This window comes from Onychostoma macrolepis, chromosome 09 (genome assembly GCF_012432095.1).
Source record: "Onychostoma macrolepis isolate SWU-2019 chromosome 09, ASM1243209v1, whole genome shotgun sequence".
Taxonomy (NCBI): domain Eukaryota; kingdom Metazoa; phylum Chordata; class Actinopteri; order Cypriniformes; family Cyprinidae; genus Onychostoma; species Onychostoma macrolepis.
In genome coordinates, this window is record NC_081163.1 from 32,006,868 (window position 1) to 32,209,202 (window position 202,335).

Consider the following 202,335-nt stretch of genomic DNA (forward strand, 5'->3'; position numbering starts at 1 on the left):
GCATTTGCACTTATCAGTAGAGAGCAAAAGTGAAGCCGGACACAGATTGCATGTTTAAGAGGCTGAATCATTACCTCCTCATAGGAAAAGATTAAACCGTCATTTAACAAGCTGGGGAACAATTAACTGCCACCCAAAGCAGTAAATGTCAGCTGACACAGTACACGTAATCACAGCATGTATATACAACCGGAGTCCGGAGTATAAAGTCTATTAGAGTGGATGCACAACAATTATGTATATGAGTGTGGACTAACAAATGCAATCATTTAAAAATAATGTAAAAATAAAAAAAAAACACTATCATTAAATACGTGAGCAAACAACTGGTATGATAATTTGTCCTGCTGTGACAAAGCAGTGCTAACATCTGATTTGTCTACAGTTTTATATATTGGCCAATAGGGGGCATAGAAACACAAGAAGGAAGACTTACCCATGAGACAAAGAGACATTAAAAATGTAAAGGGGGTTTTATCAGCAAAAAAAAACACATAACATGCACTATTGTTCGAAGGTTTGGGGTAAGTTTTTTTAAATCAGCAAGGATGCATTAAATTGATCAAAAGTAAAATGTATGCGTCTTTACAGTTTTTCTCATTCGAGTTGACATTTCTCCAAACTCAGGTACCTGTTCTCAAAACAGTGATCTGCACACTTTGTAATTGTCCTAAACACATGTAGAAAGAGATGAGCAGAGAGGAAGATGTGAGAAAAAAGGAGAGGAGAAGGAAAGGGAGAAGAGTAAGAGATGAATAGAGAGGCGGGCATTGGTGTAGTGGAAAGAGCATGAGGAGAAACTGTAAGAAGACATGGACAAGGAGGAAGTGGACAACAGGGTGAAAGGAGAGGTAGAAGGTGCAGATGAATTTCAAATGAAGTCAGAATTACCCTAATTGACCATGTAAAAAATCATGGCCTCTCCTTTAGAGAAGCTGGGAGGGGTGTAGACTTATGGTTGTACTATGATTGTTGATAGTACAGATTTTTAGTCTTCTTGGGACAGCTTCTGTTATTTACTGTAAATGTCCAAACATTTTTCAGAATTTAAGTTTGAGATCATTCAGGTGGACAATCAAGATTATTTTGAATGAAACAGGAGCATTGTTGACATGGTGGTCACAAACCATAACATCACCAGTCACAAAGGAAGAGGCCCGTGGAGATGTTGAGACAGGAGCTTGTGAAGCATGGATTCAACCTTCTTACACTTTTTCTCCTATGATGCAAGTGCAGCAAATATGAAAATGCAATGAAATTCTCTTCCAGATGTAAATGAAAGGCCAGATCAATAATTCAGGATAATTGATGTATACAGCAGTGTGTGCTGTAAAAGACTGAGATCTAGTTATCAGAAAAGTTTGCTTGCAGTTCTTGCTGCTAAAGTTGGCACAAACAGATTTGAAGTTTAAAGGGGCAATTAGTTTTTCAGATGGGTGATAGGAGTTGGAGAACTATTTTTTACATTTTTACAACTTTTTTTGTTTGTTTAGATATATATATAACTCCCTGTTGAAAATTGCAATAAACATGTATTTTCCTTAGTGTATTTATGCATCTTTAGCTGAATGTGTTTTATAATCATTAGAGAACGAACCTATAGATTTGATGTTAATGTTTACTTTTAATAAATGCATTACTAGAAAAAATTGCAGTGCTTCATTTTGCAGTAAAGTTGAACTGTTCGGTTAAGATTATTTTGTGTTTGGGTGGCTGTGCTAATTGTTTTGAGAACAAGTACATTGCATTGGAGAAAAGTGTCAAATCGATTGAGAAAAACTGTAAAACATTTCTATTTCTAATAATTGCTGTTTGAACTTTCTGTTCATTAAGAAAACTGATATAATGCTGATATGAATAAAAAAACTATCATTGATTATAACAAGAAATATGTATATTTAAAGAGAAATGTGTTCTTTTTTTGAATTGTTAAAATATTTCACAATATTACTGTTTTTACTATATTTTTGTAAATTAAGACTGGGTGAATAAAAATAAAAACTTACTGACCCCAAATGTTTTGATTTGAACAATAGTAGTGAATTACACCATTAATACTCACTAATGAATAACAAAAGTTGAGTAAAAGAAGAGAAAGAATAAATAAAAAAAAAAGTCTTCAAAAAGTCTAACAAGGAAGCTTAAAAGATTTAGCTAGCCAAAATATATAAAGCAGTGTAAGATGATGATGACAACATACATCAAACTGAATGCCGAGATAGTTGACTGTGATCTCGATTCCTCTCGTCACTGGGTCAGTCTTCCCCACACGGTCAAACACTATGTTTATCGTGGCCTAAGAAGAATACATTACATTATGTCACTGATTAAAACACCATCTTACAATGGTCTAGAATACATGCCAAACAAAATTATCAAATACAGTTCTTACCATGAATATTTTCCACACACAGTAGATGGAGAAGAAATACCCTAAGAAGTTGAAGTATTTCCCCTGAAATGTTTTTGAGTATTCTATCCGTTCCTTGGGATACAGAAACATAAAATCATAATACAGTTTTAAAATGTACTCATTTAAAGGATTTCAACACATTTTGACCAGAGAATTTCCATTTCCAAAAAAATGATTTGATCCCCTGCTGATTTTGTACGTTTTCCCACTGACAAAGAAATGATCAGTCTATAATTTTAATGTTAGGTTTATTTCAACAGTGAGAGACAGAATAACAACAAAAAAAATCCAGAAAAACGCATTTCAAAAAAGTTATAAAATGGTTTGCATTTTAATGAGTCAAATAAGTATTTGACCCCTTTGCAAAACATGACTTAGTACTTGGTGGCAAAACCTTTGTTGGCAATCACAGAGGTCAGACGTTTCTTGTAGTTGGCCACCAGGTTTGCACACATCTCAGGAGGGATTTTGTCCCATTCCTCTTTGCAGATCCTCTCCAAATCATTAAGTACAGTTCCTGTCCTGTCCCCTTAGCAGAAAAACACCCCCAAAGCATAATGTTTCCACCTCCATGTTTGACGGTGGGGATGGTGTTCTTGGGGTCATAGGCAGCATTCCTCCTCCTCCAAACACGGCGAGTTGAGCTGATTCCAAAGAGCTCGATTTTTATCTCATCTGAACACAACACTTTCACCCAGTTCTCCTCTGAATCATGCAGATGGCCTGTACATGTGCTTTCTTGAGCAGGGGGACCTTGTGGGCGCTGCAGGATTTCAGTCCTTCACGGCGTAGTGTGTTACCAATTGTTTTCTTGGTGGCTATGGTCCCAGCTGCCTTGAGATCATGGACAAGATCCTCCCGTGTAGTTCTGGGCTGATTCCTCACCGTTCTCATGATCATTGAGACTCCACGAGGTGAGATCTTGCATGGAGCCCCAGACCGAGAGAGACTGACAGTTATTTTGTGTTTCTTCCATTTGCGAATAATCGCACCAACTGTTGTCACCTTCTCACCAAGCTGCTTGGCGATGGTCTTGTAGCCCATTCCAGCCTTGTGTAGGTCTACAATCTTGTCCCTGACATCCTTGGACAGCTCTTTGGTCTTGGCCATGGTGGAGAGTTTGGAATCTGATTGATTGATAGCTTCTGTGGACAGGTTGTCTTTTATACAGGCAACACAGTGTTTCCCCTAGGATTAGAGCTTTTAATTTCATTATTCAAAAAGCATGTCTAATTAATTAAAATCATGAAACTTAAACAACTTAAAATAAATTTATTTAAAGTTTTACAAAAATTACGTTAAGGGCCCTATGAAATGTTTTATTTTTTCCAACCTTGTTTTATTGTTACCAAATGCTGTTTTATCATGTCTAATTATTTGAAAGCATAAAACAAGTTTCATTTATTCTTTAATTTATTGTACAATAGCCTTATGATTTTTTTCTCTCAGAAATTATGTTGTGTATTTACATTTCTTAAGGCATAAAATGTTAATTGAATTTATCTTTATATTTTATTTTTTTGAAAATAAATGGGAATTTAATATTACAATTAAAATATTGAAGAAATATTGTGTGATTATTCCTTAAAAATAAGGTTTTAATAATTTTAGTAGTAGTAGCCGCCTATCGCGTACATACTACTGAACAACAGTAATATATTTTGGCCGCAATGTCTTTAAGTTAAACCAAACTTTTATTTTGACGGGTTGCCGTGAATACCTTTACATTCCTTTGTGTATATGATATAAGGATAGTTTTACTCAAATGAAACGGTCAAATGCTCATGAAGTGACTCTCAGAGCAATTCTGGATGTGTTATTCAAGTATTTAATGTCCTCATTTAGTGATACGGCAGACATTAATATCACCAGAAGCGTCACGCACGCTTCAGTACAAGTAGTAAACAAAACCGTGCGTCTGCACCACTCATTAACACAGAGACACGCAGAATTCATATTTAAATAGTCGTTTTGCGGCTTAATATTTACAAATACTAGTGGGAGTGTGTGTGTGTGTGTGTGCACGCATCGGGGCGGAACTCCATGTGCGACCATGTAACGTAGTAATGACATGTTGTCGTGTAAATAAGATAAGACCTGTTCTATAGGAAAGGTAACTTTAAATGACTTCTGTTTTGATCTGGCGCTATAGAGAATATAAAATTAAATAAAATCAACTTGACCTGTTAAAGGGCTGCCCCCCTAATATAATGGCAGGGAAAACACTGTAACAAACTGAGATTAGGAGCACCCCCTTTAAGAGTGTGCTCCTAATCTCAGCTCCTTACCTGTATAAGAGACACCTGGCAGCCAGAAATCTTGCTGATTGATAGGGGATCAAATACTTATTTGACTCATTAAATGGCAAATCAATTTATAACTTTTTTAAAATGTGTTTTTCTGGATTTTTTTGTTGTTATTCTGTCTCTCACTGTTCAAATTAACCTACCATTAAAATTATAGACTGATAATTTCTTTGTCAGTGGGCAAACGTACAAAATCAGCAGGGGATCAAATATTTTTTTTCCTCCACTGTATATATTTGTTTTACATGAGAATGGGATGCCGGTGTATAAAAATAAAACTATTTTTCATTTTGTTAAATACCTTGGTGGCTTGCAGGTCCACGGTCTCCAGGAAAAGCTGTCTACTGAGCTCCTCCAGAGCATCCACTTCCTGCTGGATCAGAGAAAGATCTGCAGTGCCAAGGTTAAGAAACAAACATCGCAGAGAGGAGGCTGTGGTCCTAAACTAGTGCATCACAACCCCCTCAAAAATAGTGCTCTTAGCCTTGAAAACAATGAGCGATATCACTAAAAGAAAATATAATACAGACTGCTTATGCATATGGATTTATAGCCAAAATTAACACATTTCAATGTCTGACTTTATGTAGCGTTGTTTTTAGCCAGCAGATTAACCAATCTACTTAACATGCACATCCTCACACATACACACATTATTTACTCCCCATTAACTACTGCTTTAAATTAAATTGCTGTGGCAGTCATCCAGGAGAGAACAGCAGTTAAGTGCTTTGTTCACACACTTAGGGCACAATGGTGATGAAATTTGATCTCAGTAACTCTCCAGTCACTGTGTCTCTTCTAAATGAGACTGAATTACTAACTCAGGACCTGTACTATCATCCTGCTGCCTCAGATGAACTGGCTCATTAAGGATACTCTCACTGCCTGATGGTGAGGAGGTCACACTCTTGATCATCCCCCAGAATCCCGTCTGTTTATTCTGCTCCTCTCCACGCTGGTACATCTGCCTTCTTGTCATGGCAATCCTACAAAGAGACACTAAAAATTTCTTAAAAAGAAAAATCTTGTTTTGTTTTGACAAAATTGAAGAATACACTACTTTAGATTCATATAACATGCATAAATGTAGCGTTAGAAAGATTTTTTTTTTTTTTTTTTCAACATAACGTTTTAACAAGCTTTTCAATTAAGACTACAGTAATGGCTGCTGAAAATTCAGCTTTACCATCACAGAAATAAACTGCATTTTTGAAATGTGTTAATAGAGAAAACAGTTATTTGAAATTGTAATAATATTTCACAGTATTACTGTTTTTATAATCAAATAAATGCAGCCTTGCCTTGTTGAAAAATAGAAACATTTGAACAGTAATGTGTGTATATATAGAGCAATTTATTTCTGTAAATCTTTTATTTTATTCTTGAAATGTATATTTCTTTAAGAACAAAATAATGTTTATGCTAATTACTAGTGCATTATTTAAAAATTCAATAAGCATTTTGAGTCTCTGTGTCAAACAAACAAACAAGCAAGCAAGCAAACAAACAAATATTCTTGTGATATTGTGAATATGTTTCCCCGTCTGATTGGATTCCTCTCTTTACAGTATACTGCTTTTACCTTTTCTTTTTACTGACAATCATGTCCATAGTCTGAAGAAGCCTTCTTTCCAGGGCCAGGATATCACTGTCTGTCACATTTCTGAGCAAACAAACCAAACAAACATCTTACACATAAAATATAAACACAATATGACAGGCTATTCTCTGTTATTTTATGTGTCTAAGAGCACAGATACCTCAGGAAATATGACATGTATGTATAAGGGCAGTTCACAGCACCAAAGCCAGACAGAAGAGCCATCAGTGTGACCCCAATGACCCCCACACGACTGATCAGCTGCTCTATGGACAGAATGCCTGAGAATACAAGAAAAGGATACATTATTATGTTTAATATATTTACTTTCTTAATGCACAATTCTTGTCTTAATGTGCTTGAATCATTGGTGTGAATTATTCCAAATATAACAAATGATTGTTCTCAAAATCTACTAATTTTTCATATACCAGTCAAATATTTGTTTTTGTTTTTTCTTGTTAAATGTGACCCTGGACCACAAAAACAGTCTTAAGTCGCTGGGGTATATTTTTAGCAATAGCCAAAAATACACTGTATGGGTCAGAATTATCCATTTTTATTTTATGCCAAAAATCATTAGGATATTAAATAAAGATCATGTTCAATGAAGATATTTAGTGAATTTCCTACCGTAAATATATCACAACTTAATTTTTGATTAGTAATATGCATTGCTAATAACTTCATTTGGACAACTTTAAAGGTGATTTCAGTATTTAGATTTTTTTGCACCCTCAGATTCCAGTTTTTCAAATAGTTGTATCTCAGACAAATATTGTCCAATCCTAACAAACCATACATCAATGGAAAGCTTATTTATTCAGCATGTAGAAATCTCAAATTGACACTTATGACTGGTTTTGTGGTCCAGGGTCACAAATATTATGTTACATTCATAAATACATATATAGAAAAGTTTCATGTTGACAGTGCCTACCATGTTTTGGACTAAGTATAGGGAAAGGATCGCCTAGTTTCCAGAAGAAATACATGAATGTGAACCAGACCACACATGAAAAAAGCAACCTTTGTTTCTGCACTGTAAAAGAGCAAAAAAGGGTATGGTGCATAAGCAAAGTTTGACAAATTTAAAGGAATAATTCACCAAAAAAAATTGCTGAAAATGCACTAATTCTGACGGCACCCATTCACTGCAGAGGATTGACTGCTGAGCAAGTGATGTAATGCTAAATTTCTTCAAATCTGTTCAAATGAAAAACTCTCTCATCTACATCTTGGTTGCCCTGAGGGTGAGAACATTTTTAGCAAATGTCTATTTTTGGGTGAACTATTCCTTCAAACAAACAAATGGAAAAGCTACAGAATACAAAGAGAGAACAAATTCTACTTACATAATCGTATATTACTGACCACAAAGTAGCCAATGTAGAAAGGCACCACAAATATTAGAACCAGTAATATTACATACAAATTCAACTTCCAGTGGAAATATCTGGACCTGTTTAGAAAACAAACAGCATGTGAGCATCTGATGTACAGTTCTCATCACTGATTTTATCAATGTAATTCATGAATACTTACGTGCTGCTTAACACACCGAGGATCTCAAAGATAATGAGCTCAAACATAGTGCAAGAAAAGGCAAACGTGATGGAAAAAACCACCTGCACAACATACTGTCGAACCTGAGGAGGAATCGAGACAGACCTGTATTATAAATACTGAAAGCCTAGAGTCAACACTACTGGTCTAAATCTACACTCTTTATTATGCACAATACCTCATAATCTTTAAACAACTGCCTCATGAAAAACAGCCACCCAAACCCAAAAAACAGCACCTGTGGACACAAAATCATGTTAGTTGGAGTGTTTAACACATCCTACAAGCATGTGAAACACATAAACATGTTGCAATATACTCATCCAAAACATAAACCAAATACCTTCAAAACTACTGAAACAACTAACTTATATTAACTATTAACATTTTTTGTCGAAAGTAAAAAGGCTTTAAGGGGATTATTTTATTATTATTATTATTAGGCATCTGTTATAGACAAAGACACAGTCAGACAGACACCTTATAAGTTACTTATTATTATTATTATCCAAAGCATTTAACCTTGGCAACATGTTGTTCATTGTACAATGAATGAAGTATTTGTGTTCACGTTGCTGATGCTAATATGCATTTATTAAAGAAAGAGAGATAAGACTTACCTGAGAAGTGAACATAATCACTGAATCTACGAAGAACGACATGCTGTAACATGTAGTATGGAGTTTACAGAAAATGACAAACGCACCCTCAGCTCATTATGTTAAAAATGCTCTGTTAATCCAGAAGAAACAAATATTGAACAGAACAACTGTCCGAGTCCGACTGAGCTGTCAAGCTGCTGACGTCATGAGACAAAAAGGTTTTCCGGCGCACAGTAATGTCATCATCAGCTGGTTCATAATTCAACCGCTAGAGGGCGTCACTAGCTCAAAAATTATTAAAGAACCACAGACAACAGTTTTCTTTTTCTTTTTTTTTCTTTTTTTTTTTAATCCGAGATGTTTATTAGTAGTAGTAGTAGGAGGAGGAGTAGGAGTAGCATCATTAATAATAATAATAATAATAATAATAATAATAATAATAATAATACATTTGAAACTATTTATTTATTTACTAATGCTTTGCCCATGCAAAGTTGCTATTTTACTAAAAGAGAGAGAGAGAGCCAGAGAGAGCGCGCTATGGTGTGTGACTGAGGCCAGGGGCTGGGTGTTTCATTATTAAGATGGAAAGTCTCATCAGACTGAAGCGACATATGGAACAGAGAACATGGGAGTCTTGGCTAAATCACATCCTGTGAAAGCTGTCACCACACAGCAGTCCCAATGGCTTAGTCCCCAACAGATTACACTTCCATTCCGCCTGTGGTGTTATTTTCATATCATGTAAATATATAAAAACCTTACTTACATCATTTTCAGTTCCTTTTCTTTGTGTCAGTATGTTTAGTTACTAGTAAAAATTATATTTAAAAAAAAAAAATATGGTGTATTTTGCATATTGATAGATCTTTTTGATAACTATTACAGGAATTGTTTGTTATGAGCAACAATATTAAACTGTGATCAAATAGAGACTTTATTGGATTTAGATTATTTGGATTTTCAGAGGAGATCTAAACACAAAGTCTGCAATGAAAAATCTGAGATTTCAATATGAGCTTCTTTTTTCATCAAATTTGTCATATGCTATCCACATTAAGGTTTTTTTTTTGTAATTTTTTTTTTTTTGTAATTTTTTTACAATTGCTATAAAACTTATTTCTCAATAGTTATGTCAGTTTTTTTGTTTTTGTTTTTTTTTTCAAAACCCTTCATGCAGTGCTCTTCACTAACCTTCAGCTTGGCACAGGTGTAAAGTTCACATCCAGAATGCAATAACACTATCAAAACACTTCATTCATGTCTCAAATTAAGTCATTTTTCCATAACTCTTTCAAAGGTTGTCGCTGTCACTCGTAATACAGTGATGTAAAAAAAAACAAAAAAAACACTAACAACAAAATATATGTTTTCTTTTATAAAATGTCTTTACAAAACAAGAATGACAGCTCTCTACTGTTAGAATTAATTTATAGTACAACCATTACAGTACAAGTTGTCCCCTTTTGTATAGAACATAATGAAATTGAAAGGCTAACACGCTATCTAATTGTTTTTATAGCATTTCATTTTTTAGATTTGGAATATATTGTAATATTGCAGAAAGGTAGCAGATTCCTGTCTTATTCAGTTTTGTATTATTGAACATAAGCAGTTGCTGGTCCCCACTGAATTCCATAGTATAGAGAAAAAAACACTATGGAAGTCAATGGGGACCACTGTTTGTTTACCAACATTCTTCAAAATATATTATTTTATGTTCATCACAGGTTTGAAACAACTTACAGGTAAGTAAATGATGACAGAATTTACATTTTTAGGTGAATTAAACTATCCCTTTAATTTTAACATTTATTTTCTTTATACATATAATTGTGTTTAAGTGAAAAGGGAATAATGCAATTTTAAAGATGTAGTCACTGAATGCATTTTGTGCCAAAGCAATGTTGAATGATCCACAGTTTAGCCCATATAGTCTGTTGTTGTGCTCACTGTGTAAACAGTTTTGAAAAAGCTACCTAAAATGGGTCCTGGCGATAAAAAAAAAAAATCCTTTTTGTGAGATCCTTTGAGGTTCAAAAAGCAACTTCTGAGCAATAAAAACCAGTTTCCTGAAGTAAAACCCATTGTGAACAGCTGTTTTAGCCAGTCATCACTCTCCCTTTGCTACAACTCGCCCAAAGAAAATAAGCATTAAGTCAAGACCTCCCACAACACCACAAAAGGCTCGACTTCCTCACGGCCCCTGAAGAGCTTCTTGACAGTGCTGAGGTGTGAATTGAAACAGATGCTCAGGTGTCCCACAGCACTGTCAGCACACAATTGGAGTTGTCATAGAGTTTTCTAATTCATTGGCTGATTTATTTATATACTGCAGGAGTCTAGGACTGGTGTGTTGGGAAGCATCCGCTTTGGAGACTATGAAGCGATGAAAGCGATAAAGTGTTTCTGATGAGCTTTTGGGACTCTTGGGAAGGCACTATTGTTTGAATGTGAGAGGGCTAAAGAAAGATACAGTCTCTCAGGCCCCTTTCAGTTTAATTTTCATATTTACAAATTTATACAGCAACACATTGATTGTCTGGTGGTATTTTTTTAATGTGAATCTGCTTTGTATCTGCTATTTGCGAAACGATAAACACAATACTGCACAACAAGCATAGAGAAGTGTTAAACTATGCAAACAGTTTTAACATAATCCATCTTTTAGGGAGTGAATGAGTTTAATTGGCTTTAATGTCAGATACTAATTATCAGCATCTGGGTTTCTCATCCGTGTCTCAGCAATGCTTCACCTTTAACCTTTCGCCCATTTTACACATTCTACATTTATTTATTTATTTAATTTTTTTTTTTTTTTTAAAGGAAATTTTATTTTCCAGAGGAAGGTTTTTATCTCTGAAGAGGGTTGTGTGTCTGTGTGCATATGAGCGGGAGGAAAATAGAAAGTCTGAAAGCATGTTTGTGTATGTGTGGGAGGAAACAGCTGTCACACACAATCTGTGTCAGAATCCTCTTCTGTGAGAGCTAAATTAAGCCTGCCCCACATGGACGCTCCTTAAAGACACCTCCATAGCGGTGTACACACGACTCAAATGTACATTTTATGGTTCAGGGCATCAGTGTCAGCTTTAACCTTCAGCTCGGGTGATTAATGTTATAATTCTACACAAATCTGCTTATTTCACATTCTAAATCTGTGCAAATACAACTTATACATTGGCAAAAAATTGAATATGTGCCATTGGTTGAGCCTATATTCCTATGCCTGGCTCTTAAGGATGTTTAACAGATTTCAACAAATTTAATGTTAGTATAAAATTTCTCTACAAATTATGCTACAATAGCAGAAAGTATTTTAACATCAAAATGTTCTATTCTATTCTATTCTATTCTGTCCTGTCCTGTCCTGTCCTGTCCTATTCTATTCTATTCTATTCTATTCTATTCTATTCTATTCTATTCTATTCTATTCATGGAATAGCATAGATTCTATTCATGGAATAGAACAGAACAATTCTATTCATGTTCTGTTCTATTCTGTTCTGTTCTAAGGAAGAGTTTATGTTCTGTTCTATTTGTGGAAGAAAATCTTTTGAAAACAGAAGGACCTACTTTATTATTTTTATTCTATTCTGTTCTACTCTATTCAAAGAACAGTATCTGGTGAAAACAGAAATATTCTATTCTACTCTATTCTATTCTACTCTGTCCTGTCCTGTTCTGTTCTGTTCTGTTCTATTCTATTCTATTGAGTATGTTCTGTTCTATTCAAAGGAAGAGTTGATGTTCTGTTCTATTCGTGGAAGAAAATCCATTGAAAACAGAAATACCTACTTTATTATTTTCTATTCTATTAACATGGGGTTCTCGGTTATATTCTGTTCAGTTCATTGAACAACATCTGATGAATTGAGAAGGATCTATTCTATTCTATTCTATTCTATTCTACTGAAGGAATAGTATCTGATAATGAACAGATGGATTAATTCCATACTATTCTATTATTATAACAATGCCATCTGATGAACTGAGAGGGATCCATTCTATTCTATTCTATTCTATTCTGTTCTGTTCTGTTCTGTTCGCTAGCCCGACGTCCCGGGGCTATTGTGTTTTCCAGTCGGGCTACCAAAATGTATCACTGCCTGCCCGACGGGCTCCTTAAATACAGATCTCCTTAATACAGGTCCTTAAAAAACTCTGAAAGTGAGTTGTATCAAACTTAAGACCATAAAACGTTTTAAATACGTTAAATGGTATACGAAATGTCTTAATTATAATTCCAAGAGGTCTTACAGTTGGGGACGGAAAGACAAGAGTCGCGCGATACGGCAGGATTAAACTTCAAAAGGCAATGGTATCATTGAATAAATAATGAGCGCTGCACGTTTCAAGTCAAAACGCGGCGTGGATGTCTTTATGTGAATGTCTCTGAAGGCTGTAACCGACTGTCCTCAGAAACGTGTGGTTGGCATTTTAATTTCACCTATAATTCCTGATAAAGCAGCGTTTATGAACGCAAAGCTGCTTGCGTTTCCGGGGAAACCGCAATATTTCAGCGCTCCTAAAGCGCCACCTCGTGGCAGAGAATGAATTTGCATTTCCAAATAGCCTTTCTTGCTGTTTATGGTCAGATCAATGCAAATATTAACTCGTGTTTTTACGCAGCAAACACATGGTTGTAAATGAGAAAGAAGTTAATGTGCCTTCTAAAAATCTAAACAATTAAGACAGTAATATTTATACGTTTTAAATTAACAATTTATATGCTTGATTTATCCCTTTTCATAAAAATGGTCTATAGCCTGAAACACTGTTGTATAAGATTTTTGTTTTTGTGAAAACCTGTATCTGAACAGTAAATCATGTAATTTTATGGCTCAATACTGTATGTTACCATAGACATTGCCCAACCCCGCTCATACTGTGTTCGTTTTACTTGTGCAGCTCTTAAAAAGGGTCATAAATTTCCTTAAATTTATTTTTAAAAATTCTGTGGATACCCTGTAAATAGTGAAATAAAATTCCTTCCTTCATATTTGTTGATATTTGTGTATTGAAAATATTTTTGATTGACATTTAAACTCCTATCTGATTTTCAATATTTAAAAAAAAAAAAGGTAATTTTTTAATTTGGGCTAGTTAAATTAATTTTCAGGCTACCAAAATCTGAAGAGTACCTGCCCGAAGGGCTACCAGGGATTTTTAAAATTTGCGAGCCCTGAACAGTATCTGTAATGAACAGATGGATTCTATTCTATTCACATATTACATATATCAACAACACTGAAGTACTACTTAGTGAAAGAACAGTTTATTCTAATTATTATCTTACCGTCTACTGTTTATTTGTACTGTTTATTCATTTATCATATTACTTTTTTATTAAAGCAATAAGCCATGCAAAGTTGTGTTTACAGTGACTGTAAGGGCAGAACACCTTGCTTTATTCTAGGCAGGCCTTCACATTTTATCAGCTCTTGAAAACAGGTTAACAAAGAGGAAGAAAATATAATGCGTATATAACATCAAGATTGAGGACATACATACTCTGTATATACAGTACATACTCTCCATAGTAACATTAATGTGTATGTATGTGTTTTCATTTTTTTTTTTCTTTCTTTCTGAGAAACTATGTATGTCCTGATCTCTGTACGTATTTTCCCTCTGAAAAGGAAAAAAAGAGAAGAAAACAAATATGTGATCATGATCTGTTTTTTTGTTTTGTTTTTTTATGGTCTAAATAAGCGACTGGTATGCCCATATGATTTGCAGCCTCTTTGTGACAGGAGACATGTTGAGGCAAAGATACTATCACACCACTGACAAATGGCTTCACCACACACAGAGTGAAATAAGGAGAGAGAGAGAGGGTCTACTATTGCTTTACACATCACAAAAATAAAGCATTCTCCCGGTCTGTCATTTCAGAGCTTCATCAATGCAGGGTGAAAGAACTCTCTTCCCCACTACAGAGAGGGCAATATATTTTGATCTGCTTGTTTGTGGTAATTAGAAGCCAAATGGTCTTGTAAATGTTTTAAGATGCTACAAGGGGTTTAAGAGGTCAGGGGAGGATTTGGGCAGTCCGGGGAAAGACTGTGCATATAGACTGGGTAGAACACTGCACTACAACAGTTAATTTTCCTTCTTTGTTTGCCAGTTCATCTGGAGTTCATCTGGAATTTGCATTTTACAAACTTTCATTTGTGATGTTTGACATATTTCCATTTGTTTTGGCTATATACATGCATTAGATATCATAAACAGCAATAAACAAATAAAAAAAATGTATGGCATTTAAATTACTATTGTTAAATTACTAAATCAGTTCATAATTCAGTGGGGCAAAATATTAGTATAACATTTCTATTGTGATTGTCAGTTCATTAACTAATGTTATTTTGACAAGCCAAAAATGACTTAACACACAGTAATTAACATTAACCTAGATTTACACGTCCTGTAAAAGTATTGTATATTGTTATTTTATAATACCTAATACATTAACGAATTAAACCTTGTTATAAAGTGTTACCCTCAAAAATAATCACTAAATGAAGTAAACACCTGAAACTATAGGCTGTTCCTCTATTATCTGAGTGCTCCTTTGTATATCGTTTTCTGCTGTAAAGAGAAATGGCCTGAATGTGCACCGGATCATTGCCTACCATGGGATGGGACTAATCTTACAAGGCTAATGTCCTCTCTGTGTTGGGATTAAAACCATTTCTCATCTTACTTAAGGGATTAGTGCACCAAAAAATTCAATTCTATCATGATTTACGCACCCTCATGTCATTCAAAACCTGTATGACTTTCTCTCATTTGTGGAATCAATCTTGAGTTGTTTTGTTTGTTTGTTTGTTTGTTATTTTGTTTGTTTGCTCTTTTAATGCAATTACAGTGAATGGAGAATCTTTATCATTAACCATGGAAAATGATCCAAAAATATTTTTTAAACGTTTTTCATAAAAGTCTCTCAGGACAGAATTCATTTGTTCACTGTGATGCAAAGCTAAATTTTCAGCATCATTACTCCAGTCGTCAGTGTCACAAAAATCCTTCAAAAATCATTCTAATGTGCTGATTTGCTCTCAAGAAACATTTCATATTATTGTCAATGTTGAAACAGTTGACCTGCTCAATGTTTTTGTGGTGATACTTTTTTTCAGAATTCTTTGGTGAGTAGAAAATTCAAAAGAACAGTATTTATTTATAAAATATAAATATCTTTTAACAAAACTCTCTTTTAACCAATTCAATTCATTCGCTGAATAAAATTATATAACTCTTACTGACCCAAAACGTTTAAATGGAAGTGAACATATTTTACATGTTTTTTTTTTTTTCTGCTTACACACATTTTCAAAATTTTGCCTCTTTTTTTCCAAAACTTTACACACAAATCCAAGAATTGCACACACAAAATGCAAAATGCCTCACATCTCTCGCAAAATGAAGCACTGCATTCAAAATATCACAAACACATCTCAAAAGCAAACATTTGCAAACACCTTTGCCATAATATTAATTCCTGTTAGATTTTTGCGTGTTACATGTGTCGTGTTTTTGAAATTTGAGTCAAAGGCTGAGAATTAGTGTATGGTTTTGCAGATTTGGTGTGTGGTTCTGCTGTTTCAGAAATTGTGTGACAAGTTTTTGTGTAAGCAGTTGAAAAAAACTGTAAAGGTAGGGTAGGGTAGGGTTAGGTGTAGGGTTGGTGTAGGGCAATAGCACATACAGTTTGTGTGTGTGTGTGTGTGTGTGTGCGTGTGTGTGTGTGTGCACTGACTGTTTGTACAAAGACCTTGTGAATAAAGTCTTAGAGAAGCATCACAGGTGAGAGTCTTTCAGAACACTCTCACGTTATTACCTTTAAATCAGCAGATTCAGAGCACAGGATGTCTTTATAATGAAGAACTGGTAGATCACGCTTTTCAAACAACACATCCCTAGTGAAAAAAAAGTATACTTTATTGTATTTGTAATATATTCCCTGTTTTAATAGTACATTGCAAATATACTAACAAAAAATGTACTATCTTTAAATATATAAAAAGTGTATTAGCATCATGCTTTTGCCTATTTTCACAATACAACGTTTAACACACTTTAATTGTAATTTAGCATATTTTCTAAAAATATATATTTTACAAAAATATACTTGAATTGAAAGTTCGGTTTATTTTTTATAAGTATATTTATTTGAACTTTACTTAAGTATATTTGATGAATATTTTTTAACTGTGTGCTGAAAATGATCATTGCACTATAAAGTGTACAGTCAAGTAAACACTGTCTATATTGCAAGGCCAAAAACTGCAGTTCACTCACTCTGCATTAATATTATATCACTGCATTATTATAATATATCATTATAAATTTTATGGCGAAATAAAGCTGAAAAATACTGGTGGTGGTTGAGGAGAGACCCCCCACATGATTGTAAAGCGCTTTGGGTGTACAGCAATACACAATAAAGCGCTATATAAATGCTTAATTCATTCATTCAAAAAACAATTGGCATTGATATCTGTATAAAGCTGCAGAAGTAGTTCCCCAGGAATTAGTTTTTAGTCTCTTTATTGTTTGGAAGTGGAATGACATACAGTTTGTCCTTGGACCTAATAATTACACCTTTACATTTGAGTAATTGTGGATGGACAGCAAATTATGAGACAATATATAAATGTTGAGGATATATTTAGCATCTCTAAAAAAAAAAAAAAATTTAAAATCCTACACTTTAGCTAAAACACAAAATCTGTTTGTGGTGGATGCAAAAGATGCCCCATCCGCACACTTGTGATGTTCCATCACTTAACTGTACAACAACAAAGAGTCACAAAAAGAAAAAGGTAAGCATTTCAAGTTTTTTTATTCCTATTTAAAGCACTTTTGAACATTTATGATTTGTTTTCGTATCTTATTATTTTAATCAGCTCATCAACGCTAATGCAAAGAGGAACTAACATGCCATTATATCAAAGTTATCAACGGCAAGTGTTACATATGCAGTGTTTTACACCACAGTTTGTCAGTGGGCAAAAAAAAAAAAAAATTGTTTTGGTATTTTTCTTTCTCAGTCGGACACAGACAAACAAGTCCGGTGATTTTTGTCTTTTAAATCAGAAAGACAGCTGACAGATCTAACCGGCACTCGCGCCACAGAAACCAAAGCAACAGGTAAGACAAACAGTTGTAAACTTTGTGTTAATCGTTATTTATGATCCGCTTCGTCAGTTTCATCTAGCATGTCCATGTTATGCTAATTAAGTTTACTAATGCAGCCGAAGCCCCTGCTTGAGGAGCATTTATGATGGCTGGTTTGCTAGCGTAATTTACCATTCCAGACTGATATTGTAACGAAGCCAACGAGACGAGAAACATGCGGATCCATGTGCGAGCTTTATTACAAAGGCATGGTCAGAAAACAAGCAAGGGTCAAGCAGTGGCAAACGGGTATATCACAGACAAGGCAATAGAGTCATCCAAAACGGGCCTGGGTCAGTCGACAGCGAACAATATCCAAAGGGGCAAGACAAGAGAGGTAATCCAAAACGTAAGCAATAGTCCAGGCAGGGGAAAACACAATCCGAAACAGGCAAGGCAAGGCAAGGCAAGGCAAGGCAAACTATCAGGGGCTCTGTAGAGTAGCTAAAGCTAGGGGAGCGATAAGCGCATACAATACTTGGCAGTGAGGGAGAGAAAGTCCATGGCTTAAGTAAGGTGTGCAAATGGGAATCAGCTGTGTGTGATTAGTGCAATGAGCTCTGTGCCTGTTGTCAGTGCAATGGATGATGGGAACTGTAGTCCGGAGGTGACGTGCAACAGTTAGTGTAGTGCAAAAGTAACTGTGGTGAGTGAGTGTCCTCTAGTGGTGAGTGAATGGAAGTTCACAGACCGGATTCATGACAGATATTTGCTCCTCACGTTTTTTAATTTAAAACTCATACTTGCATGTTTTTTTAAATCAATCTTTTCAGAGCAAAGGCAGCGTGGAGTGCTGGGATGTCAAAGTCAACGAGATGGCTGCAATACTACGGGCCTAAAGTGAAGTAAGTAGAATTCACATTGATTTAATTGATGGGTTTTAGTGTTATGCGAGATGTAAACCATCACTTTATTTTTGGTTATCAACTGTTTATTTATTTTTTTCACACACAACCTCACAACATCTAAACCATCACTTTATGAAAGTTTTTTTTAAGTATATCTCTTCACTTTTGGATGAATTGCTATTTTTTGCAAATGTAGCAGCACAAATGGGTCTTCTGAAGCAGGACAATGTTTTAGACTGAAATTTTAATCCAAACATTTATCATTGATCAACAATGCATACACAGCCCAGACAAATACTGGTTCTTTCACACCACATGAAGGACATCATGATATCCAAGGATGTTAGATGTAATGTGTGCCACCATTTTTGATTCAGACTGTGAATGAATAATGTATTCAATTTCAGTTTCAGAGTCATTATGCTTCAGAAGAATACAAGTTTGGTCTTGAAAGTTCTAGTTCTAGTAGGCTTTCTTAAAACGGATTGCAAAAAAGGTCGTTTGTGTTATATTTTCACTTGCACTTATCTTAAAGTTGCTTTGGGTTTGTATAAAGGCGTGTCGATTTATTATTTATATTTATTTGGATGTTTTATTAATGAAAAACCCAATTCAATTCAAGCTCAAGGACATTCAGCTGATATACACCTGGAAGACATGTTGTGAAAATTACTACAAGTTTTTGAAAAGTACAACAGGGTTTTAAATGGCCACATGCCCTATACTGAATAAACACTACTCTGATCCTTCACACCTTTATTTTCAATTATGAAAATTTAAATGTGTCTTTCCACACAAGGGTTAATTTTATGATTTGTGACATATAATAACACTTAGAAAAAGGAGCCTGGCCAGGTGCAGAAGGCAGCAGTCCCCATCATTGCTGTTGAGGAGGAAGAGAATGTCACGAGGGAACCCACTGAATGTTTTGATTGTCTTTGAAGACAAAGTGGTGATGTCAACCAAGTCTAGGGTCAGTGCGCCGCAGCTGTTTTTGCACTTTATGCCCTTATTTAGAGTACACTAACTTCTTGAAGTAGCTTTACAGAAAATGCATGTGTCTACATTACAATTTAGCCTGATCTGTACTATAAATACTATACTTTTCAACTTGAATAGTGTTGTATCATGTGATTTACAGTGATGCTACATGGGTGTACTCACTTCTGTTGTATAATGTATGATTGACTAATAAACTGGAAGCAATATTACACAAAATACACTTAAAGTTATACTTTACTATAACTTAATTACAACTAAAATACACTAAGTACAAAAGTAGTAGTTCCAAAATAGCACACTTCAAGTTAACTAATTATTAGCACACTTGAAGTATACTGACAATTAGTCTGGCTGCAAGTATACTTAGTATACTTCTTTTTCACTAGGGATTACAAAAAAATAGATTTATTAAACTTTAAATAAAATAATAGAGCATTGTAATATGATGTACCAATCCAATCTCATGAGAAAACTTAATTTTTATGAAATGGCAATTTTGTTTGAATTCGTACCATGTGAATCATATGAAAATGTGTGATTTTTTTTTAAGAGACAAAAAAAGTCATTTCCTATACTTTAACCATCTGGGGTGTAAACAGATTGAATACAAATTTATAAATGAGATTACACAGATTAAAATGGATTAGCCACCAATTTGACAAAACATAGTAAATTGCCATAAGACTGTGTTGGATATAGTAACAATTCATGTGCATACTCTGCAAGGAACTTGTGGAAATCTGTCTTCATCCATAAAATACACATTGTACAGACATGTAATAACATTAAACCAGATGGGTTAAGTGACTTTTCAATGTAAGTATGTATTGTAATTTCTTACTTATCTCTACATCTATTTAAATGAAAGAAGAGGTCAATTTATGAGGATTATCACACCTAATTTAAAATCTGTGTAGCGAGACTTTTAGTGGGCAAATGATCCAAGGTCCTCTGGACTTCAAAGTCAGAGTGAATGAAAAGAACAGAGATGAGGAAGTGTTCTGAGTTCAAATAAAGTTCATTGAGTTTGAATTAACTGCAGATATGATTCTTGTGAAGCATGCTACACTGAATGATTACACAGATGGATATTTGCTAGGAAGTCATTTGCTGACGTATAGGCCTATGTGAGAGATTACAGGGTCAAAATCTGCCTGCTGAAAATGGTTAATCTCTTAGTGGTGAGTTACGTCAAGCACTCATCTCACTTTCAGCTTTATGCCCTGACCTTTGGCCATCCCTCGGTCTCTCTCTCTCTCTCTCTCTCTCCTCCAGATGTTGAGTGATTTCTCTAATACTCCCTCTGAGTCAGACTCATAGCACAACACAACGCAAATTTGCTCAGAATAGTGGTTAGTTCTGTAAAAAGGTCTAGATGTTTGAGTCAAGTATCCGAATAATTTTTGGCTCACTTATCTAAGTCGCACTATTAATCTGTTCTCTCTTTCTCTCTCATTTTGTGTATCTCTCTTGGCTGTAACCAAGGTCTGTTAGTCTGGGCTTTTTCAGGTACTAATGAGAGTAATGAGATGGGGGGGGGGGAGGAAGGAGGAGTAGGGCTCCGGTCCGAGAGGCCGAGGCGAAGGCTGAGGTCTCGGAGAAAGACTCGCCATGGCGGCCTCCAGAGTCTTCATATTATATTTATATGATTTATTTTATTTAAAAAAAACATGAAAATCATTTCATGGGGCACCGACACCACAATAGAGTACAATACAATTCGACTTTATTAACCCACAATAGGCCATTTAGTAGTGTTACAGTATATGTTAGTGTAAGGTTACAAAAGCTTGAGAGGATTGTAAACTCCTCAGGGAGTGCACAGAATATCCTACGATCCCGCCCTTATTCATATACAACATCTACACATACACATGCACATTCTGATATTCTGTATCCTGTTAGACAACAGAATCAGGGCATCAGATAAACCCTCCCTGGAGAAAGAGAGAAATATAGAATAATCCTCCTGCAGTCTCCATTATAAATACCTATAAATCAGTGTGAGCCATTCAAAGGCCGAATGGTGGCCCAATTTATGGCTTTCATTTTGGATTGACAGACTTTATCAGTCTTCCTATCAGTTGCAATATTTCTCTCCTTCCCTGTTTTCCTTCGTCTTTTGTTTAGGTCTATATATTTCTTTCAGTCTCTCTCAAATACAACTCTCAGCATATTTTAGACAGCACAATATCGTGAAGACTTGAAAGCATGTTAGAATTACTCTCTCCCTGGATGACCAAGAGATTTTCATCAGCAGTAACCATTTACTGATTATTTTAGTAATTTTATAAGACATACAAATTTGGAATTAAATGAGAGTGTAAATGGAGAGTAGAATAATCACTGAATTTTCATATTTGGGAGAACTAACTGGGGGTAGTCGAGACCAACTTAAAAATAATAAATAAATAAATAAATAAATAAAGACTCTAATTTGTTACAACTAAAATTTTCTAACATTACATTTATGGTTTGGTTCAAACATTATAATTTGATTTAAAAGTAATCTAAAATATTCCCTTTATCAAAATTAAATAAAGTAATAAAAATAAAATAATAAATATATTATATATAAAACTAAATATTATTTTTAGACAGAGGCTAAAAAAATACTTATGTCAATATTTGTATTGTATTTATTTATTTATTTATTTTTTGCTTTTTAGATTTTAATTTAATTTTATGAAGATAAGAAACATTAGCTATAATATAAAGGTAGAATTTTAAGATAAAAACAAAACTAAAAACATTTTGTTAGTTAATGTTAAATTTAGTTTACATATATAAATAAACACAAAGATAAATAAAGACTTTGAAAGATGTTAATGTTTATTCTGAGGTATTTTTTTTTAAATACACATCCTACACATGTTGGATACCAAGAAAAGGCAAGAAAATACAAATAATAATAAAAAATGAATAATTCCTGCAGGCAGTAATCTCGCATTTGTTTTTGCACACATCTCACTTCTGTTGTTTGACAGTCACCACTCCATAAAACTCCTTTTTTTATCTTAGATTCTTTCAGCATTATTTTTCCCATTTATGATACTTTAATTGTTTTGTCTGCTTGCCTGTCTATTTCTCTGTCTTCCTGTCCCTCATTCTCTGGTTCAGTGTGTCATGCCCTGCTGTCTCCGGCTCTCAGGAAGGGAAAAACAGACAGTGCAGCTGCAGCACTTTTTCTGCTGCATCAGGGAATATCTCAAAGAAATCACCCCAGTATACACACACACACACACACACAACATCCTCATTTGTTCTATTGATATTATTTATTTATATTATTTTTTATTTTATTTTTTATTTATATTATTCATTTATCATTGATGACATTTCAATGTATCAGTTGATATAGCTCACAGAACCTGAAAAAATCTGAATGATTCTTTTATTGATTTTCAAGTTCATTTCACTGATTCAGTGATCTGGTCACAGCCATTAAAGAGATAGTTCAACCAAAAATGAATATTTTGTTATCAGTGACTCACCCTCAGATATATATATATATATATATATGTGTGTGTGTGTGGGTGTGTGTGTGTGTGTGACCCTGGACCACAAAACTAGTCTTAAGTCGCTGGGGTATATTTGTAGCAATAGCCAAAAATACATTGTATGGGTCAAAATGATAAATGTTTCTATAGCACATTTTTCTTTTATGCCAAAAATCATTAGGATATTAAGTAAAGATCATGTTCCATGAAGATATTTAGTGAATTTCCTACCGTAAATATATCAAAACTTAATTTTTGATCAGTAATATGCATATCTAAGAACTTAATTTAGACTACTTTAAAAGCAATTTTCTCAGTATTTAGATTTTGCACCCTCAGATTCCAGATTTTCTTTTTGCCAAATATTGTCCTATCATAACAAACCATACATCAATAGAAAGCTTATTTTTTCAGCTTTCAAATGATTTTCGAGAAATTTACACTTATGACTGGTTTTGTGATCCAGGGTCATATATATATATATATATATATATATATATATATATATATATATATATATATATATATAAGAAATCCATATGACTTACGGTTTAATTCAAGTCTTGAACAAATTTTACTGTTGCTTTAATTCGCACTTACATAAAGCACATAAAATAAAATGAAAGCTGATTTAGGCCATTGAGTCTTGTTCATGCATGTCAAGCCCTTATGTTTGAATGTTTGCGCTTCTGTTTACCATGTTTGATGTGCTCTATAGTGTATGTGAGGTGATTAATGTCAATGAGTATCTTATGACAGAATTTTAACAGCTTACAATAGGGAACAATTCACAAAGCTATTGTATAACTTAAAATAAGTTATAATATAGTTCACAAGTAGTATGGACCTTTAATGATACTGTAACCATAAATTGCATTATACATTTCTTAGACTGTCTCCTATTAGAACGCCAGGAAGTAGCAGCTGAAGTCGCGAACGCGCAATATGACATTGGAATGCCGTTGCCGTTCCAGTAGTGGAGGCTGCTTAAAGTCCCTAATATAAACCCTAATATAAGTCCTGCATGTGGGCTCACCCTCATCCTCTGTGCCTCTGTATATCATAACACTGGAACAACATGAAGTAATATGACTGTACATGAGTACTGTATATGAGTAACTAGGTAGCACTTTATGTATTAATGTATTGGTTAATGTATTAACTAACATCCCTTACGAAGCAATATATGGGGTTATACTGGAAATATAACGTTTCCATATATAGGAAACTAGTGCTTATATTTTTTCAGTATGTGCATATAAGAAATATTAGTGGAAAATGAGATTTGACATATGTCTTAATAGATTTAGTTTACATACATAACAAAAATGATCAGGGGTGTGTGTGTGTGTGTATGTGTGTATTTGTTTATGCTACATTGTGGGGACCAAAGGACAAGGGGACAAGGATAGTAAAACCTGAAATTTTTAACCTTGTGGGGAAAGGCCTGTGGTCCCCACGAGGGGAAAAAAATTATTAAAAATAGTAAATGATGTTTATCTGAAAGTGTAATAATGCAAACAGGTTTTCTGTAAGGGGTAGGGGTAGGGGATATAAAATATTGTTTGGTAAGTATAAAAGTAATAGAAGTCTATGGAAAGTAAAGGGATCACGTGACCCTTCGACGGCGATGCAGGCTTAGTCTTTCGCTCTGCTCACTTTGCCACATATTGTAAGATCCTGTCAGTAAAATTTGAACCACTCTGTATTGGACCCATCATGAGTGCTAAGGCAGACAAAGGGGATCGGAAAAGAGAGATTGAGCAATCGCCAATGAAGAAAAAATTCAGAGATTCCGCCATCTCCAGAGAAGACCTCGACGATGCTATCGCTAGCCGTATTGAACTAGCATTTAAACAACAGCAAAACACTTTGAATTCGGTTGTGAATTCGGCAGTAAGAGATGCGATGGACTCTGTACTGATTCCAGCATTGCGCGAACTGCGTGAGGACATACAAGCGACCAACAAGTCTGTTAAAAAGCTAAGAGAGGAGTTTGAGGCCATAACTACCGCGGCAAAGCAGACACGTGACCGCGTTGACTCTGTGCAAGCAGATGCACGTGAGGATAGGAGGGCAGTCATGGACGTAAGAAATCAGCTGGAGCGACTCACCGAGAAGATGACGGATATGGAGGACAGGTGCAGGAGGAACAACGTACGACTGGTGGGGCTGCCAGAGGGGGCTGAGGGATCCGACGCGGCTGGTTTCCTCAGAGTTCATCTTCCCAAGTGGATTCCTTCCTTGAGGGGCCGTGACATTGAGATTGACCGGGCGCACCCGTATGACGGAGGGAGAGGCTCCGATCGGCCGCGCACTCTTATCTTCCGTGTACTGAGATGGCATGACAGATCAGATATCCTGAAGGGTGCTCGGCAGGCCTATCCGGTGAAATGCGCACAGAACAATGTTACACTACTATTTTTTCCCGACTTTAGTCCAGCTACAGCGATCAGGAGAAAGGCATTTGGTCCGGTTTTGAAGAAGATGACAGCGCTTGGCCTCCAGCCCTTCCTCATCTATCCGGCGGTGGTTAAACTACGGCACAAAGGGGAACAGAAAAGCTTCGATTCCCCTCAGAAAGCGGAGGATTTTATCAGCTCCCTGTCTCAGCAGAAGACATATGCCGCGGCTCTGCGGGGCGGCGACGGGGGAACAGCGGCCGCTGTCTCTCCGGTCCAGCGGGAGGAACTTGATGGCCGGGATGGACATGGTTCTAGCTGCCCAGTAGGGGATGATGGTAGGATGGACATGGACGCTTGTTAAGTCTATTTTTGCTTTTCTTCTCTCCTCTCTACTACCGAGATATTGTCCCTATATATCCGGTACAACGATCTCGTTGCTGGTAAGACTGACACTCCCTTTTTTTTTCTCTCTCTCTTTTTGGAGGGATTAATTGAGAGTAGGTTTAATTAAAAATATTTTTTGGCTGTGTGGGCCTTTCGGGAGACATGTCTTGCGTTGGAGTGGATCGGTCACGAACCATCACTATTTTTGTTGCTCAGTCAGACCTATGTTCTCGGTAATGTGCGGTCTGAGTTGTTCCTCGTTTATAGTTGTTGGTTGTTCAGGTTTTTATGTTGTTTTTACTTTTTACAACAGACATTTATACTGTTATTTATTTTACCTTATTTCTAAAGGGATTTTTCTTCTAGGAGGTTTGGTATCTAAAATGCACGTCAGCGTTTACATGCTATTTACAGAATGGAAGTGCTTTTGTTTTTTTTCATTTATTGAATACAATTTAGGGATTGTGAATATTCAATGCATACTCTAAATATTTTATCACTGAATGTGAATGGTTTAAATTCCGCTGTTAAACGAACCCGTGTGTTAGAATATTTACACCGTAAGTCTATTTCCTGTGCCCTAATTCAAGAGACGCATTTAAAACAAGCTGATGTGGCACGTTTTCAGAATAAATATTATAAATTAGTGGCTTTTTCCTGCGCTCAAAATAAAACTAAGGGGGTGCTTATCCTTGTTAATCGAAAGTTAAATTTAACAATTGAACACCTTGGTAGTGATGAGAAGGGTAGATTTGTGTTTATCCGATGCAAAATATATAATAATAGGTTAGCATTGGTCTCTATTTACGGTCCGAATGAGACAGACAGTGCGTTCCTTACACAGATTTCCAAAACATTACTTGAGCAGACTGACTGCCCATTAGTTGTGGGTGGGGATTTTAATGCTGTCATAAATCCTGCTTTAGATAAATCTCAATCTGATACAACAGCCAATCCATCTTCTAAATTACTGAATAAATTTATCACGGAGCTCAACTTAATCGATCTTTGGAGAATTCAGAATACTAAAGCTAAGGACTTCACTTTTTTTTCTAATAGACATAAGACTTTCTCTAGGATAGACTACATATTTCTCAGCCCATCTTTAATTTCGTTGAATTCGTCCATCTCTATATTACCAATTTTATTATCTGATCATTCTGCTGTGTTGTGCAGTGTTCCTCTCTCCGATGTTAAAGCCAAAGCCCTAGATGGCGCTTTAACATATCATTATTAAGTAATCAGACTTTCATTACTTCATTAAAAGAATATATTAAGGAATTTCTTGAAATCAATATGCCCTCTGATGTGGATCCTCAAATAATGTGGGAATCGACTAAATGCACTGGACTTTGCAGACTCCCACCCAACCCCTTGTGCGGTCTTTTCACTTGATGCAGAAAAAGCCTTTGACAGGCTAGAGTGGAATTATATGTGGGCAGTTCTGCAATGTTTCGCTTCGCGAACACTTCATTTCTATGATTAAGACATTATACCACTTACCTGCAGCATCAGTCATAACTGGTAATATTATTTCCCCCCCCGTTCCCTTTGCAGCGGGGAACAAGGCAGGGATGTCCGCTTTCACCCTTATTGTTTTGTCTATCTCTTGAACCCTTAGCACAAGCCATCAGGAAATCTGAAGTATCGATTAAGATTCATGATCATAATCATAGTATTTCGTTATACGCTGATGATATTATTCTATATTTAGACCACTTTGATGTTTCAGTCTCTAGTGTAATTAAGGAATTTGATAATTTTAGTAGCTTATCAGGATATAAAATAAATTGGAGCAAATCTGCTTTAATGCCAATTAACAATGTTAAAGTCAATTCTTCTATTCCTCATTTATCCCTATTAAGGAATCTTTCATCTATTTGGGCATTACCATATATAAAAACATTCATAAGATTGCCAGAGACAATTTTAATAATATCTTAGTTAAAGTCAAAAATGACATTCAAAGATGGAAGAATCTTAAAGTCTCTCTTCAAGGAAGAATTTCCACTGTTAAGATGAATTTGTTACCTCGATTTAATTTTTTTCTCTATGCTACCACTTTCTCCCCTCCAGGTTATTTTAAGGAGATTAACTCCATAATTTCTAAATTTATCTGGAATGATAAATGCCCCAGAATTAAACTTACCACATTACAACATCCTAATAGCGCAGGAGGACTGGCTGTACCAAATTTTGAACTGTATTATTGGTCGCTCCAGCTTAAGGCTCTTCATAATTGGGTTGATCCTCAATCTACAGTTTCTTGAGAGTGATTGAAGCTGACAAGGTTAAACCAAATAGACTCCAAGATATGTTATTTACTGGCACAGGAAAAAAAGGATAAGTATAAATTTGGTCCGGTTGTGGCCAACTCTATTAAAATCTGGAAAACGGTGGAACGTCGGATAGGAGGAACCTTCAAATTTTGTAATAGTACACCTTTATGGCACAATTTTAATTTTGTATGCGGAAATCGTCCATTTGTCCAACCCTCTTGGTCCTCTTTGGGTGTAAACACATGCGGTGATATATATGATAACCAGGGCCTATGTTCATTTCAGACATTAAGAACCAAATTTTGTCTACCAGCATCCGCATATTTTGTCTTTCTTCAGTTACGTTCTGCTCTCAAAGCGTATGGAGTTCCTTGGGCATCTCCCATCTCCTCTCATCCTATGCAAGATTGGATTGCACCATCTGTTGGTCGGCCGTCTGTTTCTTTAATATATAATAAGATTATTGATTGCGTTACAAAACCTCTTTCTATTCAAACTATTTGGAATAGGGAGTTATCTGACCTTAATTTATCTGTCGACTGGGAGAGAGTGTGGTCTAATCTCAGTTTAACATCTAAAAATCTGGCTCATCGTCTTATTCACTTCAAAGTCATTCATAGAGCATACATAACTCCTTACAAAAGATTTAAAATGAAACTACAACCAAATCTCAACTGTCATATATGTAATACTACATCATCAGGTACTTTTCTGCATATGTTTTGGGAATGTCCTGTCGTCATCAGTCTATGGACACATGTAAACCTGGTTTTATCATCCTTATTGCAAATGGATTGGTCTGTTAATCCAAGTTTGTGTCTTCTTAATGATGATTCTGATCTCTGTATAACCTCAATGCAAAAGAGAATGATGTTTGCTGGTTTTACAGCTGCGAAGAAGACAATAATACAAAACTGGTTTACACCGCACATGTGTGGAAAAACATATTGGATCCGTAGTCTCCTGCACATAGTGGCTTGTGAATGTACAACAGCACGAATCAATGGGGCCAAGCCTTCTACCATCGATGCTTGGCAGTGCTTTCTTTTTGATATACGTGACTGTATAAAGGAGTGACTTTTGTGTTTTTCTTGCCTTTCCCTCTTTCCCTCCCTTTGATTGGACTTTGAGATATTGAGTATGTGTCTGTTGTTGTTTTTTATTTTTATTTTTATTTATTTAATTTTTTTTTGGATGTTGTGTATAAAAAATAAATAAAAATGTTGATAACAAAAAAAAAAAAGAAGTCTATGGAAAGTCCCCACAATTCACAGAAACAAAAGTGTGTTTGCGCGTGCGCGTGTTTTTGTGACAAATGAGGACATACATTTGTATAATGACAAGGGTATGACATAGCATCCCCTTGGAATTAAGGTTCTATCTGACATTTTTGTCAAAATTGAATTATTCAATTTTGTGACAGAATAAGGTTTATTGGGGGGGTTGTACATTTTTGTACATTTCAGGACTTTTTATTTAGAAAACAAAAAGGTTCTATCTACAAAATCCAACTCTAACTTGGTTCTATAAGGTTCTATCTGTGAATCAGCCAATCAGCACCTCGAATGCACGCAAGAGGACCAATCAGGATCAACGTTCTTTGTCATGTCGCGGGACTGCTCCATAACAGCCGGAAAGATTAAACAACAATAATTACGTGTCTGCATAATCGATAAGTGCAATTCACCTTTATTCCACAAAGTGGCACTTTTTAAAACATAATGATGACGTGATTTTTCACTCATAATTAGTGCATGCATAAAACAAATAATCATCTGCAAAAATTTAACTGGCTTGAATGGCTTTACTGCAGAGAAATTACTGTACATAATGAAATATAAGTGTCACTGTCGTTTGATGGTGGATGTGGTGAATACAGTGATCAGAATGTTGTTTTTGAAGATGCTGAAAACGATAGTTTTGAGAATATATTGAGATCGTGAATATGAGCCAGATGCTGAATGTATACTGGGGAAATGAGCCCTGACGATGGCAGTGATGGTAAAATCACCTGCTCAAGTCGAACCCTTCTAAGTTTCAAAAGGTAAGAAAGTATGCTTATTTTATTATTTTTTTAAATTATTATTTTATGTTCTTGAAATATCAGGAGTTTGCTACTGCAGCAATTAGAGATCCATCCGTGCTGGATATAAGTCTAGGTCGCTAAGACCCAAATATGTAATTATTGGCGAAATATTCATGCAGTTTAAAGTCTTAAAATGTCTTAAATTTTACAACATTAAGCCTTAAATATCAAATAGTCAACAATTTAAATGACGAATTCTTAATTACAACAATAAACCTCAGCATGTTATCTTGGCCATACTGATCTAAAGAGAATGTCATTTTCCCGCTTTTTGTGGAATACAGTCCTGGTCAGATAGATTAGAGTAACGTTAGCTGCCTTAACTGTTCCCTCAATAATGTGTTTAATTAACCACTATAATCCTAGCTAAAATTAACATTAGCACTGAACAAAATATTTAGTATTGCCCTTTGTGCCTAACTTAACCATGAAAAAAATATGTGTCCTAACATATGGAATATATGTGATGAAGAAAGCATTAAAATAACTTTTCTGATACATGTCGACACATTGTTACAACACTAATTTTTATGTTTTTAGGACAAATTCTAAAAAAAAAAACTATTTGTATTTCTTGAAAATTGTTGCTTCAATTAATGTTTTGCAAGATAGAACCTTATAATTCCAAGCGGAAAATTACTTTTTTAGAATTAGAAAGTTCTATCTGCATTTGACCTGTTCCAAAAATCCCCATTTAAAAGTTTGAGAGGATTTTGATATTGTACATTTAGAATACATTTAGGGTCTCTGTCATTTTCATGTAGGAAAGAGACTTGTTCCCCATATTATTTTTGCTATATGGAATGCAAAACCTTTGAAGCTCAATATCTCAAACCACTCAGAATTCAGATAGAACCTTATAATTCCAAGGCGACGATAGGTATTACAATGAGAAGGGTGACTTCTCAGGACATTACCCCATGTCTCCACTTTTCAAAATGCTTATAAATCACACAGAATGGAGTGTATTGAAAATCTGAAATAGCACAAAGTTTCCTGTAAGGGGTAGGTTTAGGTGTAGGGTTGGTGTAGGGCAATAGCACATACAGTTTGTACAGTATAAAAACCATTACACCTATGGAATGTCCCCACTTTTCACAAAAACAAACATGTATGTGTATGTATGTGTGTGTGTGTGTGTGTGTGTTTGTGTATGATTATGTGCCAAGAGGCCAGATGATTTCGAGTCCCAGTGAAACTCCCAACAGGAAGCCTGGGGTGAACCATCTCCATGGAGACATTACACTTGTTTGAATAGTCACTTCAGATGAAGTGATCACTGTCGCATATTGTTCATCCATTGAGGTTCATTACATTTGACTTTTCATGATTAGATACACTTGCTGGTCCAGATGAGGTAACATATGGTTGTGTAATTTGCTCATAGATGGAATGACCCTCAGGGGTCAGGGGTCATGTGTCATTCTTTTAGCTCAGTGCTTCAAGATGGCTTAACTCATTTCCGTTCTAGAATATCTGATTCTGATTGGTAAGCTATGGCATTCTTTGGTCAAATTTGCTTGTATAACTACTAGGGCTGCGAAACAATTAATCGTGATTAATTGCACTCAAAATGTTTATGAACTTTAGTATATATATATATATATATATATATATATATATATATATATATATATAAAGTTTATATGTACATACTATATGTGTCACGAATCTGGTCTGCACTCCCGGTCACTCACCACTAGAGGTCACCCGCTCACCACATGGACTTTCACACCACACATCACATGGACTCCAATTCCCATCATCCCACTCTGATCACAGCTGTCACCAATATCTCATTGCACCAATCACATGCACACCTGATCACACAGCATCACCAATCACACACACTATTTCAACCCTGGACATTCTCTCCCCTGTTGCAGAGTATTGTATGCATTATCGCTGCCCTACAGAGCCCGTTAGTTTTCCTAGCCTTGCCTTGCCCTTGTCGGATTGTGTTTTCCCCTGCCTGGACTATAGGTAACGTTTTGGATTACCTCTCCTGTCTTGCCCCTTTGGATTCTGTACGCCAATCGTCGACCCACGCTTGTCTCTGTTTACTCTTTGTCTTGCCCATATTATACCTGTTTGCCATTGTTTTGACCCTGCCTGTTATGACCACGTCTCTTGCAAATAAAAGTCTGCACATGGATCCGCAAGCTTCTCGTCTCATCAGCCCCGTAACAGAATACTCGGCCACACGAGGATCCAGCAGCTTTTCCAGCAATGGACCCTGGTCAGGTATGGACACAATTAGTCTATTGTTTGCCCTTAAACAAGGCCAGCGGTCATTGGAGAACCATGTTAGAGAGTTTTTAGCTTTCTCTCATTATTCAGATTTACCGGACATAATCCTGATTGAGATTTTTTGTGATGGCATTAATCAGCCTCTGCAATCTCAGCTCAGACGCGAGGGTCCGCGTTCATCACTGAGTTGTTTTTTGGACTATGCGTTATTGACTGTTGGTTCAGTGTTCACTGTGGGTATCGCAGAGGAATGCGACACCGCACGCCCTCATGTAATGGCAGCTACACTAGAACTCGAGCACAAAATGGCGGCCACAACAACACCCCGTCATATCATTGCTGCCATTCATGAGCCAAGTCAAGTCATAGTCAATCTACAGGAGTCAGGACAAATCACAGCTGATCTTCACGAGTCAAGCCAAGTCAAAGCTAATCTTCACAAGTCGAGACAAGTCACAGCTGATCTTCACAAGCTAAGTCAAGTCACTGTTGATGTTCACAAATCAAGCCAAGTCAAAGCTAATCTTCACAAGTCGAGACAAGTCACAGCTGATCTTCACAAGATAAGTCAAGTCACTGTTGATCTTCACGAATCAAGCCAAGTCAAAGCTGATCTTCACGAGTCAAACCAAGTCAAAGCTGATCTTCACAAGCTAAGTCAAGTCACAGTGGATTTTAAAGAACTAAGCCAAGTCACAGCTGATCTTTACGAGTCAGGCCAAATCTCAGCTAATCATCCAGAGTCACTTCACGTCTCAGCCGATCTCCTAAAGTCAAGTCACGTCACAGCTGCTCGTCCAGAGTCACAGCAGCACGTCACATCTGCTCGTCCAGAGTCACAGCAGCACATCACATCTGCTCGTCCAGAGTCACAGCAGCACGTCACAGCTGTCCGTCCAGAGTCACAGCAGCACGTCACAGCTGTCCGTCCAGAGTCACAGCAGCACGTCACAGCTGTCCGTCCAGAGTCACAGCAACAGCAGCACGTCACAGCTGTCCGTCCAGAGTCACAGCAGCACGTCACAGCTGTCCGTCCAGAGTCACAGCAGCACGTCACAGCTGTCCGTCCAGAGTCACAGCGTCACGTCTCCGCTGACCTTCCAGAGTCGGGTCACGTCCGGGTTGACACACCCAGATCATCAAGGTCAGTCTTTCATTATCCCAGTCTGATATCCAGTGTGAGGGATTCACCGCTGGTGTCTGCACGCACAGCTGGTATCCCCAAACCCACTCACTCTAGCCCTCCTGTTCCTGAACTGATTCCCCTGTCTGAAACGCTTCCCCTGATGGGGATCGCATTTTGGTGTGTTTGGGCTGCATACACCACCACAGAACTCCCAGAGGTGGTGGCGTCCACTATGATTTCTCTAGAGGTGGCGGCTGACGCTGCAGAACCTCCTGAGGTAGTGGCGTTCACTGCCGTGTTCCCTGAAGTGATGGTGCCCGCTGCAGTTTCTCCAGAGGTGTCAGTGGTATCTGTCAATGAACTCCCATTCTGTTGTGTTGCAGTCGAAGAGACCATTATTGAACTCTCCCTGTGTCTTGTGATTACCACTGTAGAACCTCCAGAGGTGGCGGCAACCGCCGCAGAACCTCCAGAGGTGCCAGCGGTATCTGTCAAAGAACTCTCGTTCTGTCCTGTCACGGCTATGGAGGCCATCAAAGAAGTCTCGTTCTGTCCTGTCACGGCTATGGAGGCCGTCAAAGAACTCTCGTTCTGTCCTGTCACGGCCATGGAGGCCGTCAAAGAACTCTCGTTCTGTCCTGTCACGGCTATGGAGGCCGTCAAAGAACTCTCGTTCTGTCCTGTCACGGCTATGGAGTCCATCAAAGAACTCTCGTTCTGTCCTGTCACGGCTATGGAGGCTGTCAATGAAGTCTCGTTCTGTTCTGTCAATGCTATTGGAAAATACTATGAACTTCCTGTGTTCCCTACCCCAGTCCTTGTGTCTGTGCATGTTCTGTCTTCTCCCTGTGTCTCCGTCCTCCCTAGGTCCCAGGCTCTGCTGTGGGTTCCTGATTCGTCGTGGTGGGCTCCTGCTCTATCTGCGCCACCGTGGTGGTCTTCGGGTCCGTCTGCTCCGCTCTGGTGGTCTTCTGCTCCACCTGTTCCACCCGCTCCGCTGTGGTGGTCCACTATCTGGCTCTGGTGGTCTTCTGCGCTACCCTGGTGGGCTCCTGCTCTATCTGCGCCGCCGTGGTGGTCTGCTGTCTGGCTCTGGTGGTCTTCTGCACCGCCATGGAGACCTTCTGGTCCGCCCTGGTGCGCTCAAGTCCCGTCTGCTCCGCCCTGGTGGGCTCAAGCTCCGTCTGCTCCGCCCTGGTGGGCTCGTGCTCTGCCGGCTCTACCTCGGTCCCAGATCACTCCGCTGCCACAACGACCTGGCCCTCCATCCCTCCCCCTGTTCCGCCTCCGCTCCACCTCCCTCCTGATTATAGACACTGTGGAGCGTCTGGAAGCCGCTCTTTGGGGGGGGGCTCTGTCACGAATCTGGTCTGCACTCCCGGTCACTCACCACTAGAGGTCCCCCGCTCACCACATGGACTTTCACACCACACATCACATGGACTCCAATTCCCATCATCCCACTCTGATCACAGCTGTCACCAATATTTCATTGCACCAATCACATGCACACCTGATCACACAGCATCACCAATCACACACACTATTTCAACCCTGGACATTCTCTCCCCCGTTGCCGAGTATTGTATGCATTATCGCTGCCCTACAGAGCCCGTTAGTTTTCCTAGCCTTGCCTTGCCCTTGTCGGATTGTGTTTTCCCCTGCCTGGACTATAGCTAACGTTTTGGATTACCTCTCCTGTCTTGCCCCTTTGGATTCTGTACGCCGATCGTCGACCCACGCTTGTCTCTGTTTACTCTTTGTCTCGCCCATATTATACCTGTTTGCCATTGTTTTGACCCTGCCTGTTATGACCACGTCTCTTGCAAATAAAAGTCTGCACATGGATCCGCACGCCTCTCGTCTCGTCAGCCCCGTAACAATATGTGTGTGTACTGTGTATATTTATTATGTATATATAAATATGCACACATATTGTATATATTTTTAAAAAAAAAATCACTTTTGTCACTGGCAGCTTATTTTTTATAGCTGCATATAATATATATATATATAGCTGTTCACAATTTCATGTCTCATGTGTCTATAGTTTTATTTTAGTCGCTCCTTCTTATTAAATAATTTAAACTTAAATCAATATTTAATGTCCTTTTGTTTGTTTATTAAGCAGCTGTGTAATAAGAGGGCAGTCAATAGCATAAAGTAAAGCACTTCAGGGTGATAGAAAACTGGATCACCCTGTCTGTGTTTATTTAGCTATAACCAAACATGATCCTTTACTTATTCCAGAACTCAATACATAATTCCATACATTACATTCCAAAAATTAGGCTATGTTTGGAGCAAAAGCAGGTTTTGTACAACATATCTATGGGCTAATTTTTTCCAGTTCTTGTCCGATTTGCCTATCTGTGTCAACGTATTTTAATAATGACATTTTATTTGCAAATTGCTCAAATGTTTTCAGTATTTCATCATAGACACTACTTATATTTAGAATGCGCACAAAAATAAAGTATTTCTTAAAGCTGCAGTCTGTAATTTTTTTAGGGAAAATAATTATCCAAAATAATTTTTTGGACAAGTACATAACCAGCCAGTGTTCAAAACTGTTCAAAAAGTGTCCTTACCTTAGCCCAATTCACAACAGTAAGCTTGAAAAAATGTTTTCTAATTTTTGCGGGAAATACAAGCATGTCAGTATTTGCCATTGCGTCATTATGTCATGTCTGTAAACATAAAGAAAGAGTCCCGGCTAGTAGGCTTTATCGCACATGAGGATGCTGCAGGTGGCAGATCATTAATAGCTTTCTCTCACAGCAGCTGGAATAATTAAACGTTTCATTTTGATAGCGGATTCAAATCCAGAAAGGTCCATACAAAAATCATCAGTGACAACTGGATATTCACCCTTAGTCACCAGTAGATACAGGTAATGCTAATACACACTAAATACACATAGTTACGCAAAGTATAGCAATAATAATTTGCATGGTTTGATGTGATTTCACTCTGATTAGTTTTAAATCACTGATTAGTTTTAAATCACAAGTGACTTTATGAGTGTCACATGTCTGTGTGTTTAGTTTCTGTTCTGACCTAGTTTTTGCCTGTCTTGTTAAGTTCATCGTTATCACCTGTTGTTTCATTAATTATCCAATTAGTTCCAGTGTTCTTAAATCCTGAGTTCTCCCCAGTTAATTTGCCAGTTCTCGTTTGTACTATGTTATGCTCCTGTAATTCTTCTGTTTCTGCTGTGCATTATTATTAAAGGGATTATTATTTGGAATGCTCCTTCGTCGTGCGCTTTATTGGCATAGCACCCGTAACAATGAGTGAGTCACTGAATTATTCACTTAAGCTTTTTACTGGAAAACACTTGCTGATAAATTCACATTTCACTCTTGCCATTTATGCCATTTAACGAACAATGCAGTATGCTGTTCTAAATTCAGCCACTTATTCATTCAACAACAAAACAGCACTACTGTGTGTTGCTTTTAGACACATACTGGGTAATTATGCTATGGCTTTGTTTGGAACTATTTTCATTGCCAGAGGATAAATAGACTTTTGCCTAATTTGCCATTTTTAAGTGCTTTCATCACTGGGCCAAACATCTGTAGTGGCATGAGGTTTGGTTTTCCTCTATAATACAGTATTTTTCTTTTGTCATTAAGGAACATTAAACAAGCTCACTCATTCATGGCACTATAAATCATGGCACAATCTATAAATATAAAAAAAACGCTAGTTATGTATGTAACATTCTGAATGATAAATAACTCTGACGGTCATCTGGAATTCACAGAACCACAGTAACATACGTAACTAGCATTCTGTTTCATTCCTCCTGACCGCCAGAGGCAGTGCTTAAGCACTAGTGGATGACTCCTACCAACATAGTCATGAGAAATGCCACTCACCTGACAAAAGGTCATTACAGGTTGCTGCTGAAGAACTGCTGAACTGACCGCATAAGGGGCAGCAACGTTGAGCTTGTAGAAGCAGGCAAAAGTACACGGGGAAGCCCAAGTAGCAGCAGCACAGATATCTGCCATAGAGACTCCTCTGAAAGCAGCCCAAGATGTAGACACAGCCCTTGTAGAATGACAAGAGATACCCTCTGGCAAAGGTTTTTGGGCCTGCTTGTATGCCAAAGAGATAACCTCAACAATCCAATTTGACAATCTCTGCTTTGAAACAGCGGTCCTTTCCTTGCACCACCATAACAAACAAAAAGCTGATCTGTGCTCCTAAAATGAACGGTAGCATTCACATATCCCTTCGAGGCTCGCACAGGACACAGAGGGTGATCACCTAAATGGTCTGACTGTGGTGCTGACTGAAAAGTTGCTAAACTGATTGACTGATTTATAAACTGCAGAAGCAGAACTTTAGGTAGAAAAGAAGGATTTGGTCTGAGCACAACACCAGAATCATCCAGTAACCAACACATACATAACTCACTGACGGACAATGCATGTAACTCACTTACACGCTTAGCAGATGCAATTGCCAACAAAAAAGTCTTTAAAGATATCCATTTTAGGTCAGCTGTCTGCAAAGGCTCAAATGGTGACAGACACACAAAATCAAGAACAAGTTGCAAATCCCATCCAGGAAAATGGGTGTTACGAACTGGTCTCAGCCGTCTTGCACCCTTCAAAAAACTGCACACGAGATTATGAGAACCTAGAGAAGAACCCTTAACCTGAACATGATGCACAGAAATGGCCGCAACATATACTTTCAGTGTGGAGGCTGCTTTGCCTGAATCCAAAAGATGCTGTAAAAAACTAAGAACTCCAGGAACTTCACAGCGTACAGGATCTAACCCACACTCCTCGCACCACGACAAGAAAATCCTCCAACGAGCTGCACAGAGCTGACGTGTGGACGCAGCTCTAGCACTAATTATGGTATGAACAACAGCGGGCTCACAAACTGTTAAGAGACAGTCGGCCCCAGAGGCCAAACCCAAAGCTGCAGACGGGCCGGATCCGGATGCCATACCGCGCCGTTCAGCTGTGACAACAGATCCTTCTGAAATGGAAGCTGCCATGGCCAGCCCACCAACAGAGACAGAAGCATGGGGAACCAAGGCCTGGCTGGCCATCGAGGTGCTACCAGCAACACTCTGTGGTTGCACAGAGATATCCTGTGTAATGTGTCTCACAGAAGAGGAAGAGGAAAAAAGGCATAAAGTAGACAGTTTCGCCACTTGTGAGACAGAGCATCCTGCCCCAACGGGCTTGATTTCTCTGTTCTTGCAAACCACAAGCGACAGTGAGTGCTCTCAATGATGCTAGTCGAGGAAGAGACCATGTGAGTATCTTGTGGGTAAGATGCAGAGACTTGAGGGACTTTGTTCCACCTTGATGGTTCAGGTGAAAAACTGTTGAGGTGTTGTCGGACCGAATGAGGACATGACTGCCTGACAAAACTGGCAAGAAATGCTGCAGGGCTAGGAACACTGCACGCAATTCCAGTAGATTGATGTGGTCCCTGGACCGAGCTGGAGACCACCGGCCACAAATTCCCCTGTGATTCCATGATGCCCCCCACCCGAAGGGGGAAGCATCGGTCGTGACGAATGACCCCTAGAGGAACACCTGACATCAGAAAATCCCAGTGATTCCACGGTATCAATGCCTGGATACAACTGTGCAAGACAACGATCAGCCGTTGAAAATGTCTTACAGGGCTCAACCGCAAATTGTTGTTCCACCGCTGCAGAGGCCTGAGGTGAAGTAAGATGCTTACTTTCATGTTCCGATTGCTCCTCACCACAGAACATTTCTTCGATTCAGCTTCAAGAACCAGACCTACGAGTGGAATCACCGAAGTGGCGGCGGTCAGCATCCCCAAGAGTTGTAACAACAACTTGTACGGCAAGCTTGCACCCAGGTGGAAACGGGCAAGGAGCTGCAGAATACTGCCCACTCACAGAATACTTCTATAAAGTGATAATAATGGGGGACCGTCACAGTACCAACACGGGAAAAACACTAGCCACCAGATAGAACCGAGAAGCACCAAGTGTTATCGATATATCAACAATATATCCAATAAAGTAAAAAAAAACTCACCATTCAGTCGACAATCCGATCCAAAAAATCAGATTTCTCTTTCCGAAATCTCTTTTAAGCTGCACTTGACTTGATTGATTGAAGAACGACCTATCACAGACAAGTGAGAAAGCAAAAGAGACCGATGGCTGAGTTAATGTGTCTATTATACTCGAGGCTCAGCCTACGTCACCACGTGACCTTTTTGATATATTATCTCGACCTATCGAGCTGGCGCTGCGATAATCCACTAGTGCTTAAGCACCGCCTCTGGCAGTCAGGAGGAATGAAACAGAACTCCTGATTTTGAAGTGTCACAGTGGAAAAATAATCCATAAAGGTCCACTCACACAGAAAGTGTATTTGCATTCCACCGTGCTGCTTTTCCATTGTTTTTCTATACCAATGTACACTAGACAAATGCATTTGATCGTTGTGCTCAGGTCTTGCACATGACATGGTGTTCTTCAAGTTTTGGTGCTCAAATTAAAAGAAGTTTGGGTTTTATAAAAACCATGCTTCTAGATCTTGCATGTTTTTTTTTCCACTCATTTAGTGTCATCTCTTTTAATTGATCTTCCTATCCTGAACTGAATAAACATTTATCTAATATAGTGTATCATGTGTCAAGGTTCTGTGAATACAGATATAACAGTGGATAACATGCTAACATTAATTTCCCACCAACTCCACCCACCTCAGCCTCACTAGAGGTCTGGAGTGGGTGATGTTGAGCTCTGAGGCTTGATGGGACCAGCTGCCACTGGATCAGTCTGAACATGGGTGAAGAAATGAGCTCACAGGCCCTGAGGCAATAAGCACTGAGAAACAAGAGTTTTGACAGCAGCTCTTCACAGAAGCATTTGTACAGCAGTACAGGTTTTGAGCACCTACACTTATGAAGCCTACAGCAATAGGAAAACTGCACTAATGTTAAGACGTTAGGGCTTCAAGCTAGATTTTTGCCCCTCCAGGTTGTTGTCTTGTTTGTTTATGAACATGGCAACTAACAGAGTATGACCTTGTAACAACTTTGGCTTAAATTAACTAAATAAACCCATTTGTTTAACCCTTTAACACGTACGATCACACCGGTGTGATTAGAACGTTCAGTGAGTCACGTCATCAACTGCTGAATTCAAATCTGCTTTCTGGTGCGGAGCCAGATCAGACGCGCGAGTGCTTGTCATATTATCACAAATATTCAGTGTTTTCAACCATATAATGCTTATTTTAGGTTTCAGACATTTAAATACACATACTAGCAAAACCATACATTTATAGTTTGTAAAATACACGCTGATGTCTATGGAAGCAGCAATAATGATCCTTACAAATATAATGTGACGACATGTTTTATTGATATCATATACAGATTGTGTAGATAACTTTAAAGTTTACTCTGCTCCACTCCCAGTTTAACCGGAGACTTACTTTAACGTGTTTCGGGAGGCGAGGATGAATTTACATGTTGTAGGGTTTGATACAATCAAATAATTTAATTTAGCTCAAAGGGAATCATCTATGATTTTATAGGGAATTTGAACAGAATCACTGTTTCGCGGCTGATCACTGAGTCGGCAGGGATTCACTGAACGAGCCGTATAACATCAACTCTGCACTGGATATTAAAATCCTAAATATAGTGAAAACACTATTAATAAGCACAGTAACAAGATCAGCAGATTAAGACATCTGTTTGTAAGCACAAAACACAAGATCCTTCTCTTTTCAATATAAATAAGACTTTATTTATATAAACCTAAGACATAAACTAATCTAACACATGAACACACGCATTCACACATTCACACGTTGCAGAAAGAGAGAAAGGATGAGTTTATAGAATGAGAATGTGAAATCCCAAGATTATAGCAATATGGGCTATTGCACAGACCTGAACAACCATCAATCACTTAATTAACCCTCGCATTGAGTTTCTCAATGAGGCTAAAATTTATATTAAATGCACCAGCTCAGTTAGACCTGAAGGTTACTTGCTTGCGTTGCCTTTGTGTTACAGGGATTCCCTTTTGTCGTCGTCGTCCTTGCAGGAAAAGGGGTTTCCCAAGTGCTGATTGCCTGGAAGTTCAGTAGTCGTTGAAGTGATGTCTTGGGCATTGGCTGAGGATGCGGAGTTGGTCTGGTTGAAGTTTTGAGGTGGTCACAGGCTCGAGTTGAACTCAGAGACAAGGTGTGGCGGCAAAACTTAAACTGAGAACACGAAACTCGCAACGGAAAATAAACTAAAAGAAAAGAAAGAAAAGGTGTAACGAGGCTAGGTGGTTTTTCTTCTCATCGTGGTTTTAAGTAGCAACTGGCCTGTAGGCCAGAGCACGCTCAAAGAGCACTAAAAAGCAGCGTCAAAACGCGACGAGAGACGAGAGAAGGGGAGATTTGATGGTGTCCTGAGTTTTTAAACTTGGCTTCTGGACACATCCCATTTGGTGTCTTGACCAATTAGCTAGGCTATTTTCTTAGCTAGGGTTGTTCCTTCCATCATAAATCATCACATGGTCCGAATTTTACACACTCTTGCAAAGTATAGTTTTGGATGTGATTTCTATAACCAGAATATGATACATTTGACAAAGAATCAGTTGGAAGAAACGTTTCAAGCTAGAATTGTCAAACTCATACATACCAAACACGAATAAACGTGTAAAGTCATTCAATAGTTATTAAAAAGACATACATAATATGTGCTTAAAACAAGATAGTCTAATGTGTGGTTGCATACATAATATAGTGTTATGCCTAGCAATGTCCTTTTAGGATGATTTTATGTGCATATGAAAAAGAAAGTCTCTGTGTAGTTCTATGTAGGACATAGGGACATGTTCGGTGAAGACCAGAGAGAGGTTAAAAGGTCTCCTAAAGAATTTCAGTCTCAGTCTTTGTCTTGTGGGGAAAAAGTCAATCTAAGGAAGCTTGTGATTTCCAGCGTGGAACGCATGTGATGGCCATCTCTTTGACCATCAGTCTTGATTACTTGTCCCAACTTTGACAATCTCCTTCCAGCATTGTACTTATCAATAAGTATTCTTTTGTCTTAATGTTGCGAGCTGTTCTGTGAAAGAGGCTTGTTGGTAAGGCTTGCTCCAGACTCCAGACTTGCTCCAGGTCGGCTCATGTTTCGATGTTCTGATCGAATCTTAGTTTTGTCTGACTCGTTCTGATCCTACAGTGTTGTAAATCCCTCAGCTCGGATTCAGCGCGAACAAACATTGTTCAAAAATGAAAATTCTGTCATTAATTGCTCACTTTCATGTCGTTCCAAACCCATAAGACCTTTGTTCATATCTGGAACCCAAATTAAGATATTTATGATGAAATCCGAGAGCTTTCTGGCCCTGCATAGACAGCAACGCAACTACTACGTTCAAGGCCCAGGAAGGTAGTAAGGCCAACATGAAATTAGTCCATGTGATATCAGTGGTTCAACCGAAGATCCGACAATACTTTTTGTGCGCAAAGAAAACAAAAAAAATGATGGCTGACACTGCCCTTGCCAGCCATCAGAGGGCAATCTTCTGGACTATTGTTTATGTAATTCCAGACTTCAGTTCCCATCACCCCTTGCACTTATTATTGTTCCATTACCTTCAGTTGTGTGTAATTTAGGTTCATTGCCACCTGTCTATATGTTGTGTGGTTTGTGTCTTTGGTGGCTGAAGTCTTGTTTTCTGTTACGTGTTCCTGTGCACTTGATTACCTTGTGTTTTTGCCTTGTTTTTTCCCTGTTTTTGGATCATTGTTTGGGACTCAATAAACTGCACTTGGATCTTCATTGTTTTCCCGAGTATTCCGTGACAGACACAGAAGTGAAGAAATTGTTTAATGAAGTCATTAATTTTTGATTAATTAATTTTTCTTTGCACACAAAAAGTATTCTCGTAGCTTTATAAAATTATGGTTTAACCATTGATGTCACATGGACTATTTTAACGATGTCCTTATTACCTTTCTTGGCATTGAATGTGGTGGTATGTAGTACCACATACTTCCACAGGGTTGTCAGCTAGTCTCAGATAAATGATTTTGTGGACAGCAGATAAAACAGTGATAAATGGAAATACAATTCCCATAGATATGTGTAGATGTGTGTAGATATAATGGCAGCGGGCTTGCGTCAGCGGCGGCTGACAGGCTTTACAGGGGAATGACTGACGGACTGGATGGCGGGCTGGTTCTGGATCGGGGATGGAGAAAACACTCTCCAGACACCGGAGGATCCCTTCCCTCCAGCTCAGTCCAGTGGTGTCTGGGAGGTCCACGGGGCGATGATAATTTGCCCCGATCCAGAACAGGGAGTTGAGGGTGGCGTTGTCCAGAGCTGTAACCACTGCGAGCCAGGGCAGAGAACATTTTGGCGATATCCATGCCGTGGAGGGAAAAAGACAAACAAAAAACTTGCAAAAGACGGAAAACAAACACGGAGGAAAAGAACAAACAGGGATCTTTAATAAACATCAACTCACGTAGACCATTGAGGAGAACATTAAATACGAGACAAAGACTAGACAGAAACTGAAGGCTTATAAAGACATGGAACAAAGGAGCAAACAAGACGATAACTAACTGATGATGAGAACACAGGAAACTGACCAAATAAGGGCAAAACAGAACAGACATGTGACAACAGGCTAGTCAAATTAGGGGGAAGAAAATCACAAACAAATCTATGCAAAGTATAAAAATATGACCCACACTATATTATCAACATTCTTTTGTGCAGTGGTTTTGGTATTACCATACAGCTTATGTAATGTTAATTATTATTTGAATAGTGTTTGGCCTTAATCTAATTGCAGTGTTTTAATTGAAGGACTTTTTTTTTTTTTACTGTTGTATGATTTTTGGTACTGTATTCCCAGCTAACAGGGAACATTCTCAGAACATTCTGGCAAGAAAACATATTTTTGTGTTGTTCGCCTGAAAAAAAAAAACAGATGAGAACCGAAGCTCAGGGCTTCAGATTTTTGGGTACTTTGATCAATGTTATCAGTGATATAATCAACTAAAACTCGTTTCTGTATCTCACATTTGATCCATTTGATCTGAAAAGAGTAAGAGCTGTATTTTCACATTAGATGACACTTATGCATAAAGAACATGCAGCATAGACTCAAATGACTTATCAAATGATAATGTTTTATAATGACCTGGAAGAAACAGGTTTGAGCTCTATTGGTTTGTGATGTGTTCATAATGTTTGAAATATTTTTGTTTGAAATGTTTGAAAAACCCAGAAATATTTGTTGCAAGAATTTGATGAAAACATGTTTATACACATACAGTGTGTTTCTGGCATTCGTTCCACATTTTCCACTTTCAGTTATGAGGTTCCACTTTTCAGGTTTAAGAACGTGTCAGCCATCCTATCCAAGATCCACCGTGACCTAATTATAGACTGTTTACTGTATGCAGCTTTTGCTTACAGTAGATGTTTATGTGTTTGTTCATACCTGCAAAGAAGTCAATCTCTAATGTTTGCCTCCTGGAGCAAGCATCAGAGTGCAGTGTCAGTAAGTGATAGTGGAGCTGAGCTGCAGTTTTTATTTTTTGCACCTCAGGTATTGGACACATGAGACAAGAATGAGATGTGTAAGAAGTACCAATACTGTAGTGAAAGCTGCTTAAAGTATTATACTTTGATACTATTTCTGTCAGACATTGCCAAGTAAGTAGTAAATAAGTCATCATTTAACTGATGCTTTTTTAAATCCAGAGTACACCTAATATAGGGCGTGTCCCATTGGAGAAAGCTGGAGTTAAATATCTTGCTCAAGAGAATAATCCTGATATCACATACATCTGTTACGTGTGGTGGTGTCCAAGGAGTGTGAGGAGGCGACGGGATACAAAATACGCTTTTTAATAAAGATAAGTAGATACAGGAACGTTTAACAGACACATCAATACACTTCGTAACATTCTTATTCACGGACCAAAAACCAAGGCAGAACTGAAGGCTTTTAAAGGAACAGGAACAAAAGAGCAAACAACATAATCAAACACAGGTGGAGACAAATCAAACGATAATTAACTAATGAGGGCAGGAACTAAACCAAATAAGGAAAGTGAGGACTAGGACAGACAGACATGTGACAACAACAGAGTCGGGATTTGAAAGGAAAGCTTAAATATTACACAACTCATTTCACCCTCATGTAAATTCATAACTATTTTACATTTTGGTGAATTAGTTGTGAATTTGTATAAATTTGTATAATCAAGTCCCACTGAGGGTTAGGTACATGGATTGACCTTCATTGGACATTCTCTTTTTTTCTTTCTTTCTTTTTTGGTACTCATTAAATTGTACAAATTCATACAAAACTCCAACCCATAAAATAGGTTTATGTTTACTCGTGACATAGGGTTAAATTTCTTAAAATCCAAAGCATGTACAGTAAATAAATCAATAAATATTTCAGATTCAGCACTATTTCTAGGTCATTAATGTGACTCAGGCGTTCTGAAATAAATTTACAGTTCATATTTTCATCCAAACTGTTTTGCTGATTAAATAGTTTGCAGTTAAAAATTGTATAAAATTAGAAGAGAAAAAAATTTAATCCAAAAATCAACAATAGAATGTTCACTTTTTGGACCCTACTATAAAGAATATCACCAATCCTAGATGAAAGGAAGCATAAAGGAAATGAAAATCATGTAACGTTAATTATGATATGTTTAAAAATTTCCAGTAATGTTAATAGAATGTTTGTTCAAAGTTATCTGGTCTTTAATAATGTTCTTAAAACATAAGCACAAAACATTATTTATTTAAAATTTTTGTATTTAACTTTTTTTCCAAAACGTTTTAATTGGACGTTTGTCTTATGGTTTGTAAATGTTGCTAGTTGTTTCAGAAAGTTCAGAGACCACAAAATGATAAAAATGGAATGAAATGTTTTGAATGTTTTAGAGACAAATGAGGTACAAATATGTCCTTTTAACGGTATTGCCCCAGTAACAAGCTAATAAAGGTTTTTTGTTTGTTTGTTTGTTTGTTTGTTTTTTGCTGTGTCTATCTCATTCTGATCATTTCCCCCAAAATCATTTCCCCTCCTGAAACGGCCCTTTGGCCAGCAGGATCTCTGTCCGCGGCTGTTTAAATAGGACATTAAAGTTGGGAAAATGTTATCTCAAGGACTTCCAGTCTTTTGAACGTCCTGTGCCAGCCTGGCACCTTTCCTATGAGCAGTCAATGAAGCAGGGGGCGAGCTCCATTCTCTGGCCCCTCACACACGGATGAGCAAACACAGAACCTCTTATCCCACTGCTGTTTCACTCTCTGTAATGGAGCCTAAAGGGGAAAATCTTTTACTGGAAGGCAGTCAGGTGGATGACAGATAAGAAACATCCGCTCTGTCTGGGGATCTGTGCTAAACACATTACCCCTATTACATCCATAGCACTATAGGTCATATGGGTCATATATTCATTCAGCCACTCCGTCCTGCCAGTATTTTTCAAGAATAAGTGCAGTGTGCAGTGTTGGGTGTTGTTGTCATTTTTGCATTGCTGCATGCAGTGTTTATTGCACATAAGGACTTTGACAGACACACTAAAAATGAATTGCACATGCTGACACTGCCATTTGTTTTCAGGGCTTCCTGCATTTTAAAGAGCAGATTTAGGTGTCTGGATTAGAGTCCCAGTCAGATTTTTGTGCTATGCTGCATCCTCCACAACCAAACCTGGGTGTGCTTCCCAAAAGCATGATTAGCCAACTATGGGTGCAACTTCCATTATTACCGTCACAGTTCAAGGATATGGTGTTTCCTGAATCCAGAGTTTTCTGCAGTGAATGGGTCCCATCAGAATAAGAGTTCAAATAGCTAGTGATAAAAACATCATAATCTGCAAATATTCCATACAACTTCAGTCCATCAGTTAGCCTAACTTCTTGTGAAGCAAAAGCTGCATGTTTGTAATCAACAAATTTATCATTAACACGTTTTTAACTTCAAACTGTTAAAATATGAGTCCTCTATCCATAATACCAATTTCTCTGGTGAAAACGTTGTCTCGTCTGAATTAGGAGAGAAATATGCACATACAGTATCAAGCACTATTTATAAGCAAAAGAACAGCCTAAAAATTTTCTATAAATATATATATATATATATATATATATATATATATATATGTATACTGGAGTAGAGTTGTGTGGAATTTTTGTTGATTATTGTGATGTTTTTATTAGTTGTTTGGACTCTCAAAGTTCCAACATATTTGGGAAATAGTTGTAGTTAGTTTCTCGATCAATTCATTATACTGTGGTAGTTAAGCAGTGAGTTACATCGTTGTTCGGGAAATGCACCACATGACCAGAACCACAATGCAAGATGGGATATGTACCGTGGAATTTTTGTTCAGCACTAATTGTTGGATGTGTTCATGCTATTACGTGATTTACATAATTCCTTTAGTGAATTGAGGATAAAACAACACAGACAACCTTATCAGTGTACACAATTGATTCTTAGTGAATTCCCCTCTGAGTGTTTATGTATTCTCAAGGTACCTTCTCTCTATATCTCTGTTTCCCGTCCTTCCTCTCATGCATACACGCAGCATTGCTTACAGTAAACGTGTTTACATTCACGATGAGGATGTTAGGCTTTGGCTTTGTAGATTTAATTGGATTGCTTGGCCTTACATTACTCAGATCAGCGAGAGTCATTTCAGGTAGTGGTAAGGAGGTGCTTGTTTAATCTAACAAACAGAAAGAGAGAAAAGAATGAGGAAGAGAAACATTCTACCACCATGGTACCGCCATAGTACTTTTTTTTACAAAAAAGGACAAATAAAGATACTTGTAGGTAATATATCTAGCTATTTTACTGTGCTCTCAAATAAATAAATAAATAAAAAACTGTAAAATAAAATAAAAATGTCATAGTCTATAGTTTTCTTTTGATCCTGAAAAAGGGAGGATAAAACATTTATTTATTTATTTACTGAATGACAGAAGAGCAAGGGTTTCTTAAAACTGACCCCTTTATAACCCTTTTAAGTTAAACCAGAGACCACATTTCAGGTGCATATTTTTCTATAGGTACGTTGTAAATGTGTTGTAAAAGCCACCGTGTCAAATTTAATTTTAAGAAATTAATACTTTTATTCAGCAAGTATGCATTAATTTAATCAAAAGTGTCAGTAAAGACTATTTCAAATACATTTTTTAAAGGGGTCACGAACTAAGAAACCAAAATTTCCTTGATCTTTTGACATATAAGAGGTCATTGTACTATAAAAACATCCTGTAAGTTTAGAACTCAAAACTTTGTCATTAGTCTAAAAACAGCTTATACTGAAGGCAGTCTGTGAAAACAACAGCTTGTGGATTGTTCTAATCTATGATGTAATAGTGTGGATAAGCACCGCCTCCACAGAAGATCAACGCCTGCTTATACAGCACTGCCTGTTTAGCCCTGCCCACTGATTCTACAGCGCTGCCTGTTTAGCCCTGCCCACCGATTTTCCACGCATTTAGTGTAAATAACAAGAAGGGCTAATGCTGGTCTAAGCAGAAATCAAATGATAAAGCTGGCTACAAAGACAACAAGGGTGAATCCCATTTCTCTGTCTTACCCCTTCCCCTTACCCCTTCCCCTTAGTTTTGCGCGTTCACGTGAGAGTAAGAGCTATCCCAATTCTCGTTTTGATCGAGGGGTAGGGCTAAGGGGAAGGGGTAGATACCCCTTAAAACCAAGCATTTTCACGAGCTTACTTGAAACCGAGGGGTACCCAGAACACACTGCGCAACCGGCAACAATCAAGTATTTTCGGCTTAAATAATTTATTTAAAAATTACGACAGTCTTGTTTTGTGCTCTAGACAGTCCTGTACATATATATTTGCAACCATGTTCTTAATTGAAACGTTTTTAAAAAATCGCTAGTTTGCGACGCTAACGTTACATTGCTGATTTGCACAACAGTCCCGCAGACTAGCCTTGAATGGACTTCATGCATGTCTACAGTTTTAACAAGTTTGTAAAACGATCCAAAGTTCGTGATCGACAGTTGTCGGCTCTGGTGACGTAGCAGCCAGCTAGCGACGGTGTATGATGACGTAACCGTAACCAAGTGGTGTCTCATTTCATAGGGGTATGTTTTCACCCCTAGCGCTTACCACTCGGTTTCGAGGGACAAGGGCTAGGGGTAAGACGTAGGGGAAGGGGTAAGACAGAGAAATGGGATTCACCCCAAGACACTGTGAAGTCTTTGCATTGCCATCCTTCAGATCCCAACCTTAGAAAGAGTGAATGAACTTTATTTTTTATGAAGTTCCAGACTGTATCAGTAAGAACTCTGTCCTTTGTTCATTTAATTTTACCATGAATTTGTTTACAAACAACAAACAATTCGACGTGGGATTTCCAGAAAGATTGAAACTAAAAGACAATGTTTTTCCAACTATAACTGTTTTTATTACGTGGTCACTATTGCTTTGTCTGTTATTACAGATCATTTGATATGAGTATTTTTGACCTAAAACTGTCAGCATCTTACCTCCTGTAGTTTATCTCCGTGCCTCTAGAGGTCCCCTGTGTTCTCCCCTGCCTTAGTTCTTCCTCGTGTGGCCTTGTTAGTGTTATCAGCTCACCTGTGCCTTGTTTCTCCCAGTGTATTTAAGTTGTGTATTTTTCCATTGGTTCCTCACTCGGTTTTTGAGTCTTTGCCCTGTGTCTCCTGCCTGGTCTCACTAAAGCCTCTTTAGCTACCTATCCTAGTTCATGCCAGGGTTTTCTCACACAATGCTCCCTGACCTTCGAGCTCCGGCCCTCAAGTTTTCCTACAGACCGCTCCAAGATTGCTTACATAATTACCCTTCTCTCAGACGAGGCGCTCTCCTGGGCCTCCGCGGTGTGGCAATCCCAGGATGCCTGTTGTGAGTCCTACGCGGCCTTTGAAGAAGAGTTCAAGCGAGTGTTTGATGATCCAGTCAGTGGCCAGGAAGCTTCCAAGCACCTGCTTACTCTCAATCAAGGCTCCCGCAGCACCGCAGATTTTGCCATCGAGTTTCGGACCATCACAGGAACAATGAGGCGTTGAGGGAACGACGTTGCCTCTACTGCGGTGCTTCCGGCCACTTTCGCTCCACTTGTTCCGAGCTCTCGGGAAACGGTTATCCCCGCCCAGCTACAGAAGGGCTGTGATGGGGAAAATTAGAGCTCCTCCTACTAAAGCCGTCCTAGCTATTCCAGCCACTCTGTCCTGGGAGGGCCACCAGCATCGGGTCCAGGCCATGATCGATTCTGGCGTCGCAGGCGACTTCCTTGATCTATCCTTGGCTAAGGAACTTGGGATCCCTACCCAACTTCTTCCTCATCCCCAGGCAGTTACGGCATTGGATGGCAGACCTCTGGAACTGGGCAGAGTAACAGAAGCCACTCAGTCTCTGCGACTCACCATCCATCAACACCAGCAGGAGGAGACCTTCTATCTTATTGACTCTCCCGAGTATCCTGTTATCCTGGGCCACCCCTGGCTGTGCAGACATAATCCCTGGATCGACTGGTCTGCTGGCACCATTCTGAGCTGGGGTTCCACTTACCATCTCACCTGCCTGAGTCCCTCAGCCCCTAGTTCCGAGTTTCAAGACTCTGTCGACCTGTCTTGAGTCCCCAGTTCCTATCATCAGTTCAAGGCAGTATTCAGCAAGTCCCGGGCCACCTCCTAACCACCTCACCGCCCCTACGACTGTGCCATTGAGCTACTCCCTGGCTCCTGCCCTCCCAGGGGTCGGATCTTCTCCTTGTCTTCCCCCGAGCGCACAGCAATGGATACCTACATTAAGGAGTCCTTGGCAGCCGACTTCATCCATACCTCTACTTCCCCGGCTGGGGCTGGCTTCTTCTTTGTGGGGAAGAAAGACAGGGGTCTTAGGCCATGTATCGATTACCGGGGCCTCAACAAAATCACGGTTCGGAATCGATACCCCCTTCGTCATGGCCACTGCTTTTGAACTACTACAAGGGGCTTCCATTTTTACTAAGCTGGATCTACGCAATGCTTACCATCTTCAACACCCCCACGGGCCACTATGAGTATCTGGCGATGCCATTCGGGATGATCATCTCACTGTATTCCAAGCACTGATAAATGACGTTCTCTGGGACATGCTTAATCAATTCGTCTTTGTATATCTTGACGATATCCTCATTTTCTCGAGGTCATTGGAGGAGCACGAGGGGCACGTCAGGAGGGTCCTCCAGAGACTTCTTGACAATCATCTCTACGTGAAGCCCGAGAAATATGAGTTTCATGTTACCCAGGCTCAGTTTCTTGGGTTCATCATCACTCCTGGCCACGTGGAAGTGGACCCCAATAAGGTTGAAGCTGTCCTCAACTGACCTATTCCCGCCACAATTAAGGAGGTTCAACGTTTCATCGGCTTCGCAAACTTCTATAGGAGGTTCATTACAAACTTCAGCTCTGTGGTGGCCCCCTTGACTGCACTGACCAAGGGAAGAGGAATCAAGATTCACTGGGGTCCGGAGGCAGCGAGGGCCTTCGAGGAGCTCAAGCGCCGCTTCACTTCCGCTCCCATTCTCTCGATCCCCGCCCCGAGAAAAACCTTTTGTGGTGGAGGTGGACGCCTCGGAGGTGGGTGTAGGGGCCATCCTGTCACAAAGGGGTGAGGATGTAAAATTACACCCTTGCGCCTTCATGTCTTGTCGCCTGTCAGATGCCGAGCGCAACTACCACCTAGGGGATCGAGAGCTGCTCGCAGTTAAACTTGCCTTGGAGGAGTGGCGCCATTGGCTTGAGGGGGCTCAGCACCCTTTCCAGGTTCTCACGGACCACAAGAACCTGGAATATCTCCAGCAGGCTAAGCGGCTGAACCCTCGGCAGGCTCGATGGTCCTTGTTTTTAATCGATTCCAGTTTCTTCTATCTTATAGACCCGGCAGCAAGAATTTCAAGCTGGATGCCCTATCCCGAGCCTGCTCTCCCGAGACACAGGAGAAGCCTTTGGCAACGATTATTCCGAGGTCTAGGATTGTCGCGCCCCTTCAGTGGGAACTGGAAAGGGTGGTGCGAGAGGCTCAAGCCCAAGAGCCAGACCCAGGAGGTGGTCCCACGGGACGCCTGTACGTCCCTCAATCTGCCTGGGCCTTGCAGTGGGGTCATGAGTAAGGCTGTGCGATTAATCGAAATAGAACCGCAATCGCGATTTGAGATGTTGCGCAAAGCCTGCGATGTGGACGCGATATTCTCTGCTCCAGATCAAATGCAAATGCATGACTGCCAGCCTTGAGTGACAAAAAAAAATAGAAAGCGCGCGAGTGGGATTATGGCATCTACAAGGTCAGATCAATAGTCAGGCAAAGTAATACTAAAGAAAATTTTATGTAATATGAGATTACTTCGGCTTCGAACAACAGACACCGAACAAAAATGGTTAATTTGCAAGAGCTGTGCCACAACGCAAAAGAGCTCCCTTATCGGTTCTGCTTTTAGTACTGGAGAATAAAATATACATTTTCTTATTTGTTTTTATTAGTACATGAAACATTATCTCACACATTTTATCTCCCCAACAGATTCTAATTTGAAATAAGTTTATAATGCATGTTCGCTATTCCCAATTCAAAAGACCGCACACACAGCCTGCGTCTCTGAATGCTTCTCATACTTGCTCCTCTCTCCCTCACGCAGCACGTATCCCATGTCTCACAGACAAGCCGTTTACACTTGCCGCACACACGCAGCCTGTTTCGTAATGCTCGTTTATACTCGTGGTCTCGCGCCCGGCTCCGCACGAGCGCATCTGGCAGTATGGACAAGACTTGACGCACGAGCGCAACCTGTGTCAACTCGCGCCTGGCTCTGTGTTTGAAACAAATGTAAATTCAGTCTTAACTGCTGTCCATCTATGTTGCTGTCAAACATACACAACTGTTAGCCAATCATAGCAGTGGGCGTTTACTTCTGAGTCTACAAACCACCATGGCTATTCAAACAGAGTGCTCTGATGAGGGGGGTTAAAAACAGGACACAAATTACTTCAAAATTTTTTTTTATTTAAAAATCTTGATAAGATTATAAGTGGACCTCAGAACAGTACAAAATAAACAACAAAGGCAGTTCATGACCTCTTTAAAACTTGGGCTATTATTCATCAAAGAATCCTGAGAAAAAAGAAAAAAAAGGATGTCTACTGTGTAGGAGCGAAGGAGCACAGAGTTGTAGGAAAATTCATCTTTCATCAGTCTTTGTTAATCCAAACCAATGGGAACACAGGGCATGCCGGGACACACACGTAGCACATTGTATAGACGACACTTAAAGGTCCCATGACATGCTGCTTTTTGGATGCTTTTATATAGGCCTAAGTGGTCCCTAATACTGTATCTGAAGTCTGTTTCCTGAAATTCAGCCTTGGTGCAGAATTTCAGCCACTATGAGCCAGTCCCACAATGAGCTTTCCTTAGGACGTGTCATTTCTGTGTCTGTAGCTTTAAATGCTAATGAGGAGGAGAGAGGCTTGGCAAGGTGGAGGGTGGGTGTGTGGCCCTAACCAGCTTTCGCTAGCATGCGCTAATGTTGACAGTGGATGTATCGCAATGGCTCGTAGATACGCAGTCATTCAAGCTTTTCAGTTTGACCCAGAATCTGATCTGGATGGAGAAGCACCGGATGAAGAAGTTGCAACTCAGCGGCTACAGCAGGACGTCTCCGAATGGTTAGTTTAAAATATTGTGTCTGGATACGGTACTTTAGTTGGTTTGTTTATGTATGCTGTTACAGTTATTATCATGTAGCTAATGCTAACCATAGGCTCAGATGAAGGAACAAAAAAAATACTTCGGTGTTCATTTGTACATCCAAACACTGAGCAACTGTCATGCTTCGCTCGTTTGCAAGCCATGATGTCTCTCGAGGAAAAAAAAATATTGCGCTCGCGTCGCACGGTAGTAGCTCATTTTCTCATGGGCGGGCAAAACAGAGAAAGGGGAGGTAACCTTTCCTCATATGACGACATAAAGGGAAGATTCCAGATTGGGCCATCTGAGCTTTCATTTTCTGAAAGGCGAAGCAGGATACCCAGGGCTCTGTTTACACCTATCGCCATTTCTAGCCACTGGGGGACCATAGGCAGGCTAAGGGAACTCATATTAATGTTAAAAAACCTCATAAAGTGAAATTATCATGCCATGGGACCTTTAATTTCTAGCGATTATCATTGATTTGATTGCACAGATACTATTTAAACTAAACTGAGCTAGACAATGACATCCCTGAATTCAATAATGAAATGCCTTTAACTGAAAATTGAGTGTTTAATCTTGTACATTACTGACACTCTGTCCTCCAATTTGATACTGTTATGTGCTTTGACACAATCTGTATTGTTAAAAGCACTATATAAATAAAGGTGACTTGACTTGACGACACTGGACAAAGGAATCAGGGAATAGATAACACTTTAAATACAGAACTAAACGAGGGTAATGAACGGGACACACTTGAACCAAATGACCATTCAAAACAAGAGGGAGAAACTGGGTCATGGGGAGCACATGGGGAGAAAAACGGATGGTACCGGTTCCAGGACCCATGGCAGAGCAGGCAGTTCATGGTGACATGGCGGAGCAGGCAGTTCAAGGGGTCATGGCGGAGCAGGTAGTTCAAGGTGCCATGACGGAGCAGGCAGTTCAAGGGTCCATGGCGAAACGGCCTCCGTGGCCTTGGCCTTGGCCTCGGCACTCGGTCCGGCCACTACAGCCGAAGACATATAGCCAGCCCCCCCAACAACAACAAAAATTTCTTAGGGGGGACTCCGGGTCCTCTGGCTGGCACAGGCACTGGGCTGGGCTCAGAAGTCCACTCCGGGCTGCACTCAGGAATATAAGCCTTCCCTGGGCTGCATTTGGGAACCAAAGCCCTCCTTGGGCTGGACTCGGGAACCAAAGCCCACTCTGGGCTATACTCAGGAACGGGAGCCCTCGCTGGGCCAAACTCGGGAACAGAAGCCCTCTTTGGGCCAGATTCGTGATCTGAGGCTCTCCCTGGGCCAGGTGGGGGAACAACAGCCCTCTCTGGGCTTGACGTGGGAACAGGAGCCCTCTCTGGGCTAGATTCGGGATCTAAGTCCCTCCCTGGGCCGGACGCGGGAATCGCAGCCCTCTCTGGGCTGGACGTGGGGACAGGAGCCCTCTCTGGGCTAGACATGGGAACAGGAGCCCTCTCTGGGCTAGATTCGGGATCTAAGTCCCTCCCTGGGCCGGACGCGGGAACCGCAGCCCTCTCTGTGCCTGACGTGGGGACAGGAGCCTCTCTGGGCTTGATGTGGAAACTGGAGTCCTCTCTGGGCTTGACGTGGGGACAAGAGCCCTCTCTGGGCTTGACTTGGAAACAGGATCCCCCACTGGGCCGAATGTGGGAACAACAGCCCACTCTGGACTTAACTTGAAAACAGGAGCACTCTAGACCAGTGGTTTTCAATCCTGTTCCTCGGGACCCACTGCTCTGCACATTTTGCATGTATCCCTTATTTGACACACTCATTTGAGTTCATGGAGCTCTTTCCTAATGAGCTGATGATCTGAATCAGGTGTGTAAATTAGGGAGACATGCAAAATGTGCAGAGCTGTGGGTCCCCAGGAACAAGTTTGAAAACCACTGCTCTAGACGACACCGGACAAAGGAATCAGGGAACAGACAACACTTTAAATACTGGACTAAACGAAGGTAATGAACGGGACACACCTGAACCAAATGACTCATCAAAACGAGAGGGAGAAACTGAGTCACGGGGAGCACATGGGGAGAAAACACAACAAAACAGGAACACCAGTCTGACAGTTTACAATAATACAAAATATTTCTTGAGCAGCAAATCAGCATTAGAATGATTTCGGTAACACTTTATTTTAGGGTCTCTTAACTAGTGGCTTATTAGCATGCATATTACGAGAATATTAGCCATTTATTAGTAGTAATTAAGTGCATGTTAATGCCTCATTCTACATGGCCTTATTCTACATCCCTAATCCTACCCAATACATAAACTTAACAACTACCTTACTAACTTTTAATAAGCAGCAAATTAGGAATTTATTGAGGGAAAAGTCGTAGTTAATAGTGAATAAGTGTTCCCTATTCTAAAGTGTTACCATGATTTCTTATCACGTGGCACTGAAGATTGGAGTAAAATTCAGCCTTACCATCACAGATCTTTTTTTTTTTTTTTAGTTAATGTAAATAGAAAACAGTTATTTTAAATTGTAATAATATTTCACAACATTACTGTATTTTTTATTAAATAAATGGAGGTTTTGAGAGGATATTTGCAAAACAACCCCAACAGATGCATATAGCTTGCACAATAAATAGTTATTTAAAACTATTTCCCAGTCAAATTTGTCTAAATTCCAATTTTAAGATTATACGGTATGTGATGTAATGTGAGAAACCTATTTGAAAACAGTAATTGTTTTACCAGTTTTGTCTGGTAACACTAGATGGCATAATTATGCAGAAATGGCATTTCATTGATAATAATGCATCTATTACAATTTAATTATACTATTAAATTATAACTATAAAACTGTAATTATTATGGACGTCTGTAGATGTGTAGTTAACATGTTTATTATAGCCACATGCATGTGACTGATGCTGCTCCTTGCGTATGTTTTGATTTTCTTCCCATATTTGACAGCAAAATTTTTGTTTTTGCAGCTGCAGATGTTGTAAAGTGATCTGCCAGGTTGAAGACGCTCGGTTTGAGCAGCGCGTGTGTTATTAGTGAACGGAGCCCTGAGAGAACATCTCCACCGAGCTCTGGTGAGTGCAGCAGACTAGAGGACAGTGGGGTTAATGGTTAGCGCATGCATATTTCATGCCCGTATGAACTCCAGCTCAGAGGATGTGCAGTGCTGTTCTCTCTTACTCACTCTTTCTTTGTGCTTAGCATTCATTATCATGTTTGATGTATTCACTCTTGGCAGAGTAATGTAAAGTAATGAGAGATTGGGTTTGGGCTCTGTTCTAAAAAGATAGTTCACACCAGTGATGATAACAGTAAAGATATAGTTTTAAAAATTGTTCTAAATTTAAAAGAATAGCAGAGTCCACACCAAATCTATCATAATAACACAGAGAAATGATATCGCGGGAATCACTTTCAGAATTTTTATCCCGCTGTTGAAAGATAAAAACATTGACAGCCCATCAGAATCAACCTGGATTTAAAAAGCTTGAGCATTTAAAGTGGCAGATGATGAAACTGCAGTGCACTTATAATAAACAGAATGTTACGGTGTGTTGGTGTGGACGCTAACAGGGAACGTTCTTACAACTTTTTTTTAAACGTTTTTTTTTACTAACGGACAAAACATTCTTATATGTGATGGAACGTTCTTATAACGCTGATATACAGTGAGAGAAAACATTTATCACAGGTAGGTTAGGATGAAGCATACAGCGAAGGGGTAATCCAAAATAGAGTCTTTAATTATAAATCCAAGAGCAAAACACTGGAGAACACAGGAGACAACTACCACAATACAACTTCAGCGCAAGACAAGGGAACAGAGGAAAACACAGGGCTTATAAATACAGGGAATGTAATCAGTGAGAACAGAAACTGGTGTGGAGCAATTGGTAACTAAGGGAACAGATTAACAGGGGAACACAGGTGAACAGTAACACAGAAACTGAACCAAAACAGAACAGAAACAGAACTAAACGTGACATTTCGCCACATCTGCCAATTATATCAATCCACATTGTCGCTGAAAGCTTTAGGATACAACCTGTCTGAGCATTGCTGTCATGGCGAGTGATAAAAATGCGCTCCAGTGCTTTAAAAGTGTGTTTCAGTGCTGTGCTTTAAAATAAAATGATTAGAATCTTAATTCAAGTGATGAAAGAATTTGAAAGTAAGGTTAACCCTGCCTGCTTTAAATGTTTGAAAATGATTAACATTTAAAAACATTTGTTTAAAAATGTAGAAAAGTAGGCCTTACCATAAAGTAATCAAATGTAATCAGTTATATTACTTTGATAAAGTAATTGAAATAGTTGTACTACTTATTGCATTTTAAATAGGGTAACTTGTAATCTGTAACCCATTATTACATTTCCAAAGTAACCTTCCCAACACTGGTTCTTGGTGTGACTGGGCCTTTAGGCATACAAATGTAAAGTGAGACCAGAAAATTAGAGATTTTGAGCTCATACATGCACAGGGCCTCCTGCACCGAGCTTTGTAATTGTTCCTGGCCCTGCTAAATATATTATGCCAGTTATAAATTACTGACTACCTCAGTCTCCCAAATTGTGCTTTGCTATTTTTATTTTTTCCTGTCTGGCTGCAATTTAAGTCTCCCTATAGCACCGTTCGTCAGTCATTTGGAGGCTGTTAAAGGAGAAAGCACTGCAGTACTTTAACTGACCCAGGCAAAATGAGAAATTACATGTGCTCATTTAAAACATGCTCTGCCTGCAACCACTGGTTGTTGTAGTTAGGAAAGGACTTCACAGAGTGATGTGCACTCTTGGGTGTTTCATCATTTTCTGTTTTTAGCTTTTAGTTCTACAAGGTTTGTAAGGCAACACTGCATTGATATTCCTCACACATTCTGCTCAGAGTTTGTACTAAACCTCTGACAAGCATGAAACCTTTGCAATTTTGCCATCCTTTTTTACATTATTCTTTATGACCCATACATTCTTCATCTTTTGACATACTACTACATCGGTGATCGTGACAGTAAAAGTACCTGTCTTGTTAAAGTGGTAGACTATATGCTAAACTTGAACAACAATCTTGGTACCTATTGCATTTGAAAAGAGCTATCTGGCTCACAGTTTTCTGCCTTTTTTCAGCTTTCCGAAATCTGACAGTAAAGTGTCCATTGGCTGTGCATTTGAGAATCACTGCAGGTACATAGGTCATCCAGGGATTGTACACTTAATTGTTTTATTAATATACTGTAGCTTTTAAACCGGTCTTGTTATCATTAACTAAAACTAAAATTAAAAATATTTTTAATTAAGACAACGATGAAATACAATAAACTATAAAAACTTACTTGCCAATTTAAATAAGTTACAATTACTAACTGAAATAAGATTTAAACCGAAATAAATATAAATTAAAACTATTTAGATATATAAAAAAAACAAATAAACATGACAAAAATAACACTACAAAAAAAAACCTAATAAAAAGACAAAAATAACAATACAAATATTAAAAAGAAAACTGAAATATAAATAAAAAGCTAATTCAAAATACTGTATGAATAAAACTATAATAGTATTTTAAACTAGTGCGTTCAAACGATTAATCGCGATTAATTGCATCCAAAATAAAGTTGTTGGTTTTTTTACATAATATATGTGTATACTGTGTATATTTATTATTTATACATAAATACACACACATACAGTATGTATTTTGAAAATATTTCCATGTATATATTTATATTCATATATGTCGCATGTATGTTCCCGTTTGTTTCCTGGTTCTCCTTATTTGGTCCTTCCTGTTCCTGTCTTCATTATTATCTCCGTCTGTGTTTTATTACTCCTCACCTGTTTCTGTTCTTCCTCGTTTGATTTCCCAGTGTTTCCCAGTCTCCGATGTCCGGTATTGTTTGTCTTACCCCGTGCTCCATGTTTCCTGGCAAAACTTCATTAAAAGGATATTGATTGTTCTCCTCGTCTCCTGCGTTCTCCTTGCTCCGTGCAAACCGTGACAATATAATCGATATTACATATAAATATTTTTAAATGAATACAAATTATATCATATTTTTTTCTTAAATATATACATGCATGTGTGTTTGTTTATATATGCATAATAAATATACACAGCACACACACACATATATTATGTAAACAAAAACTTTTATTTTGGATGCGATTAATCGTTTGACAGCACTATTTTAAATAATATTAAAATAATACTGATGTGGACAAATTTGATGTACTGCTTTTTGCATGCTAAACTGTAACATGCATAGTCAGACATATTCAGGCTATGTGTTGATTGTTGTTTCCTTGTAATTGATTATGACATTTCTGAGTGAAAATTGTTTCCACACTAATTTCTTTTTTTTCAGTCTACATTCTGAGAAAAGTCCTAATGTATTGTGTAGTATCAAGGAACTTTCCATATCAATTTTTCACAGGTGTTGTAATCGTATTTTAAATTACATATATTGTTGTGTTTTAGGGTTGAAGGAAATGTCCGTAAAATTAATGGAAACTGTACTGGTAATTTTCTGCCAGAAAAATATCTGTTTTTCTACTGATTGTTTTCTTCCTAGTTGCAGTAGTTGATTTCTCCAGAGCAAAAGCCTAAAACCCACACTTATGTAAAACCATAACATTATTGTTGCCTTGCAAGCGCTAGTATTTTGTTTAAGAAATATAGATCTAGTTCAAAATGTAGTTCAGTGTTCTTATAAAATCTACGACTCATTTTACCAAAAAAAAAAAAAAAACCCTTCATTTATCATACGTTGAATTCAACACTACATGTTCAAATTTGATGGCTACTGAAATTACATCTACTGCATATGACCTCTTTAGAGAATAAATACTGGTAATAATATTTGGTTTAAGGTATGCGATTGTATTGTATTGTATAAAAGCACAGGCTGTGGGAAACCAACACTGATGAAGACTAGCTGTATTTCTGTGTGCACGGCCTGTTGTAGATAATTACCACATAAATGCTTACCAGCCACTCAAAACAGATGTGTGCAGCTCTTCGACACTGGGGGAGGGGTGGGAGAAACAAGAGTAAAAGGAAGAAACAAAAACACTGAGGTTATCTTGGGCCAGTTTCAGTGGACGAGTTGTGTAACAGATGAGGAAAATATGCAGAAAATACCTGCACGCTTCCCTGCTTGCATGCACAAAATAAGCATAAACAAAGCAGGCTAGAAGTCAGAGGATGTCCAGATTGCCATTTTGTGCACTGGATGAATTGATATGCCAAGATGAGTGTGTTGTGACCGTGCGGCACGATTTTTAGATTGCAGGATTATTCACTTCCCCTTCCTCATTGGGATTCCACTCAAGGCCACTTTCATGTTGGACCAGCACACATAACGCACGCAGTCGTGTCCGTCACTGCCTTTGTCGCCATGGTAACAACCTAGTTCCCGCCGGTTAAGGGGAAAGAGCGAGCTTGGCTCGTCTAATCACTGAGAACTTAACAGACAGTCAGAAGGCTCTAGAGATGGGAGGCGTTACACTAGAACATTTCCCACCTCCTCTAAGTACTTACCTATGGATAAGCTAATCAGGACTTCTGGAGCTAAAGCAGCTAATCTATGAAGGGCAATTCATCCCCATCAGTTTTTTTTTTCTGCTTTCACATAGAAGCTGAGATGCTTTGTGTACCGTATATAGAAATGATGCAATAGACATATGACCAAACATGGTTGGAAATACTGTAAACAATTATGGATAGGGTAAAAATACCAGAAGGCATTAGCGTAATGTTAAACATTGAAGATAACGCTTTCTTTCAAAGCCCATTAGTTAGGAGTAGTTAATCTGGCAGTGCTGATTTGATAATGAACACATTATCATAGACCAAGCTGATAAGTAAATGAGCCGGATCTGACACACTGGGCATTCAGAGAGAGAGAGAGATGCTGAGACAAGAGGATCATGATGGAGCTGTGTATCAACACAATTATGATGATCTAATAAGATAAGACATTATCTCCCAGACATTAGGATCAAAATGCATTATGTCTCTCCACTAAATATCTTGGAATTTTGGCAGGGATTCCTTCAGATAGATGGGGATTTTAATTTCATCTTTACATGATGAAATGTACAGTGATGAGAAAATTCAGTGATGTGTAAGTGAGGGAACATTTAAGGAGAGTTCTCAGTTGCTTTGTTATTAGGGATGCATGCAAATCGGTATAATCTCGCTTTTGGATACTGATGATACAGAGAATTACCCTTTGAATATGCTGATGCATTTGGTTACATAATGGCTTTTTGGATGTTACAAAGTACCTGAGTCATAAGAATACATTTAAATTATTTTAACAGAATGTAATACAATTTAAATTAAGCTACGTATCAGTTATAGTCATGACGGTTGACTTATATGTATCGACCAGAATTTGTTTATTGTTGCATCCCTATTTATTGTTATTATGCCCCACATTTTAGAATAATAAGTCATCAAAGCTATGACATGGAAGTATGAAAACTGAACAAATTAACAAATATTATGAACTCATATTTTGGCCAGAAGCAATGGTTTGAAGTTAAAACATCTTAATGATAAATTAGTTTTCTCAAATATTGAAAAGGATTTCTTTAGACAGACAAGGATTTTAATTTTATCTTTACATGATGACAGATTAAATGTGCTGTGATGTGTAAGTGAGGGAACATTTAAGGACAGTTCACAGTTGCTTTAGGGATGTATGACATTATCATATCAGTATTGGTAACTGATGATACAGAGGATTTGTCAGTTTCAGTTGATATTGAGTATTTAACTGTGCAAGCTCATTCATGCTATTATTACATTTAGATTACTGTTGACATCATTTAACATTTAAAAACGCTAATATTTAATAAATTAAAAAGATGATTCATATTTTCAGGTTTAGTTTTTTAGTTTTAGTTTCATTCCTTGGATGTTTAGTTTGTTTTTCCTATGGTTACTCTTGTTTGATTACTGTCTGTTGTTTAGTTCCTTGTTTCCTAGTGTATTTATAGGGGCTTTCGCACTGGAGGAATGTTTTCATAGTTCCTATATCTATATCTATCTTATGTCACTTCAGAGTTTTTACTGGTGTTGCGAGTGCAATCAGGAAAATGGCCCTATAGGATAAAATGTAATTCTTGGTGGACCGCCCTGCTGGCTAGTATTGACTTTACTTTGCTTTGTAGCTGTTAAGTGTATCTTTGTTTTCATTGTTGGAGAAATAGTGTTTGCTGCATATAGATCCTCATGTCTTCGCCTTTCTTTATCTTGTCTGACCCGCATAACACATACTGTACCCGAGTCATTTGAGAAGGGATTCACAACAGCTTTGGGGACTATAAGATCTCCTGCCATAAATCAGCACTGTTCTGCATTCTCATTGGTTGGTTGGCGTATTGGAACAATACAAAAAAGATCTGCACACTGTTATTCTCCCTTTATCTAGAAAACGTTAAAACCTAACTTTTTACAAACAATTATAACACTTTTTAGAATAATCGTAAGCCATCAAAACTGTGAAACAGAAGTATGAAAATTCAGTACTGACAAATACTACGGATTAGAGACTTATATTTTGGCCAGAAGCAACGATTTTAAGTTGCTTAATGATGCCTAAATGATGATCCACAAAACGTTAATTGATGGTCTGGAGTTGTGGATTATTGTGATGTTTTTATCAGCTGTTTGGACTCTCATTCTGATGAAAAAGTGATGTAATGCAAAATTTCTCCAAATCTGATGATGAAACAAACTCATGTACATTTTAGATGGCCTAAGGGTGAATAAATCTTCAGCAATTTTTCATTTTTGGGTGAACTATTACTTTAAACAAATAAAAACTCAACCAACTTCATGAGGTGTATTTATTTAGGCAGTAAAAATTCACACTGCTTAAAAAAATAATCATAATCTTAACCGTAAAAGACTGTAAAAAAAAAAAAAAAACTTTACTGTAAATTAACAATCTGTAAACCTTAAAATGTTGACACCATATTTACAGTAAAGTTTTGGCAACCACAGCTGCTGTTATTTTACCATAAATTTCCATTTAGTTTTTTTAACTGGACACTTGGTTGTTTAAAAAAAAGAATAAATATAATGTTTAGTAAAGAAATTCCTTTACAGGCACAATTTGTAGACTAAATAGTACAAATAAATGTCAAGCTCTGAAGCATGAGTCTTTTGATTAAATATATTGTGTCATGATTATGAGAAATTCAGTCAGTTGTGTCCAAATCTATGAGAGCGCAAGGGGGTTCCGTTTAAGTTATCATTTTTCCAAGTTATTCTCGTCCAATCCCTAGACACCCCCTCTGACCATGTGTTGGATCCAAAAAAAAAAAAAAAGAAATGATTGTGTAAGCACTTTGTAGGCAGGCAAAGCAACACCACATAAAAAGCATTTATTCAGAACTGAGTGCTCATGTCAGTGGCATGAGCAACACTTCCTGTTCCCGGCATTGCATGTTTACGTTAGGAGAGCTGTCTGCACCAGTTTACGCTGGTTCTGCCAAATAGCTCCATCTCAGGACAGCAGGAAGAGGCTGTTGGGGCCCAGTAGGAGGCTGTAAGGGATGGCTGAGCTCAGCTGGTGATCTGCTAACTGTAGGAGAGCTTTCTACAGGCGATACACAACACCATTTGGCTCAGTCTGAACCACTTTTATAGCCGCCAGCAATAAAGGGACAAAAAATGGACTGAAAGCGAGAGGTTTCTAGCAGTGCTGACATTTTCACTTCTTGGACGCTACAATAACCTTTGGAGGTTGCCTTTAGAAATCACATATGCTTCGGTGCCTGGAACACAATTTGAGAAATAAACCATTTCATTCTGCTTTTCAGATTCCACACAAGTGAATGTTTGAATGTGCATGTTAAGATAAGTAAAGGCTGACTCTGAGGGGTTAAAATGGGCCTCTTTGAAATGAACTGACCCACATTACATTCAATCAGAGGACACTGATCAGAGCAGATGGGTCTCAATGGCTAAAATGTCTTTTTTGTGTCTCGCCAAAAAAGCCTGAGTGACACAATCTCTCTGTCCCTATGGTTACAGTTCCTCATTCGGCTCTCTAACTGCCCTAATTATCATCCTTAAACACAACAAACAGAAGTAAATCAGGGCACTGGGCAGATGTTAGGCTAACATTAGCAGCGAATTTCCTATCTTTTCGCCCTGTGAGTCACTGGAATGAATGGAAATATTAAACAGATGCAGAATATACTGTTCTGCAGATGATTATAAGGATGATGATGATAATAAAGCTGATTGGAGAGTTACTGGTGGCTGTGATGATAATGAAGACGCTAAGCGATTCTGATCACAATAATGCTGGTATTCAATAGAAGGAATATGAGAGAGTACCGCTGCTTGATGTTTATTCCTTGATCCAAGTTCAGAGTCTATGCTAATGCGGATATGAGAGCATATGGGAACAGAGAATAAACCATACAGTAAGCCATTAGACTGCAGGATCATTTACCACAGCGGTGAACAAATGGCTTGTGTTGATAAATAACAGTTGGTCATCCAGTGGAAAAGTCTCATTACTGCAGGCCCTCACTACATAATGTGCTGTCTCCAAAAGTGCTGAGACTTTAAAGCGCCTCATCTTTGATGTGAGCACAGAGTAAGAAAATAGCTAGAGCCGTAACATTTCAAAGGTACAGGATGCAGGAGCTCAATAGATTTGAAAGGTAATGAGGTGGAAAATACAGAAGTAGCAGCTATAACTATGTTCTGCTACCAACAAGTTGGCCCAGAGAGAGGCGAGGAAAGTGGGAGGAAAGGAGAGGAGGCTTTGACTAATGAGGGATTACCGGGTAGGAAGGGATAAAAGGTGGAGCGATGCCTTTAAATGGGGCTGAATCTTCAGCCTGAGAGTCTAGACCTGGTTTTAACCCAAAAAATTCAAACTTGGCTATTTTGAAAACAAGGGCTTGATGAGTAAACAAGGTTTAAAGGGGCAGATCAGTCAAACAATGAAAATTCTGTTATTATTTACTGATTCACATGTCGTCCCAAACTTGAATGACTTGAAGGAACACAAATAAAAAAAATAAAATAAATAAAGCTCCAACAGGAGCAACTAATGCAACAGCTTTGCAGCTAACACAAAGACAATACTGGACGATAAACAGAACCAAACTAGTGGCTTAAATACAGAGTAGATAATGAGGAACTAAACACAAGAAAAATAGACAACAAGCTAGCAACTAGGGCACAGTAAACAAGGAAATACCAACTAAAGGTCCACGAACCAGAGAGTAAAAACCATCATCAAACAAATGTAAAGTATGTTAACACCCAGGTCTATATAAGGCGCATTTAGCAGATCACCAGGATTAGCTTTCGGTCAGTAGAGTGTTTAAGTGTCAGAATGGGAAAAGCTACCAATTTATCAGAGAGAGAGAGTCTGATAAAGACTACATTGTGAAGGCACAGCACGGCCTTGTGGGTTGTTCACATGCCGTTGTAGTGAGTGTATCAAAAGTGGTGCACGGATGAACAAACGACAACCCAATGGCATCATTTCTGACAGTTGTCAGGTATCTAAACATCATTTTGGGCCAAGAGTCATTACCAACAGGATAATGCGCCATGTCACACCGCCAGAATTGTCAAGGAGTGGTTCGAGGAACATGTGAATTTTTGTTAATTCCTTGGCCTCCAAATTCACCTGACATGAACCCAGTCGAAAAGCAGGTTTGTGCTACATCACCACCACCCCGCAATGTACGGGAACTGGAGGACCTGCTGCTGATATTATGGTACCCCAGGAGATCAATCACCACCTTGTCGAATCAATGCCTCGACACATGGACGCTGTTTTGTGGGCTAAAGGAGTTCCTTAGATTGGTGGTCATAATGTAATGGCTCATTGGTGTATTTATACAGGGGCACCTTGACGGGGGACAATTCCAGGGGCCTGATGAGGAAGTTTATATATATATATATATATATATATATATATATATAAACGTTATCAACATCATGACAGTGTTGTTTTAGTATCATTGGGATTATATTACAGTTTTTTTTTTTTAGTTAGTTTTTATATCAGTTATAGTTTTGATTATTGAATTATATAAAGTTAAACTAAGCGAAAATGAGAAGTCCTGCTTTGCAAACTAGCTAAGAAAAGTTTATTTTACTCTAAGTAATGATGGTTTCAGTTAATTATAACAACCATGCATCATGATATTCTCTAAATCTAAATCCCTAAATCTCTAAATCAACTTGGATTAAACCACTGAATTTGAATGGATTACCTTGATGATGATGAACAGACCAAAATTTCAGTGTTTATTTATTCTGTGACAAATGAATTTTTGCGAATGAATCATTGACTCATGTCTTTTGGATAGACTTATCCAAAAGGGACTAACATTGCATTCAAAGAATACATTTTATGTTCTTTTATGTATTTTTAGGTTTGTGCATTTCATGGGAAAAGAAACCCAAGATCGCAGCATGCTAACGCTGTGTTGTTTAAGTACCTGATGCATTGTACATATATGTATTGTAAATAAATTTTTGGCCTGAGTTATAAATATGAAATAAAAGAACTGGATTAACATGTAGTAATACAGCTGTGTAAACTCAAATGCACCTGGTTACACAGCCTTTGTTCTTTTTTCCATGCAGGTGTTCAATGCCAAAGAAATGGTTCAATTTTCTCATCACCCTGGAGGAGCAATTGCACACTCTCTCTCCCCCCATCATCAACACTACCAGCATGGCAAGCATTGTCATTTAGGTCTCTCTTTGCCGATGACCTTTCCAATCAAATAACACATGCAGTCATAGCTGGAATTTCACTGCATCAATGTAATTGTGCTGCCAATGAAGCAATAACCTGTAATGGCACACAAATGAATGAATAACCGCAGACTGGCAAGACATTTACTTATTGACATTTAGTAATGAAACAATTAAGAGGCAGACTGTTTTCACTATAGGGGAGGTTAGCTTGAGCTGCACCACAGCATATCATGTAGCAGAAGCTTCCTGACATATCATACCCAGTATTTTTTTTTCATGAAAAATGTTAGTTCAGATGACACAGCAGTTTTTGAACACATGCATGTGATTAAAGCATCTTGTAAATGTCAAAGGCTCTGTAAATGGGTATGTCCTAATAAAATAACTCTTATGGACTATTATGAAATATAATTTGCTGTAATAAAGTCATGCATTAAATGTCTATAATTGTATGGAGTGAAAAAAGTCTGAAAATCAGATAAGTCCTACATGGAACAGTAATCAGCATAAAGACTATTTGTTGTTGCAAGGGAAGTGGGTGTATTTGAAAAATTGCTGCTTTTACATTAATATGGAAATGACAAACAAGTAATCTAACATATAGCTATCTATGACTAAATTTCACCAAATACACAAGAGTACTTTAGCACACATCTTCATGATGTTGTTTCAGGTTGTCAGCTTTTCTACCCAGCAATGATCACCACTCACATTACTTGGATTGTATTACTAAGATGCTGGTATAGAGCCGCAGTGCCATGAGGTAAGTTTGTAGGCTAACCCAGAAGGCTGAAACAGTGAGTTCCCTCAAAAATGCATTTTTTTTTATTTATTTTTAAATATGATATGTGGTTAGCATTACTTGAAGAGACTCTACTACACTCAAGAACTACTTTAAAAATGTATTGCAGATACTTAGTTCTCAACTCTGATCCTCGAGGTCCACTTTCCTGCAGAGTTTACCTCCAGAATCACTTTTATTGTGTTTCAGATATGGTTAAAGTGCACTGTCGAACATACTGACAAGCATTTTATGGTCAACTAAAATATTCTTAATTGTCATTCTTTTGGAACGTGTATGTCAAGTATTTGAATATATTTGTAATTGCGTATTTGTAATGAAGGAGTTGCAGTTTAGTAGGGAGGCCTACATTGCCTATAATATGAACTTTAAATTTTGCATCAAAATTATATAAAATTATAAATAGAAGTAGGCTCTACATGTGCTTAGTAGGTTAGTCAAAACATCAGTGCAAGTCCTTACTTACAGCATGACAAAATACTATTAAAACATAATGTTTTTGAAATGTAGGATAATATGGTGAAGTGAAGTGACAGTGACATGTGGCCAAGTACCCATACTCGGAATTTGTGTTCTGCATTTAACCCATCCTAAGTGCACACACACAGCAGTGAACACACACCCGGAGCAGTGGGCAGCCAATGCTGCGGCACCCGGGGAGCAGTTGGGGGTTCGGTGCCTTGCTCAAGGGCACCTCAGTCGTGGTATTGAGGGTGGAGAGAGCACTGTACATTCACTCCCCCCACCAGTCCGACTCTCTAACCATTAGGCCATGACTGCCCTATAAAGCAAAACTCATTTTATTTCATTAATATTTTTGCAAGTTCTATTTTTAAATACTTTTATTATACTTAAATACAAGGGACCTCAAACGTGATTTCTGAAGCTGCTCTGTATTTTAACCCATAAAAACCCAGACCAATTTCTCCTTATAGGAAAATTATGGGGCATATAAAACAGACCAAATGGACCACTTATAACATGTTTCTGCAGTTGTTTTTGAAATACAACCCCTCCTTGTGAAAGATCTGTAATGTTACATATATATGACGTTGGCCGTTTATAATACATTTTTCATGTTACATATATGTTACATTGGGCGTTTATTTCTCAATTGAAAAAAATACATTTTATATATACAGTGCCCTCCATAAGTATTGGAACAGTGAAGACAAAATTGTTCTTTTGGCTGTGGAGTCAAGACATTTGCAAATATGATGAAAAGATGAATATGAGACAAAACTACAGAATGCCACATTTTATTATTAGCCGTTTCAACACATACATGTTTTACCAAATAAAAAGAACAGCACTTTTAGAGTTCATCCCACTCATTGATGTGAGCATAAGTATTGGGACAGTTGAACATAAGAGAGATATAAAAGATTAAAAGCTATTATTTAGTTGCAGATCCCTTGCGCACTATCACAGCAGTGAGTCTGTGACCCATAGACATCACCAGACTCTTGGTCTCATCCTTTGAAATGCTTTTCCAAGCCTTTAATGCAGCCAATTCCAATTGTTGCTTGCTTTGGGGAGTTTCTGCCTTTACTCTCCTCTTCAGCTGCTGAAATTCATGTTCAATCGGATGTAAATCTGGAGATTGACTTGGGCAAACTAAGACTTTCCATTTCTTCGCCCTTATAAACTCCTTGACTGAACTGGCAGGGTGTTTTGGGTCATTGTCCTGATGCAATATGAAGCACTTCCCAATGAATCTGGTGGCATTTTCTTGAATATTGGTAGGCAAGATGGTTTTGTACCCTTCCAAATTCATTCTGCTACTGTCATCATACATTAAGTCATCAGTAAAGTTGAGAGGGCCTGTTCCAGAAGCAGCCATGAATGTCCATGCTTGGGATCATTGCAGTTCCCTTTTTTTCTCCACATTTTGGCTTTCCCATCACTTCGATAAAGCTTCATCTTTGTCTCATCGGTCCATAAACACAGTTCCAAAACTCTTCTGGCTCACCTTGTGCTTTTTTGCAAACTCTAATCTTGCCTTTCTATTTTTGGAGCTGGTCAGAGGTTTTTATCTTGCTGTGTAGCATCTGTAATTCTGTGTCAAAGTCTCCTGAGGACAGTAAATTGTCAGAGCATCACCCCATCTTTCTGGAAGTTGTTGGTGATTTTACAGACACGTCTTTTAGGGTTCATTTTCACAGCTTTTATGATTTGTCTGTCATCAACTACTGTTGTTTTCTTAGCCGATCAGGTGGTTTCCAAACTCTTGATTTCTCCATGCCCTTTGTTTTTGCTAGAGCTCTAATTGATTTCCTCCCTTTTCTTTTAGCATCCAAATTGCTTGCTTTTCTCTCAAAGTCAGCTCCCTCATCTTCATCCTGGTTTGTGTGTGTCATCATCGAATGCAAGATTCAGAATGCAGAAGTAATGGATATAACTGATACGACATATTCCCTGCTTTTAATATCTGAAGAATTAATGCAACAGGACACAGCTGATCACTTAGAAAGACCTGTGAGACAACTGTCCCAATACTTATGCACACATCAGATAGAGGGATGAAACTCTAAAAGTGCTGATCTTCTTAGCTGGTAAAACATCTGTGTTGAATCACCCAATAATAAAATGTGGCATTCTGTAGTTTTGTCCCATATTCATCTTTTAATCATATTTGTAAATGTCTTGACTCCACAGCCAACAGAACAATTTTGTCTTTACTGTTCCAATAATTTGGAGGGCACTGTATGTATGTATATATATATATATATATATATATATATATATATATATATATTATTATTATTATATTTATTTTATTTTATTTTTTGCTAAATAACAGTTTTTTCTGTTTATTTGCTTTTCCACAACATATATCAAAGTGATCACTTTTCTGGGAAGATAAAACAAAAAACTTTTTCAGAAGTAATATAGTTTTTGCATTTTATTTGCTTTGCCACAACATATTTCAAAATCACATAACTGTGACCATTAAATTTTACAACGACTCTTTTGTAACATATCAAAATTCTACCTTTTCAGGTATATGGTTTAACCAGAAATTAATTTTTAGATTTTTTTTTTTCACAACTTGAAAATGTGCAAACTGAATAAAAATAAATAACTACCTCACACTGGAGGTCAACATGTTAAAAACACACATAGATTCGTTAAAATATGCTTTGAAATGAGCAGCAGAAAATACATAACACTAAAATAATTGAATCAGCTAAATTAATTGAGCAGCTCATTACCATTTTTACCATTTTTCTTAATGTGACAAATACATCACATCAAAATTCCACCTACTTTTATAAGGTTAATAGCCCGATAATAGCCCAATATCTTTGTAACTTGTTTTATATCATTTTTTTCAAGAAATGTATTAAAATCAGGTTAAGAGTAATCTAGGATATGTTATTAAAACATTAGAATTGTTGCATGGGTTGAAACATACCTTTTGTAACAAAAACAAGCGTTTTTTTAAAATTGCTGACACTAACATGTGCTAACCTGACCAGACATCATTTTGGAAATGATGCCATGGCAACAAAAAATGCACACATTGTCACATGACTGAACCTGGGTGTTCATTACATGTCACTTAAGGACTTCCTCAGTTGAAAGTGAGGGATAATGCTTTAAAAAGACCTTTCCAGATAATCACAGTGGGTTCTTATGGGTTGTTTACACCCCTGAGCAAGACGAGTTATCAATTATTATCCGATAAAAGACTGTTGTTGATCAGTAAGAAAGCGTGTATCTGCTAAATTTAAGCTTTCTAACTGCATAGCCTATAAATGGCAAAAAACTAACAGCCACGTGGTCTTAAAAATCGCTCGGCGCTAGCGTGATATGAACGGTGCATTTGAAAATAGTCAAAGACCAGTTTTTACTGATCAAAACAAAACATGCTACTAGTCATGCCAGCTCTAGACTAACCTTAAAGCTCTTCTAAACGTAAATTGTACGATATTCGCTATATCACCTTGAAACCTAGCTAATCAGAGCGGCTGAGATGGTTAGAGCGCCGCTAACTGTCAATCAAGCGCTCTGTTTAAAGAAGCAGCTCAGAGGCTCCGCCCCCTCCGCAAAACTCATCTGATAAAACGCAACCGAGAGCTGGAGGAATCAAAGACACCGACTGCACGGTCCTCCGTTACCGCTGGAGCAGCACCACCAATCCCGCAGCACGCCTCCAGCGCTGTTTTTTTTATCAGAGCACGCAAACAATAGCGGCTGGAAAGGATCGAGAGGAATATATTGCCCTCTTAACAGAACAATGAACGCGGGCTGATTTCTCAGGTAAGCCGCGCGCCCCGCTCCCTGCTCCGTTGTATTAGCAGCGATTTGTGAACGCAAGATATAATAACCCTTAAATCACGGCGATTAGTATATGATGGGCATGTTATTAGGATATGTTTATTTATTTTTGTTTGCATGATTGTTTTTATTGCGCTACATCCACGCTCGCCGTCATTTACTCCACGTTGTTCTGTCGCCTCTGTGGACGCAATGTAAGAAAGAAACGCGATATGAGATTATTTGAGCCAGCGGTGCAGTTCTGCAGTGATGGCTGCACAACATCAAAGTGCTTTTGCTTTTAAACCCCTCTGTTCGCGTTCAAAACGCACGCAGTGTTGAGTTCAGTGTGCTTCATTTATCCCTTCCCCTCTGTGTTCGCTGGCGCTTCGTTTGCTATGCATGCCGAAGTTCAATTAAATAACTCACGGCAGCCCTCAAGTGCAGTCGGATGGTATCTATGCAAAACCCCTTTATCTGCCAGCCAGGTGAGCAGACTGGGGAGAACATGTGCTGTTAGGGTGGTAGGGGTGGAAGTTTTAAATGGATAGGCTCACTTCCAGATTTCAGTGTTGTTAGATGCTACATAATTATATGCATGCATGATAGATACATGCTGAAAATGTCCTTTGTTAGGATGGCCATAAATGGAGACCTAATTGAAAGAGTGTGTTGCTTTCTTGGTTCTAAAATAAAAATGTATGTAGCATGTATTTTTGTAGTAGTGTATATGATCTGAATTAGTTTTATTTTCTGTTGTCATTATAATTAATTTAATTTTAGGTTTCCTTTATATATATATGTATGTATATGTGTGTGTATTTGTTTTTTAACATTTACAAGTTTTGGTTACTTTTAAATATTAATATTTAATTCTGGCTGTATTTCAATAAATGAAAACAAGTTTTTAATAGTTAACAATGATACTGGTCTATTTGCATCCTTTTGCTGAATTCTGTATGATTTTTGCAGCGGTTGACACATAGATTGGTGATGTGCTTCTCCTCTGGTGGTGATAAAATGTGTTGTTGTTAATGAATTATTTTGTATAGTTACATCAGGAACTGTAGAAGACTATGAAAGGTTTATGCAAGTATACTGTAGGTGTCTATGTTTGTGTGTGCATCTGGCTGAATCTAGGCGATTTTCCAGCATGACAAGAACAACAAGCAGTGTGACAGACTCGATCCAGATGAAGTCACAAGAACAATGGGACATTTTCTGGAGTAGGAAAAAAATGCCTATAATGGATGCAGATTTAAACTAGCTATAGCAGAACAAGACTAGATACAAAGCCTACATTGTGCTAAAAGCACATCCATGTATACACAATGCAGACCTATAAGAGACTAAATAAGGTAATGCATTTAAAATCAAATTAACCTATTAAGTATCGATGTATACAGCTGTTTATTTCCAGGCGTTCATACTGGATGCAGTGTTTGTTAGTGCTTTGTGTGCAAGGTGATGTCTGTGTCCTCTGTCAGATGGAAAATCTGGTTAATCAGTAAAATCTTGATGACTTCTAGTTATGTCATGCATAATATTGAGTTTAGAGTGCAGTAGCCAAAAAATCTAAAAAGAGGCTTTGTTTTTACAGTATTAATACTGTTAAAATCACCAGTGCTCCGTTATAACTAGTCATCTGCGATCAGTGTAGTTGATGCCAGTTTTAAAACTACAGAAACACTCTTGCACTAGCATAGCTCATGGGTCTTGAGATATCCTGATTCCAGGCCAGCTCTCAGAGGAGTGACTGTATGATCTGCATATGAAAACACTGGCTGTAGGATTGCTGTTGGAGTTCATTTTTTCAAATGAAACATGACACGGATGGGCTTTATTGTCCACTAGGTCAGATAAAAGTTTCAGACATGTGGCTTATTGACCGTCACTGTATCTTGCAGTTCCTGATCAATGATCATGCGGGTTTTATGTTGTATAGATTATAAGTGGGGTCAATAGAACATTTGTTGTCTTTTAATAGTTTTCAGGTCAGAGTTCTTTGCTTCTCTATATGTTCGATATGCATTTGCTCCCATCATGTAACCTGTTATAGCTGTTTGTTGTAGGACTCTACAAAAAGGGTTTTTCCTGCTGGTCATCTAATAAATGTAAATTTCCCATTTTAACTGATACTTCCAAGATTATCCAGATTTTCTTCCAAATATTGCAGTTCCAACAAAAACCTATGATAGCTAGCTATAGTTATTGGTAACACGTATGTGGTGACGGTTTCGTCAACCTGACTGATATGGCTATAATGTTATGTATTAATGTGGTAAATGAAAATTAAGCATTTTCAATCCTAAACACTTCTTACTCATCCTTTTTTCTTCCTCTTTAATCTTTCTTGCCTTGAAATGACCATAAGGGTTTTGTTTTGCATGTTGAATGTAACATTGTCACATGGAAGACTTTCATTTTTCTTTTCTTATTTGAAGCAATGGAGCAGTCTTTGTTGTGTGGGTGTTTTTCACAGTTGAAAAAAAGAGAACAGCGGAGCTGCAATCAGGTTGAGGTAATTAGAAAAGGCAGCAGGGTGAAGAACGTCAGCACAGCTGATTTGCAGATTTAATCAGTCATAAGTCATTACATCCCAATGTACACAAAGAATATCAGGCAAATGTAATTACCACACAACAACCACTGTAACCTTAACCTGCCAAACAATAAAATCACTTAACTAGTACAAGGTCATTTCAGACGGACAGCACAAACGTCAGAGCTGGAACAGACAGCTTAATGGATGTTATTACACGCTAGCCAAAATTACACTCAGTTCTTCAGTGTTAAGGACCAAAGGTTTTGTTGGCTATCTGAGCACAATTTGTCCTGCCGTTTAGTGGTGCATGTTCCCATTTGTTGAGGCGTAGTAGTTTCATAGTCTGATATCTACTGAGGACAGTTTTACGTTGCCGACTAACTCTGTGTTTTAAGGGGATCATGGTTCACTCAAAAATGAAAATTTCATTGTGTCATTTGCTCACCTTTGTGTCTTTCCAAACTCATGAGACGTCTGTTCGTCTTGGAACACAAATGAAGATATTTTTGTTCATTCATTGAAGTTCCACACAACTAAAACTTTAATGCATCAAAAAGCGCAAAAAGACATTGTGAAAGTAATCCATATGAATGGAGTGATTTATTGGTTGCATGGAATTATAAAAAAACAAAAGACAGAAATAAAATATAAAAAATATCTAAATTTTTTGTTTCAAAGAGGAATGAAAATCATATAGCTTTGGAACGACATGATCGTAAGTAACTGATGTTGTTTGGAAGATGGCAGGCTGTTCAATTGAGAATCTGAGACTTCATGCCATTTTGTCTTGATAAAATAACACTTAAAGTGCCACAAATGGTCATGCTGGTGTCTTATATTTTGCCAACAAATTCCTCAAACACAACCATATTCTGCTTTGTTTTTGTGTCTGAAATATTCAGTGCTTATTAATTCTGCATGAAGAATCCAAAGTCAAAACACTATTTTCCCTAGTTTCTTCAGTGTTTTGTGCAGAAGAGAACGCTGCGATAATTACAAAAGCTACAGGCATCTAGCCGGGGTAAAAAGATGCACATGAACCAATTGAAATGATAATGCATATTTAAATATTAATATATGAATATTGTTTTGTGGTGTTTTTTTATGGTTGGAATTGTGCCTTTTGGTTATTTGTTGGCTTTGTAGGACATGCCTTTTAAAAAGATTCTGATACCTCTTTGTTCTGCATATTCCTCTTGGTGTCCCCGCTTCAGCTCTCTCATATGGTACTGTACTGATTTCACTGCCTGTTTTATGTAATGTGGCAGCCACAGTTGTCAACATGCTCTTATGTTTTCTGATAAATGGAGTGTCAGTGTTTATCTATTGAGTTTGAGTCTGGCTGCTCAGTTGATGAAAATTGAGTTTTATGCTCAACAGTGCCCGGATTCACACGATGGTGCGGTCGCTGTAGTTTTTGGGTTTATTTACACTGTTTCAGTTCTTTTGGTCTGGTTTAGCATTCACACTGTCATTTTGTTTAGCACCAAACCTAAAGATACAAAACAAAAGGCATAGGGCTGGGTAAAAAAATATGAAAGTCTTGATTTTAATTGATTGTCATTTTTATGAAAATATATTGATTCTTAAATCCCAAGAACTGATTAGTCTAGCCTGTTTTCAGTTAACGAATGGAGCATCCAATAAATCACTAAGCTTTGTGCTATTGTTAATTTGAAATGAGATTTTGTTTTATATTAAAAGTATGTTTATTTTAATACAGTAAATAAATAGCGCTTTGGTGCGGTGTCATGTGGAGTGACAGATCGCTGTAGCACTTCAAAGAGAAGCGAGAACTGATCATCTCCACTTTTTAATAACCGTTTCAGCTCGAAATAACATGAATGAACATCCAAAGTTATTCTAAAAGAAAGAATACAGTTTACTGAAATCCATATCTGGTATCATGTAATCGCTTAATCAGTGTTTCAACCACACAAACACGTCAGTATAACAGCTTGTAAACCATGCCACATTTACGTCAGCTAAAAAAAAAAATTATAGAAAACTGCCGAGATGAGCATTTTGCTAAATCTAAGCACCGTGTAGCGTTTTCATTATAATTTTTACTGTTCTTCAGTGTTTAATTTGTTTGAATAAGTCTGGCCACCATTTAAATGTTTATATTTCAAAAAATGAATTGATTGTTTCTACTAAGTAATTGTAACTTTATTATAAAAACTGTCATTTAAGCGTTTGTATACAAATCAGTTAGCCTAATTGAGTCATATAGTACCAACTGACTTTTTTTTTTTTTTTTTCTTTGAGAAAATGTGGCATACTGAACCTGATCTATCCAAAATAATCAATATCGACTCAAATTGTGTTGCAAGCTTGTGATTCGAATCACATCATGAAATTTGTCAAAACCCAGCCCTAAAAAGGTATAAGAATCCGGTCAAAACCTGATTTGAAAAGTTGACACTTGCCAAACATCCAAAACAATGCTGTGTTTTAGGCTAAATGCACTTATGTATACATATCGTGTGTTTTTTTTTTTTATTTTATTTATTTTTTTAGCCAGCTGATAACTCACAAAGAGCTTATAAAATGTTATTTAAAAAAGGGATCAAAACATTGCCAGGAATTTGTTTCACACACAGATCTGCTACATGGAGATGGCAGTTCTGATGCCTCTTCTCCTTTTCCTGTTTATTGCATAAATTGTTTGACTTATGTTTCCAAAACCATTGCTATTTGCAGTTACCTTTGTGTTACTAATGGTGCATAAATTACATGCTCACCCCTTAATGTAACAAGATGGCACAAATGTGTAATATTGGTCTTCATATCTTATTGCATTAGCCATCCTGATTACTTTGGCTAGCATTTCTATATACAGTCCTGCTAACAGATATGTGGTAGAGATGGTTGAATTGGTCACTCTCTATCTCATAAAATGCCAGTGCTCGTTTAGTTTTAGGGCATTTCATACAGTCTGACTTACATTATGCTAATTATAGAGCTGAGTCCCATGGGGCACCCTAAGGTTAAATGTACTGCACAGTGGCACAATAGGAGCAGGCTAGATCTTGATCACCGTAAGTCTTGAGTTCCTGGGTCACCGTTGCTTAGGATTAGTTTTGTGCTTCTGCTTTAACCTTCAAGCTACGGCCCAAAGTCCATTTTATGACACACCAAGAACAATGAGCTGTAAGTACATGAATCTGAACTTTCCTTTGCAGTTTGCTTGCGGCTGGTAAAGTATTACGTTCATATGAACATGTCCCGACAATTTCAGGAGCGGAGCACATCTAAAAGCCCAGAACTGAAATGAAAAGCTCCTGCTGTTGTACACACTGGAAAGAAACTTCTAAAGACTCAAACAGAAACAAATCATTGCATGTTAACAATGTTTTCTTTCCCTTCTCTGAGGTTATGCGCTATAGTTTTATTAGCGTGTGATTGGACTGTTGACAGTCTCATTCAAGTCCCACACTTTGAGGAATTATGATAAAGGAGTCTCTGTTTGAACTCAACGCTGTGCTGTTTTGTGGCAGTGAGTCATATTCTCTCTGGTCTTAATGCAAGAAGTGTGATTGTCAATCATTTCCGAGCTTTATGACATCTCCATCTGTTCTTTGAGAATATCTGTACTCTACGCCTGTATTAATTCCTAATACTAGTGAAATTTCTTGATTCTTTAAAGTCAAGCATATTACTCTTGGCATGAGTCCAAAAATTTCAATCGTCAGAGTGTCCTCTTCTGTTGAGTCAATTATTATTTTTTTTCACAAATGTCGTTTCAGTTTAGTCGATTTTGTCATATTTGTAAATTTAACTGAATTGACTATTTTTAGTGTATAAAAAGTCAAATGTGTGGTAGTCTAAAACATGTCAAATGTCAGCGCCGCACTGAAAACTTTTAGTGAAAAATGTATAAACCTTTATTAAATTAAACATGCACCAAACAAATGAAACCTTAATCTAAATAAAATACAGCATCTTTAACAACCTGAGCTCCTGCTAGCGTTTGAATGAGTATACTGAAGTGCTGTTTATAAATTAAATTATACAGACAAAACACATCTTTAATTGCATTGTGTTTAGTCATTTGCAGACTGGAAGTGAAATTTCACCATTCCTGATACTTGTTGTGATGTATCACCTTTAATGTAATTATTTGAATTGATCCGAAACATGTGAAATGCTTATTGAGCATCCTTATTTGCTCATACCGTGTCTTCATGCAGCTCTCCTGAAATATTATAACCCATGATTAAAACGCATAAAGTTCCTTTTAGGATTCGTATATTGAGAGAGGGAGTGAAAGGCCTGATTATATTAGTATAATATTCACAGTGAGAGTGGAAAGTGGGTCAAAAAGAGCCATTTATTTTAAACCCATTTAAATGTTTTACTTAACACTATACTCGTGTGCAATACTTGTTTCTAAAGCTTCAAAGAAGTACGGTCAAAATATTGGATTCATATTTTTCTTTCTTTATTTTATTCTAATTTTGTCTTACCAAAGTACTGGTACTTTTGGCATCCCTACAACTTTGACTTGGGTTGGTTCTGTGCATATTTCTTTGTTTTGGTGGCTGGTGGAGCAGGAAGCTGCCGAGCCGCCCATTACGGTGACTGAGGGATTGATGGCTTTCGCACAGGTCTGCATGTCGCTGCTTTACACTGCTCTCTGTGGTGCTGTCTAATGGGCTGTCAGGTGTCAGGGCCAGCCGCTGCATAACACCAGCCAGACTCTGGCCCAGGGGAGACAGGAGTGTAATTTCAGATGACAGGCAAATGCTGAGGTTCTGGGCCAGACCTCCGAGCGCCAAGAGGTAAATTTATCTGGGGTGGGCTTTGGACCTCAATGAAATTGAATGAACTTCAATTAGAAGTACACAAAGCGAGTGTAATTGAGTCTAAGGGAAAGCTTGTAAACCCCTGAACTGGGTGTGAGCAGGTCACCGTGGTGGTATGTTCAGGTAATTGCTAATTCTGCAGTGTCAAATACTATGAGCAGATGACTTGCCTTGCAGACATGGCAAGTTTGTGATCAAAGACACAACGCCTACACTGCTTGTAGACTGTAGTGGGTGTGAGGCGTGTGTTTATGACTCTACATCTGGGCCAAAAGACCAAAATATCATTTCAGCATAGCAATTTTAGGACTGACCTTTTTTTTTTTTTTTTTTTTGAATAGTGCTTTATTTGATAATTTTATAAATGCATACATAAATAGATCAAAGACAAGATGTCCCTTTTTTTTTTTTTTTTTTGTGGTGTCCGCAGCAACTTAAATTTACAGAAATTATATTTTATATGCATTGAAAGCATATTAAATGCAAGTTAAGTGTCTCATGTCTTTATCTCGGTAAACTCCTAATTTGCTGCTAATTAATAGTAAGGCAGCTGCTATAGTAGTTAGATTTATGAATGGAGTTAAGGGATCCAGAATGTGGTCATGTACTGTAGAATAAGGCATTTAATATGTGCTAAAGAAGTACTAATAAACAGCCAATATGCTAGTAATATGCACACTAATAAACGCAACTAGTTAATGGTGAATAGTGTTCCCTAATTTTTTTATTTTTTTTTCCTCTGTCTTTAGTCCCTGTTTCTGTTTCTAAACTTAATTTCTGTCAGGAGCACTATCGTCAAAATGATTGGCACTTAGCATACAGTTTGGTTTGGCGGTATGGTTCTATTCTGGGCAAATATTCGCTGCCCATCCATGCAGCCTGTCATGAATGAGCAGCAATAAGAACCCCAGGGTGAACGGAACAGAACAAAGCAGATATCATTAAGGTACTTAATGATATTTAAGCGTAACTACATTATTCCAGAGAAAAGGTGTCCGACTCAACGAGGAATATCAGAACGCCAAGTCCTGACTGTGGCGAAAGGAGGAGTTGGGGATGGAGGAGGGTAATTTACTCCTGAGCAAGCGAAAAAGCTGCTTTTTAATTTTTCGGAATAATACTGAATAGAGCTTATACAGGAGTGCTGTGATAGGTGTCGTATTCCTAGGTATGTGATCAGCCGAGAGTCAGCCGACGCAAGCTTGACTCACGTGACCTGCCAGAACTAACACTATACGCTTGATATTTGCAATTCACTGTAATAATCACATGCTTTTTTTTTTTTTTTTTTTCTCTGTCTTGGTGGTGAGATCAGATCTTCAAGTGGACCCCTTATCACACTGGATTATTAAAATTAATAGCAAAAGGAGTGTTTGGAAAGTAGGGCTGTCATACCGGTTTTTGCATTTGGAATGAGTCTCCTTGGTACTTTATCAAAAGCTGTTGAAGAGCCAAAATACACACACTTCTGACCACATGTTTGTATAATTGTTAATGCAGCATTTTTAACTCTGTTTTTCTTCATGTTTCATTAGGTAAGTTTACATGCACTAATTTTCATCAGCCGGAATGAATCTGTTTAGAAATGAAGACCACAGCAGAATTGTCATTGGAACTACTGCAGACACAATTGCCATTTTTGCCTTGATAAGATATCTCAAAACAAAGCTGACATGAGTCAAAAGTTCAGCAAATATTTGTGAACCTGGACAAGTATAACCCTGGATAAGTAGCACGGGTATATTTGTAGCAAAAGCCAAAAATACATTTTATGGGTGATTATGTATTGATTTTTCTTTTATGCCAAAAATCAGGATATTATGTAAAGATCATTTTGTAAATTTTCTACCATAAATATCAGAACTTAATTTTTGATTAGTAATATGCATTGCCAATAACTTCATTTGGACAACTTTAAAGGCAATTTTCTCAACATTTTGAGAGGGAGGATTTTTTATTTTTTTTGCCTCAGATTCCAAATATTTAAATTGCCCTATCCTAACAAATCATACATCAATGGTAAGCTTATTTATTATGTATAAATTTCAATTTCCAAATAAGGGTCAATTTGACTGGTTTTGTGGTCCAGGGTCACATTTAGTAATTATTCAGTCTGCTCCACTAACCAGTTCATAACACATGAGGTTCATGCACATCACGACACAAAGTATTTTTCCTTTAAGAAAAGTGTGTGTGCGCCTTGTTGATCAAATTATTTCAGGTCTACACCATCCCTTCCTATCTGATCAAAATTCCAATTTCATTCAGATTGAGCTCAGTTGAATGGAGAGGTGTTTACATGAAGGCTTTTCAGTCCGATTGAGCCATCAATCCGATTATAAACAATTATTTGGGTGCGTGTAAACGCATTGTTATTCAAATGTACAGCAGTTGTCGCATAACCAAAAAACCTCAATACAGCACAGAATAATCTATTGCAAAATTGCTTGAGACATCTTTACATTTGCGCACAACCACTGCATGTCATGCAGCCCAGGAGCTATCGGATTGGTCGGTTAGCAGCTTGCTCCAAAGATTTGGTTAATGGGGTCAGACATTTCTGTTTGTCAATGCATGCACAAACTCATATCACTGCCTGTTCGCACATATGCGCTTGCAGAGATGATGTTTTGTTAAAGCATGGTTCAAGTATCTTTTGTGACAGAGTCTGATGTAATTTTTCTTGCATATTAGTCACTTTCATGGTGCATTGTTTGCTATGGCAACACAGTTTGATTGAAGTTGATATTTGTAATCATGTAGGCTTTATTTATTGTGCCTATGCCAACCAAGCAGATATTGTTGATATGGGAATGCTGATGGATTTTTCCAGGTATTACAGACCTCCCTGATTACAATAGGCAGGAGTGTTCTATTTCACCTAGACGCATCTTGGGGAACTTGTCATATGTCGGCTGGATGACAGTCTGTGCTGTGTGAAGACCTTTGTTGCTCCCAGGAATCTATTGAGAAGCGATCATCCTGCTGTTAGCAGAGGTAGAACGCTGTCTAAGAGATGCAGAGCTTTCAGTAATTTGTCAGAGACTACTACTGCGAAGTTCAGTTTGTACTTCCTGGAAACTTTTTATTCCGCTCTGTTTTTGACACTCCTTTCATTTAGCTTTTGCCAGTTCCCTGTGTGTCACGGTTAAATATCGTAACTGAGATGGTATCACTAACCACTGAGTTAAGGTTTTCTGTTTAAAAGCATTTAGTTAGAATTATGATCTGGTGTAAATGCTCCTTTTAAGGAATTATTCATATATTTAATTTAATTGTGTGTGTGTGTGTGTTTTTTTTTTTTTTTTTTTAAATATAATATAATTAATCTAGGGCTTTTTAATAATAAGAGGGCTTTTGCCAAAACAATGTTGAAAGGAATTCAAATGCCACAAAAATATAATTGAATTGATCAATACTTGTTTTCTATTTAGTTGCACTAAATGCCCTTAAAGATATTCACCATGGCAACCATAGTTAATTCCAAAATACCATAATTACTTCATTATTCATGCTGCCACTTCATACAACATTTATTGTTATTGCTGTAAAGCCATAATTAATTATTAAAATGTCTTAACACTGCAGTCTATAACCGTTTTCAACATTGATAACAGGAAATGTTTCTGGAGCAGCACATCAGCATATTAGAATGATTTATGAAGGATCATGTGATACTAAAGACATGAGTAATGCAGCCTTAGTGATTTTTCAAATACGTAAAAGTTTTCTGACCTCAAACTCGTTTGACTAGTCTGTGGCCTTAGTCGGTGTTGTGTCATAGCTGTGTGGGCGGAGTCAGCGTGGGGGGAAAACGAACCTTTCCCCCTCATTGGAAAAGCATGGTGTTGACCCAGAATGGTGTACATTAAAATCATTTCTGCTGCTCGACAGAGCACGATACATCGAAAAACTGAGCCGTATTGTGTCGGACTGTCCGTACGGTATCTGTGACTGGACAAACGACCCAACGAAATGGCCAGAGGTGTCGTTTCCTGATTCTTTTTGTTACCTGATTGAGTCTCCAGGCAAGAGACTGCTTGTGAAAGTAAACATTTGTCGTTTTGTTTTGCTTAATCTTAATAAAGTGATAAAGACTAGAGTAAAAGCCTGTCATACTTTTTTTATTTATATATTAAAAATTATTTTAACATTGAGAAGACATGGGTAACATTTAAAGGTCTACTGAAGTGCCTTAAAATGCACAGCATTATGTGGTGTGTGTGCTAAACGTATAGCCTAATCATTTTCACAAATACACGCCGTAAAATAAAAAGATTAAAATAACATGAAAATATCCCTTACGAAAATTTAACCGTGGTTACAACCAAAAAAACATGGTTATCATTGGTAAACCATGGTAAAAACAAATTAAACATGTTTTGACACTAACCATAGTTTAACCATGGTATTTGTAGTAAAACTGTGGTTATAAGCTACAACTGTTATAAAAACGCCCAAAAAACACTGTTAGCCTAGCCTACATTTACTATAGTAATACCATTGTTAATTTTCGTAAGGGATTGTATATAATATATGAAATGAATGTAAATGTCATATTAAAACATCACATGACTAATGACAGGTCATTGAAGGGTAAGTAGTCTAGTCTATCTGGAGTGCATATACATATGAATATAAAGTTTGATATGTTTCATACGTTGTATATCCATAATAACTGCTGTCGGAGTTCTGATGTTGTGTGCTACCTCCGTCAGTTTATTCGGCAGTATATAAATCATCAGATCGGATTTTTATTTTTTACTTATTAGAGGTACAGAACGCCACGTCTGAACAGAACGTCAGCATTGCACCAAGCAAAAAATCAATCGAAATCATAACAAAAAGTGAAGCTCAAGCGTCTAACAAGGTCTCCGTACATTAATTAGTACGGTTTGTTTTCCCCCACAGCCTGAACGGATATGACGTTTTTGTGGCCGTTCCCAGTAGGGATGTTCATTTCGGTTATTTTTCCTAACCGACAACCGACGCTCGTTAACCGATTATTAACCGTTAACCGACAAGATTATTTTAAATTAGAACTAAAATTAAATTAGTATAAGTGTCTGTGACCCGTTAAAAATACTAACATTTGTTTTCCGGGGATTAATTTTACATGCGCAAAAAGCAGCAAGCAACCCTAACCTTTTACATTTCCGATTATCTTCATGACTAAAAGGAGTAGTTGCTTCCACTGTTAGAAAAAAACTAAATCAAGTGATATCTCCAGCGCCGCACACAGTTTAGCATTCTACCTTGACAATGCAGCCTGTTCATTATCATTTAAAAAAAACAATCAGTCAAACATATGGGAAAAGGAAAAAAAAAACACTGCTCAGTTTAAATATGTAGTAAAATCTGTGCCGTTAAGCGTTATCATCGTACCGCCGTGAAGTTATGCAAAACATTTTGTTTTCCGTGGATATTGGAAAGCGAGTGAAGTAGGCCTAGGCTACATAAGGTAAATAATCTTTTGGCATTCAAATACATCGCGAATACGGAAACATTTGATTTTGTGTAGAACGAGAGACCCAACACATTGGTTTCAGTTTCGTTTTAGCCTTAATTGTTTTTGGTTCGTCGCTATAGCTTCTTACATTTTTAATTCTTGTTCTTTTATAGGCAACTTTTAATTGAAAGGATTTGTTGTGGAGTGAGGGGAACTAAAATAGCATAGCTATGTTTACAGTGTTTTATAATATTTGTAATTCGCGTCAGCCTATTTCTGAATGAAATGATAAAATGCACTTATAGGCGACTTTTTTTTTTTCTCTCTCTAAAAAACGTGTTTTTTTTTTTTTTTTGTTTTTTATACGCGTAGCTTATTTTAACCATGCATTAAACCTGTTAAAATATCTTGATAAATTACAGAAATAAATAAGTGACTTTAAACCGTTTAACTGATTGTATTAATCGGTCAAAATTCTTATCGGTCGGTTAACGGTTAAACGGTTAAAATGAACATCCCTAGTTCCCAGCAATGCCGACCAAGTCAATGCCATCTTTACCACTGTGTGTTTGGTCAGCAGCATGAAAGAGACCTAAATAAAGTTTAACAGAGTCATCAGGAAGTCTGGCTCCGTTATCAGACACTGCCTTGGCACGCTGAAGGAGATCTCTCTCTGTACTCCATCGTTTAGCATGAATGCCACCCTTTACTTGGCACACAGCTCAGACAAAAGAGCACATTCAGCAACAAACTGATTGCACCATCATGCATGAAAAGAGACAGGAAATACTTTGTTCCATCAGCCGTCAGTTGTACAATACATTGTTTGCCTCAATATGTGAACAATCTGTCTGATTTGCACATTTTTATCCTTGCATATAATTTGCACTGTTTTCACTTGTAAAGTGTTCCTCTGATATCCCTGCTGCTTTTCTGCTTGCATTATCTAGAAAATCCCTTATTGCTTGTCATTTTGCTCCTGCTGTTTCCACTCTATGAAGCGAGTGTGTTGTGGTCACGATTCAACCTTATCTTGAATGTGAAGAAATCAATGATGCACAATGGAGATGGAAAATTGTGAAATATGCTACCTACTCATTTGTTGCAAATGGCTGTCGTTGTGGTTGCATCACACGCTGTTCATGTGCAGCGGTGAGTCTCGTGTGTGTGTGTGTGCACTGCACACTAATGCACAGTGGTGTTCAAAATTTTAGGGTCAGTGAAATCTAGTTTGTAGTACTTTATTTCCTTCTCTATACATTTTGTTCCATTGACTTCCATTCATATGCATGTGAATGAGGGACACAGGAACACAGGATTGTGTTCCAATGTTCACGTTTGGTCATCTCTGCCCTGCGAATTTATGTATCACATAACATTGTATCAAGATTCTTAGCTGAATTACAAAACATGCCAACTTTAAATATGCAAGATTGCAGCATTGCAGGTTCTATATTTTTACATTTTGCATATTTATATCTAGAATAGTTTTTTGCTGTATAGTGTGATTATCTATGGAAGCCCGTTTCTGCCACCGAATAAAGGTTATTGCGACTTTCTCACAATCCTGACATTGCGTATAGAAACTCGCAATTGCGAGTTAAAGTCATAATTCTGAGTTGTTTGTTTTTTTTTTTCTTCTCAAAACTGGACTTACTCATATCACACAATTGTGAGTTTATATCTCGCAATTATGTGAAAAAAAAAAAAAAAAAGTCAGAATCGTCAGATGAAAAAGTCGCAATAACCTTTCTTTTTTTTTATTCAGTGGCAGAAAAGGGCTTCCATAGATTTCACATTAGGCCCATTGAAGTTTCTCTCTAATTTTTGCATGCTCAAATACAGTTAAACAGTAATATTGAGTATTACAATTTAAAATAACTTTTCTATTTTCATATATTAAAGATATTTAAAAAGGGGTCAGATTGTTTTTCTTGTTTCTTATATAAAGTTCAAAAGAACAGCTATTATATAATATCTTTTGTAAATACCTAAAGTGAATAATTGATGAATAAGTGTTTATTTCTTTCGAAAACTGAAACTTTTGAACTAGTTTGAAATCAACAACCACAAATTAATTTACTCTCACCCTCATGTTGCTAGACTGAGTTTCTTTTGTGGGACACAAAAGAACACATTTTGAAGAACGTTGGGGTCTAAATGACATTGATTTTCATTGGCTTGCATTGTCTGAAGAAGAGGAAAAAAAAAAAAAAGATGAAATATCATCTTTTGTGACCTGCAGGAGTCAGTCAGTCAGACAGGTTTGGAACGACATGAGGGTAAGTAAATTATTATTTTTGGGTAAACTATCCCTTTAGGAATACCAGGTGGCGGCTATAAGCCCTCAATCTGCCCTGCATGTGTATTCATATATTCTTCCTGGTAGTGGACTGTGGTGTATTTGTGGGTGGCAATTTGGGTGTGATTGCCAATAGTCATGTATGTGAGAATTGGCTTCTGTTCATCAGAACAGTTGGGAGACTGTCTGTCTCCTCCCGTTTGAATACCAGACGTCATCCTGTGCCCAGGTACACAGCGGCTTTCTAAACCGCCACTCCTCAGGGTCAGAGTTCATCCACGTTTCCTGTGGAACAGATGGAGCTCGGTATGAGTACAGGTGTGTATGCAGACCCTGTGATTCTTCCATCTTCACCTGAACAAGCTTTGCTCTCTGTTTGTTTGGTGTGCGTTTCTCTTATTTCTACTATACAGATTGTATTGTTATACAATTTATAATTTTATAACACTCTGTAGGTCCGTATTTGTTGTCAATTGGTTATTAACTGATTTAAAAAAAATTGGCTTTCTATTGTCCAGAATTTTTATGGCCGATAACCATTTAAAAAAACAAAACAAAACACAAATTAGTGCCTTTTTTTTTCTTTTTTTTTTTTGTCCAAATAATTAAAAACTTAGACTAAAAATTAAAATCAGTCTTTTTAAACACAAAAAATTACTTTAGGTACTACGACATTGTACATTACAGTGTGAAAAATTGATTAATTTTGGGTTTTGCCAAAGAATACATTCAACACTGCTATTAAATTAGTGTATAGATATATAGAGAGAGAGTGAGTATTAGATGAAAAGTGAAAGTTAGCCGAAATGAAAAGCACAGAACAAAGTCCAGTAGAGTTATTAACTAAAATTGCTACAAAAATTAAGACCATTATAAATTACTTGATTAAATAAATGTTAACCTATTTAATATATTTTTTTAAATACTTTATTACAGCTAGTTGGCAAGGCAATGTAGGTAATTTTTCAATTTAATTTTGTTAAACTTTGTCATACAATAGCTAAAACTGAAAAAAACTACGTAGACACTTAAAAAAAACAAACGTTAAAATATCAGCTAAATACTAAATTGAAAAGAGAAAATATAACCCCCTCCATATATTAAATGAATGAAATTAATAGTATCTCAGTGATACTAAAATTATCGCTGATCCAATACCAGCTGTTTTAATCTCTAATATTGGTCAAAAAACAAGTTGTACATAAAAGGATCGGAGCACGCACATCCAAAAGTGTCTTTGCCAGGTGCAAGATCAAAAGGTACATCAAATAATAGAAAAAAGATCTGCACAGTTATTCTCTCCTAAAAGTGGCAACGTTTCGGTCAAAGACCACACAACACAAACACGTGTGTTTGCCTGACGAAGGTCTTTGGCTTAGTTCACACTGCAGGTTTTAATGGTCCGATCGGATTTTTTGCTGAAATCCTGTTGTTCACATTGTCATTTAAATACGACTGCCATCAGTCTCAAGTGTGAACCGTATACGGCCCTGAAGTGACCCGCATGCGCAGAAGAAGACGTGACTTCAGACGCGGCGCACTGTGTTAGCTTCCCTGTAGCTCAAATAGTAGAGCATGGCGCTAGCAACGCCAAGATCATGGGTTCGATTCCCAGGGAAAGCAAGAGCTGGTAAAATGTAAAAACTGTAACTTGAATGCAATGTAAGTCGCTTTGGATAAAAGCGTCTGCCAAATGCATAAATGTAAATGTGTTTGCGGAAGTAAAAATGGATGCTGTGAGTGTTTAGCAATTTTTAAGTTAATGTGCAATCGGAGCCTAAATAATGAAGTGATGAGAAGAATATTAAGAAGGAGAGCACGATTTCCTCCAGCGCAGAATTGTGACGTCGGTCACATTTCAATCACGTAAAAATCGCATGAAATGCGACATGGCCGTTCAGACAGAAGTCGCATTGCAAAATATCGGATATGTATCCGATTTAGGACCACATATGAAAGTGGCCTGGGCCTGATTTGAAAAAATCAGATTTGTGCTGTTCAGACTGTCATAAGAATATCAGATATGGGTCACATTTGGGCAAAAAGTCGGATTTGGGCCACTTTAGCTTGGAGTGTGAACCTAGTCTTTGACCGAAACGTCGCCACTTTTAACCGTGTCTTTTTTTTTTTTTTAAATAAAGGGAGAATAGAGAATGTGAAGCTGACGCCACGTTGAGTTCTGGGAAACTGCTTTGTTTATCCGCCATACTGAGAGGCTCGCGCTGCCTTTCCGCTATTGAGTTCAGGGCAGGATTTTGATTTTTCTATCGTGATTGTGGAAAATGTCACCATTGTTTGTCATTCATACTGCATATAGAATTGCAAAAGTAACTTCGATACTCGTTCTGAGAGAAAACTGGGCAATGAAGTGTTTTTTTTTTTTTTTTTTTTTTTTGCCTTCTCTCTATGTAAAAATACCAAGGGAAGCATGTCGCGAGAAGAGGCCGGATAGTAAATCTATTAATAATGCCACTGGTTAAACCCACTACCTGTCACTCAATAAAATAATCTTATTGCTGTGTGTTTTTGAAAGTTTTGATTTTGTTTGGTTTAATAATTAACATCACCTTCTCGAGTAGGCCGACTCACTTGATTTGTTAATTAGCTAACTTGAACAGGGATATTAAATCGCTTGACACAAATAATGCTTTGTGTGGCTTAATGTACCCAGACAGTGAAAGACAAAATTGTAAAGCATATACAACGTGCACATAAGCCCAAAATGTGAACGCGTTTATTTGGCGTTTTCCTTTCATAAGAGAGGAATGCTTAATGTACCGCGACAGTAGGTGCGTTTACATGGAGCATTGTAATCGGTTTAAAAGTCCAATCCGAATGAAAATGCTCCATATAAACACCTCAATCGGAATAAAAATGCCCAAACCGAATGAAATTGTAATCGGTTTGAGAGGGGTGGGATAAACCTTTCTATAAACCGAACAAAATTAAAATCCTGCCATGTAAACACTTTAAACCGATTACTTTGCGTCTCGTCATCACGTCCAGAGGTCGGGTCGTCAGAGCGTGAGCGTGATGATGTCGGCAACGGTACATTCTGTGATTTGGGGACACCGACACTACAGTAGAGACTGGGTAATAGTGGAGGTATAAAGTTAAAATTTCCATTATACAGTTAAAACACATTAGAAAGGAGAACGCTTGCTGTGTGACAGACTATCTGCTCTCATGTCCGGAGTGGAAAACAGATCTGAAATGAAGCGCAATTTTCTGCTTTTCAGCTTAGAAACAACACAGTGATGATAGTGAAAGTAGCTCAATGAAAATAAACAACTTGACCAAAAGTTGCCTTTGTCATTGTATTTGTATAGATGACAGATTCATAATTTCGATCTGCTTGAATTTATACGTGCTCACGCCATGAATGTTGTCTGAAACACGATTGTGATAAAGCAATGCTTCTTTGATTCATTGTTCAGCAACTCTTGTAAGAAATCGTGTATTTGTTCCATTTAAGTACAGTACAACTTTGTAGTATCAGAGTACAATTAATCTCAGCTGCATTACAGAGGGGCATATGATTTCTATGATCGCGTTCTGGCCATATGACTGAGCGCTCGAATGAACTCAAGGATTCAAATATTAACCGTTTATTCTAAGCAAGTGCAAACAGATATTAAAAATATTAACGTAAATATGGGCGTTTTTTCCTCTGGTGACTTGTTTTTGTTGTCACTGTAGGCTATTAGCATATCCTAAAATCGAAAGCACAGGCACATGTAAACACCATATTGGATTAGATAACGTCTCATGTAAACAGTTCATCGAATCTTTCAATCGGAATGATTTTAATCGGAATGACAAAAAAGTGTACATGTAAACGCACCTACTGATGATAAGACCAAATTCGGTACGCACCTTAATAATAAAGTGTAATATCTGCAGAAAAACTGATGAACCCAAAATATGAACTTTAAATACTGTCTTAATGCATAAGCGTTGTCTTCATTACGATTTTCTAAAGGGAGGAAAATGCTTAATGTGTTAAAGTTGCGTAATATTCTGGCCTCATCTGCATGTCTTTTTAGCATCACTGTCTTACTACATTAAACCAGCATTTCAAAATGCTACAAAACTGTTCAAGCTTCCAGTGATTTAATTCTAGTTGTCATTTGTTGAAATAAATATAAACATAGTATGCTTGTGTCTGTCTGATAAATGTGACCCACAATCTATGATTCTCCTCCATGGCCATGGAAAAAAATATATTTACAATGATACAAATTATACTTCGTCATTAAAACGCTTCCAACAAAGAAATGTATCGACTGTCAAGTTTGTTGAACAAACACTTTATTTGGATAATCTACCATATGACGGCTGCAGCAGCACGCGTCCAGTGGGCAACACTAGGCGCGTTTACATGTACACTTTTTTGTCATTCCGATTGAAAGATTCGATGAACTGTTTACATGAGACGTTATCTAATCCGATATGGTGTTTACATGTGCCTGTGCTTTCGATTTTAGGATATGCTAATAGCCTACAGTGACAACAAAAACAAGTCACCAGAGGAAAAAACGCCCATATTTACGTTAATATTTTTAATATCTGTTTGCACTTGCTTAGAATAAACGGTTAATATTTGAATCCCTTGCGTTCATTCGAGCGCTCAGTCATATGGCCAGAACGCGATCATAGAAATCATATGTCCCTCTGTAATGCAGCTGAGATTAATTGTACTCTGATACTACAAAGTTGTACTGTACTTAAATGGAACAAATACACGATTTCTTACGAAGAGTTGCTGAACAATGAATCAAAGGAGCATTGCTTTATCACAATCGTGTTTCGTACAACATTCATGGCGTGAGCACGTATAAATTCAAGCAGATTGGAAATTATGAATCTGTCATCTATACAAATACAAATGACAAAGGCAACTTTTGGTCAAGTTGTTTATTTTCATTGAGCTACTTTCACTATCATCACTGTGTTGTTTCTAAGCTGAAAAGCAGAAAATTGCGCTTCATTTCAGATCCGTTTTCACTCGGACATGAGAGCAGTCCGTCACACAGCAAGCGTTCTCCTTTCTAATGTGTTTTTAACTGTATAATGGAAATTTTAACTTTATACCTCCACTATTACCCAGTCTCTACTGTAGTGTCGGTGTCCCCAAATCACAGAAAGTACCGTTGCCGACATCACGTTCACGTTCTGACGACCCGACCTCTGGACGTGATGACGTAGACGCAAAGTAATCGGTTTAAAGTGTTTACATGGCAGGATTTTAATTTTGTTCGGTTTATAGAAAGGTTTATCCCACCCCTCTCAAACCGATTACAATTTCATTCGGTTTGGGCATTTTTATTCCGATTGAGGTGTTTATATGGAGCATTTTCATTCGGATTGGACTTTTAAACCGATTACAATGCTCCATGTAAACGCACCTACTGTTTTCAAGCTAATCAGATCAAAATAAACGAAATTCTACAAAAATCGATAAAATGGTTTCTCTTCTCTGCAAACGATCCAAAGAAGAATGTGAATATTTAACTTGAAGGTAAAAACAAAACAATAGATAAGCAGGTGTCTGTATTAATTTCAGCATTTGCAGCAGAGGGTGATCCTCTCAAAATGGTGGCGGCGCCCCAGCTTGCAACACTGCGTGACGTAGATGCACATTCTCTATAACGGTACAGATCTTTTTTTCGATTATTTCAAAAAACAAGTTGTAACGATATGTTGTTCATCTCTAAAATCAACCAAGTACTAAATGAGAAAGGGTTCGTTTGCATTTGTGCCCTGTCCACACGGTGACACGATTAGCTGTATACTCATACATTTTGTATTGTATAAGCGTTTCGTCCAGACGGATCTGGCTTTTGGGAGAGTGAAACTGCTATTTTTATTTTTTATTTTTAGACCGGGTCCCAGAGAGGATAAATCTGAAAATGACACCCTTGCTTTTTCATGTGTGCAGCCAATCCGTTTATTTTCTGAAACGATGTCATTCGGGGTGGTATACCGGTTCATACCGAATACCGGTGTTTATTTTTCTTATGATATTAATTTTTTAAATACCGCAATACCGGTATTATTTAAATAACGTTCAGAACGCGACACTGTTTGAGAGGGGTCTCTTTTCACTATTGTATTGTGGCGAGGACACAGCTGTATGTGTTACCTATAGTCTTTGGTGTTTCTAAGCGTGAAAGTTCTGAAGCTGTAGAACGTGATGACACAGAAGAACTCATCCACAATATGCACCGCCGGCTGCCATCAGCTCCCGCGTCTCACACACACGAGCGCGACTTTAGCACTATATTTAGCAATTTTTAGACCCTTTTAGCGGCTTTTTTTCCATAGAATATACAAACTGACAAACCTAGCAACATTTTTGGATAAACCTAAAAGAGATACCGCCAGTGCTGCCCTGCGAGCGCGAGGTCTGACTCTCCCGGTGCAGTGTCGTGTCTCTCTGCGTCTGTTCTGTGCAGCGAGCGGCAGAGAAGCACCGCATTCAGCTGGCCGTACTGCCGCAGACTCGTCAGTAAATGAATACAAAACAGCGTTTCCAAGCACTTGCCGCTAACTGACTGTTTGGAATTATAAATATGAGCATAGTTTGTCTGTTAATATTATGCACTTTTTTATTTTTATTTTTTAATTTTATTCAGAAGCAGGCAGTGCGATGCATAGCCGCTCTTTAGTGTAACGTTAGATGCATGTTGATTTTATCAGACGATGTCGCAATTATAAATGAGTGACTCCTGGTTAACATGTAGGCTATTAATGGGTCGTGTTTAGTCACTATTTAGTGTGGAATTTTTCTACAATATTCGCTCATCATGACAGTAAAATAGGGCATTCTGAGTCAATCTACTGCAGTTTTTCCTCCCTCAATCAGTAGAAAATGTGGTTAACACCCGGTCATGCATGGAAAAAAAAAAAATACCGCAATATACCGTGAAACCGGTATAATTTTGAAAAATACCGTGATATCAATTTTTGGTCATACCGCCCAGCACTAGAAGTCATCAGCCCACGTCTCGACCTAGTCCGACACGCTACGTCATGTACCCGCAACAAGAACATGAACAAACACTGAATGATTGACTTTTTATTAACTAACATTAACACAGATTAATAAATGTAGTTTTTATTGTAGATCTGTGGCAGAATTACAGCGCCACATGCTGGTCTGGCATGTACACTACATCGTTTTGTGTGTACGCAGATATTTCTTAAGATTGGGTGGGGAAAGCTCTGGCTTCGTGTGGATGTAGCCTTACAACATGCGCTACATATTAAGACAGTGTGTCAAGTTAAAATGATTTGAAATATTAAATACCCAGAGATCCCATGCGTTCTGTTTCATTCAGTTGGGGAAATGATGCATTTGCAGCTATATCAAAACGAGCCTATACATGAGACGCTGTAGCTTTTTTTTTTTTTTTTTTTTTTTTGAGATCCCAGAGAGTCCCAAGAGGGAAACATTTTTCTTTTTCTCTGCTCTGACATGATCCAAAGCTGTTTGCTTTCTTTCCTCTGAGGTAGTTGCTGTGCTTGTGCGTCACTCTGAGGAGAGCCCTTATGGAGGACTTGGTTTAAAACCAGGCAGGGAGCTTGCCATTTGTGTGTGTGTATGACTGACAGCCTGCGAAATGGCTGGAATGAGGGCCGAAACGGTCGCCTGCAGAGTGAGTGCAATACCTCGTGTTGAGCGCCAACTTGGCACACACACAGATACTAGCTCTGTTCCAAAACCTAGTGTACTGCCTACTGCCTAGATGGGTAGCTGCCTTCAAAGGTACCGCCCAACTAAAGGAAAACCGCATAAGTGTTTGATCTGGAGCACTGTGTCAGGGCTCTTCAACTCCGGTCCTGGGGGGGCCGGTGTCCTGTAGACTCTCACTCTAACTTTAATTAAACACACCTGTCTGTAATGTCAAAGTAATTCTGAACACCATGATTAGCTTGTTCAGGAGTGTGTCATTAAGATTCATGCTAGACTCAGCAGGAGACTGGAGTTACAGAGCCCTGCTCTACATGGACAACAACTACATGTTTACATTATAGTGTTCAGTTCTTCTCAGAACGGAGTGAAATTAACAAACTCTCTACCATCTTGGATTTTTATTTATTTTATTTTGGGTGCGCACATTTAGATTCTAGCAAAGACCTCTAATATTTATTTTTTCCATATAAATAACTGGTATTAAAAATCTATGCTGTTTTGCTAAATGCATTTAATTCATTAAATTTAAAATCCGTGTCTTTTAGATGTGAAAAACATTAATTTGGATTATGTTTTATTATATATATATATATATATATATATATATATATATATATATATATTATTATTCAATATTTACCTAAGTTTATAAAAAAAACTTGAATATCAGCCAATTAGTAATATAATACCTGCATATTGTGCATCCCTGTATTGTTTTGTGATTTAGACACTCTTTGCACATTAGATATAGTAAACGGAAGCAGAACCATACTACTGTTATGCGAAAATCAATGAAGTTAGTTTTTTGTGAAAGCTCAAATGTGGTTTTGTGCCACGAGAGAACAAATCTCATTGTGGTGTAATGAACGAAATGCTTATTGTTTGAAATGACGTGATTAAATGATTACATTTTTAGGTGAAGTATCCCTTTAAGGTGTGTGTGTTTTTTTTTTTTTTTTTTTTTATTTTTTTTTTTTCCCAGTCTTTACCTCATGATCATGCCTAGCATGCCTTTAATGTTGCCTACATAGGCTCACTGGGTTTTGGAAGAGATCAGTATGTTCAGATGTCAGGGTTCTAGTTTTACTGCCAATCTTTAGGTCACACTGCTGTTTATGGGGATTATGGCAGCCCTTCATGTTCAGGCTTCTGTTCAAGTTCAATATGAGGATCAGAAGCAGAGAGCCCAGCCAGACTTATTTAAACGTGATTATTTAGTCCTGATCAAAAATAGTGCTGAAACCAGATATCCCTCATTCTCAGACAGATAGAGGAGAAACGAGAGGGAGGAATAGGAGTGGAACGCGTCACAGCTGTCCATGTTCAGTGTTTAAAGCCCCTTTGACTCGACTTCATAGGGGTCCTGTCCTGCCCTCTTTTTCCAGGGCCTGTGAGGCTCTCTGGATCAGCTGCAGCAGAGGTTAGGAGCAGTGTGTGTGTATATAAGCGAATTTGTTGGGAGGCATTAGAGGCACCGCAACTTAAACGTTTCACTCCACGGCACTAACACACCTGCAAGACGCACATCAAAAAGCATTACCAGTGGTGAGTGGTGCTTTTTGTTATCAAGTTGGTTTTTTTTCCTTCTCTTTTTATGGTGTTAAATTTACGCATGAACATGAACCATTTCTCATTTGAGGGTTCTTGAGTGACACTATGTGCAATTATGAGTCGGCTCTCATGTTCCACAGGGCCTCGGGAAAGATTGTGCATGTGGTGGAGATTCAATGGCAGTGTGATTGTGCTCCTCCTTGTCCTTTTTATATGTAGGTGATTACTCAAACAAAAGAAAAGATGAACTCTCATCTTGGCTCAAAGGAGGTATTTGACCTAAATATCTAATGTCATTTTACTCGTCTGCGAGACTTTCAACCCATGTTTTCTTCTGTGGAACACAAAAGGAGATGTTTTGAAGAATGTTCATGCTGCTTAAAGTGAATGGTGACCTGAATGTCTTGCTTGAGAGCTCCGGTCCTCATTCACTTTCATTGTATGGAAAAGCAAACAAAATTTTACAGGTTTTGAAAAACACATGGGAGTAAATTATGACAATTTTCGTTTGTGGCTGAACTATTTCTTTAATTAGGCATTCGTTTCTGGATCGATTTTTCTTTTCACTCAGGTTCTCTTCAGCATAACATTTTTCTCCCTCTGTTCCCTTTTTCCGCTGAGGTATTGAATCGCTCATTTGTGTTTGGCTCATTTTGACTCTGATTTGAAGGTGCTCATGTTTCCGTCATCATAAACTGCAGACGGATCAATACGGTGTATAAATTACAGCTCTCTAATGAAAGTGTTGCTCCTTTGGTGCTGCAACATGTCAAGCAAAGACCTCTGCATTGATGTCCTGCTCATTTCATTGTTTCACTCATAACAGTGACTTGGGATGTAATTATTTTGATGATTATGGCCCTGTCCACACGGAGACACGGTTGGCTGTATACGCAAAAAAATTTGTATCGTATAGGTGTTTTGTCCAGACAGATGTGGCGTTTTGGGAGAGTGAAACCGATACTTTTTTTTTTTTTTGAAACCAGGTCCCAGAGTGGATAAATCTGAAAATGACACCCTTGCTTTTTTGTGTGTGTACAGCCAATCCGTGTATTTTCTGAAACGATGATGTCATCTAAATGTTGTTGTTGTTGTTATTATTATTATTATTATTACTATTACATCTCGCCCCTAGACACCTTTACGTCACGTAACGGCACCATCAACATGAACACATTAACACAGATTAATAAATGTAGTGTTCCATGTTCGTTTTTATACAGCGCGCAAGGTTGACGCGCATAGTCCAAGTCTTCTCTGTTTTTAGTGCATCTCTTTGGCAGAATTACAGCGCCACATACTGGTCTGGCATGTATACTACATCATTTTGTGTACACGCAGACATTTCTTGAGACGAGGGGAAAAAACAAAAAACAATGATTGGATAGGGAAAGATCTGGCTTCGTGTGGATGTGGCCTAAATGTCTATATTTTTTATTTATTATTATTGTTGTTATTATTTTATTTTTATTTTTTTCTCTATGAAAGCAAATATTTGTAAACATTACAAAGGGTCAAATGACAAGTAATTATTTTAAATATTAAAAGATATGCAGATATTATTTGTTTACTTTCTGGTCACAGCTTAACTGAAAATAATAATTTGGCATAATACATGGCATTTCAAGGTGGTTATTTAATGTGTAGATATGTATTTAAAGGCTCATTTTACCTTATTTAAAACAACCAACAAAAGCTTAATTTAAACTGTAGCCTAATTGGCCACAACTAGGATCAGTCACAACAAAGCAGTTGCACTGATTAAAGTGTTTGTTTTATTTTTAATTGTATGTAATGCTTTTTCTTTTTTTTTTTTTTTTGTAGACAAGTACTGTATAGCCTATATGGAAACACTTTTTAATCTTACTTTCTCACTGGGTGCCTTTTGTAGTTAATTTATGTATATAAATAATTCATTTTTGTATGTGCCAAATCACATCCTATGCACCTGGCATCTGTGCACATCAGATGTGATTGCTACTGTAGGTTGTATGATGCAGGGTTTTTTGTTTTTCTGCACTTAAGTGATCTGCTGTTAAGTGCTGTTAATGTGACTGTGAAATGTCCACACAAAGCTGGATTTCCGCGGACCCCTTTTGATCCAAGGTTTATGAGAGCGTTATCATGTAAAATTATGAATATTTGAAACTCATACTAAAAAAAGAAAACGCTGTACAATTCTCTTCTGGATTCTCAGTGGTTTAGATGCACGGCTTGATGCTTGCTTTTCCAAAGGAGCACACATAGTCCTACATTGAAAATTTAGAAGCACATATACAATTTGACACGTTTTCATTGCTCCCCTAAAGTTTTTTTTTTTTCTATGTACTAAAAAATTTATATGTCTTGATGGCTGCTCTTTTAAACAGATAAGGGATAGAAAATGAAATATGCACTCTAACAACATTGCAATAAAACACCATAAACACTCACTCATAATTCATAGCATCAGAGCACAGTAACAACATGAAGCATTACTTGTCATAAATGCATGTTATTCATTGATTGCTCTGAACCATGAGTCTGTAGAACAGAACGGTTTTACTTTGAAATGCAACACTCATATTTAATGAAACCATTGCTTTTGAAGTTTAATAACACCACCAGACTGTTGCACACTTCCTATTTTTCCATCCCCAAAATTAAGACATTTTAATGCAAGATGTTTATTATACAATAAGATGCCTTAAATGTCATTTAAAATGAGTTATTTGCACCCTTGCTCCTGTATGCATTTTACAGTTTTCTCACACACCTATTTGATTTTTAAAGTTGCAAATGCAAGAGAAATGCTCACACTGTCGAGCCCCAAGATGGTACAAACAGATTAGAGAAAAGAAACGAGAAATAGATCTATTACTATGACAACTTTGCTTAAAAGTTTCAAAAGTAGCAAATGTTGCTTTTGTGGTTTCACAATATGGCAATCAGCTGTATTTTCAGACATCTGCACATCCATCCACCCACCCACACACCCACCCACTCGTTTTCGTTAGTGTTGGCTACACGCAGTTGGTGAAATTGTGCGTCACGTTTAGAAACATCAGATTTGACTTTCTCTGGTTTTCTGAAATAAATCTTCCATGGTTTTCATAAAGCCATCTGCAAAAATAAATGTCAGTCATCATGTTCTAAACACTTGCTGCTTTTGAAACCCTTTTCACAAAGTCTAGACTGATCAGACGCACGAGTGTGTGTTCTAAAGCATTTTCTTTCTGTCGTAGAACCCAATTATTTCCCTATTATGCGTTTTGTTCTTGTGCAGGTTGCCTGCCTGTAAATAATTATGCCATCTCGTAAAGTGGTGCCGTCCAAATGAGATCCATTACATAGTAAATACACAAGGCATCTCGTAAAAAAGCATGGTCCAAATGAGATCCGTTACATTTCATCTGGATGCTCATTTCTCAAGGTCGAAATCCTTTTAAAACAATGCATCCAGGTATTGTTATATAATCTGATTGCTCGCGTCTCATACCTTCAGAGAGTGCTTTCTAATTACCTTATAAAAGCAAATATGATGTTTACGCCCCTGGCAGCCTGTATCCTCCGTCTCTGAAGCGTCCTGTGATGCTTGCCGGCTAGGCTCGCACATTAGCTATTTAAATGGATGCTTCACAATCCTGTGACAAAATGGATGAAGAGCAATATTCTCCTGAACGTCCTTCAGCACGCAGCCTTTAAGCATACGTGTGAAGAAATGATTCTTTATCTTACTTTAAAGTGCATGACAGGGTCTAAATTAAAGGTGCTTAGCATTTACGAAAGCCTGCCAACAGCCCAGAAATGTATCTCCCCGTCAGAGTTTATATTATTCTGTTAGATTACGTAGATTATTCCGTTAAACGTTTGGAGAGGCATCAGACCAAAATCTATGAATAATGGATGTGTGGGAACAGGGCTTGTTGCTAAGGGAGGTGTGAATTCAACCAGAACTTTTACAAGCTGGCCTTTCCCATTTCAAATGAGTGCTTTCACGCCTTGCATTCGTGTCTACCGTTCCCATTTTCCTCTTCCATTAATGGTTTCAGTTTTGAGCCACTAGTGACTGTTTATGTGTGCCCACAATCTGAGCTCCAACAAACAACTCTTAACAATCCATTAATGGGTCTAATTAACGCATCTAAATAAAGTCACTATTTTGGATAATTCGATTTTCTTATATGTGTGTGTGTGTGTGTGTGTGTGTGTGTGTGTGTGTGTGTATCAGGATTATTATAGTTTCCTAAAAGTAAAACCATAAATTGTTACTTGGAATAAAATGTGTTAACTAAAATAAAACTAATAATAATTTTTTGTTGTGCATTTTGGTCATTTTTAATTATATATTTGCTATATTGTAAAGCAAATATAATCAAATATAAAAAAAAAAATGTGAAAACTATAATAGTATCTCAAATAACACTGGGGTGTTAATACTTTTTAGCAAGGAAGCAGTAAATAAAATGTAATGAAGACATTTGTAATGTTGCAAAAGATTTCTATATAACTTATGCTTTTTCTAAATGTATGGAAATGTAATGTAAAAATTCTATTCATCAATGAATCTTGAAATAAAATGTATCTCGTTTCCAAATATACATTTTCAATACTGATCATAAGAAATATTTCTTGAGCAGCAAATCAACCTATATGGTATGGTATAGCTTTACCATCAAAAATGCATTTCATTTTTACATTTATTAAAATTAAAGTTATTTTGAATTTCAGAATATACAGAATACTGTTGTTTTTGTATTTGTTTTTTTATTTAATTTTTTGTAGGTTCACACCCTCAAAACATTCCCTCCTTTAAACATGTTACTGTCATTTTGTTTTTCTCATTACTCTCATCCAATGTAGCATCCAACAACAAATATTTGATTGTAACGAATATTTTGTTAAATCGTTGTCCTGCTGCACTGTTAGTGTTGAACATTTGTCTGTTGCGCTCCGTCTGCTTGATGTGCATGAGCGCTTGCTCACTCTGTCAAGACATTTTTCTGCGACTTACTGTTTTGTGAAATGAGCTACAGTTATGCGCTAGGAAAAAAAAACATCTCTCACTCCATTAAACAGCAAAAACAATCTGTCAAAGCACCTGACACGGCAACCCACATGGAACTCCATGCTTATGAGGGTCTTTGAAGCGTTTGATGCAAAATGCTTTAATTTAAACAGCAGCTTGCTCTGTGAACACTGTGCCTTTTTTTTTTTTTTTTTTCCCAGTTTATTCAGCACTGTAAAATAGTTAGTTGGTTGGTTGGTTGCCCACACGCCAGTGATTCAGAGGAACCTCTCTTCAACACCTTCCTCCTTTGCTGTCGTCTTTGTCCTTTCCTCTGCCTGTCTCTGTTCTTTCTCAGGGACATGGTCCAGATGGTGGCTTTATTTCTGGTTGCTGGTGAAATCTGTGTTGGTTTATTTAAGACATTTTTCCAGCTGGGTGAAGGCAGCACATTTGTACAGCTCATGTGCATTTGTGCAGTGCTAAATGGGCGCCAGATCAGAGGCGCAGGTGAGATTTCTTTCTTCACTGGTGTTGGAGAGGATGTAGCCGGAGCACATGGTTCGGATTAATGCCATGGCTGCGCTTTTGAAGAAGACTATGGATTTGGTGATGTCAAGAATCCTGCGCGACTGTAGAAATGCCTGGCGGTGGATTGGGTTACCGGAGTGCATTAGCAATGTAGATGAAGGGTTCAGGTTAATGGGTTCAGTGTGTAGCAGTGAGCATGTGTTTGCTCATCAATCCGCTCTCCATGTACATGCAGTCAAATGACCTTTGTGTTGATTTCCCCTCATTGCTGCACTGCGGCGGGGAGGCTTTCAGAGGGCACTTGCCTGGTCGTTCATAATGGAGAGCACTGTAAACGCAAAACAGGGTCACCCAGAGACACACTGAATTGAGACCGGCAGTCTCAAGGTTGTCTTCTCAGAAACCCCTTTCTTATCTCTTCTCTTCTCACTTTTGCTTCTCGTCTTGTATATTGATTGCTCTCCACAAGGACAGAACAAGCCTCGAGTGCAAATGTTGTCTTTGGTGAAATTGATGAAACGCTTGTGGGTTTGTCAGCGTGGGAGAATAAAATGGTCTAACAGATTTTTGTGGGACCGCCAGAAGTGCGATTTGCTCTCGCTCTCTGACCCCTCAGAATGAAACGGACTGTTTTTGCTACTGTAGCTTTAATGCCCTGCCGACACATTCACTGGGCCAGTCAAGTGAAATGAAATGTATTAATATTAGCATGGGATTTTTAGCACAGTAACAATACTGTGTATATATACAATATATAGGGTGATATGGCCATATGTATATATTTGCATTTGAATTTAGTCATTTGGCAGAAGCTTTTATCCAAAGCGACTTACAAATGAGGACAATGGAAGCAATCAAAATCAACAAAAGAGCAATATGCAAGTGCTATAACAAGTTTCAGTTAGCTTAACAGTGCACGTAGCTTCTTTTTTTTTTTTTTTTTTTTTTTAATTATATAATCAAAAAAGAAAATGGACAGAATAGAAAAAGAATGGCGCAAGCTAGTTAGAGGCCTTTTATGCTTTTGTTAATTGTGTAATAAAAAGGAAACAAATAGAATTCAAAAATATTAGAAGCTAGTGTTAGTATTTTTAAGAATAGATAGTGCTAGAGTTAGTGTGTGTGTGTGTGTGTGTGTGTGTGTGTATGAGATTTCTGAAATAATTTCTTAGTTAAACCAAACTTTTATTTTGGCGGGGGTTTTTTTATGAAGGTCGTTGAGTTTCAGCGTTTATTTGATTTGTAGTTTTTCTCAAATGAAACTTGAATGTTTTACTGTTGTCTCGTGTTTTTTTTTTTTTTTTTTTTTAAACATTCAACAACCGCAGAGAAATCTCAAACTAACCAAATTAAAGTCAGATGCTTGACGACTCCAGACCTGGACAATCTCATAAAGGTGATTCGCAGGACGCTCGTTGTAGCGGCTCAGTGCTTTACATTTATGTCAGGAAAAGGACTATTTGTATCTAAATGTAACTTAATGCACACAGAACAAAACAGAAGTAGATTTCAGAAAATAAACTGCTTAATCGGCCATGTTTTAGTAAGATTTAACGTTACAAAATGTTTGTGTGCCTGCTTTTGTGTGTTTAACTGGAATCGTGTCCAATAGATATGTTTTAAAACAGTGGGTAATTCGTTCATTGATTTGCTTAGTCTACTTTGTGATTCTGTTGACAAACATGTTTATAGTGCGTTCTATTCAATGTGGTCAAGCTATGCTGGTTTAGATCAGTCATACTTCTGTAATATCAAATTTTATTGTGTTTATAAAAAAAATGGAGAAAAAAACTTGCTTCCTGAAATAATGCGAACAGTCACTGTTTGTCTTGGTGAATGCATAGTAAACAGGCAGGACAACAAAATAATGCATCTTTGAGCTATTTGTGCTTTAGGCCTAATTGGCCTCCGCTGTCTATTATGCCGTTTAATGCTAAAGAAACAACAATATTGTCCACAGCTCTGAATTTGTTTTTTTCACTTGTATATTTGAATATTTCTGTGGCATTGGCATTTCTGTAGTATAGAGCTTTGCAAAATGAAATGTTTGCTTTGTTCAAATATCCACTGAAATGCTCTTCTTGAAATTTGTATTTATTTCCTTTAAAGAGAAAGTAAAGGTATTCCAGTGATTGTCGTGTTTAGTCCGACACCTGTTTAAAGCTGTGAAATGAAACCGGTCCAGCTAATGAAGCCTTGCAGTGAAGGGGTTTTCATGCTAAACTGCTGTGCAGGTCCAGAATGGGTGCTGTACTACTTCTACACATGATATTAATTTGTCTGAAGCCACTGCAGATGTTTCTAGGGAATAAGTGTGTGTGTGTGTGTGTGTGTGTGTGTATGTATGAGATTTCTGAAATAATTTCTTAGTTAAACCAAACTTTTATTTTGGCGGGGTTTTTATGAAGGTCGTTGAGTTTCAGCGTTTATTTGATTTGTAGTTTTTCTCAAATGAAACTTGAATGTTTTACTGTTGTCTCGTGTTTTTTTTTTTTTTTTTAAACATTCAACAACCGCAGAGAAATCTCAAACTAACCAAATTAAAGTCAGATGCTTGACGACTCCAGACCTGGACAATCTCATAAAGGTGATTCGCAGGACGCTCGTTGTAGCGGCTCAGTGCTTTACATTTATGTCAGGAAAAGGACTATTTGTATCTAAATGTAACTTAATGCACACAGAACAAAACAGAAGTAGATTTCAGAAAATAAACTGCTTAATCGGCCATGTTTTAGTAAGATTTAACGTTACAAAATGTTTGTGTGCCTGCTTTTGTGTGTTTAACTGGAATCGTGTCCAATAGATATGTTTTAAAACAGTGGGTAATTCGTTCATTGATTTGCTTAGTCTACTTTGTGATTCTGTTGACAAACATGTTTATAGTGCGTTCTATTCAATGTGGTCAAGCTATGCTGGTTTAGATCAGTCATACTTCTGTAATATCAAATTTTATTGTGTTTATAAAAAAAATGGAGAAAAAAAAACTTGCTTCCTGAAATAATGCGAACAGTCACTGTTTGTCTTGGTGAATGCATAGTAAACAGGCAGGACAACAAAATAATGCATCTTTGAGCTATTTGTGCTTTAGGCCTAATTGGCCTCCCGCTGTCTATTATGCCGTTTAATGCTAAAGAAACAACAATATTGTCCACAGCTCTGAATTTGTTTTTTTTTTCACTTGTATATTTGAATATTTCTGTGGCATTGGCATTTCTGTAGTATAGAGCTTTGCAAAATGAAATGTTTGCTTTGTTCAAATATCCACTGAAATGCTCTTCTTGGAAATTTGTATTTATTTCCTTTAAAGAGAACGTAAAGGCCGGTATTCCAGTGATTGTCGTGTTTAGTCCGACACCTGTTTAAAGCTGTGAAATGAAACCGGTCCAGCTAATGAAGCCTTGCAGTGAAGGGGTTTTTCATGCTAAACTGCTGTGCAGGTCCAGAATGGGTGCTGTACTACTTCTACACATGATATTAATTTGTCTGAAGCCACTGCAGATGTTTCTGGGGAATAAGGTGTGTGTGTGTTTATGCTTGTGCGTTTTAGTGTGTGAGCGAGTGGCTTGCATAATGACCTGAAAGAGCTCTGGGAAGTCACCCGGTTTGATGGGTCTTGCGAGTCTAATGAATAATGTAACGGATGTGCTGTGTAACTCCCACTCTTCTCTCTGCTTTTTCACTGCCGTCGCCCCTTGTTATGTCCTCCTTCCCTCTATTTGTAAGGTTTCTGTCTATTCGCTTCTTTTACCATGTTTTGGTCTATAGTCGTATCGACTTGCACTTGGGGTTTTATGTAGATTTCTGCTGTTACAGTGTGTTTGTCTGTTAGTTTCAATCCGGAGAAAGGAAATGTGGTAAGCAGACCACGTCTGTTGCACCTTTCTTATTTTGGTTTACTTTTTCATTGGGGGATATGGATATATATATATATATATATATATATAATATTATATATATTTTATTTTTTCTCCTTATATCAACCCAAACCATATCCTATGTGTTATGACTTGTGTATAACTTCTAATAAGGAAATGATCATGTAGTTAACTTGAAACTCTTTTCTCAATACCTCAGCATCTCTCATTCAGATAGGAGTCTGAACCCCCCCTGAACCTTGAAAGCCTAGAATTGCAAATTTGCATATTATTTTGGACTCTAACCATTTTTATTGTCGTGTCAGTCCCTTTGTCATTAATTTTGCCCTGCACTTCAGCATTGAACTGTTAATGTCTTTCCGCCTTTGCTTTTAATGTCACACTTTCACTGTTCACTGATCTGAAAATCCTGAAAGTCTTTCCTTTTGTGGTGCTCTCTGCAGAAACATGTGCGGACACATACACTGATCATCATCAGACATAGATTTATCAGTAATATTTTTCGCTGCCACAGCAGTATTTCACTGGGTAAAAAGGGTCTAAAAACACATGGCCTAACTTTAAATTATACCTGTACCTTTTGTAGTAGTATTTGTGGATTACATTAAAATGTTAATTGAAAACCGTGCTTCATGTTGGTCTATTTCTTTCATTCCTGGTGTTCTTCCACTGCTATGACTTGGTTATGCCATGAACACTTTCTCTTCCGTCTGTGTCTGAATGAGTAAAAGAGAGAAGTCTAAAGCACAGGAAGTGTATTGTCATGTGTTTCTACCATGTCATACCGGTTGGTTGGTCGGTCGGTTAGTTAGTCAGTCTCCACTATTCTGAGAAATACACAACACACTGTCCTTTAATCTCAACACTACACCTCCACAAATAATCCTGTGAATCCTGCATAATAGAAACTTTGCTCAGCGCAGACCATTTGAAGTCCCACAGCGGAATGTTTTGTTGAAGATGACTAAATTGTTCACAAGCACACTGTTCTGACTTCATTACTTCATTACTGTTAGTCTATCAGTTATTGGACAAATGTAAATCCCTTTTTAGCAAGGGTTTTAGATTCACTAATCTACTGTTCTGTTGTTGGACGAAGAGTCCAGATGTTCCACTGAGATGGCCACTGAGGATTTATTTTGTCCCGCCACACCAGCAGTGTGTTATTGTCACAGACAGCACTGAAGCTGGGGAATCCACTTCACTTCCTCTTTCAAACTAGGCCTTTCTGGCAAAAGTGCACATAATAACAAAACCACATGTCCAGACTGTGAGTGTTTGTTCTATGGAAGAAACTCATGAAGTCCAGAAGCATCTTTGGTTAGCTGATTGAGTGACATCACATTTATTGGGGGAAAAAAAAATAAAAATTCAGCTAGTCTTTGTGATGACCAGCTGAATGAGGCCGTGTGACCAGCCGAGACCAGTTAACCAGCTTATGCTGGGATGATTCAAGTTTCCCCTCAAAAGACTGTTATTGTCTCTAATTGCTGTCTTCTTTTGTCTTGCAGGGACAGACGAACTGTTTGAGGATAAATGGGTTTAAGGAACTACAGCGAGGTGTGTGAATTTTGTAATTTATTTTTTATTTTTTTATTTCTGTGAGGGTTATATTTAGGGGTTGGTTTAAGGGATAGAAAATATGATCAGCTTTATATCAAAACCGGTCTAAAGTTATGTATTTGAACTGAATGTAAAATTTCCATCTATTTTGATTGCACAGTTTTAACATTAACAAGCCAATAAACTTAATGTGATGTCTATGTATTTGTCAGTCATGCATAAATGAAATGGGTAAGAAACGGGTAAGACGTCTGCACTACAATCATGACAGTTTTATTACCTATTTACTTATCTTTGATTTTAAGTGCATTTATTTAAATTGCTTAGAATCCGCATAAATGTTCACTGTGAGAATTACATTTATTCAATTTAAATAGTAATAACATGGTTAAAATATGGCTAGATGTGTAAAAAGCAGTTGTTTAAAATGTTTCTTATTATATAAACCAGGTTATTGTGTAGTCAAATTCAGTTTATTAATTTGATTACAGAAATCTTACCTGTGTTTCTGACTGACAAATATGCATGAGAGTGGTTTCTGCTCCAGTTCCAGGTGTGGTTTCTTTTTTTTTTTTTTAGACTATGGAAAGTGTGTTATGCCAGCAGGTGTTCTCAGATCTAAATTGAGATCTGCAGATAGAGAATAGTGAAATGATACAGATAACTAACGGTGTATCATGAGTGGTCTCAGAGGGACGTTTTCTCAAAGGAAAGAGAAAGCTGTCATGAGAGAATGCCTTTCCTGTTTTTGACAGAAATGATTACTGTCTAGGTTACATACTTTAAACCAAACTGTGATTTTATTAGATATTTGAAATCATGTGAAAGTACTCTCCCAATAACAGTCATTGTTGTACAATAGTTAGCAACTATAACTTTATAACTGTATTAAATCGAGCCATTTTTTCGCTTAATGCATGGGACTAAACTGGCTCTAAAGTGATAAAATAAGTTTATGTACCAGGTGTAATTTATTTTTTTCCCTCACAATTTTTTTTTTCTCACCTGTCACTCTGTATGGCTTTGCTCCATCAGATACAAAACAATGTATCTGTATCAAAAATCAATGAATCAAAAAATATATTTATAAATATAACAACATTTGTGTGTGTGTTTATTTATTTATTTAATAGAGGTAGCGCCTCTTGGAATTTTAATTCCCTGACTTATGTCATAAAGAAATACTTTATTTGTATGGTTTTGTAATATCTGTGTCAAATATTTCCTTATGTGTCATGGTAGATGGGATTCTTATTATAATATTTGATTACAGAAAAACGGTTTTTAACATGTTAATGGATTAAAACATAAGTAACAGGCTGGATGTACAGTAACTTTACATCTTAACACATCCCCTTTTTTACAAAGCAGATCATATATTTTGTTTGTAGCCTATAAAACAGCTTTGTAAATAGGAAGACTTAATTACATGAGGATTCTGAGTGGGATTTTTTTTTTTTCAGCGAGCCAAGTGACTTAAGACTCGACTCAGACTCCAAGTTAAAGACTTCTGAACACATGTTATAATATCTCATACATCATACTCGTCCTGCGGCCTTGTACCTACAGCCAAATCACAGCCGTGCTGATATACAGCCATATCTCACGTCTACTTGTGTGATATTGCATTTATACAACAGTTCGACAGCACCAGTGTATAAATACATAAAATAACACCGCCGTGTTTTTAAAAACCCTCTTTTGTGCGAACTACTTCCTTCCGCCATGGATTCATATCAAAGTTTGACAGTTAAACAGCTGAACCCAAGCCTCGGTTACTAATTCCAAAACTTCACTTTAGAACTACTAACGAAGGAACGTAGAGTTGCTTCGTTGAAAGCTTACTGTATTAAAAGCAGTGTATTATGTATTGTAGATATTGAGAGGGAGATGGACTGAGCGAGTGTGATTACCTGCATCTGATACAGCATTCATTCTTCAATCTCATATCACAATAAACAGTTTGAATATCTGCTGAGGAAAGCGTTATCTTTAGTTGTAATGTTAATATTCTTTCATCTGTTAAGGGTGATTTTTGCTGCTCGGTGCGTTTGTTTGTTACATCAAGCTGTTGAAACTAAAAATAACTTGTTTATTTTTCAAAGTAAAAGTCTTTACTGCTGACTCGCTCATAAAAACAGTCTCTTGTTGCCATCTAATGGCAGAATAATGTAACTAAAATCACCATCACAAACACTGTTTCGCAATGCATAAATACTATTTATATTAGGGCTGCACGATTATGACAAAAATCATAATTGCCGATTAGTCCCTTGATTGTAATTGCGATTATTAATAACGATTATTTTGAACAGATTTATGCCATTTGTTTGAAGCTGGATCCCTTTTTTTTTTTTTTACATAAAATATATAATTTTAAAAAAAGGCTGAAAACACTCTTCCTGAACTTTCAAATTACAGTAACATTTTACAGTACAATTTATATTATAAGGGCTCCAGACTAATATTCCAAAGCAGTGGCACCAGCACCTGATTTGGTGGCACTGAACATGTAATATTACAAGTTTTGTCTCTTAGAAATGCACATTAGAGGTGCACATTTTATACATAACCAAAAGTACAGCAACTCATTACCATGGTAAGAAAGTAGCCTAACTATATGGTTTCTATGGTGTTTGCATTTGAAAAACAGTAATTATATTCCATTACTCCTTTAACATATTTAGTATATTAATAATACTCAATATGAATATCCTAGTTTTCTGCCACCGTACCATTGTTACCGTTTGTGTTACTACAGTAAGACTATGGTAAATGTGGGTGATTTGTGGACTGAAACGTCTTCTAACTGGATCGTTGTTGCAGTGTTGATGAGAAGAACAGCTCCGATTTATTTGGCTTTAAATTAAAGAGACGTGATTTGTACTGGAGAACTCTGCGCTGAACTCGACTGCTTCTTACTTGATTTCACAGCATTGTTTAGTGCGTGATCGCTACTGGTCACTGTAATAAAGGCATGCGCTCTAAGCTCACGCTGCGCTGTTTTCTTTTGAGGCGAGCGGATAAAAACGCGCAGTTCAAACGAGTACCGCTATTTTTGATCAGCTTTTGACATGTTTGGCGTTTAACACATATATCATGCACAACAGAGTGACAATGACTATCAGTTAAACACACTGGATAAAATACATTGTCTGAGTTTGTTAAACCCCGCGCTGCAAACACCTCTTAAATGGGCGTTTTTAATTATTTATTTTTGTAATTGTGGCTTTGAACGATTATGTAATTGTGGCGTCTATAATGTAATCGCGATTTAGACATTTTATTAATTGTGCAGCCCTAATTTATATAAAAAATTATTTATTGACGAATAATGTTTAATAAACTACAACAACAGCTGAACAAAAGTTGCTAGGCAATTCAGTCAAAAGTACAAAGGGTGAGGTGCTCTCGGGCGGCTTCATGAGTGCAGAACGTCTGCTGACCATCTAGAGCTCACAGATCTGAAACGTCAAAGCAAATTTTCAAATAGATGTTATCTTTATTAACAAACTGCATATTTGAACTATAAGTACATTCTCGCCTAAAAACCTCTTAAAACCACATTCTGTGACACACAAACAGTAATATTTATAAAATGATACTGGATTTGGGTGTCCGTCATGATACTCGCTGTAAGAAGTACCGCAAACTGAGTGATGCGATTACAGACTGTGAAACAGCTTTTGGAGTTCTGATATCACTCTAATATTGCACTCATATCAGCCAATCAGATTCGGTGACCAGAAAGATCTGTTGTATGTGTGTTTGTATGATACAGGTGCATCTCCAAAAATTTGAATATCGTGTGAGGTTTATTTATTTATTTTTTGTAACTTTCAAAAAGTGAAACTTTCATATATTCTAGATTCATTACATGTAAAGTAAAACATTTCAAAAGTGTTTTTTTTTTTTAAATTGATTAGAGCTTACAGCTCATGAAAGTCAAAAATCCAGTATCTCAAAATATTAGAATATTTAAGTTTGTTTCATTAAATGAGTATCCCAACAGTATAAATTCCGGGTATCTCTTGTTCTTTGAAACCACAATAATGGGGAAGACTGCTGACTTGGCAATGGTCCAGAAGACAATCACTGACACCCTCCACAAAGAGGGTAAGTCACAAAGTCATTACTGAAAGGTGTGGCTGTTCACAGAGTGCTGTATCAAAGCATATTAAATGCAAACTTGACTGGAAGGAAGAAATTGGGTAGGAAAAGGTGCACAAGCAACAGGGAGTCAGTGAATGAAGAGTCACCACGCTCAGACGTCTTCAGGAAAAGGGCTACCAAGCCACTTCTGAAATGGAAACAACATCAGAAGCATCTTACCTGGGCTAAGGAGAAAAAGAACTGGACTGTTGCTCAGTGGTCCAAAGTCCTCTTTTCAGATAAAAGTAATGGCTCGTTTCCTCCGAGCAGTACGGGTCAGTACAGTACAGTATGGTACGATTCGGGAGCGAACACCCTGATCCAGCTTGCGTTTCCACTGCCAACAGTTTCCAGGCCTTTACTTGATAGGTGTGGTGTATAACGGAAAGTAACGATCGATGATAAAGCACGACAATAAGCACAACTCTGCCTCTTTTTGTTAAATGTCAGTTTTAATGAACGGTATCAGCCATTGTATAAGTACAAAGTATAAGAGGCTTATATAAGAGCAAATAAAGACAAAAGCAAACAATTCAGTCAAACGTATGCTCCAAAGTCAGTGCTGTACTACAGTAAAGTTCAAAATAAATATATAAAGTTAAACATAACTTCATGGTCAGCCAAAACGATATGACCAGGAACAAATAATAGATTCATGAGACCACAATTATATATATATATATATATATATATATATATAATTAATTAGTGCTGTCAATAGATTTAAAAAATTTAATCTCGTTAATCAGTCACGGGCTGTGATTAATCATGATTAATCACAAATTTAAAATACTAGGATTTACCTGTAAATGTGTTGAAAAAGAAATGCATGAAACTAGTTTAAGGAAACAGAACCTTTCACACTTCTGCCAGGTATGAGACATAATCCTTATTTTATCATTATTATTCTTTTGTTATTATTCAGCCTTTATACTGGCAATAAAATGTATACTGGGATTGAAGCGATTTTGGCTTGGTAAACATTTACCCAACTATTATCAAAAGTATTTCTAAATAAATACAAAAAAACATTTTCTTGTGACCTTGCATGAAGTATTATGACAAAATGTATTATGAAGAAAATTGGATCTGTTCTGCAGCTGCATTAGAGCTAACATTAGCATCATGCTTCATAAGACAATTTATGAGATTAATAGTACACTTTTACTCAGAACTCACTTCAAACCACCATCGAGTGTTTGTAATAACTTCCTTTTACGATCACATGTGGAATTTGGTCATTTACGGTTGTTAAAATATGCTATTTATAGCCTTTTATATCGCTGCACAAATTAGCTTTTCAGATGTACATATTCAATCTCAAGAAAATCATATACAGACCATATCTATCGTAATCGTGTGTTTATTATCTTATATAATCTAGTGGCTGTTGTCATGTTTATTTCTGCTGCTCTGGCTGAAACTCACGTTGTTTGTGACGTTACAACCGCCTCTCTGTTCTTAAGTTGCCAGGTATACATTTCAAGTATAATACACATTAGTAAAATGATCTATTTTAATTTTTATTTGTCTATATACACTTTGAGCGGCCGCGGTACATTAAAAAAGTAGCTCAAACCGCAACCCACGGCTCTGTAATTTTTTCCCACGACTGTATTTTCAAAATAGCCCACTTGTGCCGCTATCGTTACCCTGGCAACACTGCCCTCATCACACAATGATAGATAACCTTCCGCGCTGCGATGACTGCAAGAAGTTAGGGTCAAACCTTATCAAACGATTAATCTGCATTAAAAAAATATTAACGCGTTCAATTTTTTTGATTAATCGCATGCGTTAACGTTGACACCCCTAATATTATATATAACATAATATAATATAATTTTTTCTTCTTTTTTTCTTTTTTTTTGTCTGTGCACTGATGTAAATAAGCCCAACACTCATGGACAGCAGAGCGGAACAAGTGAAGGAGAAGCTTTATCCCCTTGTGATGATTCTAGTCAACCAATCAAATTCACCCTTTTTGGTACCCTTCGCTGTGCTAGGTACCCCAATGGAAGGGTACCAAAGGTACAGTATGGTTCGCTAATTTGGTACCATTCACAACATCTGACAGTGGAAACGGACATAATTGCTTACCGTACTGTACTGAACCGTACCGCTCGGTGGAAACGAGCCGTAAATTTTGCTTTTTATTTGGAAATCAAGGTCTGGAGTCTGGAGGAAGACTGGAGAGGCACAGAATCCAAGCTGCTTTAAGTCCTGTGTGAATTTTCCGAAGTCAGTGATGATTTGGGGTGCCGTGCGTCTGCTGGTGTTCGTCCATTGTGTCTTATCAAGTTCAAAGTCAATGCGGCCGTCTACCAGGAGATTTGAGCACTTTATGCTTCCATCTGCTGACAAGCTTTATGGAGGTGCTGGTTTCCTTTTCCAGCAGGACTTTAGCACCTGCCCACAGTGACAAAACCATTTCCAAGTGCTTTGCTGACCATGATATGACCTGAACCCCATATGGAATCTATGGGATATTTTCAAGAGAAAGATGAGAAACAGTCGATCCAACAATACAGACGAGCTGAAGGCTCAATAGTGCCTCAGCAGTGCCACAGGCTGATCGCTTCCATGCCACAACTCACTGATGCTGGAGTTTGTGCTAAAGGAGCCCCGACCAAGTATTGAGTGCATAAATCAACATACTTTAAAGAACTTGAACTTTTTCTGTTTTCAAATCCTTGTTTTTGACTTTCATGAGCTGTAAGCTCTAATCATCATTTAAAACAAAAAAACTTTCGAAATGTAAAGTAAAACATGTAATGAATCTAGAATATATGAAAGTTTAACTTTTTGAAATAAGTAACCAAAAAAAGAGCTTTTTCACAATAGTGAAAGTAGTTTCTGTTTTTCTTGAAATTTAATATAGTTTAATGAAATTGTGGAAACTCAACTCTAATTAATTTAAGACTTCATTTTAAGGTTAATGAGTGGTGATGTCTTAATTTTGATGTAGGGAATCAAATTAAAATGTGAATTTGTGTTTATAATATTAGGTCAACATGATTCATTTCTTTTCGAAGCTAGTGATCTGTAGCTGAAATTGTGGAAGGAGGATATGAGGTTAACCATTCCTGTCCTGTTGTAGACCTCCTGCTGACCCCTCTCCAGTTGGGTCTGGAGTGCAGCGGCGTGTGGCCGAGAGGACTTCTGAAAGATGAAGTCCAGTCTGAAACAATGGCGGCGGCTCACCCTCGGCCTCATGCTAGTCTGGGTGCTGCTGTTCCTGGCGCTCCTCTCCTACTTCATGGAGTCCCGAGTGGACGACCCGCACTCAGCGGCTGCTCTCTCCTACACGGACACGCGCCGCTTGACCTCGCTGCAGGGCAACCCCCGCACCATTATGGCCACTCATTTGGGGCTTGCCACCTCCTCAACACCCCCTGCCTCCAGCAACACCCAACAGGAACAAAGCCAGGAGGAAAACCCCAGTGCTGACCCCCAGCCCAGTCCGCTCAGCCAGGAGGCCTACCCCTATCCCGACCTTCAGAGCCTGGCGGCATGGTCTGCATTCGGCACCCAAGATGTGGGCTCCCGATCAGCCCCTGTGAGTCGCAACCGTGAGAGACCGGAGTATAATCAGGATTCACCTCAACAGGATGAAGAAGAGGATGAGGATGAGGTGGTGGGAGGGGAAGAGGAAGATGAGGAGGAGGAGGAGGGAGATGAGGGCAGGAGGAGGAAGACTAAACAGGTGGCTGTGCGTGAAGACTCAGATGAGTACTACGTTCCCAGGTCAAAATCCGTAGTGCGCAGCCTGTGGAAAGGGAGTTTGTCCGTGGGCATGCTCAGTCCTCGCCTGCAGAGAGCTATGAAAGACTATCTGAATAATAATAAACACGGCGTGGCCTACAGGGGGCACCGGAAGGCGCAACAGAGCGGCCATCAGGTGTTGTGTGAGCTGAAGAAGGGCGAAAAGGTTCGGACTTTGGATGGGGCCGAGATGCCTTTCTCCCATTTAGGCTGGCAGAAGATTGTACCTACCTTACCTTTAAGCCAGCTCTACGGGCCAGGCTTCCAGACCTGCGCTGTGGTCACCTCTGCCGGAGCCATGCTTCACTCGGGACTTGGCAAGGAGATTGGTGAGTTAAAGTTGAAAAATGAAAGATTTCAATTTGGGAAACCCATCTACAATACCCTTAATAGTTTTATTGCTGTAGGAATAACCTGAAAATAACTATCAGAAAATTTGAGTGGCTTTTTGTTATGCATGCACAATATAATTCATACATTTTTAGGGTAGTTTTTACTTTATTTTATGATGCATGTTTTTGTTTGTTTTGTGTAAAGCACATTTGACAGCTTGCTAAATATTATCTTTGCCTAATTTAATAATAATAATAATAATAATAATAATAATAATAATAATAATAATAATAATAATAATAAATAACTGTTGTTGTTGTTGTTGTTTTTACTACATTAGGCAAAAGGCCAAGTAATAATTTTGAATAATATAAAAAATGTAAATGTAACGAGCACATTATCCAATCATATTTTTATTTATAATAATAATAATTTATATAATTTTTTTTTCTTTTACGTTTAAGCTTCTTTTGCCATCAATCCTTTAAATACAAATTTATTACATCTCAATATTAACATGCATTTAAAAATATTTTGCTTATTTTAATGCATATACTGTACTTTATGATGTTGTGATTCCTAAATTCACTAGAAGCATTAAAATGGTTTATTTTTATTTTATTTATTTTTTTTAATACAGAATACTTTTAAAATCTGATGTCTGCCTTTTTATTTCTTCCATAAAATAATAAATGAAATGCTTATCACTGATACAGCTTATCAGTATCGTTCAGATTTTTTATAGTTTTATAGATTTTTTTTCTCTGCTTATTGGTTTTATAAAATGGTGCACCAGAATGATCAAATTTTCTCTCTAATATAGTTCATTAGCCTGACTGTAGGCTGTTTATGTTTGCCAGGTGTCAGACTGTTTTGGTCGTGACTCATCCAGTCAGATTTCAGAGTCATAACTATTTTAGACTCCTTTTAAAAATGAGAAATTGACAATGGCTTAATATTTCCTTATGCGTTTTCTTTCTCTTTGTTTTTATTGATGCTTGGGATTCCTAGTTATCTTTTCCATATAGTCGCTTCAAAACCAGAAGATACGCCTAAAAGATGTGAAACTGGCCTGTGAAGAGAGGCCTTGTTTTTGGTTGAGTTTAGGAACCGTTCTATCGCTCCTTCTCTTCACTTGTGGGTTTTTTTTGTTTCCGTGGTGATGCCAGTTTCTCTGAAAGGGTCAGTGGGATACCGATGCCCTTTACGGTTACATAACCACAAGTATCACAGAGCACACAAAGAGCCCAGATTCTTCCAGCTTTGGCATCTATGGTGGCAGAGCGGTAGTGGGCACCGAGGACGGGTTTCCATGGTGATGGCACAGCTTTTGTTGTTTCTCAGGATAATGGTGACTGTGCTGTCTCATGAAAGCATTTGGTGGTGATGAGACAAATGGATTCAGTCATTTGCAGAGTAGATGATTTCGAACCATCTTTTCGATCACGATTCTAATTACATTTGTACTTGTACTCAAGGGCTTCCTCTCTCTCTCTCTCGCTCTGTCTCTCTTCATAATTGCACTAAATATCACTAAATTTCCCTGTGGAGCAATTTACTTTCCTCCAATATTTATATTTTACTGCCATTGTTATGACAGAGCTATCAGCATTTGTGTATATTATTAACTTTTTGCTGTTATTGAGGTGAGTCATAACTGTAGCTCTTATTGTTTTTATTCTGCCAGATTTTTCTTAGTCCATTGAACTGTATTTCAACTTATGTTGAGTGGAGACTTTTTTTTTTTTGCTGTATTGACAAATTTGAGTCTAACGGATTATCGGAAAAGTAGAAAAAATATACGATGTGGACTTAATATAAGCTGACTAATTTATTGGACAAGTCTGGTATTCATCACCAGAGAGAAGTCTGTCATTTCACTGAAGGATCGAATATGACTTTTTGATTTATGAATTTAAACGTTGTGGAATTTGGGGTACTAATTGACCCTTTGCAAAGACCCGCCCCCCTTAGTTACTGTTGCTATGTCCGACAAGCCATGCTGCTCATAGACCACATATGTTCTCATGCAATGAAAAATACATTGCGGAGCAGAGAGGAAACTGACAACACGCTGACAGACATGACAGAGCAGGTTACTTCTGGTATGAAACAAGGTCTCAGCTTTCAAATTTTCTCATTTAAAAAAATTCCAACAATAAATACTGTTTTGTGGCTGTTTAATGTGTCGTGACAGATCACTGTAGCTGCACACATGAACCGATCGTCTTTTCATATTTACTTAAAGCACGAAATAAACATAAATGAACATCAGAACGTATTTTATTTAAACTGCGGAAAGACGTTAAATGTAGTCGATCTGACTAATCATAATGCAGAATTTGCCATCAATCAAGCTATTTGCAAATGGTCAATTGGGGTGAATTTAATTTAGCAAAATTAGATGCCATTTTACTAAAATGGACAACAATTAAAGCGATAGTTCAACCAAAAAGGAAAATTTGCTGAAAATGTACTTGCCCTCACTGGCTTTCCAAGATTAAATGAGTTTTTCTTCTTAGAAAACAGATTTGGAGAAATGTAGCATTACATTACTTGCTCAGCAATGGATCCTCTACAGTGAATGGGTGCCGTCAGAATGAGAGTCCAAACAGCTGATAAAAATATAATCCACACAACTCCAGTCCATCAACTAACATCTAGTGAAGTGAAAAGCTTTGTGCTTATAAGAAATGGTCTTCAAGATTGCAGGTTTGAAACTTCGTTGAGGGAATCCAGAAGTTGCACCTTTTGTTGTTCATGAGTTTACATTATATTGGCTGTTTAGTTGCTGGAACAAGGTGTACCAAGACCAAACAAATCATTATAGTGTTCATGCCACTGATGTACTGCACTCTGTAATAGCTGCATGCAGCTGTATTGATTGAACTGCCTGCTTGTTACAGTTGTTGTAGAGTAGCAGTATTACTTCACTCACAATATATAAGTCTTGAATTGATTTTCCTTAAGTTTTAATTTTAGACTGAGGCCAGTTTTGATCAGGTTCTATTCCTCCACAGCCCCTTTAGCCTGTCTATTAAATTCAGCTTGTCTTGTCTAAACATTTCCCATCAGCCATGCCAACCTAGTGTGCCCTCCAAATATACTCAAGGACGAGCCAGAGAGCCAGCAAATCCACAGCACAGCCAAGAGCAGATCTGCCAGAGCTCTCCATGAGAAGCCTATCTCCGGCTCAGCTCATCTAAACCATATTATTTCTCTGAACATTCATCTATGCATTAAATAAAAAGAAAGGGAGAAAATAAAAAAAGGAAATTGTTGTTTTTGTTTTTGTTTTTTCAGTTCACTCAATGTTTTGTTTGGGGAAATGCCACTGTTATTAACACTGTAGTTTGTAGTTTCTAGCGTTAGTTTTTTCCATAGAGATTTCAGCTTTGATTCACATTACCGCTGCTATCATATGCAATGCTGTGCAATCTCTCTGTGGTTTCTTTTTTTTGGGCTCTAAATATGTCTACCATGCTAGTCTCAGACAAAACGCCTACAGACACCCACAGTCCGTTTTCTGAATGTCTGATGCATATTGCTCACCAAAGTGGGAAAGTATTTTCTCTTTCCTGCGAGCTCTGTGGTTGACTTTCTTTTAATCAACTTGTGGAAGTAAGAGCACACGTTGTTTAGCAGTCAGCATGCAGCGTAAGGTTTGTGGGTTAATTCACCAAGCACTCCTGAGAAAAAAACACGTCACTGGGTTTGCCAAAGCTTGTCAGGGTGGTGGCATTAAAACTTGAGATATATGGCTTAGTTCACTTATCTAATCGCAAGGGTTGCGATTTAATTAAATATAAGCATAGCATGTATTAGAGTCAAACTCGACACTGCATTTTACACGTGAGCAGCTCATGAATCCAGTGTTTTCAGTGTATCACAGCGATTTGGTCCACAGTAAAAGCTTCTCCACACAAAATTTATCTTTGCATGGGCTCTGATTTTGGTCCACTTATAGAGCTCATTAAAAAAAGTGTCATGTGCCAACCATCTTCCAGCTTATAAAACAACTGTTGTCAAGAAAGGATTTAAAGGGTCCTTGCGGTTTTCCAGCAAAATAAAAGCTTGATGGTTTAACATTTGAAAGTGAAGACAGCCATAAAATACAGTATTAGTATTGTCTCTTACAGTTGCTGTATAAAATGTTAAAAGAAAATGGAATACATTTTAAATTGCTTTTTTTTTTTTTTTTTTTTTTTAAACTGTTTGAAATATTTAGAAATTTCAGTTGTTTTTTTGTATTTTTCCCCACAGTGCTTTGGCTTTTTCCTGCTATATGGTATTTCTTATTGTCAGTATGGATTTTGAAACTGATATTTTATTCAAAACAATGTTCGTGTAAAGCAATAGCAGTACCTCAGCAATGCTTTGTGGGCCGTCTCTTGATATCTTTTGTTTGTGGTTTCATCTAGTTCCAATACATCCGCCTCCAAGAGGTGCATAAAAAGTCCTTGTGGTTGTCTATCAGATAGTGTAAGTATCTCTGGTGACTTCCCTGAGACCTGGTCTGAAGGACTGATCACTCCTATATATATAAAAAGGATATAAATTCAATCCCAGTAATTACCGTGGTATTTTTGTGGGTAGTAACCTAGCAAAGCTTTTCTGCAATATAATGAACAACCGCATAGTGACATTCCTTACAAGACGCAACATCCTAAATAAATCACAAATTGGCTTTTTACCAAAATAACGTACATCCGACCACATCTACTCTCTCCACACTCTAATTAACAAAAATCTAAAGGGCAAACAAAGAAAAATATTTACATGTTTTGTTGATTTTAAAAAAGCTTTCGACTCTATTTGGCATGATGGTTTACTGTACAAATTATTGCAAATTGGCATTGGTGGAAAACATTTGATGTTATACAATGCATGTATAAAAACAGTAAATGTGCGGTCAAAATTGGGAATCTCAGAAGTGCGTTCTTCCAGCAGGGTCGTGGAGTGAGGCAGGGACGCAGTCTGAGCCCAACCCTGTTTAACATCTATATCAACGAGCTGGCAAAAGCTCTGGACCGCTCCGGCAGCATCCCGGCCTCGCTCTGCATGACTCTGAAGTCAAATGCCTGCTGTATGCGGACGACCTGGTGCTGCTGTCCCCCACAGCCGAGGGTCTCCAGCACAGCCTGGCCCTGCTGGAACAGTACTGTGAGGAATAGGCTCTGACGGTCAACCTGGACAAAACCAGAGTCATGGTGTTCCAGAAGAAGGCCAGGTCTCAGGGAAGCAGATACCAGTTCAGTTACGGAGGAGAAGTCCTCGAGCACAGCACCAGCTACACTTACCTGGGCATCGAGATCTCTGCATCAGGGGCTTCAGTCTGGCTGTGAAGGCCTTGAATGAGAGGCCCGGAGGGCATTTTATGCCATCAAATCACGGTTTGGCCAATTAAAATACCAATTAAAACATGGATTAAATTACATCACGCAATAATTAAACAAATTCTACTGTACGGGAGTGAAATTTGGGGACCAAGAATACATTTTAAAAATTGGGATAAAACTTCAATGGAAAAACTACAACTAGAAATTATCAAAAACATTTTAGGTGTCCATAGAGGTACGTCCAATGATGCCTGCAGAGCTGAATTAGGCTTATACCCACTGAACATTGAGATCCAGAAGAGATGTGTTCAGTTCTGGCATCACCTCCATCGATCTGATCCTGATTCAGTCCGATATAAAGCCCTCCTCGCCAATGAAACCTCAGCAGAACCTCATCCTCTAAACACGCTCGCTCTTCAGCTAGTCCATAAAACCCATCTCCTGACTAACTACAGCTACAACCCCAAAGCCATTATTAAAGAAATTGGCAAAAATCTGAAAGACACTCATGATGAATCTCTAAAAATACACTTTGACCTTCATAATAAACTCCAATGCTACTCGACCCTAAACAGAACCACTAAATTTGCCAATTATTTATTGATTAGACCATTTAAAAAAAGACAAATCCTCTCCAAATACAGATTAAGTAACCATGATTTAGAAATAGAGAGAGGAAGACATAGACAAACATGGACAGAGCGAGAGCAGAGGATCTGTAGACACTGTGATCTACAGCAAATAGAGAACGAGAAACACTTTCTGCTGATTTGTCCTAAATATCACAATGTGAGGGAAACATTTCTCCCCAGATTTGAAGCCCTGATCCCATCATTTACTGAACTTACTGAGAAAATGCCCTTCTTACTTGGAGAAGATAACACAGCTGCACTCGCTGCTAAATATGTACCATTCACAATGTTAGATGTTAAACATGATTAACTCTAAACTGACTTACTTTATCTTTTCACTTATTTAGATGGATTTTATTTATTATTAATGTTGTTGTTGTTACATACATATATATGTTAATGCTTTGGCAACATTGTGTTACACAGTCATGCTAATAAAGCTGAATTGAATTGAATTGCAAGTAGGTGGTACTAGAATAAGCTGCAATGTGGACTAAACCTTGAGCTGTCAAAGGTCTGGTTCAATGAGACTGTTAGTACCTTGGTTGTTGGTCTTCATCTGCCACCTAGTGGTATTGCAATGTCTCTCCACAAAGCACAAATGTATAAAACATAATATAATTGTTCATCATTTTCAGAGGGTTTTCTGTGCTTTTAACATTTGGATCTTCTTTTCACATCCTTTTGTCTATATAATTTCTCACTATTTCTCTCATTCACACACGTGTGGGCTCTCTTCCTCTTCTGATGTGAATTATATTCTCTCAGGAGATTGATGTCCCTGTCAAAATAGTGGGGACATGCTCAATGTCAAGCTCAAATATACTGCTTTGAAAATATTGCTGGTTGATGTAGGCCATTAAACGGCATGCCAGCTGAACGGAGAGATGGATGAGGAGGTGAGGGGCTTCCTTCATAAGATCTGTCATTGTCACGTCACATCCAGGGGAAAAAGGCTATTCATCACGAACTTCTCTTTCTCTCTCTCTCTCTCTCAATTCAATTCAATTCAATTCAATTCAAGGGGTGCTTTATTGGCATGACAAAAACTATACATTTGTATTGCCAAAGCAATTGCAGCTGGGCTGCTTACAAATAGTGCATATGTATTAAAGAAAGAAAAATAATAATAGTAATAATAATAATAATATATAAAAAGTATTAGGCATGTAATGCAAAATGAATTTCTAATGTATGCAAGTATATAAACTAGAAAAAATAAATAAGATCAGGGATTAGACCGATTTACAGAAGCAAAATGTACATCTAAGTAATATAGCAGAGTAATATGGTTTAATATAATCTAGATGTGCCGGATACATCAGATCAGGGCAGATTGAGTGTTTTCTCTTCTATGGTGACAGGCAGACACATATTGAGCAGCAAACACACAGCAGTTCTTGTGTTCTCCTCACAGATACGGCAGTTTCTCCTGGTCTGAAAGAGTTTCATATGTCGGATGGACACTGTCCGTATGTCCGTGTATTTGGAGCATTCTTTTAGGAAATGTAGTTCTGTTTCCATCCGATTCAGATAACAGTGTAAACATAATCTCTGCTCCGGTGGCAGCCATGTTTTTCTGTGTCTGCCCGTCTCTATCATCAGCTTGTGTCCGCTGAGTCTGTATCTGGTCAACGTGCTTCTGAGTTTCTTATCTGACACTGTGTACAGATACTCTGCCATACTGTACTCTCTCTTTAGGGCCGAATAGCATTGCATCTTACTCTGTTGTTGTGTTTGCCAGTGAGTGATGTAACTCTGTTTGATTTGTGCAGTAATCTGATTGATTTTGATGATGTGATTCAGAGCATCAGTAGATGTTAGTGAAGCATCAGGACTGAAGCTCTGGATCAGCTGAGGGAAGGGGTTGCTTTCTTTGCTCGTGTCTTGGTATTGTAGGGCTTTATAATGATATGATTGGGGGTCACTGAGTTTCAGATGTTTCCAGAATTTAATTGCCCTTTTTTGTGTCTTTATGATTAGAGGATATTTGCCTAATTCTGCCCTGCATGCGTTATTTGTTGTGTGCCGGTGCACGTGTAATATAGTTTTACAGAGTTCTGCATGCAGGGTCTCAATTAGATGTTTTTCCCATTTGGTGAGATCTTGATTTGGATTGGTCAGTGGACCCCACACCTCACTGCCATAGAGGGCAATGGGCTCAATTACTGATTCTAATATTTTCAGCCAAATTCTAATAGGGATTTCTATAGGACATTGCCGTTTTATGGCGTAGAAGGCCTTGCGTGCTTTATCTCTCAGTTCTGTCACAGCATGGTTAAAGTTTCCAGTGGATGTGATTTTCAAACCCAGGTAGTTGTAGTGTGATGTGTGTTATCTGGTTAGTGCCTAATGTAAATGTGTGTTGTGTTCCCTGGGATCTGGATCTTTTTTGAAATATCATAATTTTGGTTTTATTCAGGTTGACTGTCATGGCCCAGGTCTGGCAGTATTGCTGCAGCAGGTCCAGGTTCTGCTGTAAACCGTGTTGAGTGGGAGACAGAAGAACCAGATCATCCGCATACAGCAGGCATCTGATCTGTGAGTCGTGTAGAGCGAGGCCAGGGGCTGCAGATCGCTCCAGACGGAGCGCCAGGTCATTGACGTAAATAATGTTGGGCTTAAGCAGCAGCCCTGTCTCACTCCACGCTCCTAGGAAAGATACCCCGTACGTTTGGTGCTGATTTTTACGCCGCATTTACTTTCACTGTACATTGATTTAATAAGGTCATAGGTTTTACCTCCTATGCCACTTTCAATAGTTTTGTAAAATAGTCCTTGGTGCCAAATTGAGTCAAAAGCTTTTTTGAAGTCGATAAAGCATGCATATATTTTACCTTTTATCTTGGTTAACATGTTTTTCAATTAGAGTATGTAATGTATAGATGTGATCAGATGTACGGTAATTTGGTAAAAATCCGATTTGACTTCTGCTCAGTACATTGTGTGTGATGATGAAGTCTAATAGTCGAGCGTTTATTATGCTACAGAATAACTTTCCCAGGTTGCTGCTCACACAGATGCCTCTGTAGTTGTTAGGATCAAATTTATCTCCGTTTTTAAAGATTGGTGTTATCAAGCCTTGACTCCAGACATCAGGGAAGTAACCTACACTCAGAACCACATTGAATAGTTTTAGAATGGCCAATTGGAATTTACTGCTTGTGTTTTATCATTTCATTTAATATCCCATCAGGTCCAGATGCTTTTTTGTGTTGGAAGTTTTTAATTTTTTTCTTTAAGTTCTTTATCGGTTATTGGGAAATCTAATGGGTTTTGGTTATCTTTGATTGTTAATTCTAGTGTTTCCAATTGGTTGATTGTTTGAATTTGCTTACAGTTTGTGTCTGTTTGTACTTTATTAAACAATGTTTGGAAATGACTTTCCCATATTTCTCCATTTTGGATTGCCAATTCTTCATGATCAGTTTTTTTTTTTTTTAGATTGTTCCAATTTTCCCAAAATGGATTTGTGTTCACTGACTTCTCGATTATTGTCAGTTGTTTTGGGTGTATTGTGCTTTTTTGGTTCTGAGTGTATGTTTGTATTGTTTTAGTGTTTCACTGTAGAGAAGGCGGATTTCTACATCATTTGGATCTTTGTTTCTGATTTGACAATGTTCTCAGTTTTTTGCGAATAGTTTGGCAGTCCTGATCAAACCAATTTTTGTCATTTTTTTTGGGTGTTTTTATTTTATTTTTTTTCAATTTGGATTGTTTTGCTGATTTTTCAAATATGTAATTTATATCTCTGACAGCAAGATATAACCTCTCTCTCCATAGCCGCGGGAACATATTTTATCTGGGGGGTACTGGGGGGCGGGGCTTGATGAGGCAGGGCGGGGCCTTTGACAAAATCCTATAAACAGCCCAAACTCTTATAGATTAACATACAAATTAAGATGTAGCCTATGCAAATCAATGTATTTGTGCTTTTGTGATTTTATTTCAAGAATTTTTCTTTATTTCTATTATTTAAGGGGATTTTATTAAATATTAACATCGCTGATAAGCAAAAGTTTTGGTCAATGCACTTTATCGAATTCTCTCATGAGAAACGCAGATGTAGCCTACCTACGTGCGATGTAAGAGATTAACTCATCATACACTGCAGACAACATCACTGATTATAGCTTAGTTTTTTTTTTTTTTTTTTTTTACGAGTGCTTACACTCACGCTTCAGTATTCTTTGACAATGTAAATGTTCTTTGTTCGCTGTATCTGTTCGTTGTTTGAATAATAGTGGACATGCGCATTATAATTAAACTTAAAATGTATTTTTATTAAACGTGATCAGGTTAAATTCAAATTCAGTCAGAAAGCTTCGGAAAACAGCTCATAAAAAGGACAAGGACTTGATTGGTTTTTACAAGTCGGAATGTAAAATTACGGTAATATCACGTGAACATTCACATGAAATTCTGTCAGTGTGAGGGGGAGATGCAGGGACGCGCGCAAGAAAAATACAGACGCTCTAGGCTATATATTTCTGGTCAGTTTAATAAATAATCACAAAAATTAAGTATCTTGGGGATGATCGAGGGGCAAAAGGAAAATCTCAGACCCGGCCCTGCAGCACCCTCAGCACCCCTAGTTCCCGCGGCCATGTCTCTCTCTCTCTCTCATTCAAATTAGCTTTATTGGCATGACTTGCACAGTATTGCCAAAACATTGTCCATTATATAAATAAGGAACAAACAATTATATAATACATGGAACAAGAATAGATCTGTAAAATAATTAAGTAAATATGTACATGTATACTTTTTTTTTTTTTTTTTTTTTTTTGTCCACTAGAGTGCACTGTTGTTTTAAACCTCAGCATGATTCTCTGAATCAGTTTTTTAGGTTGTAATGTTGAATATTTTAAAATTACTTAATTTGACTAAAATAACACCTGTGTATAAAATTAATTTGAATAAACATAATACTATAAATTTAAATAAATTGAAATGTATTTTTGTTGTTTTTCAAATAAATTCAATTGTATGATAATTTCTATTTAATTTATTTCTTTAAATTAGGTTGTCATTTAAGCTTATATTTTTATTTTTGTTAAGTAACATTTATTTTACAGTATATTTATGTCACATGTATTAACTATAGTAATAACCATAAATTATGCCTAATTACAAGCAACTAACCCTAAATGAAATCATAATCTTAACCCTATAATGAGTAAATGTTGATATTACCCAATAGTTAACTACACATTAAAACAATTTTTTTATTTTTTTCCTCCCATAAAATGTAATTTTCTCTTGGCATTTATATCACGGTCACATGCCTGATTCACAAACTGAGGGTTTTGCATCTGAGAAATCCTGCCTAATCACTTTCGAATCATTTGACCCGCTCTAATGCACTGATAGGGAGTGAAAAATGATTTAGAGGACATCATACAGGCATCATTAACCCCCCCAAAAATAATTGTCATTTCATTCCAAACACTATTGATTTTCACCCGTGTCATACCTGAGTGACGCACCAATTTTGAATAGGTGGAAATGTGAATGACATTTGAGAGCCACAGTGGAGGGCAGTTCTCATTTTTGAGTGAACTCTGCATGACCTTTAAAGTCACTCAATCTCATGGCAGATTAAATGGGAGATATCCAATCAATAAAAAGCCCCCAGAGGCGAACCCAGTAATAAATGTCGTCTAACTTTGTTAAACAAGCTGCTTGCACAGTTCCTAACAACAGATTACAGGGTTGAGCGCTGCGAGGAACGTTTACTAATGCTGTTCACTCTTATTGATCAGTGACCACTGCGCCCTCACATTTCCTCAAATACACTGCAATGTACATGTGTTTTCGATTTTGTGTTCTTGCTCTGTGTTAAAAGCCATTAATGATAGAGAAAGTAACTTCCTTTTTTTTTTCATTGTATATGTCGGTGTTAATGGGTTGGGGCCTGTTTTCTCTTTCTCTTAGTTCATGTGGTTTTGTCTTGCTATCTGAAGATGTGCAGGAGTGAAATGCTTTTGTTGTTCACTCATTTTTTTTTTTTTTTTTTAAATCATGACTAAGTCCAAGGCACAATGTGATTAAAGCTCCAATTTTTGTAATTCCAGACTCCCATGATGCAGTGCTGCGTTTTAATACAGCTCCTACCGAGAGTTATGAAAGAGACGTTGGGAATAAAACCACAATACGCATCATCAACTCTCAGGTGAGCGGTGTTTGATGTTTTCATTTCTTACTGCTAGTACTGAGGAGAAAAAATCTCTTTATTTATTCCTTCCCTTGCTAACTTGTGCTTATTTGAACAATGCTTGAGACTTGGTGTTGCAAGCACTTCCTCTGGCTGATTGCCTCTTCAAGATAAATCGCTTTATGTATTCCGCAATTGTAAGTCGTTTTGGATAAAAGCTTCTGAAAAATGACTAAATGTAAATGTACTGTGACTTTCTGTGAATCAGCAGGTTTATTGCAAAGTTGTGTCTGAGAAAACGCACTCTGAAAAGAACATTTTGTCATTTACTCACCTGCATTGACATTTCAAACCCATGTGACTCTCTTCTGTGGAACACAAAAAGAGGTGGTGACCGTGAACTATTAGGCTCTGAAATTAACACACAAGCTCTATAAAGGTACAGTGAAAGTGGTCCAAATGATTCATCCCAGATCCAAGTCTTTTGAAGTGGTACAGCAGCTGTTGTGTGGAACTGACTGAATTTAGGGCATTCGTTTTTGACAATCTTGCCTCCACCACATACTCGGGTAAGATTTAAAAAAATGGCTTTGAAGTAGGTCTGTCATCAGGGTTGCATTTATTTGATGGGAAAAATACAGTAAAATCAGCTATTCTTCTTTTTCTTTTTAAATCTGTTGCGCGGATTAGTATTTTTGTGGAAACTATGATGCATACATAGGTTCTTGATGAATATTACGTTCAAAAGAACTTTATTTGTAAGAAAAATCTAAAGAAATTATTTTTAACATTATAAATGTCTTTACTGTCATGTGCAGGATTGTGAACATGGGAAGTGGCACAGATCATCCTTAGTGTAATTGTGTCGTCTGTCTGTCAGAGAACTTCTCAGTTAGCGTGCCACATTCTTAAAGGGGTCCTATCACAATGCTAAAAATAATGTCGTTTGGTGTAATGCAATGTTTACACGGTTTTAGGTTCATAAAACACATTATTTTCCACGTACTGTACATTTATTGTTGCTCCACTCTGCCCTGCCTTTCTGAAACGCTTCAGTTTTTACAAAGCTCATCGTTCTGAAAAGCACTGTGTGCTCTGATTGGCCAGCTGTCCAGTGTGTTGTGATTGGCCGAATACCTCAAGCATGTGACGGAAATATTACGCACCTTGCCATATTTGGAGAAACCGAGCGTCTCGGCGGCAGCAGCGGCAACAATACTACAGCAAGAATAAAAGTTACGGCTTCTTTCTGTGTGTAAACATTTGGGCGGTGTTATGCAAATCTTCCAGCAGAGTGACGTAGATTTGTGGGGGCATGTTTGAATGAGGCGTTTTAGGAAGGCGTGGGCAAGTCTTAACTTTTTATAAAGAATGTCTCTGAGTTTGACACGTTAGTCTTTGCAACTTTATGGATCTTATATGCATGAATAGCTTCTAACCCTCCGAAGACGACGGGAAACTTGATCACACCATATGACCCCTTTAAATCACAACAAATTGGTAAAAGTATAAATCCTTTTTTACAGGCTATTCACAAGTGCGTGTTTAAACTAAAGAGGAATATGCAAGATATCTACATGCCTATGATTTAATTCGTTCCCTTATTTTAGTTAAATCATGGGTTTTCTAAGGAACTAATTAATGAAACCTAGACAGTGCCCACAAATTAAGTCAAAAGTAGAAACGAATTAAATTACGAATTATATATATATATATATAATATGAGTAATTTTGTTATTTTCACCAAAGATCCAGCCCTGTCACCATCACTCACAGCCATTTGCACGTGTTTTGCGCATGAGCCGCACATACCCCAAAATTAAACTGCTTAATCAACCATCGATAGCTTTAATCGATTGGATCTCTTATCGACAATTAATAGATCATCGATTAATCGTTGACATCCCTAGTCTGAATTAGTGATGGGAAGTTCGGATCATTTTACTGACTCGGACCTTTGAGTCTCGTTCAGCAAAATGAACGAATCTTTTTTTCGAGTCATTTCGTTCATTTTAGCAAAATATAATTAAAATGTTACGTGCTACTTCCCTAACACATCTACTACTTATGCAAACGTTGATCACACTACAAACAATACAAACTATAATGCTATAAGAAACAGAAAAGATTAATTCATTGTTTACCTGGGTCTTGATTAGCTCACCTCACCTCTTATCTGACAAGCCTTCGGGTTTGAGTCGTTCGTTCATCACGTGACAGCCTCATACACTAACCTATGCAGTCAGAGCCGGAAAAAGAATTGATTAGTTCACCTGTTTCGAGTCTTCGGGTTTGAGTCGTTCGTTCTTTTGTCACGTGACCACTTGCCGGATCAGTAAAATACTATAAAGTAAAACTGTATTTTTTTGTATGTTGGATCATATTTAAGCATTATCATAAAATTATCAAAATATGTGTAATAAGCATTTTCCTAGAAATAAAAATGGTCTGTTCATTTCTGTCACTGTTTTTGTTACTGTTTCTTGAGGATCTGTGTTATTTTATAAATAAATAAAACCCTGTTATAAATAAAATATTGATTGATTTGTCCTTTCACTGTCTTTGTCTATCAATAAACATATAATATAACTATATAATAAAAAAATCCAAGCCTAAAATTACAAAGCACTTATAGTTTGTTCATTTTTACTCCAATTTTGACTTTGCTGGTATAACTGTTTTTCCTAGGCAGACTTGACATATTGGTCTAATGTTTGTATAAGAAGATTGGTCAAAAAAGACACAATGACATCAAGTGAAAGCAAATAAAATTTTGAATATGAATGATTAATGTTAGTTTAAAATATTAAGGTTATGATCTGGCTCTGTGGCTTTAGTATATTTTAATTTTCTTGTATTTTTTATTTAAATTGTTTTAATTCATTTTGGAATAGTTATCCTCTTTGCTAAAGCTTTTTCTGGCACAAAAATAAACAATAAAAAAACAATTCAAGAGTGTGTACACAGTGTTAATGTCTAAAGTGTCATATGTTACAAAAGTATAGTCAGTAACACTATAGTCTAATCTAAAGGGTTAACTCAAAAGACATAAATACAACAAGGTATTGTATTTTATGAAGATTAGACTCCAAAAAAAAATAATAATAATAAATTTAAATTAAAACATAATCAACTCTTTATTATCTTTATTACTACATTCAGTATTATGGAAAAGAACCATCGTGACAGAAATTAAAAGCAATAATTTGAGACCAGAAATGCATCACATAACTGTACGAGTAAATAATAATAATAATAATAATAATGACTATGCACCCTTTTGTAAGGAAGGTTGTAAATTAACTAATTTCTCTGCCCAAAGCTGTCACGTCACGTGACAAAAGAACGAACGACTCAAACCCGAAGACTCGGGAGGTGAACTAATCAATTCTCTTTCCGGCTCTGACTGCATTGGTTAGTGTATGAGGCTGTCACGTGATGAACGAACGACTCAAACCCGAAGACTCGAAACAGGTGAACTAATTCCAGTACAGAACCTATAGGATATTGCGCGTGCGCGACTGAACGAATCACTCCCTGAGACGACTCGTTCTTCCCGAGTCACATTAAAGATTCGTTCAAAATGAACGAATCGTTCAAGAACGACCTATCACTAGTCTGAATACTCAATTCTGATTGGCTGGCAGGTATGCATTAAAACGGTTTTAAGTCAGTTTAATCACCGTTCTATATTAATTCACTACTTTCATGGATGCACACAAACACAGAGAGAGAGAAAGAGAATTGCCCTGTGCACGCACAGAAACGTTCAGGAGTACACAAAATTGTCAACGCTGCCCCGTGACTTTTTTTTTATTAATAAAATAGCTTAGATATTGGATCGTTACATTATGTTCCTCTGCACAGGGGCGGACTTAACCAATAAGCGAAGTAAGCGGCCGCTTAGGGCCCCGGGGAATCAAGGGGCCCCATCTGATATTGGCGAAACATATTTGCAGCGTTGAACACTGTAGCCGTTCACAGACATGTGCGCTGATTTCTTGAACGCAGTGACCAGAAGTGTTTAAGTTAGAATCCACTTACCGATCAAAATGCCGAGTTTTTGTCAAGTGCTGAGTTCTGCAAGTTCGGGGATCATCTCATTATAACAAAGTGTAGATACGATGTAAATAAGAGATTCATTGTGCAGTGTAGAGCTTATTAACGGAACGTCGTGAGATCGCAATGAACTGAAATGAGAGACAGCTATAGTGATTATGAGGGAGCGCTCTTTGCGCGCATTCTAGGCTGTCTGACTGTCTCAGAACAGAGATATTCACCTCAGTAAAGAAAGTATTGTGTTTCAAGTCACAATTTTATTTATCTTGATGTTTCAAAATGACTCTCTTGTGTGCTTCTCCTAGGCGCACCGGCGCGAACTGCCGCGTACTCGTATAAATGCACGAATGCAATGACTGGAGATTTTCCCTTAATAATAGGTTTCATTTTCGATTGGTTTCTCGGCAAAGCCTACAGTATGCCTTCAGAACACTTGGAATATATAATTAATTGCCTGGGATAATTTTATGTTTGTAAAAAGATTGGAAAGGTTTACAATTTATTAAATGGACAAGTGCAAGTTTTTTTTTTGTTGTTGTTGTTTTTTTTTTAATAATGTCTTCATTTGTAATCTCAAAAAATAAGGTAGCCAAATTTGGCTTTAGAACAGCATCAGGTTGACAAATTACTGGTTGTGACGGTACAAATAAACTATAAACTAGAGCGAGCAAGCAAAATAAGGGTTATAAACACTTGGAATATGGAATGAGTTGCATGGGATAGTTTTATGTTTGTAAAAAGATTGAACATTTTTGCAATTTATTAAATGGACAAGTGCACGCATTTTTTTTTTTTTTTTCATTTATTTATTTATTTATTGATAATGTCTTCCTTTTGTGATCCGGAAAAAAAAAAAGGTAGCCTAATTTGGCTTTAGAACAGCAGCAAGTTGACTAATAACTGGTTGTGAAGGGATAAATAAACTAAAAACTTGAGCGAGTGAGCAAAATAGGGGTTAAGCATAAAAGGACACATAGTTATTGTATGGGGGCCCCATACCTGGAATTTGCTTAGGGCCCCCAAATTGCTAAGTCCGCCCCTGCCTCTGCATCAAGGGTTTTTGAATTAACTAAACTCACGGATTCAATGTTTGTAGAGAGAGAGACACAGACACTGATTATTCACACACCCATTAATTAAAATAAATGTTATAATTCATCCATTCAGATAAATGTGATCTTACCACACTACTACAACTCTGTGTCTGATTTGAAGCAGGCATAATGCTAGAGCTAATGAGCCGCAACAGTCATTTTTACCCTTCCAGTCAAATGTTGCGCTGCAAACATCGCTAAAAGCTTTAACTTGTCAATGATGGCAAATGACCATGGTATAAGCGGGATAATGCACGATTAGTTGTGCATTATATGATTTTAATGAACGACTTGGAACCAATGAACCACCAAACCGGTCCTTGGCTGAATTATGCAAGGATACTAGACTTCTGCCAAAAGGTTTTGCAAAATCGCCAAACAAATGCCCCAAATTGGTGGCAAATCTGTGCTCATTCACGCGAGTGACAATCAGGCAGTGTGAATTATCAAAGATGTGATCTGAGAGAATCGTCGAAATATTTGCCATGCTAAATACCTGGACCTGTCAGCGATTCAAAATCCTGCTGTGTGAAATGAGTTCTGTCAGAAAAATACATCGTTGATGACCTACAGCCAATGACAGAGCAAGATACAAAGCAGCGGGAAGTTCAGGGAGGAGTTATATGAAACGTAGTTTGTGGACCAGACAGAGTTGTTGGCGATTCTTTCTATTATTTACAAAGTCATGCAGTGTATAACCTTCCAGTCGTGCAATGTGAACACTGCAGCAACTGAATGCTACCCCAGATAGTCGTGCAGAGTGAAAACGATGATGATCCGACAACTTTGAAAACCACGCAGTGTGAACTCTGCATTAGTCATATAGCCTATAATACTAACCCCAATCTGCCCTAAATTTCTGGTTATGCAGCATGTTCAGTGTGAACTGATTCTCTTGATGGAAAGCGTATCAGATTGTGCCTGGTTAAATTAGTCAATGATGCTATTACGTTTTCTGCTTAACCAAGAAGTTGCTTGCACTCAACTAGTTTTGTTTGTATTCTCAGTGTAACACATTGTCTGTTTTGTGTGCAGATCATGGCGAATCCCAAGCATCAGTTCAACACAAGCTCATTGTATAAGAATGTAACGCTGGTGGCATGGGATCCAGCTCCATACACCCTCAACCTGCACAAAGTGAGTACTAACTACCCAAAAACACATTAAACACACACAGAACAATGGTTTCACCTATGAAACTGTTCTCAACAAAAATTTAACATTGAAGGTGTGCTTTGACGCCTTCAAACCTTCTGTGCAATCACAACTCTAGAAATTATACATATGTTTTTTCCTTGCACATGTACAGAGAGCGGTGACGTGTTGCTTTTGCAATTCAGATAAGCGCAGTGCTGTGAGTGTGTGCGGGCGCCGTGCGGGAAGGTTACTCTGATTTGTCTGGTCTGAGCGCTTCTGCTCGCACACCGCTGTGAATCATAAATCACTATAGCAGGGAAAAAAAAGATCAGAACGGATTACTATAAATGCTTTAAATCTGTCCTTTGTGCCCTTACCTCATTGAAACTGCCTTACAACACCATTTCTGATGTTCCCAATCCCATCCTCCCCCATTAATGTAGACATGAAATAGGGTATTCACGAGATGCGCACAGAGTAGATGGTCATCTCTATGCTGCTTTGCCTTGACTGACAACTCCCACAGAGTAATAACATGTTCCTTCATGATGTGTGCCATCTATGACCCCGTTATTATGTGAAGGAAACATGACAATTGCACCATTTCCATAGCAGGTCTTTAGAAAAGGAAGAAAGAATGTGTGTCTGCAGTTTAATTGGCTCTCAGGTGATTCCCATGGTCAGAGTTTTCACTTTCAATAAAGAGATGTTTTTCTTGACAGGAAGTTCAATACGTTGGCAGGAGGGTCTATAAGTACGGTGCAAGGCCAGTGGTTATTTCTGTAGTCAATTTTGTCTGTTTTCATAGTTATGCTCCTTTTTATTTTTTATTCCTCGTCAGTTCAAGAATACAATAGTGCGTCTCATAAAGCATATGAACAATGCTGTGGAGCATTTTGAGAACAATATGCAATTAACATACAATTAACATACAGTTAACACAACGAACCTGCTTTTTTGTGTACAGAGAACAGAAGTACAAAATGTTACATTTTGTCCTTCAGAATTTAATTAATTTTAGGTTTAGTTTAATACAAGCTAGGAATTATATTTCTTCAAACCAGTGTTTTTTTTAATTATTATTTTATTTTATGCATAGAGTCTGTGTTGATCAGTTTAATGCTGACAGTTTTACTTTTGATTTTCATTTATATATAAAACAGTAAGCAGTCTACAGGATATAGTATACAGTAATCAGTCATTTGAGGCTAGTTTTCAGTTTCACAACTTGCCCTCTTTCCTCGAAGATTACTTGAGTAATTTAAGTATTTCAATAGTTTAACATGTTTGCATGATAATGGCTCTTTGACATTTGTTAATGGTCATATGGCATGCAGGTAAAAAACTAAATATTATACTGTATATAAATGATTGGCTTTTCATCAGCCCCGTTCAGTACCTTTTATGAACTCCATTTTGCAAAACCTTGGAGTAGAAGAATGATTCTTGACTACAGTGTCAGAGGTCACAGATTGACGGTCTTCTGTTGTATCTACTAAGTAACATTGAGGTTACTGCAGGAACATGTGCAATAAATGATTCTAGTGGACTGTAAAGCATTTTTTTCTGAGTAATTCTTTCTCAATGAACCAGGACTAACAGTTTGAAGGACAGCCTTTCACTTTCAACCTTACTGGTTGAAATGAATCCAAATTTAGTTCCTTGAGAGCCATTTTGCTCATGTAGTTGTTGTTGTGTGTTTGTTTTTTGTAGTGGTACTCAAATCCAGACTACAACCTGTTCACTCCATATATGGAGCACAGGATGCACTTCCCTGCACAGCCTTTCTACATCCTGCACCCGAGATACATCTGGCAGTTATGGGATGTGATTCAGGCTAACAATCTGGAGAACATCCAGCCCAACCCACCCTCCTCAGGGTTCATAGGTAAGACACACACACATTCTGTGCTACTGGTACAAAACTCAAAGGTGCAATTTCAGTGGCACAAACAATAACAAGTAAAATTGCAACAATAATGACTGTTTTCAAACCTCTTTCACAGTCCCAACCCAAACTTTTGCCAGTATTTGAGGTGAAATTGTCAGTTGTTCAATCTCAGTCAGACAGTTCCAACAAACTTGTTTGCAATTCTTTTGTTTCTTTGGTGATACAGAAATTGCACACTTGTTACGGTCTCTAAAGAAAATGGTTGTACTTTTAGGTATCTGTGCTTGAAGGCAACACAAGTGTATTATTTGCCTTTCAATTGTCATTTTTGTCATCAAGTGAGTACTACAATTAATAACACAGCTAGTTGACAACTCAAGACACTGCAAGTGGAATGGTTTGTCCACTTAACATTTCTACTCATGTTTTTGTCCTTTTGGTTTTGTAACTAAACTATACAGCTCACAAAATGGCACTTGTGGCTGTCAGGCATGTGACAAAAAGAATTGGTTTGTACATGGCTAATTCAGTATAGCTGTCAGTGAAAAAAGCCAAACTTTAACAAACTGACCTTTTGATGTCAAATTAACTTGATTTTACGCCATACTCTGGTGTGAAAACACCTTGATGATGGAAAGTGACCTTTAGCAGATTTTTTTTTTTGTGATCAACTTATTTATTTTTTTTAAATAAACAAAACATCCACACAAACAAACAACAGGGAGGGAGGAACCAACAGACACACCATAATTTCAATTTCAATTTGCAGCAAAAAGGACAAAACAGAATCCACATGAGTCCACAGACCGACAACAATTGAACATTACCAGAACATGTGGAGAAAAGTACCTGCTGATACAGTGTTACAGATATGACCGTTATAGGTCGATTGCGGTTTCATTTTAAACCTCTTGTAAGGAGTTATGTATGCTGTGTGGATGACTTTGAAATGGATAAGATGATGAGTCAAGTTTTTAGAAGTTAAGATTAGATTAGACCACACCCTCTCCCAGTCGACTGATAAATCAAAATCTGTTAATTTGCGATTCCAGATAGATTTAATAGAGACGTTGCAGTGTGATCATTAATTATATATATTAAAGAAACAGATGGCTGACCAGAGGGTGGTGTGATCCAATCCCATATAGGATGAGAGGAAATGGGGGATGCCCAGGGAAGCAGAACATAACTGAAAAAAAGACAAAATATGATGATGCTGCTAAACAAAACTTAGTTCTTCTTTCTTGAAGTGAGCAGAGTCCCTGCTTATCATGTAAGTCACCGCATGTGTTTCTGCCCAATGTAGACCAAGAGGGCTGGACAAATGGCCAAATTCAACATAAATTAAAGTTGTGCCATAAGGGTGTTTTTACAGAATTTGAAAAGTCCTCCCATCAGACATTCCACCCTTTTAGAAAAAAAAAAAAGTCCTTAGATGTAGTATTCTGGACTCTCCAACGATCGATTACATTAAGTTAAGTGATAAATTTATTCAATAACTTAGAGGATGGGTTAGCTGTAGTATCAGGGTGAGATTTATACAGTGCAGGATTTAAAACGGCATTAAAATCACCACCCATCACTAAAGGACAATCCATCTGCTCAAGTAATTTATTGGAAATATTTGTGAAAAATGCACTGTCTGCCTCATTCGGGCAGTAAATGGAGACCAGTGCTAACCTGTCATTTATGTATTTTACAGCGTATAAAAACAAATCTACCTTCATCATCATTCCCGGTATGTTCAGTAGTTAAATGTAACTTCCTATGGACTAAGATAAGCACCCCCTTAGTTTTATTACGAGCACAAGAGAAGGCTGCCAGTTTGTAAAACGTGCCACATTGCATTGTTTTAAATGAGACTTTTGTATCAGGGCACAGGAAATCGATTTACGGTGCAAATATTCTAATATCCGGGTACATTTAATAGGAGAATTTAGGCCACTCACATTCAATGATAAGATATTCAGAACATGCATTGTGTGCTGACAATGTCAAGATTCTAAGTGAAGAGAAACACAAGCAATGCCATACTGCCAGTGACATGTAAACATTAGTATGTATCCTAGATATCAAGATTTAAAAGAAAAGCAGAATAAATTAAAAGTATTGATGTCTGTTGAAGGGCATAGAAAAAAGCAAAAACAAGGAACGACAAGCAAATGTGTATAAAAACCAAAGCAGACCACACATTACCGAGAGTGTAGGACTGCATAAACAACAGAAACAAATGTTGACGCGTGACCAGTCCACTTCAATGCAAGACATGTCCCCGACCTTTAGCAGATTGACTTGTCATGATGGGTTTGTAGGAATGTCTTCTGCTCTGTCAGGAGGTTGTGGGGTGTCTGCTCAGTCGGTGTTGGCGGAAACCACAGGGAGAGAGAGGAGCAGATGGACGCACCATGTTTTCATCCAGCAATGGCGCTTGTGTTGAACTAGAGCCAAGGAGAATCTGACCCACATTTCGCCACTGACAAAATCACTCTTGACCACATGTACGATCTCACTGACTTTTATGATGTATTACAGTTGAGATAAAGTCGAGACAAATCTTTTCTTACACTTGGATGTACATCACAATGTGCAACAGATCATCGAAAAAGAATGTAGAGTGGATCAGATGTTGATAGGATGGAAATAAATCCGAATGCAGGCTTGCAAATTAAAATGATTGGAGAAGTTTTGCACGTCACCAGAGAAGTCTGTCATTTTTACCAGAAGGTCCAGTTATGATATTTTGATTCAACCTAATGAGTTGATTTATTTAAAAAGGAAGCAACACACAGATTAATTGTTCACTGTAAGATCTATAGAAATTATTGATACTGCTTCGGGCTCAGAAAGTAATTGCCTGCAGCTACAGATCTTGTTGAACAGGTTCTAGATATGCGGCCCTATTGCAGACACATCCAGACTTTACTTGCATATGTAGAGCCACAGGGAAGTGTGGTGTGGCATTTAAATGAATCGTTTTATTCATTGGAGGAAAAGAGGAGGCAGTGCCTCCATTGAACTATGATTGGCTTATTATAGTTGTCACATGTTAAATCTGCCTGTAGTTTTCATACACTTTATACATTCGCAAATCAGTCCGAATGAAGAAATAATGGAGTTAATGAGAACCTGAAGTAAACAACTCACCCACTTAGAAATCACTGCTTTGTTACATCACATTCAAACTTGAAATGAATTGAAAACATGATCCAACCAGCACTAATACTGGTATAATCGGTTTAAATTTGAATATCATAACAGTGCGAAAAATTATAATGTGGCAAGTCTATTATGTAATGCTGCTTAGATGTTTTGTACACTGTGGAAACCAGCTATAATTACTTGTTTTAAAAGGTTTAGTATTCAAAATGTGACACTGATCTTGTGTTATGAAAAGACCATTCACAGTCATGTAAGGCTGTTTATGCCTCCCCCATTTATAAAAATCACAGACAACTTTACGCACATGGTTCTCATAACTCATTGACTTCTGAGATCAATCTGTGGTGCTCCATTCATAGATTGATCTGCATTTACAGGTGCTGGTCAAATAATTAGAATATCATCAAAAAGTTGATTTATTTCACTAATTCCATTCAAAAAGTGAAACTTGTATTTTATATTCATTCATTACACACAGACTGATATATTTCAAATGTTTATTTCTTTTAATTTTTATGATTATAACTGACAACTAAGGAAAATCCCAAATTCACCAATACAAAGAAAGGATTTTTAGAAATCTTGGCCAACTGAAAAGTATGAACATGAAAAGTATGAGCATGTACAGCACTCAGTACTTAGTTGGGGCTCCTTTTGCCTGAATTACTGCAGCAAAGCGGCGTGGCATGGAGTCGATCAGTCTATGGCACTGTTCAGGTGTTATGAGAGCCCAGGATGCTCTGATAGTGGCCTTCAGCTCTTCTGCATTGTTGGGTCTGGCATATCGCATCTTCCTCTTCACAATATAGAAAGTTTGCTGGCCAATTAAGAACAGGGATACCATGGTCCTTAAACCAGATACTGGTTGCTTTGGCAGTGTGTGCAGGTGCCAAGTCCTGCTGGAAAATTAAATCTGCATCTCCATAAAGTTGGTCAGCAGCAGGAAGCATGAAGTGCTCTAAAATTTCCTGGTAGATGGCTGTGTTGACTGTGGACTTCAGAAAACACAGTGGACCAACACCAGCAGATGACATGGCAGCCCAAATCATCACTGACTGTGGAAACTTCACACTAGACTTCAAGCAACATGGATTCTGTGCCTCTCCACTCTTCCTCCAGACTCTGGGACCTTGATTTCCAAATGAAATGCAAAATTTACTTTCATCTGAAAAGAGGACTTTGGACCACTAAGCAACAGTCCAGTTCTTTTTCTCCACAGCCCAGGTAAGACGCTTCTGATGTTGTCTCTGGTTCAGAAGTGGTTTGGTAGCCCTTTTCCTGAAGACGTCTGAGCGTGGTGACTCTTGATGCACTGACTCCAGCTTCAGTCCACTCCTTGTGAAGCTCTCACAAGTGTTTGAATCAGCTTTGCTTGACTGTATTCTCAAGCTTGCGGTCATCCCTGTTGCTTGTGCACCTTTTCCTACCCAAATTCTTCCTTCCAGTCAACTTTGCATTTAATATGCTTTGATACAGCACTCTGTAAACAGCCACACCTTTCAGTAATGACCCTCTGTGACTTACCCTCTTTGTGGAGGGCGTCAATGTTTGTCTTCTGGATCATTGCCAAGTCAGCAGTCTTCTCCATTATTGTGGTTTCAAAGAACAAGAGATACCCGGAATTTATACAGTAGGGATGGTCATTAATTGAAACTCAAATGTAAATATTCTAATTTTCTGAGATACTGAGTTTGGGATTTTCCTTAGTTGTCAGTTATAATCATCAAAATTAAAAGAAATAAACATTTGAAATATATCAGTCTGTGTGTAATGAATGAATATAATATACAAGTTTCACTTTTTGAATGGAATTAGTGAAATAAATCAACTTTTTGATGATATTATAATTATATGACCAGCACCTGTATACTTGAACAACAAATGGCACAACAGATCGACAGACAAACATCCAGTTTATAATGTCATGACAATTACGGACCATTTCCGGGTCATTTCTTTTTAACCTTTACAAAGAAACAGATAATTAAATGCAGAAGTGCTCACATTGGTCCCCTTGGTGTGTTTGGCACTTTATACATGGTCCTTTCAGTAATATGGCAACGAGCGCGATATTGATGAGTTTGAGCAGTGTCATTGAGTCCTTAGAGACACTATTCAACCCCAGGCATACATTCAGCACATTTCAAAAGCACACTTTTGGAAATCCCTCTGAGAATTCCTTGTTCTGGATCCCAAGTGAAATGTTCATCTCTGTTTATACATAAGGTGTTTAGTCTTTTGGGATGAAGGTTCCCCCTTTGGAAAATCAGTTCCTTACTTATTGCGTAGTTCCTGAAGCTCTGTCGTTGTCACAGATGTGAAGTGATGTGGATCAGTGTGCCTCTACTTTATGGTAAAATAATTGTGGTATACATACATCAGTGGTATAGGCTCAGATAGCAATGTAACTCACCATATGAAACATAACTGGGAGGAATGGGACAATCTGAGGCAAGATGGAACAGATAAAGAGTGCTCTTTCTTTGGTATTGGTAACAAATAATGGTTAAATTTTGTTCTAGCTGAGAACAAATCCTCTTAAGCGCAAGTTTTATATATATATATATATATATATATATATATATATATATATATATGCAACAACACATTTTCCAACCACATTTTTCTTAGGAGTTTTTGACACATTTAACACAAAGGAAATATTGCTTTCCTTTTTCTGCAATATCAGTGTTCTTCACCAAAGGGACAATGACAATTTTGACATTCAACAAACCCTTCAAATAATATCATATACAATACTCTTAACTAAGCCAAATGAAACATGAACAATAAGAGAATTATCATTTTAAACCGTTTAAGACGGCAAAAGATAAGTATATGTATATAAAAGAAATTAAAGTAGGGCTTCAAATACTTGACAAATTGATTTCAATTTCTTACTCCAATATTTAACATCTTGCCCAATGTGCAAATTGTTTAAAAAAAAAAAAAAGTAATGCATGCTTCATATTTTGTGCAAAAATTTTCAAATACTATACAAAGGTTACAATATAATGTGCAGATCACATTTGAAAAGCAGCAGAACAGTGTTTTTTGTTTTTTTTTGTTTTTGTTTTTTATGGTAATTTATTCCTATGATGGCAAAACTGAATGTTTAGCAGCCAGAAAAAGATATCAGCATTTCTTTGAGAGAGAAATATTTAAAATGACTTCGATGTCAATTTGTTCGCAAAAAGTCCTTACAGAAAAGTTATTTTTTTTTTTTTTCTCTTCCCAAATCCCAAACCTTTTAACTATAGCGTGTGTATACTTGTGTGCATCTTAAAGGTAACAAAATATAGATATACACATTAATTATACAGTCTTTCTCAACATCTATCTCATCCAACGCTTTGTCGGGACAGTTTTATAAATGTTGGGACAATTTTATCAATGTTTCTAATAAAAGAACAGTTTATATTTTATTAATTTTATTTGGTGAAAAACTGAATTGAACTCTGTTTGAGGCAGCCTGGCCACATGGAACCATATGCTTAGCCTCATATGAAGCATATAATATATTGTGTTCTTGTGCTTCAGACTACTTGCTGTGTACCTTGTTCTGTAGCCTCTGGTATTTTTCAAGTGTGTGTGTGACTGTTTCGTTGTTTTATTACTGCAAAGTGTGATCACTCAAGGTTCTTCATGCACAGCGAAAAGATTGCACTAATCAGCAATGAAATGCATTGTTGACGATCCACTTTTTTTCTAATTAATTAACAAATCATTGTTGCAACTGCAGAAGAAGCAAGCACGGGAAACAAGGCAGGGTTGACCATCACCCACATGGTCTGTTATGTTCGATGTCATGATTGCTGGGCCGGGCTGGGCCGGGCCGGCTCAGCTTAGGTGGTGACCTCTGGAGGGTTGGTCCTCTCTGTGGCCGGAGTGCTGCAGTCGTGGTTGTGGATGCCGGTGGAGATGTGAGCAGTGCAGGCAACAGTGTTACTGTGGACTCTACGGTTGAGCTGGATGACTGTGGTCTTAGAGGGCATGGAGGAATGACCGTTCTGCAGCAAACTCCTCTGACAGCAGAACAAGATGCAGAAACACCTGTAGAACTTTGGACAAAAAACAAGAGAAGAGACACTTTAGACCTAAGAAACACTTTCTCAAAAATGTAAAAGCTTTTAAAACAGCAAATTTTCAGCACAACAAAAAAAAAAAGAAAGTTAAATCAAGGTACGGTCACATTAGCAAAATTTCACAGGCGAAAAAGGTCTGTTGTCAATAGTGTGGCAATGCATTTGGCACAGCTTACATAGATGTCACTTTCAAGCCATGCATTTTTATGTTGGTCAACGTGGTGAATTTGTGAAACCAACTTTTCTCGTCCTTGTGTGGATTCTTATTTCCTTACGCAGATCAACAGCAAATGCCATCGCACCTTAACGAAGCAAATTTCAAAACAGAATGCATATTGCTTTTGTATGCTGAAATTTCTTAGAGATTGGTGAAAAGTTCTTGTTCTTGATGTTGGTGTGAATAGGCATAAAAGTCAACCTGAAATTAAAATTTACCAATTTGATTTCTTAATATACATTATTACAGTGAACAATTCATCAGTACATTTATTATAAAAGGTGAAAAATCTTTCATCACAATATAATGACTCTAAAAATGACAGACTGACATCCATAGATTGCTTAACTGACAGCATAAAGGTTATTCAGTTAAATCTGAATGTTCTTGAAGCGAAATTAATTAAATGGAAATTGCACTTTACAAGCCTAATTTTCTCATCTTTTTAATCATGTCACAGATTCTGCTTCCTGAATGGTCCTTTTGTCTGCTTGTTCTCTTATTTTCTCATTCACTGACTGTCAGTTAGCGACTGACCAGTGCATCACTGTTGAATTGAACCACACTGCTCTCTCTGTTATTGCATGCAGCCCACATAGGCCATGGCATAGAATTTTTTTATTTATATTTTTATGGGCATCCAGTCGATCTCATCACACACAATTCAGACTGCAACTCTGTTAAAACAATTTCTGTGCTGTGGTAACCATTAACAGAACTTCACATCATATACTATATATATAATTTATTTTAATTTTTAATTTTTTTTTTTTGGTATGTATTATATATTTTCATTTAACAAGTTCCAAAAGTTGCATCGGGCTATGTCCAATTTATCTTATTATAATACCCTGAAATAATGTAAAATGCTAATAAATAAAATGAAATCCTTGACTTTATAAACGTTATGTTTAGATATCTTTCTATTTAAATTGTATAATTTTCATATTTTATTTAATCATTTATTAAAATAAAATTATAGCAACCTCTTAACCCTAATCTGATGTACCCTTCTGTCACTGTGTGGGCTGCTTTGTTAATGTCTAGTTTTGTGCGTCTTTCAGGCATCCTGCTGATGATGTCCTTATGTGAAGAGGTTCACGTGTACGAGTACATTCCTTCACTACGACAGACGGACCTGTGCCACTACCACGAGCGTTACTACGACGCCGCCTGCACTCTGGGTGCGTATCACCCCCTGCTCTACGAGAAGATGCTCATCCAGCGCATGAACGTTGGCTCCGAGGACGACCTCAAACGGAAAGGCAAGGTCACGCTCCCCGGATTCAAGAATGTCCACTGTGAGCCCTGAACAGAAAGATGCAATAACGGCCTTTGTAAAGCAGAAGAGATCTGCAGACTGACGCAAGACTGCACAGAGACTGCTGAGAACAGACCTTGTTAGATATGGGACGAAACCTTCTGCTGTAGTTCACTCAAAAATGCATTTCCTGAGCCTAAACTTAAATAAAGATGGTCAGAACAGCAATAGATATGTCCTGAGAAAAGCTTTTTGGATTTGTGGATGTTCGTGGTTTTAAAAGCCATCAAAAAAACAGTGTTTGTTTTTTTTTATTTTATTATATCATTTTTAATGGAACTCTGTTTTTCACAGGGTTGAAAGTATTAGCAGTCATAAACACTGAAAGCTACACTGGGGGAAATAAAAGCATTCACACAAATACGTTTTAGCACAAAGGCTAGATTTATTCTCTGATTAAAGATGAGCTTTACTAATCTGTCCATAGATTTGTTTTTCACATACTGACAGATTTTAAAGCTTCTTGCCATAATGCTATGATTGTTTAGTTTTTTTTGTAAATTAGGTACAGTTAATTTTCTGCTGTAATATACTTTGTGCCACATTCACAAGCCTCTTTGGGAATATTTTGCTCTTCCAGTACGTCTCGCAGAACTGTGGCAAATGAATCAATAGTTGTGGGGGTTTTTTTTTCCTTACTCCGTGTAAATGTTTCTTTGAAAGCAGAGTACTTTCATGTATCTTGTAGCTTTTGAATGTGACCACGGTTCGTTTAATTCTCTAGTCATTTTATACTTTCAAAAACCTGTCTAGACGGGTGGTTTACAAAAAATAGTTATTATTGCTTGTACTATGGACTCATTGCAGCACTGTAGATCTTATTTGGGGCTTTAAGGCTGCTGGCAATATAACAAGTACAGTGGTGATATTATTTGTTAAATATAAACTGAGGTTTTTAATATCTTGTAGCCCCTAAAATCAAGAGGTTTTCTTGACTCCAGCTGGAGCCGTCTTTAAAAGCGAATGAATTATGTTGTCTTCTCTTAAATGTACAGTTGTTCATTTAATGCAATTCACTTTGTGTTTTGACTTTTCTACAGGAGGGAAAACTTGAAGGTTTGTTATTTACTCGTGCATTGTTTCAATGTGTGCCATTTTAATTAAGACAGAACACTTTCACAAGCTGATTTTTCTGGAGATCTGGTGAGGGGAGCTAACGTCTGTTTTAATCACTGTTGTATATTGTAGAAGTAAAACTAGTAATTGATGATTTCACTCAGGAGCTCACGATACTCTCTCACCAGGGTGAAATGTTTCATTTTCCTTCTAGTCCTATGGTAGGCTGAGGTGTGTAAAGCTAATATTTGACCTTTACTCTGTCCTGTTTCCCCATGTTGGGGGATTGTAGATGTAACTGAAGAGTAACTTTTTTTTTTTTATTTTTTTTTTTACGTGGAATACGAAATTAGGTTTGGACGTAAAAATGTTATTCCCGGTTTAGTGCATCTGAACCTGCAGTGTGTCGTCTTCTCAGTATGACTCAATGTTGGGCTGGCCGTGGTTGTCAGGCATGTGTGACCAGTCGTGGTCCATCGCACTTGCCTCCAGTCTGTGACAGTCGGATAATTAAATAGGGTTTTTTGGGGGGATTTTCGACACTTTTTATTGACTGGTAATGGAAAGGATATGACTGGGGGGAGAGCATAAAAACTAGCTACTGTTCAAACATTTGGGGTCGTTACATTTGCTATTATTTGTTCAAAAATGCAGTAAAAACATTAATATGGTAAGATATTATTACAATTTAAATGACCTGTTTTCTATTGTTATATATTTTAAAATGTAATTTATTCCTGTGGTGCAGAGCTGGTTTTCAGCATCATTACTCCAGTCTTCAGTGTCACATGATCCTACAGCAATCATTTGATACACTGATTTGGTGCTCAAACAAACATTTATCAATATTGATAACATTTATGTGAAATGGAAATCTTTTGACATTCTTGTTTTTACTGTCATTTTTGATCAATTTAATGTCGTTGCTGATTAAAATGTTATGTATTTAAAAAAAAAAAAAAAAACGACCCCAGAATTTTGAACAGCAATGTACATTAACCATCAGGCCACGGCTCTGCCTGACAATTATTTATCAATGTGGCCAATCGGTCATGTGACCTAATGGAAGAACTAAAACTATGCCTTCTACTTTCTCTTTAGGCTTTTTGATGCTCTACGATCAGAGGCAGAGTCGTGTGTCCTTCCTCTGTGAATGTCTTTTCTTAAGCCTTGAACAAGAGGTGTTTCAGTGGCGTAAACCCCATCCCTGTTTCTCACTGAGAAGAGACAAGGTGACTGGAGATACAGCCGATTTAAGAGTATTATTTGAAGTGTTTACTGTAAATAGGTTTGGATTTTTAATGTCATGGGGTGATACGACTACTTTGGGGGGTGGGTAGGGGATGTACATTACGGCGCACAGAGCATGTGACAGAAAGCAGGGCTTATTAGTGTTCATGGTAAATACCTTTGCAGTTCTAGAAACATTAGGATTTAGTCTGTAATGGGAAATGTGAGCTGGGTCTCTAGGTTTAGGTCTGTTTTGAGTATACAGTCTTTTTTTAAAGAAAAGAGGAAATGCAGGTGATTTCACTGGTGAACTTCAGTGCGGTGTCGTGATTTGCACAGTACATTTCAGAGGTCTGTGCCAAATGTGCTGTTTTCCTGTGTGTGTGTGAGAGGAAATAAAATGTTTGAATGACACTACATTTGTGATGCTGTGTATCTGTGCCAACTTTGATTTCTGCATCTAAAATACTTTCCCTTCTATACTTTTCCTTTCCATAAATTTCCTTTTTTTTTTTTTTTTTTTTTTGGTCCGTTAATGTCATCTGTGAGAGAGTCTTGATCTTTAGACTGTAAATATCTCTATTACAGGCTAGTTCACTTTCAAAAGCCATGGGATGTTTTATAATGTTTATTTCTCCAAATGTTAATACACATTTGAATTTTTAAAACCACTAAATATTTGTGTATTCTTTTGACCATTGTTTCGATAATAAAACCTTGACCTTTACTTGACCCAGTAACATTGTGTGTGCTACCTGTCAATTTCTTGTCTCCTTTGGTTGTTTTGTAAAAATATCAATATTTGACAAAAAAAAATAATTCATAAAGTATAAGAAATACAAAATACATTATATATATATATATATATATATATATATATATACACACACACACATACAGTGGGGAAAAGATTATTTGATCCCCTGCTAATTTTGTATGTTTGCCCACTGACAAAGAAATGATCAGTCTATAATTTTAATGGTAGGTTTATTTGGAAGATTCAAAGCGTTTATTGTCATGTGCACAGTGAGGAAAAGCAAGTTTCCCTGTACAATGAATTTCTTTCTTTGCTGTCCACACTGAATGCCAAGACAAGTGCAAATTATGTAAAAAAAAAATGAAATAAAACAGACATACACATAAATAAGAATAATAAAGTACAGGTATGTTGCAGGAGTAGAAATAGACTATGGATATAGAATATAGACTACGTACATCTGTATTTGCGAGTGGCAATACTGACTTGTGCAAAACAATATAGTGACGTGCAATATTAACATCAACATGTCAACATGTAGCAGTAATATGTAGTATATTTCTGTGTGCGAGTGTGCAATATTGACATACAGTGGGGCAAAAAAGTATTTAGTCAGCCACCAATTGTGCAAGTTCTCCCACTTAAAAAGATGAGAGAGGCCTGTAATTTTCATCATAGGTATACCTCAACTATGAGAGACAAAATGAGAAAAGAAAATCCAGAAAATCACATTGTAGGATTTTTAAAGAATTAATTGGTAAATTCCTCGGTAAAATAAGTATTTGGTCACCTACAAACAAGCAAGATTTCTGGCTCTCACAGACCTGTAACTTCTTCTTTAAGAGGCTCCTCTGTCCTCCACTCGTTACCTGTATTAATGACATCTGTTTGAACTTGTTATCAGTATAAAAGTCACCTGTCCACAACCTCAAACAGTCCAACTCCAAACTCCACCATGGCCAAGACCAAAGAGCTGTCAAAGGACACCAGAAACAAAATTGTAGACCTGCACCAGGCTGGGAAGACTGAATCTGCAATAGGTAAGCAGCTTGGTGTGAAGAAATCAACTGTGGGAGCAATTATTAGAAAATGGAAGACATACAAGACCACTGATAATCTCCCTCGATCTGGGGCTCCACGCAAGATCTCACCCCGTGGGGTCAAAATGATCACAAGAACTGTGAGCAAAAATCCCAGAACCACACGGGGGACCTAGTGAATGACCTGCAGAGAGCTGGGACCAAAGTAACAAAGGCCTCAAATCCTGCAGTGCCAGACGTGTCCCCCTGCTTAAGCCAGTACATGTCCGGGCCCATTTGAAGTTTGCTAGAGAGCATTTGGATGATCCAGAAGAGGATTGGGAGAATGTCATATGGTCAGATGAAATCAAAATAGAACTTCTTGGTAAAAACTCAACTTGTTGTATTTGGAGGAGAAAGAATGCTGAGTTGCATCCAAAGAACACCATACCTACTGTGAAGCATGGGGGTGGAAACATCATGCTTTGGGGCTGTTTTTCTGCAAAGGGACCAGGACGACTGATCTGTGTAAATGAAAGAATGAATGGGGCCATGTATCGTGAGATTTTGAGTGAAAACCTCCTTCCATCAGCAAGGGCATTGAAGATGAAACGTGGCTGAGTCTTTCAGCATGACAATGATCCCAAACACACCGCCCGGGCAACGAAGGAGTGGCTTCGTTAGAAGCATTTCAAGGTCCTGGAGTGGCCTAGCCAGTCTCCAGATCTCAACCCCATCGAAAATCTTTGGAGTCCGTGTTGCCCAGCGACAGCCCCAAAACATTACTGCTTTAGAGGAGTTCTGCATGGAGGAATGGGCCAAAATACCAGCAACAGTGTGTGAAAACCTTGTGAAGACTTACAGAAAACGTTTGACCTCTGTCATTGCCAACAAAGGGTATATAACAAAGTATTGAAATTAAATTTTGTTATTGACCAAATACTTATTTTCCACCATAATTTGCAAATAAATTATTTAAAAATCCTACAATGTGATTTTCTGGATTTTTTTTTTCTCATTTTGTCTCTCATAGTTGAGGTATACCTATGATGAAAATTACAGGCCTCTCTCATCTTTTTAAGTGGGAGAACTTGCACAATTGGTGGCTGACTAAATACTTTTTTGCCCCACTGTATGTACAAAAACAGTGGCCTGTAACAAATTGAGTGCAACTACATAACAATAACAGCTTTAACATTAATAATGTGCAAATCAAGATGAAGATACTTGATATGAAATAGCAGCAGTAACATTAACAAATGTGCAAAATTGAGCTGTAGCAGTTCAGTCCACATATTCTATGAGATATGTGAGACTAGTCTGTGTCCACTGGCTACCCGTTTAACAGTCTAATGGCTGAGGGGAAGGAGTTCCTTAATCTGGAAGTCCTGCATTTCACACTCCTTTACCTCCGTCCTGATGGTAGGAGTGTGAACAGTCCATGTTGTGGGTGGGTGGGGTCCTTAAGGATGGAGGCAGCTCTCTTGTGAACTCTGTGATGGTAAATGGTCTGCAGGGAGGGCAGTGGAGTCCTGATGATCTTCCCAGCAGTCTTCACCACTCTCTGCAGACATTTGCAGTCCCTCACTGTAATGCTGGTCAAAACGCTCTCAACAACGTAGCTGTAGAAGTTGCTGAGGATCTTAGGTGACATGCCAAACTTCCTCAGCCTCCCTAGGAAGTACAGTTGCTGTTGTGCTTTCTTAACCAGCTGGGTGGTGTTGAGTGTCCAGGTGAGGTCTTCGCTGATGTGGACCCCCAAGTATTTAAAGCTGCTCGCCCTCTCCACTTCAAGATCTCGGATAAACAGTGGCTGGTGAGTTCTCCTCTCCTTCCTCATGTCCACTATCATCTCCTTTGTCTTGTCCGTGTTGAAGGTGAGGTTGTTGTCCTCACCATGTCATAAGACTGGCCACCTCCCTCCTGTAGGCTGCTTCATCTCCACCAGTGATCCGTCCTATCACTGCGGTGTCGTCAGCGAACTTCACAATGATGTTGTCCTTGTGGGAGGCGACACAGTCATGTGTGAACAGTGTGTAGAGGATGGGACTGAGAACACACCCCTGTGGGGTGCCAATGTTTGTTATGATGGTGTCTGAGGTCCTATTTCCAATCCTGACAGACTGCGGTCTACCAGTCAGGAAGTCTAGGAGCCAGTCACAGAGTGTGGGGTGTAGTCCAAGTGCAAACAGTTTGTGGGTAAGTTTATGGGGGATGACCGTGTTGAAGGCGGAACTGTAGTCAATAAAGAGCATCCTGATGTAGGTGTCCTTATCTTCCAGGTGAGAGAGGGAAATATGGAGAGCAGCAATACCCATCCACGACTCATTTTCAGTGCCCTGGCTGGCTTCAATGCCCTGGCCCTGATGGTACATGGCCCCGTCCATCCCTTTAATGTGGTGCAGTTGTCCTGTCCCCTTAGCAGAAAAACACCCCAAAAAGCATAATGTTTCCACCTCCATGTTTGACGGTGGGGATGGTGTTCTTGGGGTCATAGGCAGCATTACTCCTCCTCCAAACACGGCAAGTTGAGCTGATTCCAAAGAGCTCGATTTTTGTCTCATCTGACTACAACACTTTCACCCAGTTCTCCTCTGAATCATGCAGATGGCCTGTGCATGTGCTTTCTTGAGCAGGGGGACCTTGTGGGCGCTGCAGGATTTCAGTCCTTCACGCCGTAGTGTGTTACCAATTGTTTTCTTGGTGACTATGGTCCCAGCTGCCTTGAGATCATTGACAAGATCCTCCCGTGTAGTTCTGGGCTGATTCCTCACCGTTCTCATGATCATTGAGACTCCACGAGGTGAGATCTTGCATGGAGCCCCAGACCGAGAGAGACTGACAGTTATTTTGTGTTTCTTCCATTTGCGAATAATCGCACCCACTGTTGTCACCTTCTCACCAAGCTGCTTGGCGATGGTCTTGTAGCCCATTCCAGCCTTGTGTAGGTCTACAATCTTGTCCCTGACATCCTTGGACAGCTCTTTGGTCTTGGCCATGGTGGAGAGTTTGAAATCTGATTGATTGATTGCTTCTGTGGACAGGTGTCTTATACACAGGTAACAAACTGAGATTAGAAGCACTCCCTTTTACTTATTTGACTCATTAACATGTAAATCAATTTATAACTTTTTTGAAATTAGTTTTTCTGTATTTTTTTGTTGTTATTCTGTCTCTCACTGTTAAAATAAACCTAACATTAAAATTATAGACTGATCATTTCCTTGTCAGTGGGCAAACGTACAAAATCAGCAGGGGATCAAATATATATTTTTTTTTCCCACAAATGTATACATATACACATACATACATATATATATATACATATACACACACACACATGTATACATATACACATACATACATATGAAGAGTTCATTTGCAAAAACAGATAACTCTGTTTTTAACAATTCTCAAAAATAATGTTTTTCATCGTGCATTCCAATAAATCTCAATGAAACTGCAGTTGGTTTTTATTTTTATTTTTTTGGACTAGGTTAAAAAATGACTAAAAAAACAACAGCTAACTAACACAATAAAAACACGATAATAAAAAAACATGATTTTTGAAAATGAAGTTATCTGTTTTTGCAAATAAACTCTTCATATACACACACACACACATACATATACATACATATATATATATATATATATATATATATATATATATATATATATAATACAAAAAGCTCTTGATTTATGAATACTTTTTATATAAAGGTAAACACTTTATTTTAATGTGATGTTACAGTGTAATTACACAAATACTGAGTAATCTAAATTAACTACATATACTTAATATAGGGGTCAGGGTTAGGATTTGGTTTAGGGTTAGTTGCTTGTATTTATGCATATTTTACTGTTATTTTTATAGTGAATACACATAACTATGTATACGTAACTTTAAAATTAATTCAAATTATAATGCTAAAAAAATACATCAAAATGCAAACTGAAATTATATTTATTTTTCCCCCATCCATAACTTGAACTTGAAACTTACGGAAGTGTATCATGGTCATTTAATTTAATTTATCAATGCTCACAGCTTCTGTTAATAAAAAAGAAGTTTGAAGTTTGATTTAGTTATTGCTGTTACCTGTTTGTTCATCAGGATGTATATGAGCGGGTTGATGACCGTGCTGCTCTTGGCGAGGAGAGAGGGAACCACGCTGGCCACGGGTGAGATGATTCCTGGCCGGCCAAATGTAGCCATCATGGCCACGACACCGTACGGCATCCAGCACAGAAGGTAACACACCACCGTGGTGATAACCATGAACAAAACATGGTATTCCCGTTTTCGCGCTGCTGTCTTCCGTATCTTCCCTACCTGAGAAAGAGAGACAGACGCAGAAACACTTATGCGTTGTGTCTAGAGAAATGTCTATTGTAAAAATGGTGTTTTGCTATGTTAACATTGACTTATTGTTGTCTTGGTAACACTTTAGAATAGGGAACACTTATTCACTATTAACTACGACTTTTTCCTCAATAAATTCCTAATTCACTGCTTATTAATAGTTAGTAAGGTAGTTGTTAAGTTTAGGTATTGGGTAGGATTAGAGATGTAGAATAAGGCATTAATATGTGCTTAGTTATTACTAATAAATGGCTAATATTCTAGTAATATGCATGCTAATAAGCAACTAGTTAAGAGACCCTAAAATAAAGTGTTGTCTTTGTCAATTCATCTGTGAACATTATTCCACAGGGCTGTAGAATTCTAGATTTTGATTGGTTGACGAACATTCTAAAGAAATGGAGTGTTGCAGGGATGACATATTTTTGTAGGCCAAAACCAGTAGCGTGACAAAGTCAGCCCCGGGCCCACATGCAAAAAAATTTGTACAGGCCCTCCCAAATGTTATTGGCTCCAACTTGGTTAATTATTGTAGATTTATCTGAAGTAATTAACGTTACGTGACTATTCACAAGCTGTTTTATTTACGGAATAAATGTTTGGATATAATATTTAATGTTTTCAAGTCCATTTATCATTGTAGCATGTAAGCCACCCAATAATCACAATAAGCTTTGTTACTTATATTAAAACACAAAGTCTCAGCCTTCTGTCAACTTTATAATTAAATACTACAAACAATAAATGTGTTTTTATGCTCTTAAATTTATAGTGAGATAACTATATTCGCCTCAGTTCAAGCGGCATGTGAATCAATGATATTTTCCTCTTGCAGCACGAAATAAATATGAATCAATATTTGAATGCATGTTGAAAAATCAGAACAATTTAATACAAATGAATGTTTCATGAAATCGATCAGTTAGAGTTTCAAAAATAAGCCTAATTCAATAAGTCTATGTTTTATTGCTGTTTTTCATGTTAAATGTGAAGAATGACAGGTTGGATGCCACAGACTTTTTTTTTTTTTTTTGCTGGAGTATAGGTGGAATTTTCATATTAACTTCACACAATATAACATGATTTTATTATCATAATTTTTATTGTATTCTTAAAATATTTTGATGTTAATCTTTAGTTAGAATTTTTTATTTATTTTTTATTTTTTACGTGGCACTAAAATGCTGACGTAAGCTATTTGTACTGCATGCAAACACAATCTTGGCACAGAAGCGCAACAAACAAACAAACAAACAAAAAATTAAAAATACTAAGGAGATATTTGAATTATTTATTAATGAACTAGCATTTTCTGAGTCAGTGTCGCAAAGATGAAATTGAAGATCCTGACTCGCCATCTCCTCAGGAATAAGGAGAACATAATGAAAGAGTTTTTGTTTTCGATCTGAATTATTTTGTTTTAAATTATTTAAAGCATTCCAGTAGATATATTTATCATGTCTGTGAGGAGGCAAGTATTCGCTGAGTTTCGGTTCAGTTTTTGTGAAGCATTCCTGCTCAAGACCAAGACGACTCGGGCTCGGGTCAGACTCGGGCCGAGAATTCTTATAAGCTGTCGGACGAGGGCTGGGCCCGTGCAGGGCTCTATTCGTTCCCTCATTTCAATCAAAGGTTCCCCCTTGCCTCGGCAGGCCCCCAATACGCCCGGGCCCATATGCACCTGCACACCCTTCATACCCAGACGCTATATGCCCCTGGCCAAAACCTTGAAACAAGACAGCATTGTAGTGCTTCTGATTCCAACGTTCTGAAGTCAATGGGTTTTTGCATAAATGTCTAAAATAAGGTCTGCGGGTAATACAAACTCTAGATATTTTCATGTTTTATTCTATGACATCAAATATATATGTAATATTGATGTATGAAGCATAGTTCCTTCCAGGTCTGTAGACCACATTACAGTTCCAGGTCACTTCATTCAAATATTTCACCTATTTCAAATGTCCTTACAATGAACCAAATACACTCTCCAAGCAAACAAATATGACAATAGGATAAAAATTATACACAATTTCCATGTTTTCCCACTACCTTTTATTTTCTATGAAAAGCACCCTTTTGTTCTTCCACACTCTCTCTCTCTCTCTCTCTCTCTCTCTCTCTGTGCATGCACAACCATACAGACATACACCCTCGTATACAGACGGAAACATACACACCCAGAGAAACTTGTTTAGAAACTCTGAAATTACATTTTGGAATTAGCAACAAAAGCTTGGGATGAGACTGTGATAAATTAGTCCTACACACTTGTTGAATTGTTCTGATTCATCCAGAAATGTTACTGAATGGTTTGTGAATGTCATTTCATGGTGAAATTAAAGAGAGATTCGTGTGTTTTTATTTAAAAACACATGCTTTACCATTGAATCATAAATTGTGAATATTTACTTGTTTTTGTGGCTGCATAGCATGGGAAAGAGGTAAATACATTGATATTTCATTTGCTTGGCCAGTAGCATAATTGTATTTTCATCCATTCCTTTTATGAAGGAGTACTGATTGTCCTTTTTAAACTGTAGGTGGAGGTGGAAGTAAGTGTATATTTGTATTTTATTTGTCCCTTCATGAGGACCCTTCATGAAATTAGGTCTGGTTCTTTCGTATTAATGCTCATAGAGCACTCTGAAATCTGAAAAAAATAAAATAAAATAAATAAAAAGTGTTGTATAAGCCACAACCTTCAATATTTTTAAATTACATTTTATAATAAGCAGTTGATTAATGCCTTTCAGAAAGGACAAATGACAGTCTGTAAACATATGATTACCAAAGACAGACATTATGCAACTACAGTTGAATAATTATTTAAATGTTGCTACTTCCACCTCTGTTTTTTTGTTTGTTTTATTCAGTTCATGCAATGACCTTACATTCAAACACTCCACACAGCATTCAAACACAAGAACAAAAAACTTTTGTTAAAGGTTTTCATTTTTGTTGGCTGTAAATTACAGCATTATAAAAGAATGAAATTACTTAACAATTAATGATTTACAATACACTGCGACCTTTAAATAGCCATCAATGCACTAGAATGGGCTAAGTATTTGAGCTTTATACACTACTGGTCAAAAGTTTGAGGTCAGTAAGAATTTTTCTTTTTAAAGAAATTGAATGGGTTTATTGGGTTTACGACAGTAAAGGCATTTATGAGGGAGACCGGGTATGGTTGTAACACTTTTTGCTTCAACATCTGTAACTCGCTGAATTTTTGAGCTAGAGTGCTCAAACTTTTATACAAAGTACCCACATTTGTTCACTATAAATTCACCAATTCAAACCTCTGCAAGAATATCACAGCCCTTATAAGTTGATGTCAAATACATTGGAGTTGCATTGTTACAATCTACAAACTTTTTAATTGTATTATATATAGTGCTTAACAAATTTATTAGACCACCATCTAATGTAAGGTTTCTGCCACAGCTGCCCTAAACTAACAGTATTGAGTACTGAAATCTTTTTTCTTTCTGTTTCTGTAATGGCTAATCAACACCAGTATGTGTAAGCTGTTTATTCACAGTAGTGATTCTAATGCTGCTAAAATATAATTATTGTTGGGATTTTATGGATTTAAAGATAGATTGCACAAAAGTTTAATCAAAAGCAAGTCTTTGGGAACAGCTAGAAACTATTTGGAAAACAATAACAACAGAGACTATGGAAAATACATAAAAACAATGGCAGCAAGAATGCAAGCTATCAAGGCCAAAGGAGACTATACAAAATAAAATATATAAGATTTTTTTGGTTGTTTCAGTTTATTTGCCTAATAAATGACAATACAATTTTTAGTTTTAGACAAGATTTTGACAAATTACTAAATTATTTGTTTTCTCTATTTATTATGACAGGTGGCCTAATAAATTTAAGCATTGTATTATAATTTATTTATACTTTAAAAAAAAAAGTATGACAATGTATTTTAAAGGGGTCATGACATGAGAAATCAAAGTTGCCTTGATCTTTTGGCATATAAGAGGTCTTTGTACCATTAAAACATTTTGCAATCTGCATCGCTTAAAACATCCTCCTCATTATAAACAAAGCATTTATTTAATCAAGCTCCAAAAACAGCTCGTTTTGGATCCGAGGTGCAAGGTTATGTCACCTGGGGCCATTCTTCGTACCTCGTTTAATACATCTGAGTTGATTTGAAAGATGCCAGATCTTCTAATCGTGATAACTGATCTCTGGCTAATTTGGTTCTTCAAACGAATTTGCGGATTTGATTAAAATATCTGGATTAAGTTGTCTAAGATTACTGCGCGTTCTCGTGTTCCCTGAAAAGGGCAGATGTATCGATACTCGAAACCACGATCAGCAATGCAGCGACTGGCTGGCGGCAAGACAGCAACGTAATGAATAAGAAGACACCTCATAAAAAAGACACCTGACGAAAAACTTGACAAATTTCTGACCTTTATAAGAAAACAGCCAAGCGAACAAAACTACATAAATGTTATGACCGATAAATGAAATGTGCAGTTTATATTTAATTGTTTTTTTTTTTTTTTTGTATGATTTCCAATTATTTATATTCACGATTTCTACTATTTGTACAGGCTTTACATTTTATTTCAATGTTGTAATTAGCAATTCATTTAATTTTATCTGTCAAGCAGATTTGTTGCGTGACAGCATTAAATCTAGCGTCAGTGTCAGTTCTGGCAGGTCACATTAGTCAAACTTGCATCAGCTGACTCTCAGCTGATCCACATCTACCTATAGGGATGCAACACCTATCACAGAACTCATATATAAGGTCCATCAGTATTATCACCAGCTTTGCGTTGCTCAATAGCTAATTACCCTCCTCCTTCCCCAACTCCTCCTCTGTCAGTCAGGATTCAGCTTTCTAATTTCTAAAATGTTACATTAAATAATTGAACTAATGATATCTGCAATACATTTATGTTGGTTCTGTTCTGTTTACCCTGGGGGGTTATTGCTGCTCTCCCTGCTCTTATCTATGCTAGGTTGCATGGATGCGCAGGGAGTTCTTGCCCAGAACAGAACCATACCGCCAATTCAAACTGTATGCTAATTGTCAAGTCATCTTTGACTGTCACTGACGCTATCTTGTCTACACTGGATACAGTACACAGATGAGCGTTCGCTTTCTGACACAGTCCACGCGCTTGAGTCTGTCGTCGGGACAAATGGAGTGAAAGAACATTCGCTTTGAATAGCTCGTTCACATCTTTGTACAGATAATGGAAGGATCCAAGCGTAAGGAACAAGAAAATAGTTCGTTTTTAATGGCATCCCGGATCGTCTCAGGAGATTGATCGGAGTATTTTGTTTTGTTTTGTAAACGAGGCACAGTGTAATGGAGAGTTCACAAAGAAACATTTGTTGAAAGATGAAGCTGTACTAGGTCTGACTGCAGCTGCATCACAAACCGTGAGTAATTGATTTAATAATGCTTTGGCTGGAAATGACCGTTTTATTTTTTTTATCATGTTTTCAAAACACTCACATGCGAGGGGACGTTGATACTGTTTCCTATGCAACAACAACGTTAGCCGATCATAACAGTGGCCGATTACTAATAAGCCTTAAAGGGTCATGAAACCCCAGACTACTTTTTCTGAGATTTTAGCAGAGGTGTTTGTGTTGCACATCATAGAAGACAATGTTAGCATCCGATCATTTTAACTGTTGGAGAAAACTGGTTAATTTTAAGCTTTTTTGCACGATTTTCATCTTCCGGGTTTAAAATCTACATCGTGTTGACGTCACAATTTGTTAAAGACGAGTCGGTGTCTATTTAATTATTCATGAGACTGGTGTTCTCATCCTATGAGAAGACACTTCGCTTAATTATTCATAACAGCATGTGTTGATTTGCTATGACAGACGCTTCAGACTGTGGCTGCATTCGAAAACTGAAAAATGCTGCCTTCGGAGGCAGCACTGAGAGAAACGTTCATGGATCGAAGGAGAATGTTTGTTTTTACTTTGTAATAAGAGTTCGGTACAAATGCGATTCATTCACTTAATGAGTGTAACCGTTTTTTTTTGGGGGGGGGGGGCTTGTCTGAAGTTTAAAATCATTGGTGTACCCGTAAGCCAATCAAATAACGTTTGGTTATGACATATGTTATGTGCCGGCTCAGCCGCCTCGAACTTCCGCTGTAAACACAGGTATGCGAAAAAAACAAAACCATCGAGCGAAATACCGGAGTGAAGATGGCTGTGAACGACTTTTGCAGATTATGTGAAGTAAATCTACGCATCCACAATTATCGCCTTGCCGAACTTTGGCCTCCCCAGTTTCTCGCTGACGATCGGTAACAGTTGATAAATTAAACTTTTCCCAAAACCTGTCAGGAGTAGGGCCACAACATCACCTCCATTGAAAATGTGAACCAAACACTCTTCTTGTTCAGGCTTCAGTTGGCAAACAGAGCAAATAGCATCCCATGTCTCCATGTCCGCTGTCGTTTTAGATTTCCCTCACCTAAACCTAAACTACAATCTTAAATTCAGTGCTTAGCATCTACGTCACGGCTCTCAGCCCGCCCTCTGTTCGTTGGTTGGTTGGCTTCTGCGGAGCCGGAGATAATCCGGGAGCTGGTTTGCTATATCAGACTGAGTACAGAAGCGAACTGAAATTGAGTGGAAGTACGAAGTCTGACGTAGTCAGGCTAGGTTTCATGACCCTTTAAAGGCCGATTCTTGATAAGCCTCTTAAAACAGGTCATTTTAGAGAGAGGGTCAGAATGAGGGTTAAAAATAATAATTTTTCCAGTTTTTTGTGCAAAAACTTTATTAACATTATAAGTAAATCTCAAGGAACATATTAAAATAATAAAATAAATCCATGTCATGACCCCAAGAAAACGTCCTTGTCATGGTGCTAGCTTAACACATAAGAATTCATAAATAAGAATGCATTCAATTTCATTTGGATCAAGCTTAAAATTTGTTAACATTTTATATTGCAGCTGAGCTATGAGTTGAATTCTTAATGAATTATTAGGCTCTATGTAAACGTAACTAATGAAATTGGCAAGGCTCTATAATTACAGTCACTATAACTGTCATTTACAGAAAGTCATCTTCCTCCCTGATCTTCTAGGCCCTTTTATCTATTACAAGCACTCTGTGGAAATCAAATTTCTCTGCATGTGACTGATGCTGAATAGATGGGATCATGAATGTCTGAATTTCTTATAGTACCCAATTTATTACATGCACCCTTCACATTATACATGAAGCATCATATATAAGCTTCATATTTTCACCCAGCGAGTCACAGATGTGAGAAAATGTCTTGATTTAATATTATATCAGAAATTCAACATGATAAACTGCATACATGGGGATCTGTCACATTGGCTTGGACAGATAAAATTGTCAAGCTAGAGTGCAAATTTGTATGTCATCCTCCACAGTCCACACAGCAGCCAACTGGACTAAATTACACTCCAGTGACTGGGACAAGCAAATAATACAGCATCCAAATCCAATCACACTGCGATCCTGATGAACTCTTTAACAGGTTGCTCAATGAACAGCCAATTGTACAGAACATTCTGTAAATGGATAAGGATATTTTTCTATGTTTAAAATAAAGAAAACTATCTTGAGGACATGCTGTCTTGTCCAGTTGGCTGTTTTTGGCCAGAATATTAGAATATACTGCAAACGGGATCAAATAAGTGACTATTCAGCTACTACGTTTGCTAAAAATGCATCTGTAAATTACCTCAGTGTTAGAGATTATATAACATGCAGTCACATTTCTGGCAAGTTGTATGCAAGGCATTGGAAAGAAAGTTCTGCAAGTTTCTTCTCCTGCTCATGACTCCACAAAAATGTGTTTAAATGAAGTTAACAACATTCGATAACCAAGTTTCTGTTCCAGCAACCAATTAAAAAGTCTAGTTCCTCTGAATTAGCACTTCAGTTTCTCTGCGTTTAGATGAATCAGTGTGCATTCACAGAATTGGCAGAATCTTCAAAACATCTCGAGATCCTGTCAGAGCTTTTACATATTCAGTAAAAGACATGAAGGGAGCTTTTAATCCCAAGCCGTTTTGACGCACAACACAGAACCGCAATTTACCTGTTTAACGGCATACAGCAGTCTCCCATAGCAGTAGACCATGATGAGCACTGGTAGGCCCAAGCAGAATATAAACAGGCAGATGATGTAGGCATGAGACTGGGCTGTACGCTCGGTCCATGATACAGAGCAACTGGTTCCCGCACCCTCCAACCCATAACTACTCCAGCCCAGAAGAGGGGGCACTGTCCAGATCAAAGAATAGAGCCACGAACCCCCTACTGCCAGAAGGGGTTTGCGATAGTCTGGGCCGCGGTTATGGTACACCGTCAATGTGCTGTAGCGGTCGTATGAAAGAACCACCAAGGATATCAGAGACACAATGCCTGAGAGAGAAGAGAGAGAGAACATAGGGTAAGTGTGGCACTTAGCTGAAACTGAGGGCCATTTGTGAAGAGCAGCTGTAGACTCCAAAAGGACCCAAAAGCACTTTAGTCAAACTTAGAAATGTGACCCTGGACAACAAAACCAGTCTTAAGTCGCTGGGGTATATTTGTAGCAATAGCCAAAAATACATTGCATGGGTCAAAATTATTGATTTTTCTTTTATGCCGAAAATCATTAGGACATTAAGCAAAGATCATGTTCCATGACGATATTTAGTAAATTTGCTACTGTAGATTTATCAAAACGTAATTTTTGATTAGTAATACGCATTGCTAAGAACTTCATTTGACAACTTTAAAGTCGATTTTCTCAATATTTTGATTTTTTTGCAACCTCAGATTCCAGATTTTCAAATAGTTGTATCTCGGCTAAATATTGTCCTATCATAACAAACCATACCACAATGGAAAGCCTTATGACCCTTATGACTGATTTTGATCCAGGGTCATATATGTCATATATGAAATAACCCCCATATAGCATACATGAATCAGCCCGTAGCTGATCTATACAGGTGGAGCTGGGGAAGGTGGAGGGTTTCTTAAGCACACGGCAACTACTACAGCAAGCACTAGCCAAGAATGTTGAGCAGCAATCTCATTGGCTGCTGGTACAAAAAGAACCAATCAGCTGCTCCATGTTATGATGTCATTATATCAGCTAGAGTTTGACCAATTGGACTGTGCTTCTGTGTTTCATGCCAGAACTTTGGATTTGCACTAGATATTCAAACAAAACACATTTCAATTAAACTATTACGCATTTCAAGTAGTTTGTGGTTGTCAAATGTTAGTTGATCATGTTAATTTTTAATGTGATGAAACACACTTGTGATAGGAACACACACTCTGAAAGGAAACCTGTGAGTGCTTGAGGAGAACTGACTTCATACATGTACATCCATGAAAAAAATCAGCATTCAAGCTTAGATTTGATGTAAAGGGGCCCTAACTTACACATTGCTAAAAATGTTTGCATTGCATCATTAAACTTTTTTTGAAATATAATTATAACGATTGAATCGGTCGATGTTGTGTATGTCAAATAAAATCAATCATAATAAATTCATGTCCTTTTTTTTTTTTTTTTTTGAAGCAGTATTTACTATTTATTGATCTTTACTCATTTTAAATACAGTTTCTGAATGTTATTTATATGTAAAAAAATAAAAAATAAAAAATCTAATATGATATTTATGATTAAGTAGTGTCATATTTCAATGAAAACATTTTTACTGTTAATTACATGAGTCAAAATAAAATCAAGCATAAACTCAGATTCATAGCTTTTCAACACAACTTCTGCTCATGTATTTGAAAGCTGCTATTAGATCACTGGGGGTAAATGCCATATTATGTGACTATACATAACTTTACAGAGAGCTTATGTGACCTACTAGCTGCCTTAAGAACAAAAAGTGAAGTTAGTTAGAAAAAACATAGCCACATTTGTTTGTTGATTCCATGTGGTTTGATATTTTGCTATGACATTCAGACTTTAGTGTGACTCTGGTGTCCAGTGACTTTTTGTGGCCGCTGTAGATTCTTGTCACTGTAGATATTGTCTCCAGAGCACCAATGAAGGCCAAGTCCAGAAGGTTGTATAAGTGAATGTGTATCTCTGAAAAATAAGCTTTGTTAGAGGTCTTCAATGAAAAAGGCACATAGGGACATGAACTGCCATTTCATATTTGTCACTTCAAGGCTTTTGCCACCACAAAAATCCCTTTCAGCAGTTTCAACTTCAGACCTTTTCAGTACACACACACAGACACACAAATCTTCTTTGGCATCTTCTTTATTGTTTCGCTGTTTAGTCACAAAGTTTGTGTCTTGTATCTCCGTTCCAAATTTCCTGTCCTTCAGGACTCATCAACCATAAAGAGCTCAAAAAGCTATAGCAGTATGTTATCAATGCAAGGTTGCAGTCAAAATTGATCAAAAAAATCTCTAAAAATGGAGCATTTGTTCATTGTTATGCCCTTTTACTCCCTGTTACAGCAGAAATATTGGTCATATCTCTCCTTAACAACAGAATCAATTTAATCGTATCTGTAATGAAAAACTAATTAGCAAAACAGCACAGTACAACGCTCTTCAGTCCACATTACAGACCTCTCGATAAACACTGATGCACTTAAGGATAATTCCTCCAGAAAATGAAAAATTGTATGCACAGATTTGTACAAATGCCCTCTTATCATCATAATGATGTAATATAAGCTTGAAATGTTAGAGAAGCAGGGTTAATGAGCTCAGGTCCCTCATAATCAGTAGAACGGGACGTTAATGTGTTGTTCTGCAATTTGTACTAAGCAACAAATTGTGTCATTTCTTTCTTCTGTGGAGCACAGCAGAAGATATTTACTAACTAAACTAAACACTTTCGGTTCCCATTGACTTCCATTTCCCATGGGAACCAAAACATTCTTCAAAATATCTTCTATTGCATTCCACTGAAGAAAGAAAGCCATACAGATTTGTAACAACATACGGGTGAGTAAATGACAACACAATTTAAATTTTGGGGTGAACTATCCTTTTAAGTTCACAATAGCATTATTGTATTTGAGGAATTTCCATTTATCAGCAAGAAATTTTTATCAGACAAGCTGGGCGATCTGTTCAATTTATAGAAGAATGAGTGGGAGAAAGAAGACTGAGGCAAGAACGGTAAAAGGATACCTGACATGAGGTAGAAATCAATAAGGAGAGAGAAACAGAGGAGAATAAAACACGTGAAAGACAGAAAACAGAACCGGGGAAGAAAAAACAGAGTGGTAGGAACACAATGAGGCTAGTTTTTCACAGTCTTGTATAGCTCCTGCTCTAGTATGATTTGAATGGATTGTACATCCTGAAATATTCCACAAAAGTGGATCATGAAACATGTGCACTATATTCCAAGTCTTGAATATCTTGCCCTTGGGCTTGACAAAGCATTTTTGAATCTAGACACGAATGCAAGCTAGATGTGATTTACGGTTAAGTGTTAAGATTAAACTTAAACAGGGTGATATAGAAAGTATACATTATGATGTATACAGTGATTATTGTGGTCACCCCATAATCTTCAATTTTAAGAGTCTTTCTCTGATGTCTTTCTTTTGATGTTTTTACACTTTGAGAGATGAATTAAAGTGAGTCTCTGTTGAAATAAAGATACATTTAAGCTGATTCCTTTAACAATTAAAGTATGTCCTCTGTGGTAGAAGTTTGTTTTTCTCCTTTCGTTTACTCTATTTAAATTGTTCTACACATCATTCACTAGCTGTGACAAGAGTTACTGACAGAGGCAGACAGAGGCACTATCAACCAAACAACAAATGAATAGACCCTGGCTGTGTGTAATAATACAATAAAACACTAACCTTGAAATCTATAAGAATGGGTTGATCTGTGTAATTTGTAATAGTTAAAAAGTACTTAAAAATACTTAAATATTTAAGCAGAGGCATTTATGTAGGAACATAACATAATCCGGTTCCCGGATGTGCAACGCTGAATTTTCTGCCGAATTTTAACCACTAAATTTGTGGCAGCGAATTTGGAAAGTGAAATAAAATGACTGAAATTTGCCTGTCGAATATTATACATCGTATTTTTAAACAGATTGAATATTTTGGAAGTGATTTCTGGAAGGTGAATATGAATTATTGAATTTTTAATTATGAAAATGTGTGTGAAATATTTTGGATTGAAATATTCACAGCTTAAATAAACAACTATGTTAAATTTCAGGACCTAAAAATGCAAGCCCTGGAAATACAAGGCATTAAAATGCAAGCACTGTTAATTGCAATGCATCTTTTTTTTTTTCGATTTGTGGAATTCAGCATGCTTTATGTTTCAAAAACTATTGTCATTATTCTGCTTCCATAAATATTTGTCCAGTTTGTAATGTTGTGAATTACTAAAAAGAAAATGTATCAGGTGTACTCGTAAGAGAGACACTGGAGACATTATTTCAATCTGGCACTGCAATACCAGGTCAACTTCAGGTTAGAGCAGACAGATGGTGAACAGAGAGGATGAGTTTACATCATAGCCTAACCAGACGTAGCGTGATAAATCAACAAGCAACACAGTCTCATGTAGCCAGACCTTTGCCTGACAACATAAGGTCTGGGCTCTATAGTGGAATGAGTGGTTAGCATCTTTGAACTTCTGTACTTTCGTGTTTCCCTGCATATGCCACAGAAATTCTCTTCTCAGTGAGTTACTTCACCTGATATGCCATTATAGATGTGAAAGGACACGACATAGGTCTAGTTCTTTCATGAAACTCTAGATGGTGCAGGCTGATGGGTCTTAACGTATCTGATGATATTCACAGCGTAAAATGACTTGGCACAAGCTGATTGGTTCATGCTGCATAAGCAGCCAATGTGCTTGTTGCTTTACATTTAAATAGATGGTTTGCATCCACTTGAGTATTTAGCAGCGTGCTTTCAGAGCTCCTCTGAAACCCTCCACCTTCCCCAGCTCCACCTGTAGAGATCCCCTACGGGTTATTTTATATGCTATTTGTGCAGCAGCAGTATGTCTTAAATACTCACAGCACTGTATCGTTGTATGCATTGGCCTGTACTTGCTTGCAGAAGCAGCAATAATCTACAATTACAGCAATAACCAACAGCAGCAACAATTCAGCAACAGCAGCAATGCAGATCTATTCCGCCAAGACCAAATACATTAAACATTGCCATATCCATTACCATGCTAAAATCTTTAGAGTTGTCATGATAACTAACCAAATTAAATCACGTGAACTCATCTCTGTGCCTCAAACAAATAAACTGTTTAAATGTGCCATGAACTTCACAAACATTTTAAAATCCAGTATTTAGTCCTCTTAAGTGCTCATTGCCGCATACCCAGAACGTGTAAACACTGCTTTTGTTTCCCGCCGGAGTGTTAAAGATTGCTGCACACTACACTCCCCTGAAAACCTGTAGAAGTCAGCCAATCAGATTTGGACTTTTGCCTTCACAAATGTAGGCTATTTCTACTTTAGAGTGCCAAAAGCATCAAGCATTCAGCAAGGCATTCAGCTGAGATAACGAGCAACTCTGCTTGTCTCAAACAGGGAAGCACGATACTAGTATGGGGTGGGCAATATACAGTATCAGTAAAACAAAATCTCTATATAAAAGAAAAGTATAAAGCTGTGGCATAAATTTTCAAATGTCAGTTTTATTGCAGTTATGCCAGGGTTTCCACTGAGCTTAATCTCCAATAATATTTACCTGAGTTGTGAATGTGAGTTATGCTGTCTTTGCGAGCTGCACACAAAAACAAACACACAGCACAAACAGTGAGGTTCATGAACAACTGACTTATTTGAGCAGGTTCTTTTAATACACCACTACTGGTGTAAATTAGCTAGTCAGTCAGAGAATTTACTGAATTAACATCAATAACTTAAATATCATGATCTCAACATCAGTATCAGTAGCTTATGTTAATATGATTACTGAGTGACAGGACTGCTGCTGTCAAATACACAGCAAGAAGTGATCACACTGAGAATTAACTGCCTCAGGAGTATGTGGACTACATACTGTATGCTTTATATTGAGTTATATCAGCCATGAAAGCCTATCCAAACATAAAACTGAAAGAAAAAGAAAAAAAGTGTGGTGGAGAGGCTTCAGAACCAAAGAAAGTAATTACACTCAGCTAAAAATCTGTAAAACCTTTTCTCTGAAGTGTTCACAGTGGGGAGCACAGCATAAAATAAAATCTCACTAGCGAAGTACCGCTCCTCGTGTATATTAAACATCAAACATGGATGAGCAGAGGCAAGGAAGTTCAGAATCAGATTTTACATGCCAAGTTCCTGAAGAATCATTACACAAAACTTCAGTAGGTTAGGACACTGATTCTGCAGGCTATAGTAAACCATAGCTGTGAGTTATCTTAATAGGACTAATTACTTAAGAAGACCTATCCCACAATTCCATGCTGTCTGGGGCTGGATGTTATTAGTCATCACCACCACCAGGGTGATGAGGATTTACTTTAAACCAGAGCCATTAAATTTCATTCCTGGAGGGAGAATTCCGTTTTAGCTTCAGTTAAGCACATCATAATCACCTAATAAAGGTCTTTGGGATTACTTGATTATTGCAGGCAGATGTGTTTGATTTGGGTTCAAACTAAACTCTGTGGATCGTGGAGCTGAATAGCTCAGCTTTAAACAAAACTATAAAGCATAGTACTAAGGTGTCTAAACCTGCTCCTGGAAAGTCAGCGTACTGCAGAGTTTAACGTAAGCCTGTATCAACACCTTTGTTGGAAGTTTCTAGTGATCCTGAAGACTTTAATTAACTGGTTCAGGTGGGTTTAATTAGGATTGGAGCTAAACTCTGCAGGATAGTGAGCCTCCAGGAGACAGATTGTAGACCGCTGTCATACTAGGACTTTTCCTTAAGAACACAAACCTGGCCAGCTAACGCACAAATGGGGGAAATCACCTAAAACCAGGTTATTTGTCTGCTTTTTACCTTTCTCAATGATTCTGAATAAAAAGGGTCATACTTTTAGAGAGGATCAATGTTACTGTAGCTCAGTCTGTTCACTTGTGATGAAACTGTAAGCATTTGACACAATAACAATTAAACTGTAATGGACTCAATAAACACAGAGCTCCAGGTGCCTGACTAATAATTCATGCCAATAACTTTGTCTTCCTCTCCTCTATACCCAACAGAAGACATAAATTCCATTACATGTAACATGGATTTCATCGATTGTAACTCAAAGCTTCTTCAAATTTCAATCTTGGGCCAAATTTCATTATGTTGCAAATTTTCTTTATAAATCATGAACTGATTGTGTATTGATTCAGATGCTGAAGTTAGTAAATTAGAAATGAAGAATAGAAGAGTAAACTAATAAAAAAAATAAGACTTCAATTTTGGAAGCAATGAAGCTGCACGTAATCTCAGAATGTTCACAAGTACCATTGAGCTGTGAGAGTGATGATCAATAGATCATAGAGCAGAAATATCACAGGCTGACTTTGAAGTACAGTAAATACATAATAAATAAAACCGATAACAAAAGGCATGGTACTTGTAAGAAGAACAATCTTATTTCCAACAGACAGGGATAATAAAATTTGCTGTAGTAGCATGTTAAGAATAAAAACAGGGCAAACTGAATTGGGACTAAGCCACTAAATTAAACCGCCCCATCGCTTCAGTCACGCTACCTTCTCTCCAAACCCAACCCTCCAAAGACATGTAAGCAAACAGCGAGTGCTGTGACAGAATCGGATGTGATTTCTCTGAACACTTATTTCAGTGATATATGCCACTTCATGCATATATCTGAAAATACTTACAGCTGATTTCACTGGTATACTTGCTACAAGCAAATTTAGTTGACTAGGCCTGAGCGAAAACAAATGCCTCATGGGAGCAAAATTTTTCATTATCTGTATCTTTCTCTGCATTGTGGTGCTAACAAGCAGCTAAAATGGTCTGTTATGAATTTTTGCTAATTAAAAACTGAAAACTGGAACTACAAAAAAAAACGTAAAAATGTGGTTATTTCTGAAAGCGGTGGTTTTTCTCTTCACTGTCACGGTGAAAATTATTGTTAAGGGACAAATAAGCGAATTAATGTGTTACGACGAATTCTCTTGTCTGTCTTCTCTAAGCGACACGTTGTGGTGATCTTAGCGGCTTGATGGTGAATGTTAGTTCTGCAAGCGAGAGCGCGAAGGGGAAAGATGCCCCGTGCCCTTGTGCTTGTGGAGCTATGATATCAGGCAAGGATAACAAAATTAACAAAATTAATTTTGCATTGTACAAAATTAACAAAATTAATAAGATGGATATAGCCTTGTATTGCAACCCAAATTTTAAATAAGGGTCTTTTCCCTTATTTAAAACGTTTGTGGTTCATTGTTATTTTTTTCACTCGTCACATGTAACCTAAAGTTTCTTGCCTGCTGTGAGAAATTTCTTGCTGCTCTTCTCATCGATTTGTATTCGCTGTTTTTCTCTCTTTTTTTGTAAATGTTATCAAAACCCATTAGCTTTCAGTCCAGCCTTAGTCGCAATTAATCACCAGGGGAGAACAGCAGTGTGTGTCAGATAATGTCAGGAGCACATAATGAAGTCTGTGACATGGGGACCATTCAATACACAATTCCTGATCTTTCTTATCTTTTTTTTTTCTGTAATCCCAGTGTGTTTTAGTCAATGATACAAGAGACACACACAAAAGAAACTCCTCTCTGAAAGGTGTGTTTTCAGACATACACTTTCCAGCAGATCGGAAATTAATGCTGCATGGTCTGATAAAATTAATATATAACTGAAATAACAGAATGATCTTAATGCATTATTCTGCAAAGCTGATGAAAATGCAGAGAATAGCCATGATGCATGAATGTTCCCTGCTATGGGGAGCAGCTGTGAAGCCAGTGCTTGTCAATTAAGAATGAATAAATGAATGATTGAATGCCTTTTGTATTTTATTTATTTATTGTCAAGACAAGCTTCTGCAGCTGCAGGAAAGTGGAAATAGTTTGGTGAAGACCAAACTGAAGGTTTTTTTTTTTGCCCTTTTGAAAAGTGTCGTGTACAGATGACAATGTTGTCAAAACGATCCCTGTTCACATGGATCCACGAAAACCACTAAAACACAGTTATGCATGCCAGGTGAGTAGTTGGTGATGTCACTTTGTAAAGAAACATACGTGCCTGTGCATTTACCTACAGATTGAACATGTTTTTGTAGTTTATTGCTGAGATGATAGCGGTATTGATTCCAAAACTTGCACTTTGAAACCCTTTTTCAAAATGCATTTTCAGGCCCCAAAATGCTGATGGCTATTGACTTCCACTGTTTTGGTGTTGAGACATTTCTCAAAATATAAAATATCATCTTTTATGTTTCACAGAAGAAATTACATTAATTAGACTAATCAATTGACACATCATGAAACATATTCAATTAAAACATCTAACCGATTGCCAATCCAAGGTTAGAACTGACAGAAGTCAGAATGAGAGGACAGAGCTGCCAATAAGTTTGATTGAAATTTTGTAAACTCTGTTGTCAATGTTTTTCACTCTTTATCTTGATGACCTTAAGGTTGTTTATAGATGTGTCATTCAGCCTGCCAGATGTCAATTTTAATTGTTCAGATGTTTTTCAGATTGATAGGTTATTGTATATTAGAAATGTGAGGAAAGATAATATGTGCGAGTGAAGGGAGTGTAAAAAAATCGAAAGTGGAGCTGCATTCTCTTCATAATTTGCTTTGATGTCATTTTAAACATGCAAATTGTTCATTTAGCCATTAAATGCCGGAAAAACGAAGACAGAATGTCACATCAATGCAAGATCTGCTGTTCACTTTGAGTAGTTGAGCGATTTTATATATTTTTTTTAATCCAGGAGAATTGCATAGCTGTCATTATTTTATGGCTTTACGTCAACTGAAAAATTATTGAAATGTATTTGCCACATTATTATTTTTATCCCACTGCATTTATTGTAAAGCATTTATCTACACTTTTTGTAAGACTGATGCTAACTGATTAGAAATTATTACTTTTTGATTTCAGTACATTTTGCAAATTAATTTTCAATTTGAAGATTACTTTTGAAACGATTAAATCATTTTCATCAATAATTTGCAGAAATTCCACCGTCCAAAAACTCATTTTAGGTAAGTAACCCTGAATACATGACTATAAAGCAAGTCTAAGAATTCGGCCTCATCACATCAATAGAGAAGTTAGCACTAAAAATTGCAGAAAAAAAAAACAATTAAAAATACAACATCAAGAATGATAGAAGTCCATCATCTAATACAGTTAAACACAAAACATCACATAGCAATCCCTCTCTATTTCTCAACCATGTTTTGGAAGCTACCCTTCTTATCCTTTCACTCGTAAGCCGACTAAAATGGGTTTGTACACTCTGATGTAGAGTGTGACAAAATAAGAGGGGAGTCTTGATGACATCCAAACAGCTAAAACGCTCTGTCAATTTCTGAGAAGCTGAAAATTGTTGCCTCTGTAGACTAGCATAAGGAGGCAGGAAGGCAGCTAGACATGTCTGAATCCCTTGATCATGTCACATCCTGTCTACTGAGATGCCCTTATCTGATCCTTTTCTTGAAGGCAACACAGATGTATCCTTCACTGCCTATGATATCCCACAATTTTGAGCATTTGTTTCCATGACAGTACAGCTGAAAATAAAATAGCATCTGATAGTTGCGGTTGATGGTCAGTCTGTGTGTAAATGTATGTTTTTGACTTCTAGCTTAGTCTTCACCAAAGCTCTCTGTATTTAGCTGTACGTAGATCATTAAAACTTTATGCTGCTTCAGAAGCCCATCCGAAATCAGCTTCGTCAGGGACCTTTGGGAGCAAACACAACCTGCAACATATTTGCCTGAAAACTTTTGGATGCTGCCACACTGTTATTCATTATCCTTTTAGCCTCTCAAGGTGTGGGTATAGTCAGTTTTGTACTTTATAACGCATAGTAGTAATCACATTGTAAAATAAGTGAGGGAACTTAATGGGGACACAGCCAATTCCTTTTCCCTGATTTTTGTTTCTAAGTGAAAATTTCTTGGTAACATCATGTTTGCTCTGATGGATCTAAAGCAATCTGGCAGTGACTGATTTGATTTGAGGGATTTTAGCTTTCTGTTTTCATCTGACACTTACAGATCAGCGTAAACAAAGCTTCCAATCAAATGATGATGACGATGGTGGAGTTGCAGCTGTTCTTTTGTTTCATTACCAGTAGGAGGGCAAACGGACTGTGTGGAAGTATTGTACATTGTCATTGGTGCTGGGTCTGAATTTGATTAATTTCTAACATTATTACATACAAATGCACCAAATTTTTGGCCCACCATACTTTTGGAAATAGAAGCAGGGAGTCATTACGGTGGCACCCAGTGGATAAAATGCATCTCAAAAGGAGAAGAATGCATTTTCTGCTTTTGTTGTGTATTATTAATGTACAGATTCATTTTTTTATAGTTACTGTAGTAATACCAAATGATAAAGAAAAGGCCTATAATATCTGGAAGAAGAAAATAGTCAATTCAAATGCACAGAACACTTAGCAACAAGACACACACTGCATAAATATTATTAATATTAATGCTTAGTCCTCCAAGTTCAAAGAAAGTCCAAGAAAATAGAACTGGTTTCAGTTACCCAGATGAGCTGTCTGGATGTTAATAAAAACACAAAACATGTGCAAACTAATAACTACTTCTGCTTTAACTATTCATCCATCTTTATTCACCCTAGAGCTCATGTATTTTGAATGTTTGAATGTATTCAGTTTAAATCATGTATATTTCCATTACAAATCCACATGGAGAAGAATAGTCCCCAAATACACATAAATATCAGACCATCACCAACCCTGTTACCACATCACCAATAAATAAATCATACACCAAATGTACCGGAGGAACATTAAATAAACATGAAATGATCTTATATCTCCGCCAGCACACAAATACACTAATAAGACATTAATCTCCCTGTGACCAGTGAGTTTGGGGACCACAGACAGAGCTGGTCCTCTTGATTAGATTTGGATCTGGATGAAAGATACAACATTTCAAACAATCTGAGCTGATGTTGCTTCCCCAGCAGACAACAGTATAAAGGCAATATTGGCCACTACAGACATCAAACATCTTTATGGTATGGATCTCCATCAATTTTATACCATGTATTAAATGTATACTAATGTGTGTATTTGTATTGCATTAATTTTCAAATGATTTTAAATTAAAAAAAGTATTGTAACATAATTGCACACCTGTAATGCATCAAGGCTTTGTAGACCAACATTAAGCATTCATGGTTTCAAGGTTTGTCACATAGACTGCAAAATGGTACTACAATTCCCCCCGTCAATGATCTATTCTAGAGACTTCGCTCACTGCTGATTGATCCTGTGTATCTTTTTGGGATCTGTTGCCCAGTACCTTTCAAATGTTTGGGGTCAGTAAAATTGTCTCACTGAGATTCTTATAATGTATAATGTTGTAAAATGTATGTACAATATGTTTCCACAAAAAAAAAAAAAATCAATAAAATAAGCATCACAACTGCTTGCACAACTGCAACACTGATAATATATTAAATACTGCATACAAAAAAAAAAAAAAAGTTATATGTTTTAAAGTATTTTGATCAAATAAATGCAGCCTTAATAAGTATAAGAGACATTCAAAAGTCTTACTGACCCCAAACATTTGAATGGTATAAACTCTTCCCCAGAGCAGGTTTGCAGTGTAGCATTAGTTAAGTTGTTGAACCTTAAAAACCATTTTCCAGTTTTGCACAAACTCAACTCAAACTCTGTGAGATCTTTTTAGTCTTGTAAGGCTTAACTTTGTTGTCTTTCAGTCCAGTCTGCAGTTTAGGTGGAGTTTAAGGTATAAGTCAGGCAGGGAGGGATTGATCGGGAAGATGACAAAAAAGCACAGAAAGAAATGGTTTTGATATGAACTGACACGAGACAGGAAAGTGAATCTAGCAAGCAGTGACCCATAGAATAACAGAAGCATTGGGATGAAGCAGAATATTTGATGCCTGTCACAATTCTCAAGGAACACAGGCAATAAAAAATGCACAGCTTATACACACATGGATAGCAGGACAAAAAAACAAAATACAAACAAACAAACAAAAAAACACTAGCTTATTCTCTTTCTGGTACTTGAACACTGAAGTACTGTACCAATTGTAAGAACATACCCCTGCACTCTTAAAATGGATAGTTCACTCTTTCTTTCTTCTGTGGAACATGACAGAAGACTTTCTTTTTTTTTCATACAATGGAATTCAATGGTAACTAAAATGGTTTGGTTCTTTAAAATATCCTTTTTTATATTCTACAAAAGAATGGAAGTCAAAATACAGGTTTGGAACAATATGTGTAAATAATGACAATTTTCATTTCTGGGTCAGCTATCCCTTTAAATCAGTGGTCGCCAACCAACGACCAGTCGCGATCGACTGGTAGATCTTTATCACTGTCCCAGTAGATCCCGAAAATAACAGTAAAATAAGTACAGAAATGCATTACATTTATCCATTCTTTGTACCTACTGTATTTTTCTGTTATATTCAGTAGCTACTGGGACAGTGATAAAGAAAAACACATCACGCCTGAGTCTGTAAACAGGATGTTAACAGAGGCCAGAGATGCTGAAGACGAGCACAAAGAGGAGAAGGAGAAAATGCTGTAACAGAAAGAGAACAATAGCTCACTGTGCACGAGGGTCGTAATATGTGACCCTGGACCATAAAACCAGTCTTAAGTTGCTGGGTATATTAGTAGCAATAGCCAAAAATACATTGTATGGGTCAAAATTATCCATTTTTCTTTTATGCCAAAAATCATTAGGATATTAAGTAAAGATCATGTTCCATGAAGATATTTTGTGACTTTCCTACTGTAAATATATAAAAACTTCATTTTTGATTAGTAATACGCATTGCTAAGAACTTCATTTGCACAACTTTAAAGGCGATTTTCTCCATATTTAGATTTTTTTGCACCCTCAGATTTCAGATTTTCAAATAGTTGTATCTCGGCCAAATATTGTCCGATCCTAACAAACCATACATCAATGGAAAGCTTATTTATTCAGGTTGAATTTTTAATTCAGAAAAATTGACACTTAAGGCCGTGTTCATACTTGCCGTCTTTTTTGAAGCTGCCGGCGTCTGTTTTACATTATAATCCTATGGAGTAAACCATGTTTTCAAAAAAGTCCTGAGCGCTTTTTAAAACGCCACCGCCGGCGTCTTTTTCTGCAGCTCAGAGCGTCTTTTCAAGTTGAAAAAAGTTTCTTTTCTGGAAAAAACGCCCTATGTCAAGCGCCTTTTTGACAGCTGACCAATGACAAGCGAGTGGCGAATCGTTTCCATAACAAAAACAACAAGAAAAAAGGAGAAGATAGCCGGTAGACAGGTTGTACTGGTTTCTGAGCACAAGGAGTTAACCTGGACTAAATTGGTGGAAGCACCATACAGTTTCCTTCCCCGTATGTCGCGCTCCCACAAACGTCGTTGTGAACCGACACCCTCCCCGTTAACTTCAAAAGCCGACATTTCTGCAGGACACAGCGCTATAGCTACCGTTGCAGCTGTTGTTATAGCAACAAAAGACGCCCTCGGCTGCTATTTGTAACCAAAACGCTGCCAGCTTTTTATTTTACAAAAAAAGCGCTCTTGTCAACTTTTTCTAGTCAAAAAAGACGCCAAGTGTGAACACGCCCTAAGACTGGTTTTGTGGTCCAGAGTCACACATAGGAAGAAAACATAAACACTGAATTGGAGGTATGGGGTTATATTAATGCATCACTGAAGGGAACTGTCTTGAGAAAAGTTTCAATGGAAATGGCATTTTCTTCTCCTCTTACCTCCTTATAAAGAGCAGCTCTGCTTTGTTTACAGCAGTAACCAAGGAAACGCTATATTGTGGCTGGTTCATAAGCGCCACCTGCTGTTAGAGAGTGATCAAATGTATGTATCATTCAAATGTATGTATCATTGGTCATATCATTCAGACCATTCTGTTCTTGTTTCATATCCTGAAATTATACAATCTTATTCCAATCAAAAACAACTGCTCGTGCAACATGTGTGTTGCATCTTTGTTTGTATTGTGATTAAAATGCACCGTTTGCCACTAATTTCAAATGGCTACAAATATTTTTTGTTTAATGCCAGTTTTTTTTTTTTTTTTTGTAAAGCAAATAGCCAATAAATAAATTTTCTTGAAAAAAAAAAAAACAGTATCAGAATCAGCCAATTTTACATTTACATTTACATTTATGCATTTAGCAGACGCTTTTATCCAAAGCGACTTACATTGCATTCAAGTTACAGTTTTTACATTTTATCAGCTCTTGCTTTCCCTGGGAATCGAACCCATGATCTTAGCGTTGCTAGCGCCATGCTCTACTATTTGAGCTACAGGAAAGCAGCTTTAACTTTTTTTTCTAGTTAAAAAAAAAAAGAAAAAGAAAATCTGACTCTGAATCAGCTATGATCGGTGCATTACTAATTAAAATACTAAATAAAAGGCCTCAAATTGGAAATACAATCTGGAATGCCTTTTTCTATCAATTCTTCAATGGTAGATAGGTCAGGGATCTTGGGCTTAAAAAAATTGGTGACCACTGCTTTAAATGATGTGTTCTCTTAGTGGTTCCTTGGTACATGAAACATGGAAGAAATGTACATGGTCTTCCAGCACTACAAGAAAAAGTCCTCTGGCATTGTTAATGGAGGACAACTGGGAGAAATTCTGCAGGCAGCATGGGCTTCAAAAAGTGCATATGTCATTTCTCATGCACACTCAAGTAGTCAAGACTAATAACTCATTCAAAACTCATTCAGTAAAATGCCACCCTTGAGTATTAAGTTCTCACATGAGAAGTAAGTCATTCAGGCTTTTTTATCTTTATATTTTAGGAAAGTAATTGAAATAGCATTAAATTGTAATATTGGTAAGAATACAAGATGAATAATGGATGTGCTGCTTTTGGAAGATTTTTTCCACAACATTCTATGAAGGAAGCATATTCACTTACAACGAGAATGTCTTGTGATTGTTATTTTCACGGGCCATTCACTGAAAACCCTTTTAAAATAAAATATAATAGCAGTTTAGCCGAGTTAGTTGTGCTAACAAATTAGATTTCAATCAAATTAGATGGAAGATTTTTATATTAAGAATAGCTTTTCATATTATTTTTCAGCTGAATATCAGATAATAATTTTGTTTCAGTTTTTTCTTGTAATACCAAAAAAAAAAAAAAAAAAAATTTAATTAAAAATCCAGAAATTATCGTACTAGTAGAATCTAATCAGATTCTGAGAAATTAAGCATTACATCACTTGCTCACCAGTGGATCATCTGCAGTGAATGGGTGCCGTCAGAATGAGAGCCCAAACAGCTGATAAAAACATCACAACAATCCACAAGAAAGTGTCACCACTCCAGTCCATCATTTACTGTCTTGTGAAGTGAAAAGCTGTGTTTATATGAAACAAATCTGTCATTAAACCATTTATACTTTAAACTGTAGTTAGTGGAAGTAGTGAGTTGTGCTTGATCTGTGCAGGTATTTCAAATAAAATTTCATTAAGTGATGTTTTATTACCAAATTTCGGTAGGAGCATGCACAGATAATTAACACAGCCAATTCATCATCAGTAAATTACACCATCTATCCAACCAGCACAAGAGAAAACCCATATAAATAATCAAAGCAGTCTTACCTTCATCATCTCTAGCCTTTCATCATCCCTCCACCACCCCAACTCCTCACCTTCAGCCCGTTCCTACCCCAGCACGGGGAGGAACACTCAGAGGGAGCGCTCTGGGTCCGGGCTAAATGCCGAGCTCGGACCCCTCTCCCCGGACAGGGGGATTACCCCAGGCTCGGGAGTAATTACAGAGCTTGAAGCCCTCTCCCCGGACAGCACGCCAAATACACATAAACTTTACTCAGTTTATTATATGTAAGTGTGAACTCGTGAAAATTTGTATTGTGAAATCGTGAAAGAATCGTGAAATATTGCTTGTATTCATATATCCCCATAAAAAACATTACAGGGATTCATTATTTTGTCTCAGTCAGGTGCATAATGATGACGGTTTCTTGTGAGGATCAACCTTTTCATATCATATGCCACAAAAAAGCTACACTGATGGTAAAGGCTATGAAGAGGTGATGTACAGAGTATTTTGAGTCCTTTTTCAGATTTGTCTCCATGGCTGATCGTATGCGAGTGGTATTAGAGACATTAATGAGTCTGATGACTCTTCTGGCATTCGGGGCTCATTCTCTAGCACCTCTCATCGACTCGGTTCACACTGCAGGCTAAAGTGGCCCAAATCCGACTTTTTGCCCAAATGTGACCCATATCTGATATTCTTATGACAGTCTGAACAGCACAAATCCGATTTTTTCAAATCAGGCCCAGGCCACTTTCATATGTGGTCCTAAATCGGATACATATCCGATATTTTGCAATGCGACTTCTGTCTGAACGGCCATGTCGCATTTCATGCGATTTTTACATCATTGAAATGCGACAGACGTCACAATTCTGCGCTGGAGGAAATCGTGCTCTCCTTCTTCTTAATATTCTTCTTTTTATCACTTTGTTATTTAGGCTCCGATTGCACATTAACTTAAAAATTGCTAAACACGAGCAGCATCCATTTTTATTTCCGCAAACACAGTGCGCTGCGTCTGACGTCACGTCTTCTTCTGCGCATGCGGGTCACTTCAGGGCCGTATACGGTTCACACTTGAGACTGATGGCAGTCGCATTTAAATGACAATGTGAACAACAGCGCAAAAAAATCGGATTTCAGCAAAAAATCCGATCTGAGCATTAAGACCTGCAGTGTGAACTAAGCCATCATCTCTCATAGCAGACTCCTGGTTATGAATGACTGAAGACCTGCTCAAGCGTATGGTTTCAGACATTAAAACACAGACAGAGACTGGTTAGAAATCAAATAAAAGAAAAATCCATCTCCAGAGAGGATCTCGACGCTGCTATAGCTAACGGTATCAAGCTAGCGCTTAAAGAGCAACAAAGTACTCTCGATTCAGTAGTGGCTTCAACTGTAAGAGAAGCGATAGACTCTGTACTGACCCCAGCACTCCGTGATCTAAATTTGGATATACAAACAACCAACGATTCTGTAAAAGAGCTAAAAGCAGAAGTTGAAAAGCTAGCCATCGCGGCGAAACAGACACGTGACCGGGTCGATTCTGTTCAAGCAGCTGCATGAGAGGATAGGTGGACCGTCACAAAGTTAAGAAATCAGCTGGAGCAACTCACCGAAAAAATTAGGCTCCGATGCAGCTGGTTTCCTCAAAGCTGTTCTTTCCAAGTGGATCCCTTCCCTGAATGGATCCAAGTGGATCCCTTCCCTTCCCTCTCATCTTCCGTGTAATAAGATGGCATGACAGATCAGCGATCCTGAAAGTCCAGCCACAACTACCAAGAGAAAGTCTTGAAGAAGATGACAGCACTTGGTCTCCAGCCCTTCCTCACCTATCTGGCAGTAATTAAACAACGGCACAAAGGTTTCCCGTCTCCATCCTCTTCATCTATCCCGAGCCCGCCAAGCCCAGGATCTCCGAGTCGAGACCATACAAGGGAAACCGCTGGGGCGTGGGCGGGTGCGATATCGTGCACCTCCCGTCAAACTCTAGATTGGCACCTTAAATGAGGAGGAAATCACCTTCCTGGTACTGGAGGGACCCACGGTGGATGTCATCTTGGGACGCCCCTGGCTCGTTCTCCACTCTCCAGATATCAGGTTGGATTCGTGTGAGGTTACTCGCTGGAGCGAGTACTGCCATCAGCACTGCCTCTCGGTTCTGCCTCGACCACTCAGTCGAACCTTCACCGCCCAGTTAGCCTCCACCAGCATCGGAAGTCCCGTGTCGCAGGACTCTTCCTCGATCCCACCTGATTATGTGGTGTTCCAGGATGTTTTTAGTAAGCAAGCGGCCACCCGTTTACCACCTCACCGGCCATGGGACTGTGCCATCGACTTGCTGCCTGGTGTGAAACTCCCTAAGGGTCAAGTGTATCCCCTGTCCATCCCGGAGCGCAAGGCTATGGAGGAGTACATCCAGGAGGCTCTAGATCAAGGCTTCATCCGCCCTTCTACATCACCCGTGGCATCCAGCTTCTTCTTCGTGGGCAAGAAGGACGGGGGCTTGCGGCCCTACTGGCCACTATGAGTATCTCGTTATGCCGTTCGGCCTTTCCAACGCCCCATCCGTCTTCCAGGGATTCATGAACGAGGTGTTCCGGGAGTTCCTCCACCAGTTTGTGATCGTTTACATCAACGATATCCTCATTAACTCCCGGAACCTGGCCGACCATCGCCACCACGTTATGCAGGTCCTCCAGAAGTTCCGTCAGCATCATCTGTTCCTCAAACTGGAGAAATGCGAATTCCATCGCCTCACTGTGCATTTCCTCGGATACATCATCAGTCAGCATGGAATCTTAATGGACCAGGGGAAGATAACAGTCATTAAGGAGTGGCCTCGGCCCCAGACGGTGAAGGAGTTACAGAGGTTTCTCGGCTTCGCAAACTTCTATCTTCGCTTCATCAATGATTTCAGCCAACATACTGCCCCTTTGACGCCTTTGCTCCGCAGAAATCCCAAGTCCCTGTCCTGGAACACCAACGCCCACGAAGCATTCGGAGATCTGAAGTCTGCATTCATCATGGCCCCCATCCTTCGCCATCCAGATCCCCATATACCGTTCGTGGTGGAAGTTGATGCCTCTACCACCAGAGTGGGGGCCGTGCTCTCTCAACACTTTGATGAGCCTCCTCGCCTCCAGCCTTGTGCATACGTCTCCAAAAAGCTGTCCCCAGGGGAGCAGAACTATGACATCAGGAATCAGGAGCTACTTGCCATCAAGCTTGCCTTACAGTAGTGGCGGCATTGGCTGGAGGGAGCCAACCATCCATTTGTGGTAATTACCGACCACAAGAATCTCCAATATCTCCGTGATGCCAAACGGCTCAATTGGGTGTTTTTCTTCACGAGATTCCAATTCACCATCACTTACCGTCCTGGAAATCGAAACTGCAAGGCGGATGCCCTTTCCCGCCTGCACTCCCCCGATGCCCCATTCGAGCCTGAGCCAATCCTCCCTCCAGCCCTTATTGTGAGTCCGATTCAATGGAACATCGACAAGGAAATCCAAGCCGCAACTCTGACCGAACCTGCTCCACTGGGAGGCCCAGAAAGGAAAATCTATGTTCCCACCTCACAACGGCAGTCCCTTCTGGGCTCGGTTCACCAAGTACCAGGCTCTGGACATCCAGGCAGCCAACGGACCCTCTCGCTCCTCCAATCCCGTTACTGGTGGCCCAGTATGTCCCGAGATGTTATCAGGTACGTCCAAGGTTGCTCAGTCTGTGCCCAGTCCAAAACTCCTCGTCGCCTCCCCGTAGGCAAGCTTGTGCCCCTACCCATTCCACAACGTCCGTGGTCGCACATTGGGATCGACTTTGTAACTGACTTACCTAACTCAGAGGGAAACACATGTGTATTCGTGACTGTGGATCGCTTTTCTAAAGCCTGTAAACTTGTTCCCCTCTCAGGTTTACCCACAGCCTTAGAAGCAGCTGAAATCCTGTTCACCCACGTCTTTAGGAACTACAGAATCCCCAAAGACATAGTCTCGGATCGAGGCCCACAATTCATCTCCCGAGTTTGGAAAGCCTTCTTCAGATTGCTAGGGGTTACTGTAAGCTTGTCCTCTGGCTACCATCCCCAGACGAATGGCCAGACTGAGCGCAAGATCCAGGAGCTCAGGCGTTACCTCCGGGCATCCTGCCACAGGGACCAACACAGCTGGAGCCGCTTCCTCCCTTGGGCCGAGTATGCACAAAACTCCCTCCGGCATAACACCACTGGCCTCACGCCCTTTCAGTGCATGCTTGGCTACCAGCCCCCGCTCTTCCCCTGGTTGGGGGAGAGCTGTCCGGGGTGCCAGCTGTGTATTATTGGCTCCGGGAGAGCGAGAGAGTATGGGACTCAGCTCACATCCAACTCCAGCGGGCAGTGCGGAGGCAAAAACGGTTTGCAGATGCTCGATGCTCCGCCGTTTCTACCTACCATTCAGGACAACGGGTCTGGTTGTCCACCCGAGTTCTGCGCCTCCGCCTACCCTGCAAGAAGCTGAGTCCCCGCTACATCAGTCTGTTCCGGATACAGAGGCAGATCAATGAAGTCACGTACCAGCTTCACCTACCACCCAGGTACAGAATTCATCCCACCTTTCACATGTCACTCCTTAACCCCTTCTCTCCTTCCTCATCAAAACCCAGGGAACCCGACGAGCCAGAAATCCTAGACCAACCATCGGTCTACCAGGTCGGGAACATCTTGGACTTGCGGCGGCGGGGTGGCCGGCTCGAGTACTTGGTCGACTGGGAGGGTTACGGGCCAGAGGAGCATTCCTGGGTGATATTCTGGATCCAATGTTGCTCGAGGACTTCCACCGCACTCATCCGAATCGTCCCGCACCCAGAGGCCGTGGACGCCCCCGCCGCCGCTTGAGGGCGTCAGGAGCCGCCCCTGGGGGAGGGGGTAATGTCAGAGATGTCACATTGTCACAGCCTCCTCCGTCACCTCAGTCATCAACCACCACTTACACCAGATCTCACTCAGCTGTGTTCTGATCAACTGCACCTGGGTTCTAATCTCCTGCACCTGCCGATCTCCAATCAAGACACACTCAAAAGCACGCTGCACTCAGTCATTCACTGTCCGGTCTACCGTTCACTACCCCAAACAGTACCTGACTCCCCTAAACCACTAACCTGTGTTATTTACCTTCCAGTTTCCTGTTGCCTCTCCAGCGATCCTCCCACATTGTTTACCCTCGACCTCTGACTCCTCCGCTCCCGCTATCTTGCAAGGTTTAAGACAGTCAAGCTACTACAAGACATTCTCAGGACTGATATCAGTATCTTTCACTCACCTGCCATTACTCTCCATGAACTCCCTTCAGCTATTTCCTCAATAAACCTACCTGTGTTGCACTTACCTGTCTGTGTTTGCCCCGTTTGTGACAACAACCTGATTTTGATGGTTATCAGTGTAGGTACAAAACAGATTTCAGAACTTCAATAGGCTGGTATTTTAACATTACATCAGTTAAAGAAATATGTTTTTTAATTGTGAATTTTTAAATTAAATCTAAAACGTTGCTACCGTATTTTTTATGGTAAAATTCTGGCAATCACAGCTGCCGGGTTTTATTACCGTAAATTTTACAGGATTTTTTCACAGTGCACTTTGCAAACAATAGAAAGTATGTTCTATATAGTATGAATGTGAGTAATATGAATGAAATCCGAATGCACTGCATTCATCATGTCAAGTGACTACAACATTAGTGCATTATCGCTTCACTGCCGTTTATAAATCCTCTCCTGTGGCTTCATGGGAACACAGTGAATTTACATATACTACTCTTTTCACTCTTTTCATCTACTATATATAGTGAAGTAGGCATACTTGGATGCAGGAACTGTCTTCATGAATGAGTCATTGAATCATGTATTCAGCTCATTTGTTCTGAGTCATTCAGGAACAAGAAAAAAAATCTGCTACAAAAATAAATAAATAAAAATTAGGCTTCAGTGGAGGCATTAAAGCAGGAGCTGAAACCCATGTCCAAAACAGAGGTCAGCGATTCTGTCTATTAAAATTGGCCTTGGTGTTTTCTCTTCCATTGAATTAATGGTTGAGCCAGCTCAGCACACCTAAAGACCACCAGCTGTAAAATAGCTAAATTACACAGCAAGGTAGCTCTGCATTTCAGCTTGAGAAGTGGAAAATTCAGGCTGACAAAAAGGTTTTAGAAGCTCAGAAAATAACAACAAAGATAGAGGATGACTGAATGTAAAATATTTGCTGTCGAATTTATATATTCCACCTGCTTCTATACAGCTCCAGAGAGATAACAAGGACATTTACAGCAGACCATTCATGTTACAATCCCATAAGTGACTGTATATATGCATCCAAGTCATAAACTGAAACTTCGAGCATGGCTTTTATATTCTTATCATAAACTTTGCAATAGAAAACATTCCTATTTTTGTTACATTAATATTTATGCAACATGTTGCTAATGTAGCCTACATTTAAGATGGGAATGTATTTCTCAAAATGCAATCTTTGACATAGCCAAAGCTGCAGAATACAGACTGAATCTACTGATAAGGCATTATGACAAAGCACAGCATCTTTCCATTTTAACTTTGCCATATAGTCTCTGTGCATCACAGCTTGAAAAAATAAGCCCCTAGAGCAAGAAAAAGCAAAAGCACAACATAATATATAATAAATATTAATGCCTGTCTACACAGGGGTGGATTTAGTGAATTGGGGGCCCCAGGCAAATATAGGAATGGGGCCCTATACATTTCCACACATTTACCTAGATCAACCTTGAGGTTCCTTTTTTGTCATGATGCTTGCTGCTGCACAATAGTGCCCCATAGTTGTGTCCAATGTTTCTACATTTTTCATGTTATAATGGGATTCTTTCATTTACATTTACATTTACCAGTAGCCGGTGCCACTAACCAGACTGATAAACAAACACAGACCGGAAGTTAACTTCGGGTCAGGCGCGTGCGCCCGATGAAACCATCTATAGTGGTTTCCCCGGTAACAGCTGTAAACAAAGCAGCATTCAACTCATAAATGATACTTTATCAGGTAAAATGAAAATGTCATCGAAACTTTTCAGAAGACATTCGGTTCCCTTCAGAGGTTCATTCATATAAAAATGAATTAGTGAGAATGAGAAAAGTGTGAAAGAATATAGCCTATATTGACAAGGAAAGTCCACTGATGAGTTACCAGCGTAAGCCTACATTTAATTTTAGTCATTTTAACTTAGGGTTGTCACACGATTAAAATATTTAATCACGATTAACTTAATCGCACATTTTATCTGTTCTAAATGTACCTTAAATGAATACTTTTCAAGTTTTTAATACTCAATACAATATCAACATGGGCATGGACAAATATGGATGCTTTATGCAATATATGTTTATTATTAGTGAAACCATAGTCAACATAGAACATGAAGAGTAGGCCTAGACATGTTTCATAGGTCATAGATGTTTTTCAAAGAACTTGTTCATGTCTATTAGACACATGAAAAAGAAAGAACATAGAAATACCAGGTTATTACTTCTCTTTTTTTGCACTGAGCAATTTACTGACACAAACCTGTTTACATTTTCGCACGACAGGGCAACTCACTTCTTCTGAACATGCAAAATGTACATTTATTATTTATTATTACATTTGTTTGACTCTCTGTGCCACATACTGTATTTTGATGCAACTAAATTCTCAATCAGTTTTCATTGATATATTTTACTGTTTCTGTTGTCAGACAACGGGATGAATATGAAACAGTGACTGAAACGTGACCCATTAAAAGACTACATAACCAGCTCTCCCTTCCAATATTTGGGTTTTAACTGAAAGCGCAGCTCCTTTTAGCCGCTCGCTGAACAGAGCAGACGCAGAGATAGGTGTGTGTGCAGGGAAAGAGAGACCTCACGCTCGTGTGGCAGTCAGCTTCAGATGCATAATATTTTCATTTGCTACAAGCAGGATACAAGCACATTCAACTCGGACACGCAGATGGTTGTCGTGGTAATAAACACCGGAAACAGCAACCGTTCACATGTCCACGCTTGATGCGCATCTCATATATGAAAAATATTTTTGGGGGCCCTTGGCTTTTGGGGGCCCAAGGCAGTCGCCTACCTTTGCCTAATGGGTAAGTCCGCCGCTGTGTCTACATTGAATACTGGTAAAGTGTTTTCCTCATAAACACAATTAAATCCTTGGGGAAACTACTTGTTGTGGTAAATGTGTAGAATATATTTTCTCTCCCACTATAGAGCAAACATCATTATACAGTGAGTTGCAAGAGTTCTCCTCTTCGTGTTACAAACCCACATACATGCTGTGCAGTAAAGGATGCACCAGTTTCCTGTCTTGGGGTTATTAGGTCTGTAAAGCCCTAAACACAGTGCACGATTTTACCAATCCTATGAGATCATTGCATGTCACACTGTGCAACATGGATCTAACAAACTTGGCTATGACGTGTGTGTAGACTGTACGATGATGACATCTATTGACTCATAGGCTACGATGCACGTTTCTATAGAAGAATCAAACGTCATCAGCATGCGCTAATAGTAAACATAAAGCATGATAAATCACACTTTAGCAGATATATTTTTTTATGTGTGCTGAAAAATAAGTGCTTGAGGTAAGCAGTTTTATGTTTTAGCGCCATGTCGCGTTGATTTCATGGCTCATTTTTATTGGTTGGTCAGTAAACGTGGATCGTACCAGCAAACACACTGTGCAATGATCATGCTGTATCACAGGTTATCTTTGGTCGCAAGATTGTGACAACTGCTGTCTTTGAATCTCTCTCACTGTACGACACAGGACCACCGATTAGGAGCCACAATCACAGAAATTGCCACGATTGTTTCACGATGCCAATCTTTTGTCTGGGACACCCGAAAATCATGCAGTGTGTTTAGGGCTTAAAACAGATCATGCACAGAAGTATTTAGATGCAGTAGGTCCTTCTTTTTTCACCTTTACCTAGAATGTCAACAGCATCCAGACCAAATAACCCAATTTAAGGTGTATTCAAACTTGGCAGGTTTGGTTCATTTAAAAAAAAAAAAAAAAAAAACTTGATTGCTCTTTTAGTGCAGTTCATTCCAAAAAGTGATCAAATTAAACATCTTCTAGCTGAGTCTAATTTAGATTTTCTGTGTTTGTCAGAGACATGGCTTCATAAAAACTCCCCATTTTCTGCTTTACATATTCCTGGGTATAATGTCTTCAGGAAAGATAGAGTTGAGGGTAGAGGTGGGGGGTTGTTGTTTTATATTAAGGATTCTATATCCTGAAGAGATTCAATGCCATGCTGAGATGGATTTAGAATGTATTTGTCAAGACATCATGCTGTCACCACAAATGTCTTTCATTCTTATTGGAGTATATAGACCACCCTCTGCAAAATCTGTATTTCATGAGCAACGATGTACTGTACTTAGAGAATGCACTTCGGGGAAGGAAGTCATTTTGATGGGTGATTTCAATATTAATTGGGAAGACAAATCAAGTAAAAAAGCACTGAAACAAATCACAGATAGGTTTGATCTGACACAGCTAGTGAAGGGGCCTACTAGGATAACCTCCACATCCAGTAATCAGATAGATCTGGTATTCAGTAATAAACCTGAGAGAGTAATTAAATCTTTTAACATGGTTACAAGCTTGTCTGATCATAATTTAATCATTATAGCCAGAAAGCTTAATAAAAATCGGTCTTATTTGATTTCTAATACAAAGCCTTGCCAATTTAGAATACCTAAGAATGATGTATGTGAATTTGAAAAGGCAATTAAGAACATTAATTGGAATGAATTAATATCTGGTGCAAATGTAGATGTTGACACACATGTGTTTTTATCTACAATTCAAAACACTTCTTTAAGAAACAGGGTAATAAAGAACATCCGAGTCGCTAAAGCAAACTTCTTAATTAGTTTGATAGGTGAAGCTAAGGAAAATCACAAACAAATTTGGAATAAATTGAAAAAACTAATTGGGAAATGGCATAATGATACACCAAAGCAATTAGAGATTAGAGATAATGGTTCCCTGATTAATGGGGCAATAGAAACTGCAACCCTTCTCAATTCTTATTTTGTGAGTTCTGTAAAGATGACAGTGCCCATTAATCACACTGGAACTTTGGTTGCACCACAGATAGATATCTCTCAATCTGCCCTGTCTCTAATGGAGGTTTCTGAATCTAAAGTTAATATATTTCCGAACTCTCTTAAAACCTCCAAATCTAAAGATATATTTGGATTAGATTCTATATTTCTTAAAAGGCATGCATATTTATTTACTGGACCAATAACAAAGTTAGTTAATGCCTCTATTAAAGAAGGGGAAGTTTCCAAAGCACTGGTAGTCAGCCATTGTTATTCCGGTTTATAAATCAGGGGACCCGACTGTGGCGAGTAACTATAGGCCTATTAGCGTTTTACCCGTTATTTCCAAAATTGTAGAGAAATTGTAGTGTTGCTGAACAGTTGTTAATTCATCTTAATAGTAGCCCTTACACACTGCACCCAATGCAATTTGGATTTCGAGCCAACCATTCTACTGAGACAGCAAATCGCTTCCTTCTAGAAAATATTAAGTTGAAAATGGACAAAGGAGGTGTTGTTGGAGCCATATTTTTGGATTTAAAGAAGGCATTCGATACTGTCGATCATCAAATACTCATTTGTAAATTAGACAATTTAAATTTTCTCCTACACTGTAAAAAGTGATAAGTTGACTTAACTTAAAAAAATCGAGGAAACCCGTTGCCTTAAAATTATTATGTAAATAAGATATATTTTTTAAAAGTTAAGCGAACTTGACAATTCACTTAACTTATTTTTTTAATTATCATTTACTTAAAAATTTTAAGGCAACGGGTTTCCTCAATTTTTTTAAGTTAAGTCAACTTATCACTTTTTACAGTGTAATGTGCTTAATTGGATACAGTCTTATCTCACAGGTAGAGTTCAGTGTGTTATCATTCAGGTAGTTTCTTGTGTTAAATATCTTGGTATTATCCTTGATTCCACTTTATCTTTCAAAAAACAAGTGAAGAAAGTATTGCAAATAACTAAATAATATCTTGTTATTAGTATATAAGAAATTGTTTAATAACAACAACAGCAAAATTATATATCAATTCAATGATTATTCCTCACTTAACATACTGTATGACAACTTGGTCTCAAGCTAAAGGAACAACACTAAAGCCTGTTCTCTCTCTGTACAAGCAGGCATATAAAGTATTAGATAGAAAACCCAATACTTACCACCACTGCAATATTTTGGGCAAATATGATATTCTTAGTTGGGATAATTTAATAAAATACAATGATGCCTGTCTGATGTTCAAGATTTTAAATGGAAAAGCTCCTCCACCACTTAGTATTTTTATTAAGCAGAAAAATGTAAACAACAGATCTACAATATCTACTCAAAGAGGAGACTGTGAAATTCATTTCAGGTCTACCTCCTTTAGTCAATCATGCTTTTCTGTAAGAGCTTCTCTTACAAGATCATTTTTAATTCATAAAATCTTACTGCTCATTTTACTATTAATGTTGGTATTATTTAATCCGCTGTTAACTTGTTCCATGACCTTTGCTCGCTGTCAGGTGGCTAAATGTATGTTTTGGGTATGTTTTGGATTATTTTATTAATAATTTACTAATTGTCTGGTATTTTGGAGTCTTTTATGCTTCATGTATGATTGATGTTTTTCAGCATGCTTACATATACCTATTGAAGGTGTGTGTTTCGCTTTATGTTCTTGTATGGTTGATTGTGTGAAAACGTTGATTGTTGTCTTAGTGTTAGTACTGTTGTCATGATGTTTTGTTTAGTGTTCTTGATATTTTTAAAGGGTTTTGAAACATCTTGCCAAAGGACTGCTGTTGAAAATTAGCCGACTGGCTAAACATTGGTACATTTACAGAAATGTTGATTAATGTGTGTTGTCCTTATAATTAAATAAATAAATAAATAAATTTGAATAGGTGTGAATGCCTCCATCTGAACCTTGTTGCGCACCAAAAAAACGGACATTTTCAGGGGGCCTCGGTCCACTTCTAAACGAACTCTGGTGTGGTTTGACTTATACACATGAACACAACGCGGACCAAAGACTGACCAAAAACAGGACTTGACGTCAAAGATTGCAAAGATTTGCAAAAAGTAAGCTACATCATAAAAGCTGTCCAATCAGGTTGGGACTACATCCTTATGCCTTCTGTTTTATATCTTTTTCAGTATTAAAATTTGGTTTGGTGTTAAAATTGAGAGTGTGAATGCTAAGCAAACTAACTTTTTTGTTTTTTTTGGTCCAGCACAAAAGAACCAAGAGAACCGAACTCCAAATGTAAACACACCCTGAAATTACAGCACATGTAAACAGCTGAATAAAGAGTAGTTTGAGGCATTTAGAGCAGTGCAGAGTATATTACCCAACATACTTGATAGACTTTCTTTCTCACCCCTTACCTAAGACCCTGATCAAAAAGAGCAATAGGGCTGTAATCATCTCTTTACTTTGTGGTCTAATTTATGAAACATGATTTCAAACTGCCTGTCTAAACTGCAGCTTTAGACTATTTTGTTTATAGATATTGTAGACATTATCCTTAGTTTGTGACAGAAGCCTCACGCAGCTTGTATTTTGCTCTAACAGCATTATAAACCTTGCTACTATAAATAGCATGTAATAATGCAAGTTGAAATGTTACTGGGAGATTAAATTTTACATATTTATGCTTTAAAAAAATGTTTTAGCTGCCAGTCCAGATTTCCCCTTGAGGCTTCCATTACATGATTTAGCTAACATCCTTCCTGACTGATAATCCCCTGTACATGTCCAATAAAGGCTGTGATGAAAATGCAATTAGATGCATTTACATTTGGGAGACTTTTATGTTGCATTCAAACTACAGATTTTATCAGTTCATGCATTCCATTATAATTAGACTCATGACCATGACAGATCGGCTGAAAAAAAGCTGATACCTTCATTGTTACTTCATTTTTTAAACAAAGTAAGCTCAACATATTTTATGAGTAAACCAAAACTCTAATGGTGCATCCCAGTTTCTAGATATGTTAGAGATGATGTGATGTTTGGAGGTTTTAGATTCTTTCATATCCATCCAAGCAGGTTTACCCAACATCTTGAGGTGTAAGACCTGCAGTTGCCAACACTGGATAGATAATACAGATATTACGGGTTTTGTGTCAGTTTGCATATGTATGTTTATTTAGACTTGACAAAGGTGATTTTTTTTTTAAATGTACACACTTAAAAATAAAGGTTCTTTATTGGCGTCTATGGTGCCATGAACATTTAACATTCATAGAAACTTTTCATTGCACTAAAGGTTCTTTATAGGTAAAAAGGTAATTTGGATTATAAAAGGTTCTTTACACTAACGGGTTCTTTTAAGATATGTTCACTAAAGGTTCTTTGGGAAACCAAAAAATGGTACTTCACGAGTTTGTGTGCCCATATAATCTTAGCTTTAGTGGTAAACGGATTTTACTTTACACTCTTAAAAATAAAGGTGCTTAAAAGGTTCTTCACAGTGATGCCATAGAAGAACCATTTTTGGTTCCACAAAGAACAATTCAGTCAAAGGTTCTTTAAAGAACCATCTCTTTCTTACCTTATTATAATCCGAAGAACCTTCTTTCGCCACAAAGAACCTTTTGTGAAACAGAAAGGTTCTTCAGATGTTAAAGGTTCTTTATGGAACCATTTAGACAAAAAGGTTCTTCTAATGGCATCGTGAAGCACCTTTATTTTTAAGAGTGTATGTCTGCAATGGAGGGCTAAGAGATACTATTCTACTCGAGCCCTGATAGCCCCCCTATAGACAGAAGGATAAATGAAATAAATTTGCATAAAGGAGGAGATGGGGAGGTGGAGGGATGCCGAAAGAACTAACAGCGGAAATGGTAAGAGGATGTTTTTATACTCGGATATAAATTGGAAGATTATGGGCGTACTCCTCACGAAATTACGTTAATAACTTCACCCTGGCATCATTGCAAAACCCTGTTTTGGGAACTTATGAGTGTAGTTGAAAGAGTGGAGCATGCCGCTAGCAACAGCAGGTCATTGGTTTGATTCCCAGAGAATGCATGTGATTTGAGAACATTGTGAATTGTTTGAATTGAACTACCTGATTGTTGACGATAGACTACCAACTCGAAAGATGATCATTTGGTGTGTTGATTAAATCAAATGTTCTCAGTATATGTCATAATAATCTTGTGTTTGAAACAATGGTTTTATGAAAGCAAACATAAATAGCCATCCTAATGAAAGCACAAAAACGACAGGTTTTTGAATGACGAGCTGTTACAAGTGTGGTCAAATTTGAGAGTTCTGAAACTCTACCACTTACAACTTGTGAACAAAAACCCTGTAAGCTGCTTAATAGTGTGTTTTGAGTAGCCTACGTACCGAAGCAGGAGTTGATGAAGCCGTACCACATGCAGCCGTGCCTCCCGAGCAGCCACTGTCCCCGCACACTGGACGCGAAGCTCAGGGTCGTCCCAAACAAACACACCAGCATGTCGCTGACGCTAATGTTAAGAAGCAGCATGTTAACCGGCGTCCTGAGCGTCTTAAACTTACAGAAGAGTACTAAAACGACAAAGTTATTGAGAAAGCCGAAAGTCATGATGAATCCTAGGAACACGGACAGAGCGATGAAGCCTGCGCGTGAGAGCGTCTCCACCGGAGAGTCGCTCCAGTCCCCGGCCAGAAGAGTTAACCGGTCTTCCTCGCTCATGTTAAAGCTGTAGTTTAAATCACCCTGCTCGAAAAACATCCTTACGAATAGTTAGGAAAGTTGTTTTGAGTCAGTGCTGAATTTCGTGAGGTAAGAGCCTCTGTTACCCGTTATTCTCGTTTAATGAACACCTCAGCGCATCAGCGCGGCGCATGAGCATCACTGACAGCGCGCTTCTCCTTTGAGAGCAAGTTGGACTGTTGACAGATGGGCTTCGCTTGACGCTCAAAACAGGCACGCAAACTGACTATCTAAGTAGCAGTCATACAGTTCTGCTCATTAAAGTCCGCGGTATCCATCACAGTTTCTTAAATGGTATCAGCTTTTAATGACGTCGCTGCAAATTAATGTTGACCGTTTGGTGTCCGTTCATGTGCTACTTTATTTGTCCTCGCATTGTTGCATTCTAGAGTGAAAATGCTCTCTCTTCTCAGTCCCAGCTGTGAACCCTTTGTTCAGTATTCCAGCTGAGTGCGCGAGCTTTGCTGAACGCGCAACAGGCGTGTAATATAAAGGCATCTTGACGTCACGAGACAGCGATATGAGCTCATTGTAATTGACATGCTGGAAGCGACCTACCACAAATTCAGTTACCTCTGGCAATTTTGATGCATTTAACAAGGTGCACCAACCTACTCGAACTTATAAATTCTGCTTTTTTTGTTAAAATAGGCTACTACAGATAACCACCATCATACAGGTGGTAAAATAGAATTCAGATTCATTAAACTTTGTTTTTCCATGAACAATGAATGACTAATAAACATTGATGTGCATTATTTACCAACATCATAACACATACATCCGAATATTGCTCTAAACAGTAAATAAAGATATAAACCTATGCATAACATAAAACGAACATGATTTAGGCTACATGAAATATCTTCTTTTTTTCTTCTTCTTCTTCTTCCATAAATTATATGTGACCCTGGACCACAAAACCAGTGACAATTGTCAATTTTTTGAGATTGAGATTTATAAATAAGCTTTCCATTGATGTATGGTTTGTTAGGATAGGACCATATTTGGCTGAGTTACAACTATTTGAAAATCTGGAATCTGAGGGTGCAAAAAAATCTAAATGTTGAGAAAATCGCCTTTAAAGTTGTCCAAATAAAGTCCTTAGCAATGTATTTTACTAATCAAAAAATTAAGTTTTGATATATTTACAGTAGGAAATTTACAAAATATCTTCATGAAACATGATCTTTACTTAATATCCTAAATATTTTTGGCATAAAAGAAAAATTGATAATTTGGTGTGATTTACATCACGCTAATAGTTTTGTTTCATAAAAGAAGATAGTTTTGGGAGATTGTTTCTTGATGATACTTTTTTTAAAAAAGCTGTGGATTTGATGGATGTAAATATATGAAGATTTCTATTTTCCTGTTTTTCGTTTATTTCCACCCCATCCTTCTTCATCCATCCTCAATTTCATGTTATTTTAACGTTTTCTCCTCTGTCGCTACATAGGTTGCATACTACTGTTTTCTCAGTAATGTTGGACATAATTTAGTTGTAATGTTAATTGTAGCTCTAAGCACAAGATGTAGGCTACTGTTGTTTATTTTTAGTTTTGTAATACTCCTCTATCAGTGTATTGGTAAAGTACATCACTTTCATAGAACCTTCCAGCATTTCTAGAATAATGTCAACAATAGCAGGATCTCAAAGCCTGTTGTTTGTTCCATGTACTGTGAAAAAAAGAAAGAAAGAAAGAAAAAATGCAAACAGTAGGAAACTGATGTCTATAAATCTGTTCACATCTTTCATCCCCTCAGGGAGCTCATATTGCCAGGGATCAGAATCACAGGTCTAAATGCTTATAGCTGACTGCCGACTAAAGCCTGCAAAGATTACTACCGGATGGATACGCTTTCACCTACTTAACCATTCAGCATTTTGCATAGCTGTCAGTGTAAAAAGGGAGTGAGGAAAAACCTCTGGTCACTTGTCTTAGTGATAAATGTGTGGTCATTTGTTTTACTGCAGTATTGTTCGAGACTTCAAAAGAAATATTCCTCTGTAAGCAGAAGGATGTGATTTGTTTTGCCCCTCTACCTGTTTCTGTTCTCATTAGAAATGCATGTTAAGGTTAATTGTTGCTGTCGCAATATTTAAACATGGGAACAACAGTCAGAGAGAATGACAAAGCTCTGAATTAAATGCACTCAGACTGTCACTGTTCAAATGACACAAGCTACAGAAAGAACATGTGAACATAGATGAGGTTAAACACAAAAGGAAAAGGTATTATTTTGGTTTCATGATTGAATACCTTTATTATTTAACAGGACGTGTTTCAGTGTTGCTGTATTAAAATAAACTAGTAATGCTCATGAGACATGGTATTTTTTCCACACATTTTAGGGCAAAAATATATTATACATAAAGTGTTTTCTTTTTATATTTTGAAATATCAGATTTACTTACTCACTGAGGGGGAAAAAAAAAAAAAAGTATTTTGGACTTGTTAGCCAGAAATATCTACACCATTTATATAAGATTAATTTATTGATAAGCAAAACTTTTTTTTAAGCATAAAAATCTCAAAAATATTATATTTATTCTTAAAACAAGAAGAAGAAGAAACTATTTGCGAATGGTATAAGAAACATTCAAATAAATTCAAGATATATATTTTCTGATGATAATAATAATAACATTCCATACATAATAATTCCATACACATGTGCTTATTTTTGTAGAGGCCAATGACCTTCTTTTAATTTCTATACAGCAAACCCTATTCAGCTTATACATTTAAAAGTGTCACAGCTAGAGGACATGATGTCATAAATGAATGGTGTTTACTCAGCTTGCCATAAGTGTTGATCTTGTTTTATTATACAGTTGTTGTCATTCTGTTTTATTCTGTGACTGTTTGTAATTCAGATCATGTTGTATAAACACAGAAGAATCACAAATATGTCATTGTATACTTGTAGCTTATGCATAGAAAAAGAGAGTGTTGTCCATTCAGTGTTGTTTGTATTGGTGGTTTATGACTGTTTAGTTTGATGTTCCTCTATAAATGCAGAGTTGTTCATTCTTCTATAAATTCACCTCATTCATTTTCCTACAGAACATGAAGAACTGCCTTGCATTGGCATCTCAAATAAAGCCTTTAATCCGTGTCTAGTAAGCAGAATGCTTAAATGATCAGAGGAGATTTCTCACCCCTCAAAAACAAAGAGACCATACATGACCCCAGGGAGCTGTTCTCACACACACTTACATGGAGAGTGTGAGTGATGTACCATAAATCCTCAGAGTGGACAGAGTTCATGTAAATGATCCTCTTCTAATTTTGTCTCAGTATATGCACCATATGGCGGTGCAGAAAGTGTCTAGTTTTATCAGTTAATGGATAAAAGTGCAAGCAGCTTCTAAAAATCTTTAAAACACTTTAAGTACAAATACATAGTTTTCTTTAATCAATGGGAAAGTAACATCATCATACGTGCATTCTACTAAAAAGGCTATGATGATAAAGAGTCGTTAATAGCCAATATTTGTCTTTTAAAGGGTTAGTTCACCCAAAAATGAAAATTACACCATGTTTTACTCACCCTCGCGGCATCCTAGGTGAATACGACTTTCTTCTTTCAGACAAATCCAATCTGAGTTATATTCAAAATTGCCCTGGTTCTTCCAAGCGTTAGAATGGGGTAGGCAGGTGTTTTTGTTCAACAGTCCAAACGCAGTTAAATAAAGTGCGCGCATCCATAATAATACGTCCCTCACATGGCTCCGGGGGGTGAATAAAGGCCTCCTGTACCGAATCCATGCAGTTTTTTTTTGTTGTTGTTTTTTTTCCATATCCATATGTAAAATGATACATATGGATATTAAAACAGTTTTGTGTGACTTCTGCTGACTGTCGTACGCATGTTCACAAGAGACTTCCTTTCCGGTGGATGACATACAATATGTATGCATATAGTGCATGTGCATGTGAGTCTCGCGAAATTTGTTTACATTTGTTGACATTTGTTTACAGGAGCAAAGGAAGCAAAGTTTCCTTACTGTAGCAGTGGAAAACCAGTCTCCTCTTGGCTTACATACTTTTGGACCGCTGAAAAGAAAACACCCACCTATCCCCATTCTAATGCTTGGAAGAGCCAGGACAATTTTTAATATAACTCTGATTGGATTCGTCTGAAAGAAGAAAGTCATGTACACCTAGGATGCCTTGAGGGTGAGTAAAACATGGTGTAGTTTTCATTTTTGGGTAAATTAACCCTTCAATATCTTGTTTTAAATAATAATTAATTTGCGTTCTTTCCCTATAATGACCAACACATTTGTTGCTACACAACTGAACAAAAATACGTTACTGTAAGTTTCTGTAAAAGTTAACGTAAAAACCCTTTGAAATGTCTAACAGTGTATATAGTAAAACACCAACAACTTTTTCTTTCACACTTATTATTATTATTATTATTATTACAGGTTCAGATTGTCAATTAATAATAAAGAGTTATTTTACTCCAGTTGCTTGCAAAATTCCACCAGATCCTCAAAGCCCCAGTTTTGATTTGTAAACTATTATATTTTGACGTTTGCATCACAACCAGCTTCATATAAATGGCTTTTGTTATGTAGTAAACTTGCTCAGTAGTTCACCTAGTACAGCAATCCATTTTCAATGCTAAACGCCTAAAAGAGCTCAAAGACTTGTAGAAGCAAGCTAAAATGGCATGGTTGTTTCATTAAATGTGTTATCTGTTTTAAACTATCAGTTAGGTTAAGGGTATATTGTAAGTGGTATGCATTATTTTAACATTTTCAATTGCTGCGATACAATAACCAATGTAATAAAACATTGCCAGATTTATGTTCATCTGTTTTGAAAAATACTGAAGACGCTTTTTGCTGCCACTCACTGGATATTTCACTTTAAATGTGAGCAAAATGTGCAAGAGCTTGTTACCGAAATCAGAGCAAAAGGAGCTGTTTATAACCAGTGCTGCTAGGTCATCTCCAGACTGGAGTTTCGAGACAACTCGAGCCCTTCTCATAAAGTTGAGCTTCTATCATTAGCCGTTGCTGCATGGTTCATTAACAAAGTGTTGTCCTCAAAGGCCTGCACAGCAGATGGGTTTAGGACTAAACAGTGATTAATGTCCTTAAGCGAGTGTTAATGGATCACCAAGAAATCCAAGCCCTGTGGTACATGATTGGAGAGTTTGCCTTCATTCTACTGCAATGTATTATCAATTTCAAGAATATGTCTGTATTTTCACGATTAAAATTAACTTGCATACCAAAATGGACATAACAGATGTTTCTTTGCATTCACAAGATTAAACCACAACAGTTGGCTATATATTTTATAAGCAGGAGCTCGATTGTAAGGTAATAAGTAATTATTCACAGGATGGACAACAGATGGACGGATTGATGGATTTGAAACTCCCTGAGTGATTTGGGCATTTTTAAAATTGAGAAAATTATGCAGCACCTCTCACATCTCTGACTGTTTGGCTCAGAACAAAGGTTTTGTGCTTTGGACAGAGGAGATCATAGGTTGATTTTATTTGAGGAGAGGCGTAGGTCAGCCTTGTCCAGGTACATTATGCTGACACTTTCCCGTGACTTTCATCTTCTCATCAATCCATGAGGCATGATGCATGGGGTGTGCAAATTAGGTTCCTGTAGTGGTGTAAAGAAATCCCATCTTGTTCAATAATGCATACCACTTACAATATGCCCTTAACCTAACTGATAGTTTAAAACAGATAACAACACATTTAATGAAACAACCATACCATTTTAGCTTGCTTCTACAAGTCTTTGAGCTCTTTAATTAAGTCTATCAAAAACGGAGATATTAAAACTGTTTAAAAAGGAATTAGCCACCTGAAACAAAGCAATTCAACTAAACATAAAGAGTGTTTGGAACCGAATTAATCATCATTAATAAGCACTACCTTCGAAATGAATACTTTACATCAAGTGAACCTTATTCAAATATCTCCTAACCTTTTGTGCAATACATTCACTTCATCCGTATCTAATATGAATTGTCACATTTACCTACAATTTTCTTTCCTAGAATTTCCAAATTTTCAGTTTGAACTTGAATCGCATACGTGGGCAGTTTATAAAAATAAAAAAGACTTTGACAGGCATGTATCTAAGCTGCACTGGAAGCCTCAAATGCCCCTCAAATGTGACAAACACTGTCTGAAGGAAAAGCTTTTCTTCATTTCTTTTTCATCTCACAGAATTTTATAGCATTCTCCTGAGCTGATTTCATATGAAGACACGGATGAAAGTACTTTTTGTAACTTTCTTTGTGTGGAAACTTGGCAATTTACAAAAAATCTTGCAACTGGTTTGCCATAAGTGTTGAAGAGTGATAAAGGTTCTGTTGTATGTCTACGCCAAGTTATGGCTGCTCTGCGCCTGCTCAAAATTTCAGTTGCAAGTGCTTCTGTGCCACCTGTGCAGTGTCAATTTTGCATCTGAGAATCTAAAATATTTAATTGAATATAACCATTACCAAAGCAGTGTATGCACATAGTAAAGAAAATTATCTGGCTATGTAAAAGAGGGATGAATCCCCTTCATTACAAATAATCGGTTTACTTTATCTCAACTTAAAGGGATAGTTCACCCAAAACTGAAAATTACCCAAAGATGTACTCGCCCTCAGGGCATCCTAGACATGCCTGACATTCCTCTTTCAGACGAACACATTCGGAGTTACATTCGAAATTGTCCTGTCTGTTCCAATCTGTATAATAGTAGTGAATGTAAATGTGTGACCAAATCAAATTTCTATAGTCAACTGAAACTAAAAATTCACTTTCGACCAAATATATTTTTTACATGATTATATCACAAATTATCACTAAATCTTTTTGGATTAACATACATTTTTACATATTTTTATATCAAATATCCAGATAAATACAAATCTAAATTGCACATATTAACCAATGTTATCACCTTCAGAATGTAGTTTTACTGTGTTAAATATTATTGAATTACTGTTCGGGAAAAAAAAAATGAAGCTTTTTACACTCTTGAGAGTCAAACATTTAAAAATGTTTATTACATCAAGTGAAATCTTCAACAATCATTGACACAATTTCCACTCCAATTTGAGGAAAAATTTACAACAGTTAATAGTGAAAACTGCATTGAAACTGCATGGCTTATTAAAAGCATAACATTTTAAAATACAACCTTCATCCAAGAAATTGAAAGTCCATGTGCAACTGAAAAGGTCACTCATATTTCAGATGAACTTGCGTTAACAAAAAAGAAAAAAAAGAAAAGAAAAGAAAAGACAGTCTCTCACATTTGGACAAAAAAAACCCATTAGATTGCAAGGTCAACATTATAAACTCCTTATAGATTTCAATACATTTTACAACAATTCTCCTGATATTTGGTGCTTTTTAAACACATCAGTTCACTGGAAAAATGTCATCTGATGCTTCATTTTTCAAAGAAATCATCATCATAATCATCATTTACCTCTTGTAGTTCAAAACCATCAGACTTTGCTTATGTTCAAAACACAAATTAAGATTAACCTTTCTTTCCCTTCAGTGACAGTCCACGTAACCAAAATTTAGATCCAAAAAAGTCATAAAGGTATCATAAAATTAATCCATATAAAATGTATGTGTGTTTATATTTGAATAAAAGCAAAAAAATAAATCTGTTCATCATATAAAGTGATCATATCTCTTCTCCAAAAAAACAACAAAAAACACATAATTCATATATCTTTATGACGTTCTAGGTAATTCTAGGTTTTGGATGGACAGAAATCTCTCAGGTTTCATTAGAAATATCTCAATTTCAAACAGCGGGTCTCGTGCACGCTGCGGATGCGTGAACAGCAAAGAGAGCCATTTTGAGGTGAACGATTTCTGTTCGGTTTCATGGCTAATATCTCTTAAAATATCAAGCTCTTTATTTTCATTGATCCATGCTTCTTTGATCACTCTTAACGTGTCAATAAATTTACACAATCCGCACAAAGAAAGATGTGCGGATGTATGCCACCACATTTACGTGACAAAACACTCCCGTTAAGCAGTTAACTTAGTCAGCATCATCATATACATGCATATCAACTGTAGTAACAATAAACTCAAAGTTATTTGTATAATTACTCACCGATATTGTGGAATTGTGTGTCAGCTTGATGAGGGAAAACAAGATGGATGTCGATAAGAAAATTCTCAAACCGAGCCTCGATGACATCAGTGGTCACGTGGTTTTCACAGAATGCAAAATTCTTGATTTCATGTGAAGCAAATACTTTAAATTACGACAACAAAACTTACGTTTACTTTCAGTTAACTAAACAGTTTACTTTAGCTCAATGACAAGACAGAAAAGTAAATTATTTAAAGGGGTCACCGGATGCCCATTTTCCACAAGTTGATATGATTCTTTAGGGTCTTAATGAAAAGTCTATAACATACTTTGGTTTAAATTTCTCAATGGTACTGTAAAACAACACCCTTTTTTCCTTGACAAAAACAGCTCTGCACACACCAAACTG

The 202,335-nt window shown here is 37.6% G+C and overlaps 3 protein-coding genes across 4 annotated transcripts in view; 1 reads left to right on the forward strand and 2 right to left on the reverse strand.

The window, feature by feature from the left end:
- Positions 1–8,714, reverse strand: part of si:ch73-390b10.2 (Golgi pH regulator) — a 13,465-nt gene extending 4,751 nt beyond the window's left edge. Inside the window, exons 1-11 of the mRNA XM_058788201.1 lie at positions 8,509–8,714; positions 8,067–8,126; positions 7,868–7,971; positions 7,678–7,784; positions 7,263–7,364; positions 6,483–6,603; positions 6,305–6,385; positions 5,599–5,708; positions 5,021–5,109; positions 2,393–2,485; positions 2,201–2,296 (exon numbers count right to left, since the gene is read on the reverse strand). Of these exons, the coding sequence (XP_058644184.1) occupies positions 2,201–2,296; positions 2,393–2,485; positions 5,021–5,109; positions 5,599–5,708; positions 6,305–6,385; positions 6,483–6,603; positions 7,263–7,364; positions 7,678–7,784; positions 7,868–7,971; positions 8,067–8,126; positions 8,509–8,550 (1,005 nt within the window). The 5' untranslated portion in view covers positions 8,551–8,714. The remainder of the gene's footprint in view (positions 1–2,200; positions 2,297–2,392; positions 2,486–5,020; positions 5,110–5,598; positions 5,709–6,304; positions 6,386–6,482; positions 6,604–7,262; positions 7,365–7,677; positions 7,785–7,867; positions 7,972–8,066; positions 8,127–8,508) is intronic.
- Positions 8,715–72,922: 64,208 nt separating this feature from the next.
- st6gal2a (ST6 beta-galactosamide alpha-2,6-sialyltranferase 2a) lies at positions 72,923–147,821 on the forward strand. The gene is made up of 7 exons (XM_058786917.1): positions 72,923–73,152; positions 108,408–108,456; positions 115,712–116,705; positions 128,758–128,855; positions 135,026–135,127; positions 136,841–137,015; positions 145,544–147,821. Exons 3-7 carry the CDS (start codon positions 115,781–115,783, stop codon positions 145,789–145,791), a joined length of 1,548 nt encoding a protein of 515 aa, XP_058642900.1. The 5' UTR covers positions 72,923–73,152; positions 108,408–108,456; positions 115,712–115,780; the 3' UTR covers positions 145,792–147,821.
- On the reverse strand, positions 142,777–194,140 carry tmtops2b (teleost multiple tissue opsin 2b). Of its 2 annotated transcripts, XM_058786918.1 has the most exons (5): positions 193,462–194,140; positions 167,965–168,000; positions 162,330–162,655; positions 153,965–154,198; positions 142,777–144,238 (listed from the first exon to the last, which is right to left on the reverse strand). In XM_058786918.1, exons 1-5 carry the CDS (start codon positions 193,829–193,831, stop codon positions 144,023–144,025), a joined length of 1,182 nt encoding a protein of 393 aa, XP_058642901.1. In that variant the 5' UTR covers positions 193,832–194,140; the 3' UTR covers positions 142,777–144,022. The 2 variants fall into 2 exon arrangements, with proteins under 2 accessions (XP_058642901.1, XP_058642902.1); XM_058786919.1 differs by lacking the exon at positions 167,965–168,000 and having other exon boundaries at positions 193,462–194,138.
- Positions 194,141–202,335: the final 8,195 nt, after the last annotated feature.

What these genes read in the sequence shown, in the direction of transcription:
- st6gal2a (XM_058786917.1), top strand. Translation starts at nt 115,781, where the DNA reads ATGAAGTCCAGTCTGAAACAATGGCGGCGGCTCACCCTCGGCCTCATG. An exon ending in TACGCATCATCAACTCTCAG is followed by an intron (nt 128,856 to 135,025) that starts GTGAGCGGTGTT and finishes TTTTGTGTGCAG; the next exon opens with ATCATGGCGAATCCCAAGCA. An exon ending in ACCCTCCTCAGGGTTCATAG is followed by an intron (nt 137,016 to 145,543) that starts GTAAGACACACA and finishes TGCGTCTTTCAG; the next exon opens with GCATCCTGCTGATGATGTCC.
- tmtops2b (XM_058786918.1), bottom strand. Translation starts at nt 193,831, where the DNA reads ATGTTTTTCGAGCAGGGTGATTTAAACTACAGCTTTAACATGAGCGAG. An exon ending in CTTCATCAACTCCTGCTTCG is followed by an intron (nt 168,001 to 193,461) that starts GTACGTAGGCTA and finishes TTTTGTGTGCAG; the next exon opens with CTCGCAAAGACAGCATAACT. An exon ending in ACATCCTGATGAACAAACAG is followed by an intron (nt 144,239 to 153,964) that starts GTAACAGCAATA and finishes TTTTGTCCAAAG; the next exon opens with TTCTACAGGTGTTTCTGCAT.